Consider the following 234,037-nt stretch of genomic DNA (forward strand, 5'->3'; position numbering starts at 1 on the left):
TCACACAGCTTGGATGTGACAGAGTGGGGAAGCCCAAAGCTTGCCTGTAACAGCAGGCTGCCCGGAGTCCAGCTGGAGACTGGCACTGGCGTGAGCCTCAAGCCTTTTAATCCTAAGATCTGACAGCTGGGCAGCGCCCCAGAAAAGTGGCACTGTGGGCCCAGTGGGCCCTGGGGTGCTCAGAGGGGGCTTCCCAGAGGCTCCTGAGGAGTAGACTCAGGGAGCGTTTCCACAGCAGGCCTTGCTCTCGGGAGTGAGATATGGGCACTCTCACCTGACCACATGCCCTTGGGGGCTGGTCTCAGTGCTGGGTTCCCCAGGGGACTCCCCTTCCACCAGGAACTCCTCCCCCTTGCGCTCCCATTAAACCCAGATTCCCATTAAACCCCTATTTTAAACTCTCTGGCCTCTTCCAGGCAGCCTCCCTGCACCACTGTGCCTCCCTGAGCCATCTGACCCTCCACCCCAGGGCCCTGAAATCAGCATCTCTGCCCTCTGTGTGGCTGGGTAACTTCTCTGGTCTTCTTTTGTCTTTTTCTTCTGTGTGTGTGAGCATCATGTTTATTTCTTTTCTTTTCTTTCCCTTTTTTTTTTTGAGACAGCATCTTGCTCCGTTGCCCAGGCTGGAGTGCAGTGGTGTGATCTTGGCTCACTGCAACCTCCTCCTCCTTGGTTCAAGGGATTCTCCTGCATCAGCCTCCCTAGTAGCTGGGACTACAGGTGCCCACCACCACGTCTGGCTAATTTTTGTACTTTTGGTAGAGACAGGGTTTTGCCATGTTGGCCAGGCTGCTCTCAAACTCCTGACCTCAAGTAATCTGCCCGCCTCAGCCTCCCAAAGTGCTGGGATTACAGGCGTGAGCCACCGCGCCTGGCCGCATCATGGTTATTTCTTCATGGGTTTATCATTATGTGTGATGTGAGCTTAGAGCCTAGCTCTAAGCTCCCCAAAGGTGGTGACCGTATAATCATTTCCCACCCCCATTACCTAGGACAGGACTCTGGCCACAGTGGAGGGTCAGAAGATTTCAGCACACTCAAGAATAGCAGGTAGCAAGGCACCCAAGGCAGCTTTGCTGTAAGTGAAATTGACTCTTGACTTGCTAACCCGATATACTCAGGGGTAAAATCCACTCTACAGAAAGTCTTTGCTTTAGAGAAAGTTGCTCACAGGGGTTCTTTAAACAGCCAGGTCTCTTGGTACCTGCAAGATAGATTTATTTACAGATTTCCAACTTGCCTGGTCTGCTTGGAGCATCATGGGCTGGGTCCATGGCAAGCCCAGGAAGCCCACGCACCTGTCTGCCCTGTCCGCCTTTTGTGTGGTATTGAAGGCCTTTCCCAATCGAGCCCCAGCCTGCCTTTCATAACAGAAATAAAAGCTGACAGTGATCCTACAGGTTAACATTGACTGAGTGCCTCATGCATGAGGTCACCTGGCAGATGGGGTCACTTCATTCATTCTCCAGGTAACTCTGAAATGGGGTGTCAACTGTCATCTTCACTTTAGAGAGAGTGACAGAAAATCCAGGAAGTCCCAGAAGGAATCTGGGATTTGAGCCAGGCTGACCACCTGGCCCTTTGGGGCAGCCTCCCTCTCCTGACAGGCCAGCCAGCCTCTCTCCAAGCCAACACTATCATTGCTGACCACAAACCTTTGCACCCACCGTCCCCCTGCCTGTCCCTGGGCCCAGCTCCTACTTACCTTTCCAGACTCAGCTCAAATATCACCTCAACTCCACCACACAGAATTCATCCTGATGGCTCTGAGTTCAAATCTCTGTGTGGTGCCAAGGACGTGGCCTTGGTATTGTCCATGTCTGTTCCTCCTGCTGAATCAGGAGGAGTCCCGAACACTCAATCAGGATGTACTAAAATCATTCACCCAGGCCGGGTGCGGTGGCTCACACCTGTAATCCCAGCACTTTGGGAGGCTGAGGCAGGAGAATCGCGTGAGTCCAGGAGTTCGAGACCAGCTCTGGCAACACAGTGAGACCCCCTTTCTATGAAAAATTTACATATTAGCTGGATGTGGTGGTGCATGTTTGTAGTCCCAGCTACTTGGGAGGCTGAGGCGAGGGGATTGCTTGAGCCTGGGAGGTCGAGGCTGCAGTGAGCCATGATCATGCCACTGCACTCCTGCCTGGGTGACTGAGCAAGACCCTGTCTCAAAAAATAAACAAATAAAATAATTCACCTACTCAACTGATATTTATTGAACACCTACTATGTGCCAGGCATTGGGGTAAACAGGGTGGATAAGGCCTGAGCTCGCAGGGCACAAATCCAAGAGGGAGACACAGCAATACCCATGTCGGCTGACACATGAACAAGCTAATTTCAGACAGTGATAAATTGTATGAAGAAACAAAGTGAAGTTCTAGAGAGAACCTGAGCTGATAGGACTCTGGCTTTCACCAAAGCGAGTCGAGTCCTTCTCCCAGCCTGACCTGGCTTTCTCTCAAGACCAGCACATTTGTTACTCACTCATTCACTCACTCATTCATCCACTCATTCACTCGTTCATTCATTCACTCATTCACTCACTCATTCATTCATTCACCCATTCATTCACTCACTCATTTGCTCACTCATTCATTCACCCATTCATTCACTCATTCAATCATTTGTTCACTCATTCACTCATTCATTCACTCATTTACTTATTCATTCATTCATTCACTCACTCATTCACCCATTCACTCACTCATTCACCTATTCACTCACTCATTCACTCACTCATTCACCCATTCATTCACTCATTCACTCATTCATTCACCCATTCATTCACTCACTCATTCACTCACTCATTCACTCATTCACTCACTCATTCATTCACTCACTCACTCGCTCACTTATTCATTCACTCATTTACTCATTCATTCATTCACTCATTCACTGAGCACCCACGGTGCCAGGTGCTATCCTCCAACACCCTGGGGTCCCTGGGGAAGACAAACCTGCTCTGAGTGCCAGTGAATCCAGGGAGACTGAGGCTAGAGCAGGGAAGGAGGGGAACACGGGCGGGGGGGGGTGGCACTGCATGGTATAGAGCATTTCCACCCCCTCTGATCAGTCATGCTTCCTAATTCAATAAGGTGAGAAGAAGCATAATTTGATCATATTTGTTTTGCATCACTGCAAAAACAGAAAATGAAGGGCTGCAGAACCGCACCAATTTACTTCATCCGACCTTGATTAAAAGAAAATTAATTGTCGCATCTCTCAGGATATCACAGGCAGCAGCCAATGGCTCTCCAGGATACCACAAAGAGAGGGAAAGGGAGCGCAAGACGCCCCATGCCCTTTTCTCTAACCACTTCCAGCCCGGCTGGCAGCAGAGACAGTGGAGCTGCCAAGGCCTCGCATTGCAGAGGAGGCTGGTGGCGGATGGGAGATGGGACCACTGAGCCCCTGAGCCCCACCCACTCTGAGTTGCATTTCCCCCACCCACCACCCACTCCCCAGAGAGGGTTCTGAAGGCTGGATCCCCATCCCAGAGCCCAATACAGCTTTGCAGAAGCCCTCAGGGGGCTCTCCTCCCTTTCCAGGGCTGGCAGCTGCCCTGCGGAAGAGCCCCAGAAAGATGCCCCCAAAAGATCCAGGTCCCCTCCAGTTTGCTCGACCTCACCACTGGCTCCGCAGCCCCAGCTCTAAGATAAAAGAAGGAGGGGAAAGAGGGGAAGGAGGGGGCTTGGCGCTGCCCGGGTGAGCCAGGGCGGGGGGTGACAGTGGGGAGAGCAGCTCATGAAAAGTTAATGCCCCCTTGCAGGTTGTTGATTTTTGTTTGTTTTTCTCTTTTTGCCAGAAGAGAAGCCTCTTTCATTAGCCCAGACTGTCATTACCCGGCATTAAATTTTCATAGAGCGGGCGGGAGGCCGGGCAAGGGGAGGCGGGCAGGGGGGCAGGCTGGGGGCTCCCTGGGCTGGGCCTGCCGGGGGCTGAGACTAGCTCCCCTGGGCCCCCGTCTGCACACTGCGAGGTCTCAATAAGAAGAGCCGGCTTTCTCCATCGCCCACTATGGGCTAAGCGTGGCCCACGGACTCAAGCCTTTGATCCTCTTATGCTCCTATGGTGTGGGTTCTGTGATCACCCCCATTTTACAGATGAGAAACTGAGGCTCAGAGAGCTTGTGGCTCTTGTCCGTCACAGCCAGAAAGTGGTAGCACCACTGACTTCCAAAACATGCCCTCCTCACCAAGGCTGAGAGGCCGAGGGAGGCACAGGGGAGGTGGTGGGGGCTGGAGGGGCCGGGGAGGCAGCCCCAGACAGGCAGGAGTTCGGGGTGCCTTCGGGGGTGCTTTCCCTTGGGGAGAAGCAGGAGTCCGGACCCCCAGCCCCACTCGCAGGAGGCAGTGGGCGGCTCCTCTCAGCCAGGCGGGTGAGGGTCTGTGCCGGCGGGGCATGCGACCCGCCAGGCAGGTGTCGGAGCCCTCACAATGGTGCACCTGGCGTGGGCGTCAGGCCTGCCCATTCAGCCCGGAACAATCACTGCTCTGCAGCCGCCGGCCCAGCGGCCTCCAGGGGCGGGAGGACCGCGGGCGGCAGAGCGGCAGATGGGCCTCGGGTGTCAAGTTTCCAGCTGGAGGAGGGGGCGGGTAGCCCGGGAAGGGGAGGGGGAAGAATCAGGCTCCTCCCCGCTCCCAGTGGCCCCTCCCAGCCTTGGGTTTCGGAGCAGGGTTGGGCAGACTGTCTGCCCACCACCACTGCCACCTAGAGCAGGCCAGAGGGGGAACAAAGGCCTCAGGCCAGGGCTGGGCTGAGGGTGAGGGGCTTGCTGTGGGCTTCTCGCGGGGCTGATGAATCCTGAGCTCGCAGCAGCTGGCAGAGTCTCTCTGGGCTTCAGTTTTCTCGTCTGTGAAACGGGTGTCCATTCACTAAATACTGAGCATCTGTTCCGTGCCAGGCACCGCTCTGGGCACCAGAATAGCAGCAGTGAGCAAACTGGAAGCAAATCCCTGTTCTCGCTGCACTCAAGTCCTAGTGCAAAAGACAGACAAGAATCAAGATTAAGTAATGGGCCGGGCACGGTGGCTCAAGCCTGTAATCCCAGCACTTTGGGAGGCCGAGGCAGGTGGATCACTTGAGGTCAGGAGTTTGAGACCAGCCTGGCCAACGTGGTGAAACCCCGTCTTTACTAAAAATACAAAAAAATTAGCCAGGCCTGGTGGCGGGCACCTGTAATCCCAGCTGCTAGGGAGGCTGAGGCAGGAGAATCGCTTGAACTCAGGCAGTGGAGATTGCAGTGAGCCGAGATCACACCACTGCACTCCAGTCTGGGTGACAGAGTGAGACTCCATCTCAAGTAAATAAATAAATAAATAAAATAAAGGAATGGCACACATAATCGCTCAGCTAGGAGCAGCGGGCCCGCAGAGGAGGAAGCTGGGCGAAGGAGTTGCGACCTGGGATAGGAGGTCCGTTCCAGAAGGAGGTGGGGCACAAGCCAGGCCAATCTGGGGAAAAGCATTCCAGCCAGAGGGAGCAGCAGGTGGAAGATTAGTGGTCCTACCCTGTAGGGTTTGCCTGGAGCTAGAGGAGGGGACACAGGTGAAACACCTAGAGCCCGGCTCACCGGCTCACCGTCATGCTCCCGATGTGAGGCAGTGACCTCAAGTCTATGGTGGTTTGTTTGTCTGTCCACCCCTGTAACCCCTGAGCCCCTGAGAGCTGGCATCATCAGCCCATCTCTGCCAGGACCTGGTGGGTGAGTAAAATGCCTTGCAGTTTGGAAATCTTCCTAGTCATTCTCAGCTGAGCTTCAAGGGACCAAGGGCCTGTGGGGACAGAGACAGGAGGATCTGAGAAGGGATGGGGGAGAGTCCAACCCTCTTATGTTACCGAGAGGGAACCAAGGCCCAGAGAAGGCTTTTGGAGAAGCCCCTGCTCATCCCCGGCCTTGGTGATTGCATCTGTGCAGTGGGGGTGGGGCTCTAGCGGGTGTGGAGTGCCAGCCGCTGCAGAGGTGGAAGGCATCCCCTGTCCACGGAGGGGAGGGGCCAGCCTCAGAGATCAAGTGGGCAGAGTCTTCCCAAGGGCGTGGACGCACACAGCCATGCGCACAGCAGGGAGGCAGACAGGGAGCAAAGAGGCCAGAGCAGGCAGCTGCTTAGTTCTGAAGCTCCACTGCTACTGTCCTGCTTCTGGAGGTGAATAGATGTCAAGAAGCCTGTGGGGGCTGAGCCTGGTGGCTCACGCCTGTAATCCCAGCACTTTGGGAGGCTGAGGCAGTAGGATCACTTGAGCCCAGATAGTGGAGGCTGCAGTGAGCTATGACTGCACCACTGCACTTCAGCCTGGGCAACAGAGTGAGACCCTGTCTCAAACAAAACAAAACAAAACAAAGAAGAAGAAGAGGAAGAAGCCTGTGGGCTCTTCCCTAGACCAGGACGGGGGTAGCAGCTGGAAGGAGGTGGACTCATGGACCTTGGACGGGCCTTGGCGTTACAGAGATCTGGGTTCAAACCCAGGCTCTGCCTCACACTAGTGTCTGACCCCAGCCATTCATTCATATGACTTCGCCAGGCCTCGGTTTCCTCATCTATAAAATGGAAAGAATAATAGCAAGAGCCCTGGCTTCATGGGGTTGTTGGGATGGGACTATGCCCCAGGACCCAGCCTAGCCCGGGCACAGGGTCGGAGCTAGAGACAAACACTGTTGTGGGTGCTCAATGGGCTAAGAAGGAGCATCTCGCCTGCAGGAACGGTTGCAGGGAGGCAGCTGAGGCTTGAAGCGTTTAGGGGATGCACCTAAGCTCACACTGCTAGTGAGAAAAAGAGCCAGGATTTGCACTCAGGTCATCCTCCTTCCTGGGCTCTTAGCAGCCTCTGGTGCACAGTGGTGGGAGGGAAGGCCAAGGGAAATCAGTGATGTGGCTCAGGGGCACTGAGGCCACTCCCAGGTCCCTCCCAGGCACCGCTGGCCCCCCAAGGGACCCCCACCAGTGGGTTCAGGGCCTGACAGTGCCCGCCTTACTCCTGTTGGCGGCACCAAAAGGCGGCAGATGAGGGATGAGGGGACCTGGCTCCCCCTTCCAGTCACTCCTGAGCTTGGCTGGGTTCCTTCCCTCCGGTCCCCCACTTGCTCTTCTAGGAACAAAGGCAGCACGGGCACATCCCCACTTCCTGGCGGTGTTGATTTTCTAATTCTCTACCCCTCAATTACCGCTTCCTGAGGGAGGCATTACCCTGGGAGCAGCCGCCTGCCTGGCCCAGAGGCTGCAGAGGGCGTTTGTGGTAGGGCGTCCCCATCCTTCAGGGAAGCCCACAGGGGGCCTGGCTGGGCCCTGGGCACTGGCCCCTTGGAAGTGCCTCAGGAAGTGCACCAGCCTCCAGGAAGTGTGCTTTCCAGTTGGGGCGCTCCATGGCCCTGCCCCTGCACCCCTTCAGGATCCTGGTCCCTTGGCCCAGACAGCCGCACGTCCACAGGCTCCCACACGGTCAAGGCCAAGCAAGGGCAGGCATGCGTGTGGGTGTATGTTAACCCTTGTAAGTGATTCATGTGTGTGAGCCAGCATGCAAAGGTGTAAGTGCATACGAATGTAGAAAACGAGAATGTGGATGTGTATATGTGACTGCGTGTGTAACGGTGCATGTGTGCAAAGCTGAATGTGGCAGGTGTCTGTGCACACATGTGTGGGTCAGTAATGAAAATGACTGCATGAAGGAGTGTGCAGGTGCGTGCAGGTGTGTGCGGTGTGAATAGGTTTGTGCGTATTTGTGCATGGGTAAGTGTGTTTTGGACTGAAAATGAGTGTGCAAGAGTGTGACTGAGTGTAAGTGTGAGTGTGGACAGGGCCAACTGAGGCCAGGGTAGGGGAAGGGGACCCCTGACTCCCAAGCACGGAGGCTGCTGGGTCTGGCAGTGCAGAGAGGACTGGGGGGATGGTGGATGGCCCCAGCCCAGCACTGCAAGAACCTCAGACCTCCAGCCCGCTTCCTGCTGGACGGGAGCTCGCATCCTCCCTGTCAAAAGGAAGGAAGTGCTCACCTAGGGCAGGTGGTCCGGCTGGCAGCAGATGCAAAAAGACTGAGTGGTGATTTGCATTTTCATTTGCATATATTTCCTTAGGTCCCACTGATTGGTTATTTGAAAGTCCCCAATTCCTGCCAACCCTGTCTGCTTGCAATGGCCCTGTGGGGTGGGAGTGGAGGTGGGGAAAGTGCAGTTGGGCACTGCTTGGCTGAGAGCTGAGGCTTGTCCCTGAGGCCTGAGGCTAATCCACAGGTCTGGTCTGGGTGGGACAGGGTGCTCGCTGAGAATCAGGCCCGTAGGGATTGCTCAGTGGCACAGAGCAGGTAACAGTCCCCAGGCCTCGCCTAACACAGAAAGTGCTCAGCCAGCTCTTTCGTCAATAGATGAGCAAAGCGTGGATGGGGCAAAATGAGCGTCGGCTGCCCAGTCTGCTCAGATCTTCAGGTGGGGTCTCAGTGATAGGGTCCTCAGCACTGCTGAGATGGCACCTGGTCCCCTGGGCCAGTGTGGCCAGCCCTGGGGGTGGATGTTGGGGAATCTGAGAGGCTGCCGATCAGATGCTGCCAGCTTCACCTCCTGCCTTCCCACTCCACCTGGGGACCAGGCGCCTGGCTGTGCATTTGTGGAAACTCTGTTTCCACAGCCACCCAGAGGGCAGGCAGCAAGAGGCTGAGGAGTTCTCAAAAAGGAGGAAAGTGCTGCTAGTCCCAGCAGAGGGCTGAGTGTGTGTGCGTGGCCTGCGTGCACAAGCATGCCTGTTCAAAAATGCGCGTGCTCCAGTGGGTGGACCCGACAGTCTTGAATACAGGGGAGAAGATGTGCATCTTGACACAGATGTATGTGGATCTGTACGTCTGTGTGCACAGGTGTGCATCTGTGTGCTGTGTGTGCGCTCACTCATGTGTCAGGGAAAATCGAAGTTTTCAGTGTGAAAGGCCTCTATGGCCCCTTTCCATTTGCCTTTTTGCTAAATTACGTAACCTCCCCCTAGAGTGAACAGCATGGCTTGACAACAATAGGGCTTTTGAAATGTCCTCTCTTCAGAAACACATTACACACATGTATGTGGAGACGTGAACATCTGTGTGACTGTATTATTGAGTGTATGCATATCTGTGTGTGCACATGTTATAAATGCACATGTAGGCCGGGCATGGTGGCTCACACCTGTAATCCCAGCACTTTGGGAGGCCGAGGTGGGCGAATCGCAAGGTCAGGAGATTGAAACCATCCTGGCTAACATGGTGAAATCCCATCTCTACTAAAAATACAAAAAAAAATTAGCCAGGCCTGGTGGTGGGCACCTGTAGCCCCAGCTACTTGGGAGGCTGAGGCAGGAGAATGGCATGAACCCAGGAGGTGGAGCTTGCAGTGAGCCGAGATCACGCCACTGCACTCCAGCCTGGGCGACAGAGCGAGACTCTGTCTCAAAAAATAAATAAATAAATAAAATAAATGCACATGTACATGTACCTTCCACGCACATTGACTGTAAACATGCTCATGTTAACAACCAAGGCTATTGCATACACAGGGGCACATGTGTGTTCCCATGTATCGTTTGCCCATGGGACTCCTGTGGGACTCCTGTGCAAGCTGTGTGCAGGCATGCATGGGAGATCTCCCCGATACAGTAGAGAGGTCACTACTAGAGTAGAGTGGGTGTCCAGAGGGTCCCGTGGGTACATGTGTGCCCCGGGCTGTATCTGCACACGTGTGTGAGTGCAGGGGGTGTGCGTGACTGTGCGCAGTAGGTGTGTGTACAGTACAGCATGTGTTTGCATATCGGGAGTTGGGGATGTTTAGTAATTAAATCCCTTTTCATCCTTCTGCACCTGTCTCCTGAAAGCTGAGAGAACAGACGTCAAACGGGACAAGGGCTGGATTGAATACAGCCAATTCTGAAATATTTATTAGCTTGCGACTCCGCTCAATGGAGGAGAAGGAATGCCAGCTAATCCACCCAGCAGTGCTCACAGCAGGGACGTTTTTCAACAGGGACTTCTTATATTTCAGCGACTGCCCACTCTGTCCAAAAATGAGAGCGTTTTCATCTGGGTCCATGCAGCATTCTCCAGAACTCTGGTTAGGCATTCACAGGGCAGAAATCAAACCTGAGCTCTTGTTTCTGGGTTCCTGGGGCCATGAAGTTCTCTTCCTCAGACAAAGACGGGTGAACCAGTAGGACCTGGGGTGGAGTGTACCGGTCACCGTTTATAGGACGCTTCCTGTGTTTCAGGCACCGTGTGTGGGCCTTTCCATACATCTTCTTCATCTAAGTCTTCACAAAACCCCAATGAGATAAATGCCGAGTATGACCCCATTTAATACAGTAGGGAGCTAGGAAACGCAGAAACATTCAACAAATGAGAAACAGAGGCCCCCAGTAATGACGCCACTTGCCTGAAGACATAAGCTACTTAGTGGTGGGGCCAGGATGTGAGTCCAGGGAATCAGCACTCCCAAGCTCAAACTCTCACCTTGCTGCCTCCTAATGGAACTATGATGGACCTACTATATGCACTGTGTGGAGAATTCTCGGGGTGCATCTAAGATCATTGAGAAAGAGTGGGGTGGCCCACTGTGGCAGGAGGAGACGGCTGTGTATTTGATGCCCCTCAGCCCTGCCCCACCCCACCCTACACCTGCTCATCACCAAGCCTGCCCTTTTTCTTTTTTTTTGAGATGGAGTCTCGCTCTGTTGCCCAGGCTGGAGTGCAGTGGTGCAATCTTGGCTCACTGCAATCTCCGCCTCCCGGGTTCAAGCGCTTCTCCTGCCTCAGCCTCCCAAGTAGCTGGGATTACAGGCACCTGCCACCACACCCAGGTAATTTTTGTATTTTTAGTAGAAATGGGGTTTTGCCATGTTGGCCAGGCTGGTTTGAACTCCTGACCTCAAGTGATCTGCCCTCCTTGGCCTCCCAAACTGCTGGGATTACAGGCGTGAGCCACAGTGCCTGGCCAAGCCTGCCCTTCTTATAAGTGCAGCTCAATTCCTCTAACTGCTCAGGTCAAAACCTTTAGACTCTCCTTTTACTTCCCTTTCTCTCTACCCTACATCCAAATGTAGGCAAATCCTGGTGTCGCTCCTTTCAGAAGGTACCCAGGATGCAACCACTGCTCATCCTCCCCACTGATGCGGCCCCGTCTGAGTCTCCATCATTTCTCCTTTGAGTGATTGCAGGGGCCTCCTTATGTCTCCCTACTTCCAATCTTACCCCCTACAGTCCAGAGTGGACCCTCTAGAACCTAACTCAGATGATCCTGCTTCTCTTCTCAGGGCCCTCCAATAACTTCTGTGTCACTCATTGTAGAAGTCAAAGTCCTTGCATTGACCACAAAGCCCAACCTCACTGACCTCGTCTCTACCCTCCTCCCAGCTCACCCCCGTGACCCTGGCTGGCCTCTGCTCCTCCTTGAACACAGCAGGCATGGTCTCTTTTCAGGGCAGAAATCAAAGCTGAGCACTTGTTTCTGGGCTCCTGGGGCCCAGTTCCGCAGGCAGAGACTGGCGAGCCAGTGGCTCATCATGGTGGCTCATACCGGTCACTGCTTATGGGGCCCTAGGAGCCCCAGGCTGCTCCCTCTGCCTGGAATCCCTTGTCCAGGTCCCCATGCAGCTGGTTCCCTCGCCTCCCTCAAGGTCTGCTCAAATGCCACATTCTTGGAACCACCTTGTGGAAACAGTGAAAGCCCTTCCTCTGGAGCCCACCATTCTACCATCCCTGTTCCCTTTACCCTTTGTATTTATTTATTTATTTATTTATTTATTTATTTATTTATTTATTGAGACAGGGTTGCACTCTGTCACCCAGGCAGGAGTGTAATGGTGAAATCATAGCTCACTGCAGTCTTAGCCTCTTGGGCTCAAGGGATCCTCCCGCCTCAGCCTCCTGAGTAGCTGGAACTACAGGCATGCACCACCATGCCCAGCTAGTTATTAAAATTTTTTTTTATAGAGACGAGGTCTCACTCTGTTACCTGGGCTGGTCTCAAACTCCTGGACCTGAGTGATCCTCCCACTTTGGCCTCCCAACGTGCTGGGATTACAGATGTGAGGTACTATGCCCAGGCTTTATCCTGTTTTATTGTTCTCCATAGTTTAAATTTCACATTCTAAACACTTGTGGATTTCATTCATTTTACTATTCAACAAATATTTACTGAAAATTTGTGCCAGATGCTATTCTTTCATCACTGGTTTTCAGTAATTTGACCATGATGTGCCTGAATATGGTTTTCTTCAGGTTCCTTCTGCTGTGGAGTTCATTGGGGCTTCTTGAATCGGTGGGTTTATCATTTTCATCAAGTTTGGAAAAGCTTTAGCCATCATTTCTTAAATATCTTTCCCATCTCCATCCTCTTCTTCTGGACCTCCAATTACACATATGTTAGACCTCTTACGTTGTCTCACAGGTCACTGAGGCTCTGATTTTTTTTTCCCCTCTGCATTTCACTTTAGATAGTTTCTATTGCTATGACTTTGAGGTCACTAATATTTTCTTCTACAATGTCTAACTTGCTGTTAATTCCATCCATTGTATTTTTCATTTTGGATGGTGGTTGCATTTTTCAACATTAGAAGTTTTTGAGTCTTTTTAGTATTTTTATTTCTCACATCATGTTCGTGCTTTCCTCTATCTTCTTGAACATGAAGAGTGTATTAGTGGTAGTTGTTCTAAATGTCTGCTAACTCTACCATCTGTGACATTTCTGGGTCTATTTCTATTGATTTGTTTTTTTTCCTGGTTATGGGTCATATTTCCCCCTTTCTTTGCTTGACTGGTAATTTTTATTGGATGCTGGACATTTTTAAAATACAAATATGTTTTTTGAGACAGGGTCTTGCTTTGTCATCCAGGCTGGAGTGCAGTGGTACAAACACAGCTCAGTGCAGCCTCCATTTATCTGGCTCAAGTGATCCTATCCCCTCAGCTCCTCAAGCAGTTGGGACTGCAGGTGCACACCACCACACCTGGTTAATTTTTGTATTTTTGGTAGAGTCAGAGTTTCACCATGTTGCCCAAGCTGGTCTGGAATTCTTGAGCTCAAGTGACTTGCCTGCCTCGGCCTCCCAAAGTGCTGTGTTACAGGCGTGAACCACTACACCCCGCTAAAATACACTTTTAATTTTGGAATAGTTTCAGATTTATAGAAAAGTTGCAAAGATAGTTCAGAGAGTTCCCATACACTTCACATCCAGTTCCCCCATCATTAACATCTTACATTGCTTTGATATATTTGTCAAAACTATGAGCCCGGGAGCTCGAGGTTACAGTGAGCTATGATCTGAGCTCTGATTGTGCCACTGCACTCCAGCCTAGGCAACAGAGCAAGACCTTGCCTCAACTAAAAACAACAAAGAAACAAAAAATTATGTAACTGACATTAGCCCAGTACGTTAAGTAAACTCCAAAGTTTATTTGGGATTCACCAGTTTTCCCATTAATGTCCTCTTACTAGTCCAGTATCTAATCCAGAATTTTATATTGCATTTAATTGTCATGACTCCCTCTGGTCTATGACAATTTCTCAGTCTTTTTTTTTTTTGAAACTGAATCTCACTCTGTCATTCAGGCTGGAGTGCAGTGGCATGATCACAGCTCACTGCAGCCTCAACCTCCCACCTCAGCCTCCCTATTAATGGGGACTACAGGTGCATGCCACCATGCCCAGCTAATTTCTTGTTTGTTATTTTGTAGAGACCAGGTCTCTCTATGTTGCCCAGGCTGGTCACGATCAGTCTCTTCTTGTTTTGCATGACCTTGACGATCTTGAGGTGTATTGGCCAATTATTCTATAGAATGTCCCCGATCTGGGTTTGCCTGTTGTTTTTCTCATGAGTAGATTGGAATTATGGGTTTATGGAAAGAATATCACCACCAAAGTGAAATGCCCTTCTCATCACAGCATATTAGGATAACACCAATGAGGCCAACCCTCATCACTTGATTAAGGTGCTATTGACCAGGTTTCTCCACCAGTAGTAGCAAAGGTACTATTTTTTCCTTTCCCTGTCCTCTTCTTTGAAAGCAAGTCACAAAGTGAACCTCACACTCCAGGGGATGGAAACTAAGCTCCACTTCCTGTCGGAAGAGAATCTACACATATTATTGAGAATTCTTCATGAGAAAGATTTATCTCTTCTCCCTCTTGTATTTATTTATTCAATTGTGTATTTACATCAGTATGGACTCATGTACATTTATTTTGTACTTTGGGGTTATAACCCAATACTACATTATTTATTTTATTGTCCAAATTCTTCCAGCTTTGGCCATCGAGAGGTCTTCAGGCTGGTTTCTGTGTCCCTTTGACATGTCCCCTCCTGTTTTTGGAGCCCTTTCTTTTCCTTCCTTCTTTTCTCTTTTTTCTTTTCTTTTCTTCTTTTGACAGGGTCTCACTCTGTCACCCAGGCTGGAGTGCAGTGGCATTATCACTGCTCAATGCAGCCTCGACCTCCTGGGCTCAAGTAATCCTCCCCCCTCAGCCTCCAGAGTAGCTGGGACTACAAGTGCATGCCACTGTGGCTGACTAATTTTTGTATTTTTTGTAGAGACAGGGTTTTGCCATGTTGCCCAGGCTGGTCTTGAACTCCTGAGCTCAAGAGATTTGCCCACCTCAGCCTTCCAAAGTGCTGGGATTACAGACGTGAGCCACAATGCTTGGCCATAGAATCTCTTTTTTCTTTGTTTGTTTTTGTTTTTGAGACAGGGTCTCACTCTGTGGCCCAGGCCAGCATGCAGTGGCACAGTCACTGCTCACTGGAACCTTAACCTCTGGGGCCCAAGTGATCCCCCACCTCAGTCTCCCAAGTAGCTGGGACCACCACTACACCTTAATTTTTTGTTTGTTTGTTTGGTAGAGACAGGATTTCACCATGTTGCCTAGGCTGGTCTCCAACTCCTGAGCTCAGATGATCTGCCTGCCTCTGGGATTACAGGTATGAGCCACCGCGCCTGGCCTGCTCTTTTTGGTATACAAGATGCTCTGCCTCATCTTGTATTTTTCCAGCTCAGGTCCTAGAATCCACCATTTCTCCTTTTAGTGGAGAATGGTATTAGAAGCCAGGATCTGGCTGGGAGTGCTTGCTGCTACTAGGTTGCCACTGCTGCTAGGCCCTCTCAGAAGACATAACCCTGTATCCGCACATGCCTGTACTTCTTTCTGTATCCATCCATCTGTATGTACATTGAGCTAAGCATGGGTTTGCACTGGTATCTCCAGCTCTAACCCACAGTCCATTCCAGGCTTCCCTCCTTGTTTTTCTGTAAACTTCCTCTCCAGCCACAAGAAATCTGGCTCCCAGCAACCACCATCTATTTACTTATTGTTCAACCAGCATTTAAAATATTACATGGTTGGGGGCTGGATTTTGTTGGATTCCTTTAAATATTGCTGGCTTTGTTCTGGAACACAGCTAAGTTATTTGGAATTGGTTTGCTCCTGTCAAGGCTTGCTTTTAAGTTTTGTTAGCATTAGTTCAGAGCAGCTTTAGTCTAGGGTGAACTCAGCCCCACTACCAAGGCAATGCCCTTCTGGGGTCTCCATCTGATGCCCCACGGAGTACAGCTCTCTCCACTCTGGCCACAGAGAGAGGGAACCCCTCCTCAGATCGCTGCACCGTCTCTCTGTGCACCTCCTTCCTCTCTGGTATTTGCTGCACATAATCTAGTCATTCTACATCCCAGAACCCCAAATTCCATCTCCTCAACTCAATGACTCTATTTTGCCTTTCTGTTTACTGGCCTGGTAATTCTCCAGGAGGTTAGCTGAGACAGTTGCAGGACTCGTCTTTGTTTTCTTTTTTCATTCTTTTTTTTTTTTTTTTTTTTTTGAGACAAGGTCTCTCTCCGTCAGGTTTGGAGTGCTCACCGCAGCCTCCACCTCCCAGGTTCAAGCGCTTCTCTTGCCTCAGCCTCCTGAGTAGCTGGGATTGCAGGCATGCGCCACCACACCAGGCTAATTTTTGTATTTTTAGTAGAGATGGGGTTTCCTCATGTTGCCCAGGCTGGTCTCAAACTCCTGGGCTCAAGTGGTCCACCCGCCTCGGCCTCCCAAAGTGCTGGGATTCCAGGCGTGAGCCACCGTGCCCGGCCTTCTTTGTTTTCCTTTTCTTAGCAATCACCATCCTGTGCTGCTTATTGTCCAATGTCTGAAAACCACTGAGTCATAGATTTTTGTCCAGTTTTCTGGTCCTTATTTTTTAGAATTGAGGTTTTGCTATATTGCCCAGGCTGGACTCAAACTCCTGGGTTCAAGTGATCCTCCCACCTCAGCCTCCCAGGTAGCTAGGACTACAGACATATGCGACCCTACCAGGCAGAGTTTTCTGGTACTTTAATGTGAGAAAGTAAATCTGGCCCTGTTACACCATCATGTCCAGAAGCAGAAGTCCAAACACTGTTCTAGACGCCAGGACACAATAGTAAATCAACTAACAAAAAGCCCCTGCCTATGAAGCTTGTGTTCTAATGCAGGGGTCAGGCACATTCTAATGCGGGCAACCACAGACTTCTACAAAAGGCCAGATGGGCCAAAAGGCTGAGCATGGTGGCTCGTGCCTGTAATCCCAGCACTTTGGGAGGCCGAGGTGGGCAGATCACCTGAGGTCAGGAGTTTGAGACCACCCTGGCCAACATGGTGAAACCCTGTCTCTACTTAAAAATACAAAATATTAGCTAGGCGTGGTGTCATGCGCCTGTAATCCCAACTACTCGGGAGGCTGAGGCAGGAGAATTGCTTAAACTCAGGAGGCAGAGGTTGCAGTGAGCCATGACCCTACCACCGCCCTCTAGCCTGGATAAGAGTGAGACTCTGTCCAGAAAAAAAAAAAAGCCAGATGGTAAATATTTAGTCTTTGTGGGCCAAGAGGTAAAAGTGAGTTAAAACCACATGACTGTGATTTGTAGTGTGCAAAGCAACGGGAGCGCCACATACAGTCTCTGTCGTGGCTGCCTGACTCCACCATTGCAGTACAAAAGCGGCCATAGGCAGCACATAAATGAATGAGCATGGCTGTGTTCCAATAAAACTTTATTTATGGATATTGGAATTTGGATTTCATATCATTTTCACATATCACAAAGTATTATTCTTCTTTTGATGATTTTATAACTACTTAAAAATGTAAAAACCATTCTGAGCTCTCCAGCCACATGCACACAGGCGGTGGCCCAGATGTGGCCGGCTGTGGTTTGCCAACCTCTGATCTAGTGGAAGGGACAGAAAATAATGAAGATAAATAAGTTAAGTATGGCCAGGCACGGTGGTGCATGCCTGTAATCCCAGCGTTTCGGGAGGCTGAGATGGGCGGATCACTTGAGCTCAGGAGTTTGAGACAAGCCTGGGCAACACGGCAAAAACCCCATTGCTACAAAAAATACAAAAATCAGCTGGGCGTGGTGGTGCATGCCTATAGTTCCAGCTACTTGGGAGGCTGAGGCAGGAAGATCACTTGAACCCGGGAGGCGGAGATTGTAGCGAGCCGAGATCGTGCCACTGCACTCCAACCTGGGTGACAGAGCGAGACTGCGTCTTAAAAAAAAAAGAAAACAAAAAGAAAAAGAAAAGAAAAGAAAGAAGTTAAGTATATGGTATGTTAGATAATAAAAGATGTCAAGGAGGGGGAAAAAGGAAAGTAAGGAAAGGGGAAGACCTTAGACAAGGTATCCAGGGAACATCTTGCTGAGAAGGTAACTTTTGTGTCAAAATCGGAAGGAGGCATGAAGACGAGCTCCATGCTTACAGCACATACGAGGCTGATCAGCTATTGGGCTCGTGTCTGCCACCCGGACCAGGCAGAGCTCCCCGAGAACAAGGACTATGTCTGTGTCCTCGGCCCCTGAAACACTGCCTGGCCCCGGTAATTGCATCTGTGCAATGGGGGTGAGGGGCCTGCTGGCGGGCTGAGCTGGGCTGTGTTTCAGGACGTGCTTGTAAACCCCATGGCTCACAGCGGGTGTTTGGTAAGAAAAAATATTTGTATTACTGGACTGACCAAATGAATCCCTGGGCAGGGGATGCCTGGCAGAGCAGGGTTAGAATCCCAGCTCAGCCGCCTTTGCGCTGTGGCACCCAGGAGAGCTCCGTTACCTCTCTGAGCCTGTTTCCTCACTGGTGAAATGGAGTCTCCCCTGCCCCGGGGGCTGCAGGGTTTGTGAAATGGCTTATGGAGTGTGCCTGACTCCACCTGATGCTCTGTAACATTTTACCAAGAAGAGGCTGAAGGGCTGCCCTGGAGTGGCCCCTGAGTTGGAGCTGTGAAGCCAAAGGCCTGCGCTCTCACCTCACATCCATCACCTCCTTCCCCAAAAGCCTGGGACTCCCAGAGCCCAGGGCACAGGGCCCTCCCCACCTTTCACCATAGGGAAGTGGACAGTGGAAGGAGCACTTTTGCAGGAGTCCAGTTCTGACTGCATCACTGCCTCCACTGAAGCCCTGGGCAGGTCACGCCCTTTGCCTGGGCGGCCATCCCTAAAAGAAGGGAAACAAACAAGGCAGGCCCTCCCATTGCCCCAGCAGGACACCCCAGGGAGCACAGGGATGGGAGGGGACACCCGAGTCACCAAGCCTTGGCCTTAACTAGCATGCTGACCTGCTGTCACTCAGCCAACCCTAGCCCCCTGGAAAGGGCTGGGAGTGGGGAAACCCAGGTTTGAGTCTTACCATCGCTGCCTCCTGGCCAAGTGAGCCCAGATTGTCAGAATCAGAGGCTGATGCTGCCCGCAGACAGGGCCGCTCCTCTCTCTTGTCATTCAGCCTAATGTCACCTTCCCCATCTCCATCCCCCATGGAAACCCAGGTCACTGTCACAGCACCTGGTCTTACTGCCCTCTGGGGCTTATCACTGCCTGGTTGCCCTTCCTCCTAGTCTCCTGTCTGTAACTTCCACGAGGACTATAACTCCACGAAGGAAGGCGGTGCCAATGTGGGTCCCATTTGTCCCCACACCTCCAGCCCCTGGAACAGTACAGGTTATAGGTGCTCAGGGAATACTGTTGAATGGATGAAGCCAAGCCCGCTTGGCAATCGTTCAGTCCAGCAACCCCCCCTTCCCCACTATTACGAAGATGGGGGTAGAGTTGAGGACCACATGGGGGAGGGGCTTGCTGAGGGTCACACAGAGGGTTTGAGGCGAAGCAGAGCCTCAACTTTGGGCTGGCTTCCCTACTGCACACAGCTCCTCTCTGAGCCTCAGTTTCCAAGCCAGGACAATGGGGAGACGGTCCCTCCTCCTTGCGGTGGGCTCTCTGGGGGCACGAGGGTGCAGCAGTTAGTTCTGATGAGCTGAAGCTGGGAGGTGGCGGGGACACCTCTTCAGAGCTACCAGGCTTGCCAAGGTGAGGATGTCGGGGCTCTGCCAGGATAAAGCACTTAGCCAGTGCCAGGCACACAGCAGGGCACAGGCAGACACACAACTGCACTTACTCGTTTGGGTTTTTTTCTTTTTTGAGACAGAGTCTTGATCTGTCACCCAGGCTGGAGTGCAGTGGTACAATCTTGGCTCACTGCAACCTCCACCTTCCAGGTTCAAGTGATTCTCCTGCCTCTGCTTCTGAGTAGCTGGGATTACAGGTGCGCACCACTATGCCCAGCTAATTTCTGTATTTTTAGTACAGACAGGGTTTCACCATGTTGGCCAGGCTGGCCTCAAACTCCTGACCTCAAGTGATCTGTCTGCCTCGGCCTCCCATGTGGTGGGATTACAGGCATGAGTAATAACGGTCAGCACCAGGCCCCTGGGCTTACCGTTATTACTGCCCTTCTACCCTTGGGCTTGTTCCGAGGCCCCGTCACAGCCCAGCAATGCGTGTGAGAGAGCTTCGTTCTTTGTGACTCGGCAGGACAGTGCCAAATGTCAGGGCTCAATTTTATTGTTGTTACCAATCGTATTGATACTCTAAGCTTGGGTTACCACCGACTTCCTTCCAAAGGGTATAAAGTGCTTTGCCATCGTCCTCACTCACAGACAAGCCCCAGAGGTAGGCCAGCAGGGAGAACGCTAATCTGATTACCCAGGACCCGAAAGGCGGGGCGAGGGTCTAAGGGATTGTGGCCAGTGACCTTGCTGCTCCGACCCCCACCACCCACGGAGCCAGGAGCCCTTCCTCACCCGCTGCCTGGGTCTGTTGACCAAAACCCAGCCCAAGTTCCCCAGAGCTTGGCTGTCCCTTCCATGCAGATTTCAGGGGAGCCCCCAGCCCCTGGGGTGAGGAGCGAAACAAGCCAAGGGCAGGCAAGGCTGGTTTGGGTCTGATGCCGTTAAATGCGTGGTGCCCCGTCAGCCATTAGCCAGTCTCTAGGGACAGACAGTCAGAACAGTTAAAGGAGCTCAGCCCATAGGAGCCACGGGGCTGTTACATCCCCAGCCCCAAGCCCTCCCCTAGCCGGCCCTAAACTGGCAGCTGAGCCTGGCCTGCTCATATTATCTCCTCTCCTGAGGTCCAGCCTGTGCCCACTCGCGAGTTGAGCGGGGGCACCGACTCTGGGTGGCCCAGGGTCGACAGAGGGGCTGTGAGTCAGCTAGTGAGACCTCAATAATCTACAAATGTGGCAATTTCAGAGCACCCCCTGAGCCAGGTCTGTGCCAGGCACCTGAGGCTAGAGGTAAGAGGCAGGTCCCTGGCTGAAGTGAGCACAGGGCTTGCGGCAAAGCAGAACTCCAGCTTCGGGCTTGGACTCCAACCATCACACCCTCGCCAGCCCCCTTTACAGGCACGGTCTAGCTGTGGAGTGAGGCAGATGACAGATTCCTGCAACACAGCGTGGCCATCGCAGATGCCAGGGCTCCCAGAGGAGGTGGGGTAACCTCATCTGAGGCTGTTCAGGGAAGCTTCTGGGAGAAAGCCACTGAGCTGGCCGGAAGGACAAACAGAGTAACTAAACGTAAGAAAAGGAGAAAGGGGATCCCAGATGAAGTCAGTTTGTCATTGGTAGAGTGAATAACAGACCTCCTGTCAAAGGCTTGCTGTGTTTTAAGAGAGGAGGGGAAAGTTATTTTGAAACTGAATCACAGAATGCACGGGAGGAATTATTCTTCAGGTCCTTATTAAGATGGGTGGGGTCCTTGGGCTCCATTTCCCTCTCTCAGACCCAAAGACCAACCCCAGGACCCATCCTGCTGTGGCTGACGTCCACCTGGAGAGTCCAGGCCCTGTGGGAAGCCTCTAGGTCATGAGGCCTACCCTGACGCCCATGCCAGCTACTAGGCAAAAGACGACTCACCCAAGACACGTGGACAGACTTGGATCTGAGCCCCATGACCTAACTGGTCCCTACTTTATCCAGCACTTGATCCTTCAGGATCAAGGCCTTTTTGCTTCTTCCCTATTTCCCTTCTCACCTAGATTGTCACCCTGGGCATTCAGAGTTGAATTGAGATCTTGACGTTCCCTTATGATCAGGATTAGTATCTCCCACCTTCCTGCCTTGAACTACACTGGGGGAAATACTCCTTTTAGTTGCACTCACCTGTCACCATGACAAACATCATCAGGATCACCATCACCACCTTGCTCACCAAGAGCACCATGAGCACCACCACTACCAATACCACCCTCACTAGCCTCCTCCACTGGTACTAGCACTACCACCATGAGCACCGTCATCACCATGACCATGATCTCTACCACTGCCACCATTACTACCGCCATCACCATCACCATCATCACCAGACCATGATCACCACCCTGATGACCACCACTATCATCATCACCATCGATAGCCTTATTCCACACAACAGGCGCTACCACTACCACCATCACAACTACCACCATGATCACCACCATCACTACCATCAGTACCACCAACACCATCACACCTGTCACCACCAAACAACAACATCATGATCACCACCATGATGACCATCACGACCATCAGCACCATCACCACCATCGATAGCCTCACTCCACACCACAGGCACCACCATGAGCAGCATTGCAACCACCACCATGATCACCAACATCACAATCACCACCATGATTACCACCACCACAACCATTGCTACCATCACTACTGCCATCATTACCATCACTACTACCACTGCCATCACCATCACCATTACTATGACAACCATCACTATCATCACCACCGTCACCACCACCACAACCATTGCTACCATCACTACTGCCATCATTACCATCACTACTACCATTGCCATCACTATCATCATTACTATGACAATCATCACTATCATCACCACTGTCACCACCACCACCATCATCACCATGGCCCTGATCACCATCATTACCATCCCCACAATCACTAGCCTCAGCACAGGCACCAGCACCCCCACTATGATCATCACCATCACCACCACCATCACCACCCTCATCAACACCATCATCACTACCACTATCACCACCATCATCACCACCACCATCACTACCATCACCAGGATGACTGTCACCATCATTATCACTGCCATCATTACCACCATAATCATCACCATCTATCACTACCACTATTGTTATCACCATCATTACCACCATTGCCACCGTCATCATAACCACTACCACTATCAGCATATCACATCACAACCACTACAATGACTACCACCGTCACCACCAAAATCACCACTACTACTATCCTGATCAACATCCACATCACCATCTGCTACCACTGTTGAGTCCTAATTAGGGAAAAGGAGTCAGGCTGGCAGGAGCAGGGGAAAGCAGAAAGAAAAAGCAGATAAGCTCTAAGTCTGCCTTTCTTCATGGTCCAGGACATGTAGCCCTCCTGAGCCCAACTTCTCACCAGACACCTGCAAGTTAGCTCACAGCAACCTTGGCATTATCGGTACTGCACAAAGCCCTCTTCAGCACACAGTACAAGCACCATCCTGTAAAATCCCCAGCAAGCCTTTGTCTCCTTGCAGTCAACTCCTCTGTATTAGTCTGTTCTCAAACTGCTATAAAGAAATACCCAAGACTGGGTAATTTATAAAGGAAAGAGGTGTGCCAGGCGCAGTGGCTCATGCCTGTAAACCCAGCACTTTGGGAGGCCGAGGCGGGTGGATCATGAGGTCAGGAGATCGACATCATCCTGGCTAACACGGTGAAACCCCGTCTCTACTAAAAATATAGAAAATTAGCCAGGCGTGGTGACACGTGCCTGTAGTCCCAGCTACTCAAGAGGCTGAGGCAGGAGAATCACTTGAACCCGGGAGGTGGAGGTTGCAGTGAGCTGAGATTGCACCACTGCACTCCAGCCTGGGTGACAGAGCGAGACTCTGTCTCAAAAAGAAAAAAAAAGAAAGAGAAAGAGATGTAATTGACTCACAGTTCCACATGGCTGAGGAGGCCTAGGAAACTTACAATCATGGTAGAAGGGGAAGCAGGCACCTTCTTCACAAGGCAGCAGGAGAGAGCCAAGTGAATGAAGGAGGAACTTCCAAATACTTCTAAAATCACAAGATCTTGGAGAACTCACTCACTATGATGAGAATAGCATGGGGGAAACCGCCCCATGATCCAGTCACCTCCCACCAGGTATCTCCCTCAACACCTGGGGATTACAATTCAAAATGAGATTTGGGTGGGGACACAAAGCCTAACCATATCATCCTCTCTTCCTGGTCTGCCCATTGCACTCTTGCAGCGTCTTTTCATACTTTCTCTAATATGTCTGCCTTTCTTTACCTACAGTTGTCTTGGTAAAGTCTTCTTACTGCCCTCGTGATGCCGGTCTCAGATAGTCACTGCTCACCCGAGACAACTACCATCTTCAATTCCATCATCATCCACCATCATCGTCATCACCCTCCTATTCTCCCTCCTCATCTTTCTCAGTCATCACCATCACCACCTTCATCATCCTTCAACAACACCATCTTGTCCTCCTACATGACCAGTACGAAAGGACCTTATAGGTTTATTTTCCCCTGGGGACCAGTTGTCATGTGGAAGATCCCTGCTCTCTGGGGTTTCTGAATCGAAGGCCAGCACTGCTGCTGGCGATAGGCACGGGGATGATGGGATCCTAAAGTCTTTCCTTCCCTACCACTCCTGCTGAGACCCCTGAGCTCTGGCCCAGATGACTGCAATTCCCCATGGGCCGTGTTTGCCTCTGTGCCCTGCCCTGTCAGTTTCCTTGGCCTGGAATGTGCTTCCCCTCATAACCTCCATGGTGGACTCAAGAGTCAGCCCTCCCAGGAAGGGTTTCGACTCCAAGTCTGGGTTGAAAGCCCTTTCTCAGGAGCCAAGGCACCTGCGGTTCACTTGTCTTGTCACTTGTCTGTCTGCCCCACTAGAGGGTGAGCTCCTTGCGGGCAGGGCTGGGTTTCCTTCAGCTTTCTATCCCTGGCACAGTGCCTGGCTCAGAGGAGGAGCTCAAAAAATATTTGTTGAACAAATGAATGCTTGTTAAATAAATGTGTATGAAATGTTGCAAATCATGAATCAGAGAGCTTTTGGCAGAGAAGAAGAGACAGAAAGTCTCTATACTCACCAGGGTGGAGCCAAGGACGGCGAGAAGTGGGAAGCTAACTGTGGAGGGGAATGGGGTTGGGGGCTTGATAAGGCTTCCCTTGGGAGGGGAGGTCTGACTCAGATACACTCTGTCAGCCAAGGAGTCCTCTCAGTCCACAGCCTCTGGGGTGGGGTGTTAGGGGGAAGTGGGGTCAGGGGTCAACTGCCCACCAGGCTGGCACTCTCCCCTGGGACCCCCAGCCTGGGCGAGGGAGGGGGAAGCGGGTCAGGCCCCTCCCTGCCTAGTGCACAGTGGCCTCCACTCGACCCCTTTAAGACAGCCTGGGCGGCTTCCCTTTGCTTGTTGAAACTGTTCAGTTTTCGGACAGGACAGGGGAGGGGGGCGGGGGGGAGGTCACACCTGTTGTGGAACTTGAGAGAAGGCTTATTTATAAATGTTCAGGGCTCGGGATTCTTGCGGAGCTGATGTCCGGAGGGGAAGGTCACCAAAATGCTTGTTTATAGAAGCAACAGCAACTGGGAACACCATAAACGGGCTAAACGATGAAATTAACAAGCCATCTGAGGCGGGGCATGGCGGGGCACAGCCAGGCCTCCGTTGGCCAGGGCGCTGCTGCTGGGCAGAGCCCCAGACCTGCCTCCAAGCCAGGGCCCTCCCAGGCCCCAGCCACCCTGCCTGCCCCCAAAACACCGGCCCAGCTCAAGTGCCACCCCCACCCCACGCCAGCCCTTGCCCCGTCCTCACCCAGGGGCATGTGGTTCACACAGCAGCTCCTCCAAGGCACAGTCCTCGCTGTGCCACCCCAGCAAGAGCTGGTTCTTCACCACCCCCAAGGTGGGCATTTCTGCAGGGGCCCTCACTGCCACCCAAATCCCCCCAAATGTACCAGGATGGTGCCTAATTGGGAGTGTACTTTTTTATGGCTCTTGAAGGCCAGACTTGGGCCTCCAGCCTGCCTGGGAGTGGGCCCAGAGCCCCGTGGAAGTGTCAGAGAGAGGGCATTTCCCCCTGCTCACCCCCTCCTGGGACTCTCTGTCCGATTCCCAGTTTCAGGAAAGCTGTATTTTCCTTGGGTGACTGATGGCTGAACAGGTGGCTTCTGGGTTAGAGAGTGTCAAGTGAACAGCGGCAAGGAGAAGTGGCCCTGCCATGGCTCACTTTCGCTGCCTGCCTGGCCCTGGGCTGCTGACAGCTCCCTGGCCTCCCCTGCTGAGGGCGTGTGTCTGGCCGCCCCCCACCAGACACCACCCCGGCCCTGCAGCCCACTAGCCGGGGCTGTCTGCACGCAGAGTCCTGACAGCTGAGGGGGAAACTGGGCCCTGCCCTCTTCCACACGCCACACCCGTGATCACAGACACACGAGCGTAGTCACATGAGGAGACCACTCGTGTTCCTCATGGAAAGCGCCTGCCCCCAACTTTCCAATTTTCCATCGAATTCACCGAATGACCCTGAGCCTAGCAGTGTGTCTTGTGCACCGACGGTCCCAGAGCCGACACGCACGGACACGCCGGGCTCCACCTGCCTCCACCTCCTGCGTTCTGGTCCCCCCCTCTGCGTTCTGCAGAGGCCCCTGGCCAGGCACCCCACTTCTTGGCTTCAGTATCCCTCTGTGTGTCTCTGTCTCTGAGAGACTCTCTCATCATCTCTCTCTCCCTCCCGTTCTCTCCTTTCTCTTGCTCTCTGTCTCTGTCTCTCCATCTTTTGTTAGATAAATTGCTACCTCTTTTTGTCTCTCTCTCTTTCTCTCCATCTGCTTCCTGCCTTGGTGTCTACCTCTTTCTGTCTCTCGCCTCCCTGACTCTCTTCCTCTCTCTCCGGCTCTGTCTCTGTCACAGACATCCCCCCCGCCCCCACCCCCAGCACATGGCCTCCGTAACTGGAAGTCCCATCCTCTGGCATCAGCGTCATCGGATCTATTTTCTCCCTCAGCCACACTGCTCAGAATTTCTGAGAGGAGCTACTGGCTTCAGCCTGGCCCTCACTGTGGGCCTGGTGGGTGGAGCGGGCAGCTCCCTGGGGCCATGAAGGACCCACACCCGGGGACACAGGCTGGACCGGCTCAGAGACTTTCTGGCATGAGCCAGAGCCGGCTGCCAACCTCTTGGCTCTCCTTGGCACTGGGGCCAGTGAGGCCACGCATTTGAGATCTGGGTGACCTGGTTCCCAGTGGGCCACAGCAGTGGGACCAGGGCCGCAGGAGGAGGCATCACCAAAGTTTCTTCATCGGCCACTTCCTTGGCCACTATCATTCACTCTCCAGGAGGACGCGACCCTCTCAAAACCTGCTTAAAACGCTGGGTTCTGGCTCCCTGGTCAAGGGGAAGGGAAGTAACCCTGATAAGACCCTTAGAAGGAACAGCCAAGCTGCCCCAGGGACCCTTTAGCTGCCAGGCGGTGGTGGGCCTCAGGTGCCTTGCGTGGCCTGGTGGAGACCAAGAGGGAAGTGCCTGGGAGGGGACACTGGGGACAGCGGCCTGGAAAGCACCGTCCTTTCCACACCCATGCCCAGAGGGCGTCCTGGCTCCCCATCAGCCCTGAATCCACAGGGAGGTAGGAAAGGTCCATGCCAGTGACACAACGGGCATGGGGCCCTAGGGAGGGCAGGGCAGGTGAGTGACAGGTGTCATTCCTGAGGTCCAAGACAGAGGGAACATGGGTCCAGGAGACCACCCCTGCCTGAATTCTGATCCACATGCCCTCACCCCCCACTTTTCTGCATGGATGTCAATCAATCACTCCTTCAGTGGGAAAATATGTATTGAGCACCTACTATGTGCCAGGCCTTTTCCAGGCACTATGATAAACCCACAGTCTGGAGAGGGGGCAGACAATAAGCAAGAAAACAAATATCTCATCACAAGCTGGAATTAGTGAAGGAAGCAGGAGCATGTTGCAGGGCGAAGGGAGAGGGAAAGGGAGAAGGAGCCTCCTCTGATGGGAGGTGGCAGAAGACCTCCGAGGAAGGAACATTGGTGCCTCAAGACCCTCTCTCCATCTTGGAAGCACCTCCCTTCCAGGTAGGAAGTCAGGAGTCCCACACCCCAGCTCATCACAGATTGTGGGCAGACCCACCTTAGTTCAATAGTCATAAAAACTTCAGCCATCACTTAACTCGTTGAAGACCTATCTATGCTAAGTGCTCTGCAACTTGCTTCTGTGTTTTATCTCTTTTAAAGCGTAGAACAACCTAGAGGCAGGTACGAGTAAAAAAAGACTTTTGCCCAGGCATGGTGGTTCACGCCTGTAATCCCAGCACTTTGGGAGGTTGAGGTGGTTGGATCACCTGAGGTCAGGAGTTCGAGACCAGCCTGACCAACACGGTGAAACCCCATCTCCACTAAAAATACAAAAGCTAACTGGGAGTGGTGTCGGGCGCCTGTAATCCCAGCTACTTGGGAGGCTGAGGCAGGAGAACTGCTTGAACCCGTGAGGTGGAGGTTGCAGTGGGCCAAGATCGTACCATTGCACTCCAGCCTGGGTGACAGAGCAAGACTTTGTCTCAAAAAAAAAAAAAAAAAAGAAAAAAGACTTTTGGCCAGGCACAGTGGCTCATGCCTGTGATCCCAGCACTTTGAGAGACTGAGGTGGGTGAATCGCTTGAGTCCAGGAGTTCGAGACTAGCATGGGCAACATGGTGAAACCCTGTCTCTACAAAAATTTCAAAAAAAAAAAAAAAGACATGATGGTGCTCCTCTGTGCTCTTAGCTACTTGGAGGCTGAGGTGGGACGATTGCTTGAGCCCAGGACGGGGAGGTTGCAGTGAGTGGAGATCACGCCACTGCACTCCAGCCCGGGCAACAGAGCAAGACCTTGTCAAAAAAAAAACAAAAACTTTTAAAGATGAGGAAACTGAGGCTCAGAGAGGTTCAGTAGCTTGTTTGATGCTACACAGGTTGTAGGAGGCAGGACCAGGATTTGAGTGCCCAGTGCAACATCCATGTGCCCCAGTTCTCCTTCTCTTTGAGAGCCATCTCTGGTCCCAGAAAAGAGGGGAGCAGCCTGCACTCTGGGGTGGGACAGGAGGAGTTGGAGGAAGAAAGGGGTTTTTCAGGCCCTTTCCAGGGCATCTGTCTCCAGTAAAGCCCCCTAGACTGGGACTCCCAGCCTCTCTCATCTTCTCTACTACGGACTGCGGAGCACACAAGCCCTCAATGCCCCCATCTGGCTTGCAACACCAGTCCCCCAAACCCAGCCCACACTCCCCCACCCTCAGGTACTCTAGGTACTGAGATAGGCCCCATCCCAGGCCCCCTGTTGCCATTGTCTTCTCCAGACAACCATTAGCATATGTGCAATGCAATTACCCTTCAGCTCTCCTGGCCCGGGGCTGACACGGAGGTCCCCATCCCCAGTGATTTGGGGGGAAGGGGGGTTATTACAACTCACAAAACCTTAAATTAAGAATGAATAAGAGAAACGTTGCATGCCACTTCTGAAAGGCTGCCAGCCCAGGCTGGGGTGGGTGACGGGTGTATTATACTCTGCGCCGACGGAGGAGCTGATGGATGTGCCCGTAGTGGGGAGGACGGAATAGCAGCTGATACCTGTCCGCTCCAGGCCCAGCGCTTTTCCAAAGCGGCTGGGTGTGGAGAGTTCATCCCCAGCTATCCCCTTACGGCTGCAGGGTTTGCAAAAGGCAGAAGTAGGTCTTGAGCTAGACTTGGGTGGGGAAGGGTAGGTGTGATCAGAGAGCCTCCCTGGAATAGTCAAAACAGAGCTTGCAGGTTGCAGAGGAGTAAACCCTTCAACCCCCAGGTACAGAGCAAGGGGGCAGAGGTCCAGGTCGAGAGACCAGTGTGTGCCGAGGTCCTGGAGTGGAGGGTCACGGCGCACGGCAGGTAAAGAGCTGGAAAGGCATGGAAGCTGACCCTGGAGGTGGAGAGGCGGGAGGAGGGTGTGACTCTGGGGAACTGGGCAGGAGTCACTCTCTGGCGAGCCTTCTTGTCCAGCGTCCGGATTCAGGATTTGGTCCTAGGAATGCCAAGAGGAGGAGTGTGCAATGTGACTGTGCTGTGTTTAAACAAGGTCCTCTGGCCACGGTGCAGGGAACAGACTGGAGTTGGCAGAGACTCTGTGGACACTCCAGGAGGCCCATGCGGTGGGCTGGGAGAGACAGTGGCAGCCTGGGTAAAGGAGATGGGGGTGAAGGAGAAAAGCAGGCAGACCAGAGAGGGTCAGTTACGGGAAGACTGATCAGTCGTGGTGATGGTGGCGGGGGAGAAGAGGTGGCGGCAGGGATGAAAGCCGGATTTGGGTCATGTGCAGCTTGGGAGATGGTGGAGCCACTTATCTAGATAAGGAAATGGAATGGGGGCACAGATTTGAGGTGCAGGAAGAGAAAAGGTTTAGGTGTGGATATGAATGTCATCACCTTCCTAAGCTATGGTTTCCTCTGTCCGTAAAGTCCGATGCCACACGTGGCTCACACAGAGCTGCGGAGCAGGCCTCTGACACTCAGTTCTGCTGTTCCCCAGTGTGAGTGTGAGTGTGCGTCCACGGGCTTCTCCTTCGACCACCATGAGTGTCAGTTTCCTCAGGGGGCAGGGCCAGTGTGAGGCTCAGAGGAGAACCAACAAGGGAAGCACGTTACAGCACGAAAACATTAGGCAAGTAAGTGCCTATGTGCACCTTCCCTGCTCACTCTGCGACCCTAAGCAAGACCCTTATCCTCTCTGGGCCTCAGTTTCCCCAGCTTGAGTCTGGAGTCACAGGCTGTCTCAAGAGGGGCCTTCTAGCTTTAATGCCCTCTGTCAGGGACAAGACCTCAGGACTCAGGCCCACGGCCAGCCCCCAGGAAAGGGGCATCCCAGCCCAGGCCTGGGGGCTCTCGGGAAGGTGTAGCCTGTCCACTGCTGCTTGGCTGAGCTGGAAGGTGCCACCCATCAGCTTGCCAGCGAGAACCTGGCTTCCTCCTCCATCAGAGCTTAGGGTTGAAGGTGGGTGTTCTGATGCCTTTCTCCTCCAAGTCCCACCCCCTGGTCTGTATCTCAGGCTATGCCCTGTGCCTCCCACAGCTCTGGGGAATCAGAGCAGGTCAGGCCAGTGTCCCCTGGCCCTGGGATCTGGTGCGGTCCTGGGCCCCTCCCACCTTGCACACATCTCTCAGGCCTGCCAGTCGGCAAGGAGCTGGGAGAAGCGGCGGCTTTGAGGTCAATGGGGATGAGGTCACAGGCAGGGGAAAGATGGGGCTGACAGCCCACCACACCCACAGGGGCAGGGTGTCAAGATGGGTCCCTCCAAAGCCCTGTGACCCTGGGATTCAGGGGAGTCGGGGGAAGGGAGGAGAGAGCAGCTCCCTTCCCCCAGCCAGGAGCCCTGTGCTGCTGCTCATATATCTGTCCCTGGATAATGTATATCCAGCTTATGGAAAATATTCATAATGCTCCTTACACCAAACTGGCCCCCTTCCATAGTGCGTGATCTAAAATTAAATCCATTTCAAATATACAGTAGATCGAGTCAAGCTAATATAAATGAAACATGATTAATAGGCAGAACACTGTCCTCCTTAGCAGGGCTGAGGAGGCAGAGCTGGGGCCACTCTAGCTCTCCCTCCCCACAGCCCCCAGCCCCCCAAGGCCTCCAAGCCCCTATCCTTATCCCAAACTCCCTTCCGTCCGCAGCTGAAATGTGGACCCTTCCTGGAATTCACCTAAATTGTGAAGGGCAAGTGTCAGGAAGCACAGCAGTTTAGAGAGCAGACGTGAGTGTCAGGACAGAGCTGAGACCTAAAGCTGGTGACCTCACCTCTCTGAGCCTCGGTGTTCTCATCTATACAATGGGACGTTAACGACCCCTGCCTAGTAGGGATGTTGTGAGTGTTAAATGCAAGAATAATGCAGGTTAAGCACAGAGGACCAGTCACCCGAGAAGGAGACCCTCATCCCCCAAGTCTGCCCCCTCTCCCCCCTCCCCAGCCCCCAGTGGGAGTGGGGATCTGTGCCCCCACTGGCCCCCTGATCAGCGGGCAGAACAAGGGCCAGCCAGAATTCCTGCCATTGCAGGGATATGCTTGGTGGGTTATTTTTAGTGCGTTGGCAAGTGACTCTGTTACTGACCAAATGTTCCCACATTGGGGACAGAATCTGCTAAGAGGGCACTTGTATGCTGAACCGAGGCAGGAGGGGGTTTGCAGCCTGTCTCGGGGGCTCCTCGTGTGTCCTTTTTGCACACACATTTGAACTCGGGCCCCGTGGCCACTGAGGGAGGGAGAGCAGGAAGAACTTGGGGGCTCTGGGAGGCATGTGCGCCGCGTCTGGCCTGTCTCCTTCCCGGCTGGGCACCTGGGCGCCTCACACGAAAGATGCTCCTTAGCGTGGAACGAGAAACAATGTCACCCTGGGAGAGTGCTCCACGTTCCCCCCTTCAGGAAAGACCCAGGCTTCCACTGGCTGAATGTGTGCACGTGTGTGTGTGTGTGTGTGTGTGTGTGCGCCTGTCTCCTCATTGCTCCCCCAGTGATGTCTTGCTGCAGGTACACGAGCCCCTCACTGTCCACCCGGGTCCCCAGCCTGATCCCTGGATCTTTCTGCTCACACCATCAAGGATGTTCTTCTGAACTCCTGGTGTACTTGCCCCGACCTGGGCACCCCACCTTTTGTGCAGGCCCACGAGAGTCGGGGGGGTGTCTGCCATCATCCATCCAACAACAGCCCTCTGCTGTTTCCTTTTCTCCCGGAGGGGTTGAAAGAGGGAGAGCCCCTCGGGGTGGGAGGGGGTGCTGTTGGCTTTTTCCCTGTCATTGGCCATTTGCTGCCTGCTTCACCAGACGTGTTTTGAGCATGTTTGCATAAAGTGGATGCAGGCTGCAATTCCGTGATGAATTCTATGAATACTAATCTGCTACTACCCTTGACCTTGGGGTCACCGAAAGATCAAAACCAAACCATTTAATATTTTCCTTTTGCAGATCAATAGAAGCATAAATTCCCCCTCAATGACAAGTATAATTTCAAACAGATCTATAGAACGCATGCATGCATTTCCAGCCAGGGACACTCACTGCCTGCTTTGCCTTTTGGGGAGCAGACGAGGAGTTTCTTGCCTTTTCTACCATTGAATTTCTTTTTGCCTTTTTTTATGGCACTGAAATGCTATTTTCAGCAGCTGCTGTCATATAAATATCTCTTGTTTTTCTTCTCCTCTTTCCCTCCTGGTGAAAAGGGCAGGGGACCTATTGAAAATTCCGCTTTATCTCTTTCAGTCGGGTTCAAGTACAGGTCGAATAATCGATCCCTCCTCCTTTTCTCTTTTAAGTTTCCTGTCGTTCTTTTGGCCAGATCAGCAGCGGAGAGAAATCAGGAGGGCAGCTCGCTTTATGGAGATCTTCTCAGAGTGTCTATATTGCTGTATTTGTGTGCGTGTTTGCGTGTGCGCGTGTGGGATCTGCAGTTGTGTGTGTGTGTGTGTGTGTGTGTGTACCTTTGTGCACCTGACGATAAACACTTGCTCCAGTTCAAACTCTCGCCCAGAACTCGAGGAGAGAGAAAACAGAAAATCACCAAAGAGAAAAAGTTAAGGGCTGGAGCGGGCATTGTTAACCCTTGCAGAGCTTCCAGACAGAGCTGGGGTGGGGCTGGGAACATCTCCTAGCTGGACCTGCTGTCCTTCCTCTGAGAACCACGTTCACCTCTGTGTGCATCTCCCCTAAGCTCCTGAGTCTTTTCTTGAATACAGCTCCAAGAAGGGAAAAAAAGATGCAAAAAGAAGAGAGAGAGAGAAAAAAACAAAATAGGAGGCAGAGTGGGGGGAAAGCAAAAGAAAAGAGAAAAGAGAATTAAACCATTAATCTGCCTGGATTTTCCACTTCATAGAGTAATCAGTTTGGAAGAGACTGAAATAAAGTGGAATGTATGATTGCCATCACCTCCTCCCTCCAGTCCCCATTTCTTATTTACAGAAACACAAGGAGCTAGGAAGGCGTCCCCTCTGCCCTACACAAAGGCCCCCAGTGTCCGCTCCAGGAGGGGACAAGGACCCCAGCCCTCAGCCAGAGCTGCCCGCTGCCTCAACACCCATGTGGCATCCTCTCTGAGCTGGAGGTGCAAAGCCAAGATGATTTAATTTATCGAAAGGACAAGGATGTCGTGTAGCAGATTTAATCATCGGAGAGTTTAAAAAAAAAATAAGGACCGGGCTAATGTCGTAATTTACATTTCAGGATAATAAAGAGAGAAAGACAGAAAAGGAAGGGGCCTGTAGCCTGCAAGGGGAGCAGGGAGGGGAGAAGGACCAGGGGGCCGAGGGAGCCCAATAGATTTGCCTGAAACACCAATAAATTTAAAAACAAACCCAGAAAGCTAAAGACAGCCCCTGGAAAGTGCTGGGAAAATGGACCATCGATTTTAGACTTGATCTGCATTTCGTATTTTAATAATGCTCTCTCTGTCTTTCCTTTTCTCTCTCTCCCTCTCTCCCTCTCTCTCTCTTTTGCAAAATATAAAAGCTGATCTGATAAATATTAATTTGAACCATCATAATGTATTTGAAAATTCCAGCTAAAATGTCACCACATGGAACATTAATGTAATATTTCAAGGCCCTGAGAGCAATACTCATATTGATTGCATTTATTTCACTCTAGGGAGGAGAGATAATTCTTCAATGTGGGACACATCTGGGAGCCAAGGAGGCAGAGGCTGAGGGGAGAAATGCGAAATTATATATGGTCATAAAAAATACAAAACAGAAAATCCTCCCCAAAACTCTCTCCTCACCCATGGTGCCCCGCACCCAAACTTGCCATTTTCATTTCCCAGAGTAGCCTGGGGCCCGCGGGAAAGGCAGAAGCCCAGGGCCCTCCGGGACCGCGGTTGCGGGATTGAGAGCGGAGCAGCCTCTCCCAGGGCCCCACTGTGTAAGCCTGCCTTGGCCAGGACAGACAGACAGACAGACAGACAGACAGACAGACAGACAGAGGGGCTGCCCACTGGAGCCTCCAGCTCGCTGGGTGAAAGTTTGTGAATGCCCAAGAGCTGTGAGGTCCTGGGAATGGGGAGAGAAGAAGGAAAGGAGGGGAGGGGAGAGAAGAGAGGAGAGGAGACAGCTGAGAGAAAAAGGAAAGAAAGAAAAGAAGAGGAAAGATACCAGGACCCAAGGGAGAGGAGGGGAGAGGAAAGGAGAGAGGCAAGCAGGAGTGAGGGAGAGAGAGGGGAGAGGAACGGAACAAGGAGAGAGAGAGTGAGAAGGAGAGAGGGGACATGAATCAGGAGAGAAGGAGGAAGGAAGAGTGAGCCGGGAGGGGAGAGGACAGGAGAGGCGGAGGCGGGGTGGGGGGCTCGGGCTGGGCCGTCTGGAGTCCCAGCTCCTCTCACTGTCATTAAGGATATTGATGTGCTCAGGCGTCAATGAGTCTTTGTACAAGTGAAAGGAAATCCGATGCTTGTGACCCTGAGCCCACGCCCTCCACCTGCCCCCCAACCTGCCCCCCCACCTGCCCCCCCACCAGCCCCGGCCCTGGAGCTGAGGGCTGGGAGGCCGAGGGACCAAGCCCCCCACCAGGGGCTGAGCTGCTCAGACTCCAGGATCCCAAGTTTCCCCAGCCCAGCGCCCCGTGCAGGAGTGGGGAGGGGGGGCACCTTGAACCTGACCCTTCTGATGTCCAGTGCCCAGGGCCCCAGAGCTTACTGGCTGCTGTAACCAGAAGAAGGCTGGGCAGGAACCCCATCTCAGGGCCTCAGCCCGCAGCAGGGTCTCCCCAAGACCCTCCTCCTTGCTTCTCAGGATGTGTGTAGGTTTTGGGGTGCTGACTTTTACAGCACCTTTAGAAGGCCAGGGGCCGGGCAGAGAGAAACTCCAGTGGCCCAGGGACTGGCCAAGGTCAGGCCCCTCTTTGCCAGTAGTGTCTCTGCACAAACGTCACCTCCCTGGCCATCCGAACAGCCCCAGCCGAGTTTTATTTTCTGCAGAGCGCTCGCCTGGAATTATCTTCCTTGTCTGTTTACATGCTTTGGATCGGCATCCCACCCCCGCAACCTTTGAATGTAAGTTTGAGAACGATGGGGCCGCGCCTACCTTGCTCCCCATCACATCCCCCGCCCCTCACGCTGAGCCAATGCTCCCTCTGCCCCAGCTGACTCGATGGAGGACGGACAGACGGACGCTGCAGCCTCCGCCCTCCGCTCGGCCAGCCCCCCGCCTGAGCCCGCTTCGAGGCCGGGTGACCCAGCCTCGCCCCCACCCCGGGACCCCTCCCAACCCCCGCCGCCCCCGCAGCCGCTCGAGGCTGCGCGCCCCCGCCTCCCCGGATCCGTCACTCGCGGAGCTGCCACAATATTGTGAAGGCTCCGCGCTCCCGCTCCGCGGCGCAGCCCGCAGCCCGCGCGGGGGCCGTGAGGGAGGCGCGGGCGGGCGGGCGCCGGCGATGAATAATGCATGACCAAGGCGCCCCCTACCGGCGGCCGCGGGCGGCGCGGGGACGGCCCCGCCGCGCCCGAACCCGGCCGGACCCAGGACCCGCACGTGTCCCTGCCCACCCGGGAGGGAGCTCCTGCCTCTATCCCCGCCTCAACCCCGACCCGGCCAGGCCCTCCTCCCCCACCCTCCACGTCAGGGGAGCAGCCTCCTACTCACGCCAAGACCGAGGAATGAGTTTGGGGAGGCGGGGGAGGCTGCACAGAGCCCAAGCCAGAGCCCCTTCTTGTGCTCCCGGGTTCGCGGTGCAGTGGGGACCAGGACCCCCCCATTCCGTCTCACCCTCACCCCAGGGCTTCTGGACCAGGACTTGCAGCCTCAGAGAAGGACAGGCTCGGAAGGACAGAGCAGAGAAGGAGATTTCATTCGTTTATAAAAATGAGTACAAACAATTTCATAAGAGTTTCCAAGTTTCTGCAGAATATTTACAACGTTGAGATATGAAGGCTTTTTTTTTTAAGTTCAAATGAAATACGGGAAAGCCCACTGTGTATAGATGGGTCTGTGTGGTTTTAGAATAAGGGTCCGGGAAGTGTCTTCCTGGGGTCTTCTTGGTGGGAGGATTGGATCTTCTTGGCTGCAGACGATCTGCTTGGGTGGTAGAGGACACGGTGGGGGGAGCGATGACCAAGAGCAGGCCCCCGCCGGGCTTGGAGTGTCCCCTAAGATGCCTGTGTTCTCTGGGGATCAGCCTGCACGCAGTCGCCTGTTCTTCAAGCCTGCCAGTCCTGCTAACAGGCAGGTAATGAGGAGAGCAGAGGCCTCTTTCAGGCAGCTGCTTTAGCTCCCAATCACGCAGGCCCCTGGGGAGCTGGGCCAGCCTCTCGGCCTCATGGCCTCTCCTCACTGAGAACAGATTCTAATGACACCCCCCTTCCATCCCCCGTGGTTCCTGCTGTGCCCTGACTCCCTGCCCAGCCTTAATAAGCCAGAAGGCAGAAACAACCATCACAGGGGCTGGGGACCCAGGGCCATTTGTTGAGCATCTGCTGAGATGCTGGCTCGTGTTGAGATCTCTCGTCCCAGCAACACTCCACACATTCAGATTGCAAGCCCCATATTACAGATGAGGAAAGCAAGGCCCAGAGAGGTGCGGCCATGGGCCAAAGATCACACAGCTGCTCAGAGATGAGCCAAGAGGCGTGGAGCTGGGCAGAGGAACTCCATCCCCCCACCCAGACGCTGCTTTGTGTCCCGGACCCCATGTCCAGGAGATCAGATTCAAACCTTGCGCTGGGCTACAAGCCCTCCCCATTGGAGCAGCAGTTGGTCTGCGTCACTAAAAATGAGTTGCAAACTCAATTGCCCTGGGCCTAGACTGGCAAGGCAAATGCATGAAGTGGGCCACACATGCAAACACGTGGTTCCCACAAGAGTTTCCCAAATCGTTTGGCTCTTAAGGAAACAACGGTTTAAGGTGATGATATCTGACAACCATTAGCAACCTTTGCCCTGGAATCTTGCTCCTTCAGGCGAGGCCTGGATTCCAGCCCCTATGTGCCTTTTGCTTGGCTCTGTTACCTTGACCAAGGAGTCTTACCTCTCTGTTCCTTCATCTGTAAACTGGAAATAAAAACTCTACCTGTGTCCCAGGGGGGTGCATGGGCCAGAAGAGAGGAGGGATGTGTAGAGTCCCGCAGGACGGCCCAAGATAATTCTGTCTGCTAAGATAATTCTTGTTAGTAAGTTGGGGGTCTCACCCCTCCTTTATTTGGGCGTGATCCCCAAAGAAAACGGTAAGAGAGAGGGGAGGCAAAATGCAGGAAGCCGTGTCACAGGCCAGTTCCTGTGTGGGTGGCCGGTCCTCAGCTCACCTGGGGACCCTGCAGAGCCTGCGGATCTCCGCTCCAGACTGTCCCAAGAGGTGTTGGGAGCGGGGAGGAGGTACTTATTTATCCACTAACTGTCATCTGTCATTGGTTGAAAGTCACAGGGGGCCAAGCTTGCTCCTATGGCCAGAGAGATGTCCTTGGGGAACTTGAGTTGGAGTGACGGGAACTGTCAGTAGAAGCTGCAGATGCCCTCTGGGTAGACCAAAGGATATGATGGGGGCCCAGTGCCCACTCGGGTGGTCTCACGCCTGCCAGCTACACTTGTCATCAGCAGTGCCCACCTTGGCTGTACAGGCTCTGGAGCCAGCATTGGGCCAGATTCAGCCCCAGCTCTCTTAAAGGGGAGGGAGGATGCTCACTTTTCCGTAGAATGCGTGAAATGAGAGCTGGGGGAGACAGGTGGGCTCCTTGCCTTTTAGGAGCCAGACACAGGAGTATTCAGTTCAGCCTGGAGGCTCAGAAGCCTTCCTGGAGGAGATGACATTTTCCCAGCAGAACTCTGAGCTGAAACTCAGTTCTCTGTGCTGGGGCCTAGAGGGACCTCACCCCCCCAACTGTCCCTTGTCACCAAAGCTGCTTCTGGCCGTGGTAACTAATGTCACACTGCTACGGCTGGAGTGGGGAGGTGTCTCTGCCTCTCCCATCATCCTGGACTCCAGGACAGCTGTCCTCCAATCCAGACTCTGTCCTGCCCCTGGTGCTCCTGGGTGCAGGGTAGACTCTTTTTCTTGAGAGGGGGTTAGGGAGGAGAGAGGGTAGTTCTGAGCCTAGGACCTGAGGGGCTACCTGAGGTTAGCCAGCAAAGTTTTCAGAACTTTAAACAAGCCTGGGGAGCTTGTTTAAAATATAGACACAGATCCCACTCAGATCTCTATGCCCAGAGCATCCAGGCAGGGATTGGAAGTTCTGCATTTTTAAAGCAAGCATCCAGGGCCTCCTCATGCAGTTGGTGGATTTGGGTTGGGGACCCATTCTCCTGCTCTGTGCTGAGCTACTAGTCATCTCTCCCCACCTCGTGGAAATCACCACCACAGACTTTCTATGGTTGTGAGCTCCTGGGGCAACCCCTCCTTGGCCATCCCTGTATAGTCCCTCCTTAAACACCCCTTCTCACTGGGAGCTAGGGCCAAGCAAAGAGGGTAGTGGGGAGGACAGAACCTCCCCAGGGATCAACCTCTGAGAGCTCCACTCTGCAAAGACCCTCCCACCTCTGTTCCCTGGAGAGCATGGGGGCTCCTCCTCCACTGAATCTATGACCTCCCATTCATTCATGTGCATGGATCAAATTTTGGAAATGCAATTAATTACCTGTTGTTGTATCTGCTTGAATTATTGTCATGTTTTCTATGCACTTTATACAACTTAATAAACAGTTGAGGAAACAAGATCTTGGTGGGACCAAGGCTCAGGAGAAGCTGAGCCCTTTCCATCATCATTCATGATCAAATCCATTCATTCTTTCTGTCGTTTGCTCATTCATTCATTCATCCAGTCAGTCATTGATTCATTCACTCAGTCCTTCATTCATTTGGATATTCATTTACTCATTCATTCATTCACTTATCCAGGGAATACTTGTTAGCATAGTCACGTGACAAGCTCCAGGACAGGTGCCAGGAAGCAGTGGTAAATAAAACGACAAGGTCCTTGCCTTAGAAGAGCTGACAATCTGGTGGAGAGACAGACAATAAATACATGCAATGGTTATAAAAAAGAGCTGGGAAAGTCAGGGAGGACTTCTTGGAGGAGGCAACATTTAAATCCACTCCCTGATTTATTCATTTCTTTATTCATCCATTTAGGCAGAGCAGACTCTGTTCCTGGAGAGGGCAAGAGATGGATGGCCCAGTGCCGAGGAGCCAAGACTCAAGGAAAGAGTCAGCCAGCAACCAAATTATTATAACGCAATGAGGAAACATGGTGGGGAGGAAGGAACCAAGACAGATGAGAGGGCAGAGGCTGGGGAAATGGCTGGGGGCGGGGGTTTCTTGGGAGGAGGCACTGAGCAGGTCTTCTGGGACCTATAGAAGGTGAGTGCTCTGAGCCTACAGAGGACAGTTCCGGGTCATGTTGCAGCCTTTTTTCTTTTCTTTTCTTTTCTTTTTTCTGAGACGGAGTCTCGATCTATTGCCCAGGCTGGAGCGCAGTGGCACAATCTTGGCTCACTGCAAGCTCCGCCTCCCGGATTCACGCCATTCTCCTATCTCAGCCTCCCGAGTAGCTGGGACTACAGGCACCTGCCACCATGCCTGGCTAATTTTTTTGTATTTTTATTAGAGACAGGGTTTCACTGTGTTAGCCAGGATGGTCTTGATCTCCTGACCTCGTGATCTGCCCTCCTCAGCCTCCCAAAGTGCTGGGATTACGGGCCTGAGCCACCGTGCCCAGCCTTTTCTTTTCTTTTTCTTTTTTTCTTTTTTTTTTTTTTTTTTGTGATGCAGAGTCTCACTCTGTCACCCAGGCTGGAATGCAATGCCGTGATCTCGGTTCACTACAGCTTCCACCTCCTGGGATCAAAAGATTCTCCTGCCTCAGCCTCCCAAGTAGCTGGGATTACAGGCATGCGCCACCACACCTGGCTAATTTTTGTATTTTTAGTAGAGACGGGGTTTCACCACGTTGACCATGGCTGGTTTTGAACTCCTGACCTCAGTTTGTCCACCCTCCTTGGCTTCCCAAAGTGCTGGGATTACAGGCATGAGCCACCACGCCCGGCCATGTACCAGCTTCTTCAAAGGGACCAGCGAGACCCTGTTATAGTGTTGGGCACAGCAGTCGTGGCATGGAAAAGGAGGAGGAGGAGGTCTGATGACTAAGGCCTCCTGGGTCCCAGTCCCCCTGAGCTGACTCTGATTCTTGGCTTGGAGTCAGAGGGGGCTTGGTAAGGCTGGGCCTTGGAGAAGAAGCAGAAGTTTATCAGTCAGAGGAGGACACTCCAAGACCAGCTCCGCCATATGCAAAGGCCTAAATGCAGGAGGGAGCTGGCACACTTGGGGAGCGGGAAAGGCCCAGCATTGTGGCAGAAGATGGTGCCTTAGGCCCCAGAGGTGGAAGATGAGGTAGCTGGATCCCAGGCAGCCATGGGGCAGCACTGAGGAGGGGCCTGAGCAAAGTCCTGAGATCAACTGGGAGCTATGGATGGTCTGCAAGCTGCGGAAGCACCTGCCAGAAGTGGGTATCTCATGTTTGTTTATAAATGTGTTTGGGGATATAACAATGAGCTAGCCATGGCCTCTGCAGTCAAATCACCAGCCATAACTCCAAGGGGAAAACAGTCAGAGCCCCAGGCCAGGGCAAGATCGGGTGGTAAGAGCCATCAGGATGACCCCTCCAGGTGGCCAGGAGTCCAGAGGAGAGGATTAGGCTTGGGAAAGAAAAATTCAAAGCCAGTAACACCCTAGTGTTTACCAGGTCCTTCCTCCTCGGCAGGGGCTTCCCATTCATCACCCCATTAATAATAGTAATCGTGGGAGCAGCCGCTGCCTAATAACTTAACACTTACTTTGTGCCAGCTTCTTTCTGTTCCAGGTGTTTTTACCCATATTAATTGCTTTAATCTTCACAACAACCCTATGAGGTGGGTACTATGATCACTGTCCCCATTTGACAGATAAGGACATGGAGGCTCAGAAGCTGAGTGGCCTCTCCAGGGAATAAGTGGCTGAACCAGAATACTCACCGAGATCTTCCTAATTCCACGGTCCATGCTGGCTTCATTTTGCCCCACACTCCATCAAGGGAGGGGCTGGGGCAGGGGTGTGGGGCATGGGCCCAGGGTCCCTGTGAGGAGCTGCAACCTGGAGTGCTCCTGTCCCCGTCCCCTCCCCTCAGGCTGCCTCGGGCTGCGTTCCTCCTCTGCTGATTGAGGCTGGTGTTTTATGAACCCAGAACCGCAGCAAGATTCTCCTATTAATTTATTGGTATTGCTAATTAAACATCATATTCGCAAATGTAAATTTCCTAATGGCCTCCCTTCCATTTCTGAAGTTTCCTAAAAGAGCCTTCTTGTTATGGTTGTCAATTGAAACCAATTACATCTCACCAGATGGGTGGGCTGCAGCTGGCTCAGGGGTCACTGGGTCTGGAGGGGATCAGGGGCCCCTGGACGGGGTCTGGCTGGGGCCCTCTTTGACCTCAGGGGAGAATAGGAACAGGGGAACGTTGGGGAAGCGAAGTAGAGTAAGCCCAGCCCCAAGCTCTTGGGTGTCAGCCTCCTTCTTCTCGCTGATTGGGTGACAGCCTCCTTCTTCTCCCTGATTGGGTGTCAGCCTCCTTCTTCTCCCTGATTGGGTGTCAGCCTTCTTCTTCTCCCTGACATGCCCCCAGTCTGGTTGCTGGCCTGGGCCTGTGGCTGTTTGCAACGCTATGTCAAGGAGGCCAGGGCTAGGATGAGGAGGCAGCGTGGAGGAGAGAATACTAGAATGAGCAAATGTCAGTGCTTAGAGGGACCTTAGAGATTTTCCAGTCTAACCCCCCATTTGAAACATGGAGAAACTAAGGCACAGTGGAGGAAGTGACTTGCCCAGGGCTGCAGAGTCAATCACTACAGGAGCTGGGACCTAAACAGAGATCTGCTTCTGATCCCTTTGAAAATCTGATGAAGCCAGGAGCCATGGCTGATGCCTATAATCCTGGCACTTTGGGAGGCCAGGGTGGGCAGATCACTTGAGGTCAGGAGTTTGAGACCAGCCTGACCAACATGGTGAAACCCCATCTCTACTAAAAATACAAAAATTAGCCAAGCATGGTAGCCCACACCTGTAATCCCAGCTACTCAGGAGGCTGAGAGAGGAAAATCACTTGAACCTGGGAGGCGGAGGTTGCAGTGAGCCGAGATCGTGGCACTGCACTCCAGGCTGGGTGACAGAGCGAGACCCCATCTAAAAAAAAACAAAGAAAAAGAAAATTTGATGAGCTGTACCCCCTACTCCAGACAAATGTGTTCCCTGCAGGAATTGCATAATTGCAGGGGCACCACTCTACACCATGGCAGCCCCCACCCCAATTCGGTCATTGCGTGGTGTTTGAAAGCAACAGCTCTTGGATCAGGGAAAACCACTTTTGAATCCCACATGCAGCAAGTCCTCCGCGTCTTGGGACCTCAGTCTCCTCATCTGTACAGTGAGGACAACAGTCTCTCTCTCCCAGGGCTGCTTAGAGATTATTTGGCAAAGCGTGTGAGTGAGTGCTCCATCACAAGTGGCCAGTATTGGGCTGGGCCTCATGGTGTCAGAGACCAGCCTCCTAACGCAGTGGGGCGGGGAACTCTGGCCAGTCCTGGCCAGGTAGCCAGGTGGGACCCAGGGAGGTTGGGATAGGGTGAGGCCACCCAGACCTGGGACTTGGCCTCATCTTTGGAATAATGGTCACCATTTCCTCAGCACAGTGCTGAGACTGAGACATCACATGCGTGGTCTCCACAATCCTCCCCAGCCCAGTTACAGATGGGGAAGCGGAGGCCTTGGGGGTTAGTTAGTGACTTGCCTGGCCTGAGGTTCCCCAGGGGAAGGACTGTCTGACTCCAGGGTCTGAGTTGGCACCTGCTCTGTTCTGCCATTACTGAGTACCAGCTTGAGACGTGAGAGCAAATGTGGACCATCTGCCGGGAGTTCAAGCTCCCACTCTGTGGCCTCTTTGCTGGGAGACCTTGAGCATGTCAGGTCTGAGTAGTCAGGTCCCATGTGAGACACATCAGAGGGGAGTGCAGGCTGCTGCTGGCCCCCCGCCACCAGAATGCACACTGATGCCGGCATTGCCGGTTCTGCTCTGATGACAGTGGGCCCGGTGTCCCCATCCCACATCCCTAAGCCCAGCCTTCAGGGAGCAGGGCAAGAAAGGGAACCTGCTGGGTAAACTGAGTCAGAACATTGGCAAGGACTTTGACGATGCGGAAGACCTTCCCTGTGCTCTTGTCCCTGGTACATCTGGGGACGGCTGGAAGTGGAGCTGGCAGGGAAGGGGTGAGAGGTGACAGACACTACCCAGATACCAGGGAGCGTCCAGCCCATGTGCCTTTGTGGTAGCCCACGGGGAGAAGGGCCTCAGAAGATCACCTCCTCCGGCCCCGGCCCTCCAAGTAGGGTCACACATCTGAAGGACGCTCCCAGCCCCTCTTCCTCCTGCCTCAAGAAGCCTGTACTTTCCAAGTTGAAGACTTGTCCTTCAGGGACCCCCGTGGCCCACTCCGCTCGTGTGTCATTATCTTGAGGGAGCCGGTGGGTAATCAGAGTGTCCTGGTTGCTGCTTGGGAATCTGCATTAGGGAAAACTTTAAAAATACACTCTATCGTTGTTTACTATTCACAGCAATGACACGGGGCTGCTCCTCAGCCCATCGTCCTGGGCTTGCTATGTGCTGGGGCCTGAGCGGCCGCACCAAGAGCCCTGCATGGAGTCTGGGCTGGGCTTGAGGCATGGGATGAGGCCGGGGGGGTATCCAGACTTTCTCTTTGTTGTGTTTGTTTGTTTGTTTGTTTTTCTTTGAGACAGGGGCTTGCTCCAGGCTGTAGTGCGGTGGTGTTATCACGGCTCACTGCAGCCTCGATCTCCGAGACTCAAGCCATCCTCCTACCTCAGCCTCCCAAGTAGCTGGGACCACAGGCGTTCACCACCACACCCGGCTAATTTTCAAAATTTTTTGCAGGCTGGGCACGGTGGCTCACGCCTGTAATCCCAGCACTTTGGGAGGCTGAGGCGGGCAAATCGCCTGAGGTCTGGAGTTCAAGACAACACTGACCAACATGGAGAAACTCCGTCTCTACTAAAAATACAAAGTTAGCCAGGCATGGTGGTGCATGCTTATAATCCCAACTACTTGGGAGGCTGAGGCAGGAGAATCACTTGAACCCTGGAGGCGGAGGTTGCGGTAAACTGAGATTGCGCCATTGCACTCCAGCCTGGGCAACAAGAGTGAAATTCCATCTCAAAAAAAAAAAAAAAAAACTGTAGAGATGGGGTTTCTCCATGTTGCCCAGGCTGTGCCCAGACTTTAAACTTCTTTTTTATTGTGGTAACATACACAGAACATAAAATTTACCAGTGTAAACCATTTTAAAGTGTACATTTCAGTGGCATTGAGTACACTGGCAATGTTATGCAACTATCTAATTCCAGAACTTTTTCATCACCCCAAAAGGAAACCTCATACCCATTAAGCGATCACTCCCCATTTTCCCATCCCCCGCATCCCTGACAGCCACTAATCTACTTTCTGTCTCCACGGATTTGCCTATTTTGAATATTTCATATAAATGGAATCATCCGATATGCGGTCTTTCGTTTCTGGCCTCTGCCTTTCAGCTTCATGGTTTCAGGGTTCGTCCGGGTTGTGGCATGGATCCACTCCATCCCTTGTTCTGCGTGGCTGAAGAGTATTCCGTTGCATGGATGGACCACATTTTGTTTATCCAGCCTCCCACTGATGGATATTCTGGTTGTATCCTCCTCTTGGCTGTTGTGAACAGCACTGCTGTGAGGTGTCCAGATTTCGAGCATGTGGTTATCCAGGCTCCAGGCAGGGAGATGTCTAGATTCTGGTGCACAGATATCAAATAGTAGGTGTAAAGACACCCAGATATGCTGGGTATGACAATGATCAGCTTGATGCCCTCCTTAGGTAGGGGGGCTCCCATAGGCCCTTCCTCAGGTCCCAGTGCTGAGTGGGGGAATTGTTTTGTTGCCAAGGCTGGTCTCAAACTCCTGGTTTCTTTTTTTTTTTGAGACGAAGTCTCGCTCTGTCACCCAGGCTGGAGTGCAATGGTACGATCTCGGCTCCCTGCAACCTCTGCCTCCCATGTTCAAGTGATTCTCCCACCTCAGCCTCCTGAGTAGCTGGGACTACAGGTGCCTGCCACCATGCCCGGCTAATTTTTTGTATTTTTAGTAGAGGCGGGGATTCACCATGTTGGCCAGGCTGGTCTTGAACTCCTGACCTCAAAAGATCCTCCTGCCTCGGCCTCCCGAAGTGCTGGGATTACAGGTGTGAGCCACTGGGCCTGGCCAGTGAAGGCTTCTTGAGGCAGAAGGAGGAGGGGCTGGGAGTGCCCTTAGATGTGTGACCTTGCCTGGAGGGTGGGGGCTGGAGGAAGTGACCTTCTGAGGACCCTGCTCACCATGGGCTACCATAAAGGCGCAGGGCAGAACCTCTGTGCATAGATCATAGAGGACAGAACATCAGAGAGAGGCCAGGCTTTGCTGCTGTTCCATTCAAGTGCCCACCCAGGGGTGTTTTAGAGATGGGGAAACAGGCCAGGGAAAAGAAGTGACCTCGTCATAAGCGGCGGCATCACCAATGCCTCAATAGGTACCGTTGCCCGGCGCTTCCCATGTGCTTGGGAGGGTGGGCACTAGAGCATCCTTCAGCCACGCAACATAGTGAGGGGCGCTGTATTGTTATCCCCATTGTACAGATGAGATCATGAAGGCCCAGAGAAGTGAATTCGTTGCATAAAATGTAGGAGAGGAACAGATATTCTCAGCTGTCTCTAAAAGGAACCAGAGGTTTTCCTGCTAGCTATGCACCACTGTGGCCTGGGACAACTGTCCTCAAGGCCAGCACTGAGTCATCTTCTACCAGGGGGTTTTAGCACCCCTGCAACCTTCTGCTGGGATCGCCATCCCTCAGGCCACCCCCAAGCCAGAGGCCGGACAACTTGGGGAGGTGACATAGATTGTGGCAAGAGCCCAGATGAGGGTACAAATCCCTACTCTGCTCCTTAGTAACTAACTTCTTTTATGTTCCTGGGCCTCAGCTGTGCCCACCTGGCAAATGAGGAGTCTTGCCAACACCCCCTGCAGAGGGTTGCTTTAAGAGTCACTTGAGTTGATGCATCTACGATGCTTACACAGAGCGTGGCACACAGAAAGTGATCCTAGAATGTAGCTCAAGTGAACTCACGTGACCTCCACTCATGGCCTCACGCTGGCCTCCCACCAGACCCTGGGTTCAGAGGAGCTGGGTTGCCTGACAGACAGGAGACTGGGGAGCCTGGTGCCGCCCCCTGGGATCTGTAGCTACAAAGAACAGTGCTCACAGGGTCCCTGGGATAATCGGAGAGGACGCCACCTTAATTCCACCTCCATCAGACCTCCGCCAGAAGACACGACCCTTTCACCTCATCAATATTCAAGAGCTTAACAAAAAAAGCTATAACTAGGGAAGTCAGAAATAATGGAATGCAGTATTGATTATTTTATGGTGCGATTAGGGGTAATTACATCTCTCAAATTTTATTTTAATGTTACTTTCTACTACTTTTAGCCTTTTAAAATTATCCCAAACATCCCCATTTAATGGAACACCCGTGCCTTCAATTTCAATGTGAAATACTTTTTTTCTGCTAAAGTGTGACCTTAATATATTTGAAAACATAAATTACACTATGTATAAGCCATAAAAAATGAATGATGAATTTAATTCTGGTGAAGCGTGAGGGAACGGGGAGGCAGGCGGGCGGAGGCGCTGTTTATCCAGTGCGGAGGGGACAGTCAGAGGCAGGAGGGGGCAGCCAAGTCAGAAGGGGTGCCTGACCTTCAGGGGCACTGGGAACAGGGCTCAGAGCTCTGGAGGACACAGGCCAGGGAGGGATCAGAGGCTGCACCTGCCCCATCGCCCTCCCTCCCTGTTGTCAAGTGAGCTCAGGCTAGTTCCTCCCTAGGAAATGAGTTCCAAAGCATGCAAGGGGCATAGGCTAGCTTGCACCTCCCAGCCTAACTCTGCCTGTAATTGGTAGTGTGGTGTGGTTGCTAATGCATCGTGGCTCCATTTCAGGGGTTCCATTTTGCAGATGTGCAAACTAAGGCTGAAGGGACTCACCTAAAGTAGCTGGGCAAATAAGTGCTGCAGTGCTGGGAGCCGGCTGCAGACCCAGAATGTGGGACTCTCAGCCCAAGAGCTCCCGCTGTCAAAAAGAAGAGCCTGGGCTGGGCGAAGTGGCTTATGCCTGTAATCTCAGTACTTTGGGAGGCCCAGGCAGGCAGATCACTCGAGCCCAGGAGTTCAAGACCAACCTGGGCAACACGGCGAGACCTCATCTCTATTAAAAAAAAACAAAAAACAAAAATTAGCCGGGCATGCTAGAGCACGCCTGTGGTCCCAACTCCTCTAGAGGCTGAAGTGCAAGGATCAGCTGAGTCTAGGGAGGTCGAGGCTACAGTGAGCAGCGATTGCACCACTGCAATCAGCCTGGGCAACAGAGTGAGACTGTCTCAAAAAACAAAACAGGCTGGATGCAGTAGCTCACGCCTGTAATCCCAGCACTTTGGGAGGCCGAGGTTGGTGGATCATGAGGTTAGGAGTTCGAGACCAGCCTGGCCAACATGGTGAAACCCTGTCTCTGCTTAAAAATATATATATACAAAAATTAGCTGGGTGTGGTGGTGCACGCCTGTAATCCCAGCTACTTAGGAGGCTGAGGCAGGAGAATCGCTTGAACCCAGGAGGTGGAGGTTGCAGTGAGCTGAGATCGTGCCATTGCATTCCAGCTTCGGCAACAGAGCGAGACTCCACCTCAAACAAACAAACAAACAAACAAACAAAAACAAGAGCCTGTTGTAACTACCTGTGTCACAAGTGGACGTGACCGTGCCCTTGCGGACATCAGGGCAGCAAGCAGAGTAGTTAGGAACACGGACTCTGGGGACATGGAGCCCTGGGTTTGAAACCTGGCCACCTTCTAGGAGTGCCAGGAGGACTCTCTAGCACTGTAAAGCCCTGAGCAGGTTGTATTGGTTTCTCCCTGGCTTGCCGCACCCCTTGCCCGGGGTGTGTGTTGGGGGTGAGGTTGGGGGTTGAGGTCCCCGGGATGTTGGTTTACATAATGTGGCTGAGACCTTTTCTGAGCCCTCAGGACATGGCCTCCATACCTTCTGGCCTTCCCTGATTTCTGCCCTCTCCTCCTTTTCTTTTCCTCTCAGGTGACTGGCAGCTCATTATTGGGGACACTGCTGCCCCTTGGCATCATGAGCCCTGGAAGGGCAGGAGCCACATCTCCTTGTTCATTGCGGCGCCTCCAGCACCTGAGCATCATAGGAGCTGGAGAATATGATGTAAGTGAAACGCGCTCTGCAACCGTGACCTCGAAGCGGCTCATTCCAATGGTCTCAGCCTCTCAGCAGCCTTTGTGGCTGAGGGCCTCTCCCTCCTCCTAGATGCTCTCTTATCTTGGTTTCCTAGACTGCAGGCTCCTGCCTTTCCTCTGACTCCCCTGGCTGCTCCTTTTTGCCTCCTTTGCTGCCCTTCTTCCCCTTCTTCACCTTGGAGAGCTCATCCTGGGGGCCTCTCCTCTACTGTACTCACCCACAGGGTGACCATCCATCCTGCTCATAATAGCTTTTTTTTTTTTTTGAGACAGGGTCTCACTTTGTCACCCAGGCTGGAGTGCAGTGGCATGATCATGGCTCACTGTAGCCTCCACCTCCCGGGCTAAAGCGATCCCCCTGTTTCAGCCTCCTGAGTGGCTGGGACCACAAGCATGTACCACCACACCCGGCTAATGTTTTAATTTTTTGTAGAGACAGGGTGTTGCCATGTTGCCCCAGCTGGTCTTGAACTCCTGGAGTCAAGTGATCCTCCCACCTTGGCCTCCCAAAGTGCTGGGATTACAAGTGTGAGCCACCACACTCAGCCCTGCTATAGCTTTAACCACCATCTAGGCCAGTTGCTGTGCAATAAAAACAGAATGCAAACCTCCACGCAATTTAAAATTTTTTTGGTAGTCACATTTTTGAAAAGAGAAATGAATTCAAATACTCTGACCGAGTACAATATATCCAAAATATTATCGTTTCAACTTGTGATCAATATATAAAATCACTAAGGAGCCATTTTGCTTTTTTTCATCCTAAGCCTTTGAAATCTGACTTGTATTTTACATCTGACGGCACATCTCAATCAGTCTAGCGGCAGTTCAAGAGCTTGGTAACCACCCGTGGCTGGCAGCTGCTGTATTGAGCGGCAACAGAATCTATCTTGACCATTCTATTGGCGTCATCTTCAGCCCAGCTCCGTCTTCTCAGATCTGGAGGCACGTGTACTCACTCCTACTCCGCATCTCCTCTTGGCAGTCTAATAGGCATCTCAGACGCCAACCTCCAAAGCTGAGCTCCTGATCTTTCCTCCACCACCCACCCCCCCATCCAATTTCCATGATTGCTGCTCTAGATTCAAAATACACCCAGAGGCTGTGCACGGTGGCTCATGCCTGTAATCCCAGCACCTTGGGAGGCCCAGGCGGGTGGATCTCCTGAGGTCAGGAGTTCAAGACCAGCCTGGCCAACATGGTGAAACCCTGTCTCCACTAAAAATACAAAAGTTAGCTCAGAGTGGTGACAGGTGCCTGTAATTCCAGCTACGCAGGAGGCTGACGCAGGAGAATCACTTGAACCCGGGAAGTGGAGGTTGCAGTGAGCCAGGATTGCCCCATTGCATTCCAGCCTGGGCGACAAGAGTGAAACTCTGACTCAAACAAACAAACAAACAAAAAACCCAAAATACATGCAGAATGCGACCACTTCCCACCTCCTCCACTGCTGCCGCTATGGCCCACGCCACCAACACCTCCCCTCTGGATACCTGCAATCGCCTCCTCCCTGGTCTCTCCACGTCCACTCTTGCCCTTGCCCCTATAATCTGTGCTCCACCCAGATCCCAGAGTGGTCCAGTTAAAGTCTAAACTGATTGCTGCACTGGGCACCGGTGAGGTGGGTCACGCCTGTAAACCACCTTACAGGCCGAGATGGGTGGATCACTTGAGGCCAAGAGTTCGAGACCAGCCTGGCCAACATGGTGAAAACACCCAACCCCTCCACTCCATCTGTACTAAACTACAAAAATTAGCCAGGCATGGTGGTGAGGGCCTGTAATCCCAGGTATTCAGGTGGCTGAGATACCAGAATTGCTTGAACCCAGGAGGCAAAGGTTGCAGTGAGCTGAGATTGCACCATTGCACTCCAGTGTGGGCGACAGAGGTAAGCCTGCCTCAAAATAAATAAATAAATAGGCTCCTGTCACACCTCTGCTCACAACCCTCCAATACCTTCCATGTCCCTTAGCATGAAAGTTCAAGTCCACATATTAGAGCTTAAAAAATAGTAGCCCAGAAAAACAGACGTGTTCCTGCCTCCGGGCCTTTGCACTGTCTGTTCTGGCCTTTCCCACAGCTATCTACAAGGTCTTCCTTATAAACATTGCCATTTCTCTCCCCACATTCCTGCCCCCTCTTTTATTTCTCTCTGCAGCACTCATAACTTTCTAATATATTACATCATTTATGTATTTGTTGTTGTTGATGATTTTTATGGGAGACTCACTACCGCCCCACTCCATGAGGTCAGAGTTTTTTAAATTTTTTAATTTTTATTTATTTATTTATTTTGAGACAGAGTCTCGCTCTGTCGCCAGGCTGGAGTGCGGTGGCGCGGTCTTGGCTCACTGCAACCTCTGACTCCCAGGTTCCAACGATTCTCCTGCCTCAGCCTCCAGAGTAGCTGAGATTACGGGCATGTGCCACCACACCCAGCTAATTTTTGTATTTTTAGTAGAGACGGGGTTTCACCATTTTGGCCAGGATGGTCTTGATCTCCTGACGTCGTGATCCACCCGCCTTGGCTTCCCAAAGTGCTGGGATTACAGGCATGAGCCACAGCGCCTGGCAAGGTCAGAAATTTTTTATGCTTTTGTCTGTTTCATTCGCTGTCCCACCCCAGTGTCCACATGGATGATGCTTGGCAGATGTTATGCGTTCAAACATACATGATGGACAAATGAAAAAATCAGTCCCCTGTAAATGGATAGCCATTTGGACCAAGACCATTTATGAAATTCTGCTTATTTGAAATGTCACCTTTATCATAAACTAATCTTTCATGTAAACATGGACTAGTTCCCATCCATTGATCAATTTATCTAATCTCATTCTAATACTGCACTGTTTGGATTATTATGAGTCTACAGTGTTTTGCCAACTGTTAGGGCTCTTCTCCTTCAAAAAATTGTTTTCAATATTATTATGTATTTTCTTCTCTCTTTTTTTTTTTTTTTTTTGACACTGAGTGTCTCAGTGGTTCGATCTTAGCTCACCACAACCTCTGCCTCCCGGGTTCAAGCAATTCTCATGCCTCAGCCTCCTGAGTAGCTGGGATTACAGGCACCCACCACCATATCTGGCTAATTTTTGTATTTTTAGTAGAGACGGGGTTTCGCTGTGTTGGCCAGGCTGGTCTCAAACTCCTGACCTCAGCTGATCTGCCACCCTCGGCCTTCCAAAGTGTTGGGATTACAGGCGTGAGCCACCTCACCCAGCCCCTCTTCTCTTTTTTTTTTTTTTTGAGAGAGGGTCTCACTTTGTTGCTCAGGCTGGAGTGCAGTGGCAGGATCACAGCTCACTGCAACCTCCCAGGCTCAAGCAATCCTCCCACCTCAGCCTCCCAAGTAGCTTGGTCTACAGGTGTGCACCACCACATCTGGCTAATTTTTTATTTTATTTATTTATTTATTTATTATTATTTGGTAGAAATGAGGTCTCACTATGTTGTTGCCCAGGCTGGTCTTGAAATCCTGAGCTCAAGCTATCCTCTCGCCTCGGCTTCCCAAAATGCTAGGATTATAGGCATGAGCCACTGTGCCCGGCCCATTTCCTTTTTTTATATGAACTCTACAAATGAACTATCATGTTTGATAAACATTTATGTTGGAAACTTCATTGAGATTACATTCCATTTATTAAGAAGACTTATTTCAATATTGTCATCTCATCTAAAATATATCTCTCCATTTCTTTTTTGTCGTTGTTGTTTAAGGCCAGCTTACATTCTGTCCCTGTAATAAATCCTTTAATTCATTTAATTTTTTTAGAGATGGAATCTCACTGTGTTGCCCAGGCTGGAGTGGCTATTCATGGGCATGATCATCACACACTGCAGCCTCAAACTTTGGGCTCAAGAGATCCTCCTGCTCCCGAGTAGCTGGAACTATACATGTGTGTCACCACATCTGGCTCTCCATTTCATTTTTTTTAAAAGAAATGTTTTATATAATGTTTTATAAAAACATTAGAGGAAAATATTTTCACAAACTCGGGCAGGAAAAACAAGACACAATCCAGGAGCCAGGAGGAAAAAAAGTGTTACATTCTTTTATGACGTCAATATTTAACATTTCTATGTGACAAAACACCAGCAGCAGGCTATGAGAAAAATGATTTGTACCTAGAATATAGAAAAACATTAGGAAATGGACTAAAGACATAAACACATTTCACAGAAGATAAAATGAAAATGGCAAATAAGCATATGAAAAATAATTCACATTTATTAGTAATCAGATGAATGAAAGTTAAAACAATGGCATCATTTTGTTTTTGCCTGACAAATTGGAAAAAATAATAAGATCTATTAATATCTAGTATTGGTAAAAATGCAATGAAACGGGCACTATCATACAATGCTGGTGAAGGGCTACACGAGTTAACTTTTGGAGAACAATTTGTTTGTTTGTTTGTTTTTTCTATTTTTATTTTTTTGAGACAGAATCTGCTCTGTCGCCCAGGCTGGAGTGCAGTGGTACCATCTTGGCTCACTGCAACCTCCGCCTCCCAAGTTCAAGCAATTCTCATGCCTCAGCCTCCCAAGTAGCTGGGATTACAGGTGTGCACCACCATGTCCGGCTAATTTTTCTATTTTTAATAGGGACCAGGTTTCACCATGTTGGCCAGGCTGGTCTCGAACTCCTGACCACAGGTGATCTGCCCACCTCAACCTCCCAAAGTGCTAGGATTACAGGCATGAGCCACCAAGCCTAGCTTGATTTTTTATTTTTTTATTCTTTTGGAGACAGGGTCTCATTCTGTCATCCAGGCTGAAATGCAGTGACGTGATCTTGGCTTACTGCAGCCTCAACCTCCCGGGCTCAAGCCATCCTCCTGCCTCAGCCTCCTAAGTAACTGGGACTACAGGTGCGTGTCATTACGCCTAGCTAATTTTTTTTTTCTGTAGAGATGGGGTTTGGCCATGTTGCTCAGGCTGATCCTGAACTCCTGAGCTCAAGCAATCTGCCCTCCTTGGCCTCCTAAAGTGCTAGGATTGCAGGTGTGAGCCACCGCGCCTGGCCAGAACAATTTGTTAATATCCATTGAATTTAAACATTTGACCCGGGAATTCCACTTCTAGGGCTCTCTTTTCCAGAAAGACTTGTTTGGGTGGGCAAAGATGTATGTAAGGATGTTTGTTACTTTGCCTTTTTGTAATAGAAAATATGTTTAAAAAACCATAAATGTCTATCAATCAGAGATAGGATAAATACGTATAGCATTGCCACACCGAGGAACCCTGAACAGCTACTAAAAATAGTGAGGTAGATCTATGAAAATCTGTAAATATCATGGAAAGATCTGCAAAACATGCTGTCAAGGGCAAAGAAGCAAGTCAGAACAACACATGTGGTGTGATGTCATTTATATAAAAGATAATTGCCGGGCGCCATGGCTGATGCCTGTAATCCCAGCACTTTGGGAGGCTGAGGCGGGTGGATCACGAGGTCAGGAGATCGAGACCATCCTGACTAACACGGTGAAACTCCATCTCTACTACATATACAAAAAATTAGCCGGGCATGGTGGCGGGCACCTGTAGTCCCAACTACTTGGGAGGTTGGGGCAGGAGAATGGCGTGAACCCAGAAGGCGGAGCTTGCAGTGAGCCGAGATCACGTCACTGCACCACTCCAGCCTGGGCAACCGAACGAGACTCCGTCTCAAAAAAAAAAAAAAAAAAAAAAAAAAAAAAAAAAAGATAATGAAGATATTTGAAAAAGGGCAAAGGATTTGAACAAACATTTCTCCAAATAAGCTATACAAACATCCAATAAATGAGAGAAAAAATGCTCACCACCATCAGCCACCAGGGAAATGCAAATCAAAATAACTAAAAAGTACCACTTCACACCCACTAGAATGGCTATAAGCAAAAAGACAGATAATAGGAAGTGTTGGCAATGGTGTGGAGAAATAGGAACCTTTATACACTGCTGGTGGGGTTGTAACCTGGTACAACCACAAAACAGTCTGGCAGTTCTGCAAAATGCTAAACATGGAGTTACCGTATGACCCAACAATTCTACTCCTAGGTATATACTCAAAATAAATGAAAAAGTTTTGCTGACCAGACGTGGTAGCTCATGCCTGTAATCCCAGCACTTTGGGAGGCCGAGGCAGGTGGATTGCTTGAGGCCAGGAGTTCAAGACCATCCTGGCCAACATAGTAAAACCCCATCTCTACTAAAAATACAAAAATTAGCTGGGTATGGTGGCATGTGCCTGTAACCCCAGCTACTGGGAGGCTGAGGTATGAGAATCACTTGAACCTGGGAGGTGGAGGTGGCAGAGAGCCGAGATGGCACCACTGCACTCCAGCCTGGGTGACAGAGTGAGACTCTGTCTCAAAAAAAAAAAAAAAAAAAATTGCCCACACAAAAACTGACACAAGAATGTTCACAGCAGCATTATTCATAATAGCCGGAAATGGAAACCAAATGTCCATTAACCTACGAATGAGTAAGTAAAATGTGGTATATCCATACAATGGGTTATTATTTGACAACGTAAAGGAATGAAATATTGACAATCCATGCTGTGACATGGGCAAACCTTGAAAATATTATACTTCAGTGAAAAAGCAATACACAGTGATGTATGATTGTCTGTTTCCATTTATATGAAATATCCAGAATAAGCAAATCCAAAGACAGGAAATAGACTGGTGCTTTTCTAGGACTGGATACTGAGAGGGAATGAGGAGTGACAGCTGTGGTCACAGGGCTTCTTTTAGGAGTGATGGAAATGTTCTAAAATTGGTGAGGCGATGGCTGCACAATTCTGCATATACTAAAAATCATTCAATTTCGCACTTAATTATTATTTTTGAGACAGGGTTTCATTCTCTTGCCTAGGCTAGGGTGCAGTGGTGTGATCATAGCTCACTGCAGCCTCCAACTCTTGGCCTCAAGCGATCCTCCCATCTCAGCTTCCCAAGTAGCTGGGATTACAGGCGCACACCATGACACCCAGCTAACTTCTGCATTTTCCGTAGAGACTGAGTCTTGCTATGTTGTCCAGGCTGGTCTTGAACTCCTGACCTCAAATGATCCTCCTGCCTCAGCCTCCCAAAGTGCTGGGATTACAGGCATGAGTCACTGCACCCAGCTGAATTTTACACTTTAAATTAGGTGAACTGTATGGTATGTAAATTATATCCCAATAAAGCTATTTTTAAAAAAGATAATTAAGATGTTTGCACGTGATGCTTTCCCACTGGTTAATCACAGCTGAGGGAGTGGACTCTCACCCACAGTCCAAGTACCCCTGAATGGATCTCCTTTAAAATCCGTGGTGAACAATCTACGATGAACAAAATCTTAAAAGTTTAAATATCAGGATCAGTATTCTGATTTTTCCTTTGCTCCAGGCTCCAATATGTCTCAGCTAGGCAGTTACTGATCTTGTCTGTATTTAAAATTTTGATATGTTGTTCACCACAAAAATTTTTGCATTAATTTTGCTTTTAAAAAGTATTCCATTAGGGCCGGGTGCAGTGGCTCACAGCTGTAATCCCAACACTTGGGGAGGCTGAGGCGGACGGATCACTTGAGTGCAGGAGTTCGAGACCAGCCTGGACAACATAGTGAAACCCTGTCTCTACTAAAAATACAAAAATTAGCCAGGGGCTGGGCGCGGTGGCTCATGCCTATAATCCCAGCACTTTGGGAGGCCCAGGCGGGTGGATTATTTGAGGTCAGGAGTTCTAGACCAGTCTGGCCAACATGGTGAAACCCCATCTCTACTAAAAATACAAAAAATTAGCTGGCGTTGTGGCACGCCCCTGTAGTCCCAGCTACTTGGGAGGCTGAGGTATGAGAATCACTTGAAGGCAGGAGGCAGAGGTTGCAGTGATCCGAGATGGCGTCACTGCACTTCAGCCTGGACGACAGAGTGAGACTCCATCTCAAAAAAAAAAAAAAAAAAAAAAAATTAGCCGGGCATAGTGGTGCAAGCCTATTATAAATTCCAGCTACTCGGGAGGCTGAGGTGGGAGGATCGCTTCAGCCCAGGAGATCGAGGCTGCAGTGAGCCTGGGCGACAGAGTGAGACCTTGTCTAAAATAAATAAATAAATAAATAAATAAATTGCACGAAAGTATTATTTATCTTGATTTCTGAGGGGTTTTTGGCGCCCCCTGAAGTTTTGCACTCAAGTGCCTCATTCGCGCCCTACCCAGGTCCCCGCCCAGGATCACAGGATTTGTGACCCTGGCCTTGGCCTTGTCCCTAAAACCGTCACCCGGGTCTCCCAGGCGAGAGGGGCGGGAGGCTCCAGACGCCCAGAGCCCACAGCTTCCCGCCCGGGGCGGCTGAGCGGTCCCGGGGAGAGCCCTGGAGAGAGACAGAGAAGGGGAGGCGTGGAGCGGGGCCCCCACAGCAGAAGAGGGGCAGGAGGGAGGCGAGAGGGGGCCGGAGTCTGGCCCGAGACAGAAGGGGCGGAGGGGCGCGGGGTGGACGCGGCCCGGGGGTCCCAGACGGGGCGCCCCTCCCCACCCGGCCCGCCCTGCCCCACCCCCCGGCGCGGGAGGCCCCTGCTCCGCAGTCGGCGGCGCCCGGGGGAGGGGGCGCTGTGGGGGCTCCCGGCCGCCCGCCGCCTGATGCGTATCGATCGCAGCCCGGGGTCGACGCGGGGGCACCAGCTGCCGGCGGGCGGGGCGACCGCACATTAGCGCGGCCGGGACCACTCCCCGGAACGCGGGCCGGGCAGCCCATTAGACGCCCCCGGGCGGCCGGGCGACCACTGCACGGGCGGGGCGAGGCTGGCTCCAAGCAGGCGGCCCCTGGGCGGCCGGGGCGGGCGGGCTGCGGGCGCAGCAGGGGGTGCCAGGCCTGGCTCGACGGGCGAGGCTGCAGGCCCCTCCGAATCCCCGGCACGCCCGCCCCGGCTGGCTGGCTCCCTCCGTTTCCCGAACTGCGCTCCAGCCTCCAGACCTTTGCCCGCGCTCTGCCCCCTGCCAGGGACGCTCCCCTGCCATCGCTCCTCACCAAGCCTAACCCCGCTCGTTTTCTGGCTCCCTGCTTATTAGTGGGTTCCTTGAGGAGATTGTCCTGACACCTCTGATCCAGCCGCTGGCCTTGCACTTCTTCAACCGACCCCATGAAAGCATCTAGCTCCCCGGTACCGAAGGCATAAACACAAAAGCAGCAGGAGGCAAAACCAGCACAGCTCACAGGCGCTTCTGACAGGGAGCTCCCAGTCCGATTCCCTCTTCTGATCCCTGAGAGCAGGAGAGTATTGGGCAGAATTGGGGATGAATTAGAATCTACCACTTAACAGCTGCCCGACCTTGGGCAAGTGACTTAGCTTCTCTGGGCCTCGTTCCCACATCTGCAGCTTCATCGAGGCCTGGTGGGAAAAGGTCCATGTGGATCCTAATTCCTGCCCCCAGCGGGAGACTCCCAGAAATCAGTACCCAAGCTGGGGAGGGGACTGGAAACCCCATAAGGAGAGGTGGGCTCTGCACGCACTGTGGAATCTCCAGCGGGGTGTGGGGCAGACGGGAAACAGGCCATCCTCAGGCGCTGCTAGGGGCCTAGAATGGGGAAACTCCACACAGGCAACCTGGCAATCTAATGGGAGATGGCATCTCCCATCTAAGGCCAGCACCTCCCGCTGGGCCCCGGACTCATCCCTCTCACTGCCTGGGGACAGCGCTCCAACTCCATTTCAAGCGACAGGAGCTGTCTCTGTCTTGGGCTCATCAGCCTCATTTCTCCCTTAACCCCACCTCCCCTCCACTACCATCCTATTCTCAGACTCAGAGAGCTCCGGTTCCTCTCCTCCCATCCTCTGTGTCACTAACTGCTCTAATCTAGGGTCCAGGTAGCAAAGCCCAGTCATCAGCTCGCAGCCATTGTTCTACGAGTCCCATCAGTGCACTGGACCCAGTGGTCCCTACGCCCTCCTGAACGTTCCTTATTTGGCTGTTCCTCCCCGTTTTCTTCAGCTGCTCCTTCCAGTCTCCTCTGCAGCTTCCTCTTCCTCGTCCTCACCATAAACACCCAAGCATCCTCTGACTCTTCTCCACGTGCCCCCTCCCTCCGAGATCCCCTGCGTGCCTCTACTCTTTAAACACCAAGCGTATGCCGACAATTTCTAAACTTCTATCTGTGGCTCAGTTCTCTCCCCAGAGCCCCCCGCATGTCCATAGCCTGTCTGCTCCACATCTGCACTTGGAGAAGAGGCGGAGCTGCCTCTGCTCATACAGCCCTTAGCCAGCTAGGAGAAAGTGACTTTCTAAGGCAAAAGAAACTTTCTTTAAAACTTGGCACTGCACATGATTCCATCCAACGGCGGGAAGGCTGGATGGGAGGAGGCAAAGCGCACCCGCTTGCTCCAGGCCTGGCCAGGCAGCCCAGACTGGTCCTTGCGAAGGGAGGGGGAGGGGCACTGGCTCTGGGGTTTAATCAGTAGCATCCAGCTTCAGTTCTTCTCAACAGCAATTCCATAAATCAAACTTCTTGTTAAATCTGTGGCCAGAGCATATGCATCCCGTTAGAAGCAGTGCCGGGGCTGGGGCATGGTAGTGCCCCCACAGTCACCCCCTTAGCTTGGCCTGGGTTGGCTCGGAAGCAGCTTTCCTGGGGGCAGCATCCCAGGCCAGGCACACACTCCTGCTCACCCACACCAGGCACTAAGGCAACAGTCACACTCTGACCACTCCCCCCACCACCCCTGCCCTGTAATGCAGGCTTAACAGGTTTAGACTTGGGTGGAGGTGGAAATTGGGCATCCCAAAGAGGCTGTGAGCAAGAGGAGCAGCCTCAGGGGCCGCTCTGAGTGTGACTGCAATAGAACACTGTCCTTACCTGTGTGCAGGACCTGGAAGGTAGACAGGTCTATGATCAAAATGAAACCCCCTCGGTTATGCTGCCCTGGTATCATGTACAACCTGTGCAACCTTAACTGACAGTCCTGCTAATAGGTGCCTGTATTAGTCAAGATAAGATAAATTATGCTGTTGTGACAAACAACATTAAAATCTCAGTGTCTTAGAACAACAAAGGCTTATTTCTTTCTGATGATACACGTCCAGGGCAGGTAGGCAGGGGGCTTTCCTTCATGAGTCACTCAGTAACCCAGGTTAATGGAGGTTCCACCTCAGTGCCTCCTCCTTAGGCAGCCTCAGGACAGAACCGTCGGAGTTGGAGGTGATTAAATGCCCTGACCCAGAAATCACACATATGATTCCCACCCACAACTCTCTGGCCAGAGCTAGTCTCATGGCCACATCTAACTTCAATGTGGCAAGATGTACCATCCTCCTATGCACCCAACAGAGAACAGGGTACCAAGCTCTCAGTGATATCTGCCTCAGCACCCCAAACATAACATGTTCCAACCAAATTCCTCCCAGGCTTCCCAGCTGTGCTAATGGCATCTCCCCTTCTCCAAGGCTTGGGAGTCCTGGATTCCTCTCTTTTAAAAATATCCCACAGCCAGCCGGGCACGGTGGCTCATGCCTGTAATCCCAGCATTTTGGGAGGCAGAGGCGGGTGGATCACCTGAGGTCAGGAGTTCAAGACCAGCCTGGCCAGCATGGTGAAACCCCGTCTCTACTAAAAATGCAAAAAAAAAAAAAAAAAAATAGCTGGGCGTGGTGGCACATGCCTGTGGTCCCAGCTGCTTGGGAGGCCGAGGAAGGAGAATTGCTTGAACCCGGGAGGCAGAGGTTGCAGTGAGCTGAGATTTGCCACACTCCAGCCTGGGAGACAAGAGTGAAATTCCATCTCAAAAAAAAAAAAAAAAAAAAATATATATATATCCCACAGCCAGGTGATTTGCAAACCCTGTCAACTGTATTTTCAAAATTCATCCAGAAGGAAACCACTTCTTTCCAGCCCACACTACCCGCCTGGGCCGAGCCACCATCATCCTGGACTGTCACAGCAGCCTCCGAGATTCTACCTTTGCCCTCTATGGAAAGTCTCCACTCAGCAGCCAGAGGGATCTTGTTAGACATAAGCCAGATCACATCGCCGCTCTGCTTCAAACCCTCCATGGCTCCCACTGGCACCAGAGAAAAGCCGAAGTCATCACATTGGCCCTCAGAGCCTTGCCATCTGCATCTCCTCCATTATCTCTCTGATCTCACTTCCTCCCACCTCACTTCTCACTCTACTCCAGCCCCACTGGCCTCCTTGCTGCTCCTGGGACAGTCAGGCCACTCTGCCCCAGGGCCTTTGCACTTGCAGGTGCCTCTGCCTGGAGTGCTTTCCTTTCAGATCTCAAAAGGGCTCTCTCCTTCACCTTCCTCAAGACTTGGCATGAATATCTCTTTCTTGGGGATATTCCCTGACCTTCCTATTTGAAATTGCATGCCCACTCCTATACTCTCTTTCTCTTTCTTTCTTTCTTTTTCTTTTTCTTTCTTTCTTTCTCTCTCTCTCTTTCTTTCTCTCTCTCGCTCCCTCCCTCCCTCTCTTTCCTTCTTTCTTTCTTTCTCTCTCTCTCCCTCCGTCCCTCCCCCTCTGTCTCTTTCATTCTTTCTCTCTCCCTCCCTCCCCCCTTCTTTCTTTCTTCCTTCCTTCCTTTCTCCCTCCCTCCCTTCCTCCTTTCTTTCTCTTTCTTTTTCTTTCTTTCTCCTCTCTCCCTCCCTCCCTTTCCTTCCTTCTTCTTTCTTTCTCTTTCTTTTTCTTTCTTTCTCTTTCTTTCTTTCTTTTTTTCTTCCTTCCTTCCTTCCTTCCTTTCTCCCTCCTTCCTTCCTTCTTTCCCTCCCTCCCTCCCTCCCTCCCTCCCTCCTTTCTTTCTTTCTTTCTCTTCCTTCTTTTCTCTCTTTTTTATTTTTTGAGACAGAGTCTCACTCTGTCTCCCAGGCTGGAGTGCAGTGGCACAATCTCAGCTCACTGCAACCCCCGTCTCCCAGGTTCCAGCGATTCTCACGCCTCAGCCTCCAGAGTAGCTGGGATTACAGGCATGCACTATCACACCTGGCTAATTTTTTGTATTTTTAGTAGAGATGGGGTTTCACCATGTTAGCCAGGTTGGTCTTGAACTTCTGACGTCAGGTGATCTGCTTGCCTTGGCCTCCCAAAGTGCTGGGATTACAGGCACGAGTGGCCACACCCAGTCCCCTCTACCTGCAGTAGCATTTTTTTTTTTTTTGGCCAGGAGACTTGCCACCTTTTAACAATGTTAAGATTATACTTACTGTGTTTACTGTCTGTTGCCCCAACTAGAATGTAGGGCAGAGATTTTTATCTGTTTGGTTCACTGCTATTTACCTATCATTTGTATATGTATATATACATATGGCGTAGTGGCTAAGAGCTCAGACTCTGGAACCAGACTGCTGGTTCAAGAACCAGCTTTGCTACTTTCTGTGTGATTTGGGGCAATTCACTTGACTTCTCTGACTCTCAGTTTGCTCATCTGTACAATGGGAATAAGCCAGGCACAGTGGCTCACACTTGTAATCCCAGCACATTGGGAGGCTGAGGCGAGCAGATCACTTGAGGTCAGGAGTTTGAAACCAGCCTGGCCAACATGGTGTAACCCCATCTGTACTAAAAATACAAAAATTAGCTGGGTGTGGTGGCAGGCGCCTGTAATCCCAGCTACTCGGGAGGCTGAGGCAGGAAAATCGCTTAAGCCTGGGAGGTGGAGGTTGCAGTGAGCTGAGATTGTGCCACTGCACTCCAGCCTGGGAGACAGAGTGAGACATTGTATCAAAAAAAAAAAAGAATGGTACCTACCACAGGAGTTGTAAATTTCAACAAGCTAATACATATAAACTGCCTGTATAGTACCTGGCATAGACATGCTTGGTATATGTTGGCAATTACTATTTTAAAACTTTGAACCTATAATTCTACTTCTATTCACTTATAATAAAGAAATGGTCAGAGATTGTTCTGATTATGGGCAAAGATTTACATACAGTAGTTTCCTCATGGTGTTTTTTGTTTTTGTTTCTTGGTTCGGGGATTGTTTGTTTGTTTGTTTGTTTTTTTGAGACGGAGTTTCACTCTTGTTGCCCAGGCTGGAGTGCAATGGCGTGATCTCGGGTCACCACAACCTCTGCCTCCCGGGATCAAGTGATTCTCCCGCCTCAGCCTCCCAAGTAGCTGGGATTACAGACATGCGCCACCATGCTCGGCTAATTTTGTATTTTTAGTAGAGATGGAGTTTCTCCATGTTGGTTAGGCTGGTCTCGAACTCCCGACTTCGGGTGATCCACCCGTCTGGGCCTCCCAAAGTGCTGGGATTACAGGCATGAGCCACCACGCCCGGCCTCATGGTGTTTTTTCAATAGAAAAAGTTGAAAGCAATTAAATTTCTGAGAAAGTGGGATTGCTTGAATAAAATAAGGTACACCCATTGAAGGAACACTAGGCAGCCATCAAAATTCAAGTTCTCAAAGAATATTTATTTATTTATTATTTTTATTTTATTTTGAGACAGGATCTCACCCTGTCACCCAGGCTGGAGTGCAGTGGTGTGAACACAGCTCACTGTAGCCTCAACCTCCCTGGGCTCAGCTGATCCTCCCACCTCAGCTTCCCAAGTAGCTGGGACTACAGGTATACGCCAACACGCCCAGCTAATTCTTGTATATTTATTTTGATAGAGGCAGAGTTTCACTATGTTGCCCAAGCTGGTCTCAAACTCCTGGGCTCAAGCGATCCTCCCCCCTCCGCCTTCCAAAGTGCTGGGATTGCAGGCGTGAGCCACCACCTGAAATCCCAGCACTTTGGGAGTGGATATCTGTTTGTTTTAGTATTATTCTTTAAACTGTACATATACTCTTTTGCATGTATTAAGTAAATCATAAAATGCAGGAAAAAGGTAGGATATGAAACTATATGATCCTTATGACTTTATATTGATCCTTAAAAAATAAAAAATAAAAAACTGTATGATCCTAATTCAGATTTACTTATTTCTATGCACTCCCCTAACCCCTACATATTCACAGAAAAAAAGAGTGGGTGATGAGATATTGAAGGATTGGAACATTTTTTTCTATTTCTTATTATATTTTCCATATTTCTCACAACAAACATGGAAACTGCAATGCTTTAGTAATCAGGGAAAGGGGAATTTTTAAGGATTTAGTTCAGCATTTTCCAAACGCTATTTCCACAGCACGTTATTATAATAATAGGTGGCCAAAAGCAAGATTCTGAGGGATCGGGGAAGTTTGACAACGGTCAGGTAAAGAGAACATAAGCGGCCCGGCACGGTGGCTCACGCCTGTAATCCCAGCACTTTGGGAGGCCGAGGCGGGTGGATCACTTGAGGTCAGGAGTTCAAGATCAGCCTGACCAACATGGTGAAACCCTGTCTCTACTAAAAATACAAAATAAGCCGGGCGTGGTGGTGAGCGCCTCTAATCCCAGCTACTTAGGAGGCTGAGACGGGAGAATCACTTGAATCCCGGAGGTGGAGGTTGCAGTGAGCTGAGATCGCACCATTGCACTCCAGCCTCGGCAACAAGGGCGAAACTTCGTCTCAAAAAAAAAAAAAAAAAAAAGAGAGAGAGAGAATATAAGTATGAGTACAAAAACTAAGGTGGCGGGAGGCATGGCAGGACAGGACTTAGGAAGTTTCTTTTGCTCTTTGACCCAGTATTGATTGAAGGAGTGCAGCCGAAACTGTAACCAAACGAGGCCTGATGCTTCCAGAGTAGTATTGCAAGCAACAGTAGCAGCTTTAAAGGGAAGGTAGAGAGATTCAACTAGTTAGAGTGAAAGCTGGAGATCAAGTTATTCTCCCAGAATATGGAGGCACTAAAGTTGTTCTAGACAACAAGGATTCTTTCTTTTCTTGTCTTTGTTTTTTTGTTTGGTGTTTGTTTTTGTTTTTTTGGGTTTTTTTGAGACAGGGTCTCACTCTGTCGCCCAGGCTGGAGTGCAGTAATGAAATCTCGACTCACTGCAACCTCTGCCTCCTGGGTTCAAGCAATTCTCCTGCCTAAACCTCCTGAGTAGCTGGGAGTACAGGCATGCGCCACCACGCCCAGCTAATTTTTGTATTTTCAGTAGAAACAGGGTTTCACCACGTTGGCCAGGCTGGTCTCAAACTCCTGGGCTCAAGTGATCCACGCTCCTCGGCCTCCCAAAGTGCTGGGATAACAGGCGTGAGCCACGGTGCTCAGCTGTCTTTTTTTCATTTTTATTTTTTTAAGATTTTCTTTATATTCCTGAATTTATAAAGCAGTAATTATTATAGGAAGAAGAAACTTCCGTATCCAGCCCATATTGTCAACCAAGAGGTTAGGTGAGTTTTTGCTTTAAGGTTTTAGATGAAGAGATGCTTAGGGCGAGGTATGTGGAAAGGGTTGCAGAGCTTCCATGCCCTCTCTAGGCATGCCACCCACCAGCAACCTCCACTTACTCAGAGATCCGGAAACCAATAAGAACTATTTCTTATCTAGAGATGATGACATTCTTAGGATGTATGTGGACTGAAATTAATCGCTTATTGAAATGGCATCATATGAAACTGCCACTCCACTGCAGTTCTGAAAGTTACACCATGTAAATAATTTGTATGTCTCTTCTATAAGAAACTAATAATATCTAAACCAAAAAAGACAGAGACCAAGCAGTTTCACCTCCACAGGCCTTCTCAGAGCCTTTACAGTCGCACCTATCATGGCTCAGTCAACAGCGTTTCCTGGATGTGGCGGGAAAGGAAACAGAGCAGCTCGTGGTGAATCCTGGGTACCCAGTGGGGCTGGGGGTGCTTGGATGCCATCTGTACTGGTGGGCCTCTGAGGGCTGCTGGGGTCTCTCCAGGTTTCCCCAGACAGAATCTGGAATGCGGGCCTGCATCAGTCTCTTTGGGTCCCCTCTGCAAGCCTCTGCCCACCTGGGGTGTCCTTCCTCTGCACTGACCCCCACCCAACCCTCCCCGGCAGCCTGAGCCTCCCTCACTCTCTTGAGCTCCAGTGGCATTGACTGAGCTTGGGTTGGGTGGTTACTGGTGCCCCTCATCATGATTTCATTATGGTATTTGGATGTTTTTCTGCATGACTAGGGGGGTATTCTGTCCTCCCAGCTGACTTGCAAGGTCCCTGGAGGCGAGGCTGGTTGTGGGGACTTCCCCTGGGTCTCATGTAGCACTGGGCGCAGCCTGGACACACTGCAGACACACCACAAGCATTTCACTGGGAAACCCACCCCCACGACCCCCTTCAAGCTGCCCTCTGCTCCTGGAGGCTGCCTCCCTCCCTTCACCCAAGTCAAGACACCCAGCTTCCCCAAACTTTCCCAGGGTCCCGCCCCCAAATTCCTGCTTGCCTCCTCCTCCTCCCTCATGAAGAACACCTGCCATCCCTTCCTCCAAGAAGTCCTCCATGATTCTCAATCCAGGCGGAAGTCATCCCCTTCTCGGGCAATGCTAGAAAAAGCTGCTTCCCCACCCCCCACGCCTCCACCACCACTACACACGCACCTGTGCCAGGCCCAAAAGCTTGGGGAAAAATGTGACAAACGGAGAGGGCTCTGGCCTGTTTTTCCGGAGCATCCTGAATCCAGGTGACCTCTTGGGACTTGCTCACTGCTGCCAACTCACCCAGGGTCTGAATCATTTTCTCTTCTTGGGTTTCAGTTTGCCTGTCTCTCCAATAGGAACAGGAGACAAGAAAACCCTCCTTCCCTGTTGTTGAAGGTGTCGCTGTCTTTGTGTCCACTGCTGGGGCAGCCGCATGGAGCGGGGTTTGCTTGGAGTCCACTCATATTAGCGCGTTTCCAGGACACCATGGCCCTGTGTGAGGTGCTCATGTTTGTGGGTATGAGGCCTTGAGGACCTGACCCTGAGACCTGTGAATCCTGGCGAGTGTGTGTGTGTGTGTGTGTGTGTGTGTCTGTCTGTCTGTCTTTGGGCATATGTACCCATGACTCTCGAATGGCTCAGAGCTCCCTCCTTCCCCCTCAGGTCCCGAGGGAGTTCGGCAGGCCTGGCCGTAGGGCAGGAGTCCCAGGCAGACTGGGGCCAGCTCAGCCCAGGATACAGCCTCTCCCTGCCCTTCCGCATCCCCAGCCCAGCTGCAGAATTCAGACTAAGTGAGGGAGGACTCATGTTCCCTGGGGTGAGCCACACCAGCCACATCCTCTAACGGGGTGACCAGGAGTCCCAGGGGTCAGAGGGCCCCCTCAAGGGCTGTCAGACCCCAGGGCCCTGGACCTGCTGTAGGAAAGCCCCATAAGGCCCTCCCTGCCCTCCCACAGCAGGCACAGCGGGGAACACCTCACACCCTGCCCAGAGGGACCTGGCCTTGACTCACAGCCACAAGCAAATGGAGTGAGGATCCCCTGGCGCCCCGGCTCCCCGCCCCCACCCTTGGGGCTGCTCTTCCCGCAAAATCAATCATCCTGCCACTGTTTGCGGGAAGTGGGGGCCGGCAGGAGGCCTCGCAGGGCCCTGGCTCCCTTGCAGGGTGACAGCTCTTGAGTGCTGCCCCGGCTCACTGGTGATGCTGGGGGCCTGGCAAAGCACTACCGAGAGAATCCCATCCTGACCTCTGGACCCCTTCCCAGCTGGCCAACCAGGCCCAGGGCTGAGAGGGCGGGGTGGTGGGAGTTACCCCGGGGCTACTGCCAAGGGTGCAGCAGACAGGGCCTTGGAGACAGAGGAGCCCCCCAGAGGCCAGGGTGGAAGGAAGTAGCAGGAGGGCGTGTGGAAGTAGCTTGAGCTGTGTTAAGTGTCTCTTCCATCTCTTCCACAGGATGTATGACCTGATTCATTCATTCGTGGGTTCAGGGGGAGGTGACCAAAGACTTCACAGTCCTCCAGGAGCTGGAATGTTATGATGCAGGGGTCTTGACTGGCGGTGGGGGTGGGCCAGGGTGATGAGCAAGGGTCCCAAAGACTTCCTCCCTCAATTGGCCTCGGCTGCCTGGATTCCACCATAGAGAGCCATTGCCTGACCCCAGGGAGGCGGCCCTCCCGCTCTCCTTCTGTCCACATGAACATGCCCCATGGCTGGGGAACAGACCAGGAGCTGCCAGGTCTCTGGTACCCTCTGCTGCCACCATGACTCTTCGTAAAAACAATAATTGAAGCCTCACACTCAAAGAAGGCTTTAGGACATAGAAAATACCCTGTAGGGGGCCGGGCGCGGTGGCTCATACCTGTAATCCCAGCACTTTGGGAGGCTGAGGGGGCGGATCACTTGAGGTCAGGACTTTGAGATGAGACTTGCCAACATGGTGAAACCCTGTCTCTACTAAAAATACAAAAATTAGCCATGCGCGATGGCACACGCCTGTAATCACAGCTACTCAGGAGGCTGAGGTAGGAGAATCCCCTGAATCCGGGAGGCAGAGGTTGCAGTGAACTGAGATCGCATCACTGCACTCCGGTCTGGGTGACAAGAGCAAGACTGTCTCAAAGAGAGAGAGAGAGAAAGGGAGGAAGGGAGGGAGGAAGGAAGAAAGGAAGGAAGGAAGGAAGGGTCCTGTGGGGGGTCAGTGGGGGAGCAGATGTAATGATTTTCACCCCATTTTGCAGATGAGGAAACTGAGTCTTGGAGAAGTCGGGCTGCCTGAATGAATGAGCAAATGGCAACACGTTGGGGCAGTTAGAGCGCAGGGAGGAGGAGGAGGAAGAGGAGGCGCTGGGTGTGTGATGGGGATGTGGGGGTGCTGAAGTTGGGGGCAGGAGAACATCTCCCAGTTGATGTGTTCTCGTGGGAAGAGCACTGCACTGGGAGTCCTGCGGCCTGGTAGAGCCCTGGCTCCTGTACTGACACGTTGAGCAAGCCCTGCCTCTTCCCTGGGCCTCCACCTCCCCCTCTGTAAAATGGAGTTAATAGCCCTGCCCTGCCCCGTGGGGATGTTGCAGGGAGCAAACCAGTGCTACTGGATGGGAAAGGGCTTTGGAAACCGCAGGGAACTGCCAGCGCACCAGAGTCATCTGCCCACGTCTGCCTCCCGGCCTCGCAGTCCTGGGGGAGGCAGCCCAGCTGGATCTCGGGGTCTAGAGCGTGGACCTTTGCCCAACTTTGGAGTTCCAGAGCCTAACCTCTCTGGGCTCCACTGGGCTCAGCAGCCTCCCCTCCAGGCTGTGAGCTCAGGGGACCTGGAGAGGCAGCCCGAGATCCACCCAGAGCCTCCTCCACCTTCCCCAGTACCTGGGACGGGGGTGTGTGTGGCGGGGATGGCAGGCCGGGCTGCCAATGTGAGTATTAGCTGGCATGAAATAATTTGATGGTGGTGATAAAGGCTGGGCTGCCCGGGGCCCCAGAGCCCCACCCAGCTCCCCCCGCCCACAATTCCGCCCCCTGCCAATAACATCGAGGCTGAGCTGTCTGGGTTCCGGCTCACCATTCTCAGGTGATGAAATCCCGGCTCAATCAGGCTGGCTAGCGCTGCAGTTACCAAATCGCTATAATTGAGATTAATTTGGGGGCTGATTGGGTCAGCCCTTGCAGGCACCCATTAATTAGTAGGGGAGGCTCAAAGCCCCAACAGCTGGGCCCTGCACCCAGTGGAGCCTGAGGCCACTGTGGAGGGGGGCACTGAGAGATGCCCAGGTAGGTGTGTGTTCCAGAGGAGGGGGCAAGCTGGACAGAGCCTCACCCACCCCATGCCACTCCCGCCTCCTACCCAGTCCTAAGCTCGCTCCCACGCGCAGGAGGGGAGGGGACAGCAGAGCCTTTGACTCAGGCCCAGAGGCAGCTCTGGGTCTCTAAGGGTTAAAGGGCTCATTACAAGGGTGGGGAGAGGTGGAGAGGGTGCTCAGGGCTCCTTGGACTTCAAACAGCTCTTGCAAAACTTCTAGATGAGTTAAGTGCAAATGAATTTGAAACAGACAATGAAGTTCCCTTTAGAGACACCTGGGCAGAAAAATGAAGGGAAAAGCGCCTTAGGGAGAGCTCGTTTGTGGATTTTTTTTTCCTGAACCCAAAACACACAGGGAAAAACAAACCCACCCGTCTACTCGTCTACTCCGGGTGCCAGAGGCGGGCAGGCACGCCCTGACTCAGTGCTGGGCTGGCAGCAAGTTGGGCACACACGTGAGGCCCGGGCACACGCTGGGGAGTGGGGGGCAGCGGCACAGACGTGTGTGCAGAGCCGGAAGTTCCGGGCACACAAGTGTGGAAGTGGCACTGGTCCTGGAAAGGAGCGGAGCCCCTAGGCATGGGAGGATGAGGCGGCAGGGAGAGGGCATACGTGTGTGGGTAGCTGGAAGGAGGCCAGATGAGGGTGAGGGGGCAGGGCCCATTTGGGGTGAGGGGCAGAGCTCAGGCCCCGCCCCCCAGGGGCCCTGGCACCCTGGTCACGTGAGTGCTCCTGACCCCGGGGTGGGGCCCTCCCAATTGCCAGGTGGGTGAGGTGTCAGAGTGGGGGCCTCTGGGCCTGCCTGTCCCTCCCCACTCACCCGACTTGCTCCGGTTAATTGCCCGGTGCTTTGTTTTTTCCCTGTGAATCTCACAGAGGGACAAAAGCAAGTTCTGAGTCACCAGGAACCGCCTCCCGCTTCTGCCCACGCTGGAGCCTGGTCCCCACCCCACTCCGAGAACCCAAGGACCCCGAGGTGGTGGGGTCTGGCCCAGGTTGACTTGTGGGAGCCCTGGACCCTGCCGGGTCTGTGAGGTGTCCCCACCGCTGACCAGCACCCCTGGGGCCCAGGCATGTGGCTTCCCTGGGGGCCCTGATGGAGCAGCCTCCTCCCTGTGGCGCATTTGCAATTCATGGCTCCAGCCGAGATTGCATTAGGGCCTGGCTGTCACTCGTGATGAATGTCGCTTGTTTTCCAGAAAAAAACAGGCCCTGGATCCAGAGTGACAGGGCTTCAGGAGGCACCGGCCCTCCCTTCCGTGCCTGAGGACCGGGGCATGGCGGGTGTCCCCAGTGGTCTGTCAGCAGCCTCAGAACCTGACTCCTTCGGGGGCTCTTGAGGATCCCAAATAGGAGCTCTCCCCCAATTCCAGCTCCCCAGGCCTGTCTTCCCATCCCTCAGGTTCTCCCAACAGCCCTGTGGGAGGAATGCTGCTAGAGCAGCTCCACTGGACAGATGAGCAAATTGAGGCCTGCAGGAAAAGGGAAGGTAGGCGCAAGTGCGTGGGCTGGAGGGGAACTGGAGAGGGGTCCAGGGATCTAAAAGCTCAGAGAGGTTCCTGAGGGGGAAGTCTGGGAGACAATCTTAGGGGAAGTGGATTGCAGGGGTGGGAGGTGAAGAGACTCCTTGCAGGCTCTGGCTCTCCCTACTACATCCTGTCTGTGGGGCTGGGCGGCTACCCCGGGACCCAGGACTGCCGTCTGCCCACACCTTGCCCAAGCTCTGCACTCTCTCTTCCTGGCAACTCTTTCTGTCCAGAAGACGGGGGTCCCACAGGTCTCAGGCTCTGGGCTGTGCCTTCTGGCAGCCAGTAGCTTCCATGAAGGCAAAGGAAATGCATTCCTTCCCATCCCAACTCTAATCAGGCCCACAACCGGGCTGGGGGGACGGGGATCTGGGGTGCGGGAATTACCTGGAGGTCTCAGCTGGGCTCCCTCCCACCTGTCCCTCCCCCTTCTCAAAGAGCTCGCGTTCCCCAGGACTTTGGGAACACAGAAGCCCAGATAGGCCTCCACTGTGGCTCAAGGGCTCACAGTGGCTCCCACTTTCCCAAATTTTACTCTGTTTCATCTCTGTTCCTGCCCTCACCATCTGGGAACCACAGCCTTGAAGAGTGGCAGACAGAAGAAAAGAATTCTATCCATGAGTGTCTTGTCAGGCCCATTCCCGGGAAAAAGAACTATGTTCACCGTGCCCCTTCACCTCCGAGATTGAAACAATTTAGGCAGGAGATGAAATGGGTCATGTGAATCCTCTTATCACAGGTGAGGAAACTGAGGCCGGGGGTTCAGAGCAAGAGACAGAGGTTCTGTCCTCTGTTGAAAGTAGTGGCTTTTTGTTTTGTTTTGTTTTTTGTTTTTTTGTTGTTGTTTGTTTGTTTTTCTGAGACGGGATCTCACTCTGTCACCCAGGCTGGAGTGCAGTAGCGTGATCTCGGTTCACTGCAACCTCTGCCTCCCAGGTTCAAGCAATCTTCCCGCCTCAGCCTCCCAAATAGCTGGGATTACAAGCGTGAGCCACCACACCTGGCTAATTTTTGCATTTTTAATAGAGACAGGGTTTTGCTATGTTGGCCAGGCTGGTCTCAAACTCCTGGCCTCAAGTGATCCTCCCACCTCAGCCTCCCAAAGTGCTGGGATTACAGGCATGAGCCACCGCCCCCAGCCGAAAATAGTGTTTTGTTCACTGGTGTATCTCTGTGCCTAGAACAGGGTCTGGTATGGAGTAGGCATTTGCTGAATGAGCGAATGAATGAGTAGTGGCCTTAGCAGGACACAGGAAGCTCTGGGCTGCTGGGGAGGCTGAGCCATGAAGTCTGGCACTCGGGCCCTTCATGCCCCCTCAACTGCCTCCCCCTTGGTCTGGGGATAGGCAACCTGCTGCCTGCTGACACAGTCCCATGGGTGTCCCTGTTGCAAAGCCAGCTGATGGGATGGGGGCCTCGCTTTCCCCCAGTCAGAGTCCAGGTTCCAAGGTGCCCAAAGCTCCACAGCCCCAAACCCACCCAAAGGGACCAAGGCAGTGCAGGCCAGAAGGAAAAAAATACAAAACACCCTTCACTGGAGGTCTGGAGCCTGAGGCTGGGCCCAGATGGGCCACTGTAATCACAGCTCCTTGTGTGCCAGCACCGTGCTAGGCGGGCACTCATTGTGTCATTTCCTCCCCGTGACAGTGTGCTAAGCCGGGTGCTGTCTTCTGCTCATTATACACCTGACCACATCCCTGGAATGGCTGGGCCCCTACTGCTGTCCTTGCGCATGAAACAGCTGGGGAGCCAGCCCCTCTGGTGGCCCTCCCCTCCCCAGGTAGAGCCCCTGTCCTGTCCCGGCATTTTTGCCCAATGTGGAAAGCCTTGCCCAGAAGGCCAGGCGTCAGCTCCTGCCAGCTGCCTGCCCCATTTGTTCCAGGGCGGCCCCAGGGGCATCCTCACAGTCGTCCAACACTCAGGTTTTCCTTGGCAGCAGGGCTAGAGGAACAGCTCTGCATCCATGTCAGTGACCCCACTCCCTCTGCCGCAGCCCCAGTCCCCAGTGTCTGGAGGCCAAACGGTTTTCCAGAAGCCAACCCTGCTGAGTCCCTGACCCTTCCCTGTATGGGCAGATGTTGGTCCCATCTCCTACGATGTGAACAGCTGAACTGCACTCTGGAGCAGGCCAGAAGCCAAGGCTCAGAGGCAACATTGTCCCCACCTCCAACTGCACCTTCCAAGCGAGGCATGGAGCCAGGCAAAGAGAACACTGGCTCTAGAATGAGCTGGGTTCAAATCCCAACACTGTCCCCTCGTAGCTGTGTGACCTTGGACAAATGGCTTCCCCACTTTGAGCCTCAGCTTTCTCATCTGTAAAATGGGCATGGCCGTGTCTCACATCACACAGCGGCTATGGGGCTCCCGGGAGCTACATGCAGGCATTGGATTCTACACACTTGGTGTGTGGGCACCATCCCTCCAGGCCCTGGTCCCCATCCACCCCTGTCATCTGTGCCTGCTGCTGTGCCACTTCTACCACCGTCTATCAGAGCCAGCTGTGCCTGCCGCCATCGGGGCACCATGCCCAGCCCCATATACCCCGGGGGCCCTGCCACGCCCTGTCCTCCCTGCAGCCCACACCATCCAGCCTGCCTCAGGCTCCCAGATGAGAAGACTCCCGCAGCACCCCCAGGTCCCAAGGGCACCCTCTTTATCTTCACCCACGGGGGCCTTCTGCACCCCCAGGGACTCCTCACCAAGATCTGGGACCCAGGGGCCATGCCGGAAGCCCCTCTGCTCCCAGAGGGCAGCCCCCGCCCCTCCGCTACTCTGCCCGGCTGGTACCACATCCTGCCGCAGCCCTGCGTCTATTTCATCAGGCCAAGGATTGCTTTTTAAATAAATCTAAAAAACTCCACTTCCTCCTTGGCAAGTTCATTTTAAGTCATTTTATCTCTTTCCCCCCTATATTTTTCCCAAATAATGTGATTAAGTGACTCAGCGCCGGCTGCCTCTGGCAGGCCTGGTCTCTAATTCAGTTTGAGGACGGCCACCTTTGACCCCACTCCACTCTGGCTAAGAGAACACTTAAGCAATATTCTGCCGCTTCCTACAGAGGGAGGCCGGGTGGGGGGGCCCTCAAGGGGTGGGGGCGGCGGGGGGCGGGGGGAAGCGAAACAAACTTTCACATAAAATTATGGTATATGGATAATTGAGAAGTTTAAAAACATGAATCTAATTGTACAGTCCCCGGAGAAACCCATATCGAGCCACCCTATAAGAGGCCTGGAATCTCCCGATGATGATTTATTGCTAAATCCTAGTATTTTTCAATACATTATAGTTTTTAAATTGTGTTTAAATTGAGTGTAGAGGAGCAGAGGCCATTAGGAGATGCAGAAATGATGATTATATTTAAATATTCATGCACGCAGTACCTTATTATTGAATCTGAACACTAACAAAATCAATATTAAGTGCGGTTTGACATGAATTTATTTATGAATTTCGACTTTCTAAGTACTGTATTTTTTCACTCAAAAATTGTGAGTATAATGTAGTAATGATATCAAAACACGGTGTCAGGGAGCATTAGCTGGGGAGGTTATAAACCTCTGGATTAGGGGGCCCAAGATTGCCCTCAAAAGTGCTTAGTATACAAAACCCAATTCTTTTTTTTTTTTTTTTCCCTGTTTCCGAATCGTGCAGATCCACATACACTCCGGAGAGGGCGGGCGGGAGGATGGGGAGAGGAAGCAGGGCTGAGCTGTAGTAGCAGGCACGGCCACAGGCACTCAGCTCCGTGGAGGCTGGGGTGCAGGGGAACCAGGGTTCTCCACCAGCCCCTCCCCTGAGTTCTATGCCCCAGAAGCAGCCCCTCTGGCCAGGGGGTCCCTGAGGATCTGGGGTTCAGACTCCCTCGAGGGACACACTGTGGGGGTGGGGAGAGCCTGGGGGTGTCTTTACATCCCAGACTGGATTCTGGAGGCAGGGTGAAAGCTGGAGGCGTCTGGCCCCAGGAAACCAAGGCAGAAGGAGGTGGGAACAAAGGCTTTGCCCCCAGATTCTGGGTCCTGGCACCAAGTGGGTGCCCAGGGCAGAAAGCTTGGGCCACCGCTTCCTGCTCAACCCTCCTGCCCCGATGCTGGCAATGATGTTGGTGACGATGAGGAGGGCATCTTTCCTTCCTCTCCCTGAGCCCACTGGGGTGGGAGGAAGGGGCCTGGTCCTCTCCATCCAAAGCTTCTCCTTCATAGTATGGCCTGGAACTCTTCCCCCACCTGCTGCCCCTGTGCCACCGCTGCCCAGGAGGCCACCAACAGCTTCAGGGTTTCCCTCCCTCCCTCCCCTCCAGAGAATCGATGTCTGTGTGCTGGCAGGGGCAGCCCCCAAGCTCGGCATAGCCACAGCCTGCGGTGGCCTCTGTGCCCCAGGAACCACCCTGCTGTGCCCAGTTCACATACACCAGGATCCACAGAGCCCCGTGTAGACAGATAGAATGACACACTCATAGACAGAGCATGGAAATGAATTAGAGGCCAGCTAGAAGGAGACTCCACTCTTCAGATGGAAAGTAATTCCTTGATAATGCAGGCTTTCTGGAAACAGGTAAACTACATTCCCCAACGGGAAAGAACTGGACATCACTGCTGGTCCCTGACTTAGGCAGATGACTCCCAGCCCACCCCACACTGTGACACAAACCTGACTCTGACCATCAGTGGCCCCAGGACACTCTAGATAGACTCATAGCCCTGCATCCATAAATCCACACCCACTGCCCAGTACTCACCACACCCTGCTTCTAGGGCACCCACCAGCACCTTAGCACACAGGCTCACACCCCAACACCCACCACTCTCCCATTCTCCCACAGAAACAGTCACACTGGTAGGTGTTGCCGAGCACACAAGCTAGCACACACACACAGAACCGCAATCACCTTTACACAGTCCCACACACCTCAACAACTTCTACACGGGCAGACCCTGACATGCATGCAGACACCCCAACACGTGGACACTCTGACATACACACAGGCACAGCCAACATTCACATGGCACCCCGACATAAACACGAACGCCCTCACTGACATATGGCTACCCCAACATACACACGGGCACGCCCCCACTTCCCAACACCCGGCTCAAGTGCTTAGCACGTCCACACTCGCCCGCAGCAGGCTGGGGCCAGGTGAGCCTGGCCCTCCAGCAGCAGGAAGATGCAGCCAGGGTCGGGGGTCAAACAGCACTTAGAAGGTTTGATTCAGAATATTCATCAGTCTTTGGGGGGGAAAAGAAGAAGCCCACACATGGGGGAGGACGAGGAAAAAACCCAACCCCGACCCTAAACTCTTTTCCAGTAAATCGATGTATTTTGCTATAATTTTATTAGGAATATAAAAGGAGCGTTTTCAAAAGTGCTTAGGACGCAAAAAAAAGAGGCGGGCGATGGAAACATTAGTCTGTCTGTATTAGCAATCCCATAGTCACATTTTATTGTTACTGTCAGGATGCAAAAGCTGTGCTTAAAACAAAATAATACATAATGTATTACTGAGGCATAAACATCAGTGAGCCGCGAGCGGCCGGTGTTTTTATTTTAAAAAGAAGATGCAGAAAAAAAAAAGTGGAGGGATAGAGAGTGGGGGGAGGGTGCGGGCAGCCTCCAGGGATCAGTCAAGCTGGGACCCCAGACCCAGAGGACTGGGGAGGCCAGAGAAGTGATGGAGGCTGACCCGTAGGGATGATTTCAACCATAGAAGAAATAATGTCACCCCTGTATCAGTCCCCGAAAGTAGCCCCAGGCTCAGGGTCCTCCTACCTGCCAGCTCTGCCTTTGGCGCCTTAGGGTTTATAAAACTCTGGCCCCATGTCATGCCCCGACCTCGAGTCTCACCACGTGCCAGGGAAGAAGGCTGTGCGGCTCTTCTTGTCCCTGTTTTGTAGGAAAAGACACTGAGGCTCAGAGAGGGGCAGTTGTAGACTTCAGGTTGTGTTGTCAGTGAGCCGTGTATCCAGCACTCGAATCGGGGCAGAGTACTAGAGTCCCCGTTGTGTGCATTTTCTACTGTTCTGAGCTACCCAGGTGCTTGACAGTCTCCAGGCAGGGCCCTTAGGCCCTCGGGCCCCTGAGGTGGTCTCTTTGCACCACCCTTGCCCCCTGTCGACCATTCTCCAACATCAACAAATGTAATCTTCCAAAATGCAGACCTTGTTTCTCCCATGCTGACACCTCTAAGCCCCGTTCCCTCCTACCTAGGAGACAATTGTGGCCCTGCAGGATTCTCCTCGGTCTGGCCCTGCCTCGGGCTTGCCTCCTCCCCCATCCTCTGTGCTTGCTCACTCAGTGGGAGACCCACTGACCTTCCTACTCTTTGAGCCCACTAAGCTCATGCCTGCCTTAGGGCCAGGGCTCCTGCTGACCCCTCTGCCTAGAAAATCATTTCTGGCCCTTCATAGCAAATACTACCTCCTCCGAGAAATCCTTCCGGATCACCTAATCTAAACAAATCCTCCATCACTTTTTTCTGGCCTTTGACAGCTAATACCATCTCCTCCGAGAAGTCCTCCTGGATCACTCAATCCAAACAGACCCTCCATCACTTTTTGTTTTCTCTGATCTCTCTGGTTTTCTTTTACTGGGAATATCAGGAATTTCAACAGCAGAATGTCTAGTGCCCGTTTTCCCCAAACTAAAGAGTAACCCCCGAGAAAGCATGGGCCTCACTGGTCCTGTTCACTGTGGTATCCCCAGCACCTGGCACAGGCACAGTCCGTGTGTTCCAGGGAAGGATGGATAGGGCCGGGCACAGTGGCTCACGCCTGTAATCCCAGCATTTGGGAGGCTGAGGCAGGCGGATCACTTGAGGTCAGGAGTTCGAGACCAGCCTGGCCAACATGGTGAAACTTCATCTCCACAGAAATAGAAAAATTAGCCAAGTGTGGTGGTGCGTGCCTGTAATCCCAGCTACCTGGGAGGCTGAGGCAAGAGACTCGCTTGAACTCAGGAAGCGGAGGTTGCAGTGAGCTGAAATCATGCCACTGCACTCCAGCAATAGAGAGACTCCGTCTCAAAAAAAAAAAAAAAAAAAAAAAAAGGATGGATGGGGGACCACATTGCCACTTGGCTGTCATAGTGGGCAGGTGGGCCTGACCCATGGAAGTCTGCACACTCCAAGATGGGGCCTGCCCATCTCAGCAGCGTCTCGGCCAAGCACTTCCTAGAACATCAGGGATGACCTCTCCCCCAACCCGTGCCTGCCCCCCAAGCTTCTCCCAGCTGCCCTCTAGTACTCTCTGGGGGGAGTCCCCTCCACTCCCTGACCCTCTGTCCCCTCTCCTTCCTTCATTTCCTGACCCATCGGGCAGCTGCCGGGGAATCCAGGGACAGCTGGGACTTGTCCATCCTCCCTGCCCACTACACTCCTCCAATCACCTGCCCCCTCTGAGGCTCCACAGAACCTCAAGCCAGCTCCTGAGGGCCATGGTTCACTCAGGGGCCACTGATCCTTCTGGGAGGGCTTTCAGGAAGCAGAACTGAAGAAGGGAACCAGGCAGACCCAGGTTTGAGGCCGACTCTGCTTCTTAGTAGCAGTGTGACTTTGGACACAAGGCTTTCACTTCCCAGCGCCTCAGTTTCCTCATCTGTGAAATGGGGACAAGATGGTATTCACCTCGTTGGCCTCTGTGAGGCTTGCAAGGACATGTCAGGGATGTATGACCACCCTTTAGCACAGCTCTCTTAGGGGCTGCCACGCCATTCAAGGAAGGGGACATGGGGACAGGAGGTCCAGTCGGAGCCTGAATGTAGGGACCGGCCTCTCCACCCCCAGCCCTGAGCCCTTCTGGGGCAACTTCCTGCCGTCTCAGGGCACTTGGCGCCACCTAGTGACGGGCGGGGGCACCAGAGGGCCTGGTAGGGGCAGGGTGGGGTGAGCTGGGGGCCCTGGGGCAGGATGGAAACCAGAGAGGGTGAGACTTGGCAAAGGAGCAGGTGTCAGCGGCTTCTCTGGGCCCTGTTTGGGGCCAGTGTGCGCCAAGAGGTCACAGCCCCCTCCCAGCCTGGAGGCCATCCTGGGAGAGCAGAACAGGACAGTGGGGGAGGCGTTGGGGGAAGGGCCACAGGGGTTGCTTCCAGAACACCTGGGCCAGCTCGGGAGTCCCCAGCAAGCCCCGCCAGCAGCAGCTCAGACACCAGCATCCCACCCAGAGAGGGAGACTGAGAGCTGGGCGGGAAGGAGTGGGGGTGGTACCTGCAGCCCCCAAGGGACTCAGCCTCCTGCCCGTTACACCAGCCCCTGCTCGGGACCGGGACGCAGGAAGCCCTGTGTGCTGAGGCTGCATGACCCTGTTCATTCATCCACGGAGTCCCTCCCTTCTACACACATTTGTGAGTCCTCACTGTGCCACAGGACACTGGGGACAGAGAGAACAGGACAAACGCCCACCTCTGTAGGGCTGACATTGTGTGTGACAGTGGGGAGAGGCGAGGAGGGGGCAGAATAGCAAATACTGAAAGTTCAGTCTGTTTAAAGAGCACCAACGGTTAAGGTGCCAAGGGACACCAAGCAGGGGGCAGGCGAGGAGGGAGGGTTAGAGTGGGTGACAAGGGCTAACCCCACCACCACAGCATAACCTGGTGGTTAAGGTCTTGGGCTTTGAGCTGCCAAGCTGCCTGTCTGTAATCTAGCTTTGTGACTTTGGGTGAGCTGTTTAATCTCTCTGTGGCTGTTTCACAATTCCTAAAGTGAAGAATAAGAGCTACTCTCCACTGGGCTTGTCCCCAGGGCTGAATGAGGCCCAGAGCACAGGGAGGACCTGCGGCTTTTAGACTGGCTTCAGCTCCAGGACCCTCTGCTTTGTGGAGTGAAGGCCAGGGCTGCTTCTAAGCCCCTGCCCAACCTTCTTCATCACACACACACTCACATGCACACGCACATTCTCACACACATGCACACACACATTCTCTCACACACACACAATCAGGCACACACACATGCACACCTGTGTGCACACACACTCAGAGCAGAGGAACACAGGGGGGCCGGGGCCCTCTGCGTATCCAGGGAGCAATGCCCAGGCAGTCTCAGGAATCAGGGCTGAGCCTGGACAGATGCGCAGGGGCCGCGTGTTGTCCTTCCTAGGGAGCCATCTGTGTATTGTCACACGTGGTGAGCGTGCAGACGTGAGCCTGTGAACATGACTGTGTGTGTGGCTGCAGGGCTGGGGGCTGCCCATGTGACCACATGCACTCTCATAGGGTCCAGGTTGCCAGGAGCGGGGCTGTGCTCTGTGCCTGCATGTGGGGGTACAGGGTCCTGAGTGGGACTGTAGTGACCACTGATTGGGGACATCATTGCAGAGGAAATGTCACTCAGCCACTCCTCTTGGCCTGTCCCTGGCCCGCCAGAGCTGAGAGTGAGAGGAATTTCCAGCCCACCCACAGGGCAGTCTCAGGGCCCAGCCCAGTGTCCTCTCTGGGATCTTCCCGTGCTTCTAGAGCTCATCCCTGGGGTCTGGGAGTCTGCTCTGACCTGAGCTGGGGTGCAGAGTCCAAAGAGGCCGCATCCAAAATCTTCTGCCATCAAATCACTGGCAGTGCTGAGATGGACTCTTTCTGCAGTGGTATCGGTGCCACCGTTCTGGGCCTGCCCTGCCTGGAAGTCTCAGGAACGTGAGGCTGCAAGATCTCAGGCAGTCTTGAGTTCTAATTTTTGGTACTGCTTCTTCATGGCTGTGTGGCTTTGGACAAGTCACACAGCTTCTCTGAGCCTCATTCTCTACCCTGTAAGACAGCAATAAAGATATTCACTCCTGCAGGATCTCTGGTGGGAACTGACATTACAGGAATGTATGAATGGCCGGGCGCGGTGGCTCACACCTATAATCCCAGCACTTTGGGAGGCCAAGGCGGGGGGATCACCTGAGGTCAGGAGGTCAAGACCAGCCTGGCCAACATGGCAAAACCCCGTCTCTACTAAAAATACAAAAAGTAGCCAGCTGTAGTGGCGCATGCCTGTAATCCCGGCTATGTGGGAGGCTGAAGCAGGAGAATCATTTGAACCCGGGAGGCGGAGGTTGCAGTGAACCAAAATTGCACCACTGCACTCCAGCCTGGATGACAGAGCAAGACGCCTCTCCAAAAAAAAAAAAAAAAAGAATATATGAGGCCTGGCCACTGGCACGGGGCAGGTTCTCATTCATGGTGCCTCTACGGTGCTGATGGCCACATTCATGGAGCTGGAGCCCGTGGCAGTCGCCGTGCGGAGCCCTTTGCGCCACCGCCTTGGTCTGCAAGTCCTCCTGACGGTCCTCTGCAGTGGCTGCTTTACCGCTCTCTCCACTCCTCGGATGAGGAAACTGAGACTTGGTGAAGGGGCATGACTTGCTCGAGTCATGCAGCGAGCAGGTGGGAGAGCAGGACCTGCACTCAGGCGCCTCCGCCGGCCTGGCCCTGCCCTCGGGGCATTTCTGCTCCCAGTAGACCCCTTCATCATGCCCCAGCTCAGCCTCCAGGGCTGGAGTTTGCTGGGTGTCACCAAGTTTCCAACAAAGCCGGGTGGCTAGATGAGACTTCCTTCCGAAACCCCTTCCTTCCCTCTTCCCTGTCTGGTCAGGCTGGGAGGCTGGATGGCGAGGAAGCTGCCTCACCCTCTTGGGGAATCCCTGAGCAAAAAAGCTGAAGGAGCCCCTTCATCCTCATCCAACATTTTTATTTCACAGGTGGCGAAACTGAGGTCTGGAGGCCCAGGTCATTCACAGTCCACATCGGGCCAACAGTGATTCCCTATAATGAGAGCTCAGGGAATGTGGGCAGGGAGGTAGGATCCAAGCTCGAGGGATGGATCCCTGGCTCCCAGGATTAGTGTCCATCCTCCACACCCTCCAGTCGGTCAAACAAGCCCTCTCTAAGCACTTCCAGGTTGGCCAGGACAGGAGATGAAGATGCCTGGGAGAAACAGGACCTGTGGCCTGCCACCCAGGAGCACACAGCCTGGTGAGCAAAGCCAACAAATAGAAATCAGTAAAGTGAGCCCGTGGCCAGGGAAGCAGAGGAGCACTTGCCCTGGCCACAGGAGGTCAAGGGAGGCTTCCTAGAGGAGGAGGTGAGGCCTTCCTGGCTCCCAGCCTGTTTAAGCTAAGTCTTAAGGGATGGATCAAACATGTGTCAGAAGAATGAAGGAAGGGTACTCCAGGCAGGGGAACAGCATGGCCAAAGGTGAAGAATGTGGGAAACACCATAGCATGCTGGGAACTCCAAATATGTCTATGGAGGGAAAGGTGTGTGGGGAAATGGAGGGGTTCCGGGGAGATTGTTCCAGAATCTATGGCTGCATAACACACCACTCCCAAAACTTTGTGGCCTAAAACAGCCATTTGATTATGCCCATGGGTTGTCTGGGTCAGGAATTTGAACAGGGCATGGTGGGAACAGCTTATCTCTGCTGCCTCATTCTAGGGTCTTGTCTGGGAAGACAAAGGCTGGGGGTGACTTGATAACCAGGGAATGGAATCATCCGAAGGCACATTCACTCACACAGCTGACTGTTGGCTGAGATCTCAGCCAGGCTCTTGGCTAGAACCCCATGCACAACCTGTCTGCATGGCCTCACCACGTGGGTTATCCTGGGCTTCCTCACAGCATGGCGGCTGGGTTCCAAAGGCAAGTCCTAGGAGAACAAGACAGAAGTGCATGAAATGTTGGTGATCTAGCCTCGGAAATCAAGTAGTGTCCCTGCAGTCATGTTCCATTGGTTGAGGCATTCACAAAGTTCTGCCCAGATTCCAGGGGAGAGGATACAGAGCCCTCCACTGGAAAGGAGGACCACTGTAAGAAGAACCTATGGATGAGAGACGCTGCTGCGGCATCTTCAGAAAACACAATCGGCTACAAGGACCATGCACGATCTTGATTGCTGGGCTAATGGGGCTGAGTACTCCAGCACATGGGGGAAGAAAAAGAGCCAGAGATAGAGGAAAGAAGCCCAGAAAGCCCTGGGGAGTCACAGCCACCAGTCTAAGGGGCAGAAGCTGGTGTCTGGGATTAGGACTTCTTGGTTGGTCCCCAAAGGATGCCACCCAACACCACCCCTCCTTGCATCCACACAGAGCTGGGGTTCCAGGATCCCCCACAGTCTTAGAAGGCTCTGAGGCCTGGGAGGGATGTCTTTCTGGAGTCCCTTTATCCTGGGCGGAGAACCCCTGGCTCTGGCTGACTTCTCTCTGGTCCTGGACCTTCCCAGGCACAGGTGGGAGGAGGGAGCTGCAGGGGGTGCCTCAGCTCCCCTATCCTTGCTCCTGTACCGCTGCCTCTAAAGTTGGCCCAGCATGGCTTCCAGAAGACACTGAACCTTACAGAGAGCCAGCTCTCCTCTTTGTAGTCTAAAACAGGGACGATGCCCAGGAAGGGAAGAAAGAGGTTTCTTTCCTAGACTGTGCCAGGCTGGGTCCCATATCTCCCCTCCGGGGGTCCTACCACGGGCCTCAGGGCCAGGAAAGGGTGGCCTGCTGGCTGCAGAGCCCCTGCCTTGTCTCTCAGACTCACAGGTCCAGGTGACAGTGCTTAGCAGCCATCAGGGTCTCCCTCCCTCCACCAGGCAGCTTCTATAAGCAAGGGAGCAACTGGGGCAGAGTCTGGCCTTCCAATTTGATGGACCCAGTAACTCATTATTTGCCTAGAAGCCTGTCTCCCCATTTTCACTATGAGCCAGTAAGGGCTGGGACTGCCTGCTTCTTCTCTGTGACCCAGCACAGAGCCTGGCTCATAGTAGGTGCTTATTTAGTATGAGTTGAGTGAATAAACAAATGAATCTTTTAAACTTTTATATTCGGCTGAGCGTGGTGGCTCACGCCTGTAATCCCAGCACTTTGGGAGGCTGAGGCGGGAGGATCATGAGGTCAGGAGATCGAGACCATCCTGGCTAACATGGTGAAAGCCCGTCTCTATTAAAAATACAAAAAATTAGCTGGGCGTGGTGGCGGGCGCCTGTAGTCCCAGCTACTCAGGAGGCTGAAGCAGGAGAATGGCGTGAACCCGGGAGGCAGAGGTTGCAGTGAGCTGAGATCGCGCCACTGCACTCCAGTCTCGGCAACAGAGAAAGACTCCATCTCAAAAAATTAAAAAATAAAATAAATAAATAAATAAATAAATTTCTATATTCCCCTTACATAGCACTTGGCACATAATAGGTGATCAATAGGTGTTTGTTGAATGAACACATGAATGAATGAAGTGGATTTTCTTCTTCTCTGGATCCCTAATGCCCAGCAAAATTCCTGGCACAGAGTAAGTGTTCAGGACTTGTTGAACTGAAATGACAAACTGAAACCCCTGTGAGGCAGCCCTATCTGGTCCAAAGAGGACTTCTGTGACAGGCTGTCACTTAGCCTGGCCACGGAGCCCCCGCCTCAGCATCCCAGCAGGGCTTGGGTTCTGGGTGCTGTGGCCACTCTCTTCCCACCTCCACCCTCCACCACATCCCGGAGTGGGTGGAGCCTCCTCTCCCTGGTACAGGAACAGGTGGGTCAGAAGCAGGAGGGAGAGAAGGGAGGGGCAGACAGATGGATGGACAGACAGACACCACTGCGATGGGCCTTCCCCGTACAGGTGGCACGAGGGCTCCAGTCGGCATCTCCGGAGGCCCCTCCCCTGCTCCCTAGGGGTGTCCCAGTGGAAAGGGCTCCCCTGAAGGCCCCTGCCTGAAGGCCCCTTTTGCTTCCCAACCCTCAGTGCACTCAGTAGACTGGGGAGGGGGGCAAGCAGAGGGGAAGACAGAATTCTTCCTGGCAGTTTAAAGAGTTTTGGCATTTTCACGAGGGCACATGTAATATTTAAATTACTTCCCCCCCGGCACGCCCGCATGCCTGCCTTGGCTTCCCAGGTGAATTTGTAGGCGCTGAAATGGTCTAATTTCCCACACAAGCCATGTCAAATATAATTTGGGTGCAAAGTTGGTAATTATACGTAACATCAGTCTGATGTTAAAAACACTGAAAAATTTAGCAAGAAGAGACGACTGGAGAGACAGAAGTCTGAGGCCCAGCCAGGAAAAGGCAGGCCTGGGCCCCGCCGAAGCCAAAGTCTTTAATTAATAATAGCATGTTTTCAGGGACTCAAAGGACGCAGGTCCCCAACTGTCTGAAACTCCTTTGTCTACCAATTACCAGCTTTTGGGGAGGGGAGAGCCAGGGAGGAAGTGGGCGGGGGACACCCAGATCTTGGCGGAGAACTGCTGGGGTTTGGGTGGGGGCTGCAGCCCACCTGTGGGCCAGCGTCCTGTGGCCAGGCAACCCCACCCTGCTCCTCTGTCACCAGAGACCAACCCTGATGGGCCCAGGGTCAGGGAGGAGGGGCTCATCCCCCTTGAGTCTGGGTCAATTGTGAGGTGGGGGTGAGCAACGTTGGACTAGAGGCCAAGCAGTTCCAGAGGTTCAGAGAGTCTGAAAACTGTGTCCAGGACCCTCTTGATTTAGGTGATGCCTTTTTCATCTCTTTTCAAAGAACTCAATCAATCTTTTTGGGAAGACAGGAACCACATATTTCTTGTGAAGACAAGGACACGCCCTTGTGTCCCTGGCACCTGGCACATAGTAGGTGCTCAACAAACATTTGTTAAATGAATGCACTGTGCAAAACAAGGTCTAATCTGTCCTCCCCTGCCCTCTGTAGATGGAGTAAGACCCTCCTCCACCACCACCGCCTGAGGAACAGCACAGTAGAGGTCAGAAAGGTTAAGGGGCAGGCACAGAGCCTGGAGTAGAACCATGATTCCATACTTACCGGTTACCAAAACTCTGCCTCAGTTTCCTTGTCTGTAAAACGGGCACAGGAATAGATCTACCTCCTAGGATCGCTGTGACTTCTGAGTGGGAGACTTCGCAGGAAGCACTCTGAACAGTCCCCGGCAGGTAGCTCGTGTTTTGCTCCAGGAGGTGGATAAGGTGCAGCTTTGCAGAACAGCTCCCCAGATGGGGTTTCCGGAGGCTGTGGGAGGAGGGACAAGGAGAGAACAAGCAGCCGGCAGGGCAGAGGAACCTGGAGTGAAGAAACACATGTCCAATGGTTGCTTTAGTAAAGCTTCTGCTGTTGGGGGTGTGAAATGAAACTTCTTCCTTGATTCTCCAAGAAACCGTCCACAAAGGCTAGTTGTGGTGGCTCACGCCTGTAATCCCAGCATTTTGGGAGATGAAGGCAGGTGAATCGCTTGAGCCTAGGAGTTTGAGACCACCCTGGGCAACATGGCAAAACCCTGTTTTGTACAAAAAAATACAAAAATTAGCCGGGTGTGGTGGTGCACACCTGTAGTCCCAGCTACTCTGGAGACTGAGGTGGGAGGATTGCTTGAGCCTGAGATGAGGAAGTTCCAGTAAGCCGTGATTGTGGCGCTGTACTCCAGCCTGGGTGACACAGTGAGACCCTCTCAAGAAGAAAGAGAGGAAATAGAAGAGAGAAAGAAAAAAAGAAAGGAAGGAAGGAAGGAGAAGAAAAAAGGAAAGAAAAGAAACAGAAAGAAAGGAAAGAAAGAAAAAAGAAAGGAAGGAAGGAAGGAAGAAAGAAGGAAAAAGAAAGAAAGAAAATTGTCAACAAAATCTCCTCTTCTCTCTTGTGCTCACGTTATGGAATCATGTCTATTTGGGATGTGTGGCTTCCAGGCGGGCAAGAGCAGGCACAGATGAGACCGGCGAGGTGGGTACTATCATGTTTTGTGTATTGTTGATGTGAAAGCGAGCCTCAGAGAGGTTCAGTGGTGTGCCCACACTTCACACTTTAGCACAGCGGGTTTATCTTCAGACAACAGGCTCTTAACCCTCTGTGTTCCACTGGCAGATTCTGCCAAACAGTAACAAAAACAGTAGCTGGCATGAAGCACTTATTGAGAGCCAGCTGCCACACTAAAGCCCTTCATGTGGTTTAACCCATTTCATCTTCTCAACAGCCCTGGAGCAAGGGGTGGTACTATTTCCTATCCCCGTTTTACAGATGAGGAAGCTGTGGCCCAGTGGGGTTAAATCACTTTCCCCAGATCACAGGACATAGGAAGTGGAACAAAACCCAGGCTGGACCCCCAGTGCCCTTAACTGTGACGAGATCACCTCCATCCAACCTTGCCCTTACCCTGCACCCCTGCCCCAGCTAAACCTCCACACTAGGGTTCTGAGCCCTGCACACTGGAGGCATCTGAGGACCTTTGGAACCACTGATGCCCCCCTGTGAAGCACTGTAAGTGCTGCCTGGGTGTTGAGATTTTTTAGCTCCCAGGTGATTCTAGGGTTGGGAGTTTAGAACATTAAACTTACCCTGCTTCAGCTCAGTTCTCCAACTGCGTCTCCAACTGCAATGTGCATATGAGTCTCCCGGGAATCTTGTTAATGTTCAGGCTTTGATGCAGTCGGTCTGGGTGGGTCGAGAGCCTGGGATTCTGCATTTCTGACAAGCTTCTAGGTAATGCTGCTGCTGCTGTGGTCCAAGAGCCACACTTTGAGAAGCGAGGCTCCACATCAAGGGCTCTTGAGTTTGCCTGTACATCAGAATCTCCCATGGAATTTGAAAAACCACAGATGCCTGGGTTCCAGCCCAGAGATTCTGATGTCATGACCATAGAAGGCTGGTGGTTTTCAGGCCCAGCTGCACATTCAACCAGTTGGGGGCTTTGAAAAATTACCAATGCCCAGGCCACATTGCAGACCCTTGAGAATCTCTGGGGTGGCACTGGAGCCCCTGTATTTTTTTTTTTTTTTTTTTTTTGAGACAGAGTCTCGCTCTGTCGCCCAGGCTGGAGTGCACTGGCACGATCTCAGCTAACTGTAAGCTCCGCCTCCTGGGCTCACGCCATTCTCCTGCCTCAGCCTCCCGAGTAGCTGGGACTACAGGTACCCGCCACCACACCTGGCTAATTTTTTTGTATTTTTAGTAGACACAGGGTTTCACCATGTTAGCCAGGATGGTCTCGATCTCCTGACCTCGTGATCCGCCCGCCTTGGCCTCCCAAAGTGCTGGGATTACAGGCGTGAGCCACTGCGCCCGGCTGAGCCCCTGTATTTTTTAAAGTACTCCTGGTGATTCTAATGGGCAACAAGGGTTGAGAACTACAGTTTTGAGGTGCGTCTCACATCGTTCTTGTAGCTAGATCCCATAAAATCCAAGCCTTGGTTGCTTCTTCAAAGGGTTCAGATTATTGGGTCAGGGGCGAAACCCAGGAACCAGCATTCTTTTTTTTTTTTTTTTTTTTGAGACGGAGTCTCTGTTGTCCAAGCTGGAGTGCAGTGGCACGATCTTGGCTCAGTGCAACCTCCGGCTCCCGGGTTTAAGCACTTCTCCTACTTCAGCCTCTCATGTAGCTGAGACTACAGGTGCCCACCACCCACCACGCCTGGCTAATTTTGGTATTTTTAGTAGAGACGGGGTTTCACCCTGTCAACCAGGCTGGTCTCGAACTCCTGACCTCAAGTGATCCGCCCACCTCAGCCACCACACCCAGCCTGCCAGCATTCTTTTTTTTTTTTTTTTTTTTTTTTTGAGACAGAGTTTCACTCTTGTTGCCCAGGCTGGAGTGCAATGGCACAATCTTGGTACACTGTAACCTCCGCCTCCTGGGTTCAAGCGATTCTCCTGCCCCAGCCTCCCGAGTAGCCAGGATTACAGGCATGCACCACCACGCTAGGCTAATTTTGTATTTTTAGTGGAGATGGGGTTTCACCAGGTTGGTTAGGCTGGTCTCGAACTCCTGACCCCAGGTGATCCACCTGCCTTGGCCTCCCAAAGTGCTGGGATTACAGGCGTGAGCCGCCGCACCCGGCCCTGCCGGCGTTCCTAACACACTTCCCAGGGGATGATGAGGCAGTGGGCCTCAGGCTATAGCTCAGGAAGAGCTCCTCTGTTTCCTCATCCTCAGCCCCCTAAACCTGCACCATCCACCCAGCACACACCCCCCACAGCAAGTGGGGCTATTCACACACCTCCCCACAGCCAATGGGGCTATTATGGGATACCCACGTGGGAGAAGAAGGACGTGGAGGAAAGACCGACAAGGGGCTGGCCCAGGCCACAGCTACCTGTCGCCATTGGTGGCTGAGCAGGGCTCAGAGGTCATCTTTGCCCTGGGACAGGCAGGGAGGCAGGACCGTGCTTCCAAGAAAGGCAGTAGGGGAACAGCAACTGGGAACCAGACCAGAGGTCTCCCGTCTAGCCAGTTCCTCACACAGGCTCCCTGGGCCAACCACCCAGGCAAGTCAGGACAACACCTCCCCTCCATGACTCCGTTTCCTTATTTCGAGAATAAAGAGAATAATCTCGCCCCACCTCACCTTGTATGCATTATTGTGTATTTTTTTTTTTTTTACTTTTAGATTAAAGTAGTAACTGCTCAAGGCAAAGAATTCAAACAGATCAGAAGCATGTGAAGTGAAGTGTCTTTTAGAGATCCACTGATAATAGTTTCTTGTGTGTGGTTCCAGACAATTTTTTTTTTGGCGTGTACAAACATGCATCTGTATATACTTTTAAAAAAATAGGATAGCATATATGATTGCAATTTGTTGTTTAATTTAGTAATGTATCATGGGTATCCTTCCACAGAAGTCCGTAATGATCTATCTCATTCTATTTGAAGTCTGTGTAATATTCCACAGTATGGAGAGACCATATTTTATTTAGCCATTCTCCTATGGATAGACATTCCGGTAGGTTTTCATTTTTTTCCTGCAATAGACAACGATTCAATGAACACTCTTATTCTGAATACTTCAGCAAGTATATACAGAGGTAAATTCTTGGAAGTGGCTTTGAACCTCACCCCCGACTTTCCATCTTGTTTTATGAGAGATTGACAGGTTGGAGTTCTGCAATATATATGGATCTTCAATGAGAAGTGACAAGCTGATGACAATCAGGGCTGCCACGGATTTTGCACCACAGTGAGAAGGATTTCAGGTAGAAACTGATGAACACCACCTGCCTCATTTCCATGATCACCACCAGCACTAACCCCAGCATCAACTGTAACCTCTAACTCACACGACTGTTCCCTCCAACCTCACCACCCGCACTGGTGCCATCCCCATAACCACCAACAGCACCATTTCCAGAGCAGTCGGTGTTCTCAGTTGCAAACAACAGAAGCCATCCTGGTTTAAGTGGAAAGGTATTATAAAAGGGTATTAGGGGCCGGGCGCGGTCGCTCATGCCTGTAATCCCAACACTTTGGGAGGCTGAGGCGGGCGGATCACGAGGTCAGGAGATCGAGACCATCCTGACTAACATGGTGAAACCCTGTCTCTACTAAAAATACAAAAAATTAGCCAGGCATGGTGGTGGGCGCCTGTAGTCCCAGCTACTCGGGAGGCTGAGGCAGGAGAACGGCGTGAATCTGGGAGGTGGAGCTTGCGGTGAGCCGAGATCACGCCACTGCACTCCAGCCTGGGCAACAGAGCGAGACTCCATCTCAAAAAAAAAAAGGGGGTATTAGGCATATACCTAATATACCAATAGGTATACCTAACATACCACTATACTAATATGGTATATTAGGTATATGCCTGGAAAAAAATATAGAAGAAATTCTGTAAGAGCTTGGGTTAGGCAAAGGTTTCTTAGAACACAAAAGCACAGACCATAAAAGAAAAAAAATTGATAAATGTAATGTCATCAAGATGGAAAAGTTCTGCTCTTTGAAGACACTGGTAAGAAAAAGAAAATGCAAGTCACAGATTGGGAGAAAAACATTTACCAAACACATATCTGATAAGAGACTGGTAACCTATATATAAAGAATTCTCAAAACTCAAAAATAAGAAAAGAACCCAATAAAAATATGGTCTAGCCTAATAAAAATATGGGCTAACAATGTAAATAGACACTTCACCAAAGAAAATGTATGATAGAAAATAAGCACATGAAAAGACACTCAGGCCAGGCGCGGTGGCTCACGCCTGTAATCCCAGCACTTTGGGAAGCCAAGGCGGGTGGATCACCTGAGGTCGGGAGTTTGAGACCAGCCTGACCAACATGGAGAAACCTCGTCTTTACTAAAACTACAAAAAATTAGTTGGGCATGGTGGCACATGCCTGTAATCCCAGCTAATCAGGGGGCTGAGGCAGGAGAATCACTTGAACCCGGGAGGCGGATGTTGCAGTGAGCCGAGATCATAGCATTGCACTCCAGCCTGGGCAACAAGAGCAAAACTCCATCTCAGAAAAAAAAGAAAAGAAAAGAAAAAAAAAAAGATACTCAACATCATTAGTCATTAGGAAAATGAAAATAAAGCCACAGTGAGATACCACTACACACCTATTGGAATGGTTCAAATGAAAACTGCAGGGTCGGGCGCAGTGACTCATGCCTGTAATCCCAGCACCTTGGGAGGCCAAGGCAGGCGGATCACCTGAGGTCAGGAGTTCAAGACCAGCCTGGCCAACATGGTGACACCCCATCTCTATTAAAAATACAAAAATTAGCTGGGCGCAGTGGGGTGGCATGTGCCTGTAATCCCAGCTACTTGGGAGGCTGAGGCAAGAGAATCACTTGAACCCAGGAGGTGGAGCTGCAGTGAGCCAAAATTGTGCCACTGCACTCCAGCCTGGGTGACAGAATGAGACTCCGTTTAAAAAAAAAATGTAGATAATAACAAATGCTGGCAAGGACATGAAGCATGCACTGCCAGCTGGAACTCTCATACATGGCTGGTGGGGGTGCCAAATGGTGCAGCCACTTGGGAAAACTGTTTGGCAGTTTCTTACAAAGTTACACATACATTTAAATGGAATCATATCATATGTGACCTTTTATGTCTGGCTTCTTTCACTTAGCATCATGTGTTCAAGGTTCATCCAAGTTGCAGCATCTATCAATACTTCATTCCTTTTTATGGCTGGATAATATTCCATTATATGAATATACCACAATTTGTTTATCCATTCATCCACTGATGGACATTTGGGTTGTTTGCAGTCTTCGACTATATGAATAACACTGCTACAAACACTCACCAACAAGTTTCTGTGTGGACATGTCCTCTTTTCTCTTGGGTATATGCCTAGTAATGAAATTGCTAAGTCATATGGTAATTCTATGTTTCACTTTTTGAGTTAAGCAGCCAGTCTCCCGTGGCTGCTACAGCGCCATGTACATTCCTATGAGCAATGGATGAGGGTTCCTATTTCTCCACATAGTCAACACTAATTTTCCTTTTAAAGAGATTATAGTCATCCTAGTGAATATGAAATGGTATCTCACTATTGGTTTTTGTTTTTGTTTTTGAGACAGTCTCACTCTGTCACCCAGGCTGTAGTGCAGTGGCAAGATCTCAGCTCACGGCAACCTCTGCTTCCTGGGCTCAAGTGATCCTCTCACCTCAGCCTCCTGAGTAGCCAGGACTACAGGTGTGTGCCACTATGCCCGGCTAATTTTTCTATCTTTTTTGGTAGAGACGGTGTTTCACCATGTTGCCCAGGCTGGTCTCACACTTTTGGGCTCAAGCAATTCACCCACTTTGGCCTCCCAAAATTCTAGAATTACAGGAGTGAGCCACACCTGGCCTCACTATTGTTTTGACTTGCATTTACTTAAAGACCAGTGATGTTGAATATTTTTTCATGTGCTTTTGGCCGTTTGTATATCTTTTTTGGAGAAATATCTATTCAATTATGCCCATTTTAAAATTGCATTGTGTATCATTTTGTTGTTGAGCTGTAAGAGTTATTTAGATATTCTGGATATTCAATCTCAATTCTTTATTTTTTTTTTAAAGTCAGGCTCTTGTTCTGTAACTCAGGCTGGAGTGCAGTGGCACAATCATGGCTCACTGCAGCCTTGAATTCCTGGGCCCAAGCGATCCTCCCACCTCAGCCTCATGAGTAGCTAGGACTACAGGCACACACCACCATGCCTAATTTTATTTTATTTTTATTTTTTGTAGAGACAGGGTCTTGCTACGTTGCCCAGGCTGGTCTCAAACTCCTGCCCTCAAGCGATCCTTCTGCCTTGGTCTCTCAAAGCACTGGGATTACAGGGATGGGCCACTACCCAGCTTGGACTCTCAATTCTGTTCCAATGGTTTACATGTTTATCTTTATGCCAGTACCACACTGTTTTGATTACTGTTGCTTTGTAGTAAGTTTCGAAATCTGGAAATGTAATCCTTTGTTATGGGCTGAATTGTGTCTCCACCCCCAAAATTCTTATGTTGAAGTTCTAGCTCCCAGTATACCTCAAAATGTGACTGTATTTGGAGATAAAGTCTTTAGAGAGGTAACTGAGTTAAAATGATTACATTATGGTGGGACCTAGGCCAATAGGAGTGGTGTCCTTACAAGAAGAGGAAATTGAATATAGACACGCACAGATAGAAGACCATGTGAAGACACAGAGAGAAGAGAGCCATTTGCAAGCCAAGGAGAGAGGCCTCGAAAGAAACCAAAACTGCCTGACACCTTGATCTTGGACTTCAACCTACAAAATTGTGAGAAAATACATTCTATTGTTTAAGTTGCCCAGTCTGTGTTACTTTGTTATGGCAGCCCAAGCAAACTAGTATATTCCTCCAATGTTTCTTGTTTTGACTATTTGGGGCCTCTTGAAATTCCATATGAATTTAAGGGTCAGCTTTTTTATTTTTGCCCCCAAAAGACCATTGGAATTTTAATAGGGATTGCACTAGAATCTGTAGATTGCTTTGAAGAGAATAGCCATCTTAGCAACACTAAGTTTTCCAATCTGTGAACATGGGATGTCTTTCCATTTAATCAAGTCTTTAGTGTTTTTCAGCAATGTTTTGTAGTTTTCGGTGTACAAGTTTTTCAACTCCTAGGTTAAATTTTTTTCCTAGGTATTTGGATGCTGTTGTAAACAGAATTGTTTTCTTTATTTCCTTTTCAGTTTGCTCATTCCTGGTGTATAGAAACACAACTGATATTTGTGTGTTGATCTTGTCTCCTGCAACTTTGCTGAATTTATAGCCCATAACTTACAAATGATAAATTGTAAATTTCAGGCTGGGTACAGCTGCTCATGCCTGTAATCCCAGCACTTTGGGAGGCCAAGGCAGGAGGATCGCTTGAGGTCAGGAGCTCGAGATCAGCCTGGCCAATATGATGAAACCCCGTCTCTACTAAAAATACAAAAATTGGCCAGGCATAGCGGTGCACACCTGTAATGCCAGCTACTCGGGAGGCTAAGGCAGGAGAATTGCTTGAACCTAGGAGGCGAAGGTTGCAGGGAGCTGAGATCTTACCACTGCACTCCAGCCTGGGTGACAGAGTGAGACTGTTTCAAAAAAAAAAGTAAACTTCATATAGCCAACTGATTCTCACAGAGTGCTTCAATTTTGCTAAACTCATGTAACTGGAACCAATCTGTGGCTGCAATTGACAAACAAGTGCAGATCCAATGTGAATGTTGGTTGATATTTTACTTAACATTAAAGAGTAACAATTAAAACCACGGGGGCTGGGAGCGGTGGCTCATGCCTGTAATCCCAGCACTTTGGGAGGCCGAGGTGGTTGGATTCCTTGAGCTCAGGAGTTTGAGACCAGCCTGGGCAACATGGCAAAACCCCATCTCTACAAAAAATAAAAAACTTAGCCAGGTGTGGTGGCATGTGCTTGTTGTCCCAGCTACTTGGCAGGCCAAGGTGGGAGGATCACCTGAGGGTCATGGCTGCTGTGAGCTGTGATTGTGCCACTGCACTCCAGCCTGGGCAACAGAGTGAGACCCTGTCTCAAAAAAACCCATTAAAACCACCTACCCGGCCGGGTGCGGTGGTTCATGCTTGTAATCCCAGCATTCTGGCAGGCTGAGGTGGGCGGATCACGAGGTCAGGAGTTTGAGACCAGCCTGGCCAACACAGTGAAACCCCATCTCTACTAAAAATACAAAAATTAGCTGGGCGTGGTGGCAGGTGCCTGTAATCCCAGCTACTCAGGAGGCTGAGGCAGGAGAATCACTTGAACCTGGGAGGCAGAGGTTGCAGTGAGCCAAGATCATGCCACTGCACTCCAAACAAACAAACAAACAAATAAAAACACCTACCCTCACATACACCTTGGACACTGAAGACTGAAGCTATCTCCCTTCAAACAAATGACAGTGTACAAAAAGACTGTATTATTCCATTGTCTCCGTGCTATTCTGGGAGACTCTTGCCCACACAAATGACTTGATTGTGCATTAGAGAAACTTCCCATAAGACCCACCAATTCCTCAGTGGGAAGTATTGACAGGCAGCACCCTGAGATTCTTAGACTGCCCTGTGTCACAGACCCTCACCTTGCTGCCTCCACCAATCCTGGACTGTTTGGTTGTGACCCTAACACAATCCTGTTTTTTGTTGTTGTTGTTTTGTTTTTGAGACAGAGTCTCGCTCTGTCACCCAGGCTAGAGTGCAGCAGTGCCTCAGCCTCCTGAGTAGCTGGGACTACAGCCCAACCCCCAACCATGCCCGGCTAATTTTTGTATTTTTAGTAGAGACGGGGTTTCACCATGTTGGCCAGGCTGGTCTTGAACTCCTGACCTCAAGTGATCCACCAGCCTCGGCCACCCAAAGTGCTGGGATTACAGGTGTGAGCCACCGCGCCCAGCTCCTAACACAATCCTAATCAAACTCCTGCATGGAAAGACCCTCCTTAAACCAAACTTCCAGTTCTAATGGATTCCGACTTTGCCTTCCCACTTCGAAATAGTGACAAAGCCCTGTCCATGTGATGTTCTCCCTTCCTATAGTAAGCAATAAACCCAGCTTTGTCTTATCAACAGGTTGCACTGGCGGTATTTGGGGAGCCATCATTTGACAAGAGTAAGACAAAAATAAAACAACAAAGATATATGTCAGAACTTCATTAGTTCATCAATGATGTGACTTCTTTGCCGAATCAGATCATAGTTTTTAAATACTGAAAGAATGTTTCCTTAATTTTTTGTGTTATTCTCAATGTAATGGCTACAGACATACCACACTTATAAGTTTAATCTGTATTATCTGCCTTTTCTCTGCTACTTTCTCATGTCTAGACAATCAGCAAAACAATAAAATCAGACTTTGATTTGTAGCATTTGCCAATGTCTCTGATATAAATACTCCAACCATGGCCAATTTTAAGCTGCTCATGTGGGGTCACTGAATTCAGATTGAGAAGAGCTGTACATTAGCACGTCATTAGATAGTATTTACACCATATAGATACAATGGACATAAATAATCTCAGGTAGGTGCAGTGACTCATGCCTATAATCTTAACACTTTAGGAGGCTGAGGTGGGAGGATTGCTTGAGGCCAGAAGTTCAAGACCAGTGTGGTCAACACAGCAAGACTCTCATCTCTTACAATAATAATAATAATAATAATAATAATAATATATAAATAAATAATCTCAAGGGCATCTAAACAGTAAAATGTAGCAAAATAATTAGGAGGTGGTAAGTTTATTACCTTTGTTTTATTTATTTATTTTATTTATTGAGACAGGGTCTTACTCTGTCACCCAGGCTGGAGTGCAATGGTGCAATCATGGCTCACTGCAGCCTCAACCTCCCAGGCTCAACTGATCCTCCCACCTCAGCCTCCCAAGTAGCTAAGAGCACAGATGAGTACCACCACGCCTGGCTATCATTTGTATTTTTAGTAGAGATGGTTCTACCATGTTTCCCAGACTGGCCTCGAACTCCTGGGCTCAAGCAATCCGCCCACCTTGGCCTCCCAAAGTGCTGAGATTACATGCATGAGCCACCATGCCTGGCCTTATTACCTTTGTTTTAATAAAATTTTTTGTTAGTTTAAATAATTTTTTTTTTTTGAGACAGAGTCTTGCTCTGTCGCCCAGGCTGGAGTGCAGTGGCGCGATCTTGGCTCACTGCAAGCTCCGCCTCCCAGGTTCATGCCATTCTCCTGCCTCAGCCTCCCGAGTAGCTGGGATTACAGGCGCCCGCCACCACGCCCTGCTCATTTTTTTTTTGTATATTTTTAGTAGAGACGGGGTTTCACCGTGTTAGCCAGGATGGTCTCGATCTCCTGACCTCGTGATCCGCCCGCCTCGGCCTCCCAAAGTGCTGGGATTACAAGTGTGAGCCACCACGCCCAGCCTAGTTTATATAATTTAATGTTTAATGATAACTATGTTTAAGAAAAAGCTTGCAAAATTCCTCAAAACCTAACAACTGGCTCCCATGAACTGATACTAACCAGCTCTAGCACACCACTGGGCTTGACTACCGAGCAGCACTTAGAGATTTTGGGAGTTCTGTATCTTGATTGTGGTGGTAGCTACATGACCGTGTAAATTTGTTAAGGTATGTAGAACTATATGCATAAAAGAAGTAAATTCTACTATGTGTAAATATTACTTCAATTCACCTGAAAAATGGGGCACTAGGTAACTTACGAACTCTCTAGAGGTGCCACAGGATCAGACTTGGAGGCCAGACTAGCACCCAGGGATGCTCTGGAAGAGTGACTTCAGCTGCTGTTGCTGAGCACAGGGATGGCGGTTGAAGCCACTCTAAGTTGTCAGGAATGCCCCTGCCAGGACACCACCACTGCTGCCTCTGAAATCTGGCTGTCCCATTCCTAAGCTCCATCAGCACAGAGCCTGCCCACACCTCTTCCAAATAGAAATCCTGATTGGTGGAGACCAGGTCACATGGGCACACTCTAGCTGCAAGGGAGGCTGGCAAAGTGAATTTCTGACTTCTACCTTGGGGGAGCAGGACTCCTACTGGGACAGATGCCTCCACTCTAAAAAGAGGGTTCACAGGGCGTTGGGTAGCCCATGAGCATGAAAACTGTTCCCTACAATGACCACGAGTTACGGTCACCAGCACATCACCACTGCACCAGCATTGTCATGGTTATTGTCAGGAAGCCTGGCTCTGGCCCTTCTGTGTTCAGGGGCACTGTTAGACACCCACATGGGACAGGTGTGGGGTGGGCCCCTTCCCGGAGGAGCATACTTTCAGGTTGGAAGGCCCAGTCACCCACCCTGCAGGACAGTGTATGCTCAGCTGCTGTCAGGGAAAATGAGACCAAACATGGGAGGGTGAACCCAAGAGAGAGAGTGTGTTCCAGGCATTGGAGAGGAACAGGGAGGCTTTCCAGAGAAGGCAGTATTTCAGCTGAGCTTTAAAAGGTGCCAAAAACTGGCCAGGTGCAGTGGCTCACGCCTGTAATCCCAACAGTTTGGGAGGCTGAGGCGGGTGGATCATTTGAGGCCAAGAGTTCCAGACCAGCCTGGCCAACACGGTAAAACCTCATCTCTACTAAACGCACAAAAATCAGCCAGGCGTGGTGGGGAGCATCTGTAATCCCAGATACTTGGGAGGCTGAGGCAGGAGAATTGCTTGCACCTGGGAGGCGGAGGTTGCAGTGAGCTGAGATGGTGCCACTGCCCTCCAGCCTGGACGACAGAATGAGACTCTGTCTCAAAAAAAAAAAGGGTGGGGCCGGGGCAGGCACGGTGGCTCATACCTGTAATCCTAGCACTTTGGGAGGCCAAGGTGGGTGGATCACCTGAGGTCAGGAATTTGACACCAGCCTGGCCAACATAGTGAAACCCCATCTCTACTAAAAAAAAATACAAAAAATTAGCCGGGCATTGTGGCAGTGCCTGTAATCCCAGCTACTCGGGAGTCTGAGACAGGAGAATCACTTGAACCCGGGAGGTGGAGGTTGCAGTGAGCAGAGATCGTGCCACTGCACTCCAGCCTGGGCAATAAGAGCGAAACTCCGTCTCAAAAAAAAAAAAAAAAAAAAAAGGCCAGGCACGGTGGCTCAGGCCTATAATCCTAGCACTTGAGAGGCCGAGGCAGGAGGATCACAAGGTCAGGAGATCCAGACCATCCCGGCTAACACAGTGAAACCCCATCTCTACTAAAAATACAAAAAATTAGCCGGGTGTGGTGGCGGGCGCCTGTAGTCCCAGCTACTCGGGAGGCTGAGGCAGGAGAATGGTGTGAACCCGGGAGGCGGAGCTTGCACTGAGCTGAGATCGTGCCACTGCACTCCAGCCTGGGTGACAGAGAGAGACTCCGACTTAAAAAAAAAAATAGCCAACAGAAGGTGGCAAAAACCTAAGACAAGGGCGGCAGCAGCAGCAGAAGGGACCTCAAGAGGAAAGCCTGTGTGTCTTGGGGCAGGAATTATGCTTGCCACGCTAGGGCACTTGGCTGGTATGGAAATTCAGGCCGTGTTTCTCAACATTCTTGACCGTGACTTCAGAGTAAGAATATCTTTTGGGCCAGACAGGGTGGCTCATATCTATAATCCCAACACGTTGGGAGACTGAAGCAGGAGGATCCCTTGAGACCAGGAATTTGAGACTAGCCTGGGCAACATAGTAAGACCCTGTTACCACAAAACATTTTTTTTTTTTGAGACGGAGTCTTGCTCTGTTGCCCAGGCTGGAGTGCAGTGGCACAACCGATCTCAGCTCACTGCAACCTCCGCCTCCCGGGTTCAAAAAATTCTCCTGCCTCAGCCTCCTGAGTAGCTGGGACTGCAGGCGCGTGCCACCACGCTCAGCTAATTTTTTGTATTTTTAATAGAGACAGGGTTTCACTGTGTTCGCTAGGATGGTCTCGAAATCCTGATCTTGTGAACCATCCACCTCAGCCTCCCAAAGTGCTGGGATTACAGGCGTGAGCCACCACGCCCGGCCTACAAAACACTTTTAAAAATTAGCTCGACATGGTAGCACATGCCTGTAGTCCCAGCTACTTGGGAGGTTAAGGGCAGGAGGATCGCTTGAGCCCAGAAGTTCGAGACTGCAGTCAGCTGTGATAATGTCACTGCACCTCAGCCTGAGTGACAGAATGAGACTCTTTTCAAAAAAAAATGTTTTAATTAAAATATTTAGAAGGGAATTCTGACATATGCTACAACAGGCATGAACCTTGAAGACATTATGCTATAAGGGAACTAAGTCAAACACAAAAGGCAAAAGAACGTAGGATTCTACCTACATGAGGACCTCAGAGTGGTCAGATTCACAGAGACTGATGTGGTTTGGATGTTTGTCTTCTCCAAATCTCATGTTGAAATATAATCCCCAATGTTGGAGGTAGGGCTGGTGGGAGGTGTTTGGATCATGGTGCGGGATCCCTCACGAATGTCCTGGTGCCATCCTCATGGATTAGTGAGTTCTCCCTCTCAGTTCATGCAAGATCTGGTTGTTTAAAAGAGCATGAGGCCAGGGCCGTTGGCTCACGCCAGTAACCCCAACACTTTGGGAGGCCAAGGCGGGCGGATCACCTGAGGACAGGAGTTTGAGACCAGCTTGCCAACACGGCGAAACCCCATCTCTACTAAAAATACAAAAATTAGCCAGGTGTGGTGGCACATGCTTGTAATCCCAGCTACTCGGGAGGTTGAGGCACGAGAATCACTTGGACCCGGGAGGTAGAGGTTGCAGTGAGTGAGATCGCGCCACTGCACTCCAGCCTGGGAGACAGAGTGAGAATCTGTCTTGACAGCAACAACAAAAAAAGACCATGAGGCTGGGCATGGTGGCTCACATCTGTAATCCCAGGACTTTGGGAGGCCAAGGCGGGTGGATCACTTGAGGCCAGGAGTTTGAGACCAGCCTGGCCAACATGGACAAACCCTGTCTATACTAAAAATACAAAAATTAGCTGGGCGTGGTGGTGCATGCCTGTAATCCCAGCTACTTGGGAGGCAGAGGTGGGAGGAGGGCTTCAACCTGGGAGGTGGAGGTTGCAGTGAGCCAAGATTGCACCACTGCACTCCAGCCTGGGTGACAGATAGAGACTCCATCTCAAAAATAAATAAATAAATAAAAAGAGCATGCTACCTCTCCCCACCTCTTGCTCCTGCTCTCGACAAGTGACACGCCTGCTTCCTTTTCACCTTGCACCATGATTGGAAGTTTCCTCCGGCCTCATCAGGAGCAGAGGCTGGAGCCATGCTTGCACAGCCTGTAGAACTGTGAGCCAATTAAACCTCTTTTCTTTACAACTTACCCAGCCTCAGGTATTTCTTTGTAGCAATACACAAGCAGACTAATACAGAGACAGAAAGTAAGGTGGTGATTACCAGAAGCTGCGGGCAGGGGGGAATAGGAAGTTAGTGTTTAACGGGTGCAGAGTTTCAGTTGGGAGAGATAAAAAAGTTCTAGAAGTGGATGGTGGCAGTGGTTAACTAACCACATGAATGTACTTAGTGCCACTGAACCCGTGCACTCGTACACTAAAAACAGCTAAGATCAGCTGGGTGCAGTGGTTTAGGCCTGTAATCCCAGCACCTGGGGAGGCTGAGACAGGAGGATCGCTTGAGGCCAGAAGTTTGAGACCTGGGCAATCTAGTGAGACCCTGTCTCTACCAAAAAAAAAAAACGGTTAAGATTGTAAATTTTATGTTATGTTAATATTTATAATTATATAAATATTATATAATAGCATATAATATTTATATATATATATATATATTTTTTTTTTTGAGATGGAGGCTCGCTGTGTCGCCCAGGCTGGAGTGCAGTGGCACGATCTCGGCTCACTGCAAGCTCCGCCTCCCGGGTTCAGGCCATTCTCCAGGCTCAGCCTCCGGAGTAGCCGGGACTACAGGCACCTGCAACCACGCCCGGCTAATTTTTTGTATTTTTAGTAGAGACGGGGTTTCACCGTGTTAGCCAGGATGATCTTGATCTCCTGACCTCATGATCCACCCGCCTGGGCCTCCCAAAGTGCTGGGATTACAGGTGTGAGCCACCGCGCCTGGCCTATTTTTTTTTTTTTTTAGATGAAGTCTTGCACTGTCGCCCAGGCTGGAGTGCAGTGGCATGATCTCGGCTCACTGCAACCTCCACCTGTCTCCTGGGTTCAAGCAATTCTCCTGCCTCAGCCTCCCAAGTAGCTGGGACTATAGGTGTGTGCCATCACGCCTGGCTAATTTTTGTATTTTTAGTAGAGACAGGGTTTCACCATGTTGGCCAGGCTGGTCTCAAACTCCTGACCTCAAGTGATCCACCCACCTCGGCCCCCCAAAGTGCTGGGGTTACAGGTGTGAGCCACCACACCCAGCCTATATGTATATTTTTTAACACGCACACACATACACACACATACACACACACACACACACGATTTAGAAAGCTCTATACCAAGCTTATCCAACCTGTGGCATGGGATGGCTTTGAATGCAGCCCAATACAAATTCATAAACTTTCTTAAAACATTATGAGATTTTTTGTGATTTTTTTTTTTTAGCTCATCAGCTATCATTAGTGTTAGTGTATTTTATGTGTGGCCCAAGACAGTTCTTCTTCCACTGTGGCCCAGGGAAGCCAAAAGACTGGATACCTTAGCTTACCAAATCTAGCAGAAGTTGCCATGAGGAAGGGAGTGACTGGGGCCAGTCCAGGCAAAGGGGTCTTTCATGTTTTACTCTCTATGCCTCTGTGGGGTTTGTAATTTTTGCAATGAGTGCTTTTAAGTGACTTACTTGATTTTAAAAAACCCATTTACTGTATGTATGTGTGTGTGTGTGTGTGTGTATATATATGTGTGTGTGTATATATATATGTGTGTGTATGTATATATGTATATATAAAATTCAGAGTGGCCCCAGGAGTAGAGTGTTAGAAGGTGTCCATGAGGGAGGGGTTGGGATCTGGGGAGGCCTGAGGAGGCGGGCGGGTGTGGCCACAGGCAGTACCCTATTAGATCCAGTGCTGAGTGCAGCTGGGGAGGGTGTCTAAGTTGGATAACTGCTCACTGGGAGAGGGAGTTATAATCCACCACATTAAATACTGGGAGCTCTAACCCAGTGTCAGAACCCAGAGAAGGTCGGGCACAGTGGCTCACGCCTGTAATCCCAACACTTTGGGAGGCCAAGGCGGGCAGATCACTTGAGGTTGGGAGTTAGAGATGGGCCTGGCCAACATGGCAAAACCCTGTCTCTACTAAAAATATAAAAATTAGCCAGGCATGGTGGCATGCACCTGTAATCCCAGCTACTTGGAAGGCTGAGGCAGGAGAATGGCTCGAAACCTGGAGGTGGAGGTTGCAGTGAGCTGAAATGGCACCACTGCATTCCAGAGCCCAGAGAAGGTGCCTGATCCAACCTGAGGACCCAGAGGGCTTCCTGGAAGAAGTGGCTGGCGCAGGGGCACTGAGCATGAGTAGTGAGGCTGAGCAGTCACGGGGCCTGCCAGCAGGGGAGACTCCATGAAGCACCCTTTGGAGCCCAGAGCCTCTGGGCTACTGTGAAGCACCCTCTGGACCCCAAGCATCCCCAGGCCTGCAAGCTGAGCGAGGGAGGGTTGGACTGGGCTGGGGGCTGTTGTCCCCTGACCCCCACATCCACATCCACATAGGTCCTGCACAGCCCTCTCCCCAGAAACTGGCCTAGGGCACCACAGGAGCAGTTATGCAAATCGCCTCCAGGTGTGGCTCTCATTACCTTTTGGCGGCTGGGGCTGCAGAACGCCCTGATGCCACACTGGGCCGGATTTTGGAGGAGCGGGGAGGAACAAACAGCCTGCGCCCTTCTCTTCCCCCAACTACAGCTTCAGTGGAAAAGAAAAACATCTCTCTGGAAGAGCCCCCAAAACCTCATCACATCTGGTTCCCATCGGCCCCGTTTGGTTCTAATCATCCTGCTTCCTGCTACCGTCTCTGGGTGCCCCCAACCCCTGCCAAGTTGTGGGAACAGCCCCCACCCCTTCCCTCAGCCTTCAGCAAATCCTGCTCAGTGGGGTCCCTGACAGCTTCATTCAGACATGGAAGACTGGTGCTCAGGAGCCCGCGGGTGGCTGTGGTCCTGGACAGCGCAGCTCTAGATTGAAAGGCTGTGTCAGGGGTGGGTTCCAAGTGTCCCCCTGCAGTCCTGGGGATGCTTGGGGTCTATCCAGGCTCCAGAGGGTCCTGGGCTCACCATGAATGTGATGGATCATCTCGCTGCCCCCGGATGTTTCCCCAGACCTTTCCTCTGGCTGTTCCCGCAGCTTGGGGGCCTGTGCTTTCATAGTGCCCACACACAGCCTGCCAGGTCCCACCCAGACCTCCAGGAACCCTGCTGTCCCCTAGGCCTGGTTCCCCTCACCTCTTGGAGTGGGCCTTCCCGTGCATCAGGCACTGTGTTGGGCTACCTGCTCCCCACCTCCACCTCCCACCAACCCTCCCTGGGAGGTCCTTGGTAACCAGGAGTAAACCAGAGGCTCTGTCTGTCCTGAGAGCACAGAAGCAAGACAAAGTAGTATTTACCTGGAAGGCGTTTCTCTTCAAAGCCACTTCCAGAGGCCCCAGGGCCTCAGGGACAGAGCTGGGATAGGGTAGGGTAAGGGTGGGTGTGTCATGGAGCAAACAGATGATGGGTGGCAGGCGAGGCCAGGAGACGAAGCCCAGAAAGCAGGGACTCCAGGCGCTGCCCAAGCGGACCCAGAGAAACGATTTGGAGGGAAAGTCACAGAATCCCTCCGCTCTCCCCTCCAGGTGGTGGCAGCTTGGGACCGGCTGGGAGTGCATCTCTCTCTCCAGGGCAGGACACTGCCTTCAGCCCTCGCAGGTGCTGCTGTCAGGACCAGGTGACACGTGATGGACAGCATTTGTCCCGAATTATAACTAATCATTACCAGGTTGCACGCACTATGCGCAAAGCTCTGCCCCACCTGAGTCGGGTGTGTTAACTCCCTTCATCCTCACAGAAACCCAAGAGGGAGCTGCTTCCATGGTAATGATAATTATTATCATCCCCATTTCACAGATGAGAAAACTGAGGCATAAATAGGTTAAGTAACTCTCCCAAGGTCATACAACCAGGAAGCAGCGAAGCCAGGATGTGGACCCAGGAGCCACTTACCACTCCCCGCTCTACTGTGCAGAGGCCTTGGGGTCCCCCAGAATGCAGGGGTCTCTGATTCCACTACTACCTCTCCTTCCTAGACTGGACTAGACTCTGGACTGGGAGCTCCTTGAGGGCAGCAACAGGGACAGGTTTCACCTGTGTCTCCCCAGCAGCCAGGACTAGGTTTTCATTCATTCATGCATGCATTCATTCATTTATGCATTAATTCATTCATTCATGATTTTTACGAGCAGCACCTGGGAGCCATGTGCCACAATCCCTCTGAGCCTCAAGGACCCTCATCTGCAAAATGGGAATATTGCTAGGCGCGGTAGCTTACGCCTGTAATCCCAGCACTTTGGGAGGCTAAGGTGGGTGGATCACCTGAGGTCAGGAGTTCGAGACCAGCCTGGCCAACATGGTGAAACCCCATCTCTACTAAACATACAAATATTAGCTGGGCGTGGGATGCGCGCCTGCAATCTCAGCTTCCAGGGAGGCTGGAGCAGGAGAATTGTTTGAACCCGGGAGGCAGAGACTGCAGTGAGCCGAGATCACGCCACTGCACTCCAGCCTGGGCGACAGAGCGAGACTCCGTCTTGAAAAAATCAAAAAGAACAACATGGGAATATTGTCTAGAACAAAGCAATCCAACAGAAATAAAACCAGCAGGCATGGTGGCTCACGCCTGTAATCCCAGCACTTTGGGAGGCTGAGGCGGGCGGGTCATCTGAGGTCAGGAGTTCGAGACCAGCCTGACCAACATGGAGAAACCCCATCTCTACTAAAAAATATAAAATTAGCTGGTTGTGGTGGCGCATGCCTATAATCCCAGCTACTCAGGAGGCTGAGGCAGGAGAATCGCTTGAACCGGGAGGCAGAGGTTGCAGTGAGCCAAGACCGCGCCATTGCACTCCAGCCTGGGAGACAGAGCAAAACTCCGTCTCAAAAAAAAAAAAAAAAAAAAAAAAAAAGAGTAAGAAGTACCAAGTGAAATTAATTTTAACAACATGTTTTTTTAAAGCCATGTTTAATAGCTTTAAAATATTATAGCTATTATATTAATAGCTCCAAAATATTATCCTGTCAGCCCATAGTCAGAGGTAAAATGATGCATGAGATATTTCACATTCCTTTGATTGCACCAAAGCTGAGCAGTCCTGTGCACCTTTTACCTGTAGGGCATTCAGACATGGGAGACCGGTGTCAGGAGCCACAGGTGGCCATAGTCCTGGACAGTACAGTTCTAGATTGGCAGGTTATGTCTGGGTTGGATAAACCCCCAGCTTCCAGAGCGTGCGCAGGTGAGAGGGTCCCAGCCCCCTTTCTCTCGGCCTAGCAGAGCCTCCCCTTTCCTTCCTTGCCAGCCTTGCCCAGCCTCTCGCACACAGCCAGGAGTCGGGCCCCTCTGGGGTGCTCCTGGAACCAGGACTGAGGCCTGCTGGTTTCCGGGGAAGGAGGAGAAGAGAAAGAGCAGGCTGGGCGGTGAGGAGGGAGCTGCTGCCTGGCACGGGGACAGGGTTTGTTTGCACCTCTTTGAAGCCAGGAGATGAAAGCAGGACCCACATGGGCTGCCTTTGATTTTCTCCTCCCTGGGCCCCACGCAGCTGCAGCCGGGCCGGGCCCAGCCCTACACTGCCCCAGGGGGAGCAGAAGAGGCCCTAGGCTGAGGGTGTTGCTCCCCTGGGTGGCTTGGGGTAAGTGGACAAGGCATCCTCAGCCCTGGGGGATGGCCCTCCCACAGACCCACCCGAAAGAGACAGCCACAGCCTCCCTCAGGAAGAGCCAGCAGGTGCGCTGTGCAGAACCTGCGGCCCCAAACCTCTCCTCCGCCAACACCCGGATGCCCACCCTAGCGGCCAGCCCTGAAGGACAAACACAGTAAGAGCACGGAGGCTGAGAATCGGGTGGATCTCTCACCCTCTCCAAGCCTCTTTCTTAAGTATTCGTTGAGGGCCTACTGTGAGCCGGCACTATTCTAGATGCCTCCCACTGTGTGTCACAGAGCAGATGGAATGAAATGACTGTTTAAAATGCTCAGCACTGCAGCCAGGCGTGGTGGCTCACGCCTGTAATCTCAACACTTTGAGAGGCCGAGGTGGATGGATCACTTGAGGCCAGGAGTTCAAGATCAGCCTGGCCAGCATGGCGAAACCCCGTCTCTATTAAAGATACAAAAATTAGCCGGGCGTGGTAGTGCACGCCTGTAGTCCCAGCTACTCGGGAGGCTGAGCAAGAGAATCGCTTGAACCAGGGAGGTGGAGGTTGCAGTGAGCCGAGATCGCACCACTGCACTCCAGCCTGGGTGACAGAGTGAGACCCTGCCTCAAAAAAATAAAATAAAAATAAAATACTTAGCACCGGGTCCGGCACATGGCAAGCGCCCAGTGCATTTAACCAGCCTCCCCATCATCATCGTCATCACTACTGCATTCTTCAAGGTCTCTTAACTGCCGCCAGGCTCTGAAGGGAGAGAATCAGCGGCTAGAACAGTGCCCACCCCTAGGTCCTGTCCCTCTATGTTCTGGCCTGACATCAGCCTCCTCCACTCTCCCAGATCCTTTGGGGGCAGCCCTTGGCATGGGGGAAGCCAGACCACTTCACTCTGTGGCCAGAGAATGGCAGCTCAGATCCGAGGCGTCATGCTCCAGAGACCCCCTGGCCATTATGGAGGCAAAGACCCTCAAGCAGCTGGGGGCTCCGGGTAGCAGCAAAGCTCTGGGGCCAGCAGGGGTCAGGGCCTCTGCTTTACCAGGGGGGGTGGCCTCTGCAATACTGGACCCCCCATCATTTCAGGCAGCATGGATCAGGTGTCCTAGGCCCTCCCCCCTATCCAAACAGCCTCTGGAGCCCCCGAGTCACCCCACCTCTGTGGGCAGGGAGAGCCACCTTTGTCTTCCTTCTTCTCCCGGCAGGGCGCGGACTGCACTGCTGGTTACAGCATCCTCCCACGCAGGACTTGCTCTGCTCCCAGGCAGCGCAGGGACAGAGGGTGGGAGGGCCCGTGAGCCCCTCTGGGCATGCACCTTTACTCCTGATCCTCCCTCCCTGGACCTCCTGCTGCCTCCTGTGGGTAGGGGAGGAGAGATGGTGAAACCAGGCTGGCGACAAGGAGCACAGTGGATAAGAACCAAGCACCGAGGGCTTGCGAATGACCGCTGGGTTTGTAGGCCTGGCCAATGCGGGCTCTTTCCAGGTGTGTCTCTGACCCTGGCATTGCTGTTTCCAGGCCGGCGTGGTCATCCCCATTTCACAGATGAGGAGACCAAGGCTCAAAGCCGTGGAGATGCTTGCCCACGATCACACTCTTAGTTAGTGCAGCCAGGATCTGATCTCAGGTCTGACTGATTCCAAGTCTGTGTTCTTTCCACCCACCCGCACTGCCAGGGAATTCAGCCCCTCTCCTTGGTGTGCTCACAGAGCCCCAGGCGGCTCCTCTAAAGCCTGAAACTGCGCAGCCAAGAAGCCAGCCCTGGAAATGACTCGTGGCAGATCCAATGCTGGCCTCGGAGGCAGACCAGTCAGGTAGGACTCTCACCAACCCCATGGCCTCGGACAGGCCACCTTACCTCCTGACCTTCATCTTCTCTGCCAGGGAAGGGGGATGGAGGCAGGATTTCCAGAAGCATGCGAGGCTGGCGTGATGATCTTCACCTTTTTAAATGCCTTAATAGTTTTAGATTTGTTTTATTGTGTATTAGAGCAGATAGATGTAACTAGCACATCAAATTCACAATTTCAGGGACATTTTTGCTTAGGTACTATCTACGTAAGTGAAAGAAGGGCAGCGATTTAAGGGAAAATACTAAGTAAATGAAAGCCCAGGTGGTTGGAGGATACGGCTCAGGGTGTGGAGGAAGATCAGCACGCTGGTGTCTCGGCAGCAGAAACCAGCAAGAAGACCTGCATTGACCAGATCAGAGCTCAGGTGGGAAGGGGCTGGAAAGGAGTGCCCTGGCCCCCCTGGCCACATGGACAGGAGAGAGGGACTCAGGGAGGCAGGAAGGCAGAGCCCAGGAGAGGAAAGGGAGAAAGCCGAGTAGATGCATCTACCCAAGGACCCCGCGTGGAGCCTGGAAGCCACATTGCTGCCTCCCGCCCTGGGCCACCCTGTCCGCAGCTGGCTGATGTAAAACACACATGTTTTGACTGAAGCCGCTCTCCCCCCACCTCCTGAAAAACGCCAACATTAAAGGGAGCGTAGCTTTGTAAAACTGAAACTGTAAAATGCTTCTGAAACCCAGCCTGGGGGATTAAAGAAACCACATGAAAAGGGACTCGGGACGACCTGGATGCTGACTTCCTGTTCAGAAGTTCGTTCAACATGTGCCTCCCACCCGGGCCCGTAGCGTGTATGGAGGAGTGGGAGGGAGGAGGAGGGAGGAGGAAGGCCAGGGCCAGTGGAGGCTGGCGGGTGCCTCAGGGGCCTCCAGAAACCCAGAGCATGGCTAAGTCTGAGGCCTGCAACCCTAGGCCACCGCCTTCCCAGGCCTCTGACCTCCAGGGGCTCTGGGGAAAAGGGTTGATGTTGATCTTGGCCTTGGGACCCTGCCCTGTAGTAACAGAGGGGTCAGGAGAAAAAGACCGTAGGCACCCGATGCCCTACCTCCCTGCCTCTGCCAGTCTCCCCTGCTGTTCCCAGCATGGTCCTCCCTGGCCCTGGGCATTCGGAGATGTAGAATGTGCTTGGATCCCAGCTCAGCCTCCCATCCAATGGTAGTTAAGAACCTTCCCCAGCCAGGCACAGGAGCGACTGTGGGTTCAAATCCCAGCTCTGCCATTTCTTAGCTGTGGGTCCACCCAGGAATCCTAAAATACTCAACCCATATGGCTGTTCAGGGGAATGTGCTCAGCAGGGTGCCTGGCATGTAGTAAGGGCTCCAGGAATGGCAGCCACCACCAGCAACCACCCACCTTCTCCCCACGGGGAGGTCAGAGCATGCAGTGTGTGTGCAAGGATGCTAGGGCCGGATGGTGCAGCCAGCGCCCTGTGCTGCGACTAGAGGGACGAGGCAGTTCCTCCTCTGCCCCTCTCAAGACTGGGTCCAACTTTCCCCCCGGTCCCCTTCTTACTACGTGGCCTTGGCCAAGTCACCTGCCCTCTCTGGGCTCAGGGCCTGCATCCTGGGGAAAAGAGGAGAAGAGGAACTGGGTCAAAGGTCCCCTCCAGTTCAGATGTTCTAGTTTGGGGCCAGAGGATGAAAAGGAAGGAGGAAGCCTGTCTGTCCCCTATGGCTGAGGGACCCCAGCAGGTGTAATAAGTGATTTCTGGCACTACGGCTGAAGACGGGGCCCACTGTCCAGGGCTGTGTCTGGGAGAAGCCCTCTCTATGGACACTCACACCCCCCGGATCTTGCACAGGTCACACAGACACAGACAGCCATCCATCACCCACACACACCACAGGCCACTGGGTGGCCACCACCCCCCGGCTTCATCACAGCCCTCCCTCTGCTACATAAACTCCCCATGCCCTCCAGTGTCCCCCGCAATCACTTACCTAATATTAGGATATTAAAAAATATGGCAAGATTTTAAGAGACTTATTAAAATGCAATTAGCAGCGTGTACGACTTAAGCAGAGAGATTATTTTTAAAAATGACTTGATTGTGCGGAATACCACGCACCTTCCCGAGGCCGTAAACCTGCCAATCACACACGTTCTCAAACGAGGAGGTTTCCTTGCTTTCTCTTTGTCCTTCAGGCTTTTATCCTGTCCCCCTTCCCCCAGTGACCACTAAGGCTATCGTCCCCAGCCCACAAAAGCCACCCACCCACGAACACAGAGACCCCTCCAGAGGCCCCTCAGAAGGAAGCCAAGGGTTAATGAAATCCAAAGCAAACCCTGGAGAAGCTTTGAGAAAGCAGCCACGGGGTGGGCAAGGGGATGAAGAAGCCCCCTCCCACTTACTCCCACCCCCATGGTCATCTGGATCCGGGCAGAGGCTGCCACCAGGGTAAGGTTGACAAACTCTCCTTGCCATGAAGGGACAAGGGGTTGGAAGGGCTGAAGGGAGGAGGAAGAGGTCCCAGGGAGGGGGCTACTGCTGACCTTCTCCGAAGGCTGAGCCTCAGGGACCCGGGCGTCGCAGCCCCCGGCAGCGCCCACCGGACGGGCTGGAACGGTGGGTTACGCTGCCCCCTGCTGCTCGCTCTCTGAACTGCAGCTCTGCTCCCGGGACCTAGTATCGGAGCGAAGGCATTGGCATGGTCCCAGGGCCAGCCCTTCTCCAGCTGGGTGGCCCACGAGGCCCCCCGGGGTCTTCCACAGGGTTAACCTGAAGAGAAACATGCATCTGGAAATGGGGGGATCTTCTCTCTGGCCGCCACCTCCCACGCAGCCCCACCCCTGGCTGGAGGAGTTTATCAAATAATTTGCTACTGCCTGGCATGACGCTCCCCCTGGCACTTTTATTCCAACCATAAAAAGGCCATTTCATTGAGAAATAAAGCCCCATCCCCCTGACGTGTAACTCCTTTCAGAGCTCTTACTCAACTGCCAGGCAAAATTTATGTTTCCTGGATGTTAGTGCCTAAGATTGCAACTGGGAAGTGGGGAGAGGGCTGGAAGGGGGAATGCCTCTCTGGCGGGGGAACATGCATTTGCTCTCTTGGTCTAAGAAGCCCCGGAAACCCAAAGTGTCCAAGAGAGAGCCCTCCCCTTGGAATGAGGAGGCCGGGGTTTGGGCCCTCGTGCCACCATCTGCTGGTTGTGACTTTGGGCGGGCCCTGAGCCTCAGTTTCTTGCTCTGTAAAATGGGAAGAACAATTCTTTTCTCCCTGGAAGGGATGGTGCTGGGCGCAATGAACAGATGGAGGTGGCAAGTACTTGGAGGTGTATGAGAGTCAAGTGTTGTATTGTTATGGAGGCTGTGACATTCTCTGATTTAGGGGGTATCCCTCACAGATTCTCTCATGCAGCACTTCTCAACTTACACAGTGGGGCGTCAGAACCCCCTGGATGGCTTCAGTCCTGCAGCCTGCCCAGCCCCACCCCCTGAATTTCCGGATCTGTAGGTCTGGAGTGGGGCCCGATAATTTGCATTTCTCTAACAAGCACGAGGTGGGGGTGGGGGGGTGGGAAGGGCTGCTGTTCCGGGACGCTACTTTGAGAACCACTGTTCTGAGGGCTTTTCCATCTGGGATCTGGAACGGCTCAGCCTGGTTGTTGGGAAAGGAACCAGGAACAGGTGGGAGGTCATCTGTGGAGCAGGTTACAGGTGGGCTCTGGCTGCCTGCATGGGAATGAACTTCTGTCCATATCGTCCCATCTTGTCCTCCCACCTGGCTTGGCTTAATGTCTCTGGCAGCCCCCAGCCCCAGACACCAGACCTGTGAGCAGCAGAGGTGTTGGGCGGTGGGCCGGGGCTGGGCTGGGCTAGTGATAATGGACCCTCAGAAGAGAGAGGTTCTCCCCTGGCTGCATGAGAGATTCTGAACATCCCATCTGCATGGGATGGCCCAGGTGTCCTCCTGGATCAGAGGTTGCTGGGCCATTCACTCCGGTTTCCAAACAGCAAAACTGAGGCTCAGAAAGTGAACTGACTAGCTCAAGGCCACATGGCTTGTGGGGACAGATCTGGTCTCCAGACCTCCAGAAGAAAGCACTTCCCAACCACACTGCTTCTCTGGTTACATAGTAATTGGGAGGATTACAACTAAGAAACTGAATAAAAGGTATCTGGGAGGCTGGGCGTGGTGGCTCATGTCTGTAATCCCAACACTTTGGGAGGCTGAGGTGGGCAGATCACCTGAGGTCAGGAGTTCAAGACCAGCCTGGCCAACATGGCGAAAACCCATCTCTACTAAAAATACAAAAATTAGCCAGGTGTGGTGACGTGCTACTCAGGAGGCTGAGGCAGGAGAATTGCTTGAACCCAGGAGGTAGAGGTTGCAGTGAGCCAAGATTGTGCCATGGCACTCCAGCCTGGACTGCAGAGTGAGACGCCTTCTAAACAAAACAAAACAAACAAAAAAAAAACACTAGTAAGTCAGGACCTTCAACCAGGGACAAACAATGAGCCTGGATGCTGAAGGGCGTGAAAGGCTTTGTGCTCAAGAAGGAAAGCCCAAAAGAGAAACTGGACCAGCTCCAGCTGCTCTGTGTAGCAGGAGAAAAGTACAATAAATGCAACACAGCCTTTGGACTTCATGCGGAGTCGTGGGGGCATAAAAGATAAGAATCCAAGCCGCTGAGGGCGGGGAACCACTGAGTGATACCTAAGCTGTCCAAGATCTCCCGGCAGCTGCTGACCCCGAGGGAAAGAGCTGCTCCCTGCCAGACTTTCACTGATCACAGACGTGTCAGCCATAAACAACTGACTGCAAGACCTGGGAGGTCTCAGCAGGAAAACCAGCAGAGGCAACACCCGTGCGTGTCCCGGGAGCAGGCATGGGTGCCAGCCAGGTCTGCCCTGGTCACAGAAATGGGGTTGTCCCATCTGGAGGGAGAATGGGAGCCTTCCCGAGAACCCTGAGCACTTTCTAATTAAGCACGACTGCCCCGCTTTTGAGCGGGTGCAGATCGAAGCTGGGGGAAGGAAGAGAAGTAAAGTGGTTTGTTCCAGCTGCACGGAGCGCTGAGCTGGGAAGAGTGCCCAGAACAGTTAATGCCCAGACCCTCTCAGCCTTGCAAATCGCCGCCCGCCTGGGGGGTGAAGAGCCATTTATGCCAGGTAAAGGCTGGTGATTTCATTAACTCCCTTCCCTCTGTCTCGTCTCCAAGGGCGCAGGGTGGTTGTTAAACACGGGAGGACTTGGTAAAGGGTCAGCCCTTGTTTACAGGACTTTCTTGTGCATGTGTGCCCCTGGTCTACCCTGTCCCAAAGCTGGGGGGCTCTACAGGGATGGAGAAAGGGCAGGGGTGGATGGAAGTGGATGGAGGTGGAGGGGAGGAGGCAAAGAGAGACAGAGACTGATTCCTGGGAGAAACACCACGGCCAGTGTTGAGATAAAAGATGCGAGATGGGCGGATCACACGGTCAGGAGTTTGAGACCAGCCTGGCCAACATAGTGAAACCCCATCTCTACTAAAAATACAAAAATTAGCCGGGCGTGGTGGTGCACACCTGTAATCCCAGCTACCCAGGAGGCTGAGGCAGGAGAATCGATTGAACCTGGGAGGCGGAGGTTGCGGTGAGCTAAGATCAAGCTACTGCACTCCAGCCTGGGCGGCAGAGCGAGGTTCTGTCTCAAAAATAAATAAATAAATAAATAATCATAAAAAGACGTGTCACGTCTCCAACGTCACCAGGCAGCCACCTTCCCTGCGTCATCTGGACGCAGGTGTGGGAGGGGCACAAGCCCTCAAAGAGGAGACCCTTTGAGTCACCTTTCCTTTCAGTGGGGCTGCTGCTCTGTCCCTCTGACATCCACTCTCCAGCCAGCCTTTTCGAGCATCTACTCAAGGCTACTGCTTTGCTCAAAGGCCCCTGTTGGACGGCCCATCAAGGCCAAAATAAAATCTGGGCTCCTGACGGGGCCCACAAGCCCTGGAGGCCCATCCCCGCTGCACTCTCCCGCTCACACCACCAGCTTCCATGGCCTTCTCTCCATCCTTCCAGCCCTCCTCAGGGCCCTTGCTCTTCTGTCCCTCTGCCTGGATGCCACCCCCAGCTCTTTCTGCGGTTGCCTCCTTACTTCCTCAGAGGGGTCGCCCGACCTTCCCACCCAAAGCAGCTCGCAACCGGAGTTGCCTGTTTGCTCCTCTTGAGAGCAGGAAGCATTGTCTGAAATTGTCTCATGTGTTCATTGTCGGTGTCCAATCCCCCTCTCACGTACACTCTAGAACTTTCCCTCCCACACCAGGGATTTCATTCGATTCACTGAAGCCTCCCCGGGGCTGGAACAGTGCCTGGCACCACCGATGAGGCACTCCATAAACCTTTGTTGAGTGGTAGAGTCCCAGACACACACTGTGGGAAGGCAACTGGGAGGCTAGGGACCCTCCCGTATGAGCCTACGGCATCAGTGCTGGGCTCTAACCACTGACCCCACCAGCCTTTGAAGATCATCCGGCCTCTAGCCATGGGCTCCTGTGGGCCTCCTCCAGCTCAGGCCACCCAGCCCAGTGTCCAGGGTGGCAGCCAGAGACTCAGGCCTCCTCCTGCTGGCTTTCCCTCTAGGTGTCAGGCTTCCCCAGGCGTGGGGGCCGCCGTCCCAGGGCAGCGGCTGCCCGCAGGGGAACCGCCTGGTAGGGCTGGTGGGGGCTGGTCTTGGAGTCATGGCTCGGATTCGAGAAGGGAAATCATCTGAGCTTTTAAAAAATTAAATGGAGTCAGTAATTTGATTTCAGAGAGAAGCTGAAAACCTCGTAATGGCAGGAGCAGCTCAGTCTCGTGGTGAAAAGGAAAAGCCTTAAATGGGGCTATTAAGCTTTTGCCCGGGACGGATCTGCCCGGAGAGGGAGGAGGAGGGAGCGCAGAGGGGGGAGAAGTCTTCTTCGAGGTGGGGACCGTTTATCAGCCAAGACAACCCTGATTATTTATTTATTTATTTCTTGTTCCGGGCGGGCGTTGCCGACGGTCTCCTCTTCTTGGCTGCATTTCAAATCCCACTTCCAGTGATGGGTCTGCCTGGAGGTGGGCGTCTGGGGGTCCACCTTTCCAGGGAAGCACTGAGTGAGTGCTCTTCCGGCCCAGAACACTGTACCCAGCCACAGCTGGGCATCTAAGCCAGGGAGCCTGGGGACAGCTGGGTCACTGAGGGTCACTGGGGCTGTCCAAGCCAGCGGGGTACCGGCTGCTGCCATGGAACCCAGAGGAAGGGAGTTATGAGTAATGAAAACGAAGCAGTGGCATCCCATTCTCCTCCCCTGGAGTCCTTTAGAGACCTGAGGTCATGGCACCCCAAGGCCTGGGGAGGGGGTAAACACCAAGGGTTCATATCACCATCACCAACAACCCCCAGAGATGTCTGAACCATGGCTCAGGCCCTCCATGCTTTCCTAGGCCTGCAAGCATCCCCTCTGCCTGGGCCGGGAGGTGGATGGTGGAATGATCGCCGTAAGAATGGCTCTCGAGTTCTGAGTGCACTGGATGTAGTCCGGCTCCACGCCAAATGCTCTACGTTCCTTTCCCACCCAACTCTCAACAGCCCCATCGGGAGGAATGATTACCATCCCCATTTGACCCATCAGGAAACTGAGGCTCAGAGAGGTGAGTGCCTTGCCAAGGTCACACAGCCAAAGAGCAGAGGAACTGGGACTTGAACCTAGCTCCTGGCAGGCCTGGCTGCAAAGCCTGCACCTCACCCTGATGCTTCACCACCTCCGACAGCAGACCAAGCCCAGAAACACAGCTGGCAGGGCCAGGGAGAGACCAGGAGACACTGCCCTGCACTCAGCGCCTCTTCCCTCGGGGAGGTCCATGCAGGCAGACGGCCTGCCGCTTCACCCCTCCCTCTGGGTTCCATGGCAGCAGCTGGTACCCTGCTGGCTTGGATGGCCCCAGTGACTCTCAGTGACCCAGTGCCCCTGGACTCCCTGGCCTAGATGCCTAGCTGTGGCTGAGCACAGTGATCATCTGGGCCAGAAGAGCACCGGGGCTTCCCTGGAAAGACGGCCCCCAGCCCCCACCTCCAGGCCGACCCATCACTGCCTCCCACCCTTTGCACTCTACCTCCCCAGGGTGCACCCAGGACTCACCCTGGAGTCTCCATGGAGGCTCAGCGTGAGGGCCTCTCAGAAAGCCCCTCCACACTGTCTTGAAGCTCAGGAGGCCTGTGGCTTTCAGCACTGAGGGCCAAGGTGGGCTCTGTCAGCTCCTGCTGGAGTGAGGCCCCCCGGCCAGCCTGGAAGGGGTATTCAAGCTCCACCAGGCTGGGTAGCAACACTCCTGTGGGAGCCCACAGGCTCAGGGTTTGCGTGGATGGAGGGCTGGACGTGTGTGCAACCCCCCACTCCTCCTGGCCCACAGGCCAGCCAGGGGCTGACTCCAGGTATCGGGCCTGGTCTGGCCCTCCCACAGATGAGGCTTCGGGTGTCAGAAGAGCTGCTGGGCGAACAGGTTCTGGTGGCAGAGGTTCCATAGGAAGAACTGCCAGGGGCGCTGCCAGCCTCACCCTGGGCATCCCGGTGAGTTCAGGTCCTGAACTCAGCCAGGCACTGGGGTCTGGCTGCCTCACACTTGGGGTGGAGAATGTGGCATCCCTCGCTGGCAGGATGGAGAGTCCCGGCCCCTCTATGTCCTGGCTTGGTTCTGAGGATGAAAGGTCCATGTGCCCCCTGGCCCCCTCCCTGGGGAGACCAGGCCCTGTCTGGCGTGGCCTCTCCACCTCCGTTCCAGAGCACGTTTCCTGGGGCTCTCCGGGAGAACGGTGAGAAACCAGCTCCTCTGCAGCCAGTGTGGCCCGCCAGGGCCTCGCCAATGGCTGGAACTCCTCACTGGCTTGGCCGGGCTCCCCCATGATGGGCTCAGGTGCAGCCACATCCCCGCTTGACAAGCCTCTCAGCAGGAGGGGACTTCCTGGAGACTTGGCGGGGTCCTGTTCAGGCCTCACAGTTCCTAGACCTTCAGTCAGGGTGACAGATGGTCCTGAGACCAGAAGTGATTCAGGTCGTTCAGGCCTCGGGGCTGGCGGTGAAGGAGAGGAGGCATCTGAGGACACGGGCAGGGTCAGAGCCGGGTGCGTTGGCAAGACTGGACGTGGCCGCCAGGGACTAGCCTGGACACCCTCTACAGGCTCCGAGGGGAGCGTGGCTGGAGGTGTGGGGTGTCCAGGGATCCCTGCTTCCCCTGGGGGAGGCTGGGGACCTCGCTGAGCTTGCACCACTCTGGGGAGAATGGAGGCAGATGTCTGGCCTCTTCTCGCCGGTTTGGCTGTTTGCAGGAATGGTCCAAGCCCCTTCTTCACCAAGAGAGAAGTGGAGAGAGAAAAAGCATTAGAAACAAGAACACATGGGCTCCGGCTGCCCTGAGAATCTCAACCCAAAGATGGGTTCGAGGGACCGGGTGCGGTGGCTCACGACTGTAATCCCAACACAATAGGAGGCCAAGGCGGGTGGATCACTTGAGGCCAGGAGTTCCAGACTGGCCTGGCCAACATGGTGAAACCCCATCTCTACTAAAAATACAAAATTAGCCAGGTGTGGTGGCGTGGGCCTGTAATCCCAGCTACTCGGGAAGCTGAGGCAGAAGGATCGCCTGAATCTGGGAGGTGGAGGCTGCAGTAAGCCAAGATCGTGCCACTGGACTCCAGCCTGGATGACAAAGCAAGACCCCATCTCAAAAAAAAAAAAAAAAGAAGAGCTGGAGGAAACTGTGACCTCTGGGTCTCCAGTCCTCTGGTGTGCCTCAGTTTCCCTCCCTCCATTTGTGTGCATAGCTGCTGACCCCCCACCCTCTGCTGCCTCCTTTGGCTGTGTCTCAAGGCCCTGGGAGGCTGCCGTGATCCAGGCCGACAGATGAGGGGGGCTGCCCTCAGGTGGGAGCTCTTGGGGGCCCAGCTTTCTATGGGAAATATTCTGAATTTGAGGAGGTAACATGGTTGGGGATCAGAGTGGGGCTCTCTTTGGAAGAATGGTGGTGAAAGAGAAGGGCCTCAGGCCCAGCTGGGTCTACCGATACTTCTTGGGGACCAGACTCTTTGGAGGAAACCATGGGCAGAGGATGCAGCCATAGACGTGCTTTGGCCAGTGCGTCGGAAGGCCGGTGCAGGAGGTCCCGAGAAAGCCATTCCTGGGCAGCTGGTCCTGCAGCCCACACCTGGGAGGAAGCAGCAGGTGGCACTCCCGCTGGAGGGGTCTCTGGTCCTGGGGATGGTGGGGAGGGAGTGGTCCTCAGTGCAGCAGTTGAGGCAGGCGACTCTGTTCCTGAACCTTCCAGAGAGAAGACAGAGGTCAGCCTTCCTCCTAAGGAAGCAAAATCCTCCCAACACCCTGCTGAAGGGACCATGAGTGACCCCTTTTCCACAGGTGGGGAACGGAAGCTTGGGGAGGTCAGATGCAAGTCCTGGGTTGGGAAATGTCCATTGGCTGAATTTCACAGTCCTCCCACTTGGAGTCCTTTTTGAGACTATGTGGACATCAAGATTCTTTTTTTTTTTTTTTTTTTTTTGAGATGGAGTCTCACTCTGTGGCCAGGCTGGAGTGTAGTGGTACAGTCTCAGCTCACTGCAACCTCCGCCTCCTGGGTTCAAGTGATCTTCTTGCCTCAGCCTCCCAAGTAGCTGGGATTACAGGTGTGCACCACCATGCCCAACTAATTTTTTTGTATTTTTAGTAGAGATGGGTTTCACCATGTTAGCCAGGCTGGTCTCGAACTCCCGACCTCAAATGATCTGCCCGCCTTGGCCTGTTAAAGTGCTGGGATTACAGGAGTGAGCCACCACGACTGGCCCATTTTTTAAAATTAAGTCACAGAAATTCAGATTTCTGCAAGGGGCACCTGGCCCTGACTCCCTGTCCCAGCTTCAATGCCACCAGATGGTTTCGTCTTTTGAGCCATTTCCTATTTTGAGGTCAAATACCTTGGCTCAGCCTCAGGAACCACAGAGAACCGGAGAGTGCTCCCTGCCTGACCACCTTTCAGGTCAGACTCAGCCCAGGCAGCGTAGGCATTCCAGGCCGATCATGCTTTGCCAAGTGCAGGAGAGGAGGTACGGTGCAGGGTGTTCAGCAGGCCCCCTGGCCTCCGCCCACCAGATGCTGGTAGGATCCCCTGAGTCATGACAACCAAAAAGGTCTCCAGATGTTGCTAAGTGTCTCCTGAGAGGCAAAAATCCCAGTTGAGAACTGCTGGGTTCCAGCTTGCAAATTCTGGCCCAAGGGTCAAATACAGCCCTTGGACATGTTTGACTCGGCCTGCAGGGTGTTTGAACTATTTTTTAAATTAACCAACAACATTTTAAAAGCAGGAGTTCTTATATAACCAGGTTCTCGTGGAAAACCAGATTTGGCTACACAGGCCTGCCTCCCTGCAAGATAGGATCAGCTCCAGCTAAGCGAGGCTGCTCCACTTAGAGGGACCTGGTGGCTGCGGGTTCCCAGGATTCTCCACCACTCCCTGTCACCTCCAACACTGAGCTTTGCTGCCTTATCCTCCCATGCCCAGGCCCTGGGTGTTCTTATCCTCCCCACTGTCCCGCCGCTGACATTCCCCGTCCCACCCCGAGAGGCATTTCCATCAGTGAACCCGACTTTAAAATGTGAAAACAGGCCGGGCACAGTGGTTCACACCTGTAATCCCAGCACTTCGGGAGGCCAAGGCAGGAGGATCACTTGAGCCCAGGAGTTTAAGAACAGCCTGGGCAACATGCATGATCTCATCTCTATAAAAAATATTTAAGGCTGGGCATGGTGGCTCACGCCTGTAATCCCAGCAGTACGGGAGGCTGAGGCGGCTGGATCACCTGAGGTCAGGAGTTTAAGACCAGCCTGATCAACATGGTGAAACCTCATCTCTACTAAAAATACAGATTAGCCAGGCATGGTGGCGGGCACTTGTAATCCCAGCTACTCGGGAGGCTGAAGCAGGAGAGGTGGAGGTTGCAGTGAGCCAAGATTGCGTCATTGCACTCCAGCCTGGGCAACAAGAGTGAGACTCTGTCTCGGGGTAAAAAAAAAAAAAAAGTTTAAAAACTAGCTTGGTATGGTGTCTTGTACCTATAATCCCAGCTACTCAGGAGGCTGAGACAGGAGGATCCCTTGAGCCCAGGAGCTCAATGTTATAATGAGCTATGATTGCAACATTGTACTTCAACCTAGGCAATAGAACAAGACCCTGTCTCTTATTTAAAAAAAAAAAAAAAATATATATATATATATATATGCACACACACACATACACACACATATGAAAACAACTATATCTAAACCATCTCTTAGATTTCTGCAGACCAGACACTTCAATAATTAGGATTTGTCCTATAGGTTCTAATTACTTTTGGGGTCAGGGAAGAGGAAGATTTTTTAAAAATCTCTAACCACGGGGAGTTTAGGCAATTCTAGCATATATTAATATTCCAACACATTAGTCACATATTTACAAAAGAAAAATATTATCTGTGTAAAACTTTTTTCTTTAATTCCTGGTGAAAATTCAAGCCAACAAGCATTTATGAAGTGCTTACAAGGGCAAGGCGGCAAGATAAGGCCTGTCAAGAATAAGAAGCCGAACAGGACACAGCCCCTGATCTGAATGAATTCATACTAGAGGGAGAGACAGGAGCATGCACCATAACTATAATAAGAATAGAAAGACCTCGAAGCTGCAGGGAAGCTGCTGGGGAGGTGCAGGGGAGGTGTGCTGGGAACCAGGGAGGGGAGAGATTCATTCTGGTTGCTGATGTAAAATTAACAAAATGAGGAAGAGAACATTCTTTCCCCGTGTAAATCTTTCCAGAGAGGCCAAAAAAACTCTTCCTAAAATGTTTCTATTGCTGTTGCTGATCTATTTTTATACTGTACTCTGTATCTTCCTATCAAGGACCTGCCCTCTCATCAAAACCTAGGATAAAGATCACCTACTCTCTGACATCTCTCCTGAGTTCACCTGCCCTCATAATTCTCTGGGCATTTTTTTGGTGTTGTTTTTTGGTTTTGTTTCTGTTTTGAGACGAGTCTTGCTCTGTTGCCCAGGCTGGAATGCAGTGGCACAATCTCAGCTCACTGCAACCTCCACCTCCCAGGTGCAAGCGATTCTCCTGCCTCAGCCTCCCAAGTAGCTGCGATTACAGATTAGAGATGTCTTCTTTTAGGAGAGACAGGGTTTCGCCATGTTGGCCAGGCTGATCTCAAACTCCTGGCCTCAAGTGATCCTCCCACCTTGGCCTCCCAAAGTGCTGGGATTATAGGCGTGAGCCACCGCGTCTGGCCTTTCTGTGGGCATTTCTTATCTCCCCTTCCAGATTGGACGCTGCTTGAGAGCAAGAACCAAATCCAGCAGCCTCTATTCCCACCTAAGCCTTGCATGGGGCCTCATAAATCGCAACTGCTTATTGAATATCTGTTGGATAAAGTTCTAGCCCTCGCTTTCCAAGATTAATGTCATCACTGCAGGAAACTGTTAAAATAAAAACAGCCAAAATGTGTAAAAATTTTCAAGAAACATTTCCATTTTTAGCAGACTGTCAGAACTCACCCCCAATCCCGCCTTTTTCTTTGTTTCTAATTCTGAATTTGGGGCTAGCTGTGGTAGGCAGTCCCCCTTTTAATCTTTAAATATAGTTCTGAATATAATTACACTTTTGTGCAACACCGAAACATCATATCCTCGTGACAGGGCAAACTTGCACTATTAACATCTGAGTTAAATCTCCTTCGCGTCTGTCTTCGATTGAGGACAGTTAGGAAGTATAAGATGAAAGTGATCGACATCGTTTGTGAATTACGTGCATTTCCTTGTGCTGTATTTCAATGGATTTTGCTCCTGGTGGTTTTGCATGTGTGAATACCAGGTTGTCCATTAGCGGAGCTTTCGCCAAAAACCCCATCCCAGCATCCTAGCATGAAGGCATACACCACGTTTAGAAGAAGGTTCCTCTTGAGCTGAGAAACAAGTTGCATCGTGTCGTGCTCTTTGCCAAGGACACTCGTCTGTCTACCAAATGACCGGAGGAACTGGAGCCCACACAGAGAGAGTGGATAAATGGAAACAGCTCTTCTTGTGCCAGGCACTCACTCTTCTAAGCCATTGATTCCCCTTATCTCATTCAGTCCTCAAAATAGGTACTGGTATGCCTATTTTCCAGATGGGAAAACTGAGGCTCAACATGGTTAAGTAACTCACTGAGGTTGTACGGTTGGTTAGGAAATGGATGCACCCCCATCCGCCTCCCTTGTCCCCTCCCTGGCAGACTCCAGGGCCAGGAACCACATCACCACTCAGTTCTCATGATACTGTTGTTCTTCTGCCAGTTCCAGCCAGTATGTCTGACACCTCACTTACCTTGTAGGTGTGGGATCTGTCGGGTCCAGGGAGTGAAACATTGTCACAGAAGAAAGAACCCCAGGGCCAAGGAAAGAGGGTTTGTGTGGTGTGTGCCTGTTACCAGCAGTCACACCCTCATGGTGCCTCACTCACCCACACACTGGAAGAAGCTCTCCACTGTCCAGAGGACCGGGGCAGCCATCTCGGCAAATTCCAGGCTCAGGTCTACCCTATAGAAAGCTTGTGTTCCCGGGGTTCCTCCGACTTCTTGGCATCGCTGTGGGGCCACAAGAAATTAGTTGCACATTGGCTGGGCGCAGTGGCTCACGCCTGTAATCCCAGCACTTTGGGAGGCTGAGGCAGGCGGATCATGAGGTCAGGAGATCGAGACCATCTGGCTAACACAGTGAAACCCTGTCTCTACTAAAAACACAAAAAATTAGCTGGGCGTGGTGGTGGGCACCTGTAGTCCCAGCTACTCGGGAGGCTGAGGCAGGAGAATCGCTTGAACCCAGGAGGAGGAGGTTTCAGTGAGCCGAGATCGCGCCACTGCACTCCAGCCTGGGCAACAGAGCGAGACTCTGTCTCAAAAAAAAAAAAAAGAAAAGAAAAGAAAAGAAAAGATAAGAAATTAGTTGCACATGGCAGGGGCATCCCATGCCCTGTGGCTGTCCCCTGATGGGGCTACCTTGGTAAAAGCACGGGCCTGAGGAGCATACATGGTGAAGTCCATTTTCAGCCAGCGCCACAGCTCTGCCCTCCACATTTCTTTCTTTTTTACTTTTATTTTTTGAGACAGGGTCTCACTCCCATTGCCTAGGCAGGAGTGCAGTGGCACAATCACAGCTCATTACAGACTCAACTCCCTAAGATCAAGCAATTCTCCCACCTCATTTTGTAATTTTTTTGTAGCAATGAGGTCTCACTATGTTTCCCAGGCTGGTCTTGAACTCCCAGGCTCAAGTGACGCTCCGGCCTCGGCTTCCCAAAGTGCTGGGATTACAGGCACGAGCCACTGTGACTGGCCTACCTTCCATGTTTCTGACCACATATGGCATCGGTGACCAAAGGAGAAGGGCCTCAGGAAGAGAAGGGGCGAGACAGAGATGCCACCGGATACTCACCTGGACCTGGAGCACCCCGGCCGCCGGAATGCTGACCACCACAAAGTCCTTGTTCTCAGTCACCATAAAGATGTTGGACTGGTGGACTCGGAGGAATCTGAGGCTCAGGGTTTCCTCAATGTAGGAACCTCTTTTGACTAGACCCAGTCTCTGCTTGGGGATGTGAACTAAGACCTCCGACTCTGGCTGGAATGACACTGGAATGGGAAGGACACAGGACACAGAAAAAGGCACACTTTGCAGGCTCGTGGACAAATTAAGTGGTGGTGGGCCTTTGCCAGGGGCCACACCTGTGGCCGGCACAGCACACTTCCCCAGTCAGTGACAGCAAGTTACTTGGTGTCCTGGTATCACTGCCTGGGCTGAAACTTAGCTGCATGGATGAAGAAGAGAAGAAAAAAAGACCATTCCCAAACACCTGACAGACCTTGCCACTTGCAAAGGCCCATCAGGAAGCAGATGCCAGGAGGGAAGCTGCAGAAATGTCTCTACTGAGACCGTCTTTGGCTTCGGTGACCTAGCCCAGTGCCCCTTCCATTTCCAAAGCAACTCTTAAGTAATATAACTCCTAGGCCAGGCACAGTGGTCCATGCCTGTAATCCCAGCACTTTGGGAGGCCGAGGTGGGTGGATTACCTCAGGTCAGGATTTCAAGACCAGCCTGGCCTACATGGTGAAACCCCATCTCTACTAAAAACACAAAAAATTAGCCAGGCGTGGTGGCGGGTGCCTGTAATCCCAGCTACTTGGGAGGCTGAGGCAGGAGAATCGCTTGAACCCTGGAGGTGGAGGTTGCAATGAGCCGAGATCGCACCACTGCACTCCCACCTGGGCAACAAGAGTGAAACTCCATCTCAAAAAAAAAAAAAAAAAAGAAAGAAATACAGCTCCTATCAGTTGTTTACACTTTAGCAAGAATTTCACTGTGTCAGGCTCTCAGGGGGACATTTTAAGCCAGCTCTGCAGCTGCTAATGGAAGCATCTGCCTTTATATAAAGGGATTTGAAACACTGTGAACAGGGAAAGAGATGGTTGGAGGCTCATCATGGTCATTGCCAATGCCTGAAAATCCCCAGAGCCCTGAGCCCTGATCCCGAAACTCAGTCCATGATAAAATTCTATACAAATGGAAAGTCTAAACCACCTCTAATCTACCCACACAGGATGAAGCCTTTGATCCACCTAACTTTGCACACCGAGTTCTTTGAATTTAAATTCCCTGGAGGTAGGAAGTGGTCTTCCAGATTCCGGACCTCTTTATATGACATAAGACCCAGGGCAACGGTGTCACTCCAGGCTGAACAAAACAGTTATCACATACATGGTCTAGATAGGGGGTCCCCACCACCCTCAGATCACAGAGCCCTGGAGGGTCTGACCAGGCTGCAGGCTCTCTCCCGTCTCTGTTCTCAGAGCCTCTGGAGCCAGCTTAGGAGCTCCCAAGAATTTGCAGACCTCAAGTTTGCAGGTCTGTAGTAGATGATTTTACTTTTTTTTTTTTTTTTGAGATGGAGTCTCGCTCTGTCCCCCAGGCTGGAGTGCAGTGGCACCATCTCGGCTCACTGCAAGCTCCGCCTCCCAGGTTCACGCCATTCTCCTGCCTCAGCCTCCTGAGTAGCTAGGACTACAGGCCCCCGCCACCACGCCCGGCTAATTTTTTGTATTTTTTTAGTAGAGACAGGGTTTCACCGTGTTAGCCAGGATGGTCTTGATCTCCTGACCTCGTAATCCACCCGCCGCGGCCTCCCAAAGTGCTGGGATTACAGGCGTGAGCCACCGCGCCCGGCCGATGATTTTACTTTTTATTCACCCCACATCCCACCCCTACTCCACACACACATACCCCAACACCTTCCAGCAAAAGCAAACTTCTCTTTGTCCCGAGCATTTCTGAAACGCATAGCCAAGGTTGGGACTGAGGAGAGGAGAGGTGGGATGAGACAGAGGGGAATAAGGTGCCCAGAGGAGGGAGAAAACAGACCAGAATGTGATGAAGTTGGAAAGGTGGACATTAGGGGCACTCCTGGGTCTTACCCGGTGGGCAAGCAGCTTCTAAAGAATAGGCATGGTGACCGCTCACCAGCCATAGTGGCAGGAGCTCAGCAGAGGTGTTCAGCACCTGGGGAGGAAGGGGGGTCCCCCCTGAGGTCTCCAAAACTGCTCCTTCCAGATGCAGACTCCCTCCACAGGGGCCCCCTCTCCTACCTTCGAATTAGTCTCTGAACTAAAGCCCCAAGTGTTACAAAGCCCAGGTCAGGGATTATGGCGCCGATGCAACTAGGAAATATTATTTAGCTGAGATATTTTTAGCAGGAAGCGAGCTCAGAGCAAATGTCATGTGAGCCGTCTTCTCTTACACAGCAACTTTGGGCTATTTAAAGAGACGGTAATTACGCTCCTGCCGCCATGATCAGGACGCACTGAATGCATGATTGCAGGAGCCCCTCATCTGCAGAGCGGAGCGCTTTACGCTAATGGGGCCCAATTTTCGAAGGCGCCTGCCTAAATCTGTCCAGTCTCGCAGGTGGACATTTGACTTGTCACTGGAGGGGTGGCAACCTGCTCTTCTAGGTGCTATGCCCCAGAGGCCCCTCACCTCCTGGCAGAGCCTGCTGCCCACCACTGACCTCCCACCTCTGAAGAAGGCCTTGTCTCGGGCTTTGGACGGTGACAGTGGTGGCATTCATGTCCACATACAGTCCCATCAGGCTGGCGTCTTCAAGAGAAGCCACCAGCTCCCCTCGAAGGGACAGCAGCCATGGAGTCTGGAGAAAGAGGACACGATCACAAACCATGTGGCCAGGGAGGCACGGTCACTAGGGGTTACGGAGAGGGGACACTTGAAGGGTCACCTAGGAAGGCAACAGGGTCACGGGGAGGATAATCTAGGCCAGGAGGCAGGACGGCAGGCCACTCTGGGAGGAGAGTCAACCAGACGCTAGCACGCTTATACTTTAGGGTAGGAGGTCCCTTGCAGGGGTGCCTGGCACACAGTAGGTGTACAACGCAACTGAAAGAACGAACACACAGTTACCCCTAACAGCAATGCCAACCAGTCGGCCCCTATGCCGCCCTGGCTGGGCACAACTGGAGTCCTGTCCTTGGCTCTGTTTGCCACCCTTTAGTGGGACATGGGAATCAGGGTCTTGAATAAAGGTGAGGGCCAGATGCGGGCAGAGGGACAGGGAAGGGTCGCCAGCTCCCATCTCAGGAGGACTGGCAGGGAGACATCAGGAAGACTTGGGGAGGTCAAGCTCACTGACCCCAAATATTCAAAGGGATGTGAAATGGAGAAGAGGGACTGGATCCTTCGGGGAGGCTGCGGGAAACACTCAAAGGACCAGCAGAAGGAAAATTCGGGAAACACCTGTGCAACATGGAACAAGCTCCTTACAAAGGAACAAGCTCCCTGTCACTGGAGACTTGGCAGAGAGAATCTTAGCACAGGAAGGACCTTACAGCCTTCCAACCCAGCCTCCCACCCAAAGCTGGGGTCCCCTCTTCAAGATTGTTCTCAGATGGCCTCAGGCCTCTGCCTGGAGGGCATCAGTGGGAGCTTCAAACTTCAGCCGGCAAGACCTGGTCCTTGAAGAGTCTGTACCATCCACGACACTCTCCGGAGGACAAGCAAACTCAAAAGCTGCCTCAGAGCATCCTGAGCACCCACCAGTCCTAGCAGAAACTTCCAGAGAGTTGCTCCTGCTACTTCAATGGGGCCCGCTTACCTGTCTATTGTCCCTCCACAGGGGCAGGGGCCGGGAGACCTGCAGAGACAAAGAGGAAGCAATGTCTCCTGCAAGCGGTGAGCAAAGGTGAGCAAACATCCCTGCCTGTGCCCATCAGCACCGGCAATTACCCCAGCAGGAGGCCGGTGAGAGAGCTGTGCCGCAGGGTTGTTTGCTCATTAAGACAAGAAAATCATTTATGTTCTGGGACTCGAGTGTCAACAGACGCAGGGAAATGTCACTGCCTCAGCTGCCATCCTAGGCCCGGCCAAGGGGGCAGCTGGGGTCCTGGGCGCAGCTGGTGAGGCCAAGAGCGGGTGTGCATGGGACCAACCCTGCTCACGGCCCACTTCCATTGGGGCTGTTTCCTAGGCCTCTTGTCTGTTTTTCTCCCTAAGTCCCAATTTCTTTCTCGCCCTTTTTCTTTCCACTTTGGATCCAACTAGCAGAAGTAGAGAGTGAGGGCTTCTACGGTCCCAGAGAGTACACATGTGCCCCCCAATGGCACCATTCTTAGGGGCACCAACCATCCCGGTTCCCCAGCAGTGGGGAGGTTCCCCTGATGTGGGATTTTCAGTGCTAAAACTGAGACAGGCCCAGGCAAACCGAGACAGTGGTTTCTCGTACCGCGCCTGAGTCTCACAGCCATCCCGTAGGGTGGCACCATTCTCCCGTTTCACAGACCAGGGCCCAAGGTGATGGCGTGGGCAAGGCACCTTCCCCAAAACCCCTCTGCAGCCAGTGCCACCCCACCCAGGTGCTCTCTCAAGTCTCTCTACTTTCTCCAAATGCCCCTTTGCCTTTGCGTCAGACTTGGCCAGGGAGGTTGTGGCACCGGACAGAGTCACAGACCAGCAGAGGGTCCCTCGGAGACCATCAGACCCCCTCTCCTACCCAATACAGAATGAGGAGACTGGAGCCAGAGTGGACTGACTCATCTTGACAGCTCCCCAACTCAAGGCTACCCACCTCTTCTCCCCAGGGGCAAAGAAGGGCTTCCAGAAGCAGAAAGGAGTGGGTGGGGCCAGGAAAAGGCCCGCCACCACCATGCAGCCTCCCCAGTTGCCCAGCTCGGCTGTTCCTTGGCCCCAGAGAGCCCATGTTGGCAGCAGGCTCGGGCTGCCCACAGGGAGCCCCTCGGGTCAGCCCTGTGATGGCCTTGCTTTTAGGGGGTGCTGCCTTCCCTTGGGGAGCAAAGTGGAAGAAATGGAGGAGATGTCCACAAGGTCTGGCAGAATGAGGAGGATGCGGCAATTCCTCAACAACACCACCAAAGCTGCACCATGGTGCCCCAGCCCATCTCCCCTGCTGAACCAGGAAGAAGACAGAGAGGCCCCCAGAGGCCAGGCTGTAAGAAGGAGGGAAGCAATTCTGCTAAAAGAAGGAAGGGAAGGCCAGGTGCAGTGGCTCATGCCTGGAATCTCAGCACTTTGGGAGGCTGAGGCGGGTGGATCACCTGAGCTCAGGAGTTCCAGACCAGCCTGGGCAACATGGTGAAACCCCATCTTTACCGAAAATACAAAAAATAAAAAATAAAAAAATTAGCCAGGAGTGGTGGCAGGCGCCTGTAGTCCCAGCTACTCAGGAGGCTGAGGCACGAGGTTCGCTTCAACCTGGGAGGCGGAAGTTGCAGTGAACTGAGATTGTCCCACTCACTCCAGCCTGGGCGACTCTGGCCAGAGTGAGACTCTGTCTCCAAGAAAAAAAAAGAAAGGAAGGGAAGACGTGACAAGTACGCAGCCAAAACGCACCGTGCCCTTTAAGTCGCCAGGAGGAGGCTATATTTAGGGCCCGTGGACATTCCGCAGGAGCTCGGGCAGCCTTCACTGGGAGCAATCGCTAATCACTGCATTGAGTTTACGGGTGCCCCTGGGCACACTTAACCCAGGGCAATGAATAGTTATTGCGCGGCCTCCCGCTCGGGGCCTGTGGGCACACTTAAGCGAGCTCGCAGATCGCTGCGAGCAGGGCACGGCTCGGGTACACCCTTGGGCACCCTGCGCCATCAGCGGGGAGAGGCAGAGTATTAAATATCTATGTGCCCTGTGCCCACAGCTGCATTTAGCCAAGGGCAAGGCCGGTGAAACGGCTTTAATTAAAACTTAATGCAAGTTCAAGGTGCAGCCACGGAAGTGGCGGCTGCAGAAGTCACCAGGAATGAATCAGTCAATTCGATGAGGTTCTCAGATGGGGGAAGGGGCTGGAGGGGAGGCGGGGGCAGCAGAGACCTGCCTCTGCTCCTTGTGTGCTGCCTACCTCTGTGCGACTCTGTTTACGGATGCAGAGCCCCCCCCACCCACCTGCTCCCACACCTCGGTCAGTGAAGGATGCCAGGGACTGGGGCATTGGGGCATCTGGGCTTCAAGGGCAGGACGATGGAGACCAAGCGGCGCCCGAGTGAGGAGTCGTTTCTGCTTTTCTCAGCAATTCGGCCCAGGCCCACTGTCGTGTGAGGACAGCAACACCGTCCCCCTAGCGGCGGCTTCCAGAATCACAGGCTCAGTGCAAAGGGAGCAGTAACCAGCCCCGGGATGTCAAACAGGTGCCCTGGCAGCCCTGCTTGGGGATCCCGGGGCGGGGCCGGCCCCGCAATTCTTAGGTGCACCAACACTGGCTTTGGCGTGGCCACTCTGAGCCCTTAATAAAGGTAGGTGGGCAGAGGAAGCCCCTCCCGCTCAGCCCCTGCTCCTTCAGGTTAAGAAGCAAAGGAACTTTAGAGAGTCCAACATGGCAGTGAGCCGGGCTCAGAGCGGAGATGAGCCCAGGTCTTCTGAGCTGGGCTGGTGCAGGGGCCCTTCCCACCACAGCACACTCATTTTTGAAGCTCAGATCAGATGAGAAGAAAGCGATAAGCTCTTCCTGGGGCAAGTCATGCCTTGGTCGTATCTGTTCCCTCAGCAGCAGCACAGGGCTGGGCATACAATAGATGCTCAATAAATGCTTGTTGGGGCCAGGCGCGGCAGCTCACGCCTGTAATCCTAGCATTTTGGGAGGCCAAGGCAGGTGGATCGGTTGAGGTCAGGAGTTCGAGACTAGCCTGGCCAACATGGTGAAACCCCATCTCTACTAAAAACGCAAAAAATATTTTAAAAATCAACTGGCTTTAATTAAACTGGTGGTGGCGCATGCCTGTGATCCCATGAGAATCGCTTGAACCCAGGAGGCAGAGGTTACAGTGAGCCGAGATCACACCGCTGTACGCCAGCCTAGGCAACAGAGCGAGACTCTGTCTCAAAATAAATAAATGAACAAATGCTTGTTGGATAAATGGTGTTTGTCATCAGCAGCCTTTTCACTCCAACCTCCTCCTCTCAGTTCTGCCTTCCTCTCCTTTCTCTTCCTCCTTCCTTCCTCCTCCTCCTCACAGACAGAAGATGCCCACCCAAATCCCTCAGGCCAAATCCAGCACTTTGTTTGAGCCGCACAGTGCCTACAAAATTAAAGTGACTTGACCGGGCGTGGTGGCTCACACCTGTAATCCCAGCACTTTGGGAGGCCGAGGCAGGCGGATCACTTGAGGTCAGGAGTTCTAGACCAGCCTGGCCAACATGAGGAAACCCCGTCTCTACCAAAAATATAAAAAATTAGCCGAGTATGGTAATGCATGCCTGTAATCCCAGCTACTCGTGAGGCTGAGGCAGGAGAATCACTTGAACCCAGGAGGCGAAAGTTGCAGTGAGCTGAGATCACGCCACTGCACTCCAGCCTGGGTGACAGAACGAGACTGCATCTCAAAAAAATAAATAAATAAAGTGAACTTTTTTTAACTGGAGGATTTCACATACAATTATAGATTTCCAGTTTATCTTGAAATGTTGGAAAATCTGGCAAAATGGGGCTGGAGTGCAGTCCAGCCTCAGCTCCCTCTGTAGGGGGCCAGGACTGTAGGTTGTGCCTGTTCCAGCATCCCCAGCCCCCACCATGTGGTCTGGCTCAAAGCCCAGCTCTGTTGCTACCAGCTGGCAAGTCTCCTAATCTCTCTCTGCTTAGTTCTCTCACCTGCAGAATGGGGATCAATATAGAACCAACTACATAGAATCGCTATGAAGGTGAGATGAGTTAATATTTGCAAAGTGAGTAGAACGGCACCCAGCACAGAATGAGCCATATATAAGTGTTTGCTGGGCCAGGCGTAGTGGCCCACGCCTATAATCCCAGGGCTTTGAGAGGCCAAGGTGAGAGGATCGCCTGAAGCCAGGAGTTTGAGACCAGCCTGGGCAACACAGTGAGACGCCGTCTCTACAAAAAATTTGAACATTAGCTGGGCATGGTGTCATACGCCTATAGTCCCAGCTACTTGGGAGGCTGAAGTGGGAGGATCCCTTAAGCTCAGGAGGTCAAGGCTGCAGTGAGCCTGCGTGACGGAGCAAGATCCTGTCTCTTTAAAAAAACAGGCCGGGTGCAGTGGCTCCCACCTGTAATCCCAGCACTTTGGGAGGCTGGGGCAGGTGGATCATTTGAGGTCAGGAGTTCAAGACCAGCCTGGCCAACATGGTGAAACTCCATCTCTACTAAAAATACAAAAATTAGCAGGGCATGGTGGCACACACCTCTAATCCTAGCTACTTGGGAGGCTGAGGCAGGAGAATCGCTTGAACCCAGGAGGCAGATGTTGCAGAGAGCCGAGATTGCACCACTGCACTCCAGCCTGGGCAACAGAGCAAGACTCCATCTCAAAAAAACAAACAAACAAACAAACAAAAAAACCCAGCTGACTAAATGAAGGAATGAGTAAAATTCTTTATTGCTTCCTCCTCAGTCCAGCACGCTCATTTCTGTGGCGGGTTTGGTCCCTATAGATGTTTGGGTTTCTAGCCCTCCCCACTCCCATCCAAATCATGTTTAGCTTACAGAGGTGCCCCGCTGATGAGAGCTAGAGAGAAACTTGAATTCAAGGAGCACACACGGCCATGAAAGAGCTCACAGTTGGATGTGGGGCTCAACCTTTCTTCCCTGATGTTTAAAATGTAGACATTGCACCTGATCGTACCTGGGGTCTATAACTCTTTGACATTACCCAGGTCAAAAAAAAAAAGCATCCAAACTAGCAAATTTAGCAAATTTTTTCAATCCAGAGAGAAAGGACACAAAGATGCAATTTTGCAGCTTTGGTGATAACCCGACTGGCCCCCTGAGCCAGCCAAGATGGGAAATCCAGAACCCGAGGTCAGAGAGCTTTAATCCCCCCTCCCCTCCCATCTCACTCGTCCTTGCTCAGAACCCAACCCAGCAGAGACCTAGCCAGTACCCAGGGATGTCTAGGAGAACAATGCCATACTGCATCTGCAGCTACCACCTGTCTCCCTGGGCCACGTCCTGTGGTGCAGGAGCCAGGGCCACCTGCCTTGGCCTTTAGAGAGAAGCCCAGCCTGGGAGGTCCCTCTGCCACCTCCCAGACCCCCCGAACCCATTACCTGGATGAACATGGGCCCACAGTGGACGCTTTCCTGGCCCAGCCTTGACCTTAGCATCGGACACTTCATTATGTAGCGATCACTCCGCTCCAACCCCATCACCCCTTTCTGAAATATTCTGATTTCCAGCCTGTAATTTGCTTTCTGGAAGTAGGGCAAAATTCATGTATGCAAATGAGAGAGGAAAATACAGTTAATAGCCTGCAATTATAGGTCAGTCCCTGTTCACAGCAAATAGGACACCATGAACCTCCTAGAAGGTGGGCTTGTGGAAGAGGGATGGGAAACGAGACCAAGGTCGACACCAACACGGAGCTTGGGTCTGGCTCTGGAAGCTCAGCCCCCACCAAGGAAGCCCTCCAGGCTGGGGAGCATTTGGGGATTTGGGGAAGGTCAAACCTAGTCAGACAGAATAAGAGCTTGCGTCCTAATGTCCCTTGAGAGTTGACAAATATTTGTTCACACTTTATCTCCTTTGATGCTCACCAGTGTCTCATAAGGCTGGGCTATTTTTTGTTGTTGAGACACAGTCTCATTCAGTCACCCAGGCTGGAGTGCAATGGCCTGATCTTGGCTCACTGCAACCTCCACCTCCCGGGTTCAAGCAATTCTTGTGCCTCAGCCTCCCAAGTAGCTGGAATTACAGGCAGACGCCAACACGCCCGTCTAATTTTTGTATTTTTAGTAGAGATGGGGTTTCACCATGTTGGCCAGGCTGGTGTTGAACTCCTGGCCTCAAGTGATCCGCTCATCTTGGCCTCCCAAAGTGCTGGGATTACAGGCGTGAGCCACCAAGCCCAGCCAAGGCTGGGTTTATGAGACATAAAATTCCCATTTTACAGATGAGGCAGTTGAGGCTTAGAGAAGGTAAATGACTAAGCCAAAGGCATGTGGCCATTTCTGAGACTAGATGTGAGAGCTGGTCTAGCTCATTCCGGTACAAGGCGGACTTCAAAGATGTCAAACCAATGGGTCCCTCTGCCCCTCCCAGGCTGCCCTCATTCAGCCACATAAGAAGAACCCAAGTCTAAGCTTTGCGGTGGGGCCTGAGAAGGGTGACGGGGCTGTCAGAGAAGGGCGACCACAGAGAGGAAGAGAAAGAGGAGGAGCAGGGTAGTTCCCAAAATTCCTTCCCCCACTCCAGACCACAGCCCCACTCAGGAAAAACTCTGGACTGGGTCAAGGAAGGGAGCACAAAGAAATGGAAAGGGGAAGTGGAGGTGAGGAAAAGACAAGAAAAAAAAAACTGTGAGCCAAACTGTGCGGCTGGTTGTCCCCTTGCAGGACCCCTGGAGTGAAATTTAAGTAACAAGAATGCTGGCACAGTGGCTCATTCCTATCATCTCAACACATTGGGACACCGAGGCGGGAGGATGGCTTGAGCCTGGGAATTCCAGACCAGCCTGGGCAACATGGTGAAACCCCATCTTCTACAAAAAGTACAAAAATTACCTGGGTGTAGTGGTGCATGCCTGTAGTCCCAGCTACTCTGGGGGCCGAGGTGGGTGGATCACTTGAGGTCAGAAGCTCAAGACCAGCCTGGCCAACAAGGTGAAACCCCGCCTTTACCAAGTAGTCTCAGCTACTTCAGAGGCTGAGGCAGGGGAATCGCTTGAACCTGGGAGGCGGAAGTTGCAGTGAGCCGAGATTGCGTCACTGCACTCCAGCCTGGGTGCCAGAGCGAGCCTCCGTCAAAAAAAAAAAAAAAAGGAAAAAGAATACAAAAATATCTTGCTTCTGTAAATTTTAGAGTCACATGGTCTCGTGAGCCCATAATGGGCCTGTGCAAGTGAGGGCTGTCAGTCAGTCTTTGCAACTCCTCAGCACCATTTATTCACTTCATTCAGCACTTACTGAGTACCTACTGTGTGCCAGGCCCTGAGGCAAGCCTGTGGGTGTGACTGCCTCACCCCAGAGACTCCAGGTCCAGCAGGATATGGTGTGTGAGTGGGCACATTATGAGTCAGTGTTGGCAATGATAGAAGCAGGTCTACTGCACAGAGAAGGGGGGATTCTCAGGAGGACTGCCTGGAGGAGGCAGCATCTGAGCTGGGCGGCCTTTTAATATCTATGCCCATAAACTCCATGAGGGCAGAGACTTCTGGTCTCCCTCAGCTCAGTTTCTGCAGAGGAATAATGGTGCAGTGTCTCCTTACTTGATATCTGAGCTCAGGCTTAGCTCCTTAAATCTCCCTTTAAAAAAAAAAAAAGAAAAGTTTCCCAAACCCACCTCTTTCTGCACAAAGCAGGCCGAGTATTGAACTCGAAAAAGGAAGTCACCGTCTGAAGCCAGATGCAGGAAGTAGCCACATTTAGCAAGAGAAGAATCCAGGTGGTCAGGGGACCTCCAGGTGCCTGGAATGAGAAAGGGACAGAAACGTGGGTTGAGCCTGTGGAGGTGGCTTCTCTGGCAGGGTCAGAAATATCAGACTCGCAGATAGAAACTGCTCCGCCTGGAAGCTTCTTACCTGGAAGGGATAAAAATAGCAGTAATTTTTAAAAGTCTGGAAAGGCATATACCAACAGGAAAGCCCGATGGTTCTTCATTCAAGGTGTATCCAGAATCCAACCCCATCTCCCCACGTGAATCCTCGGCTTGTGTCATTGCAGCTGCCTCCTCCCATGTCCCCCGGCTTCCTCCTTTGCCCCAGTTGTGTATATTTCATGCAGCAGCCCGCAGGATCCTGTTCAAAATGTAGGCAGATTGTGTCTCTCCTCTGCTCAAACCTCTTCATTGCCGGCCAGGCACGGTGGCTCACACCTGTAATCCCAGCACTTTGGGAGGCCGAGGTGGGAGGATCACTTGAGCTCAGGAGTTCAAGACCAACCCGGCCAACACTGCAAAACCCCATCTCTACTAAAAATACAAAAATTAGCCAGGCATGGTGGTGCCCGCCTGTAATTCGAGCTACTTGGGAGGTTGAGGCACGAGAATCACTTGAACCCGGAAGGTGGAGGCTGCAGTGAGCCAAGATTGTGCCACTGCACTCCAGCCTGGGTGACGGAGTGAAACACTGTCCAAAAAAAGAAAAAAAAAAAAAAAAAACTCCATTGCTTAAAAAAAACAAAGCCCTTGAAAGCCTCACGTGACCTGCCCTCACTTCTCTGACCCCCTTTCCCACTTCTCTTCCCCTCCCTCCCTCTGCTCCAAACACACCAGACCCACTGCTATTTCTCAATCATCCCAGGCCCAGTCCTGCCTCAGGGCCCTTGCACTGGCTGTGCCCTCTGCCTGGAACTCTCTTCTCCTAGATATCCACATGGCTGACTCCCCTGCCTCCTTTCAGTCCTTGTGCAAATGTTGCCTTCTCCATGAAGCCCACCCTGACTACCCTCTTAACACTCCCCGATCCTGCCCTCCTTCACCCTTTTCTGCACAATCATTGTCTTCTAACCAACTATCTTACTGGCTTATTTGTTATATTGATTGTTTATTGCCCTCTAGTCAAATGTCAGCTCCATGGGGCCAGGGATATTTGTCTGTTTTGTTCATTGCTGCATCTTTAGTGCCTCAAGCTGTTTCTGGCACACAGAAGGTTCTCAATAAATAGTTGTTGAATGAGGCTGGGCACGGTGGCTCACACCTATAATCACTCCACTTTGGGAGGCCGAGGCGAGTGGATCACTTGAGGCCAGGAGTTCGAGACCAGTCTGGCCAACATGGTGAAATCCTGTCTCTACTAAAAATACAAAAAAATTAGCTGGGAGTGGTGGCAGGCACCTGTAGTCTCAGCTACTCAGGAGGCTAAGGCAGGAGAATCACTTGAACCCAGGAGGCGGAGGTTGCAGTGCGCCAAGGTCGCGCCACTGCACTCCAGCCTGGGCAACAAAGTGAGACTCTGTCTCAAAAAAATAAATAAATACAAATAAAAATACAAAAATTCGTTCGGCGCGGTGGGGGGGCACCTGTAGTCCCAGCTACTCTGGAGGCTGAAGCAGAAGAATCGCTTAAACCCGTGGGGCAGAGGTTGCAGAGAGCTGAGATTGCACCACTGCACTCCAGCCTGGGCAACAAAGTGAGACTCCGTCTCAATAAATAAATAAATAAGTAGTTGTTGAATGAGTGAAAAATAAAGGGGGCTATCTCTGGGTAGAGGGATTACGAGCAGTTTTGATTATCTCCTTTGGATTGCCTGTAGTTTCTGTAATTATCTTGTATTGCTTCTGTCATGATTATTTTTAAAGCATTTTTAAAGCTCACAGTTTCACTTTCAAATGCTTGACTCGACTGTGCATTTGATGGAAGATGAATACGCTATTCCAGAAAACAGCTCTGGCAGCCTTTCTACGTGGGATTCTCTGGTGACATGCTTTCCTTTCAAAAGCACGCAGCTTCCACCGCTATCTTTAGCAAGAGATCAAGGCCGTGCCTCTGGCGGAGGAAGACTGTGAAAGGTAGCTCGCTGGGGAAATAAAGTGTCTGAGCTGGATGTGCAAACTGACCTGGATCGTTTTAGTTTTGCATTCACGTTTGCACTTTGTAAATATTTGCCTGGCACCCTGCTGCTCACACCTGCTTGCTGTCCCCTCAAGTTTATGGAAGGCAGCAGGCACCGTCATTTCTCCATCCCCACCTGGCGCTGCCACGTGAAATGAAAACTCTTCCTCAAAAGCCACAGGTGTCTCTGACAGCGCCTAAAACTAATGGCCTGTGGCTGGCCGCTGTGACTAATTCTCTGATTATTGGCTTTATGATTTTACGCTTAAAACTTCTTTATAATAACACACAGAAATGTTTAATGGGCTCTATCCAAAGCCATAAAAATTACTTATTGAACAAGCGTTTTAAGACTATTAATCTATTGTTTTCCATTAATAATGGCTCTCCAAAGAACAGGCGACAGCTTAATGTATCCACAGCTTTTCTCCTGGAAAAGTGGCCTTTTAATACACAAATGTCTCTCCCAAGGCGTCCCGGGCTGGCTGGCCAATGGGTGGTTGGCCCTCCCAGGGCAGATTTAGGCCCTACCGGTCCCAGAAGGTGCTTTAGGAATTTCCAGAATGAGCAGGGTCCCTAGGAGGTTTTCCTAGACTTGGGTGAGATTGGAAAGCCTCCCTCCTCAATATCTCTTTTTCTGTGCAAAAGAGAGGAGGAACCTGGGGGCTTGCTTTGCAGCCACCGAGATGCAGAGCATGGAGGGAAGCAAGCTATTTGCTCCTCTCTCTACTCGTGTTCCCTCCAGAAGGTTCCAGAAGGTTCCAGGTACGCTGAAGACATCCAATGCTTTCCTACTCCTTCTGTTGGAAAGCTCATGGCAGAAAGGTTTCTGGAAGTGACACTATGCCCCTTGTTGTTTGCTATTTTAGGTGCGCTCTTCCCCCACCAAGCATGTGATGGCCTCCCATTTCTCCCAAGTGTTTGAGAATCACCCCTTTAGTCTCACTTCCACTTTTGCAGAGTGATTTCGATTTTGGAGCATAGCGGCACCAGATGGGCGCTTCTTCCAGGGCTTTGGGCCACTTGTTCATTCAACAAATATTTATTGGGAATCTTCTAAGCACCAGGCAGTGTTCTTGGTTCTGAAGATGCAGCTGTAAACAAAAAGCACGTGGGCCGTGCCCTCACAGTGCTGCCTTCTGTTGGGAAGAGGGGCGCAGATGACAAGCTTGGGAACAATGGCAGGAGATCATCTTACTAGTGAGGAGTGCCGGGATTGTGACTGGGGTGGGCGTGGACGACTTTAGAGAGCCTGGAAGGGCTGTGGGGGGAGGTGGCCTTTGAGCAGAGATTTGAGTGATGCCCAGGAACCTGCAAGAGCCATGGGGGAGGAGCATTGCAGGCAGGGGAAGGCAACACAAAAGCCCCAGCAAAGACCCCGCCCAGCCACCGACCACCTCTTACCTGGCAAGTGCAAGGTCCTGGCCAGCCACCGCCTCAGCCCCTCCACGTGGCTCCTTGGGATCCACAGGGTCATGTAGTCTGAGAAGCACTCAACTGTGTCTGTCCAACAAGAAGATGCTTCTGAGAAGGAAGGAAGGAGGAGGGAGGGAGGTGGGGAAGGGAGGGAGGAAGGAAGGAAGGAAGGAAGAAAGGAAGGAAGGAAGGAAGGAAAAGAAGGAGCTCCTCTCAGCCTGGCTTCAATGGAATAGTCAGGAAAGGGCATGTAGGGGTCATATTGTCCTAACAGAGTGACCCTTTACTCCATACAGAGGTCACAGTTCACAGAATGCCCAAGGAGGAAGAACTTGTTGGGGAGGTCCTCAAATTCCAGCCTGCAGGCTGGGCACGGTGGCTCATGCCTGTAATCCCAACACTTTGGGAGACCGAGGCGGGTGGATCACTTGAGGCCAGGAGTTCGAGACCAGCCTGGCCAACACGGTGAAACTCCGTCTCTACTAAAAAATACAAAAATTAGCCAGGCGTGGTGGCGCATGCCTGTAATCGCAGCTACTCAGGAGGCTGAGGCAGGAGAATCGCTTGAACCTGGGAGACAGAGGTTGCAGTGAGCCGAGATCACACCACTGCACTCCAGCCTGGGTGGCAGCGAAACTCTGACTCAAAAAAAAAGATTTCCAGTGTGCCTACAAGTAACCTGAGCACTTGTTAAAATACAGATTCAGTAGGTCTAAGGCGGGGCCTGAGATTCAGCAGTTCTACCAAGTTCCCAAGTGATGGCTGCTGGTCCAGGGACAACACTTTGAGTAGCAAAGTCTTGGAGGTCATTAAATCTAAACTCTATGTTTTATAGGGGGAGACAGGGAGCAAGGTGACTTCATGGTACATATATGAGTACTCGCCAGGCATGGGGGCTCATACCTGTAATCCCAGGACTTTGGGAGGCTGAGGAGAGCAGATTGCTTAAGCTCAGAAGTTCGAGACCAGCCTGGGCCAAAGCAAGACCCCCCATCTCTAAGAAAAAAATTTTTTGTTTAAATTAGCGGAGCATCGTGGTGCATGCCTGTGGTCCCAGCTACTCAGGAGGTGAGGCGGAAAGACTGTGAGCTCAAGAGGCAGAGGCTGCAGTGAGCCGAGATGGCGCCACTACACTCCAGCCTAAGCGACAGAGCAAGACTCCACCTCAAAAAAAAAAAAGAAAAGGTAGAGTAGGGGCAAACTGGCTCAGCCATGGAATTCTGCAGCTTTGCTGACCACTCCAGGCAGAGAGCACAGCCTGTGCCCAGACCAGAGGGGAGAGGCAGTGCGCAATGTCCTGGTCACCCCTGACCCCAGCCTCTGCCCATCCTGCCCCAGTCCATTCTTGACACGGCAGCCACAAGGGATCTTAAAATGGAAATGAGATCATGTCAGTCCCTTCTCAGAACCTTCAATGGCTCCCCACTACCCTTGGAATAAAATCCAAACACTTCCACAATCCATGTGTTCCTGAGCCAAGCTGGTCTTTTCTCTACCTCAGGGCCTCTGCACATACTGTTCCCTCTGCTTGAAACACCATTCCCAACTCTTCATGTGGCTAGCTCTTCTTCATCTGCAGGTCTCAGCTTAAATGTCACCTCCTCTGGGAGGTCCTCACTGACCACCCCCACCCATTCTCTACCCTGGTCCTGTGTCTCTTTCCTTCCTGACTTGAATCACTGTTGGGAATATGTTACCTAGTTGTTTGTGAGATTTCTGTATACTTCTACTCGAGTGAGGATAGATGGAGATAAGGTTGTCTCGCACTGAGGCAAAGAGAAGCTCAGGAAGGAGAGGGGCCATGTCTGCCTTGTTGACCACTCTATCCCCAGGGTCCTCCCATGGACCAGTGCCTGTTGGCCAGCAACTGCTCAGTATCTGTCCAGCAAAGGGCTGTGGCTGGAGCCTGACCTGCCCTGAAGCTGGAGAATAAGAGAAGCCATGACCCAGAGATTTGTCTTTTTCCTTCTCCCCCATGACACATAAACTACAAGCTCCAGGAAAAGGCGTGAGTTATGTCTAACCTGTTCACCATGGCATCCCCAACACCTTGCCCTGTGCGTGGCATCCACAGAGGCGTGCTAAATATGGGTTAGGCACATGTTTTCATCCCAAGTACTCTAGTACAGAACACTGGAGTTTTCTGTAATCACACAAGAACAACAGCATCGTGAGATTGTTCAGCCCCAGGAAGTGGAATCCTGTTGGATGTAACCTATTTCCCCCAATAGAGCCCTGCCCAGAGTTGATAGAGAGCTTAAGTTAAATATACTCCAAGCTGGGCACAGTGGTGCACATCTGTAGACTCAGCTGCTCTGGAAGATGAGGCAGCAGGATCGCCTTTACCCAGTAAGTTGAGGTTTTAGTGTGCGATGATCATGCCTGTGAATGCCACTGCACTCCAGCCTGGGCAACCTAGCAAGACCCTGTCTCTGAAATACACACACACACACACACACACACACACACACACACACACACACACTCTAGAATTATTCTACAACTGAAGAAATGGGAATATGGAATAATATTGTCGGGCTAATTTCTCTCTCAACAGAGACATTTAAGCCACCAGGAAGAACACAAGGCACCTGGGCCCTGGAGTTGGATGATCAGGGCTTAGACCCTGGATCAACCTATGTGACCTGGGGCGAGTCATTTAATCTCTCCAAGACCCCATTTCCTTTTCTGCAAAATGGGCACATGTGCAGTAAATAATTAACTTGGGTCCAAAGAATTGGCCCTTTGCCCCTCCTGGGTGAAAGCAACTGGGAAGTAAATTCTAAGCCCTTGGAATGTTTTGCCTGTTAAGAGTGTCTCTGTGGCTGGGTGTGGTGGCTCATGCCTGTAATCCCAGCACTTTGGGAGGCTGAGGCAGGAGGATCACTCGAGTCTAGGAGTTCAAGACCAGCCTGGGCAACATAGCGAGATGCCCCCCCCATCTCTAAAATAAATAAGTAAAAATTTAAAATAAAAAAAAAAAGAGTGTCTGTTTACCTGGGGCATTGGGCCTTGCCGTATAGCCTTTGCTGAAAACGTGATTAATGCTGGTGGCCTTGGACCATGTGGTAATCAGTTCAGCCTCTGGAGGGGCTCAAGACTAAAGTCAGGCCAGGTGCAGTGGCTCACGCCTGTAATCCCAACACTCTGGGATGCCGAAGTGGGCAGATCACTTGAGGTGAAGAGTTCGAGACCAGCTTGGCCAACATGGTGAAACCCCGTCTCTACTAAAAATACAAAAATTAGCTGGGCGTGGTTGCGGGTGCCTGTAATCCCAGCTACTCGGGAAGCTGAGGCAGGAGCATCGCTTGAACCTGGGAGGTGGAGGCTGCAGTGGGCAGAGATCATACCACTGCACTCCAGCCTGGATGGCAGAGCGAGATTCTGTCTCAAAAAATTAAAAACAAAATAAAAATTTTAAAAAGACTAAAGTCAGCCACGTGGGTAGTCAGCCATGGCTATGCAACTGACCTCCAGTAAACCCTCTGGATAGGAAGGCTCAGGAGCTCTTCTCAGGTCTGCATACTCTGTATGTATTGTCACTCATCGCTGCTGAGAGAAGCTGGCCCCGTCTGTACAACCCCACGAGGAAAGGGCACCTAGAAGTGGTGGCAGTGGCTGCTGCCATCACACTGGCTGCAGCAGGGAGGTGTGGCTGGGGTCGAACACTCTATGGAGCTGGTGGGAGCCCCGCCCCTTCTGAGTTGGGACGGGAACTCCTTGGGTGCCTCGGCAACCTCCCAAACCGCAGCTGCAGATCCAGGCCTCCTGCTCTGTGGAGCAGGCAGGAGCCCCACCCTCCTGGATGGGGCTACAGCTGCCCAAACTGCAGCTGTGGATCGGAGCCTCCTTGTGCTCTTGGGGGAGGGCTAGGAGCAGGCAGGATCTGCCTTCCCGGGTGCAGCGGCAGCTGCCTTCCCAGGCCCAGGAGCTGGGTGTCTCTGCAGCCTGCACCCTCGGGGACCCCAGGAAGGACCCCCCCCACCAAGTCTCTGCAAGCTCAGGGGTGTCTTCTGCTGCCTGGCCTCTCTCCACTCTAGGGGCCTGCTCAGAGCTCTTAGGGGGTTTGGGGCCAAGCCTGTGAGCCATGAATGGCAGTGGGAGGCTGATTGATTCCTGGGTGGAATGGGGCAGGTCCCCAGTAAGGCCCCACCTGTGGGCCAGGGAGGGCCAGGGCTGCGGGCCGGGCTGCCAGTCCCCTGGACTGGAGTAGGGACTCGTGGTGCCTCTTTCTGGCTGGCCCATAGCTGCCCATGGACCAATCAGCACACACTTTCTCCCCTTTGAGGTCCATAAAAGCCCAGGGCACAGCCAAAGTCAGGCAGAGGACGGCCACAGGAAGACGAGCGCAGAGAGGCGATGGGATGAGTTGAGTACCCTCTCTGCTGAGAGCAGTAGAGGGTGGGACGACCAGTGGGCAGAGAAAAGCTAACCGCTCTGCTGACAGCTGCAGAGACCTGCAGAGACGTCCGAAAGACTTGCCTGTGGAGAGAAGCCACCCTCTCCAGGGCCTCCTCTCTGCTGAGAGCTGAACACTCCGTGGGAAGACCTGCCTACAGAGAGGAGCTACCCACTCCTCTGAGCTGTTCTAACGCTAAATAAAACTCTTCCCCTTCTTCACTCTTCACTTGTCTGTGTACCTCATTCTTCCTGGACACAGGACAAGAACTCCAAGAACTCAGGCAAAGGTGCCAGCGGCCACAGAGGTTTCCGGCCAGAAAAATGACACCCCAGAGATCCCGTAACAGAAGTTTGCCCCTGGGTATCTCCTGTACTGCACCCCGTACACCTCTTCCCTTGGCTGATTTTAACCCATGGCATTTAACCATAAGTAACACAGCTTTTCTGAGCTCTATGGGTCCTTCTGGTAAATTATCAAACCTGAAGGTGGTATTGGGCTCCCTTGAACTTGAAGTTGCTGTCAATAGTGAAGATAGTGTTGGAGACTCTTGAACCTTGTAGCACAAAAATAGCCCCCCCTTCACTGACATCAAGAAGATGAAATGAGGGCTGGGCATGGTGGCTCACGCCTGTCATCCCAGCACTTTGGGAAGCAAAGGCAGGCAGATCACTGGAGGTCAAGAGTTCAAGATCAGCCTGGCCAACATGATGAAACCCCGCCTCTACTAAAAATACAAAAATTGGGCCGGGCGCGGTGGCTCATGCCTGTAATCCCAGCACTCTGGTAGGCCGAGGCGGGTGGATCACAAGGTCAGGAGTTCGAGGCCAGCCTGGCTAACATGGCGAAACCCCGTCTCTACTAAAAATGCAAAAATTAGCCAGGCGTGGTGGCTCATGCCTATAATCCCAGCTACTCGGGAGGCTGAGGCAGGAGAATCGCTTCAACCCGGGAGCAGAGGTTGTGGTGAGCCGAAGTTGTGCCACTGCACTCCAGCCTGGGCGACAAGAGCTAAGCTCTGTCTCAGAAAAAAAAAAAAAAAAAAAAAAAACACAAAAATTAGCCAGGTGTGGTGGTGCACACCTGTAGTCCCAGCCACTCAGGAGGCTGAGGCTGGAGAATCACTGGAACCTGGGAGGTGGAGATTGCAGTGAGCTGAGATCACACCACTGCACTACAGCCTGGGCAACAAAGCGAGACTCTGTCTCAGAAAAAAAAAAAAAAAGGAAATGAAATGAGATGATGCATGTGAACCCTCAGCACAGGGCCAAGCCCAGAGTAAGCGCTCAACAAAGACATGTTACTCCCACAGTGTCATCTGTTTGCGGGGTGGCTAAGTGCAGGGGCTCTGGAGGGTGAAATCCTGGCTCTGCTACTCATTGCTATGGGACCTTAGACAAGTCACTCACTCCTCTGGACTTCGCGTCATCATCTAAAAGTCTTGTTAGAATGAGTTAATAGACACAAATCCCCCAAGACAGGCCCGGCACACGACACACGCTCCCTGTGCTGGTTTTAATTATTGAAACAAGCACCGAGCTCTGAGTCAGAGGATGCCAGGCCCAGCTAGCCACGTGAGCTCCAGCACTCGGCCTGCAGGAATGCCGCTTCCTTGTTGGGAGAATGACAGCCTGAAATCCACGCTTTGGTGAAGGCTTTGGAAGGCTTTCTCGCTTCCAAAGTTGCCCAGTGTCACCCAGCAGGTTGGTTCTCAGTCTGCTCATTGGGGAAATATCCAAAGCCTGATGCCAACCATAAAAGTGTGATTGATTCACCTGTTAAAACTTCTGCTGCAGAGCTTGGCTTGTCCGTGTCTGACCTGAAGGAGAGGCTCCATGGGAACACCGTGGGCTGAACACAGGCAAGCCAGACGGCCCTGCGGGAGAGGAGGGAAGGGGGTGGGGACATGCACCGCCCAGCTGCTGCCTCATCTACCTTCATTCACTCATTATATTTCTTTTTTTTTTTTTTCTGAGACGGAGTCTCGCTCCGTCACCCTGGCTGGAGTGCAGTGGCGCGATCTAAGCTCACTGCAACCTCCGCCCACTGCAACCTCCGCCTCCCCGGTTTAAGCAGTTCTCTGCCTCAGCCTCCCAGGTAGCTTGGGATTACAGGCACATGCCACCACGCCCGGCTAATTTTTGTATTTTTAGTAGAGATGGGGTTTCACCATCTTGGCCAGGCTGGTCTTAAACTCCTGACCTCGTGATCCACCCGCCTCGGCCTCCCAAAGTGCTGGGATTAGAAGCGTGAGCCACCGCGTCCCGCCCACTCGTTATATTTCTTTTGAGTGCCTACTATGCACAATGGCCAAGAGACGAAAAAAAAAAAAAAACCCATAAGTAAAGAAATAGAAGAACAAAATAATCTCAGATAATAATCAGGCTCAGAAGAAAATGAAACAGAGTGGTGAGATACAGAGAGCCTGAGAGGACCTCTGATGGGGAGGTCAGTGTGAAAAGATCATCCTCAAAAAAGGCAACATAGATTTTAGGCCGGGTGCGAGGGCTCACAGCTGTAATCCCAACACTTTGGGATGCTGAGGCAGCGGGGGATGGCTTGAGCCCAGGAGTTCAAGATCAGCCTGGGCAACATGGTGAAACCCTGTCTCTATTAAAACTATAAAACATTAGCTGGGCATGGTGGCGCATGCCTGTAGTCTCAGCTACTCAGGAGGCTGAGGTGGGAGGATCACCTGGGCCCGGGAAGTCAAGGCTATAGTGAGCAGTGATTGCACCACTGTACTCCAGCCTGGAGGACTACAGTGAGACCCTAGTGCTGGGATTACAGGTGTGAGCCACCATGCCTGGCCTCAAAAAGATTTTAAATGATGAATCTCGTGCCTATAATCCCAGCACTTTGGGAGGCCGAGGCGGGCAGATCACCTGAGATCAGGAGTTCAAGACCAGCCTGGCCAACATGGTGAAACCCCGTCTCTACTAAAATACAAAAATTCCCCGGGCGTGGTGGCGTGCGCCTGTAATCCCAGCTACTCGGGAGGCTGAGACAAGAGAATTGCTTGAGCCCAGTAGGCGGAGATTGCAGTGAGATGAGATCACGCCACTGCACTCCAGCCTGCATGACAGAGTAAGACTCCATCTCCAATAAATAAATAAATAAATAAAATGATGAATCTGTATTAAAGATTTTATTAACTCATTATTAGTGAGGGAACCAGGCAGAGGTTACAACCAGTTCAAAGGAGAAGAAAGAACAGATACATTTCTAGATCAGGATGCAAATAGACACCAAACTGGCTTCTTCCACAGTGGGGAAGGGAAGCCAATGGAACCTCCCCCATGAAATTTATTTGCGTGTCCATAGGCAGGAATTGGTTGCATTGCCATAGGTTCTCTATGACTTAGAGCACCATAAGATAGCACAAAGGTGATGAAAGGCTGGAGTTAGACAGCAGGAACCCTCTTCTCCAAATAATGCTTAGTTTTCCATTGAAGACACCAGTAACCTTTAAAAATAATATTTTTGTTTATTCCAAATTTCTGTTTTTGCCAGGCGCTGTGGTTCACGCCTGTAATCCCAGCACTTTGGAGGCTGAGGCTGACAGATCACCTGAGGTCAGGAGTTTAAGACCAAACTGGTCAACATGGCAAAACCTCGTCTGTACTAAAAATACAAAAATTAGCCAGGCGTGATGGCACACGCATGTAATCCCAGCTACTCAGGAGGCTGAGGCAGGAGAATCGCTTGAACCCGAGAGGCGGAAGTCGCAGTGAGCTGAGAGCGTGACATTGTACCACTCCAGCCTGGGTGACAAGAACAAAACTCCACAGTAAAAAAAAAAAAAAAAAGTTAGCCACCACGCCCGGCTAATTTATTAGTATTTTTTTTGTAGAGATGGGGTTTCACCATGTTGCCCAGGCTGGTCTCAAACTCCTAAGCTCAAGCGACCCACTCACCTCAGTCTCCCAAAGTGCTGGGATTACAGGCGTGAGCCACTGCACCGAGCCCCCAAATTTCTTTATGTCAGGTAAAACATCACTGAGAGGTGACAGTTGAACCAAGATGGTATGTATGTCACGGAGTCCCGCTGGGCATGGTGGCTTATGCCTATAATCCCAACACTTTGGGAGACTGAGGCAGGAGGATCACTTGAGCCCAGGAGTTTGAGACCAGCCTGGGCAAAATAGCAAGACTCGATGTCTACAAAAAGATTTTAAAATTAACCTGGTGTGGTGGCATGCGCTTGTGGTCCCAGCTACTCAGGAGGCTGAGGTGGGAGGATTGCTTGAGCCTGGGAGGTCTAGGTTGCAATGAGCAATGATTGTCCCACTGCACTCCAGCCTGGGTAACAAAGCGAGACCCTGTCTCAAAAAAAAAGAAAGAGTCCCATGCAAAGACCTGGGGAAGGGCATTCCTCAGCAGAGGAAATAGTCAGTGCACAGCAAACAGTCGGAAATGAGTTTGGTGTGTTTGTGTTTAAGGACTCAAAAGAAGGTCAGTGGAACTAGAGCCAGTGACAGAGGGGCCGCTGGTGGGCAAAAAGGAGAGGGGCAGGCAGGAGCCATGGCCAGGGGTGCAGGCTGGGGTTTTACCATAAAAAATTGTGGGAAGCCCTGGAGAACTCTAAGCAGGGAAGGAAGAGGATCTCACTTTTTTTTTCTTTTTTGAGACTGAGTATCTCACTCTGTCACCCAGGCTGGAGTGCAGTGGCACAGTCTCGGCTCACTGCAATCTCTGCTTCTCAGATTTAAGTGATTCTCGTGCCTCAGCCTCCTGAGTAGCTAGGATTACAGGCGTGTGCCACCACGCCTGGCTAATTTTTGTATTTTTAGTAGAGTCGGGGGTTTCACCATGTTGGCCATGGCTGGTCTTGAGCTCCTGGCTTCAAGTTATTCGCCCACCTCAGCCTCTCAAAATGCTGGGATTACAGGTGTGGGCCACCGCACCCAGGGCAAGGATCTCACATTTTAAAAGACTCTTCGGGCAGCTGAGACTCCAACTATTTAAAATGACTGCAGGCAAGAACCTAAACTTCCCACAAAGAAGCTTTCCTTAGAGGAGTTCAGGAAATAATCCTGAAGCCAGAAGCTGGAAAGAAAGAATGACAGGGAGAGATTGGCAGAATGTGGAGCATTGAGAAAGCTCCTGCCTCCTGGCGGGAGTGAGGTTGGTTCAACCACTCTTGGGAACTGGTAGAATCTACTAAGACTGAACATTCCTCCACCCTTCGACCCAGCGCTTCCTCTCCAACTGCAAGGCAAGCACAAGGGCATCAGAGGACACGTGCAAGACTGTTGACAGCAGTGCTATTATTTCCTGTAACCTGGAAACCACCCCAGCGCCCAGCAGTGGTAGAATGGACCCATTGTGGTCTACTCCTACAATGGAATACTGAACTGCAATGAAAAGAAAGAAACTACTATTGGACGGGTGCAGTGGCTCACGCCTGTAATCCCAGCACTTTGGGAAGCGGAGGCGGGCGGATCACTTGAGGTCAGGGGTTTGAGAGCAGCCTAGCCAACATGGTGAAACCCTATCTCTACTAAAAATACGAAATTAGCCAGGTGCGGTGGCGCATGCCTGTAATCCCAGCTACTCAGGAGGCTGAGGCAGGAAAATCGCTTGAACCTGGGAGGTGGAGGTTGTGGTGAGCCGAGATCTCACCATTGCGCTCCAGCCTGGGCAACAAGAGCAAAACTCCGTCTCAAAAAAAAGAAAGAAAGAAAGTTAACAGTTTAAAAAGCAATGTGAAAAGGCAGGAATGGGTGCTGCATTTCCTTCTAGGGCTGCCCTCGTTGAGCCATTCGATTCCTGGGTGGGCAGAGGGCCAGGGCCTCAGGCCCAGCCCAGGGAGGCCAAATGCCAGGGCCCACAGTCTCCCCAGAGTGGGTTGGCAAAGAATGACAGGACTGGTTCCCCAGCCTGGAATCTAAGCTGAGCCTGCAGCCTTTGAGCTGGGAGGAGCTTGCGGCTGCCTGGCTGCCCCGCTGCCCCGCTTCATTCGCTGAATTCAGAAGCGCCTGTGGCGAGCCTCTCCCATGGACGGCCGGGTACCCGCCCTGGGCTCTGCTGCCTGGACACTGAGCCCAATGCGGAATTCCTCTCCCAGCAGCGGGGAGGCGCTATTATTAGTTGATTAATTTGCAAAACAAAAACCTGGCTGGGGCAATTGGTCTTGAAGGAAGGTTCTCCCAGAGCGAGTAAATCTGAGACAGGACCAGAAGAATAATCTTGGGGAAAAGGAAAGTGGCTGACTCTGGTGCTGAGTCCCGGCCTTGCCAGGGACCCCGACTCTGCTGTTACACAGGGAATGCTGTCTGGAATCGGCCCGGTGGCAGGTGGGGGGTAGACAGCTCTCCCCTCCGTCTGATGCCTGCTCCTGTTCTCCTCCTTGAGCATCAATCGGGAGAAAGATGTGGGTTTGGGTTTTTCCCCCTCACTTCTCAGACCCAGAACTGCCCCATCCCAGTCTGGGGGGAGACATGATGCTCCATCCCCCAAAGCTGAGCCCCCTCATGGGGCATCCAGGAGAAGGCAATGGGTCCCCAGGACAGGGCCCGGACCTCCCCCTTGCTCGCCCAGCCCCACAAAGCCCCACTCAGCTTCTCCACTGCCTTCATTGTCTACAGACTTCAACCTCACAAAACGCCCAACAAAAGCCCTGCAGTCCACGGCCCAAAGGCCACAAGCCAGCTATTGTGACATTCCAGCTGGCCTGGGAGGCTTCACTTCCCACTCTCAGGAGCTTTTTAAAGTATCTCTTAAAAATGCATCTCAGATGGGGAAAAGAGGTAGCAATTCTGTTGCCAAGGAAAATGAGATTTTGGCCAAGTGCAGTGAGTCATGCCCGTAATCCCAATACTTTGGGAGGCCGAGACAGGAGGATGGCTTGAACCCAGGAGTTTAAGACCAGCCTGGGCAACACAGTAAGACCCTGTCTCTACAAAAAAATTAAAAAATTACCAAAGTGTGGTGGCACATGCCTATGGTCCCAGCTACTCAGGAGGCTAAAGTGGGATGATCACTTGAGCCCAGGAGTTAAGAGATGACAGTGAACTATGATCTTGCCACTGCACTCCAGCCTGGGCAACAGAGCAAGACTCTATCTCAGGAAGAAGGAGAGACAGAGAGGGAGAGAGAGAGAGAAAGAGAAAAGAAAGGAAAGGGAAGGAAGGAAGGAGAAAGGAAGGAAGGCAGGGAGGGAAGGAAGGAAGGGAGGGAAGGAAGGAAAATGAAATTTTCTCCTAATCCTTACAATCGAATAGCTAGCGACCACAACTCCTATCATTTGAAAACTCCTTGAAATCAAGCATCTCTTGGTCAACTTGACCCCTAATTTGTTTTGTTTTAAGGACCCTCTAGGACAAGGAAGACGTGTTCTGTTTTCTCCCAATCTTCTGGAAATCCTTCCCAAGATGGGAGGACTGGAATTCCAGAACAAGGGATGACAGGAGCATGAGAAAGGTGGGAGAGACTGTGGCCGGACCTCACCTGAGAAAGTCAGCCCTTCCCAAGGCATCCATGCATCTGGGCCCCTCACCCATTTGGCCCCCTTCCCTCTTAGATGCAAGGCTTCTGATTCTGATGGAAGATATTTGGCTTCTTCAAGGAGTGTGGGCACACTAAGCATGCCACTGGCTTCTCCCAATTCCTGAATAAGGGACACTTACCAGGCAAGTGCTGGGGACCCCCACATCCTCAGGCCCAGCAGCTCTCTCCTGCCCTGGGAGAATTTAATCTGAAGCAGTTCCAAGCAACTAAACGAAAGGTTGGCTCCTCCCCTTCCCCTCCAGTGCAGGTCTCGGGTCACTCAGGTGCCAGAAAACACAGGTGGGTGTCAACACTCTCAGCTTCTCCCCATCCCTCTGCATGGGTGAGATGAATTGCTTCAGCCGTGGGAGCTCAAAATAAGATTGCGGATCAGAAGGCTGAAGATGAATTGATCCACTGAGGCTGGAGTGCAGGCCCTCATTCTCCGCTCCCGGGAGAAGCCTGTCTCTGTGCCCAAGGAAGGAAAGAAGCTAAGAAACTGAGCTTCACCGGAGGAACAGTCACGCTGTCTTGATGGGGCTTCCCAGAACCCTGCTCCAGGCCCCTCCTGGCAGAGTTCAAAAGGAGCTGAGGGGCCAGGCATGGTGGCTCATGCCTGTAACCCCAGCATTTTGGGATGCAGAGATGGGCAGATTGTTTGAGGTCAGGAGTTCGAAACAAGCCAGGGGAACATGGCAAGACCCTGTCTCTACAAAAAATTTAAAAACTAGCTGGGCATGGTGGCACACACCTGTGGTCCTAGCTACTCAGGAGGCTGAGGTGAGAGGATTGCTTGAGCCCAGGAGGTTGAGGCTGCAGTGAGCCCTGATTGTGCTACTGCACTCCAGCCTGGGCAACAGAACAAGACCCTGTCTAAAAAAAAAAAAAAAAGGGGCCGGGCACAGTCACTCATGCCCATAATCCCAGTGATTTGGGAGGGCGAGGCAGGCTGATCACCTGATGTCAGGACTTCGAGACCAGCCTGGCCAACATGGTGAAACCTTATCTCTACTAAAAATACAAAACTAGCCAGGTGTGGGGGTGCACGCCTGTAATCCCAGCTACTTGGGAAGTTAAGGCAGGAGAATTGCTTGAACCCGGGAGATGGAGGTTGCAGTGAGCCAAGATCGTACCATTGTACTGCAGCCTGGGTGACAAGAGCAAAACTCCGTCTAAAAAAAAAAAAAAAAAAAAAAAAAAAAAAAAAAAAAAAAAAAAAGACCAGGCGCAGTGACTCACGCCTGTAATCCTAGCACTTTGGGAGGCTGAGGTGGGTGGATCATCAGGTCAGGAGTTTGAGACCAGCCTGGCCAACATGGTGAAACCCTGTCTCTACCAAAAATACAAAAAATAGCCGGGCTTGGTGGTGGGCACCTGTAATCCCAGCTACTCTGGAGGCTGAGGCAGGAGAATCGCTTGAACCTGGAAGGCAGAGATTGCAGACAGCTGAGATCGTGCCATTGCACTCCAGCCTGGGCGATACAATAAGACTCCGTCTCAAAAAAAAAAAAAAAAAGGAAGAGGAGATTAGGGCACGGACACATACGGAGGAATGACGGTGTGAGGACACAGGGAGAAGATGGCCAGCTGTGAGCCAGAGAGGCAGCTCCGGAGAAACCAGCCCTGCCTGCACCTTGATCTCAGACTCCTAGCCTCTAGAACTGTGAAGAAATCAATTGGTGTGTAAATCCCAAGTCTGTGGTACTCTGTCGTGGCAGCCCTTGCAAACAAATATCCCTGCAAAATGAGGATTTAGGACTAGATGGTTCCTAATACCCTTTGCAAGTGAAAAAAAAAAAAAGTCTTGATTTTAACTATTCCATTTTATCTGTGTTTATCCCTTCCTCCCCCCGCCCCAAATACTTGCCATTATTGAAAGTCGAGGAAGCCAGGCACAGTGGCTCACTCCAGCCTGGGCAACAGAGCAAGATTGTATCTCAGGAAGAGAGACAGAGAGGGAGAGAGAGAAAGAGAGCCTGTAATCCCAACATTTTAGGAGGCTGAGGTTGGCAGATCACCTGAGGTCAGGAGTTCGAGACCAGCCTGGCCAATATGGCGAAACCCCATCTCTACTAAAATTACAAAAATTAGCCGGGCATGATGGCACACGCCTGTAATCCCAGCTACTCAGGAGGCTGAGGCAGGAGAATCGCTTGAACCCAGGAGGCGGAGGTTGCAAGTGATCCAAGATGGCGCCACTGCATTCTAGCCTGGGTGATGAGCGAAACTCCATCTCAAAAAAAAAAAAAAAAACCAGAAACTAATTATCTCCCAGGTTTAGAGGCCAGAAGTCCAAAATCCAGGTGTCAGCAGGGCCACGATCTCTCTAAAGATCCCAGGGGAGGGTCGTTCCCTGCCTCTTCCTAGCTTCTAGTGGCTGGTGGCAGTCCTGGGTGTCCTGGGCTTGTAGCTGCATCACTCCCATCTCTGCCTCCGTCACCAGCATATGGTATTCTTCCTGGGTGTCTCTGTCCACATTTTTCTTTTTCTTTTTTTTTTTTTTGAGAGAGAGTCTCACTCTGTCACCGGGCTGGAGTACAGGGGCACTAAGTGCTGGGATTACAGGCCTGAGCCACCACGCCCGGCCCCAATTTTCCTCTTCTTATAAAGACTCTAATTACTGGATTAAGGGCCAGCCTAATCCAGTATGACCTCACTTAACTTGATTGCATCAGCAAAGACCCTATTTCTAAATAAGGTCACATTCCCACATATCTGGGATTTGGCTTTTTTTTTTTTCTTTGAGACAGGGTCCTACTCTGTCACCCAGGCATGAGTGCAATGGTGCAATCACGGTTCACTGCAGCCTCGACCTCCTGGGTTCAAGCAATCCTCCTGTTTCAGCCTCCTGAGTAACTGAGAATACAGGCACACACCACCATGCTTGGATGATTTTTAAATTTTTTCTAGAGACAAAAGAGACCAGAGGGAACAGCCACGGTGGCTCACGCCTGTAATCCCAGCACATTGGGAGGCTGAGGTGGGCAGATCACTTGAGGTCAGGAGTTTGAGGCCAGCCTGGCCAACATGGTGAAACCCCATCTCTACTAAAAATACAAAAATTAGCCAGGCATCATGGCGCATATCACTCATTCTAGCTACTCGGGAGGTTGAGGCACGAGAATCACTTGAACCCAGGAGGCAGAGGTTGCAGTGAGCTGAGATCACACCACTGCACTCCAGCCCGGGCGACAGAGCAAGACCCTATCTCAAAAAACAAACAAACAAGAGACAGAGACCAGAGGTCTCTGAGATGGGGTCCGTACGAAAGATACCACTACGTTGTCCAGGCTGGTCTCAAACTTCTAGGCTCAAGTGATTCTCCTGCCTCAGGCTTCCAGAGTGCTGAGATTACAGGTGTGAGCCACTGCACCCAGCCTGTTTCTCTTTTTCTTTTCTTTTTTTGAGACGGAGTTTCACTCTGTCACCCAGGCTGGAGTGCAGTGGCACGATCTCTGCTCACTGCAACCTCCACCTCCCAGGTTCAAGCAATTCTCTGCCTCATCCTCCCGAGTAGCTGGGATTACAGGCACCTGCCACCACGCCTGGCTAATTTTTTGTATTTTTAGTAGAGGCGGGGTTTCACCATCTTGGCCAGGCTGAACTTAAATTCCTGACCTCGAGATCCACCCGCCTCAGCCTCCCAAAGTGCTGGGATTACAAGCGTGAGCCACCACACCCAGCCCTGTTTCTCTTTTTAACTCATCTTTTTGTTGACCAACTTTTCCTTTAATCCCAAATTGCTCGGGATTTATCATGAGCCGCCTAAGAAGACATGGAGTTGGAAGTGGAGACCCAGAGTGGTGCATGGAAGCTGGTTGTCACCAGGATCTGTTCACGCTCAGGTGAAAGGCCCTCATCACACCAAACAGAAGCAGGCAGGATCAGAACACACAGCTGGTGAAACCCTCACGGGCCCTGGAGGAGGCCCAGATGCCCTGGCCCACTTCATAAGGCCTCAAACAGAAACGCCAAAGCCAGGGCAAACATCACTGGTACACAGCTCACTCAGAGAACCTGCAAGGACCACCCTGGAGCTGTTGTTTAAATCTTAAAAAGAGAAGAAGAAACAGGAATTGAAAAACAGGTTTTCTTTCCTAATCTGATACCCTAAACCCCATTCCTCCTACACACACACGCACACACCTATAAACATAGCCACAGACATCTCTACACACACACCCTGAAACCCACCTACACACACAACCCTATACAAAACTCTTAGCATATGCCCCACACACTCCTAGAAATGCGCGCGCACACACACACACGCAGTAGGGGCTCCCGTCTTAGATATTTTTAGAGAAAGCAATTTCATTGGGGTCTTTCCAGTGGAGCTCAAATTTCATTTCTCCATTTGGGAAAATCACATTTTCAAAATAGCTTTCTTTTTTTTTTTTTTTTGAGACAGTCTCGCTCTGTCACCCAGGCTGGAGTGCAGTGATGCAATCTCAGCTCACTGCAACCTCTGCCTCCCGGGTTTAAGTGATTCTCCTGCCTCAGCCTCCTGAGTAGCTGGGACCACAGGCGTGCGTCATCAAGCCTGGCTCATTTTTTTGTGTGTGTTTTTAGTAGAGTCGGTGTTTCACCGTGTTAGCCAGGATGGTCTTGATCTCCTGACCTCGTGATCCACCCGTCTCAGCCTCCCAAAGTGCTGGGATTACAGGCGTGAGCCACCGCGCCCGGTCAAGAGTAGCTTTTATGCAATAGTTGGAAGCCGTGAGAATTGGCCAAGTCAGCCCCAGCACGGTTTTCCCCATGGTTTTCTTATTAACACCTTCCTTCTCTTGCAAATACCCACTGAGCTGGTTTTTCAAAAGCAGAAACCACTGACCCACTCACTGGTCTCCTTTGATACTTAGAGGTTAACGATTACTAAAAATATACATATTGATTCCAACTGCCAAGCTTCCCAGGCCTTTTCAGGATGTCCATCTTGCTGAGATCTGGCACCATTACTTACCACTTTTATGAGGAGGAAACCAACATTTAACCAAACTATTACCAGGCTTGCTGAAGTTCCTCCTGATCAGTCAGTTACAAACACACAAAATAACTAGATACTTGGTTGCCTGAGAGGCAGAAGGTGAATGGGCAATGCAGCCTGTTGGTGAAACACGGTCTTTTTTGCTCTATTAGAATCATGAGACCGGGCGCGGTGGCTCACGCCTGTAATCCCAGCACTTTGGGAGGCCACAGCAGGTGGATCACCTGAGGTCGGGAGTTTGAGACCAGCCTGGCCAACATGGAGAAACCCCACCTCTACTAAAAACACAAAAATTAGCCAGACATGGTGGCGGGCGCCTGTAATTCCAGCTACTTGGGAGGCTGAGGTGCAAGAATCGCTTGAACCAGGGAGGCGGAGGTTGCATTGAGCCGAGATTGTGCCACTGCACTCCAGCCTGGGCGACAGAGCAAGAGACCCTGTCTGAAAAAAAAGAAAGAAAGAAAGAGAGAAAGAAAGAGAGAAAGAGAGAAAGAGAAAGAGAAAGAAAGAAAGAAAGAAAGGAAAGAAAGAAAGAGAAAGAAAGAAAAGAAAGAAAGAAAGAAAGGAAGGAAGGAAGGAAGGAAGGAAGGAAGGAAGGAAGGAAGAAAGAAAGAAAGAAAGAAAGAAAGAAAGAAAGAAAGAAAGAAAGAAAGAAAGAAAGAAAGAAAGAAAGAAGCAGCATGATTCAGGCCGGGCACGATGGCTCACACCTGTAATCGCAGCAGGATTTGTTGAGCCTAGTAGTTCAAGAGCAGCCTGGGCGATAAAGTGAGACCTCTGTCCCTACAAAAAAAAAAAAAAAACTAACCAAGCATGGTAGTACTTGCCTATGGTCCCAGCTATTGGAGAGGCTGATGTGGCTGAGGCAGGAGGATCACTTGATCCCAGGAGGTTGAGGCTGCAGTGAGCCATGATCATACCACTGCACTCCAGCCTGGGCAGCAGAGCAAGATCCTGTCTCAAAAAAGCAATAAACAATAAATAAACGGGCAGGGTGGCTGTAGTCCCAGCTACTTGGGAAGCTGAGGCAGGAGGATCACTTGAGCCTGTGAGGTTAAGTCTACAGTGAGCCATGATCAAACCACTGTAATCCAGCCTGAGCAACAGAGTGAGACCCGTCAAAAAAAAGAAAAGTAAAGAGAGAAAGAGAGAAAGAGACAGAGAGGGAGAGAGAGAGAGAAAGAGAGAGAGAGAGAGAGGAAGGAAGGAAGGAAGGAAGGAAGGAAGGAAGGAAGGAAAGAAGGGAGGAAGGAAAGATTTAAACCATTCTAGAAGGGAAGTTCCCCTCTCCTGAACAGAATGCAAATCTTTGCCCATCCTTGCCCTGGAAGGAGAGCAGCCAACTTTTCTGCTGCTAAGAACTGCCATTAATGGGCTGGCCTCCTCTGAGTCAGCAGGGTGCTGAGTGCTTGACTTGAGCATCTCATGCAGAAGTTCTTACCTGGGGTCCACCCTCAAAGATACACGCACAGAATTCATGGGGTGCTTGAACTTGGATGAGGGGGTGGAAATTACATCTTTATTTTCAATAACTTCTACTTGAAATTTAGCGTTTCCATTATGAACATAGTCAACAAGCCATCACATTGTTATGACTTTATGACTCTGTCCCCAACAGAAATTCCAGATATTTTCCTATCACACGAGAATTGTTACAGAGATCTCCAGATATCTCCAGATATTTCTCAGTACTTTTGAATTAAGGCACTGACCCAACCTGCTGCCATTTGATGTCAAAGAAAAAAGTGCTTACAGCCAGGCGTGGTGGCTCACACCTGTAATCCCAGCATTTTAGGAGGCCGAGGCAGGTGGATCACCTGAGGTCAGGAGTTCCAGACCACCCTGGCCAACATGGTGAAACCCCGTCTCTATTAAAAACACAAAAATTAGCTGGGCATGGTAGCACACGCCTGTAATCCCAGCTACTCGGGAGGCTGAGGCAGGAGAATCGCTCGAACCCAGGAGGCGGAGGTTGCAGTGAGCATTGTGAAGGGAATGAAGATACCTCACATCCCAAAACGGAAACCCAGGGGATGGACCAGTGTTTGCAGAGGAAGTTCCAGCCCTCTCTCTACTCCCATTCCTTGGGCAGCTCCCACCATGTCTGGGTCTTCCCTCTGCCTCTGTTGAAGCCCCTAAATGTGGACCCCAGGGCAACTGTGAGACCCAAGGGGACCCCTGAACACTAGAGGGTGGCAGTAGGACTCCTTTGTGCCCCCCAACAATGTACGTGAGCCTGCAGATCTGGAACAGTGGGGAACGTGCGCCTCAGTATGCACCCCCGCCTCCATCTATGAACATGCAACTAGCTCACTCTCACCAGACAGCTGCAAGAGAGCAGGGATTCCTAAACCCTGGATGGAGTCAGAGTGACAGTCACATACTTCACTCCCGAGAGAAACTTCTGGGCCTTGTAAATCCTGTAGTCTAGCAAAATGTCCCCCTGTACTGAGATCACTCATAGGTCATGGGAGATCCTCTGGAAAACACGGAAGCTCTCTGACATCACCATGTAATGATTCTTTTTCTCTTTCTCATGAGTGCTGATGGGTAAATAATGGTAGCTAATATTGACTGAGAACTTTTGATGTGCCAAGCACATAAAAAAAAAAAAACTTATTTATGGCCAGGTGCAGTGGCTTACACCTGTAATCCCAGCATTTTGGGAGGCCGAGGTGGGTGGATCATCTGAGGTTAGGAGTTCGAGACCAGCCTGGCCAACATGGTGAAACCCCGTCTCTACTAAAAATCCAAAAAAAATTAGCCAGGTGTGGTGGCAGGTGCCTGTAGTCCCAGCTACTTGGGAGGGTGAGGCAGGAGAATCACTTGAACCCAGCAGGTGGAGGTTGCAGCAAGCCAAGATCATGCCACTGTATTCCAGCCTGGGCAACAAGAGTGAAACTCTGTCTCAAAAATAGATAGATAAATAAATAAATAAAATTATTTTTGTATTTTTATTATTATCTCTTTAATTTTTTATCAAAAGTCCCTGTATTAGTCCGCTTTCAGGCTGCTAATAAAGATATACCCAAGACCGTGCAACTTACAAAAGAAAGAGGTTTAATGGACTTACAGTTCCACATGGCTGGGGAGGCCTCACAATCACAGTGGAAGGTGAAAGGCATGTCTCATATGGTGGCAGACAAGAGAAGAGAGCTTGTCTGCAGGGAAACTGCAGGGAAACTCGCCTTTTTAAAACCATCAGATCTCGTGAGACTTACTATCACGAGAACAGCATGGGAAGACCTGCCCCCACGATTCAATTACCTCCCACCAGGTCCCTCCCACAACACATGGGAATTCAAGATGAGATTTGGGTGGGGACACAGCCAAACCATATCAGTCCCTTACTGGTCCTACTTCCATGAGTGGCCATGACCAGGGGAAAAGGGAGAGGGACCAGCCAGCAAGGGGAGGGACCATCTCACAACATTCCATTTATACACAGACCAGTATCAAGTTACTATTGTGGTTAGGAGTTGGGAGCACGGGTAGTAGCGGTGTTGTTAAAAAAAAAATACAGCCCCTCCCCCAAACTGGGGTACCTGGGGACAATTTAGTCTGCTTCAACCCAAGAGGAAACAGATCAAAATTGGTTTGGGGCTGGATGCAGTGGCTCATGTCTATAATCCCAGCACATTGGGAGGTTGAAGTGGGAGGATCACTTCAGCTCAGGAGTTGGACCAGCCCGGGCAACAGAGAAAAACCCTGTCTCTACAAAAAGTATAAAAATTAGCCAGGTGTGGTGACACGCACCTGTAGTCTCAGCTACTTCAGAGGCAGAGGTGGGAGGATTGCTTGAGGCAGGGAGGTCAAGGCTGCAGTGAGCTGTGATTGCACCACTGCACTCCAGCCGGGGCAACAGAGTTAGACTCTGTCTCAAAATTTAAAATAAAAAAAAAAGTGGTTTGGGAAGGCCAGAAACATCAGGAATGGAGGGAGGAAGAAAATCCAGGTGCTGGGAAGGCCCTGGGGCGGCAGGCTCTTTGGAAGGCATTGCCTTCCCCATGCTGGGATCCCCCCAGCACTTCAGGTTTGGCAGGAAGGGGGCAGCCTGCAACCCCCAAGGGCAGGTCTGGGGCTGCCAGATGTTCCAGGCATGGGGCTGTAGGGGACTCACAAGGCGTGCCCTCCAGGGAGATGACAGCGCCGCTCCCAGCTTCTCGCCCGGTCTGCCATGGTCCTTGACCTCTTGTAGCAGTTTGCTTGTTCATGCTTGATCCCTGTCAGCTTCTTTTTGTTTTTTTTTGTTTTTTTTTTTTTTTTGAGATGGAGTCTCATTCTGTTGCCCAGGCTGGAGTGCAGTGGTGTGATCTCTGCTGCTCACTGCAACCTCTGCCTCCTGGGTTCAAGCGATTCTCCTGCCTCAGCCTCCCGAGTAGCTAGGATTACAGCACGTGTCATCACACCCAGCTAGTTTTTGTATTTCTAGTACAGATGGGGTTTCACCATGTTGGCCAGGCTGGTCTTGAACTCCTGACCTCAAGTGATCCACCTGCCTTGGCCTCTCAAAGTGCTGGGATTACAGGCATGAGCCACCAGGTCCGGCCCCTGTCAGCTTCTTGATGGCATCCTTAGAGCTGGCATAGATCATTTTGCCCTTAAGGGGTACAGACTCAGGGGCCCAGAAGATAAATACCAGGTCCTCCTTGCTCTCCTTGGACCCATAGGTTGCGTCACCTCAGAGGACACAGCAGCAGTCTTTGTCTGGCAGCATCTTGGCAAAGGTGGTGTAGGGGTTGTCAACGGTCCAGCCCATGTCATCCACCAGGGTCTCCTCGCCCTCCTCCAGGGCGATGTTCTTCTCACCCTCACTCAGGCAGAAGAGCAGCACCATTTTCTTGCGCTTCTTCACCTCCTCTGGCGTCGAAGATTTGCCCACTGTCATGTCAGTGAACACCTTGATGACACCATCAGAGATAGCCACACCAGAGGCCATGTTTTCAGAAATGAAAAGGAGATAGCAGCCAGGTGCTGTGGCTCACGTCTGTAATCCCAGGTTTGGGAGGCCAAGGCAGGAGGATTGCTTGAGCCCAGAAGTTTGAGACCAGCCCAGGCAATATGGCAAGACCTGGTCTCTACAAAAAATTTAAAAAAAAAATTAGTCTGGCATGGTGGCATGTAACTGTAGGCCCAGCAACTTGGGAGGCTGAGAGGGGAGGATTGCTTGAGTCCAGGAGATCGAGGTTGCAGTGAGCCATGTTCACACCACTGCACTCCAGTCTGAGCAACAGAGTGAGCCTATGTCTTGAAAACAACAGCAAAGAAAGAAAAGGAAGGAAGGAAGGAAGGAAGGAAGGAAGGAAGGAAGGAAGGAAGGAAGGAAGGAAGGAAGGAAAGCAAAGCCAAGCCAAGCCAAGCCAGGCATAATGGCTCATGCCTGTAATCCCAGCACTTTAAGGGAGGCAGAGGTGGGTGGATCACTTGAGGTCAGGAGTTTGAGACCAGCCTGGACAACATGGCGAAACCCCATCTCTACTAAAAATACAAAAATTAGCCTGATGTGGTGGAACATGTTTGTAATCTCAGCTACTCAGGAGTCTGAGGCATAAGAATCAGTTGAACCTGGGAGGCTGAGGTTGCAGTGAGCCAAGATTGCACCACTGGACTCCAGCCTGTGCAACAGAGTGAGACTTCGTGGGGAGGGGAGGGGAGGGGAAGGAAAAGAAAAGGAGATGGCAAGGAGAGCCAGAGAAGAGGAGAGCTGCTGTGGCTGCTGCCAGGGTCTGACTGAACCAAGCACTTTAATTGTCCCCATAATCCTATGATATGAGGTCCATACTCTTACTACCCCCATTTTACAGAGGAGGAAATAGAGCCCTAGAGCTGTCAGTGATTTGGGAGAAGTCTCAAGTCTGGTGGGTGACTTGAACTTGGCCCCACGTGGTCTGGATGAGGCAAGTTACACCAAGACCTATGTGTCTCTTTTCTAGAACATGTGCCTCAAGTTGCAGCAGAGGGAGGCACGTATGGAAATGTCTGCAAACTTCTTTGTTAAAATGTTTTTTCACCTTGTTTAGAAAACATACTAGTTTGATTTAAAGAAGCAAATCAACAGTTAAGAGCTCAGATTCCAGAAATATTCAAACTCGGGAGATATCGGAGAAATGCAAACAAAGATGGCGTTATGAGAGAGCATTTTACACTCATCAGAAAGGCAAAAATTAGGAAGGTGGGAATGAGACAGGTGGAGGATTGGCCAAGCTGTGCAGACAGGCAGGAGAGCAAGGAGCTAAGAGCCCAGGTGCCATAGCCAGTCTGGGGTGGATCTCAAAGCCCATCCTGGCGCTTCTGAGCTGGTTTCCTTACCTGAAAAATGGAGACAATGTTATAAAATTATTGTGAGGATTCAAACAACCATTGACATCAAGTGCTGGGAATGGAGTCTATGCTGAATAAGGGATCTGAACCCAGCACCGGCCACTATAAGCTCCCAGAGGGAAAGGACTTTTCTCGGCTCCTTTGCTGTATCCTCAGTGCCTAGAATAACTGAGCACAGGGACAATCTTCAGGGGAACCAGCAAGTAAACTATGGTAGAGTCGTACTATACACTATCCCATACACTGCAGCAGTTAGAAGCAATCACCTGGCGCCAGGATTGGTGAACTTTTCCATTAAAAAATAGATAGCACTTTGAGAGGCCGAGGCAGGCAGATCACCTGAGGTCAGGAGTTTGAGACCAGCCTGGCCAACATGGTGAAACCCTGTCTCTACTAAAAATACAAAAATTAGGCCAGGCGCAGTGGCTCACACCTGTAATGCTAGCACTTTGGGAGGCTGAGGCGGGTGGATCACCTGAGGTCAGGAGTTCGAGACCAGCCTGGCCAACAAGGTGAAACCTCGTCTCTACTAAAAAATACAAAAATTAGCCGGGCGTGGTGGCGCACGCCTGTAATCCCAGCTACTCAGGAAGCTGAGGAAGGAGAATCACTTGAACCCAAGTGGTGGAGGTTACGGTGAGCTGAGATCGCGCCACTGCACTCCAGCCTGCACCACGGGAGCCAGACTCCATCTCAAAAGAAAAAAGAATACAAAAATTAGCTGGGTGTTGTGGGGGGACTATTGTGGTCCCAACTACTCGGGAGGCTGAGGCATGAGAATCACTTGAACCTAGGAGGTGGAGGTTGCAGTGAGCCGAGACTGTGCCACTGCATTCCAGCCTGTGTGACAGAACGAGCGTCTGTTTCAAAAAAAAAAAAAAAAATAGGCCAGGTGTGGTGGCTCACGCCTGTAATCCCAGCACTTTGGGAGGCCAAGGCAGGTGGATCTCTTGAGCCCACGTGTTCCAGACCAGCCTGGGCAACAGGAAAACCTGTTGAAAACAGGAAGACCAGCCTGGGAAAACCCTGTCGCTACAAAAATTACAAAAATTAGCCAGGTATGGTGGTGTACACCTGTAGTTTCAGCTACCTGGGAGGCTGAAGTGGGAGGATAACCTGAGCCCGGAAAGGTCAAAGCTACAGTGAGCTGTGATCACACCGCTGCACTCCAGCCTGGGTGACAGAGGGAGACCCTGTCTCAGAAAAATAAATAAATAAAATAAAATGACCAATCTGCTTTAAAAAAAATCGTTATTTTATTTTTATTTATTTATTTATTTTGAGACGGAGTCTCGCTCTGTCGCCAGGCTGGAGTGCAGTGCAACCTCCAACTCTCTGCAACCTCCGACTCCCTGGTTCAAGCTATTCTCATGCCTCAGCCTCCCAAGTAGCTGGGATTACAGGCACACGCCACCATGCCCAGCTAATTTTTGTATTTTTAGTAGAGACGGGGTTTCACCATGTTGGCCAGGCTGGTCTCAATCTACTGACCTCGTGATGCGCCCGCCTTGGCCTCCCAAAGTGCTGGGATTACAGGCGTGAGCCACGGCACCCTGCCAGATAGGAAATATTTTAGGCTTTGCAGACCACAAAGACACTGCTACAGTCTTAGATAATATGCAAATGAGTGGGTGGGGCTGTTCCAAAACCTTTATGGACATTGAAATGTGAACTCTATGTCATTTTCTTTTTCTTTTTTTTTCTGAAACAGACTCTACTCTGTTGCCCAGGCTGGAGTGCAGTGGTGCAATCTTGGCTCACTGCAACCTCCACCTCCCGGATTCAAGCGATTCTTGTATCTCAGCCTCCTGAGTAGCTGGGATTATAGGTGCACACCACCATGCCCGGCTAATTTTTTGTATTTTTAATAGAGACGGGTTTCACCATGTTGGCCAAGCTGGTCTTGAATTCCTGGCTTCAAGTGATCCTACCACCTTGGCCTCCCAAAGTTCTGGGATTACAAGTGTGAGCCACCATGCCAGGCCTCCATGTCATTTTAATGTGTCACAAAATATGATTCTTCTTTTGATTTTTTACCCCAGTCATTTAAAAATTAGCTTGCTGACTGTACAGAAACTGCCATGCCCCAGATTTGGCCTATGGGCTATAGTTTGCTGAGTCCTATTCTAGGGCTACAACCCAGAGAAATTTTGTTTTTTTTTTTTCTGAGACAGCATCTTGCTCTGTCGCCCAGGCTGAAATACAGTGACACTGTCAAAGCTCACTGAAGCCTTAACTTTCTGGGTTTAAGTAAAGCTCCTACCTCAGCCTCCAAGGTAGCTGGGACTGCAGGCTCACAATGCTACACCTGGCTAATTTTTGTTTTGTTTTGTTTTGTTTCTTTAAAACAGAGTCTTGCTCTGTCACTCAGGCTGGAGTGCAGTGGCACAATCTCAGCTCACTGCAACCTCCACCTCCCCAGTTCAAGCGATTCTCCTGCCTCAGCCTCCCAAGTAGCTGGGATTACAGGTGTGTGCCACCATGCCCAGCTAATTTTTGTATTTTCAGTAGAGTTGGGGTTTCACCATGTTGGCCAGGCTGGTCTCGAACTGCTGGCCTCAGGTGATCCACCTGTCTCAGCCTCCCAATGTGCTAGAATTATAAGCATGAGCCACCACGCCCAGCCAATTTTTGTATTTTTAGTAGAGATTAGGTTTTGCTATGTTGCCCAGGCTGGCCTCCAACTCCTGAGGCCAAGCAGTCATCCCACCTTGGCCTCCCAAAGTGCTGGGATTACAAGTGTGAGCCACCATGCCTAGCCAACAAATTCTTTTTTTTTTGAGTCGGAGTCTCGCTCTGTCAGGCTCCCACCACCATGCCTGGCTAATTTTTTGCATTTTTAGTAGAGACAGGGTTTCATCACCTTGGCCAGGCTGATCTCGAACTCCTGACCTCAGGTGATCCGCCCTCCTCAGCCTCCCAGAGTGCTGGGATTACAGGGTTGAGCCACCATGCCCAGCCAACACATTCTTAAAATACAACAAGCAAAGCCAGTGATCTTGGGCAGAATGAGGGTTAGAGAGAGATAATCATGCATCCTTGCTTTCCAGAGACAGATAGTTGACCCCAAGTTGTCCCAGTAATTAATAGCCTCTCTGTCACTCTCAAAAATCCCAGATTGAATTTGCTCCCCGGCCCCAGTTAAACCATCATTCTATTTATATAAATTAAACACATACGTTCCCTAGAGTATCCCCAACCTCTAGAGCACTGGTCAGTAATTTTCTTTTTTCTGTAAAGGGCCAGACAGTCAGTATTTTCAGCTTTGTGCCATACAATCTCTGCTGTAACTACTCAATTCTGCCAATGTGGCGTGAAAGCAACCAGAGATGTACATAAAAAATGAGCGTGGGCCCAGTGCGGTGGCTCACATCTGTAATCCTAGCACTTTGGGAGGCCAAGGCAGGTGGATCATCTGAGGTCAGGAGTTTGAGACCAGCCTGGCCAACATGGAGAAACCCCGTCTCTACTAAAAATACAAAAATTAGCCAGGCGTGGTGGCGCACACCTGTAATCCCAGCTACTCAGGAGGCTGAGGAAGGAGAATCGCTTGAACCCAGCAGGCGGAGGTTGCAGTGAGCTGAGATCACACCACTGCACTCCAGCCTGGGCAACAGAGCAAGACTCCATCTCAAAAAAAAACAAACAAAAAAATGAGTGTGGCTGTGCACCAGTAAAACTTAGACATGGATACTGATACTTGAATTTCATATAATTTTCAGGTGTCACAAAACTGTATTCTTTTGATTTTTTTTTCAGCCATTTAAAGATGTAAAAACTGGCCGGGTGCATTGGCTCTCGCTTGTAATCCCAACACCTTGGAAGGCCGAGGCAGGCGGATCACTTGAGGTCAGGAGTTCAAGACCAGCCTGGCAAACATGGTGAAACTCCGTCTCTACTAAAAATACAAAAAAAAAATTAGCTGGGCGTGGTGGCAGGCACCTGTAGTCCCAGCTACTGGGGAGGCTGAGGCAGGAGAATCACTTGAACCCAGGAGGCGAAGGTTGCAGTAAGCTGAGATGGCACCATTGCACTCCAGCCTGGGCAACAGGGCAAGACTCCATCTCGAAAAAGAAATATATATATATATATATATATATATATATATATATATATATACCATTTTTGGCTTGCAGGTTGTATAAAAGCTGGCAATCGGCTGTGGTTTGTTGCTCCCTGATCTAGGGTAACACCTGGCAGGCACCATGGTAGGTGCTGAATAAATGTCTGGTTATTGCTAAGTACACCCACAGAACAACTGTGCATGCTTTATACAGACACATGCAGATTCAAAGACAGATGAACACCCTAGTGAGGGCCTAGGAGGGGGAGGGGAGAGGGACTAGGGGTTGGGAGTAACTGGAGAAAATAATGAAATAGGTCAGGCGCAGTGGCACATGCCTAGAATCCCAGCACTTTGGGAGGCCAAGGCAGGAGGATTGCTTGAGCCCAGGAGTTAGAGACCAGCCTGAGCAACATGGTGAAACTCTGTCTCTACAAAAAATACAAAAATTAGCCAGGCATGGTGGTGCGTGCCTGCGATCCCAGCTACTTGGGAGGCTGAGGTGGGAGAATCACCTGAACCCAGGAGGTGGAGTTTGCAGTGAGCCGAGATAGCGCCACTGCACTCCAACTTGGGTGACAGAGAAACTCTGTCTCAAAAACAAAAAGAAAATAATGAAATAAAATAAGCCAGGCTTTGCCCAGGCTGAGGAGGGTGGTGGGCCATGAACTGATGAGGGCAATAAACTCCACTCTGCTCCTAAGGCCCAGAAAGGAAAATGAAAGTGAGATCTCCAGGGACAGAAAACCTAAATTTTAAATTCTTTTTTCATTTTTTTTAAGGCAGGGTCTCGAACTGTCATCCAGGCTGGAGGTGGCACCATCATGGCTCACTGCAGCCTTGACCTCCTGGGCTCAAGCAATCCTCCTGCTTCAGCCTCCTGAGTTGCTTGGATCACAGGCAGATGCCACGACGCCCAGCTAATTTTTAAATTTTTTGTAGAGATGGAGGTCTTACTATGTTGCCCAGACTGGTCTAGAACTCCTGGGCTCAAGCGATCCTCCTGCCTTGGCCTCCCAAAGTACTGGTATTACAGGCGTGAGGCATCACACCCAGCCTAGATTTGAAATTCGGACACTGCTGTCACTATCTGGTGATCTTGGGTAAGTTGAACCTCTAGAAGGTTCTTTGTAAAATAGGACTAAATATGGTACCTACTTCATAGGCCCGTTAGGGATTAAAGGAATCTATACAGATAATGTGTTCAGAACAGTGTCTGGCATTTAGTAACTGGTGTTACAATGTTGTGGTTGTTTTCTATAAAGAACAGAGAGCAAATTGTCCCCCAGGTTCCAAATAAGGAGATGGATTAGAGGTGATTAGGAGCGTGGGCTCTAGAACCAAGGACCTCAGCTTTGCCACAGACTGGCTATGTGACTCTGGCCAAGTTACTTGGCCTTTCTGTGCCTCAGTTTCCTCAGAGAAGGTCAATAGTAGTAGTACTTGGTAAATAGAGTTGAGGTAAGAATTAAATTTGCCAACTCTGAGCCTGGTATATAAATGCTCAAATAAATTATTATGTTATCACTTTGGTCGCACAATTTCTGCCCAAGGGGAAATAATAAAAGGAGTCAAAACAACAATCTCCTGTGAAATATTCCAACAGGTCCAAGGAGTTGGGCTATGGATTTTGGACAAAGAGAAGAGAGCCTCTAATGTGAAAGGAAGACCCCAGTGTGCCAGGCACGGTGGCTCACGCCTGTAATCTCAACATTCTGGGAGGCTGATGCAGATGCATTACCTGAGGCCAGGAGTTTGAGACCTGCCTGGCCAACATGGTGAAACCCTGACTCTACTACAAACACAAAAATTAGCCAGGCGTGGTGGTGGGCAGCTGCAGTGCAGCTACTCAGGAGGCTGAGGCAGGAGAATCACTTGAACCCGGGAGGCAGAGGTTGCAGTGAGCCAAGATTGTGCCACTGCACTCCAGCCTGGGTGACAGAGCAAGACTACATCTCAAAAAAAAAAAAAAGAATGAATAAATAAATACAATAATAATAAAAATATTGAAGGTAAAATTGGGGAAATTTCACAGAAAGTAGAATTTTTAAAATTGTAACAACAAAAGAAAAAAGATTTTCAAAAATGATGCATCATTGTAGGAAAGTCAATAGCTAACAGGAATTTCAGAAAGAGAGAACCAAGGAATCATTGGGGAAAAAGCTGTCAAAGAAATAATACAACAAACTTTCCCAGAATTGAAGGACAAAAATCTCTATAACAAAAAGATCACCATATGCCCAGAACAATGAATGAAAAAAGATACTCAGGAAGACCAAGTCATCATCTTGAATTTCATTCTTTTTTTTTTTTTTTTTTGAGACAGAGTTTCACTCTTGTTGTTGCCCAGGCTGGAGTGCAATGGTGCAATCTCAGCTCACTGCAACCTCCACCTCCTGGGTTCATGCAATTCTCCTGCCTCAGCCTCCCAAGTAGCTGGGATTACAGGTATGTGCCACCACACCTGGCTAATTTTGTATTTTTAGTAAAGATGGGGTTTCACCATGTTGGTCAGGCTGGTCTCGAACTCCTGACCTCAGGTGATCCACCCACCTTAGCCTCCCAAAGTGCTGGTATTACAGGTGTGAGCCATCATGCCCAGCCCTTTTTTTTTTCTTTTTAAGACTAGTCAAGTGCAGTAGTGAGAAAAGGGGAAAGAATTGAACTGATCAACTGAGATAACTGACTACCTTCAGATCAGCCCATCTTGAATTTCAGAAAATGGATGATACGGTAAGATCATGAAAGAGTCCAGAGAGAAAATGAAGATTACGTGAATGACCAAGAATGCAATGGATTTCTTAACAGCAATAAGAGAAGCTAGGCGCCAGCAGAAAAATATCTTCTAAGTGTTGAGTATGAATGACCTTCAACCTAAAATTCTGTACGCAACCGGACTACCAATGACATGTAAATGGAATAAGACCATTTTCAGACATGTAAGGAAGTCTCCAGGATGACAACTGATACAATTTCCAGCAAGCAATCCAGGAAAGGAGGCATGAAGACTCCAAGAAATAAAAAAATAAAAATTACAAACTATCTGGCTGGGCACAGTGGCTCTCACCTGTAATCTCAGCACCTTGGGAGGCCAAGGTGAGTGGATCACTTGAGGTTAGGAGTTCAAGACCAGCCTGACCAACAGGGTGAAACCCCGTCTCTACTAAAAAAATACAAAATTAGTCAGGTGTGGTGGTGCACACCTGTAATCCCAGCTACTTGGGAGGCTGAGGCAGGAGAATCACTTGAACCTGGGAAGCGGAGGTTGCAATGAGCCAAGATCACGCCACTGCACTCCAGCTTGGGCAACAGAGCAAGACTCTGTCCCCCCCCAAAAAAATCACAAACTAGCTGACAGATTTGACTATGAAGAAAACCTTATTCAAGACATTTACACAACTTTTGGAGGGCATAAAATGATTATTTAGATGTTCAAAGAGAACAAAGCAAATGAAAAAGCAAGGCAATTATTAACTCCAGGAAAAAGTAAAGTTGCACAAGAAAAGATAAAACTTGTCTCAGTCATGAACACAATTTATGTAGTCATAATAGTGAAAACATTGAATATGTATTTAACCAAAAATGGTGATATTAGGTATCAGTATATTAAGAGGATGGAGGAAATGATAATGAAGTGTGAGCTAAAAAACCCTCATTAGACATAATAGGAAATCAGTAGATACTTTCTAAATTGAATAAATGAAAATTTTGCAGGATAAGGCCAGGCATGGTGTCTCATGCCTGTAACCCCAACACTTTGGGAGGCCAAGGTTGAGCCCAGGAGTTTGAGACCAGCCTGAGAAACATGGCAAAACCCCATCTCTAGCAAAAATACAAAAATTAGCCAGGCATGGTAGCACATGTCTGTATTCCCAGCTACTGGGGAGGCTGAGGTGGGAGGATGGCTTGAGCCCGGGAGGCAGAGGTTGCAGTGAGCTGAGATCGAGACACTGCACTCTAGCCTGGGTGACAGAGCAAGACCCTGTCTCAAAAAAATTTTTTTTAATTGCAGGATAGATTTATTATTTTAAAAGATGTAGGTATATCCATAAGAAACAACTAAAAGAATGGTTACTTCTGATAAGGGATATGGAAGGGGCTGGGGAGAACAAGAGACTGCAGTTTTTTTGTTATTTGTATTTATGTACTAACTGGCTTTTTACAAAAAATGGTTTTAAAAACCCAAGATCTAGAACAAATAAGGGAGGCATACCTTAATTTTGGCAGCTAAGATGCTTAAATTAAAAGGAAAGTAAGCCAGGCGCAGTGGCTCACGCCTGCAATCCCAGCACTTTGGGAGGTCGAGGAGGTTGGATCATGAGGTCAGGAGATCGAGACCATCCTGGCTAACATGGTGAAACCCCGTCTCTACTAAAAATACAAAAAAATTAGCCAGGCGTGGTGGTGGGTGCCTGTAGTCCCAGCTACTCAGGAGGCTGAAGCAGGAGAATGGCGTGAACCTGGGAGGCGGAGCTTGCAGTGAACCGAGATTGTGCCACTGCACTCCAGCCTGGGCGACAGAGTGAGACTCCGTCTCAAAAAAAAAAAAAAAAAGAAAGTAAATCGTGATAAAATAAAAATATCTTACCTTAGTATTAGTTTACCTTTCAAAAGTACTTGTGGGCCGGGTGCTGTGGCTCATGCTTATAATCCCAGCACTTTGGGAGGCTGAGGTGGTCAGATCGCTTGAGCTCATGAGTTCAGCACCAGGCTGGGAAACATGGTGAAACCCCATCTCTACTGAAAATACAAAAAAAAAAAGAGCTGGGTGTGGTGGTGTGTGCCTGCAGTTCCAGCTACTAGGGAGGCTGAAGTAAGAGGATGGCTTGAGTCCATGAGGCAGAGGTGATAGTGAGCCAAGATTGGGCCACTGCACTCCAGCCTGACCAACAGAGCCAGACCTTGTCTCAAAGAACAAACAAGGCCGGCGCAGTGGCTCATGCCTGTAATCCCAGCACTTTGGGAGGCTGAGGTGGGTGGGTCACCTGAGGTCAGGAGTTCGAAACCAGCCTGACCAACATGGTGAAACCCCGTCTCTACTAAAAATACAAAAATTAGCTGGGTGTGGTGGCACATGCCTATAATCCCAGCTACTTGGGAAGCTGAGGCAGGATAATTGCTTGAACCTGGGAGGCCGAGGTTGCAGTGAGCTGAGATCACGCCATTGCACTCCAGCCTAGGCGACAAGAGCGAAACTCCGTCTCAAAAAAATAAACAAACAAACAAAAAAATGCTTCTGACAACAACCTAATGCCCTGATTCTGATTTCTAAATCGTTTTTCCCACTATAAGAAACCAGAGATTGGCAGGGCACGATGGCTCACGCCTGTAATCCCAGCACTTTGGGAGGCCGAGGTGGGCAGATCATGTGATCAGGAATTTGAGACCAGCCTGGCCAACATGGTGAAACCCTGTCTCTACTAAAAATACAAAAATTAGCCGGGTGTGGTGTCATGTACCTGTAATCCCAGCTACTCAGGAGGCTGAGGCAGGAGAATCACTTGAACCTGGGAGGTGGAGGTTGCAGTGAGCTGAGATCACACCATTGCACTCCAGCCTGGGTGACAGAGCGAGACTTCGTTTCAAACAAAACAAAACAAAACAAAACAAAACAAAACAAAACAAAACAAAAAACCATAGATCCTTTGAGGAATGGCTGATTCCAGGGATACAGCAGGGAAAATATAAGACAAGCCCGGTACATCTTGGTGGTCCAGAAGGCAAGAATGTGCTCAAAGGCTAATAGAGACACATCCAATGGACTTAGAGTCAGTTTAAAGGGTTTCCACAGAGCCTGAGTAAAATAATGTGATCATTAGAAACATTAATGACTATAACCTATTTTGAAACACTAAATAAATAAAAATGCAAGAGTTCATAGTGATTATTATTATTATTATTAGTTTTGAGACAGGGTCTCACTCTGTCTCCTAGGCTGGAGTGCAGTGGCATGATCTTGGCTCACTGCAACCTTCGCCTCCCGGCTCAACTGATTCTCCCACCTCAGCCTCCCAAGTAGCTGGGACTACAGGTGTGCACCACCACATCTGGCTAGTTTTTAAATTTTCTGTAGAGATGGGGTCTCCCTATGTTGTACAGGCTGGTCTTGAACTCCTGGGCTCTAGCAATCTACCTGCCTCAGCTTCCAAAGTGCTAGGATTATAGGCCTAAGCCACTGCACCCAGCCGTGACTATTTTTAAACAAGAAAAAAATACAATTAATTTGTCACTATTGGAGGTGATTATTGTGTCAGTCTATCCTGAAAATTGATAAAGGATTAAGCAGTTAGGAGGAACTGTGGTTCATCTCCAGGTGATGAAGGAAAATTCTTTACAAAAGAATATAGACGTACCGGAGAAGAGTTGACTCATGCCAGTAATCCCAGCACATTGGGAGGCCGAGACGGGAGGATCGCTTAGGGCCAAGAACATGAGACCAATCTGGGCAACGTAGGAAGACCCCATCTCTACAAAAAATTTTAAAAATAAAAAAAATTAGCCAGACATGGTGGTGCACTTGTAGCCCCAGCTACTCTGGAAGATGAGGCAGGAGGATCGCTTCAGCCCAGGAGGCCAAGGCTGTGGTAAGCCATGATTGCACCACTGCACTCCAAGGTGAGCGACAGAGTGAGACCCTATCCCTAAAAAAATAAAAATAAAAACAGACTGGGCGTGATGGCTCACCCCTGTAATCCCAGCACTTTGAGAGGCCAAGGCGGGTAGATCACGAGGTCAGGAGTTTGAGACCAGCCTGGCCAAGATGGTGAAACCCCATCTCTACTAAAAATACAAAAATTAGCTGGGTGCAGTGGCAGGTGCCTGTAGTCCCAGCTACTTGGGAGGCTGAGGCAGGAGAATCACTTGAACCTGGGAGGCAGAGGTTGCAGTGAGCCAAGATCGTGCCACTGCACTCTAGCCTGGGCAACAGAGCAAGACCCCGTCTCAAAAATAAATAAGTAAATAAATAAAATAAAAAATAAAAGCAAATAAAACTTTCCATTTTGTAACCCCCAATAAAATAACAGAGTAAGGCAAGGATCATCAGTGGATGCTAAACCATTAGGTGAAAGGATGTAGTGAAATGGGATGTTTGCCCTGTGCCAATGTATCATCTAGAGATTACTGGAATTTTGCAAAGGGGGGAAATACATCTTTTCCGTGGAGAGATCTAGTGGTCACAGTCTTTTTTTTTTTTTTTTTTTTGAGACGGAGTCTCGTTCTGTCGCCCAGGCTGGAGTGCAGTGACGTGATCTCGGCTCACTGCAAGCTCCACCTCCCGGGTTCACGCCATTCTCCTGCCTCAGCCTCCCGAGTAGCTGGGATTACAGGCGCCCACCACCACACCTGGCTAATTTTTTGTATTTTTAGTAGAGACAGGGTTTCACCGTGTTAACCAGGATGGTCTCGATCTCCTGACCTCATGATCCACCCACCTCGGCCTCCCAAAGTGCTGGGATTACAGGCGTGAGCCACCGCACCCGGCCAGTGGTCACAGTCTTAATTGAGAGATCAAATTTAGCATCACTAAAAGTGAAACAGCCAGACATTATGTGGCTCTTGATAAGGAGCATTGGGATATTCAAGGCTTTGCCCAAGAAGTGTTGTGGCCATTGTGTTTAACCTGGATGTGATCGTGTCTTTAGATCTAACTTCCAGTATGCAGGAAAAATAGGGAATAGAGGAGTGTGCTGAGTAATACAACAGGGAAGCAACCAGATGAATTCAGAAGGTGCGACATTCTACAAACTACCTGACCAGAGCTCTTCCAAAAGTCAGTATCTTGTATAGGGAGATTATTCTAGATTTTAAAAAGATTAATGGACATACTAAGCAAATGTAATGCATGAAGCTTAATTGGATCCTATTTTAAGAAAATACAGGCTGGGCGCAGGGACTCACACCTGTAATCCCAGCACTTTTGGAGGCCGAGGCGGGCAGATCACTTGACCCCAGGAGTTTGAGACCAGCCTGGGCAACATGGTGAAACCTCATCTCTATAAAAAATACAAAAAAAATATCCTGGTGTGGTGGGATGCACCTGTAGCCCCAGCTATCCAGGAGACTGAGGTGGGAGGATCATCTGAGTCCCGGAGGTCGAGGCTGCAGTGAGCCAGGATTGTGTCACTGCACTCCAGCCTTGGTGACAGAGTGAGACCTGTTTCAAAAAAAAAAAAAAAAAGAAAAGGAAAGAAAGAAAGAAAAGAAAAAGAAAACAGCTATAAAAGACATTTGAGGGGAACAATTGTAGAAATTTGAATGTGGACCAGGTATTAGATGATAGCAGGAAATAATTATTCATTTTCTCTTATGATTATCATTGTGGTTATGAAGGACAATATTCTTGTTCTTAGGAGAAGCAGGATGAAGAATTTAGGAGTGAAATGCTGTGATGTCTGCAATTTACTTTCTTTTTGGTGGGTAATTGGGGGAGATGGGGTCTCACTCTGTTGCCCAGGCTGGAGTGCAATAGTGCAGTCTTGGCTCACTACAACCTCTACCTCTTGGCACCACAGCCTCCTGAGTAGCTGGAACTACAGGTGCATGCCACCACACCTGGCTAATTTTTGTAGAGACAGGTCTCGTTATGTTGTCCAGGCTGGTCTCCAACTGCAATCCGCCCACCTCGGCCTCTCAAAGTGCTGGGATTACAGGCATGAGCCACAGCGCCCTGCAAATGTACTTTCTTTTCTTTCTTTTTTTTTTTTTTGAAACGGAGTCTCACTCTGTCACCCAGACTGGAGTGCAATGGCACGATCTCGGCCCACTGCAACCTCTAACTTGCGGGTTCAAGTGATTCTCCTGCCTCAGCTCCCGAGTAGCTGGGATTACAGTCGCCTACCACTGCACGTGCCCAGCTAATTTTTGTATTTTTAGTAGAGACGGGGTTTCACTGTGTTAGCCAGGATGGTCTCGATCTCCTGACCCTGTGATCTGCCTGCCTCGGCCTCTCAAAGTGCTGGGATTACAGGTGTGAGCCACTGCGCCCGGCCAAACACTTATAATCTGAATCAAATCATGAGGAAACATCAGGCAACCCCAAATTGAGGGACATTCCAAAAACAAAGCAAGCCTGAACTCTTCAAAAGTGCCAATGGCATGAAAGACAAAGAAAGGCTGAGAAAGTGTTCTAGATTGAAGGAGTTGAAAGAGCCACAATGATGGAATACAATGTTCCTGGATTGGATCCTAGATCAGAGAGAAAAATTACTCAAAGGCACTTTGGGAGGCCGAGGCGGGCTGATCACAAGGTCAGGAGATGAAGACCATCCTGGCTAACACGATGAAACCCTGTCTCTACTAAAAATAAAACAAAAAAATTAGCCGGGCGTGGTGGCAGGCGCCTGTAGTCCCAGCTACTCAGGAGGCTGAGGCAGGAGATTGGCGTGAACCCGAGAGGCGGAGCTTGCAGTGAGCCAAGATCGCGCCACTGCCCTCCAGCCTGGGCGACAGAGCGAGACTCCATCTCAAAAAAAAAAAGAAAAATTATTCAAAGGACATGTTTTGTTTTTGTTTCTTTCTTTTTTTTTTTTTTCTTGAGACAGGGTCTCACTCTTGTCACCCAGGCTGGAGTGCAGTGATGTGATCACTGCTCACTGCAGCCTCGACCTCCCCAGGCTCAGGTGATTCTCCCACCTCAACCACCCAAGGAGCTGGGACTACAGGTGTGAACCACCATGCCCGGCTTATTTTTTTTTTTTTTTTTTTGTAGAGATGGGGTTTCACCATGTTGCCCAGGCTAGGCCTCTAACTCCTGGGCTCAAGGGATCTGCCCACCCACCTCAGCCTTCTAAAGTGCTGGGATTACAGGTGTGAGCCACCACAGCAACCTGTTTTTGTTTCTTTTTCTGCGGGGGCGGGAAGGGCCAAATTTTAAAATGGTTGTATATTAGAAAAGAGTGTTACATTAATGTTAAAATCCCGAATTTGATAACAGTATTGTGATTGTGTAAGAGAATGTCTTTGTCCTTAGGAAAGACAAACTTTTTAGAGGCAAAGGGGCACGCAGTCTGTCATTAATCTCAATGGATAAGTAAGAACATATATGTTATTAATTAATTTTTTTTTTGAGATGGAGTCTCGTTTTGTTGCCCCGGCTGGAGTGCAGTGGCGTCATCTCAGCTCATTGCAACCTTTGCCTCCTGGGTTCAAGTGATTCTCCCACTTCAGCCTCCCAAGTAGCTGGGAATACAGGCATGAGCCACCATGCCCAGATAATTTTTGTATTTTTAGTAGAGATGGGGTTTCACCATGTTGGCCAGGCTGATCTTGAACTCCTAGACCTGAGGTGATTTGCCCACCTTGGTCTCCCAAAGTGCGGGATTACAGGCGTGAGCCACTGCGCCCAGCCATGTTATTAATTTACATGTCTAGAGAGAGTGAGTGATAGACCAAATGTGACATAATGTAATCAGTTGATGAATCTGGATGAAGGGAACACAGCAGTGCTTTGCACTATTCTTGGAACTCTATCATAAATTTTAAATTATTTCAATGTAAAAAATTTGTTTTTAAAATCTAAATTAGACCTAGACTATTTGGGAAGGCAGCTTCTAATTTTGGCAGGAGCTAAAAACATGGAGATGAAGAGGAAATTAATCTTGATACAATAAAGATTTTTATTACTTTATTACTTTATTACTTGCTTTGTCGCCCAGGCTGGAGTGCAACAGCTTGGCTCACTGCAACCTCTGCCACCTGGGCTCAAGTGATCCTCCCACCACAGCCTCTCCAGTACCTGTAACCACAGGTGTACATCTCCAGGTCCGGCTAAATTTTGCATTTTTTGTAGAGATGGGGTTTCACCATGTTGCCCAGGCTGGTCTCGAACTCCTGGGCTCAAGTGATCTGTCTGCCTCGGCTTCCCAAAGTGCTGGGATTACAGGTGTGAGCTACTGTGCCTAGCCTAAAGCTACTTTTTTTTTTTTGAGATGGAGTTTCGCTCTTGTTGCCCAGGCTGGGGTACAATGTCTCAGTCTTGGTTCACTGCAACCTCCGCCTCCTGGTTTCAAGTGATTCTCCTGCTTCAGCCTCCCAAGTAGCTGAGATTAGAGGCATGCGCCACCACGCCCGGCTAATTTTGTATTTTTAGTAGAGACAGGGTTTCTCCATGTTGGTCAGGCTGAACCCGACCTCACATGATCCGCCCGCCTCGGCCTCCCAAAGTGCTGGGATTACAGGTGTGAGCCACCACTCCCGGCCCTAAAGTTACTTTTATTTAAATATCTTTATTGGCTGGGTGGTGGTATGTGCCTGTAATTCTAGCATGTGGGAATGCCAAGGTGAAAGGATCACTTGAGGCAAGGAATTCATAACCAGCCTAGGCAACATAATGAGACCCTGTCTTTACAAAAAAGTTTTTTTAATTAGCCAGATGTGGTGGTGCACACCTACATAAATAAATAAATAAATAAATAAATAAATAAATAAATAGGGCCGGGCACAGTGGCTCACGCCTGTAATCCCAGCACTTTGGGAGGCGGAGGCGGGCAGATCACGAGCTCAGGAGACTGAGACACGGTGAAACCCCGTCTCTACTAAAAATACAAAAAATTAGCCGGGCGTGGTGGCGGGCACCTGTAGTCCCAGCTACTTGGGAGGCTGAGGCAGGAGAATGGCGTGAACCCGGGAGGTGGAGCTTGCAGTGAGCCGAGATTGGGCCACTGCACTCCAGCCTGGGTGACAGAGCAAGACTCCGTCTCAAAAAATAAATAAATAAATAAATAAATCTATGTATCATTATTGCCCTAGTATTTCTTTCAGTTTTGTCTTTTTTTTTTTTTTCTTTTGAGACAGAGTTTCACTCTTGTTGCCCAGGCTGGAGTGCAATGGTGTGATCTTGGCTCACTGCAACCTCTGCCTCCCGGGTTCAAGCGATTCTCCTGTCTCAGCCTCTGGAGTAGCTGCGATTGCAGGTGCCTGCCACAATGCCCTGCTAATTTTTTGTATTTTTAGTAGAGACGGGGTTTCACAATGTTGGCCTTGAACTCCTGACCTCTGGTGATCCACCCACCTCGGCCTCCCAAAGTGCTGGGATTACAGGCGTGAGCCACCGCGCCCAGGCTTCTTTCAGTTTTCAGGAATGTTGTGGAGCTGTGTCCTGTTTGCCTCATGGAGCTGATGAGCTGGGAGAATTCAAGGGGGTTGATGGAAGGGGAGAAGGTAAGTCCCCAAGTGACCCAGTTGAAAACCAGGGCCTGGGCCAGGCACAGTGGCTCATGCCTGTAATCCCAGTACTTTGGGAGGCTGAGGCGGGAGGATTGCTTGAGGTCAGGAGTTGGAGACTAGCCTGGCCAACATGGTGAAACCTCGTCTCTACGAAAAATACAAAAATTAGCCAGGTGGGGTGGTACACGCCTGCAGTCCTAGCTACTTGGGAGGCTGAGGCAGGAAAATAGCTTGAACCCGGGAGGCAGAGGTTGCAGTGAGCTAAGATTGTGCCACTGCACTCCAGCCTGGGCGACAGAGCAAGACTCTGTCTTGAAAAAAAAAAATGTTGTGTTTCAAACAACTTTTGACAATCAGTGCTGTAAAGCTGAATCCCAGAGACAACTGAGATAGGAGCAGGAAGATCTGTGGTCCAGTCTCCCTCTGGCCTTATAATTATCTTCCTGAGTTACTTACCTTCTTTGAGACAGTGTTTGCTTGTCCTCCCAACTAGCCTGAAAACTTCTTAGGAGAAGGGCCAGCCTTTGGGGTCATGTTCCTGTGTGACCTGTCTCTAGGAACTTCTGCATACCCAGCTCTGCCCACTTGGAGCTAGTGTCCAGGACTCCACAGCACTACCCGCACTAAATACCTCGGTCTCAGTCTTGTGACAGAAAGTGGCCAGTGTGGTGGACATAGTGCAGAGGTTTAGGGTCTGACCAACCTGGGACAGCAATTTATGGGCTAGGTGACATCCTTGAGCAACTGTATGACCTCAGGCCTGTCATATGGTCTCTGAGCCTCAGGTTTTTCTTCTGTAAAATGGGAGTGATAAAACCGACTTCTCTGCTGGGTATGGTGGCTCACGCCTGTAATCCCAGCACTTTGGGAGGCTGAGGCAGATGGATCGCTTGAGCTCAGGAGTTGGAGGCCAGCTTGGGTAACATGTCAAGACCCTGTCTCTACAAAAAATATAAAAAATTGGCTGAGTGTGGTGGTGTGCACCTGTGGTCCAAGCTACTCCGGAGGCTAAGGTGAGAGGATCGTTTGACCCCTGGAGTTAGAGGTTGCAGTGAGCCGAGGTCACTGCACTGCACTCTAGCCTGGGTGACAGAGTGAGACCCCATCTTAAATAAATAAATAAAGTATTTTGTGTAAACACTTGTAACTGTATTTCATTGAGTGTGATACATGTATATACAAAGAAACATAAATAGTTGCCAGTTAAACTATGACACATCATCATCAACTGGAACTGGAACTGAAATCACATACTGACTTCAGCAATGTGAAACATTGGCCGGTCGCGGTGGCTCACGCCTGTAATCCCAGCACTTTGGGAGGCCGAGGCGGGCGGATCACGAGGTCAGGAGATTGAGACCATCCTGGCTAACACGGTGAAACCCCGTCTCTATTAAAAACACAAAAAAATTAGCCGGGCGTGGTGGCGGGCGCCTGTGGTCCCAGCTACTCAGTAGGCTGAGGCAGGAGAATAGAGTGAACCCGGGAGGCGGAGCGTGCAGTGAGCCGAGATAGCGCCACTGCAGTCCAGCCTGGGCAAAAGAGCGAGACTCCATCTCAAAAAAAAGAAAAAAGAAAAAAAAAAGAAATGTGAAACAAAGGCCGGGCGTGGTGGCACTTTGGGAGGCCGAGGTGGGCGGATCACCTGAGGTCAGGAGTTTGAGACCAGCCTGGCCAACAGGGGTTAAAAATACAAAAATTAGCCGGGCATGGTGGTGCATGCCTGTAGACCCAACTACTCAGGAGGCTGAGGCAGGAGAATTGCTTGAACCGGGGAGGCGGAGGTTGCAGTGAGCTGAGATTGTGCCACTGCACTCCACCTTAGGCAACAGAGGGAGTCTGAAAAAAAGGAAGAGAAAAGAAAGAGAGAGAGAGAGAAAGAGAGAGAGGTAGGGAGGAAGGAAGGTGGGAAGGGAGGGAAGGGGGGGAAAGGGAGGGAAGGGAGGAAAGGAAGGGAAGGAAAGGAAAGAAAGGAAAGAAAAGATAGAAAAGAAAGGTGGCTCGTGCCTGTAATCCCAGCACTTTGGGGAGCTGAGGCAGGCGGATCACTTGAGGCCATGAGTTCGAGATCAGCCTGGCCAACATGGCCAAACCCTGTCTCTACTAAAAATACAAAAATTAGCCGGGCATGGTGTCTTTGCACGCCTATAATCCCAGCTATCCCTTGAACCTAGGAGTTGGAAGTGGCAGTGAGCTGCAGATTGCGCCACTGCACTCCAGCCTGGGGGACAAGAGCGAGACTCCGTCTCAAAAAAAAAAAAAAAAAAAGTGAAACAAAAAGTGTGCCTTAAAATAGATGAAGTACTGTATTATTATTATTATTAAAGGGCTGGAGCCAGAACAAGTTAGCATTTTGTGCCTCGAGATTCAAATCCCAGGTCTACCATTTATTCCTTGGGTGACATTTTTTTGGGGGGAGGGGCTGGAGGACAGGGTCTCACTCTGTCGCCTAGACTGGAGTGAAGTGGCGCGATCTCGGCTCACCGCAACCTCCGCCTACCGCGTTCAAGCAATTCTCCTGCTTCAGGCTCCCGAGTAGATGGGACTACAGGCGCGCGCCACTACCGCCCGGCTAATCCTTGCGTCACTTTAAGCAAGACACTTGATCTCTCTGTGCCTCAGTTTCCTCACCCGCAGAATGAATATCAATAGCTCCTGCTACACAAAACTGTTTGGGCTATTAAATATGTGAATACTCAGAAAGTACCTGGCACAAAGTAGCCTTATCATTGCTATTATTTAGAACAAAGTTATTGTTTCCAGGTTTGGAGGTGGGCTGGCGGAGGGAGGAGAAGACGCACTAGGTTGCCTTTCAGAAAAGGGGTCCAGGCCTTATCCTGCCTCCCAGGTGGACTCGGCCCGGGATCCCGAGCCCCGCCCCCTCCAGGCCCCGCCCCGCCCCGCCCTCGCTGGCCGAGACTCTGTGCTACTCTCGCGCGCTTTGAAAGTGCGCGAGCTCCGACCGAGACCTGGGCCGGCGGTTGGTCGGCCGAAACCATCTGCTACGTTACGTGGGGGGAGGTCAGCTCCTATACAGCCACACTTTTTTCAATCTTCAGCTTTTCAGGCCTAGGTCCTGGTTTTATTTTAGCTTTCAGAGCTTCTCTGTAGGCTTGAATTTCCAGGAGGCAGCCCGAGTCCCTGGGGAGAGGGTCATCGTGGCTCTCGTCGGTGCCTTCCACCTCTGGACAGGCAACCGGTGGGAGAGGACGCCGGTGGGCGGGGGGAGGAGGCGGCCCTAGCGCCATTTTGTGGGAGCGAAGCGGTGGCTGGGCTGCGCTTGGGTCCGTCGCTGCTTCGGTGTCCCTGTCGGGCTTCCCAGCAGCGGCCTAGCGGGTGAGTCGCGGAGCCTTCTCACTGAGGACGCCGTAGGTGCCTCGGCTTCTGCATTGGGGCGGCCCGAGGCAGACGCAGCGGCTTCGGACCCTGCCCCGGGAAGTCAGCCGTGAGACCGGGCCTAGTCCTGCCCGAGCGGGCTCGCGCGGGAGCGTCGTTAGGTCCTGGCACGGGGAGGCCGGTGGCGCCGAAACGGGGGGCCGGGCCCGCGGTGCCGCGTAGCCTGAGGCGGAGGTTGGCCCCGGACCCGGACAGTGCCGGAGCCTTCGGTACTTTGTACTTCGAGGGACGCTGCCAGCTTGGGCCTGGTGCTCCTGCGCCCCACCCCGGGCCGCGCCGAGAAACTCCTCCCTCGGCTGGCACGCGCGGGCTTCTGGGAGGCGACGGCCGGCACCGCCAGGACCTGTCGCCGCGGGCCTTGGGGCTCGGGCTCGCAGAGCCCCCGGAAGCCCCAAAATGAGGAACAGAGGGAAACTTTTCTCCTGTTCTTTACACCTGGTTCACTGCCCATATTCAGTCTTCAGGTTCAGCTGATGGATCGCTTGCTTAGGAAAATCGACTGGGACCTATCACGCCCATGCCTCAGCCAGTTAGGCTCCTCCTCTGCCTTCAGGATTACTTAACGACTAACCCGATTGTCATAAAATAGCTACTGTTTATTGTTCCCTTGCATACCCTAGCTTGTAACCAGCAAGCCACGTTGGACTCACAGTTACAGTTTCAGTACCTGACGCATCATAAGCCTTCAGGGAAAGTTTTTTGAATGAATGAACTGGCGAGGCATCACATTTTGATAGGAAATCACTACCCTTACCTTCACCTCGTCATTTTTCAGGGATAACCAATGCATATACGAATCCAGACAAGCATTTTTCTGGAAGTCAGAACTCTGACATGGTTTGGGTATTATCATTATAAGGAAACAGTTATTCTGACATGAATGTTGTTCATTCATATCTCTTTTCTCTTTAGGAAAAGTAAAAGATGTCTGAATATATTCGGGTAACCGAAGATGAGAACGATGAGCCCATTGAAATACCATCGGAAGACGATGGGACGGTGCTGCTCTCCACGGTTACAGCCCAGTTTCCAGGGGCGTGTGGGCTTCGCTACAGGAATCCAGTGTCTCAGTGTATGAGAGGTGTCCGGCTGGTAGAAGGAATTCTGCATGCCCCAGATGCTGGCTGGGGAAATCTGGTGTATGTTGTCAACTATCCAAAAGGTTTGTTACCATTTGGTTTTTGTAATCATGCTGAAGTGTGTTCAGGTGTGTGTCTCATCCATGGATCTTAGCCTCTTTTGGTGGCAGAATGTCTCCTGAAACTTAAGTATTTCCTTGAACTTCAGTGTTAGACAAGTTTGGAAGACCACGAGTCTAAATTTATGGAAACTGGGGATTGTAGATCATTTTAAAAGAGAAAACAATGTATTTAAAAAATATCTGAATAAACTTTGCCAAGTTGATGATAAATTTCAGGAATCACTAAGAATGTTTTGTACATAAATCATTGTTGTAAATAGATTCTTCTGAAGTGCTTCAGTGTTTGGATTTGATCATTGTCCTTTTGGTGTTACATCATTCATTCAGCAAATCTGAGTTCATTTTTTCCCTTAAATGAGCAAACAGTTGGAGTAGCCAAATCTTGAATTAGTGCAGTTCCAATTACAATTTCGAGGTTCTGGTCTTATCCTTCTCTCTGCCTCTTATCAATGATGTTCTAAATCTAAGAAAAGGAAGCATGAAGTTTAAGAAGTGTGCCAAGGAAATACCTAATTTCAGCATTTTGAAGTAGTGTGCTGTTAGTAGTCGATCTGTCTGTGTGTTCCTTTTATTATAACTTGGTATTGCAACAAAGTCCATCAAATTTGGTCAGTATGCAAGACACCCTTTTACATGTCTAGGAAAACTTTAGGGCTAGGCACGGTGACTCATGCCTGTAATCCCAGCACTTTGGGAGGCCGAGGCAGGTGGATCACCTGAGATCAGGAGTTTGAGATGAGCCTGGCCAACATGATGAAACCCCATCTCTATCAAAAACACAAAATCTCTGGATGTGGTGGTGGGTGCCTGTAATACTAGCTACTCAGGAGGCAGACGCAGGAGAATCGCTTGAACCGGGAGGCAGAGGTTGCAGTGAGCAGAGATTGTGCCATTGCACTCCAGCCTGGGCAACAAGAGCGAAACTCCGTCTCAAAACAAAAAAAAACGAAAACAAAAATTGGCGTGGTGGCGGGGGCCTGTAGTCCCAGCTAGTCTGGAGGCTGAGGCAGGAGAATCGCTTGAACCTGGGAGGCGGAGATTACTTTAAGCTGAGGTCGCGCCGCTACACTCCAACCTGTGACAGAGCAAGACTTCGTCTCAAAAAAAAAAAAAATTGATAATGTAAACTCGGGGTTTTTAGTATGCTGTTTCTTCAGCCAGTGGGTATAGATTAATATTTACTCAAATTTAAAATGTCAGGCTCGGTGCAATGGCTCACACCTGTAATCCCAGCACTTTGGGAGGCTGAGGCAAGCAGATCACCTGAGGTCCGAAGTTCAAGACCACCCTAGCCAACATGGTGAAACCCTGTCTCTACTAAAAATTCAAAAATTAGCCAGGCGTGGTGGTTCGCGCCTGTAGTCTCAGTTATTTGGGAGGCTGAGGCAGGAGAATTGCTTGAACCGGGAGGTGGAGATTGCAGTAAGCTGAGATCGTGCCACTGCTCTCTGGCCTGGCAGCAGAGCGAGACACCGTCTCAAAAAAAATTTTTTAAATGTCATTTAATTTATCTCCCCAGGCTGGACATGGTGGCTCACATCTGTAATCCCAGCTACTCGGGAGGCTGAGGCAGGAGAATCACTTGAACCCGGGAGGCAGAGGTTGCAGAGAGGGGAGATTGCGCCACTGCACTCCAGCCTAGGTGACAGAATGAGACTCCGTCTCAAAAAAAAAAAATTATCTCCCCTTCTCTTCTAAATAACCTAAGGTTGAGGTTATTTGGGGGGTTTTTTTGTTGTTGTTTGTTTGTTTGTTTTTTGAGACAGTCTCACTCTGTCGCCCAGGCTGGAGTGCAGTGGCACGATCTTGGCTCACTGCAACCTCCGCCTCCCAGGTTCAAGCAATTCTCTGCCTCAGCCTCATGAGTAGCTGGGATTACAGGTGCCTGCCACCACGCCTGGCTAATTTTTGTATTTTTATTTATTTATTTTTATTTGTTTATTTATTTTTTAGACGAAGTCTCGCCCTTGTCGCCCAGGCTGGAGTGCAGTGGCACGATCTTGGCTCACTGCAACCTCCGCCTCTTGGGTTCAAGCGATTCTCCTGCCTCAGCCTCCCAAGTAGCTGGGATTACAGGCACCTGCCACCACGCCCGGCTAATTTTTTCTTTATTTTTAGTATAGACGGCGTTTCACCATCTTGGCCAGGCTGGTCTTGAACTCCTGACCTTGTGATCCACCTGCCTCAGACTCCCAAAGTGCTGGGATTACAAGTGTGAGCCACCGCGCCCAGCCAGTTATGTTTTTTTAAGTAAGCCAAACTTTTGGTTTCTTTTTCTTTTTTGAAATTAGAGATGGAGGCTCTCGCTCTGTTGCCCAGGCATATTGCAGTGGCTATTCATAGGCACACTGCAGCCTCAAACTCCTGGACTCAAGTCGTCCTTCCTCCTCAGCCTCCTGAGTTGCTGGAACTTACAGGCATACACACCACTGTACCTGGTTTTCTGTTTTATTACAAAAGTTGTGTATTTGTTGTTGAATGTTTAGGAAAGATAAAAGTTAAATCTTCATCAGGATATACAAGTTGCTGATATTTAAAGTCAAAGTGAAGTAGAATTATTTTTGTTTTGATAAACCTTTTGAGAGGGAGAGATTGTAATCCGGAAATGCTACAAAAAACAAACTTGGAAATCACTGAATTTGCACCAGAAAAGCACCTCAGACACTAAACTTAAGCCTTTATTCTGTCCTCTAGAGCAAACATCACTTCTTGCCAAGTTTTCAGTGTCTTATTCTTCTTAGAGTCTTCTTTTTGCTTCTCATTTCTAGATGTAGGAGGTAGTGTTTTTAAAGAAGTGCTAAGTGAAGATTTCTAAAAGGTTTCTGCTCGTTTTATTTAGATAACAAAAGAAAAATGGATGAGACAGATGCTTCATCAGCAGTGAAAGTGAAAAGAGCAGTCCAGAAAACATCCGATTTAATAGTGTTGGGTCTCCCATGGAAAACAACCGAACAGGACCTGAAAGAGTATTTTAGTACCTTTGGAGAAGTTCTTATGGTGCAGGTAAACTTCGATTGCATCAAACAGTTTTTCTTTACCAGTGAATGAGTATCTAGCATTTATTTATTGGTATAAATAGAGATGGGGTATCACTATGTTCCCTAGGTTCTGGCGTCAAACTCCTGGGCCCATACTGTCCTCCTGCCTCGACCCCAATGTGCTGAGCCACCATGCCCAGCCACAATCTTGTTACCTTTCTTTTTTTTTTTTTTTTTTGGAGACCAAGTCTCACTTTGCTGCCCAGGCTGGAGTGCAGTGGCACGATCTTGGCTCACTGCAACCTCCACCTCCCGGGTTTAAGTGATTTCTCCTGTCTCGGCCTCCTGTATCTGGGATTACAGGTGCCCGCCATCATGCCTGGCTAATTTTGTATTTTTAGTAGAGACAGGGTTTCACCCGTTGGCCAGGCTGTTCTTGAACTCCTGACCTCAAGTGATCCACCTGCCTTGGCCTCCCAAAGTGCTGGGATTACAGGTGTGAGCCACCGCGCCCGGCCACATTCTTGTTATTTTAATGGCACTGTCCTTTCTGTTACACAGATGATACTTCCAATATTTGTTATATTTATACATATATGTTGTACCCTATGTTATTGCCTTTGATATTGTAAAATCCTACTGTTGCATGAAGGCTTAAGGGAAGTAGGTGACAATAGCTTTTCTTTATATATTAAACTAATGGGAGGTTTTTCCATTTCATTTAAAATTTGTAAACATTAAATTTAGTTTATCTTTGAATTCATTCTAAGACATTCTGTTAAAATCCTGTTGTGGTGGCTCATGCCTGTAATCCCAGCATTTTGGGAGGCTGAGGTGGGAGGGTTGCTTGAGGCCAGGAGTTCAAGGCCACCTTGGCGAACATATCCAGACTCAGTTTCTCTTTTTTCTTTTTTTTTTGAGACGGAGTCTTGCTCTGTCACCCAGGCTGGAGTGCAGTGGCATGATCTCGGCTCACTGCAAGCTCCGCTTCCCGGGTTCATGCCATTCTCCTGCCTCAGCCTCCCAAGTAGCTGGGACTACAGGTGCCTGCCACCACGCCTGGCTAATTTTTTGTATTTTTAGTAGAGATGGGGTTTCACCGTGTTAGGCAGGATGGTCTCGATCTCCTGACCTCATGATCTGCCCGCCTCCGCCTCCCAAAGTGCTGGGATTACAGGCGTGAGCTACTGTGCCTGGCCTCTCTTTTTTTCTTTTCTTTTTGGAGACAGGGTCTGGCTCTGTCAGTCAGGCTCTAGAGTGCAGTGGTGCAATGTAGGCTCGCTGCAACCTCCACCTCCTGGGTTCAAGCTATTCTTGTGCCTCAGCCTCCCAAGTAGCTGGGACTACAGGTGCATGCCACTACACCTGGCTAATCTTTGTATTTTTTGTAGAGACAGGGTTTTGCTGTGTTGCCCAGGCTGGTCCTGAACTCCTGTGCTCAAGCGATCCACCCTCCTCAGCATCCCAAAGCACTGGGAATACAGGTGTGAGCCACCGCGCCTGGCCCCATCTCTCTTTTTTAAAAAACTCAAAAACATTTCTGTTGTATAAGTGAGTTTTGCTCTGTTGTTAACACAGTATGGATTCAATATTAACCTCCTTGTTTTTACTGTTAAGACTAACTTGGTTTAAGTTTTAAGCCACTGCATCCAGTTGAAACCATTCAAATTGTTTTCTAAGGAACTATGATTTGGGAATGGAGTGTGTGAGTATGTGCACTTTTAGAGTAAACTTGTATCATCCTTTCTAGGTCAAGAAAGATCTTAAGACTGGTCATTCAAAGGGGTTTGGCTTTGTTCGTTTTACGGAATATGAAACACAAGTGAAAGTAATGTCACAGCGACATATGATAGATGGACGATGGTGTGACTGCAAACTTCCTAATTCTAAGGTACTTGCGTCTGTGCTTTGGGAATTTTTGCCAACAAACTTCCTTAGAGGATTGTAAGATAAAATGTTAAACACACTTAGAAAAGATAGCGGCAGGGTGTGTTCATGAAATCCTTTTGTCTTGTTGAAGTCTTTGGCCCTTAGTGCATGCTGAATATTTTATGCTTGTTTGAAATATTTAGTTTATTACTTCTCCAAACTAAACCTTTGTTCATTTTGTTCTTCCTTTTCGCTATGGATGGAAAAGAGAAAAGGTTATTTGTCAAGTTAATAGTTTCTTACATAGTTATATGTTAAAACATAAAGAGAATCAGAATACATACATTAATTGTTATAAAGACCTAACTTTTTCCAAGCAAACAAATAACATTGGCTTATTTGGAACATCATCATCTTTGCCAAGAGATTGCTTATTTATTAATTTTCTCAAATCCAAACACAGTCATGTATCACATGGCAAAGTTGATCAGTCAGCAGCAGACCTCGTGTACAGCAGTGGTCCCATAGGATTATAACACTGTTTTTACTGTACCCTTTCTATGTTTAGATACACAAATACTTACCATCATGTTATAGTCGCCTACAGTGTTGAGTACAGTAACTTGAAAGTTTGTGGCCTGGGAGCAATAGGCTATACCATCTAGCCTAGATGTGGGGTAGGCTATGCTATCTGGGTTTATATGATGTTTGCACAACGACTTTTTTTTTTTGAGAGAGAGAGTCTCACTCTGTCATCCGGGCTGGAGTGCAGTGGTGCAATCTCAGCTCACTGCAAGCTCTGCCTCCCGGGTTCACGTCGTTCTCCTGCCTCAGCCTGCCGAGTAGCTGGGACTACAGGTGCCCACCAACACGCCTGGCTAATTTTTTGTATTTTTAGTAGAGATGGGGTTTCACCGTGTTAGCCAGGATGGTCTTGATCTCCTGACTTCATGATCCGCCCATCTCGGGCTCCCAAAGTGCTGGGATTACAGGTGTGAGCCACCGCACCTGGCCCTTTTTTTTTTTTTTTGAGATGGAGTTTCACTCTTATTGCTCAGGCTGGAGTGCAATGGTGCAATCTTGGCTCACTGCAACCTCCTCTTCCGGGTTCAAGTGATTCTCCTACCTCAGCCTCCCAAGATGCTGGGATTACAGGTGCCTGCCACCACACCCGGCTGATTTTTGTATTAGTAGAGGTGGGGTTTCACCATGTTGACCAGGCTGGTTTGAACTCCTGACCTCAAGTGATCCACCCGCCTCGGCCTCTCAAAGTGCTGGGATTACAGGTGTCAGCCACCACACCTGGCCACGATGATGAAATTGTGTAATGGCTCATGATGTATTTATATCCATCATTATGTGATGCATGACTGTGTACTTTTGTAACTTAAAACGTTACTCTTCACTGAAGCCTTACAAGAAAAAGAAATGCTGATGGAAAAAATTAAGGGTACGTCTACTTTTTAATGGTTCACTGCTATCCAAGGCGAATGATTTTGTTATATCCCTTACCTTAATGTTTTTTTCATTGTTCATAACATATTTCTGAGTTTTTTTCTTCCTTTTGATTTGATCAGCAAAGCCAAGATGAGCCTTTGAGAAGCAGAAAAGTGTTTGTGGGGCGCTGTACAGAGGACATGACTGAGGATGAGCTGCGGGAGTTCTTCTCTCAGTACGGGGATGTGATGGATGTCTTCATCCCCAAGCCATTCAGGGCCTTTGCCTTTGTTACATTTGCAGATGATCAGGTATTTTTCTCCTTAACGATATGTCCCGGCCGGGCGTGGTGGCTCATGCTTACAATCCCAGCACTTTGGAGGCCGAGGCGGGTGGATCACGAGGTCAGGAGATCAAGACCATCCTGGCCAACATGGTGAAACCCCGTCTCTATTAAAATACAAAAAAAAAAAAAAATAGCTCGGTGTGGTGGTGCACGCCTGTGGTCCCAGCTACTCTGGAGCCTGAGGCAGGGGAATCGCTTGAACCCAGGAGGCGGAGGTGGCAGTGAACTGAGATCACACCACTGCATTCCAGCCCAGTGACAGAGTGAGACTCTGTCTCAAAAAAAAAAATATGTCCCAGGTAATTAGGTAATTTCTCTTGAACATTGCCCATGCAGCTAATTGCTATTCTTAGCTAAGTTTTCTGACCTTGTAAGACGTAGGGTGTATGGGCCTAGATGTTTGTGATACCTGTATCTGATATCACAAATACAACATTTTAAGAAATCTAAAAGTAAATATGCCTTTAGATAATTTTCAGTATGTGGCATTTGGGAATGTTATATACTTTTTTTTTTTTTTTGAGACAGAGTTTTGCTCTTGTTGCCCGGGCTGGAGTGTGATGGCGCGATCTTGGCTCGCTGCATCCTCCACCTCATGGGTTCAAGCGATTGTCTTGGCTCAGCCTCCTGAGTAGCTGGGATTACAGGTGCCTGCCACCACGCCTGGCTGATTTTTTTGTGCTTTTAGTAGAGACAGGGTTTCACCATGTTGGCCAGGCTGGTCTCGAACTCCTGACCTCAGGTGATCTGCCCATCTCAGCCTCCCAAAGTGCTGGGATTACAGGCATGAGCCACCACGCCTGGCCAGTTTTTTGTATCTTTAGTAGATAACGGGGTTTCACTGTTTTGATCTGGCTGGTCTTGAACTCCTGACCTCAGGTGATCCACCCCCCTCAGCCTCCCAAAGTGCTGGGATTACAGGCGTGAGCCACTGCTCCTGCTCCCGGCCCATTTTTTAAATTATTATTTTGAGACAGGGTCTCACTCTGTTGCCCAGGCTGGTGGAACACAGTGGTGTAATCATAGCTCACTACACCCTAGAACTCCTGGGCTCAGCCTCCAGGGGGAGGATCCTCCAGCTTCAGCCTCCCAAGTAGCTAGGACAGATGCATGCCACTACGCCCAGCTAATGTGGCTTTTTTGTGGTTTTTTTTGATAGAGGTGGGGTCTCCCTGTGTTGTCTAGGCTGCCAGGCTAGTCTTGAACTATTGGCCTCACACAGTCCTCCCACCTTGGCCTCCCAAAGCGCTAGGATTACAGGCATGAGCCACCATGCCCAGCCTATGTCTTTTGAAAATCGACTGAAATATCACTGCTGCTGTTAATAAAACTAAAAGCTGTATTGGGGGTTTAAATGAAATGAGTGTTCATTGCTTATTTTTCCTCTGGCTTTAGATAAATTAATGCTTGTAATCTAAGTTTTGTTGCTACTTTAAATATATGAATCAGTGGTTTAATCTTCTTTGTTTACATCCCTTATTTCTTATAGATTGCGCAGTCTCTTTGTGGAGAGGACTTGATCATTAAAGGAATCAGCGTTCATATATCCAATGCCGAACCTAAGCACAATAGCAATAGACAGTTAGAAAGAAGTGGAAGATTTGGTGGTAATCCAGGTGGCTTTGGGAATCAGGGTGGATTTGGTAATAGCAGAGGGGGTGGAGCTGGTTTGGGAAACAATCAAGGTAGTAATATGGGTGGTGGGATGAACTTTGGTGCGTTCAGCATTAATCCAGCCATGATGGCTGCCGCCCAGGCAGCACTACAGAGCAGTTGGGGTATGATGGGCATGTTAGCCAGCCAGCAGAACCAGTCAGGCCCATCGGGTAATAACCAAAACCAAGGCAACATGCAGAGGGAGCCAAACCAGGCCTTCGGTTCTGGAAATAACTCTTATAGTGGCTCTAATTCTGGTGCAGCAATTGGTTGGGGATCAGCATCCAATGCAGGGTCGGGCAGTGGTTTTAATGGAGGCTTTGGCTCAAGCATGGATTCTAAGTCTTCTGGCTGGGGAATGTAGACAGTGGGGTTGTGGTTGGTTGGTATAGAATGGTGGGAATTCAAATTTTTCTAAACTCATGGTAAGTATATTGTAAAATACATATGTACTAAGAATTTTCAAAATTGGTTTGTTCAGTGTGGAGTATATTCAGCAGTATTTTTGACATTTTTCTTTAGAAAAAGGAAGAGCTAAAGGAATTTTATAAGTTTTGTTACATGAAAGGTTGAAATATTGAGTGGTTGAAAGTGAACTGCTGTTTGCCTGATTGGTAAACCAACACACTACAATTGATATCAAAAGGTTTCTCCTGTAATATTTTATCCCTGGACTTGTCAAGTGAATTCTTTGCATGTTCAAAACGGAAACCATTGATTAGAACTACATTCTTTACCCCTTGTTTTAATTTGAACCCCACCATATGGATTTTTTTCCTTAAGAAAATCTCCTTTTAGGAGATCATGGTGTCACAGTGTTTGGTTCTTTTGTTTTGTTTTTTAACACTTGTCTCCCCTCATACACAAAAGTACAATATGAAGCCTTCATTTAATCTCTGCAGTTCATCTCATTTCAAATGTTTATGGAAGAAGCACTTCATTGAAAGTAGTGCTGTAAATATTCTGCCATAGGAATACTGTCTACATGCTTTCTCATTCAAGAATTCGTCATCACGCATCACAGGCCGCGTCTTTGACGGTGGGTGTCCCATTTTTATCCGCTACTCTTTATTTCATGGAGTCGTATCAACGCTATGAACGCAAGGCTGTGATATGGAACCAGAAGGCTGTCTGAACTTTTGAAACCTTGTGTGGGATTGATGGTGGTGCCGAGGCATGAAAGGCTAGTATGAGCGAGAAAAGGAGAGAGCGCGTGCAGAGACTTGGTGGTGCATAATGGATATTTTTTAACTTGGCGAGATGTGTCTCTCAATCCTGTGGCTTTGGTGAGAGAGTGTGCAGAGAGCAATGATAGCAAATAATGTACGAATGTTTTTTGCATTCAAAGGACATCCACATCTGTTGGAAGACTTTTAAGTGAGTTTTTGTTCTTAGATAACCCACATTAGATGAATGTGTTAAGTGAAATGATACTTGTACTCCCCCTACCCCTTTGTCAACTGCTGTGAATGCTGTATGGTGTGTGTTCTCTTCTGTTACTGATATGTAAGTGTGGCAATGTGAACTGAAGCTGATGGGCTGAGAACATGGACTGAGCTTGTGGTGTGCTTTGCAGGAGGACTTGAAGCAGAGTTCACCAGTGAGCTCAGGTGTCTCAAAGAAGGGTGGAAGTTCTAATGTCTGTTAGCTACCCATAAGAATGCTGTTTGCTGCAGTTCTGTGTCCTGTGCTTGGATGCTTTTTATAAGAGTTGTCATTGTTGGAAATTCTTAAATAAAACTGATTTAAATAATATGTGTCTTTGTTTTGCAGCCCTGAATGCAAAGAATTCATAGCAGTTAATTCCCCTTTTTTGACCCTTTTGAGATGGAACTTTCATAAAGTTTCTTGGCAGTAGTTTATTTTGCTTCAAATAAACTTATTTGAAAAGTTGTCTCAAGTCAAATGGATTCATCACCTGTCATGCATTGACACCTGATACCCAGACTTAATTGGTATTTGTTCTTGCATTGGCCAAAGTGAAAATTTTTTTTTTTCTTTTGAAATCTAGTTTTGAATAAGTCTGGGTGACCGCACCTAAAATGGTAAGCAGTACCCTCCGGCTTTTTCTTAGTGCCTCTGTGCATTTGGGTGATGTTCTATTTACATGGCCTGTGTAAATCTCCATTGGGAAGTCATGCCTTCTAAAAAGATTCTTATTTGGGGGAGTGGGCAAAATGTTGATTATTTTCTAATGCTTTGTAGCAAAGCATATCAATTGAAAAGGGAATATCAGCACCTTCCTAGTTTGGGATTTGAAAAGTGGAATTAATTGCAGTAGGGATAAAGTAGAAGAAACCACAAATTATCTTGTGCCTGAAATCCATTAAGAGGCCTGATAGCTTTAAGAATTAGGGTGGGTTGTCTGTCTGGAAGTGTTAAGTGGAATGGGCTTTGTCCTCCAGGAGGTGGGGGAATGTGGTAACATTGAATACAGTTGAATAAAATCGCTTACAAAACTCACACTCTCACAATGCATTGTTAAGTATGTAAAAGCAATAACATTGATTCTCTGTTGTACTTTTTTGTAACTAATTCTGTGAGAGTTGAGCTCATTTTCTAGTTGGAAGAATGTGATATTTGTTGTGTTGGTAGTTTACCTAATGCCCTTACCTAATTAGATTATGATAAATAGGTTTGTCATTTTGCAAGTTACATAAACATTTATCAATGAAGTCATCCTTTAGACTTGTAATCGCCACATTGTTTCATTATTCAGTTTCCTCTGTAAAGGGATCTTGAGTTGTTTTAATTTTTTTTTTCTGCATCTGAATCTGCATGATTTCCAAACCCTGTACCATCTGAATTTTGCATTTTAGCACTTGCACTATTACTCAGCAGCAGTAACATGGTAACACTTAAAATGGTACTCGGGGACCTCCAAAGACTAAACTGACAAGCCTTCAAGGAGCCCAGGGGTAAGTTAACTTGTCAACGGCATGGTTTAATCCCTTCTTTACACTTGTGTAAATTTCAGTTACTGGTCATAGAAGGCTTTCAATGTTGAGTGGCCTTTTATTAACATGTTTATGGTACTGCATAGATACGGGTATTTATTTTACCCTAAGAAGATTTTGAAGTTTAAAAGTACTTAAACTATTTGGCAAAGATTTGTTTTTAAAAATCTATTTGGTCAATCTAAATGCATTCATTCTAAAAAATTTTTTGAACCAGATAAATAAAATTTTTTTTTGACACCACAGTTTAGTGTCTGGAGTCTTACTGGAAAAACACGATTTCTTTTTATATGTGATATACAGATGCTGGAAAGTTACCTTTAAAAATTGAGTCTCTAAAGAAAAAAGAAAATAATAAAAATTGAGTCTCAAGAAGTTGTACTTCATATGCACAAGAGAAATGAGGCCAAGACTCACAGTAAGCTTTTACATGGAATGGTAACTTTTAGTTAGACTGAAAAACTTGAATGTTAGCTATTAAAACCTTTTAGGAAGGAATAGCCAGCTAAAACCAAATGAGATTTTTAAAGTTAAATCAGCACTTAAGTTGTGTCCTTAGTAGGAAAAAGTAGGAAGTTAACTACTCCGTAATCCAAGAGATAATGTGTAACAGTAAGAATGATTTTGTTGTTGTTGAGTATGAGCAAAGTAGCCCCTAAGTGTGTATTAGGGTTCTGTACTTAACTGTTGTGTGATGTGTGCTTTTGTTAGGCATCACTGTGCCCAAGTATTTCATGTTCATTGTAAAGAGGAAAAATACAGATTTCTCTATAATGTCACCACTTATTTCTAATGCCACTTTTCATCTTGTGGAAATGCCATGTTTTGATTCAGTCTTCTGAATTTGAACATTATTCAGGTTATTTCCAATTGCTGGGAATATCCTTACTGCTAAAATAAATTCTTAGCATTGGAATTGCTAGGTCAAAGATTATGCATGCTTTTTAAGGGCTTTTGAAATGTATTGCCAGTCTGTGGCCTGCCACCCTCCCTGAACATGCCTGGTCTTGCTTAAAATGTATTGCCAAATAGTCCTTGGGAAGTTTATGTTGTCTTTAACAATGTGAAATAGTACTACTATTCACGTTCCTTTTGTCTGACAATTTGATAAGTGAATAATTGTATCCCACCATTCTGTAGTATTGGTTTTTAACATGGAAATTTTAGTCAATACCTGGGCTGAAGTATCAGTGTTTCCAACCTACCTACCCAAAAAAAGGATTCAAGGTTATTCCTCAATCAGTACTGCCATAATATATAAAGCACTTACAGAGATCAATAAGAACAAGTTTAAAAACAAAGAGCATGGACAGGCAGTTTACAGAAATGCCAACAGCCAGTATGAAAAGAGACTGGCTTTTTAAGGTAATGAAATGTAATTTGAGCAGTGACATTACACTGGGTGGGCAAAGATGACTGTCACTCTCGTGGTTTATGTCCCCTTGAGTCAATGGGTAAGGCTGGAATTAAACTGGCAAGTGGAGAAATGACAGCAGCCTCACCTGGAGTCTGTTTTTTTGGGTGGAGCAACAACTGCCATGTCCACAGTAATGATGAATGCTTCTCGAGCCACGTCGCTGCCAAGGTCTTCACAGGCATTTCTAAAAATGAAGAATCCTTGACTGCAGACACGCAAGTTAAAAATCACTAATTATGTTCTCGATCCAGGGAATATAGTTAATAACTTTTGTGTAGACTCCATACTGACCTGCTTCCCCACAATTCATGGAACCCCAGGACACTATTCCTCCCACAAACCACCTCTCTGTTTCACTATCTAGAAACACCAGTGCCCCTCCGCTGTCACCTCTGCAGCTGTCCTTGCCCCCACTTTCTAAGCCAGCACAAAGCATGTTAGCAGTTACACTTCCCCTTGGATAGGGTGGCTTTTCATATGCAGCAGTACATTTTTGATGGTCAACAATCGGTATGTCGACATACATTAGATTTCTAGCAAGAAAACCCCTTTGGGTTAATCCCCATCCAGATGCAGTTCCAATGTCATCTGTCCTCATAAAGGATTCAGCTTCTTTTCTTGGCAGACAAATAGGCGTGATGTTGCTATTGATTACAACTTTGTTATTCAATTTAATCAGTGCTATGTCATTGTCAAAGCCAGCATCATGAGTATAACCTTCATGTATAAAAACAGCTTCAGACCAGGCTTGTGTATAATGAGGTGATAGTCTTTTCAGGGTGCCCATTCGAATGTCCAGGGCGGATGCATCATGTTTTTGCTCATAGACGGCATGAGCAGCTGTTAGGACCCAGTTGTCATATAAAAGTGCACCTGCTGCTGTGGTTCCACCTAATATCAGGACTTGCCAAGGAAAATCACCAGGTTTTGCCTTTTGCCCTCCATATATACGCCCTCCTGTTGTGCGGGCTGATAGTCCACAAACTGGAGAAAGAAGCAGATAGGTAGAGAGCCTTTGTAAAAATGTCAATCGTGTTTTTCTTAAATTATGACCGCCTTGAAGTATATATTTGATGTCAACCAAAAATTATATTACATGAATTGGTGGGTGACTACCTATACAGGCAAGTGAGGCTATTTTAAAACATCACAGTTCAAACACCTGATAAAACCTTTTGGTATTTCTTAGCTCCTCAGAAAATGAGATTAGTGAAAACTGACTTTTAGAAGTTATTTTGTTTTGCTAAAATAATTTGGTCTATAAGATTGGGAAAATTGGCCGGGTGCAGTGTCACACCTGTAATCCCAGCACTTTGGGAGGCTGAGATGGGTGGATCACCTGAGGTCAGGAGTTTGAGACCAGCCTGGCCAACATGGTGAGACCCTGTCTCTACTACATACACAAAAATTAGCCGGGCGTGGTGATGGGCACCTGTAATCCCAGCCACTTGGGAGGCTGAGGCAGGAGAGTTGCTTGAACCTGGGAGGCGGAGGTTGCAGTAAGACAAGTCACACCACTGCACTCTAGCCTGGTAAGAGCAAAACTCCATCTCAAAAAAAAAAGGAGATTAGGAAAATTAACAGGGCAAGCAGGCATTGTCTGAGCAGATGGACTGGATGATGTGCATAGGAATTAGAAGGATATAACCTTTTCATTGTTTCTGTTTTCCTACTTGTAAAATGGGTATTTATGTAATCCTAGGAAAGCAGGAACTAAAGTCAGTATCAGGATTTGCAAAATTACTTTTACCTTTGAACATACAAATGTTTTAGAAATTAGAATGTTGCAGTTGTGGCTAGGACCCTGTGGATTCCAAAATTTTATTTTTGGTCTAGTTGATTCTTCCAAACTAAGTTTTATTGTATCTTTATTGCAAATTAAATACGCCCATTAATGTAGCATATATGTTTGCTGTTGTGGTAGTGTACTTGCATTAATACCTACAGACGTTGTGTTAGCCAAATACAGGTTTAAAAAAACTAATTTGAGCCAAATAACACAAGGGTAATTAATATATTACTATCTTTCTGGGTTTTTTTTCTTTTTTTTTTTTTTTTTTTTTTTTTGAGACAGAGTCTCGCTCTGTCACCCAGGTTGGAGTGCAGTGGTACAATCTTGGCTCACTGCAAGCTCTGCCTCCCAGGTTCATGCCATTCTCCTGCCTCAGCCTCCTGAGTAGCTGGGACTACAGGCACACGCCACCACACCTGGCTAATTTTTTGTATTTTTAATAGAGATGGGGTTTCACCGTTTTAGCCAGACTGGTCTTGATCTCCTGACCTCACGATCTGCCCGCCTCAGCCTCCCAAAGTGCTGACTTTTTTTTTCTTTTTCTCTTTTTTTTTGAGACAGAGTCTCGCTCTGTTGCCCAGGCTGGAGTGCAGTGGCGCAATCTTGGCTCACTGCAAGCTCCACCTCCCGGGTTCACGCCATTCTCTTGCCTCAGCCTCCCGAGTAGCTGGGACTACAGGCGCCTGCCACCACACCAGGCTAATTTTTTGTATTTTTTTTTTTTTAGTAGAGACGGAGTTTCACCATGTTGGCCAAGATGGTCTCGATCTCCTGACCTCGTGATCTTTCCGCCTTGGCCTCCCAAAGTGCTGGGATTACAGGCGTGAGCCACCATGCCTGGCCCTGATTTGTTTTTTTAAATCATTCTACAGAGGGGGAGGTTGCAGTGAGCCGAGATTGCGCCACTGCACTCCAACCTGGCAAGAGAGCGAGATTCCGTCTCAAAAAATAATAATAATAATTCTACTCAACTATTATCTTTGGAGCCAATTCTGGTTAAAAAAAAAAGTACTATTAAAAGGCAGATTGCATTGATGTTTAAAAACTAGATGTTGAAAACAATTGCTTGGGGAAATTATTTGCTTTGGGTTTTAATAGCATTTTAACATAGAATAGTAACTCAACAGAAGAACTTGTGTTTATAAATGTATAAGTTGGTCAAGATAATTTTTAAAATCTTTTTTTTTTTTTTTTTTTTTTTGGATATGGAATTTCACTACTGTTGCCCAGGCTAGAGTATAATGGTGCGATCTGGGCTCACCGCAACCTCCACCACCTGGGTTCAAGCAATTCTGCCTCAGCCGCTCGAGTAGCTGGGATTACAGGCATGTACCACCACACCCGGCTAATTTTGTATTTTTATTAGAGACGGGGTTTCTCCATGCTGGTCAGGCTGGCCTCAGGTGACCCACCTGCCTCGGCCTCCCAAAGTGCTGGGATTACAGGCGTGAGCCACACCTGGCCTAAAAATCATTTAATTTTTTATGCTTGCCTAGTTATAAGGTCAAAGAGAATCAAATGACTGATGCAGTCAGCACCTAACAACCTCTGTATATGGGAAGGGGGTAATGAGAACATACTATTTGGAAATAATAACAGCCTAAGAGCCAAGTGCTGAAGTTACATTTCTGCCTACCACAGCTAAAGCTCTCCTCACTGTCTCCTACCCAGTCCTCCTTTCCATCAATTACCAGTCTCTTGTATAAATGTATCCATTACCAGGCTCACAGACTGGGAGTGATTTTTCTCCTTTGGAGCTCGTCCAGAATCCATCAGCCTCACACACATATTTACCTGCAAATCATTGGAAAAGCAAAAATGTTTAACTGCATGTATAAGATGGTTGTCATTTGCTTGAATACCCCCTTGAAAAATGTTGATTCTTGAGCATCAGTGGGACATAGAGGTGTCTGAAGAACCATTTTACATGATTTCATAAATAGGAGGTCTCTGCATTACCATGTTTGCTTGCAAAGTGGAAACCTTTTAGATGTGTAACTTGAATATGTATCAAGATCTCAAGTGCTTAATGATAAGGTGTTGACTTGTTAAATTAAACCATTTGGAATACATTGTGTGTTTGTAGTAGTCATTTACTAGATCTGTTTTCAGATTTTTGCAAATTGACATTAAAGTCACTTTAGCTATAATATTTCACTTAGCGGATGGGAGAAGTGGCTTTTAATCTTTTGTCTAGCCTTAGCCAAAAATGTTGGTTAAAGTTTATTTTCAGACCATGGGGGCTCAAGTTCCAAGTATTGCCCACCCCCAACTTTGAAGAATTTGCATACCATCATTCACTTTCATTGTGTAGAAGGTCTCTTCACAGCTGTACTGAATCACAGCTTTGTAGGTGGTCACTCCAGGACCTGTGATGTACTCCACTCGGCCACTGGGTAGATCATCAGGAGGGCCACAGTCAACAACTAAGAAAGAAGCATGGGAGGGAGGAATCCATTGATCATTTCAGTGCTAACTTTCCAAAGGTCTGGAGAAGCACCTTTGGGAGGCTGAGGCGGGCAAATCCCTTGAGCTCAGGAGTTTGAGACCAGCCTGGGCAACATGGCAAGACCCCCTCTCTACGAAAGGTTAAAAAGCCGAGCATGGTGGCACGTGCCTGTTGTCCCAATTACTTGAGAGGCTGAGGTGGGAGGTAACTAAATGGCTGAACTGAGGGGGAGTCGTCCATGTGGAGGAAGAGGTGTGCTGCCTTTCCTAGAGAAAGGGAATTTGAAACCACCCAGAGCTCCTTAGCACCCTCATGTCAAATATAAGAAAGATCTGCGGCCGGGCGCGATGGCTCATGCCTGTAATCCCGGCACTTTGGGAGGCCGAGGCGGGCAGATCACAAGGTCAGGAGATGGAGACCATCCTGGCTAACACGGTGAAACCCCGTCTCTACTAAAAATACAAAAAAAAAAAATTAGCCAGGCGTGGTAGCGGGCGCCTGTAGTCCCAGCTACTCGGGAGGCTGAGGCAGGAGAATGGCATGAACCCGGGAGGCGGAGCTTGCAGAGAGCCAAGATGGCACCACTTCACTCCAGCCTGGGTGACAGAGCAAGACTCTGTCTTAAAAAAAAAAAAAAAAAAGGCTGCAGCGGAACAGCACATGACATGGCACAGGTTCAATGTAAAAGGTTGCAATTTAGAAGGCAGTAAGGGTAGAAAAGGACACGATAGTAAGATTGGAGGAGCTGGGCTCGGTGGTTCAAACCTGTAATCAGCATTTTGGGAGGCCAAAGTGGGAGGGTCACTTGAGACCAGGAGTTCAGGACCAGTCTGGGCAATAGCGAAACCCTCTCTACAAAAGGTAAATTGGCTGGGCTTGGTGGCGTGGTCTCAGCTACTCAGGAGGCTGAAGCAGGAGGATGGCTTGAGCCTGGGAGGATGAGGCCGCAGTGAGCTATGATCACACCACTGCACTACCGCCTGGGTGATAGAGACTTTGTCTCCAAAACAAAAAATTCAGCTTATTCTTCTGATCCTTTTAATAAATTGAAGTTTTTAGAAAGACCTGGAAGTCTTTCTAAAGCTCACTGGGCACGGCTCACACGTGTAATCCCAGCACTCAAGAGAGGCCAGGGCAGCCTGGGCAACATAGTGAGACCCCATCTCTACCAAAAATTTAAAAGGAGCTGGGTATGTGGCACGTGCCTGTAGTCCAAGCTACTGAGGAGGCTGAGACAGGAGGATCACTTGAGCCCGGGAGTTTGAGGGTGTGTCACATGAGGTATGGTTGATCATTATCCCAGTTTGGGGTGTGTGTATTACCACATAAAATTGCCCCCCTTTTCTACATACAATAGTGTATACTTGCTCACACATGTGAATTGTGTGTAATTGGAGGGACACACACCAAAACGGTAACGATTAGGCCGGGCCTGGTGGCTCACACCTGTAATTGCAGCACTTTGGGAGGCCAAGGTGGGTGGATCACTTGAGATTAGGAGTTGGAGACAAGCCTGGGCAACATGGTGAAACCCTGCCTCTACTAAAACTAAAAAAATTACTGGGTGTGGTGGCGGGCGCCTGTAATCCCGGCTACTGGGGAAGCTGAAGCAGGAGAATTGCTTGAACCCAGGAGGCAGAGGTTTCAGTGAGTCGAGATTGTGCCACTGCACTCCAGCCTGGGTGACAGAATGAGACCCCGTCAAAAAAAAAAAAAAAAGTGGCTGGTCACGGTGGCTCACGCCTGTAATCCCAACACTTTGGGAGGCCAAGGCAGGTGGATCACTTGAAGTCAGGAGTTCAAGACCAGCCTGGCCAACATGGTGAAACCTCGTCTCTACTAAAAATAGAAAAATTAGCTGGGCTTGGTGGGAAGTGCTTGTAATCCCAGCTATTTGGGAGGCTGAGGCAGGATAATTACTTGAACCCGGGAGAAGGAGGTTGCAGTGAGCCGAGATGGCGCCACTCCACTCCAGCCTGGGTGACAGAACAAGACTCCGTCTCAAAAAATAAATAAATATTAAAAAGTAATGATTATACTTGCATATGGTGGTATTACAGGTATTAAGATGTTCATAATTTTCTGTATTTTCCATCTTCTACCATGAATATTGTTGCTTTCATACTTAGAAAAATATTGTCGGCCGGGCGCGGTGGCTCATGCGTGTAATCCCAGCACTTTGGGAAGCCAAGGTGGGTGGATCCCCTGAGGGCGGGAGTTCGAGACCAGCCTGACCAACATGGAGAAACCCCGTCTCTACTAAAAATACAAAATTAGCCGGGCGTGGTAGCACATGCCTGTAATCCCAGCTACTAGGGAGGCTGAGGCAGGAGAATCGCTTGAACCTGGGAGGCAGAGGTTGCGGTGAGCCAAGATCACGCCATTGTACTCCAGCCTGGGCAACAAGAACAAAACTGCGTCTCCAAAAAAAAAAAGAAAAAGAAAAAAATATTGTCAGGCTGGGCGCTGTGGCTCATGCCTGTACTACTAGCGCTTTGGGAGGCCGAGGCAGGTGGGTTGCCTGAGCTCAGGAGTTCAAGACCAGCTTGGGCAGCACGGTGAAATACCATCTCTACTAAAATACAAAAACTTAGCCAGGTGTGGCGGTGTGTGCCTGTAGTCTCAGCTACTCAGGAAGCTGAGGCAGGAGAATTGCTTGAACTCAGCAGGCAGAGGTTGCAGTGAGCCAAGATTGCACCACCGCACTCCAGCCTGGGCAACAGAGTGAGACTCCGTCTCCAAAAAGAAAAAAAAGAAAAAAATATTGTCAAAGAACACACTTTGGAAGCCTGAGGCGGGCAGATCACTTGACGTCAGGAGTTTGAGACCAGCCTGGCCAACATGGTGAAACCTCGTCTTTACCAAAAAAATACAAAAATTAGCCGTGCGTGGTGGCATGTGCCTGTAATCCTAGCTACTCAGGAGGCTGAGGCATGAGAATCTCTTGAACCCGGGAGGCAGAGGTTGCAGTGAGCCGAGATTGTCACCGCACTCCAGCCTGGGTGACAGAGTGAGACTCCGACACACACACACACACACACACACACACACACACACACACTCTCTCTCTCTCTCTCTCTCACACACTTTGGGAGGCCCAGGTGGGCAGATCACCTGAGGTCAGGAGTTCGAGATCAGCCTGGCCAACATGGTGAAACCCCATCTCTACTAAAAATACAAAAATTAGCCGGGTGTAGTGACATGTGCTGGTAGTGCCTCCCAGCTCCTGGGGGTAGCTGACGTGGGAGAATCGCTTGAACCCAGGAGACAGAGGTTGCAGTGATCTGAGATTGTACCACTGTACTCCAGCCTGGGCAACAGAATGAGACCCTTCTCAGAAAAAAAAAAAAAAAAAAACCTTGTCAAAGAACATATTTTTCTAAAGCACATACCTTCCCTAGTAGGTTGGTTCTGTTTTAACCTCTAAGAATGCACTGAGAGATGAGTAAAAAGAAGCAAATTTGAAATTCAAGGGCTGATAAATGGATCATTAAAAAAAAAAAACCAAGGATCCGGGCACAGTGGCTCACGCCTGTAATCTTAGCACTTTGGGAGGCTGAGACCGGTGGATCACTTGAGGTCAGGAGTTCGAGACCAGCCTGGGCAACATGGCAAAACTCTGTCTCTACAAATAATACAAAAATTAGCCAGGCGTGGTGTCAGGTGCCTGTGGTCCCAGCTACTCAGGAGGCTGAGGCAGGAGGATTGCTTAAGCCTGGAAAGATAGAAATTGCAGTGAGCCGAGATCACACCGCTGCACTCCAGTCTGGGCAACAGAGCAAGACCCTGTCTCAGAAAAAAAAAAAAAAGGGAAAGAAAAAAGAAAGTAAACAGAAAACCAGAGAAGCAATAGAAGCAGCAACAGTAGCAGCAGAGGGAGTTCCGGGCGGTTATGGGGCCTGTAGTCACCACACGACCGTACTGCTGCACGCGGGCATTGGCCGGTCCCAAGATCCATCTTTCTGACAAACTGCAGTAAAGGATTTCAGGGGCAAGTGACCCTAAAGAAGAATTCAGAATATATTAATTTCCTTGTTTATATCATAAAATCACTCCCCAAAGCTGTGCTCTCACAGCAGTTCCTATTCTAGTGTTTTACGAGGTGCTCCTGAAGGGGGTGGCAGCACACATGACTAGTATCTGCGTGTGCTGGGGTTGGGGGGATGCCTGGCACATGGACGCACTGCCCCACCGCCTCGGTGCACGTCTATGCCACCTAGGTTACGTATTTCATCACTCAACAGGTATTGGCATTTTATGAATCAGATGGAACCTTTGCAGCAATTTATAATTTTTTTTTTGCTTTTCACCCTAATACAAAAACATATCAGATCTCAGCCAGGTGCGGTGGCTCATGCCTGTAATCCCGACACTCCTGGAGACCAAGGCGGGTGGATCACTTGAGGTGAGGAGTTCAAGACCAGCCTGGCCAGCATGGTGAAACCCTGTCTCTACTAAAAAAATACAAAAAATTAGCCTGGCATGGTGGCGTGCACCTGTAATCCCAGCTCCTCAGGAGGTTGAGGCAGGAGAATTGCTTGAACCTGTGAGGCGGGGGTTGCAGTGAGCCGATATTGCAACACTGCACTCCAGCCTAGGTGATAGAGTGAGACCCTGTCTCAAATCATCATCATCATCATCATCATCATCATATCTCAACATTTCTGCATCTGATGTTCCACCATTTCTTTATATAAAGTGACAGAGGACCAGGCGCAGTGGTTCACACCTGTAATCCCAGCACATTGGGAGGCCGAGGTGGGAGGATTGCTTGAGCTCAGAAGTTCAAGACCAGCCTGGGCAACATAGTGAGACCCCCACCTCTACAAAAAAGACAAAAGTTAGCCGGGCGTGTTGGCGCTTGCCTGTAGTCCCAGCTACTTGGGAGGCTGGGGTGAGAGGATTGCTTGAGCCTGAGAGGTCAAGGCTGTGGTGAGCTGTGATCGTGCCACTGCACTCCAGCCTGGGTGACAAAGTGAGACCCTGTCCAAAAAAAAAAAAAAAAAAAAAAGCCAGAGGACTGTGGTGACAAGTTTGAGAAAGCAGGTGTGATCAGACTTGCAAGTGTGTCTGTGTATCTGTCTAGCTGGTGGCCATTAGCTGGAGGAGGGCTACTAAGAGTTCTTTTGTGAGCTTCGTCTGTGTGCTGTCCATCAGCTTTCACCGCCAGCGTCATTCACAGGGAAACATTTTTCGACTTGCTAAGATAATGTTTTTCTAAAATCAAACATTAAAATAAAAGAAGATGGCTTTGGCAGAAACCCTGTGCCGCAAAGGATTTCAGGTCTTCTTGTGTTAAGTCAGAAACTAAAGAAGTCGCCGGGCGCGGTGGCTCACGCCTGTAATCCCAGCACTTTGGGAGGCCGAGGCGGGTGGATCATGAGGTCAGGAGATCGAGACCATCCTGGCTAACAAGGTGAAACCCCGTCTCTACTAAAAATACAAAAAATTAGCCGGGCGCGGTGGCGGGCGCCTGTAGTCCCAGCTACTCGGGAGGCTGAGGCAGGAGAATGGCGTGAACCCGGGAAGCGGAGCTTGCAGTGAGCCGAGATTGCGCCACTGCAGTCCGCAGTCCGGCCTGGGCGACAGAGCGAGACTCCGTCTCAAAAAAAAAAAAAAAAAAAAAAAAAAACAAAAAAAAAAGAAACTAAAGAAGTCTGTGGTCCGAGGAGCTGTGGAAAAGAGCCTGCACAAGAAGTTTGCAAGGTGGGAAAAGTGTCTCTCTTTTTTTTTTTTTTTTTTTGACCCGCCACAGGACTGTGGATTGCATACCTAGCTATCGTTCCAATGTTATTACTTTTTACCACTGGGATTCCATGACAATTTTGAAGAACATAAAGAGGACGTGTTAATTTCTTACCTGTGCCCCTAAAGCAACACGCTAAGCATTTTTTAAAATTATACTCCTCCCTTAACAGTGACCACTATTTATAACTTTGCAGAATATACTCTTTCCCGGGGCTGTCTACTTTTTTGTGGGCCCAGGAGTTGTTTCATGGAAAGGTCATTTGACCAGGGGGAGAACTTTAATTTGATGCAAGACTGGGCACATGGAACAGGATAGCAAACTCATCTTTCTGTCATTCCAGCCACTTCACAAAGAGCTGCTGTCGTGTGTGACCAACAGAAAAGTTGCCCGTTTTATTTTATTTTATATATTTTTTTGAGACAGAGTCTTGCTCTGTCACCCAGGCTGGAGTGCAGTGGTGTGATTTCGGCTCACCGCAACCTGCGCCTCCCAGGCTCAAGTGATTCTCCTGCCTCAGCCACCCGAGTAGCTGGGATTACAGGCGCCCGCCACCTAATAATTTTTGTATTTTTAGTGGAGACGGGGCTACTACCTCATCTAATTTTTGTATTTTTAGTGGAGACGGGGTTTCACCACGTTGGCCAGGCTGGTCTTGAACTCCTGGCCTCAAGTGATCTGCCTGCCTCTGCCTCCCAAAGTGCTGGGAATACAGGTGTGAGCCACCGCGCCTGGCCAAGTTGCCCATTTTAATCACCAGCTTTCCAAACTAGCTTTAAAACAAAGGGCTCGCTTATGTAAATTTAAAGTTAAGTATAAAGAAAGAAAGAAAAAAGGGCGGGATTCAGAATCACATTTTCCATAGCCATCCTTTTTGTCCTCTGAAAACTTATTTCTTGGCTTTTTATCATTTAAAGATAGACAAAAGAAATCATGCTGACACACGATTTTCTCACTTTCCTTTCACATATCTGCAGATAGAAATATGTTTACATTTCAAAGCAATCGTCATTGATCGTGGTGTACTTTGTTTTAACTCACTTGCAGAAGCTCATAGCCAGTCTCGCAAAAGATGGAGAAGCTGTCTTTCAGGATGTATTTGGCTTGCACAGGTGAAACGTGGCCATTAGGTGGCGCCATCGGATAAGGGCAAGGCTGCGCTGCGCAGAGGAAACCAGGCTTGTTGGTTTTCATGTGGTCTACAGCAGCCAAGACTGAATCGAGCCATCTGAAGTTCTTAGTTTATAAAGAATACTTAACATGTAAAGAGAGCTCACCATACGTGGGGTAGGGTTCTTTAAAACCAAAGGCAAGATTAAACTCTCAGGTGCTTTTGCAAATTAAGGTTTCTTGTTTTCCCTGGGACTGAGCAAAAGGTATGTGAGAAAGCTGGGTTATGTGGGAAGATGGTGCAGTCCCCACAAATAGAACATCTGCTCCATGCCAGGAACTTCAGAGCCATGGCTCAAAACCAAGAGAGAGTGTAACTCCGAGGAAAAGAGCTCAGGGGAGGCTTTGGGACTTGCATGGGACTGGAGCTGTGTTTAAATCCTAGCTCTCCATTTCCCCATGGTTATGTGTAACCTCTCTGAGTCTCAGTTTCTTCATCTGCAAGATGGGGGGCGGTTGACGATAATAGTTGCCCCAGGGCTGTTGTGAAGATCAAATACAAAGCACCTAGGCTAGTTCTTGGCGGAGCTGTAATCAACCCTCACAGCAGCCCCATAGGACAGCTGTTATGGCATGGGGAGAAAAACCGGCTGACAGACTTGAAACTAAAGATCCAGGCTGATTTGGGGAGCCTCAGGCTTCCCCTCATGAGCTGCATTCCACTCTGGCCCCCAAACCCTGGCCTCCACTCACCCCAAGGCTTCAGTGCTCCCCAGCTGCCCCTAAAAACCCACTGGTCAGTTTCGGAGTCCTCTCCTCCCTCCAGCACCTGCTAGCATCCAGTGATCCCTGCCAAGCTGCTGGGGCAGCTGGGTGCACCTGGGTGCCCCTGACCCAGCCTGTGGCCTGGGGAAGCTCTCAGTCCCATGCAGGTCCCAAAGTCTCCCCTTGAGGAATCAATCTCCAGGGACAGCCTTGGTGGACCTGTGGAGGCCCAGGGCTTCTAGCACTTGAGTGTCTGTCACGACGAAGAGGTGGTGGAAGTTCTGGCAGGGCCTCAGAGGGCAGAGCCAGGGCCAGTGGGGGTGGTCCTGAGAGGCAGAGTGTGTAGATCCTGGCTGCAAACTGCTGAAGCTGTGGCTCTGGTGCAACACTCCATGGTCAGAACTCCTTTTTCCCCTGCCCCAACTCATACCCACACTTCAACTTCCACAGCTCCACACCCTGAAGAGTGAAGCCTCTGGGCTTTTGCACATACTCTTCTGCCACCTAGAACTCTTCTGCCACCTAGAACTCTGTCCAACACCCACTTATCCTTTAAATTCAATCTCAGCATTTCCTATTCAAGGATAGCTTCCTAGCTCCTAGCCCCTGTCTGGTGAGGTCCTCCTTTGGACTCTCACATTGCCCAGTGCTTGGCTCTAGGCTGTGCTTGCCACAGGGCTCTGGTTATGTTTCTGTGACTGTTCCCTTACTGGACTGAGCAGAGGCTGTGAGAACTGTGGCTTCCACGTTACATATCCCTAGTAGACATCCATAGGATGGAATGATGGGTGGATGGAAGGATGGTGGATGGATGGATGGATGGATGGATGGATGGATGGATGGATGGATGGATAGATTGGTGGATAGAAGGACTGGTAGGCAGAAGGATGGGTGTATGGATAGATGGCTGGCTGGATAGAAAGATAAGTAAGGTAGAAGAATGGGTGGATGGACAGATGAATGGCTGGAAGGATGGATGAAAGAATGAATGGATGAATGGATGGATGGGTGGGATCTGTAGGTAGAAGGATGGGTGGATGGATAGATGGATGGCTGGAAGGATGGATGGATGATGGATGGATGGATGGATGGATATATGGGTGGATATATAGGTGGATGGGTGGATGGATGAATGGATGCATGGATGGATGGAAGAATAGGATTGGTAGGTAGAAGGATGGGTGGGTGGATAGATGGATAGCTGGAAGGATGGATGGATGGATAGATAGAAGGATGTGTGGGTAGAAGGTCGGGTGGATGGTTGGATGAATAGAAGAATGGATAGATAGAAGGATGGGTGGATGCAAGGATGGGTGGGTGGGTAGGTAGGTGGATAGAAGGATGGATGGATGGATGGATGGATGGATGGATGGATAGATGGATGGATAGATGGATAGGATGGGTGGGTGGGTGAATGGCTGTAAGAATGGGCGGATGGGTAAATGGATGGGTGGGTGGATGAATGAGGGATAGGATTGGTAGGCAGAAGAATGGGTGGGTGGGTAGATGGACAGTTGGAAGGATGGATGGATACATAGAAGGATGTGTAGGTAGAAGGATGGGTGGATGGTTGGATGAATAGAGGAATGGATGGCTAGAAGGATGGGTGGATGGAAGGATGGGTAGGTGGGTGGGTAGATGTACAGAAGGATGGATGGATGGGGCTGGGCGCGGTGGCTCACGCCTGTAATCCCAGCACTTCGGGAGGCCAAGGCGGATGGATCACGAGGTCAAGAGATCAAGACCATTCTGTCCAACATGGTGAAACTCTGCCTCTACTAAAAATATAAAAATTAGCTGGGCATGGTGGCGCATGCCTGTAATCTCAGCTATTCTAGAGGCTGAGGCAGGAGACTTGCTTGTTCCAGGAGGCAGAGGTTGCAGTGAGCTGAGATTGTGCCACTGCACTCCAGCCTGGCAACAGAGCAAGTCTTTGTCTAAAAAAAAAAAAAAAAAAACGGATGGATGGATAGGGTGGGTGGGTGAATGGCTGAAAGAATGGGTAGATGGATGAATGGATGGGTGGGTGGATGGATGGATAGGATTGGTAGGTAGAATAATGGGTGAATGGAAAGAGGGATGGCTGAAAGGATGGATGGATGGGTATATGGATGGATGGATAGGATTGGTAGGTAAAATAATGGGTGGGTGGATAGATGGACAGCTGGAAAGATGGATGGATGGATGGATGGATGTGTAGGTAGAAGACTGGGTGGATGGGTAGATTAATAGAAGAATGGGTGGGTGGGTGGATAAAGGATGGATGGATGGATAGAAAGATGGGTAGGTAGAAGAATGAGTGGACAGATGGATGACTGGGAGAATGGGTGGGTGGATGGATGGATGGATGGATGGGTAGGTAGGTAGAAGAATGGGTGCATGGATAGGATTGGTAAGTAGAAGGATGGGTGGGTAGATAGATAGCTGGAAAGATGGATGGATGGATGGATGGATAGATAGAAGAATGTGTAGGCAGAAGGATGGGTGGATGGGTAGATGAATATGTGGATGGGTAGATGAATATAAGGATGGGTGGGTGGAAGGATGGGTGGGTAGGTGGATGGATAGAAGGATGGATAGATGGATGGATGGATGGATGGATGGATGGAAGGATGTGTTGGTAGAAGGAAGGGTAGATGGGTAGATGAATTGGATGGATGGATGGAAGGATGTGTTGGTAGAAGGAAGGGTAGATGGGTAGATGAATAGGATGGGTGGATAGAAGGATGAGTGGATGGAAGGATGGATGGGTGAGTAGATGGATAGAAGGATGGATGGATGGATAAATGGAAGGATGGGTAGGTAGAAGGATGATGGATGGATAGATAGGTGTCTGGAAGAATTGGCAGATGGATGGATGGATGGATGGATGGATGAGTGGATGGATGGATGGATGGATGGATGGATGGATTGGTAGGTAGAAGGATGGGTGGGTGCATAGATGGACAGCTGGAAGGATGGGTGGATGGGTGGATAGATAGAAGGATGTGTAGATAGACAAATGGGTGGATGGACAGATGAATAGAAGGATGAGTAGACAGAAGAATAAGTGGGTGGGTGGGTGGATGGATGGTGGATGGATGGATGGATGGATGGATGGATGGATGGATGGAATGATGGGTAGGTAGAAGGATGAGTGAATGGATAGATGGATGGCTGGAAGTATGGGTGAGTGGATGGATGGGTGAATGGATGGATGGATGGATGGGTGAAGAATGGGTGGGTGGGTGGATGGATGGAAGAATGGGTGGATGGATGGATGGATGGATAGAAGTATGTGTAGGTAGAAGGATGGGTGGATGGGTAGATGAGTAGAAGGATGGGTTGATAGAAGGATGGGTGGGTGGAAGGATGGGTGGATGGGTGGTTGGATAGAAGGATGGATGGATGGATGGAAGGATGGGTAGGTAGAAGTATAAGTGGATGGATAGGTGGAAGAATGGGTGGATGGATGAATGGATGGATGGGTGCATGGATGGATAAGTAGGTAGAACAATGGGTGGTTGGATAGATGGATGGCTGGCAGGATGAGTGGATGGGTGGATGGATAAGATTGGTAGGTAGAAGGATGGGTGGGTGGCTATATGGATAGCTGGAAGGAATGGATGGATGCATGGATACATGGATGGAAGGATGGATGGATGGATGGACAGACAGGACGATGGGTGTATGGATGGATGGATAGAAGGATATGTAGAAGGATGGGTGGATAGAAGGATGAGTGGGTAGAAGGATGGGTGGATGGGTGGATGAATAGAAGAATGGGTGGGTAGAAGGATAGGTGAATGAATAGATGGATAGCTGGAAGGATGAATGGACTGATGATAGAAGAATGGATAGTTAGAAGGATGAGTGAATGGATAGATGGATTGGATGGATGGATGGATGGATGGATGGATGGATGGATGGATGGATGAACGGACGAAGGATGGGTGGTAGAAGGATGGCTGAATAGAAGGATGGATGGATAGGATGGGTAGGTAGAAGAATGGGTGGATGGTTGTGTGGACAAAAGGATGGATGGGTGGGTGGATTGATGAATGGTTGGAAGGATGAGGGGACAGAAGGATGAGTGGACAGAAGGATGGGTGGGTAAAAGGATGAGTGGATGGGTGAATGGGTGGTTGGAAGAATGAGTGGTGGAAGGATGGCTGGGTGGCTGGCTGGAGGGAGGGACAGCGGGTGCTTCCCCTTAGAAGACTGCTGCCTCAGACCTCAGACACCACTAAACCTGGTGTCCCTTCCTAGTCCTGGCCCAGAAGGAGCCCTACACTCTACAGCTCCTTGACACTCCAGGAGAGAGGGCAGCTCTGCGCTTCCAGCCAAGATCTGAGACCCACTTGCTCACCTGTGCTCGTGTAGTGGATCTTCCAGCCTGTGTGGTCTCCTGATTCATCTGTGACAAAGGTGATGGTCACCGTGTTGCTTTTTGTTTCAATCCTGTGGGGCAATGTCTTCCCACAGAATGGGCCATGTTCTTCTCTGTCTGTTTGAATCTGAGAAAGAAGCTCATGAAAGCTGGGGAGCAGCTGCCTGGGTCTGGCCTGGGCCGGAGGGAAGTAACCCACCTCCTCAGCATTTCAGGGACAGCCAATGAGGCCAACCCAGGCCATGGATTGGGGTGCCCCTCCCCACTCTGCCTCCCACACTTGTACTCGAAGGCCCCAGCCTTGGACCTCCATAGAGCACCTGAAGAGGTGGGGGTCACCGAGGGTGACGGGAACGTGGTGGGGGCCATGCTGCAGGAAGTAGGGGGTGCAGCTGGGCTGAGGGGGAGGATCTGGGACAAGATGAGGGGCCCAGGAGCCAGACCTTGAGAAAGTCGTAGGGACACAGGGTTTCAGGGTGTGTCTCCACATCGAAGGACTCCACAAAGTCCAGAATGACACTGAACCCCTCCTCCAGGCTGATGCTGTAAGTGCAACTGGAGAGTTTGGGATACGGCCGTGGGTATTCAGGGCTGCTGAGCTCCCCAGACCTCTGGGTGAAGACCTGGCCGGAGCACAGGGCTGGAAGGAGGGAAGGCAGGGGAGTGACTTGGCGTGCCCTCTATCAGCCCTCGCACCAACAGCAGGGTGGATGCCTTGGGGAGCAGGAAACTGGGACAGGGATGTGGCTGGGACATCTGCATCCCTGGGTTGGGCTGGGCCCTGCAGGTGGCCAGCCCCTGAGGCCTACCCAGAAACCAAACGACCCACCCGATGGCTGAGGGGCCGCTTAGAGAGGGGGTTTCTCTTGCTTTGAGGCTTTAGCTGAAACAGGCAGCACTCGGGATGGAGCGCACAGGCCCTCACTCACACCCCCAGGGAGCGTGGTGGTGTCCTGAGCCAGAGTCGCAACCCCAGGGTAGGGGCTAGAGCACTGAGTTCCACCAGGCTCTGCCGGGGCGGGGGGCGGGGGTGGATGGACACACAGGAAGGAGGAAGAAGGGACACTCTCCTTGGTCCCTGGGAATTCGGGAAAAGAGAGGAGCATCTCCTCGAGCCTAAGGGCCCCTTCGGAGCTCCCCTAAATTCCCTTACAGCCACCCCAGTGATTCCCAAGTTTATTCATCAGGGGTCTCCTACCCGAACCCAGCCAAGACCAGCCAGCCCCCTGGGTTCCTGGAGGAACCATCCGGAAGAAGGGTCTCTCATCACCCCCTTTCCCCAGGTCTGACCCCTGCCCTGGGGGCTGCTCCTGGAAGTTCAAGGCAACAGTGATCATGACTGAGTCTGGTGCTCTCCTTCCTCGCTGGAACAGCTGATGCTGCTGCCACGGGCGGGGTGTTGGGCTGGGCTCTATCCCTCAAGGAAGGCTTGGTCCCCATCCCATACCACCACCCCACCCCCAGCTGCAGTGGGGGGCATTTGAGTTGTGAGGCCTCTAGGAAGTGAGGAGCCCCAACATTGCCTGCCTTCTTCCACGTGGCTGTGCCCTATGGGGCAGTGGGAATCACCCCTGGATTTGCGGGGGACCAGATTACCCCTCAATGAATATCTCCCAGGGTGTCTCCTCTGTGGGTCAGGCTCCTCCAGGCCAGACCCTGAATGGGGGTGGTTCAAGATTACTCTGGGCTCAGCCTCTGGGGACCTGGACTCGAGCGAGGCCTTGCCCCTCTCCGGGCCTCAGTGCCCCATCTTCAAAACGGGGGGTGAGGCCAAGGAGCCTGTGGCCCCATGGAGGAGGCTCCCACAGACCTGGGGTTCATGAGGCTGTGAGGAGGGTAGGCAGAGAGGAGCGCACCCCGCCGCCTCCCGACCCTCCCACCCCAGAGACACGTGGCAGCAGGTGGGGTGGGGCCAGGTTTATTATTGGGTCCATGGTGGGTGAATGGGAGTTGGGGCACAGCCATCTCAGCCCAACCCGGAGCTGAGGCCAGCAGGCTGGCTCTGGCTTCTGACCTGCTGGGCAGGCCGGAGCTCCAGGGGAGGCTAGAGGCTCTGCTCTGGAAGAGAGATCAGAGAGGCAAGGAGAGACACCGAGAGGGAGAAACCGAGTCGGGGGAGGCAGGGTCAGCGCCAGCAGGTGGGGCTGCCCACGCCCCAGAGCACTGGCCCGTCCCACAGTGCAGGGAACCAGGGAACCAGGTCCCAAGGAACGAGGGCTAGATACCCCCGACTCTCCCGTGGCTACATGAGGGGTTCCCAGAGCCCAGGTGGAACCAGGTACACAGTGGGATGTTAGAATTAGTCTCAGTCGCTAGGGCAGGGTGGCACTGATGAGCCTGGCTGCTGAGAGGGGAAGCAGGGCTGAGAAGGGGAGCTGGAGGCAGCAGGGCCTAGAAGCACCCAGTGTCCAGGGCCCAGGCCCTCCGCACCCCTGGGCAGAGCAGCAATGGCCCTGAGGAGCCCCGGGTATCCCAGGAGAGGGTGCGTTGGGGCCCAGGCAGCCTCCCTCACCTGAGCAGGTGCGCTTGTTACGGTGCAGGACGTAGCCTGCGCGGCAGGAGCAGTAGAAACCGCCCAGGTGGTTGTGGCAGTGGTGGTCGCAGGTGGGCGCCTCTCCCGGGGCCACCTGGCACTCGTCAATGTCTGGGGGAGAGGCAGGGCCAGGCAGGCCGTCAGGAGGGAAAGAGGCGGGATCCAGCCTGGACTCCTCCCAGGAGATCCATGACCTCAGAGTGGACCTCAGAGGAGGCCTCGTCCTGTCTAGGGTGCGGGACTGGTGCCGGGCCAATCACCTTACAGGCCTAGGGTCGCTGCAAGCTCCCAGCAGCGCTGGGAGAAAGATGCAAACATCACCTCTGTTAAACCAGTGGGAGTTTCAGTGTCCGGCCCGAGGTCACCCAGCTAATGAGGGGAGTCAATCAAACCCAGGGGGCGGGGCTACAGCGCTGAACCCTTGCAGCAGCTTCCTAAGGAGCAGAGAAATTGAGCCACTTGCCAGAGGTCACACAGTTGGTCTCTGCAGGGACTGGGATCTGAAATCAAACATCCTGGCAGCGCTCCCGCTGGCAGGGCCCCACTTTGTCAGCTGTAAATGGGGCCCTCGGCCCCTGCGTCGTTTTTGTTTTTTGTTTTTTGAGACGGAGTCTAGCTCTGTCGCCCAGGCTGGAGTGTAGTGGTGCAATCTCTGTTCACTGCAGCCTCCACCTCGCAGGTTCAAGCAATTCTCCTGCCTCAGCCTCCCTAGTAGCTGGGATTCCAGGTGCGCACCACCACGCCCAGCTAATTTTTGTAGTTTTAGTGGAGATAGAGTTTCACCGTGTTGCCCTGGCTGGCCTTGAACTCCTGACCTCAAATGATCAGCCAGCCTCGGCCTCCCAAAGTGCTGGAATTACAGGCGTGAGCTGCTGCGCCCGGCCAGTCCCTGCGTCACTTGAGGCGATGCTGTCCTCAGATCCCTGGCTCAGAGTTGGCACTCAGCCCATGTGAATGGAGGTCACGGCTGTTTTGGTCTTTGCATTGTGGATGATGTCAGGCCAGAGGCCTCTCCCCTGCCCTGGGAAAGGTGGGGAAACTGAAGGCAGGGCTGCCTGGCCTAAGACAGAGTTACCCCCACAGCCAGCTGCGCAGACTGAGATGTTGCAGGACCCCTCTTGGCTCACCCTCGGCTGCATAGAAGGCCTCGAACCCCGTGAACGGCTTCTCGTTGGAGTAGTCGGAGCGGAAGGTAATGTCCAGGCTGGAGCCCAGCGAGTAGAAAGTGTCCTTGCCAGGGGCCCGCTCCGTGTCTGTGCTCTCCTGCCCGCACAGCGTGGCCAGCACCTTGGCCCCCGAGCTCAGCTGTGGGGTCAGGTGTCACAGGGAGTGAAGGCAAGACCCAGGCCTGATCTCCCTCCTGGCCAAGCCTGGCCCCTGCTCCCAGGTGTCCCTGAACCCTGGCTACTCCTTGGGGACCCCCCGACCCTGAGAAACCCCAGCCCTCCCGTCCTGACGGCACCTTGACGAAGTCGTACTCGCAGAGGTGGGAGAGCTCCAGGTCGAAGTGGGTGAAGTAGAGGCGCAGGCGGTAGCCGGGGGGTGCAGTCAGGGTCCAGCGCCGCTCCTGGTCATTGGCATACTCCCCTGGAAAGCCGGGGGATGCCAGGCGCCCGAACACAGGTTCAGGCCACTTCGGGCCCAAGGGGGTGGCCACCGAGCCACACAGAAGGCCCAGGAGGGTCAGCAGCCTATGGGCAGGGCAGGGGCGGTGAGGGCCCAGGCCTGTGCTCCCACCCCACACCCTGCAGGGAGGCTGTGGGCGCCCACCTACCTCATGGTGTGCCCGTCCAGCTGGCCTGGCCTGGTCTGCAGCCCTACGCTGGTCTCACCTTTGATCTGTTTGTCCAGTGACCTGCCCCTGCCCCCAGCCTCCCTGACTCTGGGATTCTGGGAATCGACTCCATGACTCCAGCCTGCTCAGAGTTCCAGGCAGGCAGGACAGGCTGCTCTGGGAGCCAGGAGTCGGACCTAGGTAACAACAGCCTGGAAACAAATCCTGGCTCTGCCCCTCACCCCTCCCTTTTTTTTGGATCTTGTTCTGTTGCCCCGGCTTCAGTGCAGTGCTGCAATCATAGCTCACTGCAGCCTCTACTTCCTGTGTTCAAGCAATCCTCCCACCTCAGCCTCCCAAGTAGCTGGGATTACAGGCGAGCACCACCACACCTGGCTAATTTTTTATTTTTGGTAGGGATGGGGTTTCTCCATGTTGGTCAGGCTGGTCTTGAACTCCTGCCCTCAGGTGATCCACCTGCCTTAGCCTCCCAAAGTGCTGGGATTACAGGTGTGAGCCACCGTGCCCAGCCTCAGGCTGGCTAATTTCTTAAACCCTGTCAGAAGGACCTGGTGCCACCAATTCCCGATTCCCTTGCAGGCTTAGAAGTCGCTTTTGGCTGGGCTCGGTGGCTTATACCTGTAATCCCAGCACTTTGGGAGGCCAAGGTGGGTGGATCACGAGGTTGGGAGTTTGAGACCAGCCTGACCAACATGGTGAAATCCCATCTCTACTAAAAATACAAAAATCATCCAGGTGTGGCAGCGCGCACTTATAATCCCAGCTACTCGGGAGGCTGAGGCAGGAGAATTGCTTGAGCCTGGGAGGCGGAGGTTGCAGTGATCCGAGATCGCACCACTGCACTCCAGCCTGGACGACAGAGTGAGACTCCACCTCAAAAAAAAAAAAAAAAAAAAAGAAGTTGCTTTCCAGGCAGTTATTTCACACCTGTTTATCTGTTCTTCCAGCTTCCAGAACTTTGAGGCTGCTGCTTCCTCTTCCACACTCTGTCCTCATGGATTCATGTCTTGTCTTTTTTTTTTTTTTATCCCCTTTATATTTGTTTTTGTTTTTTGTAGAGATGGGGGTCTCCCTGTGTTGCCCAGGCTGGTCTTGAACTCCTGAGCCAAAGCGATGCACCTGCCTCAGCCTCGCAAAGTGCTGGGATTACAGGTGTGAGCCACCAAACCTCTGCCTCCGGGGTTCGAGCAATTCTCCTGCCTCAGCCTCCCGAGTAGCTGGGATTACAGGCATGCGCCACCACGTCCGGCTAGTTTTGTATTTTTAGTAGAGACGGAGTTTCTCCATGTTGGTCAGGCTGGTCTCGAACTCCCAACCACAGGTGATCCACCCGCCTCAGCCTCCCAAAGTGCTGGGATTACAGGCGTGAGCCACCATGCCTGGCCTATTTTCTTTTAGAGACCGGGACTCTGGCTGGGTGTAGTGACTCCTGCCCATAATCCCAGGAGGCTGGGAGGCTGAGGCAGGTGGGTCGCCTGAGACCGGGAGTTCAAGACCAGCTTGGGCAACATAGCAAGACCTTGTCTCTAAAAAAAAAAAAAATTTTTTTAAATTAGCCAGGCATGGTGGCATGCACCTTTAGTCCCAGCTACTTGGCAGGCTGAGATGGGACAATCGCTTGAGCCCAGGAGGTCTCAAGGTTGCAGTGAGCCATGTTCATGCCATTGAACTCCAGCCTGGGTGACAGAGTAAGATTTTGTCTCAAAAAATACATACATAGCAATAATAATAATGCAAGAAAATTTCCCAGAACTGAAGAACGTGATACTGATCGAAAGTGTGCCCCAAGTGCCCAGAAAAGGAGATAAAAATATTAATACAGCTTTACACATATTTAAAAACACTGGAGAGAATAATTATGTTTTACAAACAAAGAGAAAGAGAAAAATCAAATAGTAAATCACATGCAAAAGATCAGGAAAAAGAATTATTTTGGAGTTAAACCTCATCTCTACTAAAAATACAAAACTTAGCTGGGCATGGTGTTGCGTGCCTGTAATCCCAGCTACCTGGAAGGCTGAGGCAGGAGAATCGCTTGAACCTGGAGGCTGCAATGAGCCAAGATTGTGCTACTGCACTCCAGCCTGGGACACAGCGAGACTCCATCTCAAAAAAAAAAAAAAAAAAAAAAAAAAATAGACGGAGTCTCGCTCTGTCCCAGGCTGGAGGGCAGTGGTACGATCTCAGCTCATTGCAGCATCCACCTCCTGGATTCAAGCGATTCTGCTGCCTCAGCCTCCCAGGTAGCTAGGATTAGAGGCATGTGTCAACACGCCAGGCTAATTTTTGTATTTTTAGTAGAGACAGGGTTTCACCATGTTGGCCAGGCTGGTCTCGAACTCCTGACCTTGTGATCCGCCAGCCTCAGCCTCCTAAAGTGCTGGGATTACAGGCGTGAGCCACCATGTCCAGCCGAGACTCCATCTTAAAAAAAAAAAGAAAAGAAAAAGAAAGAAAGAAACTACACCTGTCTTGTGACTGCTCATTAATCTTGCCAAGGTGGAGGCCGGGCACGGTGGCTCACACCTGTAATCCCTGCACTTTGGGAGGCTGAGGTGGGTGGATCACGAGGTCAGGAGATTGAGACCATCCTGGCTAACACGGTGAAAGCCCGTCTCTACTAAAAATACAAAATTAGCCGGGTGTGGTGGTGGGCACCTGTAGTCCCAGCTACTTGGGAGGCTGAGGCAGGAGAATGGCGTGAACCCGGGAGGCGGAGCTTGCAGTGAGCCAAGCTCGCGCCACTGCACTCCAGCCTGGGTGACAGAGCAAGACTCCGTCTCAAAAAAAAAAATCTTACCAAGGTGGTGGTTCAGCCCCCGAACAGGGAAGAGAGTAGTTTTAGGGAGAACTATTATTATTCTTGTTTCAAGTTAAACTCTAAATTCCTCCGCCGGTCAGCTGGGCCTACACCCAGGAATGAGCAGGGTCAGCTTGGAGGTCAGGAGCAGGATGGGGTCGGTTATGTCATAATTTTGCAAGGGTGGTTTCAATAGGAAGACATAAGGTCCAAGAGATGCCATTCACTAAGGGACTCCATTGGGGGCGGTGAGAAGGCTCTGGACAGCTTCTCCAGAAAGGGGACGATGACAGAACACCTGTTGAGTCCAAGGAGCATTAGAGAATTGGTGAAAAATTTGGGGCCAAATTAGTGATAAATTTATTGAAAACTAAGTAAATGAGAAACAAACAAAAAAAGAACCTCCAGGGAAAACAAGAAGCTGTGTAGGAGATAAAATGTTATCATAAGGCCAGATGCGGTGGCTCACACCTGGAATCCCAGCACTTTGGTGGTTTGTTTTTTTTTTTTTTTTTTGAGATGGAGTTTTGCTCGTTGCCCAGGCTGGAGTGCAATAGCGCGATCTCGGCTCACTGCAACCTCCGCCTCCTGGGTTCCAGTGATTCTCCTGCCTCAGCCTCCCTAGTAGCTGGGATTACAGGCATGCACCACCACACCCGGCTAATTTTGTATTTTTAGTAGAGATGGGGTTTCTCCATTTGGTCAGGCTGGTCTTGAACTCTTGACACTGGGCCCAGCCTTAATCCCAGCACTTTGGGAGCCCGAGGCGGGTGGATCACTTGAGGTCAGGGGTTTGAGACCAGCATGGACGTGCCTGTAAGCCCAGCTACTCCGCCTCCCAAGTTCAAGCAATTCTCTTGCCTCAGCCTCCCCAGTAGCTGGGCTTACAGGTGCCCGCCACCACACCCGGCTAATGTTTGTACTTTTAGCAGAGACCACGTTTCACCATGTTGGTCAGGCTGGTCTTGAACTCCTGACCTCAGGTGATCCGCCCGCCTCGGCCTCCCAAAGTGCTGGGATTACAGGCATGAGCCACAGTGCCCTAACTCAAGCAATTCTTAAACAAAAGCCTGGTCAGGCGCGGTGCTACCTGACTGTCAGTTACATGGAGGCGGGCCAGAGTGCAGCCTGATCAATGCTAAATTATAACTCTATTTCTGTCCAGAATTATTCTTTTATTTTTTCTTTTGCTTTTTCCTTTTATTTTCTTTAACTGGTTTTTTTCTTTTTTTTCCTTTTTTTTTTTAAGACAGAGTCTTGCTCTGTCACCCAGGCTGGAGCGCAGTGGCGCGATCTCGGCTCACTGTAACTGTAACCGCCCAAGGGGTTCACCTTGCCAGCTGTCTAGACAGAGCTGATTCATCAAGACAGGGGAATTGCAATAGAGAAAGAGTAATTCACGCAGAGCTGGCTGTGCGGGAGACCAGAATTTTACTATTACTCAAATCAGTCTCCCCGAACATTCGGGGAGTAGAGTTTTTAAGGATAACCTGGTGGGTAGGGGGAAGCCAGTGAGCCAGGAGTGCTGACTGGTCAGAGATGAAATCACAGGCAGTCGGAGTCAGAGCTGTTTTCTTGCACTGAGTCCTGGGTGGGGGTCACAAGATCAGATGAGCCCGTTTATCCATCTGGGTGGTGCCGGCTGATCCATCAAGGCAGGATCTGCAAAATATCTCAAGCACTGATCTTAGGAGCAGTTTAGGGAGGGTGGGAATCTCGTAGCCTCCAGCTGCATGACTCTAAACCATAATTTCTAATCTTGTGGCTAATGTTAATCCTACAAAGACAGTCTAGTCCCCAGGCAAGAACATCTGCTTTGAGAAAGGGCTGTGACCGTCTTTGTTTAAACTATAAACTAAATTTCTCCCAACGTTAGTTCAGCCTACGCCCAGGAATGAAGAAGGACAGCTTGGAGGCTAGAAGCAAGATGGAGTTGGCTAAGTTAGGTCTCTTTCACTGTCTCAGTCATAATTTGGCAAAGGCAGTTTCACAACTTCCGCTTCCTGGGTTTAAGTGATTCCCCTGCCTCAGCCTTCCGAGTAGCTGGGGTTATAGACGTGCGCCACCACACCAGGATAATGCTTGTGTTTTTAGTAGAGACGAGGTTTTGCCATGTTGCCCTCCCAACACTCCTGGCCTCAAGTGATCTGCGCACCTCGGCCTCCCAATGTGCTGGGATTACAGGCATGAGCCACCACCCGGGGCTGCGCTCATTGTTCATGAATTTGTACAGCTTCATCTCCAGAGCCCTCCTGATCCTTTCCTGGCAGTCATTGGGTGGGGTGAAAGTCCCAACCCTTCAGTCTTTAGGTCTTACTTACCAGCCCCACCCTGAGGCTCCCCCGGGGCTCTACCCTAGACCACTGCATTAGCATAAACTCGGGAGTTCTCTAACAGAGCATATAATGAACGACAAGACACGCCTACCGATCAGGAATTTCCAAAGGTGTTAGCGGCTCCGTGACAGGAACTGGGGACAAACACCAAATCGATTTCTTCTTCTACTACAGAAGATAAACCCCAAATAATCAGCTCCAAGAGGGAAAGGGGCTGCGGGAGGAGGACTGTGATTTTTCTTCTGACAAGCCGCACGGACCCATGAATCCTTAAGCCAGGGGCCTGGCTAATTATCATAAATCAAATTTTGAAAAGTCTAGATAGGATTGATGTTATTCCCCATGCCACACTGGGCCTGTTTGTGGCCCAAAGATTTCTGGGACGCTGGGGGACCCAGGTTGTGTCCTCATCAAGGCTGTTTCTGTTTCAGCAGATCATCCTGGGCTGCATCGCACCCACCCAGTCGTGGGGCTCAGGCTTGCCCCCATCCCTGGTGCATGCCTCTTCGCGGCGGCCAGGTGTGTGTATAGACTATAGGCTGGGGAGGCGCAGGATCTACGCTGCCGGCAACTTCATCTTCCTGCAGCTGCTTCCCAGATCTCCTGCCTCCCAGATGGCCCCGGCTGTTTCCACAACCTGGTCCACCCTCCCTTCTCTCGGGCCGGCACTGGTTGAGGGCTGCGTCGCACGTGCTTCTCACCAAAGCTTCCTAACAGGGACGGTGTGCTCCCCCTCTGACATCGGGGTAACCGGCAGAGGGCCTGCGTGGCTGCAGGTCACAGAGCTGAGGGAGGCAGAGTTGAGATTGAGATCTGGACCGATTCCAGAGCCCTTGGGGAAAGGCCCTCACACTTAGGGGGTCACGGGATCGTCCCTCTAAGGGGGCAGCATTCCCTGCCTGGATCTTGGCCAGGGAGTAGATGTCAGAGAGACCATCCATGCCGGGACCTCCAGAGTGCCTGGCCTGAGATGCAGGAGACCCTGGGGTGAGCAGGGTGGAGTGGCGTCGGACGGTGGCTGCTGATTGGCTGTGTGTCCTTAGGCACATCGCCTTGCCTCTGTGCAGCAGGAACAATGCCTGGCGGGCAGGTGGTTGTGAAGGTTAAATGAAAGTGCCTGGCCCACCCAGCTGCAGCCTGGCCTGTCAGGCTCCAGAAATAGCCCCTGCCAACCCACCTGAACGCCAGCTGCTCCTCTCGGGCCTTCCCTGAGACTATGAAGGCCCGGGGGCAGACGCCAGCTCCCCAGACTGATTTGAAAGGTCAGGGTGGCCTGGAGAAGTTAGCCTGAGGTCAGATCTGCTGATGGGCCAAAGGTCTGAAGGTGCTCAGTCTGGTGAATTCACAGGGGTGGGGAGTGGGGGGCAGGTGGAGACTGGAGGGCTATGACTGGCCTGAAGCCAGAGTTGATGGCGAAACTGAATCCCCCTTACTCTGGTGTCCCAGAAAACATACCCGGGTGAGTTAGGGCTCCAAGGTGGCTGCCTCGGCTGGGAGTGGGGCCTCCCTCCCTGATGCGTCCGCTAGCCCAGCCCCTGCCCAGGGTGGGGAAAGGGGTTGGCAACTCAGGCCCATGCAAAGAGGGTTCCTTTCCTGTCCTCCCACCACCGTTGGGTCCTGGAAGGCGGGAGTTCAGCACCTTGGAGAGGGGACAGCCCTGGTCCTCGCAGTCCCTGGTGGGGTGCCCACACTTGCTTTCTCAATTTGTCCACATAGGGGGCGGGGCATGGTGGGAATTTGAACCCAAGTCTGAATGCCGGGTGGAGTCAGGGCACAGTCACTGGGCCAGTGTTAAGCTCCTGATGTGCTTAAAAAGGCCGAAGGTAACCAGCCCCGCCACCCCTTCCTGTATTTGCCCTGGAGTACCTGGATGGGACCTGACTTACACCTGTGAGTGTCCCCAATTTTTCTGAGAATGCTCCCGGGCAGCCCCACCCTGATCTCACCCACCCCACTGCCCTGGGGGGCTGTCACCAGTGGCCTTGTGAAGGGCTTGGTAAAAGGACAGCTAAGTCAGCTTCCCAGGACAGCTCTGGGTCCCACGTGACGACTGCGGTGACCCTCTGTGCCCCAGGCTATCCACGATGGCCCGCCTGCAGCCTCAGCCCTGCAGCAGACACTTGGGGGTCAGCCAGCAAGGCCTCTGCAGACCCTCACCCCAGAGGCACCCAATGGTGAATGTGGCCCTGCCTGGGCCCAGCCAAGGTCAGGAGACACAGGACTCCAATCTTTGCTATAAATACACGTGTTTGGTGAGTGAGGGGCAACAGAAGGCAGAGAGATGGCGCTGTACACAGCTGGTATAGGCTTGGAGGTGGAACGCCAGAGAGACAGACACACAGACAGTCCGCCCAGCAGGGCAGGCCGGGCAGCATTCTGGGGCTTGTAACACTTGGTTGGTGGGCGAGAGCCAGCAGGAGGTCCGGCCCGGGGCTGGAGGGGCCGAGGCACCCCGCAGGCTCCAAGGTCCGAGGTCCTGGGTGGCATCAGTGGTGGCGCCTGGGCTCAGCTCACATCATTCAGGGCCTGGAGGGACATGAGGCCAGTCAGGAGGGCGCTCTGGGTCCCTGGGTCCCACCACCCAGCCCCGCAGGCCACCCACCTTGCGGGCAAACTCGGGCAGCACAAAGGCGGCGCGGTGCACGTCGGAGTTGTAGTACTTCAGCTGCATCTGCGCCACCTGCTGCTGTGTCAGCGGCTGCACCGGCTCCTGGAAGTTCGTGCTCTGGGGACCGGGCCAGGGGCACATCAGGGGGGGCACTTTTTTTTTTTTTTTTTTGAGACGGAGTCTCACTGTTGCCACGCTGGAGTGCAGTGGCGTCATCTCAGCTCACTGCAACCTCTGTCTCCCAGGTTCAAGTGATTCTCCTGCCTCAGCCTCAGGTACGCGCCACCACGCCCGGCTAATTTTTTTTTTTTTTGTATTTTGAGTAGTGATGGGGTTTCTCCATGTTGGTCAGGCTGGTCTTGTACTCCTGACCTCAAGTGATCCGCCCACCTTGGTCTCCCAAAATGCTGGAATTACAGGCATGAGACACCGCACCTGGCCTGGGGAGGGTTTTTTTTTTTTTTTGAGTCGGAATCTTCCTCTGTTACCCAGGCTGGAATGTAGTGGCGCAATCTCGGCTCACTGCAAGCTCCGCCTCCCGGGTTCACGCCATTCTCCTGCCTCAGCCTCCCCAGCAGCTGGGACTACAGGCGCGCGCTGCCATGCCTGGCTAATTTTTTTGTATTTTTAGTAGAGACGGGGTTTCACCGTGTTAGCCAAGATGGTCTCGATCTCCTGACCTTGTGATCTGCCCGCCTCAGCCTCCCAAAGTGCTGGGATTACAGGTGTGAGCCACCGCGCCCGGCAGGGGCAGGGATCTCTATTTATGCCCACCTTCCCCCCAACCCCCACCCCCAGACACCCCCATCTCACCGGGTTCTTGCTGCACAGCATGAAGCCGATCTGGCCGCTGGGGTAGGTGGGGATGGTGCAGTAGGCATAGGCCACCACGGGGAACAGGGACTGGCAGAACTGCCGCATCTCCTTGATGAGGTCCAGGTGCAGCCACTGGCACTCGCCTGGGGGCCCCTAAGCATCAGCATCCGGCAGGGCCTGCCCTGCCCCACCCCGCCCCGCCCCAGTGCTCCAGGCCTGTGGCTCACCCTGGCAGCAGAGGACACCATCTTCCTTGAGGGCTGTCTTCATGAGCTGGTAATAGGACTCCTTGAAGAGACTTTCGGCGGGGCCTGGGGAAGACAGAGGGAGACACACTGAACAGTCTGGCTGTGACCTCCAGGGCCACTGTCACCCACACAGCTACCAGGTGGCCAGAGCCAGGATCTGAACCCAGGTCTGTGGGGGATCCACACCTGAATCCCATTCTTGGGGGAGTCTCATTGGCACCACAGCAGAGGAACCTCTAACCTAGGCCTTCGTTCAAGACTAGAACCTGCCCCCACTCCAGTGCTGACCACTTCAGAGCAGAGGGGAGGCTGAAGAGGACACAGGGTCCTCAGTGTCCCAATGCCAGATCCCCACTCTCCTTGGTCACCAGCTTGTGAATCTGGGCAGTCGCCTGGCTCCTGCCTACTGTCCTGAGCCATGTTTCAGAGGGCAGGTAACAAATGAGAAGGGAAAAGTACAGCTCTAGTTCGGGGGGTGGGAGGCCGCTCTATCCTTTACTCTGAAGGCCTGGGGGAGGCTGACCTCCAGACCTGCAGCTGCCAGAAAACCCTGGGGCCCATCCACTGCTTACCCATGGGGTCTGAGGAGTCAGTGATGATCACGTCGAAGGCATCCTGATTCTGTTTCATGAACTCAAAACCGTCACCCACATGTAGGGTCAGCTTCGAGCTAGAGTAGCCAATGGCCATGCCTGGCAGGAACTTCTTGGAGACTTGGATGACATCCTGGAGGGGATGGGAGGGACCAGTCTGGGCCAAGGGGCTGGGGGACCTGGAGCCAGCACAGCCACGTGGGACTCTCCAAGTGCCTCACAGGCAAGCCGCCTTGGCCAACCCCTTCCCTTTTTTTTATTATTTTTTTTTGAGACAGGGTCTCACTTTGTGGCCCAGGCTGGAGTGCAGTGGCATCGATCATGGCTCACTACACCCTCGGCCTCCGGGGCTCAGGTGATCCTCCCCCATCAGCCTCCTGAGTAGCTGGGACAAGTGTGTTCAATCATACTTGGCTACTTTTTAAATTTTTGGTAGAGATAGAGTCTCCCTATGTTGCCTCGAACTCCTCGATCCTCCCACCTCGGCCTCCAAAAGTGCTAGGATTACAGCTGTGAGCCACCACACCTGGCCCCTTTTGGGAACCTCAGTTTATAATGTGTAAAGCGGGGAGAACTCTGGTACCTCCATTTCTCCTTGAGAGCTGGCTCCTGCCGGCGGCTTGGGCTCCTCTCTCCCATCCCTACCCCCTCCTTCCAGACCAAATCGCCCCATCTGAGTGGCTTTCTTGTCGCTTCCTATTTTATTTATTTTTCGAGACAGTCTTGCTCTGCTGCCCAGGCTGGAGTGCAGTGGCACGATCTCAGCTCACTGCACCCTCCTGCCTCAGCCTCCCGAGTAGTTGGGATTACAGGCGCACGCCACCAAGCTGGGCCATTTTTTTTTTTTTTTTTTTATTTTTAGTAGAGACCTTGTGATCTGCCCGCCTCAGCCTCCCAGAGTGCTGAGATTACAGGTGTGAGCCACCAGCGCTTGGCCTGTTTCCTATTTTAGAAGGATGCAATTCCAACCTCTGGCCAGGAGAACCTCCCCCTCCCTGCACACGGCCACCTGCTTTTCACTGAGGTCTCAGCTCAAACGCCACCTCCTGGAGGCCTGCCCTGACCACCCCCCATGCATTCACAGGAACCCTGCCTTCTCCTGTCCCCCAGCCCCTGTCTTGCCTTCATCAGACCATCCTTTGATGTCTCTATTTTTGTTGTTTGTTTTTTTTGAGACAGATTCTTCCTCTGTCACCCAGGCTGGAGTGCAGTGGCGAGATCTCGGTTCATTGCAACTTCCGCCTCCCGGGCTCAAGTAATTCTTCCACCTCAGCCTCCCTAGTAGCTGGGTTTACAGACATGCACTACCATGCCCGGCTAATTTTTGTATTTTTAGTAGAAATGGGGTTTCACCAGGTTGGCCAGGCTGCTCTTGAACTCCTGACCTCAGGTGATCTGCCCGCCTTGGCGTCCCAAAGTGCTGGGATTACAGGTGTGAGCCACCACGTCTGGCCATCTGATGTCTCCTTTAACTAGGACATCAGCTCCTAGAGGGCAGGGACTGATCTGTCGTCTACCACTGTCCCCATACCCGGGCAACACCTGGCACGTAGCATGATTTTAGTGAGCAGCTACTGAGTGTAAGGGGTAACGTACAAATAGTTGAGCTGTCTTGGGGCCCTGCCTGGGGCTCAGATTAAAAATCAGCTTAGTCGGCTGGGCGTGGTGGCTCACGCCTGTAATCCCAGTACTTTGGGAGGACGAGGCTGGCGGATCACCTGTGGTCGCCAGGTCCGAGACCAGCCTGACCAACATGGAGAAACCCTGTCTCTACTAAAAATACAAAATTAGCCGGGCATGGTAGCGCATGTCTGTAATCCCAGCTACTCCGGAGGCTGAGGCAGAAGAACTACTTGAGCCCAGGAGGTGGAGGTTGCAGTGAGCCGAGATCGCACCATCACACTCCAGCCTGGGCAACAAGAGCGAAACTCTGTCTCAAAAAAAAAAAAAAAAAAAAAATCAGCTCAGTTTTAGTAAGAGCTCGCCACGCAGGTGCCCTCACCACCTGCCAGGCCCTCTGCCATCTGGTTTTCCTACTGAACCCTCCCCGACCAGGTGTTTTCCAGATGGAGAAACAGGCCCTACCTGCCTTGCTCGGGGGTGTGCAGCCATTTCAGGGCACAGCTGGCCGCTGGGAGAACCAGGACTCAAACCTGGCTCTACGCCGGCACTCACCTCGTCGATCTCACACTGGACCACGGACTCCACGGAGGGGTGCTTCACCACCTCCCGCAGGACACCTCCATCTCCGCCCCCGATGATCAGCACCTGGGAGGAGGGGGCAGTCAAGGCAGGGGCCCTGGCAGGACTGGGAGCCCCCAGGCCCCTGAAGCAGACCCCCTGACCCCTCGGACCCACGGGCCTCATCTTTTTCTACCCTCGGAAACGCTTTCGTGCCGGTGTCCCCTTTCCTGGAAGTTCCTTCCAGGGCTGCCCTAGGATTCCGAGGCCGCGTCAGTGTCGGCCCCCACCCCTCCGCGGGACGCCCCTGGCCTCGCTAGCACTTTCTCTGACAACCATGCAGGCAGCATCTGGGAAGAGCCCGGAGCACACCTGGGGCCGCCCCTCGTCCGGCACTGTTCCAGGGGACACTGGGGTACCTTTCGCGGGTTGGGGTGGCTGCAGAGAGGCAGGTTGGCGATCATCTCCTGGTAGGAGAACTCGTCTCTCTCCGTGCACTGGATGACACCGTCCAACACCAGCACGTTGCCATAGGTCTTACTGCGGGCGGAGTGACAGTCGGGGACCTGGGTTCTCTGGGGTGGGGAAAACGTACCCCAAGCCGCCCTGGGTGAGGAGGGTCTCCCCATCCCGCCTAGGGGTCCCAGGGATGAGGAGCGATGGTGACACGTGGCGAGGAACGGCAGGCGGGCCGCCGGGTGGAGGCCGGGGTGGGACCCGGGGTCTCCTCGGGCTCTGACGTGTCCTGAGGGCTGACACGTGGAGCGGGGCGCAGACTCCGACTCCCCCACCCAAGAGGCCAGCCCGCAGTCCCAGCCCCAGCCCAGGGAGGCGGTGTGAGGGGTGGCGAGGGGGCCAGGGCAGGACGAGGTCCAGCCCGCTTGGGTCCCGGCGTGGAGAGGCCCGTGAGGCGGGCAGCAGGCGGCCCGGGCTGAGCCTAGGGGGCAGGCGCCTGCGGGCAGCGGCGGTACCTGCGGAAGACGAGGATGTCCTGGTAGCGCGAGCGCCGGTGGTGGAGCAGCTGCTCCACCTGCAGTGACAGGGCCTGGCCGGGCCACAGGCTGCAGGTCTCGCGGAACCAGCCCTCGCGGATGGCGGCGGGGCCGGAGGCGGCGGGGCCGTCGGGGCCGGGCTCCATGGCGGGCGGGCGGGCGGCGCGGGGCGCGGGCCCGGGACTGCAGGCCGCGCGGCGCCGCAGCACAACGGGACCAGCTCCGCCCGCCGCCCGCGCCGCAACCTAACCCGGGCGCGGGGCGGGGCCTGCCGGCGGGGGCGGAGCCCGCGCTCGCCAATGGCAAAGCGGCCTCGCCTGGCGCTCATTGGCCACCGGCTCGCAGAGCGGCGCAGAGTGGCTGTGGCGCGCCGTCCGTCGGCGGCAGCAGGGTAGTGCGGCCCGCTCCAGGGGCCACGTGGGGCCCGGCCGGGGCCGGGCGGCCGGGTCGGGTTCCGGGGCGGGCTGGGCCGGCGGAAGGGGTCCGGGTCCTTCCTCCGCCCCAAGCAGCCGGGGCGGTGCACCACCGGCCCCCGCTTCCTTCTCGGGGTTGGGAGGCACCGAGGGCCTCGAGGGGCTGCGGGACTCGGGCTTGGTGTGGAGGGCAAGAGCGCTGCGACGTGCGGACTGGAGAGTCAGCCTTTGGGCTGGAGACACGGGAGCGGGTGGCTACAGTGGTTTACGTTGTTGCACGGGGCGAGTAGAACGTATCCTTCTTTGCGTCCAAAATCTGGTTCCTTGTTGGATTTGAACAGATTATGTGGCTCGTCGGGGCGAACCGAGGGTTTTTATTTACTTGGAAAGAATCATCACAGCCCGCGAATTCACAAGCTGGATTTAGCCATTTTCCCTTAGATTCTGCGCCATGAGCCTATAGGCTGTTGAATACGAGAGAAGTGCTTTTCTAAACGAGTTTCTAAATTTACCAGCAGTGTCCAGGAAGAGGCCCAGAACATACATATTCAGCACCAGAAAAGACTGGCACGCAATTTTTCTTGACAAACTGGGTCTTGCTCTTTGAAGGGTGGGTGGGAATGTGCTGTTTTTATGAGAATGTCAAAGAACTTCTCAGAATCACATTAAGCATGCTAATTACCAAATATTAAATGCTAATTGTTCCACACGCAGTTCGAATGCCAAGGAAGGAAGATGAAACTAGTATAAGCTACTCTTGACATTATGTCAGGGATGGTTTTGACACGTTTTGCAGCCTCCACCTGGAGGTGGGGAACGTTTCCTGTGTCGTCCCCAGAGCAGAGTAACAGCGTTGTTTATGGGTGAGAGCAAGCCTCAAGCCTAGGCAACAATGTGCCTTGCTTGCTTTTAAGCTCCTTCTAAAGGGGAGGTAAACCAAGACCGCTAAAGAATTGCTAGGTGCCTGGGCGTGATGGTTCACCCCGGTAATCCCAGCACTGTGGGAGGCGGAGGCGGAGGCGGGCGGATCACGAGGTCAAGAGATCAAGACGATCCTGGCCAACATGGTGAAACCCCGTCTGTACTAAAAATACAAAAATTAGCTGGGCATGGTAGTGCGCGCCTGCAGTCCCAGCTACTCGGGAGGCTGAGGCAGGAGAATCGCTTGAACCCGGGAGTTGGAGGTTGCAGTGAGCTGAGATTGCGCCACTGCACTCTAGCCTGGGCAACGATAGTGAAACTCCGTCTCAAAAAAAAAAAAAAAAAATTGCTAGGCAGCTGGGCACAGGGGCTCAGGCTGATAATACTAGAATTTTGGGAGGCCGAGGCAGGAGGACCGCTTGAGCCCAGGAGTTCGAGACCAGCCTGGGCAACATAGCAAGACTGTCTCTAAAAAATAAAAAACATTGCTAGGCAACAGCTTCCATGGACTTGTTCCAGGAACGAAGATTATTCTTGAAATGTCCACGTAGTGGATAAGACAGAGTCAATCAGTGTGTCCAGTGCTACAGGCTTGATTGGGTTCAATCCTGTACTTGGGTCAAGGTGTTTGCCTACATTGCCTGTACTTCCTCCAAGACATTTCTGCCTCTGGGTTGTAACTGCCCGTGTACTTGTCTGTGTTCCCTAAGCCAGATCATAAGCTCTGAAGCTGAGGATGGTGGCTGTAGATGGCAGTACTTGTCTGTGTTCCCTGAGCCAGATCATAAGCTCTGAAGCTGAGGATGGTGGCCGTAGATGACAGGCCTGGATGCAGCCAGGTGCCTTGTGGATCAGCTTGCTTTTAGGTGGTGAAGGACTGACCATAGACAGTGGCCCTGGCATTCCAGGACACTGCATGGGGGAAAGTGGAGGGCCAGGTCCATCCCATCCCCTCTATAAGCTGGACAAAGCTGCTCCAGCATGTGGGTCCTCACATGAAAAAGGCCACATTGACATCCTTTGTCCTCCTGTAGAGGGAGTGAAACTGAGAGGCCTCAGCCTCAAGCAGGCACAGAACTTGAGACCTCTCGGCCAGAGTGTACAGACATTGCACAAACCTTCCAAGTTCAGAGAAGACAAAAGCCCTGAGTAAATTACAGACAAAAAAGCCCCCAAATATACAGCACTGTGAATCCAGAAATGCCACCTGACTTCAGGTCACAAGGAAGAAAAACTGATTTTGCCAGAAGTAGCCATTATTGCACAGCCCAGTTATAATCACAACTGACGTTAAAGTCAGGCCAGATGACCACAGAAGTCTACAGAAAAAAACCAGGATTGGCCACGCGTGGTGGCTCACGCTTGTAATCCCAGCAGTTCGGGAGGCCAAAGCGGGTGGATCACCTGAGGTCAGGAGTTCAAGACCAGCCTGGCCAAGGTGGTGAAATTCCATCTCTACTAAAAATACAAAAACTAGCTGCCATTGTGGCGTGCACCTGTAATCCCAGCTACTTGGGAGGCTGAGGCATGAGAATTGCTTCAACCCAGGAGGCGGAGGTTGCAGTGAGCCACAGTCGCACCACTGCACTCCAGCCTAGGTGACAGAGCGAGACCCTGTCTCCAAGAAAGGAAAAAAAAAAAAACAAAAAAAAACACCCCCAACACCAAAAAACAAAACAAAACAAAACAAAAAAACAACCAAACAACCAGGACTGAGAAAATCAGGCTTTAGCATGAAATGTTTTCCCCTAAATTCAGACCAATGTACCTCAAAAACCCAGTTGTAAAGCTTAAGTGTCTAGTGGGTTAACTATCCCACCCAACCTCCTAAAAAGTGTTATTATAAAAGGAAAAAGGGGAGAAAGGGTAGAGGAGAGAAAGGTGGGCCAATGGCTACTGTTCAAGGAAATGGTTTAAATGGGGCTGCCACGTGGTTATGTGTCTGTCACGAGAGGCTTGTTAAGCAGTTAGCACTTGAGTCATTTTTCTACACTTCCATTCAGCCAGGCAGACAGCTGTGGTTATGAGTGGGAACAATTTTGGCCATTATGTGGTGTGGCTTGGTTGAAAATGCTTATGGCAAGCTGCCTAAGGCACCGCAAACAGCAGCATGCCTCCTTGAGCACACAGTCCTTCTGCTCATAAATTCTCTCTCTACCTCCAACCTGGCCAGCCCTGCCAGATCCCTTTCCCTTCCTCTTGGAGCACAGGCCCAGCCATGGCCTCCACTACTCAGTCACTGCACAGTTCCTGACCCACACATACCCCTCTATGTGCTCACCATCCTCCTTAGTCCTGTCCCAGGTGCTCCCCAAGTGACCTGACATTGAGCTCCAGCTGTTGTTCTTTGAACACCCAAGACCCTCATCTCCACCCCATGGCTGAGGAGTTCTGGATTTGGGGTTTGATGGACCAGTAAACCTCTGCAGACACCATCTAGGGACTGACACTGGGTTGCGAACTTTTTATTTTGCAAGATTGAATATTTGAAAACAACTCAAACTCCTGTCTAAGGTTCCTGTCTTTTAAAAAACAAACAGAAGGCCAGGCACAGTGGCTCACGCCTGTAATCCCAGCACTTTGGGAGGCCAAGGTGGGTGGATTACCTGAGGTCAGGAGTTCAGGACCAGCCTGGCCAACGTGGTGAAACTCCATCTCTACTAAAAGTACAAAAATTAGCCAGGCGTGGTGGTGGGCACCTCTAATCCCAGCTACTTGGGAGGCTGAGGCAGGAGAATTTCTTGAACCCAGGAGATGGAGATTGCAGTGAGCGAAGATCATGCCATTGCACTCCAGCCTGAACGCCAGAGGGAGACTCTGCCTCAAAAAACAAACAAACCAACAAACAAACAAACAGAAAAACATTGTCACACAGACAAAACCAATATGGAAAACTTCCAAAGAAAGGGTGCGGCATCACTTTAACGGGTGAGCACAGCGGCCCTGGCAGCCTCCAGGCTCTAGGTGGCACTGGATTCTTTCTGACAAGTCCTCATCTGGGCTGTCAGAGACCTCCGCTTTGAGCTGCGCTGCCATAGAGCTCTCTGGAAGTCCCTTGCTCCTCAGGGTCCAGTCCGAATGCGCCTTTCACGAGGCCTCTCAGGCCATCCTCAGGAGAAAATAATTTCTCACTTTGGCCAGGCGTCGTGGCTCACGCCTTGCAATCCCAGCACTTTGGAAGGCTGAGGTGGGCGGATCACTTGAGGTCAGGAGTTCAAGACCAGTCTGGCCAACATGGTACAACCCCGTCTCCACTAATTAGCTGGGTGTGGTGGTGGGCGCCTGTAATCCCAGCTACGTGGGAGGCTGAGGCAGGAGAATTGCTTGAACCCGAGAGGCAGAGGTTGCAGTGAGCTGAGATCGTACCACTGCACTCCAGCCTGGGTGACAAGAGCGAGACTGTCTCAAAAAAAAAAAAAAAAAAAAAATTCCACCTGTGAGGCCGGGCACAGTGGCTCACGCCTGTAATCCCAGCACTTTGGGAGGCTGAGGTGAGTGGATCACCTGAGGTCAGGAGTTCGAGACCAGCCTGACCAACATGGTGAAACCTTGTCTGTACTTAAAAATACAAAAATAAGCCGGGCGTGATGGCAGGCGCCTGTAATCCCAACTCCTTGGGAGGCTGAGGCAGGACAACTGCTTGAATCCAGGAGGTGGAGGTTGCAGTGAGCCGAGATTGTGCCGTGCCATTGCACTTCAGCCTGGGCAACAAGAGCGAAACTCCGTCTCAGGAAAAAAAAAAAAAAAAAATTCCGCTTGTCAATTTTTTATAGCAGAGACTGCCATTTTTAGGCAGTGACTGTTCTTTGTCCTTCGATGTCTGTTCTTCCCAAATTCTATAGTAGAACCCTGGGCTTTTAGTTGGACACACGGATGACTGAAATAATGATATTTCCTAGTACCCCTTGCTGTGGTCTTGTGACTAAGTTCTGACCAATGGGAAGTTGAAATGGGCAGTATCCTATTCAAAGAGATTGGGTGCTGTTCTTTCCTCCTTCCAGCAGACTGGAATGAGAATGTAATGGCTGGAGCAAGGGCAGTCACCCTGCACCATGAGGCGGCAGCCTTGTGTTTGAGCTGAGGATGGTAAAACAAGATAGGAGCCTGTGTCTGATGATCATGAGCATCACACTAGCTCTGGGCCAACTATGTTTACAAAAGAGGAGGAAAATCATCTCTCTTGTTAAAAGTCACTATAGTTTGGCTTTTCTGTCATTTTCAACCAGTCTAGTCCTAGCTAAAACAAACTCCAGCCTATCTTAGGACAGGGCTGTTCTCTGCTGTTCAAGAGTGGGAGCTCTCTGACGGCAGTGATGTGTGATTTGGCTTGGTACCCCCCAAAGGTTATCATATACAGTTGGCAATCTCAATACTTTGTGGGATGAATTTCAAAGAAAAAA

The 234,037-nt window shown here is 51.0% G+C and overlaps 4 protein-coding genes, 1 long non-coding RNA gene and 2 pseudogenes across 21 annotated transcripts, besides 38 other annotated features; 2 read left to right on the plus strand and 5 right to left on the minus strand.

The window, feature by feature from the left end:
- Positions 6,652-7,259: an enhancer, noted in NCBI's record as "H3K27ac-H3K4me1 hESC enhancer chr1:10898203-10898810 (GRCh37/hg19 assembly coordinates)". NCBI's record gives its function as "activates a minimal SCP1, AML or CMV promoter by ChIP-STARR-seq in naive H9 embryonic stem cells {active_cell/tissue: H9 hESC(naive)}" and the evidence as "EXISTENCE:reporter gene assay evidence [ECO:0000049][PMID:30033119]".
- Positions 8,442-8,942: an enhancer, noted in NCBI's record as "H3K4me1 hESC enhancer chr1:10899993-10900493 (GRCh37/hg19 assembly coordinates)". NCBI's record gives its function as "activates a minimal SCP1, AML or CMV promoter by ChIP-STARR-seq in primed H9 embryonic stem cells {active_cell/tissue: H9 hESC(primed)}" and the evidence as "EXISTENCE:reporter gene assay evidence [ECO:0000049][PMID:30033119]".
- Positions 29,056-29,556: an enhancer, noted in NCBI's record as "H3K4me1 hESC enhancer chr1:10920607-10921107 (GRCh37/hg19 assembly coordinates)". NCBI's record gives its function as "activates a minimal SCP1, AML or CMV promoter by ChIP-STARR-seq in naive H9 embryonic stem cells {active_cell/tissue: H9 hESC(naive)}" and the evidence as "EXISTENCE:reporter gene assay evidence [ECO:0000049][PMID:30033119]".
- Positions 29,936-30,437: an enhancer, noted in NCBI's record as "H3K4me1 hESC enhancer chr1:10921487-10921988 (GRCh37/hg19 assembly coordinates)". NCBI's record gives its function as "activates a minimal SCP1, AML or CMV promoter by ChIP-STARR-seq in primed H9 embryonic stem cells {active_cell/tissue: H9 hESC(primed)}" and the evidence as "EXISTENCE:reporter gene assay evidence [ECO:0000049][PMID:30033119]".
- Positions 35,651-35,880: a silencer, noted in NCBI's record as "silent region_254". NCBI's record gives its function as "represses an Ori minimal core promoter by ATAC-STARR-seq in GM12878 lymphoblastoid cells {active_cell/tissue: GM12878}" and the evidence as "EXISTENCE:reporter gene assay evidence [ECO:0000049][PMID:35858748]".
- Positions 36,370-37,241: an enhancer, noted in NCBI's record as "H3K4me1 hESC enhancer chr1:10927921-10928792 (GRCh37/hg19 assembly coordinates)". NCBI's record gives its function as "activates a minimal SCP1, AML or CMV promoter by ChIP-STARR-seq in primed H9 embryonic stem cells {active_cell/tissue: H9 hESC(primed)}" and the evidence as "EXISTENCE:reporter gene assay evidence [ECO:0000049][PMID:30033119]".
- On the plus strand, positions 64,267-64,504 carry HSPE1P24 (heat shock protein family E (Hsp10) member 1 pseudogene 24; annotated as a pseudogene).
- Positions 73,578-74,593: an enhancer, noted in NCBI's record as "VISTA enhancer hs241". NCBI's record gives its function as "enhancer in: cranial nerve[5/5]" and the evidence as "EXISTENCE:transgenic organism evidence [ECO:0001131][PMID:17130149]".
- Positions 77,489-78,220: an enhancer, noted in NCBI's record as "H3K4me1 hESC enhancer chr1:10969040-10969771 (GRCh37/hg19 assembly coordinates)". NCBI's record gives its function as "activates a minimal SCP1, AML or CMV promoter by ChIP-STARR-seq in naive H9 embryonic stem cells {active_cell/tissue: H9 hESC(naive)}" and the evidence as "EXISTENCE:reporter gene assay evidence [ECO:0000049][PMID:30033119]".
- Positions 78,383-79,375: an enhancer, noted in NCBI's record as "H3K4me1 hESC enhancer chr1:10969934-10970926 (GRCh37/hg19 assembly coordinates)". NCBI's record gives its function as "activates a minimal SCP1, AML or CMV promoter by ChIP-STARR-seq in naive H9 embryonic stem cells {active_cell/tissue: H9 hESC(naive)}" and the evidence as "EXISTENCE:reporter gene assay evidence [ECO:0000049][PMID:30033119]".
- Positions 78,592-78,851: a silencer, noted in NCBI's record as "silent region_255". NCBI's record gives its function as "represses an Ori minimal core promoter by ATAC-STARR-seq in GM12878 lymphoblastoid cells {active_cell/tissue: GM12878}" and the evidence as "EXISTENCE:reporter gene assay evidence [ECO:0000049][PMID:35858748]".
- Positions 80,584-81,085: an enhancer, noted in NCBI's record as "H3K4me1 hESC enhancer chr1:10972135-10972636 (GRCh37/hg19 assembly coordinates)". NCBI's record gives its function as "activates a minimal SCP1, AML or CMV promoter by ChIP-STARR-seq in naive H9 embryonic stem cells {active_cell/tissue: H9 hESC(naive)}" and the evidence as "EXISTENCE:reporter gene assay evidence [ECO:0000049][PMID:30033119]".
- LOC105376735 (uncharacterized) lies at positions 81,418-87,239 on the minus strand. Its single transcript, XR_001737778.2, has 3 exons — positions 87,019-87,239; positions 85,502-85,756; positions 81,418-82,391 (listed from the first exon to the last, which is right to left on the minus strand). It is a non-coding gene; the product is annotated as an uncharacterized LOC105376735 (long non-coding RNA).
- Positions 102,672-103,637: an enhancer, noted in NCBI's record as "H3K4me1 hESC enhancer chr1:10994223-10995188 (GRCh37/hg19 assembly coordinates)". NCBI's record gives its function as "activates a minimal SCP1, AML or CMV promoter by ChIP-STARR-seq in naive H9 embryonic stem cells {active_cell/tissue: H9 hESC(naive)}" and the evidence as "EXISTENCE:reporter gene assay evidence [ECO:0000049][PMID:30033119]".
- Positions 103,638-104,603: an enhancer, noted in NCBI's record as "H3K4me1 hESC enhancer chr1:10995189-10996154 (GRCh37/hg19 assembly coordinates)". NCBI's record gives its function as "activates a minimal SCP1, AML or CMV promoter by ChIP-STARR-seq in naive H9 embryonic stem cells {active_cell/tissue: H9 hESC(naive)}" and the evidence as "EXISTENCE:reporter gene assay evidence [ECO:0000049][PMID:30033119]".
- Positions 105,599-106,183: an enhancer, noted in NCBI's record as "H3K4me1 hESC enhancer chr1:10997150-10997734 (GRCh37/hg19 assembly coordinates)". NCBI's record gives its function as "activates a minimal SCP1, AML or CMV promoter by ChIP-STARR-seq in primed H9 embryonic stem cells {active_cell/tissue: H9 hESC(primed)}" and the evidence as "EXISTENCE:reporter gene assay evidence [ECO:0000049][PMID:30033119]".
- Positions 108,841-108,890: an enhancer, noted in NCBI's record as "active region_155". NCBI's record gives its function as "activates an Ori minimal core promoter by ATAC-STARR-seq in GM12878 lymphoblastoid cells {active_cell/tissue: GM12878}" and the evidence as "EXISTENCE:reporter gene assay evidence [ECO:0000049][PMID:35858748]".
- Positions 108,921-109,000: a silencer, noted in NCBI's record as "silent region_256". NCBI's record gives its function as "represses an Ori minimal core promoter by ATAC-STARR-seq in GM12878 lymphoblastoid cells {active_cell/tissue: GM12878}" and the evidence as "EXISTENCE:reporter gene assay evidence [ECO:0000049][PMID:35858748]".
- Positions 110,122-110,687: an enhancer, noted in NCBI's record as "H3K4me1 hESC enhancer chr1:11001673-11002238 (GRCh37/hg19 assembly coordinates)". NCBI's record gives its function as "activates a minimal SCP1, AML or CMV promoter by ChIP-STARR-seq in naive H9 embryonic stem cells {active_cell/tissue: H9 hESC(naive)}" and the evidence as "EXISTENCE:reporter gene assay evidence [ECO:0000049][PMID:30033119]".
- Positions 110,688-111,251: an enhancer, noted in NCBI's record as "H3K4me1 hESC enhancer chr1:11002239-11002802 (GRCh37/hg19 assembly coordinates)". NCBI's record gives its function as "activates a minimal SCP1, AML or CMV promoter by ChIP-STARR-seq in naive H9 embryonic stem cells {active_cell/tissue: H9 hESC(naive)}" and the evidence as "EXISTENCE:reporter gene assay evidence [ECO:0000049][PMID:30033119]".
- Positions 114,170-114,973: an enhancer, noted in NCBI's record as "H3K4me1 hESC enhancer chr1:11005721-11006524 (GRCh37/hg19 assembly coordinates)". NCBI's record gives its function as "activates a minimal SCP1, AML or CMV promoter by ChIP-STARR-seq in primed H9 embryonic stem cells {active_cell/tissue: H9 hESC(primed)}" and the evidence as "EXISTENCE:reporter gene assay evidence [ECO:0000049][PMID:30033119]".
- CIROZ (ciliated left-right organizer protein containing ZP-N domains) lies at positions 114,981-150,582 on the minus strand. 6 transcript variants are annotated; one of them, NM_001170754.2, is made up of 13 exons: positions 150,518-150,582; positions 144,662-144,762; positions 138,476-138,595; positions 134,864-134,988; positions 132,634-132,777; positions 127,220-127,258; positions 126,122-126,259; positions 125,529-125,613; positions 123,496-123,692; positions 122,525-122,648; positions 118,130-118,320; positions 116,149-117,350; positions 114,981-115,247 (listed from the first exon to the last, which is right to left on the minus strand). In NM_001170754.2, exons 1-12 carry the CDS (start codon positions 150,541-150,543, stop codon positions 116,169-116,171), a joined length of 2,472 nt encoding a protein of 823 aa, NP_001164225.1. In that variant the 5' UTR covers positions 150,544-150,582; the 3' UTR covers positions 114,981-115,247; positions 116,149-116,168. The 6 variants fall into 6 exon arrangements, with proteins under 6 accessions (NP_001164225.1, NP_001353156.1, XP_047302784.1 ...); NM_001366227.2 differs by lacking the exons at positions 138,476-138,595; positions 144,662-144,762; positions 150,518-150,582 and adding an exon at positions 135,102-135,193 and having other exon boundaries at positions 114,981-115,104; XM_047446828.1 differs by lacking the exons at positions 138,476-138,595; positions 144,662-144,762; positions 150,518-150,582 and adding an exon at positions 135,102-135,193 and having other exon boundaries at positions 118,064-118,320.
- Positions 116,496-116,997: an enhancer, noted in NCBI's record as "H3K4me1 hESC enhancer chr1:11008047-11008548 (GRCh37/hg19 assembly coordinates)". NCBI's record gives its function as "activates a minimal SCP1, AML or CMV promoter by ChIP-STARR-seq in naive H9 embryonic stem cells {active_cell/tissue: H9 hESC(naive)}" and the evidence as "EXISTENCE:reporter gene assay evidence [ECO:0000049][PMID:30033119]".
- Positions 126,967-127,736: an enhancer, noted in NCBI's record as "OCT4-NANOG-H3K4me1 hESC enhancer chr1:11018518-11019287 (GRCh37/hg19 assembly coordinates)". NCBI's record gives its function as "activates a minimal SCP1, AML or CMV promoter by ChIP-STARR-seq in naive and primed H9 embryonic stem cells {active_cell/tissue: H9 hESC(naive and primed)}" and the evidence as "EXISTENCE:reporter gene assay evidence [ECO:0000049][PMID:30033119]".
- Positions 128,506-129,275: an enhancer, noted in NCBI's record as "H3K4me1 hESC enhancer chr1:11020057-11020826 (GRCh37/hg19 assembly coordinates)". NCBI's record gives its function as "activates a minimal SCP1, AML or CMV promoter by ChIP-STARR-seq in naive H9 embryonic stem cells {active_cell/tissue: H9 hESC(naive)}" and the evidence as "EXISTENCE:reporter gene assay evidence [ECO:0000049][PMID:30033119]".
- Positions 129,578-129,872: a silencer, noted in NCBI's record as "tiled region #3012; HepG2 Repressive DNase matched - State 8:EnhW". NCBI's record gives its function as "represses a minimal TATA promoter and a strong SV40 promoter by Sharpr-MPRA in HepG2 cells {active_cell/tissue: HepG2}" and the evidence as "EXISTENCE:reporter gene assay evidence [ECO:0000049][PMID:27701403]".
- Positions 133,722-133,791: an enhancer, noted in NCBI's record as "active region_156". NCBI's record gives its function as "activates an Ori minimal core promoter by ATAC-STARR-seq in GM12878 lymphoblastoid cells {active_cell/tissue: GM12878}" and the evidence as "EXISTENCE:reporter gene assay evidence [ECO:0000049][PMID:35858748]".
- Positions 133,832-133,891: an enhancer, noted in NCBI's record as "active region_157". NCBI's record gives its function as "activates an Ori minimal core promoter by ATAC-STARR-seq in GM12878 lymphoblastoid cells {active_cell/tissue: GM12878}" and the evidence as "EXISTENCE:reporter gene assay evidence [ECO:0000049][PMID:35858748]".
- Positions 137,010-137,109: a silencer, noted in NCBI's record as "silent region_257". NCBI's record gives its function as "represses an Ori minimal core promoter by ATAC-STARR-seq in GM12878 lymphoblastoid cells {active_cell/tissue: GM12878}" and the evidence as "EXISTENCE:reporter gene assay evidence [ECO:0000049][PMID:35858748]".
- CFL1P6 (cofilin 1 pseudogene 6) lies at positions 158,316-160,335 on the minus strand (annotated as a pseudogene).
- Positions 180,593-180,822: a silencer, noted in NCBI's record as "silent region_258". NCBI's record gives its function as "represses an Ori minimal core promoter by ATAC-STARR-seq in GM12878 lymphoblastoid cells {active_cell/tissue: GM12878}" and the evidence as "EXISTENCE:reporter gene assay evidence [ECO:0000049][PMID:35858748]".
- Positions 180,863-181,192: an enhancer, noted in NCBI's record as "active region_158". NCBI's record gives its function as "activates an Ori minimal core promoter by ATAC-STARR-seq in GM12878 lymphoblastoid cells {active_cell/tissue: GM12878}" and the evidence as "EXISTENCE:reporter gene assay evidence [ECO:0000049][PMID:35858748]".
- Positions 180,863-181,870: a biological region, named in NCBI's record as "NANOG-H3K27ac-H3K4me1 hESC enhancer GRCh37_chr1:11072454-11073421".
- Positions 180,903-181,870: an enhancer, noted in NCBI's record as "NANOG-H3K27ac-H3K4me1 hESC enhancer chr1:11072454-11073421 (GRCh37/hg19 assembly coordinates)". NCBI's record gives its function as "activates a minimal SCP1, AML or CMV promoter by ChIP-STARR-seq in primed H9 embryonic stem cells {active_cell/tissue: H9 hESC(primed)}" and the evidence as "EXISTENCE:reporter gene assay evidence [ECO:0000049][PMID:30033119]".
- TARDBP (TAR DNA binding protein) lies at positions 181,160-199,034 on the plus strand. 8 transcript variants are annotated; one of them, XR_007058560.1, is made up of 10 exons: positions 181,160-181,249; positions 182,222-182,471; positions 185,350-185,513; positions 187,239-187,379; positions 188,935-189,105; positions 190,630-191,835; positions 192,570-192,841; positions 193,616-193,714; positions 194,057-194,171; positions 198,193-199,034. XR_007058560.1 is itself a non-coding variant. In NM_007375.4 (6 exons), the coding sequence occupies exons 2-6, from the start codon at positions 182,234-182,236 to the stop codon at positions 191,158-191,160; spliced, it is 1,245 nt and encodes a 414-aa protein (NP_031401.1). In that variant the 5' UTR covers positions 181,160-181,249; positions 182,222-182,233; the 3' UTR covers positions 191,161-193,998. The 8 variants fall into 8 exon arrangements, 1 of the variants encoding a protein (NP_031401.1); XR_007058562.1 differs by lacking the exon at positions 194,057-194,171; XR_007058563.1 differs by lacking the exon at positions 192,570-192,841.
- Positions 182,232-182,478: a silencer, noted in NCBI's record as "fragment chr1:11073783-11074029 (GRCh37/hg19 assembly coordinates)". NCBI's record gives its function as "represses an EF-1alpha promoter that drives an FKBP-Casp9 reporter gene in an ReSE screen in phorbol 12-myristate 13-acetate-treated (for megakaryocytic differentiation) K562 erythroleukemia cells {active_cell/tissue: K562(+PMA)}" and the evidence as "EXISTENCE:reporter gene assay evidence [ECO:0000049][PMID:32094911]".
- Positions 195,029-215,745, minus strand: MASP2 (MBL associated serine protease 2). Of its 5 annotated transcripts, NM_006610.4 has the most exons (11): positions 215,709-215,745; positions 215,397-215,625; positions 215,062-215,239; positions 213,914-214,045; positions 211,845-212,041; positions 211,381-211,528; positions 206,199-206,317; positions 203,334-203,412; positions 199,254-199,388; positions 198,682-198,756; positions 195,029-196,154 (listed from the first exon to the last, which is right to left on the minus strand). In NM_006610.4, exons 1-11 carry the CDS (start codon positions 215,711-215,713, stop codon positions 195,391-195,393), a joined length of 2,061 nt encoding a protein of 686 aa, NP_006601.2. In that variant the 5' UTR covers positions 215,714-215,745; the 3' UTR covers positions 195,029-195,390. The 5 variants fall into 5 exon arrangements, 4 of the variants coding, with proteins under 4 accessions (NP_006601.2, XP_016855586.1, XP_047295714.1 ...); XR_001736931.1 differs by lacking the exons at positions 195,029-196,154; positions 203,334-203,412 and having other exon boundaries at positions 198,710-198,756; XM_017000097.1 differs by lacking the exons at positions 195,029-196,154; positions 198,682-198,756; positions 199,254-199,388; positions 203,334-203,412 and having other exon boundaries at positions 206,200-206,393.
- Positions 214,250-215,082: an enhancer, noted in NCBI's record as "H3K4me1 hESC enhancer chr1:11105801-11106633 (GRCh37/hg19 assembly coordinates)". NCBI's record gives its function as "activates a minimal SCP1, AML or CMV promoter by ChIP-STARR-seq in naive H9 embryonic stem cells {active_cell/tissue: H9 hESC(naive)}" and the evidence as "EXISTENCE:reporter gene assay evidence [ECO:0000049][PMID:30033119]".
- Positions 220,574-220,653: an enhancer, noted in NCBI's record as "active region_159". NCBI's record gives its function as "activates an Ori minimal core promoter by ATAC-STARR-seq in GM12878 lymphoblastoid cells {active_cell/tissue: GM12878}" and the evidence as "EXISTENCE:reporter gene assay evidence [ECO:0000049][PMID:35858748]".
- Positions 221,261-221,340: an enhancer, noted in NCBI's record as "active region_160". NCBI's record gives its function as "activates an Ori minimal core promoter by ATAC-STARR-seq in GM12878 lymphoblastoid cells {active_cell/tissue: GM12878}" and the evidence as "EXISTENCE:reporter gene assay evidence [ECO:0000049][PMID:35858748]".
- Positions 221,671-221,920: an enhancer, noted in NCBI's record as "active region_161". NCBI's record gives its function as "activates an Ori minimal core promoter by ATAC-STARR-seq in GM12878 lymphoblastoid cells {active_cell/tissue: GM12878}" and the evidence as "EXISTENCE:reporter gene assay evidence [ECO:0000049][PMID:35858748]".
- Positions 223,095-228,524, minus strand: SRM (spermidine synthase). The gene is made up of 8 exons (NM_003132.3): positions 228,283-228,524; positions 227,731-227,851; positions 227,306-227,398; positions 225,110-225,263; positions 224,517-224,600; positions 224,287-224,432; positions 223,468-223,590; positions 223,095-223,391 (listed from the first exon to the last, which is right to left on the minus strand). The coding sequence occupies exons 1-8, from the start codon at positions 228,447-228,449 to the stop codon at positions 223,371-223,373; spliced, it is 909 nt and encodes a 302-aa protein (NP_003123.2). The 5' UTR covers positions 228,450-228,524; the 3' UTR covers positions 223,095-223,370.
- Positions 228,044-228,233: a silencer, noted in NCBI's record as "silent region_259". NCBI's record gives its function as "represses an Ori minimal core promoter by ATAC-STARR-seq in GM12878 lymphoblastoid cells {active_cell/tissue: GM12878}" and the evidence as "EXISTENCE:reporter gene assay evidence [ECO:0000049][PMID:35858748]".
- Positions 228,444-228,973: a silencer, noted in NCBI's record as "silent region_260". NCBI's record gives its function as "represses an Ori minimal core promoter by ATAC-STARR-seq in GM12878 lymphoblastoid cells {active_cell/tissue: GM12878}" and the evidence as "EXISTENCE:reporter gene assay evidence [ECO:0000049][PMID:35858748]".
- Positions 231,882-231,961: an enhancer, noted in NCBI's record as "active region_162". NCBI's record gives its function as "activates an Ori minimal core promoter by ATAC-STARR-seq in GM12878 lymphoblastoid cells {active_cell/tissue: GM12878}" and the evidence as "EXISTENCE:reporter gene assay evidence [ECO:0000049][PMID:35858748]".

Source organism: Homo sapiens, chromosome 1, assembly GCF_000001405.40.
Source record: "Homo sapiens chromosome 1, GRCh38.p14 Primary Assembly".
NCBI lineage: Eukaryota > Metazoa > Chordata > Mammalia > Primates > Hominidae > Homo > Homo sapiens.

What these genes read in the sequence shown, in the direction of transcription:
- CIROZ (NM_001170754.2), bottom strand. Translation starts at nt 150,543, where the DNA reads ATGTGGGGGTCCCCAGCACTTGCCTG. An exon ending in CCTGCTTTGTGCAGAAAGAG is followed by an intron (nt 132,778 to 134,863) that starts GTGGGTTTGGGA and finishes CCCTACTTCCAG; the next exon opens with AAAGCAAATTACAGGCTGGA. An exon ending in GTGGGCCCATGTTCATCCAG is followed by an intron (nt 127,259 to 132,633) that starts GTAATGGGTTCG and finishes TTGTCTCTGCAG; the next exon opens with GTCTCCCGGCCCCTGCCCCT.
- TARDBP (NM_007375.4), top strand. Translation starts at nt 182,234, where the DNA reads ATGTCTGAATATATTCGGGTAACCGAAGATGAGAACGATGAGCCCATT. An exon ending in TGTTGTCAACTATCCAAAAG is followed by an intron (nt 182,472 to 185,349) that starts GTTTGTTACCAT and finishes CGTTTTATTTAG; the next exon opens with ATAACAAAAGAAAAATGGAT. An exon ending in GAGAAGTTCTTATGGTGCAG is followed by an intron (nt 185,514 to 187,238) that starts GTAAACTTCGAT and finishes CATCCTTTCTAG; the next exon opens with GTCAAGAAAGATCTTAAGAC.
- MASP2 (NM_006610.4), bottom strand. An exon ending in GATCCACTACACGAGCACAG is followed by an intron (nt 206,318 to 211,380) that starts GTGAGCAAGTGG and finishes TCCTCTGCGCAG; the next exon opens with CGCAGCCTTGCCCTTATCCG. An exon ending in CTGGCTATGAGCTTCTGCAA is followed by an intron (nt 203,413 to 206,198) that starts GTGAGTTAAAAC and finishes ATTCTTCTTTAG; the next exon opens with GGTCACTTGCCCCTGAAATC.
- SRM (NM_003132.3), bottom strand. Translation starts at nt 228,449, where the DNA reads ATGGAGCCCGGCCCCGACGGCCCCGCCGCCTCCGGCCCCGCCGCCATC. An exon ending in TGCTGTGCAGCAAGAACCCG is followed by an intron (nt 223,591 to 224,286) that starts GTGAGATGGGGG and finishes CCCGGTCCCCAG; the next exon opens with AGCACGAACTTCCAGGAGCC. An exon ending in TGCCCGAGTTTGCCCGCAAG is followed by an intron (nt 223,392 to 223,467) that starts GTGGGTGGCCTG and finishes ATGTCCCTCCAG; the next exon opens with GCCCTGAATGATGTGAGCTG.